This window comes from Acipenser ruthenus, chromosome 52, assembly GCF_902713425.1.
Source record: "Acipenser ruthenus chromosome 52, fAciRut3.2 maternal haplotype, whole genome shotgun sequence".
Lineage (NCBI taxonomy): Eukaryota > Metazoa > Chordata > Actinopteri > Acipenseriformes > Acipenseridae > Acipenser > Acipenser ruthenus.
In genome coordinates, this window is record NC_081240.1 from 5,941,961 (window position 1) to 6,195,946 (window position 253,986).

At 42.2% G+C, this 253,986-nt stretch overlaps 9 protein-coding genes across 11 annotated transcripts; 3 read left to right on the plus strand and 6 right to left on the minus strand.

The window, feature by feature from the left end:
• Nucleotides 1-780: 780 nt before the first annotated feature.
• LOC117432936 (tripartite motif-containing protein 16-like) lies at nucleotides 781-10,353 on the minus strand. Its single transcript, XM_059016134.1, has 6 exons — nucleotides 9,703-10,353; nucleotides 6,515-6,610; nucleotides 6,020-6,253; nucleotides 5,706-5,865; nucleotides 5,110-5,175; nucleotides 781-3,685 (listed from the first exon to the last, which is right to left on the minus strand). The coding sequence occupies exons 1-6, from the start codon at nucleotides 10,288-10,290 to the stop codon at nucleotides 3,150-3,152; spliced, it is 1,680 nt and encodes a 559-aa protein (XP_058872117.1). The 5' UTR covers nucleotides 10,291-10,353; the 3' UTR covers nucleotides 781-3,149.
• A 4,497-nt stretch (nucleotides 10,354-14,850) lies between these two features.
• On the plus strand, nucleotides 14,851-29,482 carry LOC131722952 (serine/threonine-protein kinase ULK1-like). 2 transcript variants are annotated; one of them, XM_059016135.1, is made up of 14 exons: nucleotides 14,851-15,815; nucleotides 17,132-17,240; nucleotides 19,235-19,333; nucleotides 20,113-20,154; nucleotides 20,874-20,906; nucleotides 22,675-22,711; nucleotides 23,829-24,002; nucleotides 24,210-24,283; nucleotides 24,715-24,816; nucleotides 25,169-25,227; nucleotides 27,030-27,112; nucleotides 27,649-27,699; nucleotides 28,288-28,353; nucleotides 28,535-29,482. In XM_059016135.1, the coding sequence occupies exons 2-14, from the start codon at nucleotides 17,151-17,153 to the stop codon at nucleotides 29,068-29,070; spliced, it is 1,446 nt and encodes a 481-aa protein (XP_058872118.1). In that variant the 5' UTR covers nucleotides 14,851-15,815; nucleotides 17,132-17,150; the 3' UTR covers nucleotides 29,071-29,482. The 2 variants fall into 2 exon arrangements, with proteins under 2 accessions (XP_058872118.1, XP_058872119.1); XM_059016136.1 differs by lacking the exon at nucleotides 27,030-27,112 and having other exon boundaries at nucleotides 28,535-28,664.
• Nucleotides 29,483-43,230: 13,748 nt separating this feature from the next.
• Nucleotides 43,231-49,699, plus strand: LOC117965737 (tripartite motif-containing protein 16-like). The gene is made up of 6 exons (XM_059016314.1): nucleotides 43,231-43,866; nucleotides 45,107-45,202; nucleotides 45,497-45,730; nucleotides 45,885-46,044; nucleotides 46,840-46,905; nucleotides 48,525-49,699. Exons 1-6 carry the CDS (start codon nucleotides 43,279-43,281, stop codon nucleotides 49,049-49,051), a joined length of 1,671 nt encoding a protein of 556 aa, XP_058872297.1. The 5' UTR covers nucleotides 43,231-43,278; the 3' UTR covers nucleotides 49,052-49,699.
• Nucleotides 49,700-60,098: 10,399 nt separating this feature from the next.
• On the minus strand, nucleotides 60,099-63,887 carry LOC117432925 (killer cell immunoglobulin-like receptor 3DL2). The gene is made up of 4 exons (XM_059016341.1): nucleotides 63,424-63,887; nucleotides 62,710-63,018; nucleotides 62,274-62,402; nucleotides 60,099-61,484 (listed from the first exon to the last, which is right to left on the minus strand). Exons 1-4 carry the CDS (start codon nucleotides 63,722-63,724, stop codon nucleotides 61,228-61,230), a joined length of 996 nt encoding a protein of 331 aa, XP_058872324.1. The 5' UTR covers nucleotides 63,725-63,887; the 3' UTR covers nucleotides 60,099-61,227.
• A 342-nt stretch (nucleotides 63,888-64,229) lies between these two features.
• Nucleotides 64,230-70,303, minus strand: LOC131722944 (immunoglobulin superfamily member 1-like). The gene is made up of 4 exons (XM_059016114.1): nucleotides 69,792-70,303; nucleotides 68,017-68,322; nucleotides 66,119-66,424; nucleotides 64,230-64,651 (listed from the first exon to the last, which is right to left on the minus strand). The coding sequence occupies exons 1-4, from the start codon at nucleotides 70,090-70,092 to the stop codon at nucleotides 64,230-64,232; spliced, it is 1,335 nt and encodes a 444-aa protein (XP_058872097.1). The 5' UTR covers nucleotides 70,093-70,303.
• Nucleotides 70,304-72,763: 2,460 nt separating this feature from the next.
• Nucleotides 72,764-79,424, minus strand: LOC131722945 (putative DMBT1-like protein). Its single transcript, XM_059016115.1, has 4 exons — nucleotides 79,334-79,424; nucleotides 75,819-75,857; nucleotides 72,885-73,199; nucleotides 72,764-72,768 (listed from the first exon to the last, which is right to left on the minus strand). The coding sequence occupies exons 1-4, from the start codon at nucleotides 79,362-79,364 to the stop codon at nucleotides 72,764-72,766; spliced, it is 390 nt and encodes a 129-aa protein (XP_058872098.1). The 5' UTR covers nucleotides 79,365-79,424.
• An 8,685-nt stretch (nucleotides 79,425-88,109) lies between these two features.
• Nucleotides 88,110-92,917, plus strand: LOC131723044 (zinc finger protein 202-like). Its single transcript, XM_059016369.1, has 2 exons — nucleotides 88,110-89,070; nucleotides 92,798-92,917. The coding sequence occupies exons 1-2, from the start codon at nucleotides 88,209-88,211 to the stop codon at nucleotides 92,803-92,805; spliced, it is 870 nt and encodes a 289-aa protein (XP_058872352.1). The 5' UTR covers nucleotides 88,110-88,208; the 3' UTR covers nucleotides 92,806-92,917.
• Nucleotides 92,918-97,028: 4,111 nt separating this feature from the next.
• LOC117432845 (tripartite motif-containing protein 16-like) lies at nucleotides 97,029-108,599 on the minus strand. Its single transcript, XM_059016308.1, has 7 exons — nucleotides 108,537-108,599; nucleotides 106,198-107,098; nucleotides 103,498-103,593; nucleotides 103,094-103,327; nucleotides 102,780-102,939; nucleotides 102,229-102,294; nucleotides 97,029-97,967 (listed from the first exon to the last, which is right to left on the minus strand). The coding sequence occupies exons 2-7, from the start codon at nucleotides 106,777-106,779 to the stop codon at nucleotides 97,432-97,434; spliced, it is 1,674 nt and encodes a 557-aa protein (XP_058872291.1). The 5' UTR covers nucleotides 106,780-107,098; nucleotides 108,537-108,599; the 3' UTR covers nucleotides 97,029-97,431.
• Nucleotides 108,600-114,672: 6,073 nt separating this feature from the next.
• On the minus strand, nucleotides 114,673-161,002 carry LOC117432958 (E3 ubiquitin-protein ligase TRIM47-like). 2 transcript variants are annotated; one of them, XM_059016339.1, is made up of 10 exons: nucleotides 160,362-161,002; nucleotides 157,396-157,491; nucleotides 156,966-157,199; nucleotides 156,653-156,812; nucleotides 155,660-155,725; nucleotides 143,585-143,620; nucleotides 126,280-126,447; nucleotides 124,871-124,976; nucleotides 123,204-123,239; nucleotides 114,673-115,166 (listed from the first exon to the last, which is right to left on the minus strand). In XM_059016339.1, exons 1-7 carry the CDS (start codon nucleotides 160,941-160,943, stop codon nucleotides 126,422-126,424), a joined length of 1,200 nt encoding a protein of 399 aa, XP_058872322.1. In that variant the 5' UTR covers nucleotides 160,944-161,002; the 3' UTR covers nucleotides 114,673-115,166; nucleotides 123,204-123,239; nucleotides 124,871-124,976; nucleotides 126,280-126,421. The 2 variants fall into 2 exon arrangements, with proteins under 2 accessions (XP_058872322.1, XP_058872321.1); XM_059016338.1 differs by having other exon boundaries at nucleotides 124,871-126,447.
• Between the last annotated feature and the right edge of the window lie 92,984 nt (nucleotides 161,003-253,986).

Genomic DNA, 253,986 nt, shown 5'->3' on the forward strand with positions numbered 1-253,986 from the left:
TATGCAGTATTTGCAGTTGGCTCCGTCATCAACTGCTGAATAAAGCAACCAAGAAAACTGTGAGCCATTTCCTCCTAAATGACCCAGCTTTGTTGTGTGAGGTCTTCTGCTTTGGGGAAGCATATTTCTCATGAGGCTGCCATGGCTGTATGAAAAGCTCACAGCGCTTTGCATCTGACAGAGTGTGTGTTCTTACAATATAGTGCACTGTCACTGAGGTGGCTATTCTCAGCAGAAGCACCTGCATCTAATTCTGCAAAGACAAAATAGTTTTGTTTCTTTGGTTTATTTCTATTATAAAGGTTTTTTCATACAGTGTTTTTTCCTCCTGTACCCTGATCCTGTGCTCTTGATTCATGATCGCTCGCTGGGACAGTGCTGCAGCAGGGTGCTCTGAACCTGTGCTCTTGTCTCATGATGGCTCGCTGGGACAGTGCTGCAGCAGGGTGCTCTGAACCTGTGCTCTTGTCTCATGATGTCTCGCTGGGAGAGTGCTGCAGCAGGGTACTCTTCTGGGAAATGGTAGACTTTAAAATAAATCGAAACTCAGTAATAATGAAACATAAGGAAGACGCATGATGGAGTTGAAATAAAAAAATCACAAATGAACCTTGAAGGGCCTGCATTGCACATGTAAAGTTACCCATGAGTTTACCAGCTCTCTTCATCTGAAACAGAGTTTATTTTTGCCAGACAGAAAATCTAACGCATAGTATACTTGCATATCTGTGGAGAGTGAGAACAAGTGAAATATCAACTTATCTCTGTGATCTTGACTGAAAAGTCAGAGCTCACTCCTTTCACACCTTTCTGTATACTTCTCTTAATCCGAAATGTCATCTGGAAAATAATGCACATCTTTGGGGTCATTGTATGAAGAAGATTCAGACCCTGGTAATCATCCCAAGAAGAGTGAATGTGGCTGTGAGAAGACAGGGGTCAATCAGACACCGTATCAGTCTGAATGCACAGTTCATGCCTATTAGGAGAAATCACACCACAGACACATTTATTACTGTCAACTACGTGGTGTGCTGATGTGCTGTGGCCTGTATATTTTCATCTTAATATAGATGCAAAATACTTTGCCATTTAAGAATGAAACAGCAATTGTTTGAAAAGGGAAAATACCTTCATTTGAATTTAAACTGAATTGAATTTCTATTTTATAAGAGTGTGACAAGTCAGCCAGTGGTGAAGCAGGTAAACACAGGAAACATTGGAAACGTCACTTCTCCCTCACACTACGGCCTGGATTCAATCACATTTATGGCAGCGCCATAGCCACTAAAATATGGCGGCCCCATAAATTGTAATTGAATGTATACTGAGCATCAAAAGAAACTTATCACTATTATAACACATTTGTTTAAAACAAAAATAAGGTATGTAAATGATGGACATTGACGAAATGTTTTTTGGTTTCTTTTTAATCACTCGATGACTATGACTGAAGCATATGCACTTAACCACCTAATTAGTGAGACAGTTGATTGGACACTGGATATGGAGTGATTTCAGCTGTTGAATTGCAAGCTTGAATTAAAGCAATAAACAAAATCACAAAAAAAACAATATGCCACATCTGTCAAGACAGCAGCGCCTTCGTGCGATTGGCATGTTGGAGGCTGGACTAGGGCAGCGTGCTCACAGCCAGCAATTTCAAACCTGGCGAGATGGTATAACCAGACACACTCTGTCAATGACATGCCATGAACTGGGAGACCAAGAGTCACAACACCTGCCCAAGATTGACAGATCATTTTGCAGCATCTCTGTGATGTCAATTGTTAATCCACACAATAAAAAGTCACTGCATCTGCTCTAAAGCAATAAACAAAATCACAAAAAAAAACAATATGCCACATCTGTCAAGACAGCAGCGCCTTCGTGTGATTGGCATGTTGGAGGCTGGACTAGGGCAGCGTACTGTGGCTCGTCGCCTTGGGTGCTCACAGCCAGCAATTTCAAACCTGGCGAGATGGTATAACCAGACACACTCTGTCAATGACATGCCATGAACTGGGAGACCAAGAGTCACAACACCTGCCCAAGATTGACAGATCATTTTGCAGCATCTCTGTGATGTCAATTGTTAATCCACACAATAAAAAGTCACTGCATCTGCTCTAAAGCAATAAACAAAATCACAAAAAAAAACAATATGCCACATCTGTCAAGACAGCAGCGCCTTCGTGTGATTGGCATGTTGGAGGCTGGACTAGGGCAGCGTGCTGTGGCTCGTCGCCTTGGGTGCTCACAGCCAGCAATTTCAAACCTGGCGAGATGGTATAACCAGACACACTCTGTCAATGACATGCCATGAACTGGGAGACCAAGAGTCACAACACCTGCCCAAGATTGACAGATCATTTTGCAGCATCTCTGTGATGTCAATTGTTAATCCACACAATAAAAAGTCACTGCATCTGCTCTAAAACAGAGTTTGTCATTTTTCAATCACATCTAATGAATTTTATCCAAATATAAGTGGTAAGTTTCTTTTGATGTTCAAATATAAGTGATACATTTCTTTTGAATCTCAGTATATTTTATTATTACTTGCCTTACAGGTGAATCAATCAGCTACTTTTTAATTGATCTGAGTGTTTATTAGTCATCCAATGAGGGTGCTGGTTTCTGGGAATGTAGGAATGTGGCTGGAAAGGACAAGAGAGACCCTATCCCTGTCAAACCATCACCTAGACACAGAATAGACACTAATAATGTGACAGGGGACACGTTACCCTAACACAAGAGGGCTGTGGGATGAATGCATCTTATTATACAATGGCAAGGATTGTCCTGCTATTCATTCATTATGTGACATCATAGTGGTGTTGATCTCTCAGAACATCGCCAGGGCTCTCTTTAATCCTATATGTGTGAGTTGTTTTTAATTTCCATTGCTCTCATAGCCGTTGTATAATAACAGTATGAAACTCCAGAGTGTGTATCGCTGTGGGATAATGGCACTTGAGACCGCTTCATGCATTTCATCTTCACTTCCTAACATGTATTATTGGTGACACTGTTTGTTAGTGTACCAATGTCATGTCTGTGTTTTATTGGGTGTGTTTCAAATGGAAATGTTCCAGGTTTCATTTAGTACAGTACAGTTCAATTGGGCTTTTACAACATTAAACAGTCTAGTTCAGCTGGCAGATTGTTACAGTGGAATCAGAAAACCAATCAAGTCTAAACCCAAGATAGAGCAGGTCAGTGAATGTGGTTTGGAATCTGTGCAGGAGGGTCATTGTGTCAGAGACTCCATAAAATGACAGAGTGCCAACATTAAAGTCCAGATACACTCCTATTCTGTGGGAGCGGGGGGCAGTTATGGCAGTGTGATTGTTATTGTGCCAGGCAGAGAAACTAGAGTCAGAGCAGAACAAACTCCAGGACTTGTCATTACATCCAAGAAGACAGGAACGATCCCCTCCTTTCCTGTCGATTCCTTTATATGTGACTCCTATAGAAGCCCCTCCCCCACTGCACTCAATCTCCCAGTAACAGCGAGTCCCAGACAAACCCTCTCTGCAAAGCACTTGGGGCCAGTAGTCAAATCTCTCTGAGTGATCAGGACATCGCTGGGTCTCTCTTTTCTGGGTCACCTTTCTGTTCCCTTCAGACAGACGGAGGTTTTTATGCGCTGTGTTGTGGTCCAGTGTGAGCCGACAGGAATCTGATTGAAGAGAAGAGAACGGTAGAGGAGAGACGGTTAGAAAAGTTAAATCACTGAGAAAATCAACAGTCAAGGTTCTGCATCCTCAAATCACTCCCTCCTCCCTGCTTCATTAGTCCCTGCACCCTCCTCCATGCTCACTCCTCCCTTCTCCCTGCTCTCTCCTCTATGCTCCCTCCTCCCTGCTCTCTCCTCCCTGCTCCATGCTCACTCCTCCCTCCTGCCACCTCCTCCATGCTCTATGCTCCCTCTGCCCTGCTCCATGCTCCCTCTATCCTCTATGCTCTATCCTCTATGCTCCCTTCTCTTAGCTCCATACTCCCTGCTCACTCCTACCTGCTCCCTACTGCCTCCCTTTTACCTGGTCCCTTCTCTTTGCTCTATCCTCCCTGCTGCTTTTCTCTGCTTCCTTCTCTATGCTTACTCCTTCATGCTCCCCCCTCTCTTCGCCATGCTCTTTGCTGCATCCTCCCTTTTCCCTGCTCCCTGCTCCCCCCTGAATTACCCTCCTCCCTCCTCCCTCCTGTATGTTCCCTCCTCCTTCAATGGTCCTTCCTCCCTGCTCCCTCCTCTCTGCACCCTCCTCTTTGCTCCCTCCTCCATGCTCCCTGCTATTTTATAGACAAGTATATTTAGACTGTGATGTTTAAGGTTGATAGCTTTGATCTATAATTCTTGAGATTGATTCCTGACTTTGAAATAAGTGCTCTCTTTTTATTTTTCTGTCTTCAATAAACTGCTGCTATTAATTAAACCCTATTTCTGTTTGATTGTTTTGTTCATTTTAATTCCTTGATCTTATCGCACTTCATCAATTGGAACCAATCAAATGCAACTCTGCATACAATTACAGTTCACTTAATGTTCCTACAGGGTATGTTTTGACATTTTACCCACTCAGACCGTTGCTTACTAAATATCTCCAATAGAATATTGTCCACTCTTCAAATATCTGTCTAATATTTTAATGAGCAATCCATCCCACAAGGGCAGTGATACTGCAATATACATTTACTACAAGCACAGGATGACTGGGAGGGATAGCTGTTCATTTTACCCCACAATTGGTTTTACATGCATTAAAAGTTGGGATGATCTAATCAGGGATAGCAAGATATTTAGGGAGAGAAAGTGTGGAAAAACAGCCAACAAATACCCCACCCCAGTCATTCTGCATGTATTCTTCTGTCCCAATACTTCTTGGAGAGGAGTGTAGATTAATGGCTTCACAATTACTAATAAATAATAATAATAATAATAATAATAATAATAATAATAATAATAATAATAATAATAATAATAATAATAATAATAATAATAATTGCTGCCCTCAACCTCCACCCCTCCCTGTTCTGTAGTGTTATCTCTTCTCACAGTGGAGTGACACATCTTTCAATCAAATGTTTCAGTGAAAACAGACTTACATTTTAAAAACTCAGCTCTGTTCCTTGGCTCTGGTGCCTGCAGACTGTAAACTGAAACTTCATACACTGGGCAGAAAAAGAGGGAGAAATGGAATTGAAACATGTGGCTTAATACACAACACACACAAGACTCCAAACAGCAATCTGAAAAGAAACAAGGCTTATTCACAGCATTTCAGGGTGTAAAAATCCGTACTTCAAGATGTTCACGATTACAATGAATATGTATTCCTTCCATATCGGTGCAGCAGCCAAAGTCAATGTGAACACGTCTAACACTGCACTGGAGTCTTGTGTTCATTCCTCTCCATCACATATCTTTGCCCAACAGTACGGTGTCCATATTAGGACACCCTTGTGCATCAAATCCTCCCTGCTCCCTCCTCCATGCTCCCTCCCCATGCTCCTCCCTCTTCCATGCTCCCTCCTCCCTGCAGTCTCTTCCATTCTTCATGCTCCCTCCTCCCTGTTTATTCCTCCCTGTTGCCTATCTCCCGTCTCCTCCCTGCTCTCTGCTCCCTCTTCAATGCTCTCCTCCATGCTGCCTGCTCTCTCCTCCCTGCTTCCTCTACCAAAGGAATCTATTTCACACCAACCTGTTTTGGTTATTTTGACTAATTCCTCCTTGCAGAAGTCCTCAATATGGTCTTTAAGTTCAGATACAGCTTTCCTCACAGCCCCAAAATAGATGTCTGTATTGACAGTAACGCTGGGTAAGTCTCCAGCTTCAGGAGGGGCACAGAGAGGCTGGAAATTCTACAACAGGAAAGTGGAGAAAATTAGTTTTCAGTGAAACAGAATGGGGTCCAAAACATTCCTGGGGAAAAGCAAGGATTCATTCAATTGGAGAGTTCTGTCTGAAACCGTCCCAGTTATGGACTTGAGATTTTCTAACAAGCAGTGATGTTACCTGTAGAAAATGGATGTGATCCTCTGTCTCTGAAAGCTGTTTCACCTCAATGTTTCTCCTCCTTAGCTCAGCAATCTCCTGCTCCAGTTTCTTCATGCGTCCTTCAGCCTGATTCACTGCAGCCTTCTTGTTAGCTCCAATCAGCTCAATAACCTCAATGTGGATCTTCTCAATGGATCGGATCAGCTCAGTAAAGATCTTCTCATTTTCCTTTATTTCTATGCATGTAGATCTCTGAGTGAAAGAACACAGTACCAAAATGATATCAAACAGTGATATTCTGTAAACTCCCTTAGATTTGCACAAGTCCATTTATCATTTTAGAAATATTTTCTTATAGATGTTGGATTACACTAAAGACAAGCATAAAAAGTTACTGTAGTTCATATCTTCAGTCTGATCTAAAACAGTGTTAAACATTCGTGGATATTTGTAAATTACGTTTGTTCCTTATTTTAATAATGATGATAATAACACCCTCTTGTCAATACCCACTTTAAGTAACTTCACAGCCTGTTTCAGCTTCTCCACTTCTTTCAGTCTCTCCTTGATTCTCTGTTGTATTTCTGTCTGTGTCTCTCCAAGCTGCTTCTGTGTAGAAACACAGTGACTCACAAAAGTCAATCATTATAAAAGGCAATCCCCTTTTAAAGTTTGTGTTTCTGTGTCGAGTCTTGTTTACACAGCTGCTGCAGGCATTTGACTTGCTTTGAGATCAAGCAGAATGCACAGAACTAGGCTTGGGATGATTTACGAGAACTCAGTAACAATGTGCAGTTTTGAAAGAAACACATGCTTTAGCAAACTTCTATTAAAAAATAATATAAGTTCTGCAAGCCATTTTTTTTAGCCTGTCTTCCATTATCAGGGTCACCTGTATAGTGAAATTGTCCCCAAACCTTCCAGGACATCTTTTCTGTCAGTAACCAATCAGCTGCTTCCCTTATTGAGTGACATGCTTTGCAGCCAGAAAATACTGCTGGGATGAAATGACCAAGGAGGTAAAGCAGAAGGCAAGCAATCTGAGAGCTTTCTTTCCCTCGTGTTCTACCAGATATAACCAGGGCTTCATCTGATAGGATAAAATCTATCTATCTATCTATCTATCTATCTATCTATCTATCTATCTATCTATCTATATATATATATATATATATATATATATATATATATATATATATATATATATATATATATATATATATATATACAGTGCCTTGCGAAAGTATTCGGCCCCCTTGAACTTTGCGACCTTTTGCCACATTTCAGGCTTCAAACATAAAGATATGAAACTGTAATTTTTTGTGAAGAATCAACAACAAGTGGGACACAATCATGAAGTGGAACGAAATTTATTGGATATTTCAAACTTTTTTAACAAATAAAAAACTGAAAAATTGGGCATGCAAAATTATTCAGCCCCCTTAAGTTAATACTTTGTAGCGCCACCTTTTGCTGCGATTACAGCTGTAAGTCACTTGGGGTATGTCTCTATCAGTTTTGCACATCGAGAGACTGAAATTTTTGTCCATTCCTCCTTGCAAAACAGCTCGAGCTCAGTGAGGTTGGATGGAGAGCATTTGTGAACAGCAGTTTTCAGTTCTTTCCACAGATTCTCGATTGGATTCAGGTCTGGACTTTGACTTGGCCATTCTAACACCTGGATATGTTTATTTGTGAACCATTCCATTGTAGATTTTGCTTTATGTTTTGGATCATTGTCTTGTTGGAAGACAAATCTCCATCCCAGTCTCAGGTCTTTTGCAGACTCCATCAGGTTTTCTTCCAGAATGGTCCTGTATTTGGCTGCATCCATCTTCCCATCAATTTTAACCATCTTCCCTGTCCCTGCTGAAGAAAAACAGGCCCAAACCATGATGCTGCCACCACCATGTTTGACAGTGGGGATGGTGTGTTCAGGGTGATGAGCTGTGTTGCTTTTACGCCAAACATAACGTTTTGCATTGTTGCCAAAAAGTTCGATTTTGGTTTCATCTGACCAGAGCACCTTCTTCCACATGTTTGGTGTGTCTCCCAGGTGGCTTGTGGCAAACTGTAAATGACACTTTTTATGGATATCTTTAAGAAATGGCTTTCTTCTTGCCACTCTTCCATAAAGGCCAGATTTGTACAGTACACGACTGATTGTTGTCCTATGGACAGAATCTCCCACCTCAGCTGTAGATCTCTGCAGTTCATCCAGAGTGATCATTGGCCTCTTGGCTGCATCTCTGATCAGTCTTCTCCTTGTATGAGCTGAAAGTTTAGAGGGACGGCCAGGTCTTGGTAGATTTGCAGTGGTCTGATACTCCTTCCATTTCAATATTATCGCTTGCACAGTGCTCCTTGGGATGTTTAAAGCTTGGGAAATCTTTTTGTATCCAAATCCGGCTTTAAACTTCTCCACAACAGTATCTCGGACCTGCCTGGTGTGTTCCTTGTTCTTCATGATGCTCTCTGCGCTTTAAACGGACCTCTGAGACTATCACAGTGCAGGTGCATTTATACGGAGACTTGATTACACACAGGTGGATTCTATTTATCATCATTAGTCATTTAGGTCAACATTGGATCATTCAGAGATCCTCACTGAACTTCTGGAGAGAGTTTGCTGCACTGAAAGTAAAGGGGCTGAATAATTTTGCACGCCCAATTCAGTTTTTTATTTGTTAAAAAAGTTTGAAATATCCAATAAATTTCGTTCCACTTCATGATTGTGTCCCACTTGTTGTTGATTCTTCACAAAAAATTACAGTTTCATATCTTTATGTTTGAAGCCTGAAATGTGGCAAAAGGTCACAAAGTTCAAGGGGGCCGAATACTTTCGCAAGGCACTGTATATATATATATATATATATATATATATATATAACATGTACAATAAAAAGTGCTTTCCTGTTCCATGAATTTAATGACAAAGTGCACTGTAACGATGTATATTAGAGGATGCAACATCTATACGAGTAAGAACATTAACAGTTTTGTTTTACACCACAAATGGCAAAACGCCATAAAAAAAACCCTAAAAACCCAGCGCTCTTAACAGCAGTGTCTCCTGTTCATCACATTAATCGCTCCGCTGCTGGTATTGTTCAAGCCTAAAGATTATGTTTAAACACGGTGAGGCAAAGGGGGGCATGCAGCTCCCAATACCAGCAATAAAGCACCCCCCCCCCCCCCCCCCCCCCCCCCGATCCACAAGCAGAGGAGAATTTGTGGGAGCCGCTGTAAATCTATGGCAGTACACAGTCTAAAAACAACAATGCTGTCCCTCTTCCTTTGTGATTAGATCTGGTACCCTTTAGTTTACAAAGGAGCATTGGATATAACATGTGTTTCTTTCAACACTGCATATTTGAGTCTACAGTATACAGTGAATGAAAGAGCTTGCATGACAGGTAAGATCTATAATCTTATTGTGTTCACTGCCAGCACAATCCTATCAGAACATTTGAAGCAAGACAGAAAACATGGTGGATCCAATGTATTATATATTTTTATATTAATGGATCTCAATGAATAAAGAATCAGTGGTTCAGTGATACAATTTATTAATAAACTCCCATTAATTGTATGATGTAGCTCAGCCTCTACAGCCTGATCTAAAGAGAAACTGCAGAACCTTTAAACAGACATGTTAAATTTCCCTGGGTTAGTTATAACACAATAGTTCAAACCCTTACCTGTTTCCCAGTCCTTTCTGTCTCAGTGGAGACTGTATCATGGCTCCTGTGTTTACCTTGTGTACACAACAAGCAAATACAGGTCTGATCAGTTCTACAGAAGACCTCACATAATCGCTGGTGTTCAGCACAAAGCTTCTGCTCCAGATTTCCAATTGCATTGATCAGCTTGTGCCTCTTGAAAGCAGCCCCCTCATAGTGTGGCTTGACGTGTGTTTCACAGTAAGAGGCCAGGCACGTCAAACAAGATTTCACAGCTTTGAACTTTCTCCCAGTGCAGAAATCACACGGCACATCTCCAGGTCCAGCATAACTTTGAGCAGGAGGAGGTTTGAGTCCTGTCTTTTTTAATTTCTCCACAACTTCAGCCAGCATGGTGTTTCTGCGCAGAACAGGCCTTGGGGTAAAGGTCTCTCTGCACTGGGGGCAGCTGTAGACACCTGTATGATCAGTCTGATCCCAGCAGTTCTTAATACACCCCATACAGTAACTGTGTCCACATGCTGTAGTGACTGGGTCCTTCAATAGCTCCAGACACACTGAACAGCTAAACTGGTCATGCGCTACCAGAATATTCGCTTCTGCCATTTCTGCTGCAGTGAGACAGAGAGACTGACGATTTCACAAGAAACAAAACTTCACTGTGCTGATTTCCTGGAGTTGTGTAAAGCTTTAAGAGGCGGGGCTTAGACTGAGGCCAGGTTTAGACAAGCAGGGGGAGCAGAAACTGCTGAATCAGTTATTCCAGGAAACCGTTTCTAAATCCCCCAACAAATATTACAATGTTAAGATTAGCAATTAAACAACTGATATTAACAACTGTTTACATAAGAACATAAGAAAGTTTACAAACGAGAAGAGGCTATTCAGCCCATCTTGTTCGTTCGGTTGTTAGTTGCTTATTGATCCCAGATTCTCATCAAGCAGCTTCTTGAAGGATCCCAGGGTGTCAGCTTCAACAACATTACTGGGGAGTTGGTTCCAGACCCTCACAATTCTCTGTGTAAAAAAGTGACTCCTATTTTCTGTTCTGAATGCCCCTTTATCTAATCTCCATTTGTGACCCGTGGTCCCTGTTTATTTTTTCAGTTTGAAAAAGTCCCCTGGGTCAACACTGTCAATACCTTTTAGAATTTTAAATGCTTGAATCAGATCGCCGCGTAGTCTTCTTTGTTCAAGACTGAACAGATTCAATTCTTTTAGCCTGTCTGCATACGACATGCCTTTTAAACCCAGGATAATTCTTGTTGCTCTTCTTTGCACTCTTTCCAGAGCAGCAATATCCTTTTTGTAACGAGGTGACCAGAACTGAACACAATATTCTAGGTGAGGTCTTACTAATGCATTGTAAAGTATTAACATTATTTCCCTTGATTTAAATTCAACACTTCTCACAATATATCCGAGCATATTGTTGGCCTTTTTTTATAGCTTCCCCACATTGTCTAGATGATGACATTTCTGAGTCAACATAAACTCCTAGGTATTTTTCATAGATTCCTTCTTCAATTTCAGTATCTCCCATATGATATTTATAATGCACATTTTTATTGCCTGCATGAAAGACTTTACACTTTTCTCTATAAATGTCATTTCCCATGTGACCGCCCAGTTCTGAATGCTGTCTAGATCATTTTGAATGACCTTTGCTGCTGTAACAGTGCTTGCCACTCCTCCTATTTTTGTGTCGTCTGCAAATTTAACAAGTTTGCTTACTATACCAGAATCTAAATCATTAATGCAGATTTCTCATGAAAATTAATCATTGTTATTGCAATAATATACATTCTACGATTCCATCAATTCGATTACTAATACATCTATTCAAATCTTCAAAGTAAACTTAAGATCCATATTATAAATAAACAAGTTCATTTTAATATACGCCTATTTCATTCTGCTTTTAATGTTCAGTACAAGGGCTTACTTAATATTCATGATAAAGGAGGAGGCGGGCAGTCGCATTCTACGTGACCTAATTTTGGCGCTTCAAAAAAGTCAAGCACATTTTGAATCCAGCATCATATCAACACAGCAAAGCCAAGGTTTTATTTTCAGCCACTAGATGGCAGTATAAACCCATTGTTTTGGGAAGGTCCCCACGGAAATCTGCAGTCAAATTTCCTGAAATCTGCAAAGAGAAAAAAGCGCGTTTCTCTGCAAAGAACTTGTCAAATTCTGAGGCAAAGAGTTTTTAATGAAAAACAGTGTTGCCGAGTATTAATAAATAAGAAAAAGTCACAGTTAGTTAAATTCAATGTTTTATTAAATCACATAAAAAAAACCTGAAAAAACCAGAACAAACATGTTTGCCATATTTTATGGAAATCAAAGAATAAGAAAAAAAAATTCAAAAAATAACATACAATAAAGCAAACTTAATTTCACTTTTTTTAAAACTGTTACAGCCCTGACTATTGATGCCATTTTTAAAACTTTAGTAAAACAAGTGAAACCCTTGAGAACACATTCTCATTTCAATAACGCCTTGTTACCAGACTGTGCCTTTTAGAAAGAGCTCCGTTTGTAGCCCAAAGTAATACACTACCCATAATGCAATGCACGTCATATCCACAGATATTGATGCGTGTTATTGTTACAATGTTTAGCAACAGTGATGTAAACACTAAAAGCTGTGTATCATACATCTTAGTATTTTGCTTAAAAATATTGGTAATACTTTAAAACTATTGTGTATATATATATATATATATATATATATATATATATATATATATATATATATATATATATATATATACACAGTTGTAGTCAAAAGTTTACATACCCCAATGGAAATGTATAATTTCTAGAAATTTCTCAAAAACCAATAATTATAGGAAAGATTTTTTGAAGCAATAGTTTTGTAAACTAAAGTATGTAAACTTTTGACTACAGCTGTATATATACAGGGTCACAGCCATGAAAAATGACGAGGCGCTTGCCCGTGCGCATTGCAATATTAATCAGCTGGATTCACTGAACTGCGGGCTGCCAAGGGATGTATTATTCCTTGTTATTAGGCTGATACGTACTTCTGTCTAATCAACAGTATTACTTTGCCTCACATATATGGGCAATCAACATATTTCATGTGAAACCCATTCATTGCTAAAAAAACAAACAAATAATTCCCCTCGTTTCGCTCTGCAGGTGGCGCCGTTTTACCCCCTAACTTTCATCCAATGTTATCTCAGATTGAACTTTCCCTTCACTCAAGGAGTGGAGAGGACAGACAGGGAGTTCAATACAAAGGGTTTCTTACAACACAGTCTAGTTCAGCTGGCAGATTGTTACAGTGGAATTATAATCAAGCTCAAATCCAGGATAGAGCAGCTCAGTCAATGTGGTTTGGAATCTGTGCAGGAGGGTCATTTTGTCAGAGACACCATGAAAGGACATCGTGCCGGCATTAAAGTCCAGATACACTCCTATTCTGGGGGAGCGGGAGGCAGTTATTGCAGTGTGATTGTTATTGTGCCAGGCAGTGTAACTGGAACCAGAGCAGGACAAACTCCAGGACTTGTCATTGAATCCAAGGAAACAGGAATGATCCCATCCTTTCCTGCTGATTCCTTTATATGTAACTCCTATATCAGCCCATTCCCCACTGCACTCAATCTCCCAGTAACAGCGAGTCCCAGACAAAACCTCTATGCAAAGCACTTGGAGATAGTAATTAAATCTCTCTAAGTGATCAGGATATTGCTGGGTCTCTCCCCATGTGACCTTTCTGTTCCCTTCAGACAGACAGAGGTTTCTATACGCGGTGTTGGGGTCCAGTGTGAGCTGACAAGTATCTGATTGAAGAGAAGAGGACGGTTAGAGGAGAGACGGTTAGAAAAGTCAAATCACTGAGAAAATCTCCACTAGGTTTGAATGGTACAGAACCAACAAAAAGAGAGACTGATTGAGGCAAAGTGGCTAGTGATTGTGAACAGGTGTAGCGGTGATGTAGTGTAGGAGAAACCACAAACAATTGTAATCTGGTTTGGAAAGGGGTTTTATTTTATAATCCAGATCTGGCAACCAAATAATAAACCCCGGAAATACACAACGATGTGTATTGCACGGAGATAAGAACAGGGTTACAGTCCCAAACAATAAACACATGTATCTCTCCCACAATGTACAAACGCGGTCACCAGTCCTGTGTGCGCGCTGTAGTGCTCGTGGTGGGTGATACAGTTTATAGTGACAATACACTGAAGTGCTGTTCCGGGTTTTATTGCTGGCCTTTAGCGACAGCTCCGGAATGTGTTTAGCCATCTGGTGATTGAATAAACAAGACAATTACTGACAAGACCAAACAAACAAACACTCACGAATACTCTTTCCCCACAGGCAGTAACTACTGCAGCTCTACGTCCTTCTAGGTCATGCACACAACCCAAGCGAAGGAAAAGATTAGCGTTTCTCTGGCCCCTAAATGCTATCCCGCATGACCCCTTGGTAAACGATTGCAGCTGCGTTTATTACTTGCAGCTGCTACCTCGTTTACCTTCCAGGTCAATACCTTCCGGCAACAGAGTCTCGCTTCCTTCCAGGCTGACCGACTTCCCAGCCCCAGAAATGAACCGTCAGGCCAGCCCGTCCAGACCCTTCTCCTTTTGCTATTTAGCGCCCTCACAGGTCGGGAGAGAGATTTCAAACCAGAACTCATTGTCTTTCTGTCACACATACATTTTGTTTAAAATGTCTGACAGACACCCTTATTCTGGTCCTTTACTATTGCAAATTAAACTAATCAAACACCAAGTGGGAATACCAAGGAACAGGGAGTGCTGCATTGCTTGCCCACGCCTGCCTTATATGCACATTTCTGATTTCTAACTCGTTAAGAAGTTACGCGCTACAGATTGCTTAAAAATGAAAACAATTCAGAGTAAATCTAATTGTTAGCACATTTCAGAATCAATAGCCTTTACAATTATTAACCCAGATGGGGGAGACACACTGTTGCTGTAGCCTTCAGCAAGGTATTTTACTTAGATTCCTCCAGTAAAAAAACAAAAAAAACAAGTTGATTGAACTTCTTTCTCAGCAGCCATTGCATTTCTGTTAGAACTTGTCTTTACCCTGAAGCCATGTATTGTTCTATGGAAACAGGGTGTTGGCTTAATTCTTAGCAATGCGGGGCCTCATTTGCAAAAGGTCCTTATTAGCCGGTATTGGACAAGTTACTAAATCTCTTGATTGAATATGACCATGAGCAGAACAGAAAGCGAGTCAAGAGTTAAACAGACACAGCCATGTCACTGACATCTGCAAATACTGCATAGGTCTACTCTTTCACTTAAAGCATTAACTTATACTTTTATCAATCAGTTTCTCAGTTGGGGGGATCTGGTGTTAATGTAGCAGCAGACTAAGCTCTGATCTGGGCTGGCTCGGTAGTTAACCCAGCACTTGGCGTAACTGTGTTTCAGTTTCCTGTCATTTAAGTGATTTTACAATGCTTTCTTGATCGGACACTTGAGGAGTATTTTTGATCTGTAAAAACAAACTTCATTGCTATCATTCCAGGGACTAGCTGTTATCTCTTTTGTTTTAGTCCTTTATCAGTTTAAAGGGGGCGGGACAGTGGTGTAGTGGTTAGCGCTGTTGCCTCACAGCCAGAGTGGCTTACAGTTGTTACAAGATATCAAATAATTTTTACTCACCAATTGTTGTATCCATTTTATGCATTTTTTTTTTTTTTACTGGAGCAATCTAGGTAAAGTACCTTTGCTCAAGGGTACAGCAGCAGCCGTCTCATCCACCTGGGATTTGAACACAACTCTCTGGCCTAGAGCCCTTTTTTTTATACAATCAGCGAAGAAAAATTGTAGTAATTTAAATTTTATGTGTGCCCTATAAATGGTAAAGCGGAAGAACTGGGCCAACATAATGTTACCATGGAAAATAGTTTCAATTAATCTTGAAAGACTGGTTGTAAGTAAAAGCAAAACAACAGTTTCTGACAAACAGGTTTGTGGATTGGTCACATTTCCCATAAAAATACATATAGCAAGCTATAAAAACCAAATGCGGAACATATTTTTCACACAAGTCTTCAGAAAGTGCATCGAGTCACAGAGACATTCTGCTTCTTTTCCTAAACTCAAGACAAGGTAATGTATTTAGTTATAATTCTTGTGTTACAGAGTTTTTTTTTTTTAAATAGTGTTGTTCCAGTGTGTTACGTAAGGGGTGTGGGTTGTGGTGCATTAACAGATGGGTGTAGTTGGGTTGGAGGCACAAAGCGAATTTAAGTCCAAAAATATTGTAACCTCAAACCGTTTGTTAAAGTTATTTCAATCAATTTGTGAAAACAACAATAACAGACTTGTTTCGACACAAAAAGAGCCGTTCTCAGTGTTTTAGTCATTGAAGTAGCTGAGTAAATCTTGGAGTTATTCAAATAGAAAAATAATACTGTTTTGGCGCTTTTTTCACTGAAATACATAGCCTATTTGTGTAAAAAAAAAAAAAAAATCCATGAGATTTCTATTTATATTTTGAATAATAATACAATACGCAATAAAATAAACAATATTTTGTATCTTTTTTTAATTTGTGGCAATGTTTTCTGTAAATGAAAGTTCAATTTTATAACACTGTAAGGACGGATGTGCATTACGAGTAACCACAGTAAATAGTGTGTTTCCCCTCTACAGACAGTACAGTGTAGGGATATGAAGACTCGAATGCTTCATGGAGTAAAACTGGTCGCTCCTCCCCCTGGAGGAGGAGCGACCCTGGAGGAGGAGCGTAAATACATGCCAACATGAAACATTGAAGCACTATCATTGTTAGATATTGCTGGTGGGTGGCACGGTGGTGTGGTGGTTAGCGCTGCTGCCTTACAGTGCCAGGGTCCTAGGTTCGATTCTGGCCTAGGGGTCTGTCTGTGTGGAGTTTGCATGTTCTCCCCAATGTGTTTGCATTGTGGGTTTTCTCTGGGTACTCCGGTTTCCTCCCACAGTCTGAAGACATGCTGTTCAGGTTGATTGGTCACTCTAAATTGCCCTCAGTGTGTGAGTGTGTGTGAGTGTGGTGCCCTGCGATGGACTGGCGTCCCGTCCAGGGTCTAGTCTCGCCTTGCGCCCTGTGTCTGCCGGGTTAGGCTCCGGCTCACTGCGACCCTGTAAAGGATTGAGCGGTTAATGATAATGGATGGGATGGATGATTGATACGCTCAGTTGACACACACAGACACCCACCCACAGGCACACACAGGAACTAAAACACAAGCATTTAAACAATGACAGAGATACAGCTCTGACACACATGATGGTACCAACTTTTCTTTTTCGCGAAGGTAGCCCATGGAATTGGGAGGAAAAGGGGTAACTTTCTAGCTGTAGAGGGTTTGACCATGGAACAACCCGGGGTTACTTAGAAGACATCCCTAGAGCCTCATTTATATTTTCCCTTCAAATTGCAGCATCCACAAGTAGAGGGAAATGGAGACAGTGGGGAAATTTGAGTACAGCATGAAAGATGTCCTAGGACAAGGTGCATTTGGTATGGTATTTAAGGGAAGGCACAAAGAGGTAAGTAGCCTAGTGTTTATATTTCTAAACATTTGTTTATTATTGTCTTTTTTTAGATTGTTTTCATTTCATGTAATGTCATTTAAAACTACAATTCAATACCGAATTACTAAAATTCAGTACACTAAATCTTCTGGGCCTACTATATAGGGTTTGCTGTCAAAGATCGATGTACCTTTTGGAAAGAATAAAAATCTATGATAATCATAAAGAATATGCAGATGTGTTACTTTAATGTATAGCTACATTTCTATGGCTATACAGAATTTCTAAGAAGGAGTTAGAACATTTTGGGACATGCACTAAACAGCAGTAACCAGTTTACCATGCAGTAAGCCACTTACCTCGTACTGTGTGCACCTTGACTAAGCAGTAAACGTGAGGTAAACAATGCACAGGAAAAGTACCGAGTACTGGGGATTTAATGAATTATGTTAATAGTGGAAATGTATACACCTACATCAAAAATACAGCGAAGAAGGTCACTTAATATGCAAGCTTATTCACTAAAGAGTGCTGACATTTTTGGGTCAATGATAAATTGTCGCCTACAATTGGTCCTGCCGATAATTAGTCCCAGAAACAATTCTTCCCTGTGATAATAGGTTCCCCCTGATAATTGGTCCTGGCGACAATTCTTCCCTGTGATAATAGGTTCCCCCTGATAATTGGTCCTGGCGACAATTCTTCCCTGTGATAATAGGTTCCCCCTGATAATTGGTCCTGGCGACAATTCTTCCCTGTGATAATAGGTTCCCCCTGATAATTGGTCCTGGCGAAAATTCTTCCCTGTGATAATAGGTTCCCCCTGATAATTGGTCCTGGTGACAATTCTTCCCTGTGATAATAGGTTCCCCCTGATAATTGGTCCTGGCGACAATTCTTCCCTGTGATAATAGGTTCCCCCTGATAATTGGTCCTGGCGACAATTCTTCCCTGTGATAATAGGTCCCCCCTGATAATTGGTCCTGGTGACAATTCTTCCCTGTGATAATAGGTCCCCCCTGATAATTGGTCCTGGTGACAATTCTTCCCTGTGATAATAGGTTCCCCCTGATAATTGGTCGACAATTCACCCCCCATGACAATGGGCCCCCAAAACATATTCTCCATAAGAACATTTCTTACCATTTGTAAGTGTTTAAAGCTGTTGGAATATCATTGCAAACTGATAATTAATTAGGAACTGCTTGCTTAAACAGGACGTGTTGGTGAACAGGGGGGTTGTGTGTGGTTTGTCTCTCTCTTTGGTACTCACTGTTGCTCTCTCTCTGAAGTGTGTGGCGATTTCAGCTGTCAGGTCTCTTTCTCTCTCTGCTGATGTATCAGTCACTTTGCATTGCTTGCGAGTCACGTGGTCTGCTTGGGAATATGCAAATTGAGACTCAAATATGAGCCAATAGCCTAAAGGGCCATTCACACTGAACGCAGCATGTATTCTGCCTGTTCTGCAGTTGTCTGTTGTTATGCCATGGCTGTATGTACAGTGACTTTTGGTTGTCAAACCCACAGAAGATACAAAGCTTAGTAAAAATATATATTTAAAGTATTGTCCTCAAGTACAGACAAGTTTCAAAGACAAGTGCTGTCTAACATCTGTTAGCAGTGGTACAACACGAATAGAGAATTCAATTTGGTCCAAAATATACAACAACAACAAAAAAAGCTGTACATTTTTAAAAAGTTTACAGTTTTTGGAGTTTAAATGAATGTATTTTAATTGAAGTGGAATATTCTTTATTAAAAAGTGTGAAACACTGCGATGGACTGGCAGTGTCCCGTCCAGGGTGTAGTCCTGCCTTGCATTGCCCTGTGTCTGCCGGGTTAGGCTCCGGCTCACAGCAGTGACCCTCTAAAGGAATAAACGGTTATGATAATGGATAGATTGATGGAAAAAAAGTGTTACATGAATGCACCTGATGATATATACAAAAGTGCACATGGATGAAAGGAATGTAAATGAGGTACATATTTCATTTTTCTTTTTTTACAAGAAAAACGGTGAAGTTGCCATCAAATGTATACACACGAAAAACCTCTCTTTTGATCAAACTTACTGGACACAGTTAGACAGGGAGATACAGATTTTAAAGGTAAGAACATTGGCAATTTTGTTTTCTCTGTATTTGCCCATGGTAATAGTTTCCTTCACTATTAATGTTATATCATGTAACAGGGCGAGCAGCCCTATACAGATTTATTTATTTTTAGATCAGGGTTTCCCCTCTCCGCCCCTGTATTATTTTGCATTTGTTTTGTATTATTATTATTATTATTATTATTATGATTTATTTATTTATTATGTATAGAAGACGGCGAAGCGCCGCAAGTTTTGTTATTGGTTATTACTGTATTTATAGATGACGGCGTAGCCGATTTTGTTTGTATTGTTTAGTAGCGTGGATGGGAAGCCCCATCCATGGTAATTTAAAAGCTCGTGCAGATTGTGGCCGAGGGGTAATGGATTAATTACTAGCCAGTTAAACCCCTCGGCCACGCTATAAAAGCCTGCAGCTCGCTGCACTCGGGTGGGTGTTAGCAGGAGAGAGTGAGCGAGAGGAGTGAGAGAAAAACAAAACAAAACTTTATTTAAAACGATTCCAGGAACAGTGACAGCAACTGCCCAGCCTGACCTGGGATCGTATTATTTTTGTGTTTGTGACTTGTTTTGTTTCAATATTTATTTTGCTCTGTGAGCAAGTTTCTTTTTGTTCAAACCTTTTATTTATTTTTGTATTATTTAATTAAAAGGGCACAAGCCTTTTAAAATGCAGTACCTGGTGTGAGTTTCTATTCCTGCTTCTGTCCTGATGTCACACCGCCCAGCCACCCTGTCACATATCAATACAATTATTATTATTTTTTTCCTTAGGGGCTGAAACATGACAATTTTGTGAGATTGTATGATTTCCAGGTAATATTAATTTCATATATCTGATCATTTTATAGGGGCGGCACGGTGGCGTGGTGGTTAGTGCTGCTGCCTCACAGTGCCAGGGTCCTGATTTCAAATCTGGCCTTGGAGGTCTGTCTGTGTGGAGTTTGCATGTTCTCCCCAATGTGTTTCCGTATTGTGTGTTTTCTCCGGGTACTCCAGTTTTCTCCCACAGTCCAAAGACATGCTGTTCAGATTGATTGGTCACTCTAAATTGCCCAGTGAGTGTGTGAGTGTGTGGTGTCCTGCGATGGACTGGCGTCCTGTCCAGGGTGTAGTCTCACCTTGCATTGCCCTGTGTCTGCCAGGTTAGGCTCCGGCTCACCGCAACCCTGTAAAAGAATAAGTAGTTAATGATAATGAATGGAGTTTTCCATATATGGCATATAACTACATGTCACTCTGCAAAACCTTTGGTTGAATAGGGGTCTGCACACCCAAAAATATTAGAACCCCCTGGTCTAGACAAATAAACGAATGCCAACCTCTGTGTAGATATATACATATACATGTGGTAATAATGGTCTTACCACACAACCTGTCATGGGTTATTTCTTATGTAATACATATGCAAAAAAACAAATGCAAACTATTATCACATGCATCATTTTTGTTGAAATTGATTAAGACTTAATTCTGCCGTTCCCTTTAACAGTGCTTGGCATTCACACTCATCTTTACCTGCTTTTCTTTTTTAGAAAACATCTAGTTGTGTCTATCTGGTGATGGAGGTAAGTCACCTTTCCCATCTGTGTGTGATTAGTATGCTTTTGCTCATTAATATATTGACATGGTGGTTAGCGCTGCTGCCTCACAGCTCCAGGGTCCTAGGTTCGATTCCAGCTTAGGGGATCTGTCTATGTGGAGTTTGCATGTTCTCCCAATGTGTTCACATTGTGGGTTTTCTCCAGGTACTCTGGTTTCCTCCCACAGTCCAAAGACATGCTGTTCAGGTTGATTGGTCAATCTAAGTTGCCCTCTGAGTGAGTGTGTTTGTGTGTGGTTCTCTGCGATGGACTGGCGTCCCGTCCAGGGTGTAGTCTCGCCTTGTGCCCTGTGTCTGCCGGGTTAGGCTCCGGCTCACTGTATTGACTCCTCTAAAGGATTAAGCGGTTATGATAATGGATGGATGTATTGACTCCTTGTCTCTCTATATAGAGTCTATATGTGTGTATGTATGTATTTCACTGTACTGACTCCTCTAAAGGATTAAGCGGTTATGATAATGGATGGATGTATTGACTCCTTGTCTCTCTATATAGAGTCTATATGTGTGTATGTATGTATTTCACTGTACTGACTCCTCTAAAGGATTAAGCGGTTATGATAATGGATGGATGTATTGACTCCTTGTCTCTCTATATAGAGTCTATATGTGTGTATGTATGTATTTCACTGTATTGACTCCTCTAAAGGATTAAGCAGTTATGATAATGGATGGATGTATTGACTCCTTGTCTCTCTATATAGAGTCTATATGTGTGTATGTATGTATTTCACTGTATTGACTCCTCTGAAGGAATAAGCGGTTATGATAATGGATGGATGTATTGACTCCTTGTCTCTCTATATAGAGTCTATATGTGTGTATGTATGTATTTCACTGTATTGACTCCTCTAAAGGATTAAGCGGTTATGATAATGGATGGATGGATGATGGTCCTTTATTCACAGACTTTTTTTGTGTACATTGTAAAATGAATAGTGCATAATCTTTAGTCATAGCTTTGATGCATTAAAGTGTGTGAATCACTTATAGTTATAGCCTAAAATCACAGTTTGATTGTGATTGTTCTTATAAAAAAAGAACATGATCCTACTTTCATTTATAATCCAGTTATACTGACAATTTCTGGTTATTTCTATTGACATGCACTGTGTGTTTTGAATCTTTCTTTTATGAAACATACTGTTTGTACACTCAGAACGAGCATAAAATAAGCTGTTTAATGGTCTTTTATTTCTATGCAATGTTTTCTGTGAATTTTTGACTTTGTACTTTATTTGATGAATTATTAAAGTTCCCCACTCATCACTTTTGTGTGTTACATGTTCCCATATGTCAATACAACTGTTTAAGTAAGGTGTGTGTATTATTTATGTATTTTTGACATCCTGACCATTTTTTTTACACTATTATTAAATTGCAGTCTTCTACAGCACTCAGTTTCCAAGATGGCTTTCTAAACATACCCTTCAGATGAAGAACTTCAGAACTACACTTCCCATCACTCCCATTATAGATACATGAGTAGGAAGATGATGGGAAATGTAGTTCTGAAAAGTTCTTCTAAAGGGTACATTTGGAAAGCCATCTTGAAAACCGAGCACTGTAGACTGCAGTTTAATCAGGATATCAAAATATATTAATAAAAACAATATACACATCTTACTTAAATAGTTGTAGCAGCATTAAGTAAACAGCTTGAGCTCCCCTTTAAGCTCCTGTGTGGTAGTTATCTGATGTGATCCTGTTTTGATTTGTTTTTTTCTTGCTAGTACTGCAATGGAGGGGATCTGGCAGACTACCTGAAATGTAAGTTACATTTGAAAACTTTGATACCTGGTTTAATTTGTGTATCTCTTTTTAAAATCCTAGTTTTAAGTTTTTGTGTCAAATACAACTAAATGTCCTTTGAGAGGTGATATGATTGCTTTTTATTTTTGTAATAGAAGTGCTGAAAGCCAGGCTACATGTCCATCCATCCATTATCATTAACCGCTCAATCCTTTACAGGGTTGTGGTGAGCCAGAGCCTAACCCGGCATACACAGGGCAATGCAAGGCGAGACTACACCTTGGACGGGACGCCAGTCCATCGCAGGGCACCACACTCAAACACTCACTCACACACTCATACAGAGGGCAATTTAGAGTGACCAATCAACCTGAACAGCATGTTTTTGGACTGTGGGAGGAAACCGGAATACCTGGAGAAAACCCATGCGAGGCTACATGTCTTTAAAGTTAAATGTAGAACATATAGCTTACTAAAGGGTTAATTGTACAGGATATTGCACTCTGTTATTTCCCCTCTGGCATTACAACATTAGTGCACAGGGGTGTTCTTAGGAAAAACATGCCAAACTTGTGGAAAAACGTTGGTGTTTTTGCAAATAGAAACTCAGTACCCTGACAACACAGCAATTGTGAACAGAAACGAACGATCAACTGATTTTGAGCAATTTTCGAGCGGAGGTGCAGTGCGACATCAAAGTAAATAAATCACTTAGTAATAGGAAAGGATATTACATGCGTCTCTTAAACACCACTGAAGTACTCCCTGCCTATGAAATTACATATTTTCTTAATTCAAGTAAACTGGACTTAATATATCAAAGTGTTTAATGTGAGGTAGAAGAGAGTGGATTAGCTCCATGATCTCAGCACCGGTCACTCTAAATTGCTCTCTGTGTGAGTGTGGTGTGTGTGTGTGTGTGTGTGGTGCCCTGTGATGGACTGGCGTCCCGTCCAGGGTGTAGTCCTGCCTTGCATTGCCCTGTGTATGCCGGGTTAGGCTCCGGCTGTAAAGGATTAAGCGGTTAATGATAATGGATGGATGGATGGATGAAAAACTAAAATAAAAGATCATGTTGATTCAACTCCTGGCGATGGTTTTCTTTATTTGAGGTTTCGTTCACTTTTTTTCATAGCCAAAGGGCCCCTAAATGAGGACACAATCCGTCTGTTCCTGCTGCAGATCACATCTGCCATGAAGGTGCTGCAGAGCAAGGGAGTCATCCACCGAGACCTCAAACCACAGAACATCCTGCTGGCCCTTACAGGAGGGGACAAATCCAACCCCAGAAACATTCGCTTGAAGATTGGTGAGCTACTGCTCCTCCCCCTCCTCCTCTCCTCTGCTCCTCCTCCCCCCTTCCTCCTCTTCCCTCCTCCCACCTCCTCCTCTTCCTCCTCTCCCCCCTCCATCACTAGTGACATGGTCTAACTATTAGAGGACCAAGAAATTGAGCCCCATAAAGACTAACGCCACATTGCTATTCCTGCCTCACTTCCTTTCTTTTACCCTACAGCCGACTTTGGGTTAGCCAGATTCCAGCCAACCAATATGATGGCACTTACAATGTGTGGTACTCCTCTGTACATGGTGAGTGCTTTAGCACTTTGTATGGCTGTTACTATTGCTAGGATTTGCATAGGCATTAGATGCATAGTATTATTGATGGTAATATTTTAAGCTGAGTTTGCATGTTCTCCCCAATGTGTTTTCACATTGTGGGATTTCTCCGGGTACTTTGGTTTCCTTCCACAGTCCAAAGACATGCTGTTCAGGTTGATTGGTCACTCTAAATTGCCCTCTGTATGAGTGTGTGTGTGGTGCCCTGCGATGGACTGGCGTCCCGTCCAGGGTGTAGTCTCGCCTTGCATTGCCCTGTGTATGCCGGGTTAGGCTCTGGCTCACCGCGACCCTGTAAAGGATTAAGTGGTTAATGACAATGGATGGATGGATATTTTGCTGTTCTGTTGCAGTTCTGTGCATTACTGTTCTTTCACTGTGCTTTCTGTGTTTTTTTCCAGGCTCCTGAAGTTATAATGGCCAAGACCTATGATGCAAAAGTTGATCTATGGAGTATAGGAATCATAGTGTACCAATGTCTGACTGGCCAGGTCCCATTTCAGGTGAGTCCACATGCTGTTGTGACATGTTCACTTATTGCCTATGACCGGTATACCAGATGAATCATGCTGATTAGTATTGTGCTGAGGACAGTTTCTAGCATCACATTGTCAATCCGGTGTGAACCCTGAACAGTTCACTGCTAGGTTTCCAATGTCCTCTGTGCTATTCAGTATTTTTATCAAGTGAGTGACATAAGCTGTTATTGGGCTGTTGTTATACTGCTATTCGAAATACTCTGGTATTGCCTGCATGTAAACGTAGTCACTGGTAATGTTTTTTTTCTTTTAGTGTGTCTAAAGATATTTTGTGTTTCACACCCATCTTAAATACTTTTGGGTTGATCATTTTCAGGCTAGCAACCCTCAAGAGCTCTGTCGCCTCTTTGAGAAACACAAGAACTTGACTCCCAAGTATGTATATTTGCTTCACACCCCCTAACATCTTTCCTCAACTCCTCTTAGATTTTTTCCTGTGCTTTTTCAATTTTTCTGCCATGTTTTGGTAATCAGATTTTCATTCACTGTGACACTGTTTAAGCTTCTACCTGTGAAGTGACACATAAGAAATTTCAAAATGAGGAAAGGCCATTCACCCCACCTATGCTTGTCCACTACAATGCTTATATGGGCAGTAGTGCGGAGTAGTGGTTAGGGCTCTGGACTCTTGACCGGAGGAGTTTAATCCCAGGTGGGGGACACTGCTGCTGTACCCTTGAGCAAGCAGGTACTTTACCTAGATTGCTCCAGTAAAAACCCAACTGTATAAATGGGTATGTGAAAAACAAAAATATAATTGTAAATTGTAAGTCGCTCTGGATAAGGGCGTCTGCTAAGAAATTAATAATAATAATTATATGATCTGTTAGCACCCAGTAGAGGGGACAAAGGGGGAAATAAAACCTATGGGCATCCATTGCTAAGTGGATCACCCTTACTCCAGGCAAGCAGTTTCCAAATGACAAATAATTGGGCACCTATCCGTCTGTACAAAACCTTTTTTATTTGATGTATTTTTTAACCTGTAGTATTGCTGAAGTGTACTGTTTGTATTTCATTCTTTACCTGTGTTTTATTTCTGTATCCAACCCCACTTGTCATTTTTAATATACTTTTAATGTAATAATGTTCATCCTCTTCTGTGTTCAATATAATTCACGAGCACTACACTACACGCAGTATCTCATCTAAACCACATTATAGAAATGGAATCTCCTGTAAAGCTAAGCGTAACAGGGTGTATAAGTTTTTGGGAACATGCTATACTAAACATTTTTTCCCCCAAAATTTCTATATAAAGATGTGCTTGTTAAGTAAACAGGAATGAGTGTTTGCTAGCTCTCTATTTATATCTGCATCAAATTGAACAGTTCAGAAGCCTGCCTCTAGAATGTAAAGCACCTGCCATTCAAAATGTTTCTTCACAAACTCAACTCAACTAAACTTGTGTGCACTTAAACAACATGTTATTTATTTATTAGCAGACACCCTCATCCACGGTGACTTACAATTGTTACATTTATTTCACATTATTTTGTACATCCATCCATTATCAATAACCACTTAATCCTTTAGAGGGTTGCGGTGAGTCGGAGTCTAACCCGGCATACACAGGGTGCAAAGCAAGACTACACACTGGATGGGACCACACACTCACACACACACACACACACAGAGGGCAATTTAGAGTGACCAATCAACCTGAACAGTTTGGACTGTGGGAGGAAACCGGAGTACCCAGAGAAAACCCACGCGAACACGGGGAGAACATGCAAACTCCACACAGACAGACACCCTAGGCCGGATTCGAACCTAGGACCCTGGCGCTGTGAGGCAGCAGCGCTAACCACCACGCCACCGTGCCACCCATTTTGTACATACAATTACTCATTTATACAGTTGGGTTTTTACTGGAGCAATCTAAGTAAAGTTGCTCAAGGGTATAGCAGCAGTGTGTCCCCCACCTGGGATTGAACCCACACAAGACCCTCCGGTCAAGAGTCCAGAGTCCTAACCACTACTCTACACTGCTGTCCTATGTTACTAATCCTAAATATCAAATGTATTCTTGTTGTTTTAAAGAAACACTGATTTGTTAAATTATGGTCTTGAGTTGCCAGTTGCCTATTCACTATTTAAACTTTTAACAGTACCGTTGGCCGTTTTTGAATGGATTTAAAATGCTAAATAACTACGTGCCTCTTTCTTTATGCCAGCATCCCACAGGGGATCTCCACTCACTTGCGCCACCTACTGTGCAGGCTGTTGCAGTGCAATCCTAAAGATCGCATTGAATTTGGTGGGTAAATTTTATTTTGTCAAGTTTTCTTCAATATGTTGTATCATTGAATTTACATAATATATCTCACTAATTCTGCGATGGACTGGCGTCCCATCCAGGGTGTAGTCTTGCCTTGCGCTCTGTGTATGCTGGGTTAGGCTCTGGCTCACCGAGACCCTGTAAAGGATTAAGCGGTTAATGATGATGGATGGATGGATGGATCTCCCTAGTTTTACATACACACTAGCCCTTTAATACCGAAATCAACCTTAATATAAATGTCTTTGTAATTTAAACTGCATTCGACAGAAAATTTCCAGAGGTGGAGAACAATGACAGGGACATTTGTGAAAGTTTGTGCTATTACTGCATAGCTTTACTTTAATTTACCATCATATTGCATCATATTGCCTGCACCACAGTTATCTCTAGTCATTGACCACCAATCATCATTATTGTTTGCATTCATAAAATTGATTCCAAGTAAAATCATTTCTGCTTTTTGTGACGGTCTGCTTGCAATAGAGGCTTATAAATCTCTTGCGTTCTTACAGATACATTTTTCAGACACCCATTCCTCGGAGTGAGCTCACCCAAGAAAAATTGTAAGTGAAATTACTGAACCCATATATTATTATAACGGTACAATTGTTATACTCCTTGGTTAGAGTAGAGGCTGTTAGGAGCAGAATTTCTTTCCCATGAAGTCCCACTCAGCCGAGACAGCGTGGAACTCCCAATCATTTACTGTGGACTGATAAAAGTTTCCAGTCTCTCTACTGTTGTCAAGGGAACATTATACACTGTCAATGACCACAGCAGAGGAGAGGGGAGGAGAGGGGCAGGAGAGGAGGGAGAGGAGGGAGAGGAGGAGGGAGGAGAGGAGAGGAGGGAGAGGAGAGGAGGGGGAGGAGAGCAGAGGAGAGGGGGAAGGGGAGCAGAGGAGAGGGGGAAGGACAGGAGGACTGGAGGAGAGGGGAGAGGGGAGGAGGAATGAATTAGTTGTGTTGCTAGAGAATCACAGACATGTATTGCATAATTACAAACTTAACTTTCCAGCCACCTTCTCCTTCAGTTACACAAACTTTTTTTTTTTGGGGGGGGGGGGTGGGGGGGGATATCTGTTTTAACTCACACGGAGTTCTCAATTTATTCAGAAGTTTCAATTCCATTTCTCTCTCTTTTCTCCCCAGCAAAAGAAGCTGCCGTTCAAAGTCGACAGGCTCCAGAGCCAAAGACCAGAGCTGACTTTTTAAAATGTAAGAATTCTGTTTTCACTAACATTTGATTGAATGATGCGTCCCTCCATTTTGCGTCCCTCCAGAACAGGGAGGAGTGGAGCTTGAGGACAGCAATTTCCAACCCAGTGCAGATTGTTTTTCAGTGATTTGATTTTTCTAAGCATCTCTGGCCTTTAACCCTCCTCTTCTCTTCAATCAGATTACTGTCAGCTCACACTGGACCCCAACACAGCACATAGAGAGCTCTGTCTGTCTGAAGGGAACAGAAAGGTAACACGACGGAAAGAGGTCCAGCCATATCCTGATCACCCAGATAGATTTGACATCTTGTACCAAGTGCTTTGCAAAGAGGGTTTGTCTGGGTCTCCCTGCTACTGGGAGATTGAGTGGAGTGGCAGGGAGGGGGTAGATATAGGAGTCACATATAAAGGAATCAACCCGAAAGGAGAGGACATTTCCTTTCAGCTTGGACACAATAACAAGTCCTGGAAATTGTTCTGCTGTGATTCCAGGTACTCTGCCTGGCAGAATAACAATGTATCTGAAGTAAAATTATTCCGCTCCCCCAGAATAGGGGTGTATCTGGACTTTACTGCCGGCACGCTATCATTTTATGGAGTCTCTGGAGACAAAATGACCCCCCTGCACAGATTCCAAACCACATTTACTGAGAAACTCTATCCTGGGTTTTATATTTATTCTGATTCCAGTGTAAGAGTCTGCAAGCTGAAGTAGCCGCCTGTTTAGTGTTTGAATGAAGAGGTTCATTTCTGAGTGAATTTCTGTTGACTTTCTTTTTTCTGCATAGCAATGGCCTTCAGTGGAAGGTTGCTGGACTCTCAAGCTTAGTAAAACTGTCTCCCACAATAAGGATGTGTACTCACTTCCACAGCATCTTCTTATCACAAGGACTGGCGTCAGCTAGTTTGTAACTTATCTTGAGGAAGAAGTTTTGAAGTCACAACACTCTTTGTCTTGCAGAACTTTCTGTTCAAACCTGTGATGTGCTTTTAGTACACACCTATTCTTTGCTTAGTATCACCACTAACATGTTTATATGTGCTTGTATTTGTAGTCAACTTTAAGACAGTTTGTACACTGTTCTTCACTGGCGCATTAAATAAAGTACTTTGTAGTTGGTAACCTGCCTGGGGTCCTGAGTCTCTTTGAGTAGCGGAGAAGAAATCCACTACATTGAAGAAACTTTCATTTTTCTCTTTCTGTTTTTTAAAATGGGTGGCACGGTGGCATGGTGGTTACTTCTGCTGCCTCACAGTGCCAGGGTCCTAGGTTCGAATCCGGCCTAGGGATCTGTCTGTGTGGAGTTTGCATGTTCTCCCAATGTGTTCACATTGTGGGTTTTCTCCGGGTACTCCGGTTTCCTCCCACAGTCCAAAGACATGCTGTTCAGATTGATTGGTCACTCTAAATTGCCCTCTGTGTGTGTGAGGGACCCTCTGTGGCTGCTGGTTGATAATATTGAGATATCAATATGTTTATATTGTAGTGATATTTTATTTTAAATGTAAGTAGGAATATATTATTATTGCGATTACACTGGCATACAAATACATTTGCAGGCTGATTTAATACCAATATCAATGTGGTGCTAATATGTTGATCTCGTATTAGCATTGTATTTACAGTTACAAAATAAATAGTAATATCATCATATCAAAATAGTCAAAATGAAATAAAATCAAAATAAAACACAAACTACAAATAAGTATAACCCTAATCCATAATAGTTTGGGCTGAGAAGGTAAAATAGGTCTCAGTAGAATATAAAAATCAATACACTAATGGATCTAATGTGAAACGATCTAATATTTTAAATAGACACATTGAATATCCTGGTGAATCCTTATCGTCTAGGGTAGCTACAAAGAAATGGTTCAAACCTTTACCTGCTTCCCAGTCCTTTCTGTCTCAACTGAGACTGTGTCATGGCTCTTGTGTTCCTTGTCTGCACACAGCCAGCAAATACACGTCTGATCAGTTCTGCAGAACCTCTCCAAAACCTTTTGGTGTTCAGCACAAAGCTTCCGCTCCAGATTTCCAATTGCATTGACCAGCTTGTGCCTCTTTAATGGAGTAACCTCACTGTGTGGCTTGACGTGTGTTTCACAGTAAGAGGCCAGGCACGTCAAACAGGATTTCACAGCTTTGAACTTTCTCCCAGTGCAGAAATCACACGGCACATCTCCAGGTACAGCATAACTTTGAGCAGGAGGAGGATTGAGCCTTCTCTTCTTGAGTTATCCAGCAATTTCAGCCAGGATGGTGTTTCTGCACAGAACAGGCTTTCGGGTAAAGGTCTCTCTGCACTGGGGGCAGCTGTAGACACCTGTATGATCAGTCTGATCCCAGCAGTTCTTAATACACCCCATACAGTAACTGTGTCCACATGGAATAGCGACTGGGTCCTTCAATATCTCCAGACACACTGGACAGCTGAAGTGATCCTCTGACCACAAGTTTGAAGCCATTCTTGTAGCAGCGAGGCAGAGAGATTGATGATTTGACAACAAACTGTGCTGATTTCCTGCAGTTGTGTAAAGCTCTAAGGCAGGATTTTGGACTGAGGCCAGTTTTAGACAAGCAGGGAGAGCAGAAACTGCTGAATCAGTGTGAGAGGGGCGGAGAGGAGAGAGTTGGGAGTGGGACTGTCACAGTAACCCTTCTCTTTGTTTCCACCAAGTCCCTCATTTAATAATGAAAGATTGATTCAGCACAGTATATTATATGATACCGTTTCTAAATCCCCCAACAAATATTACTATTAAAAGATATTCATTGACTGCACTGGGCTTTCACTTCTGTACAAAAGAGACTGAACTGCTCTCTCCCTAAGAGAAAGGGTGCTCCCTCCAGTCCAGGGCAGGCTTGAGGCATGGAGACTGAACTGCTCCCTCCCTCACCCCTAAGAGAAAGGGTGCTCCCTCCAGATATTCTGAGAAACTGACATTGTTTAGCACAAGCTCAGTATTATCAGAGAGGGTATGTACGTTACTGACATACTGTACTTATTTATACAGTGCTGATTTTATGAGTGTTGAAACTATTTTTGGCAATGTGCCCCGCCCCTCTGTGCATGTGTGGGTTATATGTTACGTGTTGTGTGTAAATGTTGGTGTATAGATATTGGTGCACGGGATATAAATGTGTCCGTGCAACACGAGTGATTTAAAATGTATATTTGTATTTGGGCACGAGGATTGCACATCACTTCACGTGCAGGTAAAATGTATTAGTATGTGAACACGGGGAATTGCACTTAATTCACAGGCAGTTGTACCGAGATTCTAATTGAATGATTGACTACCAATCGAGTCTCGGTACAACTGCATAAAAGCAGCATGTTTTCACCCACTCTGGGTTGTGTGTTCAGGGCGAAAGAACGGGAGAGAGTGAGGAGAGATAATTATAGGCAATTGCTACGTGGTATGTGTTTGTTTAGTATTCGTCCCTGTTTGTTAGTGTCTGTTCATTTTGTTTGTCTGTTTATTTTGGCTAAAGTGCCGTGTCTTGTTTTGTTTTGTGATCAAACCTTTTATTTTGTAATAAACCGTCGCAAGCAAGCGCATCCATCATTTCATTTCACCAGTCGTGTCTGCATTTACTTCCTTGTTCTGACATCACCACTCTGCAATCCATGACACTATTGTATACAGAACAGACACTCAAAGACACAGGGTTATTGTTGTATATTGTTATAATGAAGCTCTGCTTTCATGGCTTATTTGCAAAGCAGACTTTTGAGAGAAATAGTGAAAAGGGCAGCAGCTCTGAGATCAGGTTTCTCAATGAACATTAATTAGAAAACAAACACAGTTATAGAATACAAAACAATAAAACAACGATTATTGATTTCCATTACACGAGAGTAGATGTTAAAACTTCATGCTGATTTGAACTCGGTTCTCGTCAAGATAAGCACCAACTAAGACATAGCTTTACAGTAAACTAATGTGATCCAGCTGTGTCTCTATCCATTTGCGTTTCCTTCCATATGATGATGTAGATATCCTTCTGTCTGGTGTTGATGGCTGAAGTGTAATGCTGGCTCCAGGGATCGGCTTATTTGCCTCCCTGGCGCATCAGCACACACAACGGCTGCGATGCTGGCTCCGGGGATCAACCACAGTGCGGTCTCCCCAGCGCATCAGCATGACAACCGTCTGGATTGAGCGAAGTAGGGTACATCTCTGGAGTCTTCAAGTGGGTACCTTCCATCCTCGGTGTTTCGTCAACTAGCCCACGACACCTCAAGAGGGCTCGACGGTGATACTGGCGTCCCAGCATCACCCCCCTCCGTCCCCCACTCAACTCAGCCCAGCTTACTTACTCGTACATCAGCGTTGCTTTCTTTCTATTGTGCTTGAGATCCCCAGCCAGAATCTTTCCGTCTCAACCACAGCCAGTTGCTGCTCCTTCAGATAAGTTCTTCACTGTGCAACGCAACTCTTGGCCACTGAACAACAATAAATATGACATTTACCAGTAATGCACGGCAGAGCAAATAAAAAATAACATGATTTTATATGACAAAACTTTTTTACAGAAATATTGCACAGGTGTCAAGGATTTCAATCAATGTCTTCCCTCTCATCAGCAGAACATCATTCTCTCAAGTCCTTTCTTGTTTTGCTGTTGCTCGTTTTGTTTTCCACACTTCTTTATTTCCACTCTCTTTGACTCAGGTGAAGCCCATTGATCCTGCAGCCCCCACACTGGTTTCCTCTCCCCGTTCACTTTCTTCCTTCCTGTGTTACAGGTAATAGGACCCCACCTCCTAACCCCCTTCATCAAACACATTTTGTTTTGATTAGATATTTTCAGATTACTGTTCATTTTGAAAACTTATAACTGAATGTCTTTTTATAAAAATGCTGGACCTTAAAAAAATCCAAAGCAATTGTCACATGACCGGGTGTCCGTGCAGACTTGTAGAAAAACCTCGACTCTGTTTGGTATTGATCTGCTTGTAAAGCTGATGTCTCCCGGTACACTCAGTGTTCATCGTAGTTATCACGTCATTAACCAACCATTAACACAAAGCAAACCACACTTAAAATGACTGAGCTAGATGCTCACAATGAATAAACTAATACAGTGTTTATTACAATAAAGTGAGACTGGACTTCCTCACAGCCCCTAAACCCTGTCTCACAGTTTGGAAGTCCACACTGTAATGCAACACTTGCTTTTCAAATATTTAACACACTTCATTAAATCATTTTAATTAAACACATAACCATGGACAGAGCAGGGGTCTATTTGACTGCTTGTCAATCTTCTGTTATAATCAACAGCAATCCAATATTTCAAAAAGAACATTCTTAATAAAACAAAGAGGTAACCCACAAGACGAGGCACCAAGCCGTCTCTATCACAATCCTGCTCCGGCAGCTTGTGACACTGTCAATAATCTGATCTGAACTGTGTTAATAAATAACACATTTACCATGGAAAACAAGAGACTCAAAAAAAGCCTTTTTTCTCGCCAGTTTGTTTTGCTGGTGGGAGAATCAGGGAGAGTGAACCAGGAAGCTCAGAGAGACGGACTCTGTAAGCAGTGTTACAGTGGAGGGAATCAATGTGAGACGCGCTTCATTCTTCCCAGTCTGTATCAAACACAGAGCAGTAACCCTGACGCAAACACTCTCAGGGAGCTGGCAGTAAAAATAAGGAGGTTTCTGGATGAAAATGGGAGAAATGTGCAGCAGAAATAGCTGCAGTGTCTGTAGCCTGCTACCTAATTAGAAGGACAGAGAAGATCCCTTGTGAGCATGAGAGAGCCTTATAAAAGTGTCCAACAGCACAAACACAGCAAAGTGTAATACAGCAGAGTGAAACCTAAAGCATAGGGAAGCATTGTAAAGCACAGAGAGGTATGGTAAAGCATAGGGAAACATTGTAAAGCACAGAGAGGTATGGTAAAGCATAGGGAAGCATTGTAAAGCACAGAGAGGTATGGTAAAGCATAGGGAAGCATTGTAAAGCACAGAGAGGTATGGTAAAGCATAGGGAAGCATTGTAAAGCACAGAGAGGTCTGGTAAAGCATGCTAAAGAACAAACCAAGGTAAGCTAACCCTTATATAAGTTCCCTGTAGTAAAAGCACAGCAAAGTGTAATAAAACACAGTCTACAAATCCGGAGTATCCAAGGGCTAAGTGTGACTGTTTGATAGCCGTCTGTGAAATCCAATAGGGAAGCGAGATGGTCCTGCAGCGGGCCAATAGCTTAAGGGAATGATGAGTTTATTTTATAAAGACACCGCCCACTCACCCTTCAGGAGCACAGATACTCTAAGCTGCCCTAGAGCGGAGCTTGCATAATTTTTTCAGTTATAATCGAAACACACGATGTAATGTAATTTCCTTTTTTCTCTCTGGTTTGAGTGTACCGCTATGCCAGCTTACCCGGGGCCTCCACAAGATTCACTGTGGCTGCAGCAGCTACTAGTTTATAATTAGTTTTATTCAGTTTCTAGACATACATTCAGTTATTGCAATAATATAACAGACTATGATTACATCAATTCGATTACTAATACAGCCATTCAAATTCTTCAAAGTTTCATTACTCTTTTAATATTCAGTACGGGGGAAGGGCTTACTTAATATTCATGAGAAAGGAGAAGGCAGGCAGTCGCGTTTTACGTGACGTCATTTTGTAGCGTCCTAAAAGAGAAGCTCATTTTGAATCCAGCATCAACTCAACACAGTAAAGCCTGGATTTTATTTTCAACCACTAGATGGCAGTATAAACCCATTGTTTTGGGAAGGTCCCCACGGAAATCTGCAGTCAAATTTCCTAAAATCTGCAAAGAAAAAAGTGCATTTTTCTGCAAAGAACTTGTCAAATTCTGCGGCAAAGACTGTAGATGTACTATAGCCGCAGCCACACCCCCAGTGAGTGACCTCACATGTTATGTTTGCTTTGTCAAGAGAAATAAAGTTTAGTTTAGCTTCCTGAGAGCTCAAATGAGTCCAGGCTCTTTCTTTCTCCCACATTAAACAACACAACAAAGACTTTTCAATGAAAAATAGTGTTAATGAGTATTAATAAATAAGAAAAGTCACAGTTAGTTAAATTAAATTTTTTATTAAATCACATTACTATAATCTGAAAAAAAGAACAAACATGTTTGCCATATTTTATGGAAATCAAAGAAGAAGAAAAAAACACACACAATAAAGCAAACTTAAGTTCACTTTTTTGAAAAACTGTTACAGCACTGACTATTGGATGCCATTTTAAAAATATATATAAAACATAACTATTCTTGAAAAAGAAATGAAATACAGTTATGGTCAAAACATGACTATATTTAATCACATTTGTAAAAATAAAGTGTTTCAATAAACACTGCCAGTGTTAACTGTTATTCAGTAGCACTGTTTGTGAACGACGACTCAATTTTAGACTTTATTTTAATTGCGGAATAACATGTTTTTTTTTTTATTGTCTGAGAATTTCGTTTTTTGTTTTTTTTTTAAATTAGGATCCCTGGTAATTACTAAACATTCAGCTGAAATACGAATCAATCAATCGTTCATTTTCTTTACTCAAGTCAAACCCTTGAGAACACATTCTCATTTCCAATAACGCCTTGTTACCAGACTGTGCCTTTTAGAAAGAGCTCCGTTTGGAGCCCAGAGTAATATGCTACCCATAATGCAATGCATGTCATAGCCACAGATATTGATGCGTGTTGTTGTTATAATGTTTAGCAACAGTGATGTAAACACTAAAGGCTGTTTATCATAGACCTTAGTATTTTGATTTGCTTTGAAATATCGTTAATACTTTAAAACTATTGTATATATACACAGTTGTTTTCAAAAGTTTACATATCCCAATGGAAATTTATAATTTCTAGAAATTTCTCAAACAAATAATTATAGGGAAAATCTTTTGAAGAAAACATTTTGTAAACTAAAGTATGTAAACTTTTGACTACAGCTGTATATATATATATATATATATATATATATATATATATATATATATATATATAGTAACACGGCAGGGAGGGGGTTAAAATCTTTCCTGCCAAAAACATGTGCAAATGCACATTTTGTTTAAATTAATTGTTTTATTTGTTTAATTATCACCCGCACCTGGTAGTTATTATCAATTAGTACTAGGTGCAGAGGTATTTAAGATGTGCAGTCAGTCTGCACGGGGCTGCTGAGTAGAAGGAAGCAGAAGAGAGGTGCTCTGCTTCCGAGCAGTCATAAAAGAAGTACGTGCTGTGTTAAACCTGTGTGGTTTTGGTTTATGTTCCGTGGTGCCTGGTAAACGGCTGAGCCGTCCTGCAAGTTAGTCAGGGAATAACCCGTTTAGTAAGTACTCCAAAACGGAGTTAGGTTTTGTTTTGTGTTTGTGTTTATTTTTGTGTTTATTAAAAATAGCGCAACCACGCTTGAAACTCCATTTCCTGTGTCCTGGGTCTGCTTTGGAAGGGGCAAACGAACGACCATGAGTGCCGGCCAGGTTACAATATATATATATATATATATATATATATATATATACACACAGGGTCACAGCCAGCCATGAAAAATGACGAGGCACTTGCCCGTGCGCATTGGAATATTAATAAGCTGGATTCGCTAAACTGCGGGCTGACAAGGGAATGTATTTTTCCTTGTTATTAGGCTGATATGTACTTCTTTCTAATCAAAAGTATTACTTTGCCTCACATATATGCACAATCAACATATTTCATATGAAACCCATTTGTTGCTAAAAACAAATAATTCACCTAGTTTCGCTCCGCAGTTGTGTCAGATTGAACATTCCCTTCAACCGAGGAGTGGAGAGGACAGACAGGGAGTTCAATACAAAGGGTTTCTTACAACACAAACCAGTCTAGTTCAATTGGCAGATTGTTACAGTGGATTTAGAATAAACGAAAAACCCAGGATAGAGCGGCTCAGTGAATGTGGTTTGGAATCTGTGCAGGAGGGTCATTGTGTCAGAAACGCCATAAAATGACAGAGTCCCGGCATTAAAGTCCAGATACACTCCTATTCTGGGGGAGCGGGGGGCAGTTATTGCAATTTGATTGTTATTGTGCCAAGCAGTGTAACTGGAATCAGAGCAGGACAAACTCCAGGACTTGTCATTGCATCCAAGGAGACTGGAATGATCAACTCCTTTCCTGCTGATTCCTTTATATGTGACTCCTATATCAGCCCCTCTCCCACTGCACTCAATCTCCCAGTAACAGCGAATCCCAGACAAACCCTCTCTGCAAAGCACTTGGGATCGGCTGTCAAATCTCTTCGGGTTATCACAACATCGCTGGGTCTCTCCCCTCCGTGTCACCTTTCTGTTCCCTTCAGACAGACAGAGGTTTCTATGTGCTGTGTTGAGGTCCAGTGTGAGCTGACAGGAATCTGATTGAAGAGAAGAGGACAGGTAGAGGAGAGACAGTTAAAAAAGTCAAATCGCTGAGAAAATCATCAGTCATTGTCTGCCGCATCCTCAAATCACTCCCACCTCCCTGCTTCATCAGTCCCTGCTCCATCCTCCAAGCTCCCTCCTCCATGCTCCATGCAACCTCCTCTCTATTCCATGATCCCTCCTTTCTTTCACCCCTCCTCCCTGCTCTCTCCTCTATGTTCCCTCTTCTCTGCTCCCTCCTCCCTGCTCCCCCCTTCCTGTTGCATACTCTTTGTCTCTCCTCCATGATCCCTGCTGCATCCCCCTCCTCCATTTTCCTGTTCCCTCATCTCTGCTCCCTCCTCCATGCTCCCTTCTCCCTCCTCTATGCACCCTCCTCCCTTATCCCTTGTCCATGTTCCCTCCTCCTTCCCCTATGCTTCATCCTCCCGCCTCTTTCCTCCATCCTCCCTGCTCCCTCCTCAATGCTCCCTCCTCCCTGCTATTTTAAAGACTGTGGTATTAAAAGATAGAATATAGAAGATAAAGATAGAACTCTCACAAAACAGGTTGTTGCTTTTTGAAATTATTCCTCTCACACAGCACAAAAGCAGGCACCGCTGCAGAAGAGACAGATCAACAGTGCAAAGCCTAATGACACACCCACAAAACCACCTGATTTCTCGTTATCCAAAGGCCCGATAAAGACACAAAAACGTATCATACAAGTGTTATAGCTGGTCTTCTAGGTAGTGTAGTTTTCGAAGCAATTCATTATTTTTAAAAGGAGAATAACATCGGTAAAGACAGTGTGCACAGTTGGGCCGCGCATATGACAGCAACAGTATTCAAAAGTGTGTGTGTGTGGAGACGTATTTTTCTAAGAGTGTTTTCAGGCAGCCAAGAGGGGCCCACCAACCTTTATTTTTGGGGCCAGGGGCCAGGGCCTAGCCCCCCCCCCCCCCCCCAACCCTCGCAGGCTCCGCTACTGTAAGCAATCCAACAAGTGCAGTGATACTGCAATATACATTTACAAGCAGCACAGGATGACTGGGAGGGATAGCTGTTCATTTTACCCCACAACTGGTTTTACATGAATTGTACATGTATCTATTCAGGGATACCAAGATATTTAGGGAGAGAAAGGTCTGAGTGGAAAAACAGACAACAAATGCCTCACCCCAGTCATTCTGAACCAATACTTGTTGGAGAGGAGTGTAGATGAATGGCTTCACAATTACTAATAAATAATAATAATTGCTGCCCTCAAGCTCCACCCCTCCCTGTTCTGTAGTGTTAGCTCTTCCCTCAATGGAGTGACACATCTTTCAATCAAATGTTTCAGTGCAAACAGACTTACATTTTAAAAACTCGGCTCTGTTCCTTGGCTCTGGAGCCTGCAGACTAAACTGCAACTTCATTCACTGGGCAGAAAAAAGAGAGAGAAATAGAATTGAAACATGTGAATTAATACACAACACACACAAGACTCCAAACAGCAATCTGCCATGCTCTTAATCTTTAAAGACAAATTGCATCTGTTTAGTTTATCAGCGTGGCAAAGGACCCAGCTAACTCCACGCTCATCAGGAATCTCACACATCTAATACATCTCTGTAGATAAAATGTTTTACTGGAAGAAAAGCCTTACCTTTTAAACATCTGTCACTGCTCCTAGACCCCAGGGTATAAACTGAAGTTTCATTCACTAAATAAAATACAGAAAACTGTTTTAAACCAAAGACTTTATTGTAGAAGATTTGGAATACAAACATGACCAGACCTCTAATTCCTATAAATCTGTGATAAGAAAGTTCAGGACTATAAGTTAATATCCTATATGGATTGAATGTGTTGTTTAATGTTTGATTCCCTCTATCTCTGTTTGAATGCTATTGTGTTGTTTTCTCATGTAATGTCTTTAGAAACTCTCTTCCTTCCTGCTATCATTATTTTGGGATGTCACTGTAAATGAGGTGGGGCATTTCAACCTGGGGAAATCATTTGAAATAAAACATCTGCAGTATTCATATAGCCAACAATCTGCAGGAGGTCTTTATTAATGTCTTGCAAGTCCTGTCCCTCCTCAAGCCATGGTTTATTTGATCTCTACCAAAGGAATCTATTTCACACCAACCTGTTGTGGTTATTTTTACTAATTCCCCCTTGCAGAAGTCCTCAATATGGTCTTTAAGTACAGATAGAGCTTTCCTCACAGCCCCAAAAGAGATGCCTGTATTGACAGTAACGCTGGGTAAGTCTCCAGCTTCAGGAGGGGCACAGAGAGGCTGGAAATTCTACAACAGGAAAGTGGAGAAAATGAGTTTTCAGTGAAACAGAATGGGGTCCAAAACATTCCTAGGGAAAAGCAAGGATTCATTCAATTGGAGAGGTCTGTCTGAAACCGTCCCAGTTATGGACTTGAGATTTTCTAACAAGCAGTGATGTTACCTGTAGAAAATGGATGTGATCCTCTGTCTCTGAAAGCTGTTTCAGCTCAGTGTTTTTTATTTATTAGCTCAGCAATCTCCTGCTCCAGTTTCTTCATGAGTCCTTCAGCCTGATTCACTGCAGCCTTCTCTTTAGCTCCAATCAGCTCAATAACCTCAGTGTGGATCTTCTCAATGGATCGGATCAGCTCAGTAAAGATCCTCTTGCTTTTCTTTATTTCCCTCTGTGCAGCCCTCTGAGTGAAATTACACAGCAGGGGAGGCATCTTTACAACTGATATCAGAAACACATAGTGATATTCTGTAAACTTCGGCAGATTTATCAGTTTAGAAATCTGTTCTAATGGATGTCTAAAAGGAAAACAAGGGACAGTACCTGTTTCCCAGTCCTTTCTGTCTCAGCTGAGACTGTATCATGGGTCTTGTGTTCCTTGTCTGCAGACAACCAGCAAATACACGTCTGATCGGTTCTACAAAAGACCTCAAAAATATTTAGGTGTTCAGCACAAAGCTGAGAACAAGTAAAGTGCATTTAAGGAAGGGTGATAAGTGTCCAATGGGAAAAACAGAGGAGTTCTACAGGTACTTTCTGAAGAGGTGAGTCATGGAATGTGGTCAGGGACTGGACAGTCCTGACATTTGTAGCATCAGTGTCACCGGTCTCAGCATTAACTTCAGTGTCATTGGTCTCAGCATTAATTTCAGTAGCAGTGAATCAAACGCATGTCTCTCAGTGAAGGTATAAACACATCTACTGATTCATATTTATAACTTCTATTCTTCCTGCCCTTTTAATATCACATATTTCTACAGTGTGAAAAGGGTCATTTTAGGTTGGTGTGGTTTTGCTGGGAGCCAATTTGTTTTAAAAAATATGGGTCATGATATTTCAAACATCATCCAAGGTGGATCGCTGGCTAAACAGTTAGCGACATATATTACTTTGCAGTTTGCATTAATAGTCATCAGACTTTATAAGATGATAACTTTCACCTTTATAACAGATATATACAGTGCCTATAGAAAGCCTTTCAAAATGCTCACCTTTTTTGCCTTATAGCCTGGAATTAAAATGCATTCAAATAGTTTTTTTTTCATTTATCTACACATCCTGCCCCACAACTTCCAAGTGAAAAAAATATTCTAGAAGTTTGTAGTTAATTAATTAACATTAATTACAAATAAAAACTGAAATAGCTTGGTTGGATAAGTGTCCACCCCCTTGTAATAGCAATCCTAAATTAGCTCAGGTGTAACCAATCGCCTTCAAAATCACACACCAAGTTAAGTGGCCTCCACCTGTGTTAAATTGTAGTGATTCACATGATTTCAGGATAAATTCAACAGTTCCTGTAGGTTCCCTCTGCTGGGTAGTGCATTTCAAAGCAAAGACTCAACCATGAGCACCAGGTACAGATCAGGGGATGGGTATAAAAAAAATATCAAAGGCCTTGAATATCCCTTGGAGCACGATCAAGACGATTATTAAGAAGTGGAAGGTGTATGGCACCACCAAGACCCTGCCTAGATCAGGCTGTTCCGCCAAACTGGATGACCAAGCAAGAAAGAGACTGATCAGAGAGGCTACCAAGAGGCCAATGGTAACTTTGCAAGAGGTACAGGCTTTTATGGCCAAGACTGGTCAAAGTGTGCCTGTGACAACAATATCCCAAGCACTCCACAAATCTGGCCTGTATGGTAGGGTGGCAAGAAGGAAGCCATTACTCAAGAAAGCCCACCTTGAATCCCGTTTGAAGTATGCAAAAAAACACTCAGGAGATTCTGTAGCCATGTGGCAAAAAGTGTTTGTGGTCTGACAAAACTAAAATTGAATTTTTTGGCCAAAATGCAAGGCGTTATGTTTGGTGCAAACCCAACACAGCACATCACCCAAAGAACACCATCCCTACTGTGAAGCATCACAGCTGTAATTGCTGCCAAAGGTGATTTCACCAAGTATTAACTCAGGGGGGTGGAGACTTATCCAATTATGATCTTTCAGTTTTGTATTTTTAATATATATTTTTTTTCTCAATAAAAACTTTTTTCCCCTTAACAGTGGGGAGTATGGTGTGTTTATAAGTGGGAAAAAATCCTCATTTAAATGCATGAAACTCTGAGGCACTGACACAACAAAATGTGAAAAAAGTTCAAGGGGGTGTAGACTTTCTATAGGCACTGTGTGTGTGTATATATATATATATAGGATATGGAGGGTTTTTTTTAGACAAATTAGATTTTTGCCTTGGTAAAAATGCATTCCTAGCTACACCCCTGGTTATTGCTGCCTTTAAAAATCCAACACGCTATACTCGTTGTTATTATTATTATTATTATTTATTTCTTAACAGACGCCCTTATCCAGGGCAACTTACAATTGTTACAAGATATCACATTATACAGATATCACATTATTTTTACATACAATTACCCATTTATACAGTTGGGTTTTTACTGGAGCAATCTAGGTAAAGTACCTTGCTCAAGGGTACAAGCGCAGTGTCTCCCACTGGGGATTGAAACCACAACCCTCCGGCCAAGAGTCCAGAGCCCTAACCACTACTCCACACTGCTGCCCTATGACAGAAGTTATACAGAAACTGTGACAGAAGTTATTGACAGAATTTATACAGTAACGACAAGTAAAGAAATGCTGTTCAAACCGTTGTAAAAAAAAAAAATACGGTCAGTGTAACAGAACTTTCTAAGTTTACATATTATAGATTTTAGACAGAAACACAAAGTTAGACTCATCAGCCCTGCTGTTTAATTCCTAATCTTAACATTGTAAATATTTACAATATCATATAATATGCTGTCCTGAATCAATCTTTCATTGTTAAATGAGGGGTGTCATGATGGGGGGGGAGAGGGATAGTTGTTAAAGGGTTACTGTGACAGTCCCCACTCCCAACTCTCTGCTCTCTGCCACTCTCACACTCATTCAGCAGTTTCTGCTCCTCCTGCTTGTTTAAACCTTTCCTCAGTCCAAAACCCCACCTCTTGGAGTTTTACACAATTCCAGGAAATCACAGCACAGTGAAGTTTCGTTTGTAGTGAAATCGTCAGTCTCTCTGCCTCACTGCAGCAGAAATGGCAGAAGCAAATATTCTGGTAGCAGAGCAGCAGTTGTTGTGTGCAGTGTGTCTGGAGATACTGAAGGACCCGGTCGCTATTCCATGTGGACACAGTTACTGTATGGGGTGTATTAAGAACTGCTGGGATCGGACTGAACATAGACGTTTCTACAGCTGCCCCCAGTGCAGAAAGACCTTTACCCGAAGGCCTGTTCTGCACAGAAACACCATCCTGGCTGAAATTGCTGGAGAATTCAAGAAGAGAAGGCTCAATCCTCCTCCTGCTCAAAGTTATGCTGGACCTGGAGATGTGCCGTGTGATTTCTGCACTGGGAGAAAGTTTAAAGCTGTGAAATCCTGTTTGACATGCCTGGCCTCTTATTGTGAAACACATGTCAAGCCACACTATGAGGGTGTTGCTTTCAAGAGGCACAAACTGGTCAACGCTATTGAAAATCTGGAGCAGAAGCTTTGTGCTGAACACCAGAAGGTTTTTGAGGTCTTTTGTAGAACCGATCAGACGTGTATTTGCTGGTTGTGTGCAGACAAGGAACACAAGAGCCATGATACAGTCTCAGCTGAGACAGAAAGGACTGGGAAACAGGTAAGGGTTTGAAACATTTCCTTGTAGCTATTCTAGAAGATAAGAATTCCCAGGATATTTAGTGTGTCTATTCATGAAATGTTAGATCATTTTGAGACCAATTAATGCATTGAATTGAATATTGTATTGAGACCTATTTTACTTTCTCAGCCTAAATTATTATGGATTAGGTTTATATTTGTAGTTTCTGGTTTATTTGGATTTTCTTTTTATTTGGTTCAATTGCTTTTCATTTTCACTATTTTGATACGGTTATTTTACTATTTATTGTGTAACTTATATATCATGTTTGAATATGTTTTATTGTCATATATCATATCTTATATATCATACCATAGTTAAATTGTGTAACAAACAAAGCCTGGTATCTGATTTAAACAAATAAACAAAAGCATGTGCCCAAAATACATATGAAATGCAATCTACATTAGAGAAAGCAGCTTCAGTTGTCTAGGTGCCTGTCATAAGCTTATGTAATGTGACACACGCTGGATCAGCAACAGTTCTCAGTTAGCAGTGTGACAGAGCAGCAGCCCTGTCCTTGTAAAGAGTGTGTGGGGGAATGTAAGGTTAGCAGGGACAGGGTTAAACCTGTCCCTGCCAGCAATCACAGGTGTGGCTATTTCCCAGATAGGTAATTGATGCCACACAGGCAATTCTGTGTCTGAGTCACTCTCCCTGCCGATAACACCTGGGCCTTGATGCTAACCTTACCACAAGTAGTAAGAGCCAGTGCCATCTAGTGGACAGGTGCTGTAAGTCAAGTGTCCTGTTGTATTGCTGGCAGCTGTGCACTAGATGGTGCTGGCTTTTGCCACAATGCAGGCATGTTGACTGATCTAGCCTGTCTGCGTTGTCTATGACTGGCAACAAGACCGAAGACCAGCTTCTGAACTCAGGTTAAGGCCCCATAACATAGACTCATTAAAATAAGAATTGCAATGACCACTCTGAATCACTGAAAACATCATAAGGGGTTAAAGAAACAGTGAAAAAAAGATCATGTAATTTGCTACATTCCATTTAATTAAGAATTATTCTGACAGTTTAGATAGCATACCTTTAGATATTGACACGTAGGGTATCTGTTTGCATAATGTCTGTATTGTTAATCTAATTCCATATTAATGGGAGCGGTGTGAATAACACAGCGTGCTCCGAAATAGTCTGTATTGAGTGTGATAGTATATCACTCAATGCTCCATCAGAAATGTCACTGTGTTACTGTGTTTCTACACAGAAGCAGCTGGGAGAGACACAGACACAAATACAACAGAGAATCCAGGAGAGACTGAAAGACGTGGATGAGCTGAAACAGGCTGTGAAGTCACTGAAAGTGGGTATTAACAAGAGGGGGTTATTATTATTATTATTATTATTATTATTATTATTATTATTATTATTATTATTATTATTATTATTATTATTAAGAAAAATAAATGGAACAAACTGTATTTTAAAATATCAAAAGATTGAATCCTGTCACTTGTTATCCATTTACACATCCATTAGAACAGATTTCTAAACTGATCAATGGACTTGCGCAAATCTGCTGAAGTCTACAGAAAATCGCTATGTGTTTCTTATATGAGTTGTAAGGATGTCTCCTGTACTGTGTTATTTCACTCAGAGATCTGCACAGAGGGAAATAAAGGAAAGTGAGATGATCTTTACTGAGCTGATCCGATCCATTGAGAAGATCCACACTGAGGTTACTGAGCTGATTGGAGCTAACGAGAAGGCTGCAGTGAATCAGGCTGAAGGACGCATGAAGAAACTGGAGCAGGAGATTGCTGAGCTAAGGAGGAGAAACGCTGAGCTGAAACAGCTTTCAGAGACAGAGGATCACATCCATTTTCTACAGGTAACATCACTGCTTGTTAGAAAGTCTCAAGTACATAACTGGGACGGTTTCAGACAGACCTCTCCAATTGAATGAATCCTTGCTTTTCCCCAGGAATGTTTTGGACCCCATTCTGTTTCACTGAAAACTCCTTTTCTCCACTTTCCTGTTGTAGAATTTCCAGTCTCTCTGTGCCCCTCCTGAAGCTGGAGACTTACCCAGCATTACTGTCAATACAGACATCTCTTTTGGGGCTGTGAGGAAAGCTGTATCTGTACTTAAAGACCATATTGAGAACTTCTGCAAGGGGGAATTAGTCAAAATAACCACAACAGGTTGGTGTGAAATAGATTTCTTTGGTAGAGATTTCTCAAAGAGACAATGGCTTGAGGAGGGACAGGACTTGCAAAGCATTAATAAAGACCTCCTGCAGATTGTTGGCTATATGAATATTGCAGATGTTTTATTTCAAATGATTTCCCCAGGTTGAAATGCCCCACCTCATTTACAGTGACATCCCGAGTGATGAGAGCAGGAAGGGAGTTTCTTATTATTTGTTTATTTAGCAGACGCCTTTATCCAAGGTGACTTACAGAGACTAGGGTGTGTGAACTATGCATCAGCTGCAGAGTCACTTACAACTACATCTCACTCAAAACACGGAGCACAAGGAGGTTAAGTGACTTGCTCAGGGTCACACAGTGAGTCAGTGGCTGGGGGGGATTTGAACCGGAGACCTTCTGTTTACAAGCCCTTTTCTTTAACCACTGGCCCACACAGCCTCCTTAAGCTTCTAGTGCATTACATGAGAAAACAACACAATAGCATTTAAACAGCAGTGTGGAGTAGTGGTTAGGGCTCTGGACTCTTGACCGGAGAGTTGTGGGTTCAATCTCTGGTAGGGGACACTGCTGCTGTACCCTTGAGCAAGGTACTTTACCTAAATTGCTCCAGTAAAAACCAAACTGTATAAATGGGTAATTGTATGTAAAAATAATGTGATATCTTGTAACAATTGTAAGTCGCCCTGGATAAGGGCGTCTGCTAAGAAATAAAAAAAAAAAAACAGAGACAGAGGGATTCACACATTAAACAACACATTCTATTTCTCTCTCTTTTTTTCGACCAAGTGAATGAAGTTGCAGTTTATAGTCTGCAGGCTCCAGAGCCAAGGAACAGAGCTGAATTTTTAAAATGTAAGTCTGTTTTCACTGAAACATTTAATTGAAAGACGTGTCACTTCATTGTGAGAAGAGCTAACACTACAGAACAGGGAGGGGTGGAGCTTGAGGGCAGCAATTATTATTATTTATTAGTAATTGTAAACCATTAATCTACACTCCTCTCCAACAGACAACAAATTGGTTCAGTTGAATACATGCAGAATGACTGGGGGAGGGGCATTTGTTGCCTGTTTTTCCACTCAGACCTTTCTCTCCCTAAATATCTTGGTATCCCTGAATAGATAATCATCCCATCTTTTAATACATGTACAATGCATGTGAAACCAGTTGTGGGGTAAAATGAACAGCTATCCCTCCCAGTCATCTTGTGCTGGTAGTAAATGTATATTGCAGTATCACTGCACTTGTGGGATGGATTGCTCATTATATTAGACAGATATTTGAAGAGTGGACAATACTCTATTGAAGATATTTAGTAAGCAAGGGGTCTGAGTGGGTAAAATATAACACATACCTAGTAGGAACATTAAGTGAAATGTAATTGTATGCAGAGTTGCATTTGATTGGTTCCGATTCAAGAAGTTTGATAAGATCGAGGAATTATAATGAACAAAAGAATCAAACAGCAAGAGGGCTTAATTAAAAGCAGCAGCAGTTTTTTGAAGACAGAAAAATAAAAAGAGAGAACTTCTCCAAATTCAGAAATAAATACAGTAAGGATGATTATCAACCTTAAACATCACAGTCTAAATATATTTGTCTATAAAATAGGAGGGAGGAGGGAGCAGGTAGGAGGGAGCATATAGCATTAAGCAGGGAGGAGGGAGGATGAAGGAAGAAGTAGAGTGGAGGGAGCATAGAGGAGGGAGGATGGAGGAGAGAGCAGAGAGTATGGAGGAGGAAGCAGGAAGGAAGAGCATAGAGGAGGGAGCATGGATGAGGGACTATGGACAAGGGAGCATGGAGGAGTGAGGAGGGAGCAGGAAAAAGGGAAGAGGGAGGAGGGAGAATAGAAGAGGGAGGATTGAGGAGAAAACAGAGAAAAGGGAGAATGGATGAGGGAGCAGGAAGCATGGAGGAGGGAGTAGTTAACATAAAAGAAGAAGCATGGAGGAGGGAGCAGGGAGAAGGGAGCATGGAGGAGGAAAGAGGCAGCAGGGAGAATGGAGGAGGGAACATAGAGGAGGGAGCAGGGAAAAGGGAGGACAGTGGAGGGATTTTAGTGGATGATATTCTATTCAAAATATTTACTAGGCAAGGGGTCTGAGTGTTGAAAATGGAAACAAATACCCCACCCCAGTCATTCTGCATGTATTCAACTGAACCAATTCTAGTTGGAGGGCAGTGTATAATATTTTACAATGAATAGCATCATTACTTTGTGCATTGATTACCAGCTGCAAACTCATCCAAAATATACAAACAATCCTATTACTCCCTTCTGTACCTTTGTACTTCAATGCCTCTTCTGTTTTCAAGGTGTAGCCTTATGCCAGAAACAGCCATTATAAAAAGAACCTGTTGTAATATGTATTTATAAGTCTAACTTTTGGTTGGTTCTATGGAGATTTTCTCAGTGATTTGACTTTTCTAACCCTCTCTCCTCTACCTGTCCTCTTCTCTTCAATCAGATTCCTGTCAGCTCACACTGGACCACAACACAGCGCATAGAGAGCTCTGTCTGTCTGAAGGGAACAGAAAGGCGACATGGGGAGAGACCCAGAGATGTTCTGATCACCCAGAGAGATTTGATTACTATCTCCAGGTGCTTTGCAGAGAGGGTTTGTCTGGGACTCACAGTTACTGGGAGATTGAGTGGAGTGGGGGAGGGGCTTATATAGGAGTTGCATATAAAGGAATCAGCAGGAAAGGAGTGGATCTTTCCTGTGTCCTTGGATACAATGACAAGTCCTGGAGTTTGTTCTGCTCTGGTTCCAGTTACACTGCCCGGCACAATAACAATGAAACTGCAATAACTGCCCCACGCTCCCCCAGAATAGGAGTGTATCTGGACTTTAATGCCGGCACACTGTCATTTTATGGCGTCTCAGACACAATGACCCTCCTGCACAGATTCCAAACCACATTCACTGAGCCGCTCTATCCTGCGGTTTATATTTATTCTGGTTCCCCTGTAACAATCTGCCAGCTGAACTAGACAGTTTTGTGCTGTAAGAAAACCTTTGTGTTAAACTCCCTGTCTGTCCTCTCCACTCCTCGGGTGAAGGGAATTTTCAATCTGACAAAACTTTGGATGAAAGTTAGGGGGTAAAACGGCACCACCAGCAGAGTGAAACAAGGTGAATTGTTTGTTTTTACACTTGGGGCCAAGGCAGACTCATTTTTACAGTTTGTAATTGTAAACACTCACAACTGTACAGCTGTTTCAGCATAACATGTTCAATATGTCCTGAGTATTTATTGATTACAAACACATAAATAGCACCAAGTGGCAGACTTAGTTGGCATCTCTGCACAGTGCTAGAATTCCCACAGCAAGTACTGATAAGTATCTCTTAAGTTGTTTGTAGCTCACTAAATAATTCCACAATGTCTTCCTATATTGCACTTCCATTGGCTACATAGGTCTGAAATTTAGTTTATTGTTTATTAATTTTATTGTTTATTGTTATTCAAAGCACTGTTTAAGGTCAATCTATATATAATCAGGTTTTAAATTAAAACCAAAACACAAATGTAAATAAGCACCATTTTAATAACCATTTTTTATGTTTCTGTACTTTAATGCAAACATTTTTTCTTTAAATGTTTTGTAAAGTTTTTAATTTTCAATAAATGTTTTGTTCTGCACCTACTTCTGAAATTAACATAAACTAAGTGGTTTGTCAACAGCAGCTGCTCTCTGGAAACGTGACGTGCACTCTGGATAGACAAACACTAAAAAGATAACAAAGTTACAAACTGAATGAAAGGAGACAGTACAATATAGATATATATCAGATAGAATAAAAGCAGGTTTTTCACATCTTCAGCATGCCCAGCTGACACAAGCCCATGAGGCTCTGTTGTCTTCAGAGCGCGAGCTCGGGGTCAAATGATTTCAGTCACTTCTCGACTCTGGGATCAAGCTATCAGACACTTCCAGATGGTCAGTCAAGCTAACAGCCCCTAAAAGACTAAAACATCCCATTTAAAACACATGAAAGCCCCGTGCAGCCAGTCTACCCAGGCTAAGTGCTTGAGAAAGAGAGAGGGAGAGAGATCTAAAGGGAAGGGGTGTATATCTCACTGCTCATGAACACACTGCTCCCATGTAGGAAACCCACTGATCCTCAACTACTGCTCCTAGTGATCTCACACCCCACACTGTATACTCTCAATCCATCACTTCTCATGAACAGCACCCCCTCCTCAACACTCCCCACCCCACACTGTATACTCTCAATCCATCACTTCTCATTAACAGCACCCCCTCCTCAACACTCCCCACCCCACACTATATACTCTCAATCCATCACTTCTCGTCAGCTAGAAAAGCTGCACACCTCCAGCTCTTGCATACCTTAGTTTTAAACCCACTGAAGGTGAGAGCATAGTGAAAAGTCCATCTCAATTCTGTTTTACAATGTGCCACTTTAGAATCAGCTTGTTTCCCCTCTTCACTGGTCAGCAAGGGGGTCAGTAAGGTGTGGAATGGATTGGATTGGAATGTGTGTCCCTGGAGAAGTGCAGAATCCCTGGCCTCTGTTCTGGGAGTCTGATCTGCTTGTTTTATTAACCTGGTTTTATCACAGTTTGGAGCTGCACTGCTGGAGGAGTGCTTGGAGAGGCGGAAGCAGTTGTTTTCAGATCACCAGTTCTCTGACACTGAACCGCTTTCTCTAAACTGCTGGTCTCCTCCACAGTGGATCAATGCTGTGATGAACCAGGACATGTGCTGAGGTTTGGGACCTGATCTAGTGTGTCTCTAAACAGCGCTGATGAAAAGACCTTCAGCGAGGGAGGCTGGGTGTGGATGACACTGCACAAGCCACCGCTCCCTCAAAGATCAGGGTCCTTCAATGGAGGATTCTGTACACCATGTAGAGTACAAATCCAAGGAGAATATGAGGAGGTTGTATAATGCAGTGGTGAGACCACACTTACAGGACTGGGTCCAAGTCTGGTCAGCACAGCACCAAAGGGACACTGTGGACAAGGAGAGAGTGCAACAAACACCAACCAGACTAATCACAGGGCTTAGAGGACTGAGCTATGGAGTAGGCTGAAAAACAAAGGGCAAACTATTTCCTTAGAACGTCTTCACTCAGCGGAAAGGTACCTGATGAGTCAGTACAAGTTCAAGGTAAATCTAGGTTTTAAGGTGTTTATATATATATATATATATATATATATATATATATATATATATATATATATACAATAAAACTTGCGTTACATGTTTCAAAAGGTACTTCATTTCTTGTGGTAAAGCCCTTTGTGTCAGGTTAGGGTCCGGGACTTTACCACTGTTTGTGTTTGTGTGGGTGCGTCAATAACAAGTCTAGTCATCAAGCTGTTTTTAAGCACATTTTTTATTCAAAAACAAACAAAACAGAGAAATCTAAATAAAGAGTTTAAACAAAACCTGTGTCTGAACTAAACTTTAACAAAACTCTAAACTATCTGTCTGGGTGCCTGGTTTCCCTAACCAGTATTTGTAAAGATAGTTTTTACCTTCCATCTCTTTCTTTCTTTCTTTCTTTCTTTCTTTCTTTCTTTCTTTCTTTCTTTCTTTCTTTCTTTCGTAGGGGTGGCCTAAGTCCGACTTAGCATTTCAAATCAGTTACAGTAAAGCGAACACCGATGTGTAGTCTTATATTAATCAGTACATATGCGCAGAGCAATGCAAAGATAATGTATTTTATAGACCGAAATATATTTTTTTAGATATTTAAAATGATGTTGAATTATATTTCCGTTTTTGATTTCCCCAATAATGTATTTTTTTCATCAGCGAGCATAAAAACACAGGGCGAGACAAACTTTGCATTTGAAATCGCAGTTAATCAGAACACGTGACACAAACCCCAGTCCAAACGAATCCGATTCTAGTGCCGTGTTTACAGGATAGGGGAAAAACTACATTTCGGTTCCATTTCCTCAATGATCATTCTTACTATCTGTGACGTGTCGTCACTTCCATGCGCCTCGGCTTTAAATGCTGCAATGCTGAATATACCCGCCACTGCAAGAGATGGAATATACAGTATTTAGGGTTTTAACCGATAAAAACTGATTAAACACCCCCGATACAAAAAATTAATAAATAAACCGATGGATAGCCAATAAACACAGGAAAGCCCCGGAAAAACTGTGGAAATGGTTAATCTATTCATGTTTACCCTTTCCACATTAAAAAATAAAACCTACTACAAAAATAATAAATATTGTGATAATAGGGCGTAGGCCCTTTAAGAAAGGCTGTCTGGCTTCAAAGACTACGTTCCCCAGAAGCCCCGGGGTTAATGAATTAAAGGAAGAGTCTGCCGACATATAAGGAAGCCTGCAGATCACTCGTGGTGGGTAGCAGTGGTGTATACACCACCGGAGAGAGATCTACAGCCGTCTGGAAATCCCAGCGTGAAAGGTTTTCGTTGTTGGAAGTTTTCTTGCTAATTCGCTCGTTATAAAAAAAAGAAAGTCTCATGTTAAGAACCAGTTTAATTTATTTGCTGTTTTCGGTGCACTGCAGTAGTATTGTTTAATATTGTGAAAACATGCCGGTTTATTTGTTTAGTTGTAGCAGAGAGTGAGTATAAACTCTGTATATTAGAAAGTACACAGAGCCCGTCTCTGGTCCTGGCGGGGCCGGCGCCGGTGATACAGTTTAGAGAAGGGACACGTGTGATTTTTGTTAAAGTGTACTGTGTGGAATTTGGCAAACAAAACACTCAGCCAACCGGACAGAATTTATCAACATTTATTTGGGTTTGTGTACTGTGTGGAACTGGACAAAGAAAATACACAGACAACGGGACAAAGTTTTTGGATCTTTGTTTATTGTTTAAACACACACCAGTTTTATTATTGTTGTTACCACTGTTCCAGGATATCGGGAGCTATGGTACTGTTTCAACGCACTCCAGTTTACTTACCTGGAATACAGTTTCACCACGATAGCAGGAGCTATCGTATTGTTTCCATGCTCCCAGTGATCTTGTGTCTGTTACTGACTGTTCTACGATAGCACCAGCTATTGTACTGTTTCCGTGCTCCAGCAGAGGGAGTCAGTTCCAGCATATTTATCTGTGGGCATACTGTGCGCCAGCAGAGGGAGCCGTTGGATTTCACTGCGGAAGACAGAAGAAAAAAAAAAAAAAACTCAAGCATTTTGGAAAGTAACCGAAAACACTAATTTCATACAGTAGATCAAAAACGAAAGCCCCGAAAAAAAAAAACGATTTACATAAAACTCGAAAATAGCTAAAAATAAGCACCGAAAAAAATAAAATTAAGCCCTAAATATATTCATGATGTATTTAAGAGACTGTCTGAATAAATTAAATACATTTACTTCTTGGCAGATACCATTATCTACTTACAATTGTTACAAGATATCACATTATTTTTTTACATAGTTACCCATTTATACAGTTGGGTTTTTTTACTGGAGCAATCTAGGTAAAGCACTTTGCTCAAGGGTACAGCAGCAGTGTCCCCCACCTGGGATTGAACCCACGACGCTCCAGTCAAGAGTCCAGAGCCCTAACCACTACTCCACACTGCTGCATAGCCAGTTTATAATTGATATTTAAACACAGTAGCCTATATACTCTTGACATTTCTCTTAATATGGGAATTAGTAACTGGCCAGTTCACAGCTATGGCGATCTTTGCCCAGGCTTTCTTTTGCTCATTAACAGTAATGGCATTATGATTTTACATTTATGTAATGTTTGTTTACATTACATCTAATTTAGTTAGTTTCTCGGTTTCAAAGAATGAGTAATATTTCCCCTTATAGACAACAATGTCTATAACTATGTCAATTAAGTATTGAACAGTATTTTTAAATCAAAGAAAATAACTGAAAAATATGCATGCCATATTTTTAATACTTGTTGCCATTTCTACCGGGAAACAAATACAGAAACATTTAATTGTGTTCGAGCCATTTTATATCACTTTAGATTTACTGTTCAAGTACAGCTAAAGTCAAGCTTCAAGTCAAGTCTTTGATATTGCAACCCTTTCTCAAGCCAGACTTACCCCAGCCCGACAGTAGTTATACGCTATTGAAGATATCACCATGTTAATTTTTAACCAATGTGAATGCAGCATTTGGTGTTGACAGGTGCCCTTAGCCAATCAGGATCGACCGGAAGTCCCGCCTTCTAATTCCTGTCACGTGTTTGTAGGCTTTAAGCAATTCCGGAGGTCCCACCCTCCCATCCTGTCACGTGTTTGTAGTCTTTAAGGCACTTATGGAAACCGTGTTCCATGATTGTATTTTATCACATTAAAATGGGGAATTAAACTATGTTTTGGAGCATTATTTTTTAATTTGTGTTATGTGTTATTTCAGAAAAATAAATGGATCAGTGAAATGGGGAAAAAAACAAGGGGAATACATGGGTTTAAAAAAAAAAAGTTTAAGAAAAATAAAAGAAAACGGGTATACAGTTTATGTTATTTATTTCAGAAAAATAAAATGAGCCATACAAATTGGAAAAACAAAAAGATACAAAATGTTGAAAAAATAAATAAATAAAAGTAGCTTGAAAGTGTTAAAGCATTAAAATGTTAAAACAAGGATATTTGACTAAGAAAAGACTTACGATCCGATGGCCGCATGTCCACGTAGTAGATGCAGCTTTTATTGATACAAATAGATGTTATTAAAAAATAAATAAGCTTGGAAATGTTAAAACAGTTTGTTAAAATGTATAAAGAGTTGACAAATAAAATATTTTTTGAAAAGTGTTAAAACAAGGTTACAATGCTTGTACTTAAATGAAAAACAGTTTAAAAGTGGAGAAATGTGAATTGCTAAAAACCTGCAGAGAACAGAGACCCGTGTTTGTTGACAAAAGACTAAAAATGTGTTAAACATTTAAAACACTTCTTAACCAACACATAAATAAATAAATAAACACAATAAAATATGAGACCCTGTATACATGGTTAAGTCAACATTATCTATTTTACACAGCTTGAGACCCACGCACGTGTAAAGGCAACACAAGCACTTCTGAAATGTCCCTACAAACTGTCTTGAGTTTAAAACATTAAAAACCCCAATATAAAAGAAGAATACAAACCTTGACTATCGGCTGCCATTATGCTAGACTTGTTCCAATGTATTTGCTTAAAGAAAAAACATTTTTAAAATAAAACCTTAAATGTGTCTGAGGCAAACAGAACACTGTTGTACACTAAACTGTGCCTCGCATGGAGCTAAGGGGTGTCGCTAGAAGATAAGAAACTAGGGGCCACAAGACTGGCTAACAGCATCGCTGGTCATGTGCTCAGGGTGTTGCTGGTCATGTGATCATGGTGTTGCTGGTCATGTGCTCAGGGTGTTGCTGGTCATGTGATCATGGTGTTGCTGGTCATGTGCTCAGGGTGTTGCTGGTCATGTGATCATGGTGTTGCTGGTCATGTGCTCAGGGTGTTGCTGGTCATGTGATCATGGTGTTGCTGGTCATGTGCTCAGGGTGTTGCTGGTCATGTGATCATGGTGTTGCTGGTCATGTGCTCAGGGTGTTGCTGGTCATGTGCTCATGGTGTTGCTGGTCATGTGCTCAGGGTGTTGCTGGTCATGTGATCATGGTGTTGCTGGTCATGTGCTCAGGGTGTTGCTGGTCATGTGATCATGGTGTTGCTGGTCATGTGATCATGGTGTTGCTGGTCATGTGCTCATGGTGTTGCTGGTCATGTGCTCATGGTGTTGCTGGTCATGTGCTCATGGTGTTGCTGGTCATGTGATCATGGTGTTGCTGGTCATGTGCTCAGGGTGTTGCTGGTCATGTGCTCAGGGTGTTGCTGGTCATGTGATCAGGGTGTTGCTGGTCATGTGATCAGGGTGTTGCTGGTCATGTGCTCATGGTGTTGCTGGTCATGTGATCATGGTGTTGCTGGTCATGTGCTCAGGGTGTTGCTGGTCATGTGCTCAGGGTGTTGCTGGTCATGTGATCAGGGTGTTGCTGGTCATGTGATCAGGGTGTTGCTGGTCATGTGCTCATGGTGTTGCTGGTCATGTGCTCAGGGTGTTGCTGGTCATGTGCTCAGGGTGTTGCTGGTCATGTGCTCAGGGTGTTGCTGGTCATGTGATCATGGTGTTGCTGGTCATGTGCTCAGGGTGTTGCTGGTCGCTCAGTTTAGAAGATAAACGGTCCATAACCAATGGCGAATCGTTGCAGTAAATGGTAAAAACAAGGTTGCAATGCAGTTACTTAAAAATGAAAAAAACAATTTAAAAGGGGAGTAATGCACACACTCACAAGCATACACATGCACATTTAATTGATTGCTCGAAATAGATGTTGATCACAATTTTTTTTAAATCATTTCACATTACTAAGTGAAATACAATGAAAGCACTTGGAACAAACTGCCTATAGTCCATACGCATCGCAAGTCTAACACGTTTGCCTAGAGATATATTTTGCATGATTTATTGGTATAGAACTTATGACAGACACACCTATGACATTAGTCAGTGTTATATATATATATATATATATATATATATATATATATATATATATATATATACTGTGGGTATATATATATATATATATATATATATATATATATATATATATATATATATATATATATATATATAATCTTTATCTCAACCTGTTGGTTCATCAATAATACTCATAACTGCTGCGACTACATTTTCAACCTTGCGTTGTGGGTCACGTTCATGGGTTCTTGGTCAATGGTCACTTAACCCGGTTCTGTTGTGGTCAAAACGCGAAAACACACCCCTGATGAGATTGTATTTAAGAATGGAAGACAGAAACAGACCCAGCATTCATCATTCCCTACCTAGCTACCAAGTTCATTTGTATAGGTGTTCATAACAACTGCATTCTGCATGGTCCTGCATGGTGTGAAAAAGCCTCAGCGCTTCAGGCCTGTCACCGTGGCTCTGAGGGAGATCCGCCTCTACCAGTAATCCACGAGCTGCTCATCGGCAAGCTGCCTTTCCAACGGCTTGTCAGAGAAATCACACAGGATTTCAAGACCGACCTGCGCTTCCAAAGCTCCGCTGTCATGGCGTTGCAGGAGGCTAGCGAGGCTTACCTGGTCGGACTCTTTGAGGACACCAACCTGTGTGCCATTCACACCAAGAGAGTCACCATCATGCGCAAAGATATCCAGCTGGCGCGCTGCATCCTCGGGGAGTGTGCTTAAGCTGTAACACCCTTAAAGAACTTGTTCTAAAACCAAAGGCTCTTTAAAGAGCCAACCAAGTTCTATGAAAGATGGTTTTCCATTTTAAAAATCGTTATGTTCAATTTTAGAATTGAATACTAAGCTTTTCAAATGCAAGGTTTTAATTGTGGCCTCTCTCTCTCTCTCTCTCTCTCTCTCTCTCTCTCTCTCTCTCTCTCTCTCTCTCTCTCTCTCTCTCTCTCTCTCTCTCTCTCTCTCTCTCTCTCTCTCTCTCTCTCTCTCTCTCTCTCTCTCTCTCTCTCTCTCTCTCTCTCTCTCTCTCTCTCTCTCTATATATATATATATATATCCTTTTTCATTAGTCACAAGATACTGTGCTGCAAAAGGTCAGATAAGTGCATGCGGGTTACACGACTCTATACTTCTTTCAATAGAAAGTAATTCATGATGCGGCATGGGTGTCTAAACCCGTTTTTCTTTCCCAACATATAGTAAATAAATATGGGTGTCTACAGTCCTCACAGGTGCTGAGAAAGATATGTATATATATATATATATATATATATATATATATATATATATATATATATATATATATATATATATATATATATATATATTGTACACTGGTATACTTTAATAAAAAGTGAATTAGTTCCCCACTCTGAGTCTACACTTTGACCCTCTGCATTATTTATTAGTTAAAAAAAAAAAAAAAAAACTAGTGAGTTTTTAGCAGATTTGTATTCAGATGTCTTCCATATTTGCAGAGGGGGGCGGGGGCAGGAAGTGATGTTATTTCTAAAACCACATCCTCATTTCAGAATGTGACCCAGAGCCAGAAGCATATTTATAGTTACAGGCAAGAAATTTCCCCTTCAATATTTTCAGTTTGTTACAGTTTCAACAGTTTGTTATGTAGGGGAAATTGTAAATATAGTTATATATATATATGTATATATATATATATATATATATATATATATATATATATATATATATATACAGCTCTGGAAAAAATTAAGAGACCACTGCAAAATTATCAGTTTCTCTGGTTTTACTATTTATAGGTATGTGTTTGGGTAAAATGAACATTTTTGTTTTATTCTATAAACTACTGACAACATTTCTCCCAAATTCCAAATAAAAATATTGTCATTTAGAGCATTTATTTGCAGAAAATGACAACTGGGCAAAATAACAAAAAAGATGCAGTGTTGTCAGACCTCGAATAATGCAAAGAAAATAAGTTCATATTCATTTTTAAACAACACAATACTAATGTTTTAACTTAGGAAGAGTTCAGAAATCAATATTTGGTGGAATAACCCTGATTTTCAAGCACAGCTTTCATGCGTCTTGGCATGCTCTCCACCAGTCTTTCACATTGATGTTGGGTGCCTTTTGCCACTCCTGGCGCAAAAATTCAAGCAGCTTGGCTTTGTTTGATGGCTTGTGACCATCCATCTTCCTCTTGATCACATTCCAGAGGTTTTCAATGGGGTTCAGGTCTTGAGATTGGGCTGGCCATGACAGGGTCTTGATCTGGTGGTCCTCCAACCACACCTTGATTGACCTGGCTGTGTGGCATGGAGCATTGTCCTGCTGGAAAAACCAATCCTCAGAGTTGGGGAACATTGTCAGAGCAGAAGGAAGCAAGTTTTCTTCCAGGACAACCTTGTACTTGGCTTGATTCATGCCAAAGCTGCCCGATTCCAGCCTTGCTGAAGCACCCCCAGATCATCACCGATCCTCCACCACATTTCACAGTGGCTGCGAGACACTGTGGCTTGTAGGCCTCTCCAGGTCTCCGTCTAACCATTAGACGACCAGGTGTTGGGCAAAGCTAAAAATTGGACTCATCTGGGGGTGCTTCAGCAAGGCTGGAATTGGGCAGATTTGTCTTTGTGAAGGACGCGTGAATCAAGCCAAGTACAAGGTTGTCCTGGAAGAAAACTTGCTTCCTTCTGCTCTGACAATGTTCCCCAACTCTGAGGATTGGTTTTTCCAGCAGGACAATGCTCCATGCCGCACAGCCAGGTCAATCAAGGTGTGGATGGAGGACCACCAGATCAAGACCCTGTCATGGCCAGCCCAATCTCCAGACCTGAACCCCATTGAAAACCTCTGGAATGTGATCAAGAGGAAGATGGATGGTCACAAGCCATCAAACAAAGCCGAGCTGCTTGAATTTTTGCGCCAGGAGTGGCATAAAGTCACCCAACATCAATGTGAAAGACTGGTGGAGAGCATGCCAAGACGCATGAAAGCTGTGATTGAAAATCAGGGTTATTCCACCAAATATTGATTTCTGAACTCTTCCTAAGTTAAAACATTAGTATTGTGTTGTTTAAAAATGAATATGAACTTATTTTCTTTGCATTATTCGAGGTCTGACAACACTGCATCTTTTTTGTTATTTTGCCCAGTTGTCATTTTCTGCAAATAAATGCTCTAAATGACAATATTTTTATTTGGAATTTGGGAGAAATGTTGTCAGTAGTTTATAGAATAAAACAAAAATGTTCATTTTACCCAAACACATACCTATAAATAGTAAAACCAGAGAAACTGATAATTTTGCAGTGGTCTCTTAATTTTTTCCAGAGCTGAATATATATATATATATATATATATATATATATATATATATATATATATATATATATAGATATATAACTATAATTTTAATTCACTGTAAATTAGAAGGTAAATGACAATAAAACTTAAAAATATCACTTTACAAAACGTCCATAAATTTGAAGTTTATAAAACAATTAAAAAATGAAGGAAAATAGTTTTTTTTTTTTACTTTAATGCTCTTGTATTCAATAGCATAGCAAACCGTGACACCAATATGATAATACAATAACACTTTACAAAATTGATGTTCATATGAAGGGCAAATAGCCATAAAAAGCTTAAGGTAAAATAGATTTTAAAATACAATACGAATGTATTCTCTTATATGGCATGCCAAGGCATCTCAGAACGCTGTACAAAACTAAACACAAGACACGTGTAAAAAACAGGTCCAGTTCCAATCCCATAAAATATATTGAAAATCCCCATCTAGAGCAGTGAGTTTAATCTTTTTAACTCAATGACCCACCAGTAAACATAAAAAATAATGCGACACTCTATAAATTTGACTGATGATAAAATGTTACTCGAGAAATTTGCTTTTCTTTTGTTTTTTTTCAACACAATCCGAAGTCTGTGCAACAGCAGACTGACCGGAACATGAATAATAATAATAATAATAATAATAATAATAACAACAACAACAGCTGTGGTTCAGAGCAACAGGATCATTTCAGATCCTAAGGCAGGGTCTAGGGATGCTAAGAAATGTTAGTATTATATGGTAATAATAATTGTAAATGTAATCTTCTCAAAGCCAAATTGTGGCGACCCACCTGAGCATGCCTCACGACCCACTGGCTGAAAACCACGGCTTTATAGGATAAAGCCTCTATGGATAATGTGTGTATGTATATTGAAAATATTCCTCAACTTCGGTCTTATTTTTACTAAAATAATTCTAAACCCAGCCAAAGCTTCCAGAACACTCAGTACATTTTTAACACTGTGTTACAGACATTTAAAACATGTTACAAAATCTCTGTAAATTGTGAAGGTTAAATAACCATTAAAATGAAAGTAAAATATATATTTTTAACTTTAATGTTAAATCACTGTAAACGTGACGGTGTACAACCATAAAATAACACTTTACAAAATGACTCTAAATTTAAAGGTAAATAACCATTAAAAAATGAAGGAAAAATAATACTATATGTTTCTTGTTTTACTTTAATGCAGTGGCATTCTATAGCTTAGCAAAGCGTTATTTATCATGTTTTGGTTCGCTGCCTTTGAGCAAATCTGTCAAAGCTTTCAGTATCAAATCTATATCGCCCCTCGCGATTATTTTTGTACCGGCCTCAATGTAAAACAAGTCCACCTTGTTACTGTCTGCTAATCGAAATCCATATAGATATCATCTTCAGCTCCCCCCTTATTGCCCTGATTGAAATCAAAGTTTTCATACTCTGGTTCACTTTTCTCTTCATAGTCCAGGTCATCTATGACTTCTTTACCATCCTCAGTTCTCATCTCTTCATAGTCCTGGTCAACTGTATCTTCCTTGAAAAACTCAGTGTTCGCATAGACCTCATCAGCATCCTCAGAGTGCAGGTTACCAGCGCCTTTGGAAATGTATGAATTCATCCTGACTGTAAAGAAGCACATGGAACAACAGCATCAGCACACACAAAAACACAGTACCCATAAACAATGACTTCACATAATCACATAACAAACACACAGCATCGGACAGGTTAAAACCATGCATTCATCTGATTACTGCCAAATGCAATTCAAAATGTCTATCGTCTAAAAGGGTTATTTAAAAATAGACCATTTTTAAAGCAATTTGAAATGTCCAATTGTTTTAAAGACACTTTCTCACCGCTACGACCCCTGCAGTGACTCAGGAGAGGCAAAGACAAGTGCACTCAAGCATCCTCCAAAACGTGCGCTATCAAGCTGCCCACTTCCTTTCACATTGCAAGCCCACAGTGAAGCCAACCAGACCTGATGCATCGGAGGACGAACACAGATCCAGTTACAACACCGCTGGCCTGCAGGCGCCCGGCCACCTACAGGAGTCGCTGGTGTGCAGTGAGACAGGGATTACCCTCTTGAGCCCTCTCCACCCGGGCAGTGCTTGGCCAATTGTGACCGCCCCATGGGATCTCCCGGCCATGGTTTGAGGACCTTCATGGACACCCCCATGATTTCAATCCAATTGTTTGTGTTGAACTTGAACCACTGTCATAACGATCCTTTGACCACCAACATGAACATCAGTGACTGAATTGATCCCTAGAGACACTGGGTCCTAAGAAAGTTGCCTGGCAGTGAGATGATGTGAACGCATGTGAACGCATGTGAATGCATGTGATCAAACTGAAGGTGCAGAGCTGCCGGCTCCCTCTGCTGGTATCTTTGCTGTCACTCACCTGCAGCGCTCCTCACTTCCTCTCTGCTGTCTGTCCTTCTCTTTTTACATCTCAAGAGTATGAGAAATACTGAGATCAGCAGCACTGCAGCAGCACTGACAGCAGTGCTGACTGGAATCAGGACTGACACTGAAATAAAACACAGTGACAGATCAGAGATACTGACACTGAAATTCAGCACAGTGACAGATCAGAGATACTGACACTGAAATACAACACAGTGACAGATCAGAGATACTGACACTGAAATTCAGCACAGTGACAGATCAGAGATACTGACACTGAAATACAACATGGTGACAGATCAGAGATACTGACACTGAAATTCAGCACAGTGACGGTTCATAGTTATATCAGGCAAACTAATGAATCAACAACATCAGAAACTGATCAACACATTTCGTGCTCCACAGAAGGTGATTTGTTTTCTGCTTACCTGTGACTGTGACGTGGAGCATCTCGCTCAGCTGGGATTCAAACACTCTCCCCGATACCCGGGTCTGATACTGACAGGAGTAATTCCCCTCATGTGTGAAGTCTGCAGCAGGGAAGCTGAAGAGGGCAGACTGGTTGATGGTTGGTGCTGATCTGTTCCATCTCTCATTGAAGCCTGCAGAGACTCTGAAGAGGAGGAAGGTGCTTTCTGTGTAGCGTTCTGCAGAGCTGCAAGTGATTTCAAAACTGTTTCCTCTCTCAACAGCACCGCTCGCCGGGCTCAGAGAGATGTGTGGCTGCTTCAGAAACACTGGAAAAGAAGAGAATTGTTCAACAGTCAGCAGTGTGGTGTGCTGGGTAGGGCTCTGGACTCCTGACAGGTGGATTGTGGGTTCAATCCCAGATAGGGGATATTGCTGCTGTACCTTTGAGCAAAGAACTTTACCTAGATTGCTTCAATAAAAAAAAATTCAACTGTATAAATGGGTAAATGTATATAAAAATAATGTGATATTTTGTAACAATTGTTGAATAAGGGTGTTTGCTAAGAAATTCAATAATAATCAGGAATGTCCGAAACTAGTGTCACTACAGCTGGATAAGAATCACTGTCCTGAGAGAGGGTCGTGCTGGTGTAGCCAATGAAGACCCTGATGGTGTGATCATTGGTTACCAACAGTGTCAGCAGCAGTATAGCTAATAGAAATCCACTCACCCACTGTGATGTGTACAGGGTCACTGTGAGGTGAGCTGAAGGTCTCACTTCTCCCCTGTACTTTATACACACAGCTGTAGCTGCCTTGCTTTGACTCAGAGAGGTCGGACAGAATGAACGTCACGCTGGTCTGTGAAGGTTCAGCTCTCTGTGTTGTGATGTAGTTTCCAGAACCACTTCTGTACAGATAGAAATCAGTGCTGGTGTGCAGTCTGGATGGGCCAGTGCATGTGATGCTGGCCTCTTCACCAGGTAGAAATGAAGGATAACTGGACAGCAAGGAGACTGAAGGCTTTGTCATCGAAGCTGAACGAAACACAGCACTTTAGCAGGTTAAAAACATTCTGTTCATTCTAGATACACTTTTTAATCTCTGTACTCACAGCAGTGATCTCCAACCTTTGTCCTGGAAAGCCCCTATCATTTCTAATACAGTGTGTCTCCAGCCCTGGTCCTGGAGAGCCCCTATCATTTCTAATACAGTGTGTCTCCAGCCCTGGTCGTGGAGAGCCTCTATCATTTCTAATAGACATTGTGTCTACAGCCCTGGTCCTGGAGAGCCCATATCATTTCTAATACAGTGTGTCTCCAGCCCTGGTCCTGGAGAGCCCCCTATACAGCAAACACATTGAACAATTTCATCGGGATCAACTAAACAGGTGTCTCCACACAGCTGGCCAAGCGTCTGTCTTCTTTTACATTTTCAAGCTACTGTATGTTTGCCAAAACATGAAGAAAAAAAACACAATACAAAGAGCAAGTGTGATCCTTGTATATGTGAAATACAAATTGGAAATAAGCTAATTTTAGAGCAGAAGATTAAACATCTTTGTTCTGAACAGAGTTGTGTGTTCATTGGTTACCAACAGATTCAAGAGAAGGACAGTGTCAGCAGCAGTATAGCTAATAGAAGTCCACTCACCCACTGTGATGTGTACAGGGTCACTGTGAGGTGAGCTGAAGGTCTCACTTCTCCCCGTTACTTTATACACACAGCTGTAGCTGCCTTGCTTTGACTCAGAGAGGTCGGACAGAATGAAAGTCACACTGGTCTGTGAAGGTGCAGCTCTCTGTGTTGTGATGTAGTTGCCAGAACCACTTCTGTACAGATAGAAAACAGTGCTGCTGTGCAGTCTGGAGGGGCCAGTGCAGGTGATGCTGGCTTCTTCACCAGGTAGAAATGAAGGATAACTGGACACCAAGGACACTGAAGGCTTTGTCATTGAACCTGAATGAAACACAGCACTTTAGCAGGTTAAAAACATTCTGTTCATTCTAGATACACTTTTTAATCTCTGTACTCACAGCAGTGATCTCCAACCTTTGTCCTGTAGAGTCCCTATCATTTCTAATACAGTATATATGACCAGACTGCACCCAGCTACCTCCAGACCCTCATCTCTCCCTACACCCCCACTCGACCTCTCCGCTCCGCCTGCACTAGAAGACTGGCTCTACCTCCGCTATGCTACCCTGCCTCCAGAGCCCGCTCCTTCTCCACCCTTGCTCCGCAGTGGTTGAATGACCTTCCTACAGATGTCAGGACTGCCCAGTCCCTGACCACATTCCGGTGCCTCCTTAAGACTCGCCTCTTCAAACAGCACCTGTAGAACTCCTCTGTTTGTATCCTGGGACACTATCACCCTTCATTTAAATGTGCTTTATTTTGCTCTTATCTGCCCCCTATTTTACTGCATTTAATCCTGTACTTCAGAATACTGTAATCCGCCAAGTGTTTAACCTGTAGTATTTTGTATTTAATCATATCCTGATGTAACTATCACTATTATCTGCTGTATTATTTGAATTGTGGTTTGTCACACTTGTACTTTGCTTGAACAAATGTTATTGTATTTCTTGCTCTTATTGTATTACTTGTATTGTAACACTTAATGTATTTGCTTACCATTGTAAGTCGCCCTGGATAAGGGCGTCTGCTAAGAAATAAATAAATAATAAATAAATATGTCTCCAGCCCTGGTCCTGGAGAGCCTCTATCATTTCTAATACAGTGTGTCTCCAGCCCTGGTCCTGTAGAGCCTCTGTCATTTCTAACAGACATTGTGTCTCCAGCCCTGGTCCTGGAGAGCCTCTATCATTTCTAATAAACATTGTGTCTCCAGCCCTGGTCCTGGAGAGACCCTATCATTTCTAATACAGTGTGTCTCCAAGCCTTTTCCTGGAGAGCCCCTATCATTTCTAATACAGTGTGTCTCCAGCCCTGGTCCTGGAGAGCCCCTATCATTTCTAATACAGTGTGTCTCCAGCCCTGGTTCTGGAGAGTCCTATCATTTCTAATAGACATTGTGTCTACAGCCCTGGTCCTGGAGAGCCCATATCATTTCTAATACAGTGTGTCTCCAGCCCTGGTCCTGGAGAGCCCCCTATACAGCAAACACATTGAACAATTTCATCGGGATCAACTAAACAGGTGTCTCCACACAGCTGGCCAAGCGTCTGTCTTCTTTTACATTTTCAAGCTACTGTATGTTTGCCAAAACATGAAGAAAACCAAACACAATACAAAGAGCAAGTGTGATCCTTGTATATGTGAAATACAAATTGGAAATAAGCTAATTTTAGAGCAGAAGATTAAACATCTTTGTTCTGAACAGAGTTGTGTGTTCATTGGTTACCAACAGATTCAAGAGAAGGACAGTGTCAGCAGCAGTATAGCTAATAGAAGTCCACTCACCCACTGCGATGTGTACAGGGTCACTGTGAGGGGAGCTGAAGGTCTCACTTCTCCCTGTTACTTTATACACACAGCTGTAGCTGCCTTGCTTTGACTCAGAGAGGTCGGACAGAATGAACGTCACACTGGTCTGTGAAGGTGCAGCTCTCTGTGTTGTGATGTAGTTGCCAGAGCCACTTCTGTACAGATAGAAAACAGTGCTGCTGTGCAGTCTGGAGGGGCCATTGCAGGTGATGCTGGCCTCTTCACCAGGTAGAAATGAAGGATAACTGGACACCAAGGACACTGAAGGCTTTGTCATTGAACCTGAATGAAACACAGCACTTTAGCAGGTTAAAAACATTCTGTTCATTCTAGATACACTTTTTAATCTCTGTACTCACAGCAGTGATCTCCAACCTTTGTCCTGTAGAGTCCCTATCATTTCTAATACAGTATATATGACCAGACTGCACCCAGCTACCTCCAGACCCTCATCTCTCCCTACACCCCCACTCGACCTCTCCGCTCCGCCTGCACTAGAAGACTGGCTCTACCTCCGCTATGCTCCCCTGCCTCTAGAGCCCGCTCCTTCTCCACCCTTGCTCCGCAGTGGTGGAATGACCTTCCTACAGATGTCAGGACTGCCCAGTCCCTGACCACATTCCGGTGCCTCCTTAAGACTCGCCTCTTCAAACAGCACCTGTAGAACTCCTCTGTTTGTATCCTGGGACACTATCACCCTTCATTTAAATGTGCTTTATTTTGCTCTTATCTGCCCCCTATTTTACTGCATTTAATCCTGTACTTCAGAATACTGTAATCTGCCAAGTGTTTAACCTGTAGTATTTTGTATTTAATCATATCCTGATGTAACTATCACTATTTAATCATATCCTGATGTAACTATCACTATTATCTGCTGTATTATTTGAATTGTGGTTTGTCACACTTGTACTTTGCTTTAACAAAAGTTATTGTATTTCTTGCTCTTATTGTATTACTTGTATTGTAACACTTAATGTATTTGCTTACGATTGTAAGTCGCCCTGGATAAGGGCGTCTGCTAAGAAATAATTAAATAATAAATAAATATGTCTCCAGCCCTGGTCCTGGAGAGCCTCTATCATTTCTAATACAGTGTGTCTCCAGCCCTGGTCCTGTAGAGCCTCTATCATTTCTAACAGACATTGTGTCTCCAGCCCTGGTCCTGGAGAGCCTCTATCATTTCTAATAAACATTGTGTCTCCAGCCCTGGTCCTGGAGAGACCCTATCATTTCTAATACAGTGTGTCTCCAGCCCTGGTCCTGGAGAGCCCCTATCATTTCTAATACAGTGTGTCTCCAGCCCTGGTTCTGGAGAGTCCTATCATTTCTAATACAGTGTGTCTCCAGCCCTGGTCCTGGAGAGCCCCTATCATTTCTAATACAGTGTGTCTCCAGCCCTGGTCCTGGAGAGCCCCTATCATTTCTAATACAGTGTGTCTCCAGCCCTGGTTCTGGAGAGTCCTATCATTTCTAATAGACATTGTGTCTACAGCCCTGGTCCTGGAGAGCCCATATCATTTCTAATACAGTGTGTCTCCAGCCCTGGTCCTGGAGAGCCCCCTATACAGCAAACACATTGAACAATTTCATCGGGATCAACTAAACAGGTGTCTCCACACAGCTGGCCAAGCGTCTGTCTTCTTTTACATTTTCAAGCTACTGTATGTTTGCCAAAACATGAAGAAAACCAAACACAATACAAAGAGCAAGTGTGATCCTTGTATATGTGAAATACAAATTGGAAATAAGCTAATTTTAGAGCAGAAGATTAAACATCTTTGTTCTGAACAGAGTTGTGTGTTCATTGGTTACCAACAGATTCAAGAGAAGGACAGTGTCAGCAGCAGTATAGCTAATAGAAGTCCACTCACCCACTGCGATGTGTACAGGGTCACTGTGAGGGGAGCTGAAGGTCTCACTTCTCCCTGTTACTTTATACACACAGCTGTAGCTGCCTTGCTTTGACTCAGAGAGGTCGGACAGAATGAACGTCACGCTGGTCTGTGAAGGTGCAGCTCTCTGTGTTGTGATGTAGTTGCCAGAGCCACTTCTGTACAGATAGAAAACAGTGCTGCTGTGCAGTCTGGAGGGGCCAGTGCAGGTGATGCTGGCTTCTTCACCAGGTAGAAATGAAGGATAACTGGACACCAAGGACACTGAAGGCTTTGTCATTGAACCTGAATGAAACACAGCACTTTAGCAGGTTAAAAACATTCTGTTCATTCTAGATACACTTTTTAATCTCTGTACTCACAGCAGTGATCTCCAACCTTTGTCCTGTAGAGTCCCTATCATTTCTAATACAGTATATATGACCAGACTGCACCCAGCTACCTCCAGACCCTCATCTCTCCCTACACCCCCACTCGACCTCTCCGCTCCGCCTGCACTAGAAGACTGGCTCTACCTCCGCTATGCTCCCCTGCCTCCAGAGCCCGCTCCTTCTCCACCCTTGCTCCGCAGTGGTGGAATGACCTTCCTACAGATGTCAGGACTGCCCAGTCCCTGACCACATTCCGGTGCCTCCTTAAGACTCGCCTCTTCAAACAGCACCTGTAGAACTCCTCTGTTTGTATCCTGGGACACTATCACCCTTCATTTAAATGTGTTTTATTTTGCTCTTATCTGCCCCCTATTTTACTGCATTTAATCCTGTACTTCAGAATACTGTAATCTGCCAAGTGTTTAACCTGTAGTATTTTGTATTTAATCATATCCTGATGTAACTATCACTATTATCTGCTGTATTATTGAATTGTGGTTTGTCACACTTGTACTTTGCTTGAACAAAAGTTATTGTATTTCTTGCTCTTATTGTATTACTTGTATTGTAACACTTAATGTATTTGCTTACGATTGTAAGTCACCCTGGATAAGGGCGTCTGCTAAGAAATAAATAAATAATAAATAAATATGTCTCCAGCCCTGGTCCTGGAGAGCCTCTATCATTTCTAACAGACATTGTGTCTCCAGCCCTGGTCCTGGAGAGCCTCTATCATTTCTAACAGACATTGTGTCTCCAGCCCTTGTCCTGGAGAGCCTCTATCATTTCTAACAGACATTGTGTCTCCAGCCCTGGTCCTGGAGAGCCTCTATCATTTCTAATAAACATTGTGTCTCCAGCCCTGGTCCTGGAGAGCCCCTATCATTTCTAATAGAGTGTGTCTCCAACCCTTGTCCTGGAGAGCCCCTATCATTTCTAATACAGTGTGTCTCCAGCCCTGGTCCTGGAGAGCCCCTATCATTTCTAATACAGTGTGTCTCCAGCCCTGGTCCTGGAGAGCCCATATCATTTCTAATACAGTGTGTCTCCAGCCCTGGTCCTGGAGAGCCCCCTATACAGCAAACACATTGAACAATTTCATCGGGATCAACTAAACAGGTGTCTCCACACAGCTGGCCAAGCGTCTGTCTACTTTTACATTTTCAAGCTACTGTATGATTGCCAAAACATGAAGAAAACAAAACACAATACAAAGAGCAAGTGTGATCCTTGTATATTTAAAATACAAATTGGAAATAAGCTGGTTTTAGAGCAGATGATTTAACATCTTTGTTCTGAACAGAGTTGTGTGTTCATTGTTTACCAACAGATTCAAGAGAAGGACAGTGTCAGCAGCAGTATAGCTAATAGAAGTCTACTCACCCACTGCGATGTGTACAGGGTCACTGTGAGGGGAGCTGAAGGTCTCACTTCTCACTGTTACTTTATACACACAGCTGTAGCTGCCTTGCTTTGACTCAGAGAGGTCGGACAGAATGAACGTCACGCTGGTCTGTGAAGGTTCAGCTCTCTGTGTTGTGATGTAGTTGCCAGAACCACTTCTGTACAGATAGAAATCAGTACTGGTGTGCAGTCTGGATGGGCCAGTGCAGGTGATGCTGGCTTCTTCACCAGTTAGAAATGAAGGATAACTGGACACCAAGGACACCGAAGGCTTTGTCATTGAACCTGAGCAAAACACATCACTTTAGCAGGTTAAACGCATTCTGTTCATCGATGTTTAAGCTATGTCTGCCATTACTGTTAGTTCCTTAGCAACAGATGTTAACAGCCTAGCAATGCGGATTTGCCTTATTTAGTCCAATCGACAGTCAGTGTGGAGTAATGGTTAGGGGGGCTCTGGATTATTGATTAGGGGGGCTCTGGACTCTTGACTGGAGGGTCGTGGGTTCAGTCCCAGGTTAATGGACACTACTTCTGCTAACAATTACTTAATTGATCTAATTATTATTTAGTCAATTTGACATTTTTTAAAATGTTGTTTTGCAAGGAATTTTAGTTGATGATTTAAAATGTGTCCTTGATTCAAGGTTAAATTTGCCTATAATATTTTGGGGCCTGGATTAGGTATTAAATGTATCCAGCTATTAAATAATTAGACCAATTAAGTCACTGAGGACTTGGGTGGAACAAATACCAGCTGACACAAACACTCTGCAATGCTGATAACAGAGGTCAATGCATTAATCACAGGGATCAAACGTTTATTTATATGGACAGTTAAGCCTGCATCTCATTATCAATTCACATGCACAGACGAGCCGGTCTCCTCTATGTATAAACATTTCTCTTCTGTAAATAATAATAATAATAATAATAATAATAATAATAATAATAATAATAATAATAATAATAATAATAATAATAATAATAATAATAATAATAATAATAATAATAATAATAATAATAATAATAATAATTAGGGGCAGCAGTGTGGAGTAGTGGTTAGGGCTCTGGACTCTTGACTGGAGGGTTGTGGGTTCAATCCCCAGTGGGGGACACTGCTGTTGTACCCTTGAGCAAGGTACTTTACCTAGATTGCTCCAGTAAAAACCCAACTGTATAAATGGGTAATTGTATGTAAAAATAATGTGATATCTGTATAATGTGATATCTTGTAACCCACAAGCATCCAGAGCCCTTACCACTACTCCACACTGCTGTCACTATATGTAGAGCTGAGATTCTCTCTTTCCTCAGTATACATGCACTTTTAAGCTTTTCTGTTAGTGTGTAATATTGCACTTTGTGCAGCTATAGGACCCCAAAGACAATATAAAACACTAATCCACTGTGTTTGAATTAAACAAAAAGTGATTCAAGTTTACTGATTGGCTGTAATATGTTATTCCTGGGAACTATAAGAATTATAAATTGAGATAACTGAGTTAAAAAAATAACACACAAGCCCAACAGCAATTAAGAGGCCCAGGAATGCAACAAATAATTAATATACACAGGGCAGAATGTAAGGTGACTGCAATAGTCAATGCTGGACGAGAAGTTTTTCATTCCAGGAATCAGGTCCCTGGGACTTTGGGAGTAGAAGTTAATTGTTTATAAAATGCTCTGTTCATGGACTGTTTTAAGTGATGTGTTATCAATGGTTGTTCAAGACCTTTTTCATCAATGACAATGCTATTTTCTTATTTAACCTGAGAGAATGTTTATAACACAAAAAAGGAATCCAACAAATGAGTTCTTAAAGTTGCAGGAGAGGTCCTGATATTGAGATGTTTTTTTTTTTTTAATAGAAACAAATAAATCTTTCCTACCTGAGCAAACCACTCCAGCATCTTCACCGTGGTTACAGTTTTCTTTACCCCATCCTTCTGATCCACAGCTGTGCAGTGAGGTCTCTGATCCACTGCATGCCACCTCATCCATCCAGATTGTTCCATCCCCTTGGCCAAAATGAGCACTTCCTGGAGCCGACACAGCGGAGCCACAGCCCAGCTCTCTGCACACAACCTGGGCGTCGTTCATGTCCCAGGAATCATCACACACTGTCCCCCACTGGCCATCATGAAGAACCTCAACTCTCCCAGAGCAGCAGCTGCTCCCACCCACCAGCCTAACATTAACACTCTGCAATGCTGATAACAGAGGTCAATACATTAATCACAGGGATCAAACATTTACTTATATGGGCAGTTAAGCCTGCATCTCATTATCAGTTCACATGCACTGTCGAGCCTGTCTCCTCTATGTACAGTTAAACATTTCTCTTCTGTCAGTTTACAGCATTATTATTATTATTATTATTATTATTATTATTATTATTATTATTTACGATTATGATTGAACCCACAAGCATCCAGACCCCTTACCACTACTCCACACTGCTGTCAGTATATGTAGAGCTGAGATTCTCTCTTTCCTCAGTATACATGCATTTTTAAGCTTTTCTGTTACTATGTAAGTTTTGCACTTTGTGCAGCTATAGGACCCCAAAGACAATATATAACACTAATCCACTGTGTTTGAATTAAACAAAAAGTGATTGAAGTTTACTGATTGGCTGTAATATGTTATTCCTCTGAACTATATGAATTCTAAATTGAGATAACAGAGTTCAAAATAACACACAAGCCCAACAGCAATTAAGAGGCCCAGGAATACAACAAATAATTAAAATACACAGGGCAGGAAGTAAGGTGTCTGCACTAGTCAATGCTGGATGAGAAGTTCTTCATTCCAGGAATCAGGTCACTCTGACTTTGGGAGTAGAAGTTAATTGTTCATAAAACGCTCTGTTCATGGACTGTTTTAAGTGATGTGTTATCAATGGTTGTTTAAGACCTTTTTCATCAATGACAATGCTATTTTCTTATTTAACCTGAGAGAATGTTTACAACACAAAAAAGGAATCCAACAAATGAGTTCTTAAAGTTGCAGAAGAGGTCCTGATATTGAGATGGTTTTTTTTAATAGAAACAAATAAATCTTTCCTACCTGAGCAAACCACTCCAGCATCTTCACCGTGGTTACAGTCATTTTTACCCCATCCTTGTGATCCACAGCTGTGCAGTGAGGTCTCTGATCCACTGCATGCCACATCATCCAGCCAGATTGTTCCATCCCCTTGGCCAAAGTGAGCACCTCCTGGAGCCAACACAGCAGAGCCACAGCCCAGCTCTCTGCACACAACCTGGGCGTCGTTCATGTCCCAGGAATCATCACACACTGTCCCCCACTGGCCATCATGAAGAACCTCAACTCTCCCAGAGCAGCAGCTGTTCCCACCCACCAGCCTGACAGGAACACCCTCTGAAAGAGAAGACATTGATAGGAGATCTGATTCTCAGCTCTTAAACTGTCATACTTACCTACAAACAGTGTCCCTCATTGGACTCCAGTTAAACTGGACAGTTTGGATCCTGACTGCTAACTTACACTGAATCCCATCTAAGTGAATTAGTTTAATTGGAAACAAGGCAAACAGTTTATTTACATTCCTTACAGCAGGGCTACTCAACTCTGGCCCACGTGATCCATTCCAGTCCAGGTTTTCACTGCAGACAGATTCTAAAATACAGTCAAACCTGTATTAAGAGACCACTCAAGGGACAGTCAAATAGGGGCCTCTTAACATAGGTGGCCTCTCAAAAAAGGGCCCATAACTTATGAATGCCTTCCTATAATTCTGTATGTTTAAAATACACTGTAAAAAGACTAGAAGATGGAATATACCAAAATGAAGCACTGTAATTGAATTACATTTGTTTAGATAATGCATTTACAAAGCATTGTGAAAGAAGCAATGATTCTGTCATATCTAGAGTGAGGAAGACCTTTCGTTTCTCGATGTTTTCTCTCTTTCTTTACAGAGAGCACTGTTGTTTTAATAGTATGTTTATTGATTACAGATGTTTTTTTAAAAGCCTTCTACAATTGTTGCTTAATACAGGTTTAAGTCCATTGTTTAGTAAGAGGATTGTGGTCACTGGTAGACAGGTGGTCCTTTAATAGAGTTAAATAAAAGCACAGATATCATTTAAAGTGGTCACTCAGACCAGGTGGTCTCTAAATAAAGGTGCCGGTCACACATAGCCTTAAGCCTATGCAGCCTATGTGGTTGCATAGGGCCCAGCGGCTGAAAAGTTTCCCTCCCCATTTTTTTAAAATTTAAATGCTAGTTCTATCGTCTTGCACATGCTGGCACGTGTGGGTATGCTCCAGCTTTAATTGACACAGTAGTGTATGTTGCTACAGACAGTGCTTCCCCCATACCCCGCCCACTCCCTCTACTGATGAAAAAAAAGAGATTGGAGATGGTGTCTGCAGACCTGTGGTTGACAAAAACTACATTTCTGTGTAACGCTATACACATGTAAGTAAGTGATACCTCATGTGGAAATTCATTTCCCATAAAAGAGTGTATTTGTCTCCTTGTTCTGAGTTGTCAGGTGGTGTAATTCGATTATAAATAAACTGAGAGGGTTGTAATTTAGCTGTCATTAATGTCATAAAAAATGTTCTCTAATGCACAGTATATTGAGAATTATTCATTTAGTTAAGTACATTTCTGCCGTTTTATTCATGGTGTAAAAAAGGTGCACTGTGCTGTACATTGCTATCACAGAGCAGTCTAGATGTACTGTACTATACATTGCTATATCACAGAGCAGTCTAGATGCACTGTGCTGTACATTGCTATATCACAGAGCAGTCTACATGCACTGTGCTGTACATTGCTATCACGGAGCAGTCTAGATGTTCCTATGTCATTGCTGCTGCGGTATACTGCCCAGTTTAAGTGACCGAAAATGCAAACTAAAATAAAACTACTGAGAATACAGCAGGTTTTTAGACAAATTCTCTATTTCCGACATTTGTTTAAACTTGAATAAAATGCAAATTAAAGTTAACATGCGTACCTCACAGCGGTTACAGTTTGATTTAAAGATGATGTGTGTAAGTAAGTAATTTTTCATTCATTTTATGCTTGTTCTCTTTAGAAAAAGTGTCAGAAATAGCGGATTTGTGTAAAACCCTTGATGAATATAGACCAATGTAATGTGTTACCATGTGTAGCAGGGTGGTAGAGAGCCTTGCTGTGTAAATGTATTTATTTATTTATTTTTAGAACAGGGTTTCCCCCTCCGCCCCTGTATTATTATTATTATTATTATTATTATTATTATTATTATTATTATGATTATGTATTTATGTATAGATGACGGCGAAGCATCGTGGGTATTGTTTTTGTATTTATTTATTGCTTTGTAAATATGACAGTGTAGCCGTGAGTTTTGTTTTTTATTGTTTTATTTAAAATGTGTTCTGGCAGAGGCGAGAGTGGGTACTCGTCCTCTGCCAGGAATAATTAAAAAACAAACCTTGTACAGAAGGTGGCCATCTCCCGAATTAATTAAGTAATTGCTAATCGGGAGATGGTCACCTGCATATAAGCCTGCAGTTCTCTGCGCTCGGGGTGGGTGTGTTAGGAGCAAAAGGAGCGAGAGACAAAATGTAACTTAAATGGTAAGACAGGAACAGTGACAGCAATTGCCCAGCCTGACCTGTGTTTTGTTTTGTTTGTGTTCGAGACTTGTTTTGTTTAAATATTTATTTTCGCTCTGTGAGCAAGTGTCTTTTTGTTTAAACCTTTTATTTTTTTTGTATTATTTATATAAAAACGGCGCCGCGTCTCTGTTTTTTTTAAACTGCAGTACTGCTGGTGTCAGTTTGTTTTCAGTTCCTGCTTCTGACCTGACGTCACGACTCAGCCACCTTGCCACACCATGATTTTTATATTGAAGCTGCACTGATGGCTTCACTGTGGTTTTGTAACAAGTGATCACATTTCCTTGTAAAGTTCAGTGCAGTTTTGCAGCTTTTCAGTAACATGACCTGATCTGCTTGGAAACAGTGAAAGATACCTACCTGCTACTGGAAATGTGTTCTGCTTTCCAAAGAGATGACCTGGAAGAAACAGAGACAGCTTCAGTACAGATCTAACACATGATTAGATTATTCAATATATTTACTAAACATCTAGCCTACAGTATTATACATTATAATGTATCGACAATATACTACATAATTACAATATGAATATGCTGTATAAGAAATGCACAGTATACTGAATATCTTTTACAAAGTACATAAATGATATACTAAGAATACAAGTATCTGAATTTGTCTTAATATAAGAGACTATCTCAAAGAATGTGAAGAAAGAACCTGCAATTTTATGAGGAGGCATGAATTAGCTTTTAAAAAAGAAATCTAAATTATATATTAAATTACTCCTGTTGGTAAATATTCAAGACAAAGTCAATTGTGATCAGCCTCTAATGGACCAGTGCTTCTCAATCCTGGTGCTCGTTTCTATATTGTGGATCGTAAATACAAATACGATTGGTCTTTCCACCACTTATCACCTGCTAATGCGATCGGTTATCACCAGTTTCTATAATTATTATTTATTTCTTAGCAGACACCCTTATCCAGGGCGACTTACAATTGTTATAAGATATCATATTATTTTTACATACAATTACCCATTTATACAGTTGGGTTTTTAGGTAAAGTACCTTGCTCAAGGGTACAGCAGCAGTGTCCCCTCCTGGGATTGAACCCATGACCCTCCGGTCAAGGGTCCAGAGCCCTGACCACTACTCCACACTGCTGCCCTATAAGCCACTCGAATCGGTGTCGGTGTCCGACAGGTCGGCCAGTAATGCCGTATTATCTGAAAATTGATTCATCACGCAGCACAAGAATACCTTTGAATGGTTTAGAAAAGTATGTTTATTCATGTAATAGACAGAAACTAGAATTTGAAATATCCTAATACCACTTCTGCTACAGCCAAATATTTCAAATTTTGACTCATCAGTCCAGAGCACCTGCTGCCATTTTTCTGCACCCCAGTTCCTGTGTTTTCGTGAATAGTGAGTCGCTTGGCCTTGTTTCCACGTCGGAGGTATGACCTTTTGGCCGCAAGTCTTCCATGAAGGCCACTTCTCACCAGACAGTAGATGGGTGTACCAGGATCCCACTGTTTTCTGCCAATTCTGAGCTGATGGCACTGCTGGACATCTTCCGATTGCGAAGGGAAGTAAGCATGATGTGTCTTTCATCTGCTGCAGTAAGTTTCCTTGGCCGACCACTGCATCTACGGTCCTCAACGTTGCCCGTTTCTTTGTGCTTCTTCAAAAGAGCTTGGACAGCACATCTGGAAACCCCTGTCTGCCTTGAAATTTCTGCCTGGGAGAGACCTTGCTGATGCAGTATAACTACCTTGTGTCTTGTTGCTGTGCTCAGTCTTGCCATGGTTTATGACTTTTGACAGTAAACTGTCTTCAGCAACCTCACCTTGTTAGATGAGTTTGGCTGTTCCTTACCCAGTTTTATTCCTCCTACACAGCTGTTTCTGTTTCAGTTAATGCTTGTTTTCCAACCTACATATTGAATTGATGATCATTAGCACCTGTTCGGTATAATTGTTTAATCATACACCTGACTATATGCCTACAAAATACCTGACTTTGTGCAAGTGTACCTAGAAGAATTGATGCTGTTTTGAAGGCAAAGGGTGGTCACACCAAATATGGATTTTTCTTCTGTTCACTCACTTTGCATTTAGTTAATTGATAAATATAATCTATTAACATGTCTATTTTTGAAAGCATTCTTACTTTACAGCATTTTTTCACACCTGCCTAAAACTTTTGCACAGTACTCTGTGTGTATATTGTGGTAGCGTGGCGGGCAGTCAAGACTGACTAGCGGCAGGAACAGCAAACACCCACAGACAGAGTTAATGTTCAGCGCCTTGGCACACTTTTATTCTCACCAAATAAAACAAAACACAGGAACAAAGTAAATATTTGAACCAAAATACTATAAACCCTTTTACAAACAGAACAAACCAAAAACCTATCTTCACTTGAAGATACTAACTTCACTGTTTTGAAGTCCCTAATTCACACAGGACAGCTAAGCTGTTTCCCTGTCTTAAATCTAGTTTATCAATTATTTTAATCACGCTGCACTTACGTTCTCTACGTTCTCTACCTTCAACACTCCTGCCACCTCCTTCTTACACTAAGAACAAAAGGACAGTTTATATAGCACAGATAATTGCAAACACTCAGACAATCAACACCCTATCTACCCAATTAGACAGGTGTTTTTCCCTTTTCTGGCTGAATACCATCAGCCCTAAAGGCTTCTGGGAAATGTAGTTTCCCCAGCAACTTCGGCCATGACGCCTATCATGAACTACAAGTTTTTTATCCTTAACAGGGGAACATAGATCTTTTCAGCCTCAGACAGACATACTTATTAGCCCTCACTGCCTCACAATATATATATATATATATATATATATATATATATATATATATATATATATATATATATATATAGTAACAAGGAAAGTTGTTGGGTGTGTTGAGATGGTGAGAATGGCTTTTCAAACAGTCAGTAAACTAAAGCATTTTAGCAGGTCCTCCTAGAAGAAGTTCAAATTTATAGTGATTTGCAGTTTGAACAATTGCATAACAAGTATCTCAAAAAAGAAAAGTGAGTTTTTTTAGTGAAGGAATAACAATTGCACTGCTGTTGATAGAGCTCAATGTCTTTGTTTGCCGGTGCACAAACGGTTCAAGAAATGTAAAACGATTCTGGATATCCTCCCTCTTCAAATGTTCCTCCAAAACCGTGTCAAAAATACTGTGCACATATCTTCTATTAAAATTCCTATGAGCTGATGCTTTCTGTCATTGTAAATAGCCCTGTCTTTGCCTTAAATACACTGCATGCATTAGAGCAGCCATGTTTCTGAAAGGATATTACATGGAGATCTACCCCTCGTATTTATACACCAAGTGAGTTGGTGTCGATAGCATTCGGCAAGTAATACGATCAGGTAGCATGAACAACGTTGTATAGAAACACTACTTCTGTCGTATAATCTTCTTCTGACAGCGTACTTGCCCAATACGCCATCGTAAGTGCATAAAGAAACCAGCCCCTGGTCCTGGGGACCCCCTGGCAGTGTCTGCTGGTTTTTGTTCCAACTGAGCTCTCAATTACTTAATTGAACCCTAAATTTTAAACAAAGATTTCAAGGATATTATAAGAGGAGATTCTGAAGCCACTCCCCGCAGTGTCCCTCCTGGTTTTTGTTTCAACTATGCCCTAAATGACTTAATTGAACAAATAATTAGTCAACTTAAGTAATTTAGGGCACAGTTGGAACAGAACTCAGGGGGGACATCAGCCCTTCAGGACAAGGATTGGAGACCTCGGGCTCATACCCAAGTGTTTTTTATTTTTCCCCAAAAGTTATATAAAGTTTATTTTTAATATTTTCTGCATGGAGCACTAGACCATTGGGACAATTCCCTCCCTTCTCCCTCCCTCAAGCTGAAATAGAGGAGACTCACAGAAGCAGGTGATCAGCAGGAACCTCAGCATCTCAGAGTCCAGGTTGAGAGATTCTGCAGGACTGAAGGGTCACAATCCAGCTGAACTGCAGAGCTGCACATATACTCTGATTTCTCTCTTCCGGCTATGTCTAATTACAGTTCTTGAACTTCCTTTTTTTTCTTTGCTTTTTGTCACTGTTATTTTTAAATGTGTTAGATTTTGCTGCTGAATGTCAGTGGGTTTACTTTGAAGAGAAACAGTGTGGTGTTGAGGCCAGTGAGGGCGGATTTTTTTTTTTCATTATCAGTTCAGGATTATTGTTAAATTGTATGAATTATACATCCTTATTCTTCAAATTGTGTTCAGATCAGCTGCAGGTGTAGTAGTCTATCATTTGTATTGAAGTAGAGTTTCTTGTTTGGAGAAAGCTGATGTCCGTGTTTTGAAGTGGTCTGTTTTGTTGTGTAGTGCTGTGCTCCAGTTCCAGGTTTTCAGTATAACCACTAAGTGAAGCTGCAGACCGCCGCTGTTGAGTCTTTCTTTTGATATCAATACAGTTGATAAACATAGAAGCTTGATCTCTGCTTATTCTTTTATCACAAAGGACACTATATCATCAAGTGTGGGTACATCACTGGCAATGTGGAAAACAATAAAAATAATGAAACACCATATTATTATTTGATTTCTTAGTAGGGCGACTTACATTGTTAAAACATATCACATTATTTTTACGTACAATTACCCATTTATACAGGTTTATTCTTTCGGTAAAGTACCTTGCTCGGGTACAGAAGCAGAATTGGCACCATAAAAGGAAGAAAGAAAAAGCAGAGGCTGTTTAAGAATGAAAGACTTCCCCATTGTTTATTTTTTGCTAGATTTTACATTCTACAGTTTAATTCATTTCATGGAAATTACTAATGTACCTTGTTTATTATTATTTTGTTCCTTAGCCGAAGCCCCCTTATCCAGGGCAACTTCCAACTGTTACAAGCTATCACATTATTTTTACCCATGTATACATGCACAACTCTCCAGTCCAGAGCCCTAACCACTACGCCACACTGCCCTTTTTAAACTGGATCCACAGAGAAAACAAGCATTCCAATAAAAGTTAAAACACAAAAGATCTGAGATATTGCGCTTAGCTTGTGCTAATGTGTGCTTGAAAACTCTAACTTAAAGACCAAAGAGAACAGATTTTTACACTTTTTACAATTCTAAGACATGAAGCAATACTGCTTGCTGTTTTCATAGTATCTCATGTTTTTTTTGACATTTTCGTTCCAATAAATATATTGACGTTTATTTAGCAGAAGTCACTCCAGCAAAGCAATCGTGGCATTTTGTTTCTTCATAATAAAACGACATGATATTTCCTGTGTATAATATTGCTAACACTAAGGTGTGTTGCTGCACTTTAGTTTTACTATATTTATTTGACACAATTCTCTAAATTTCGCTTTCTGTGTGAACGTTTTGCTGTGGAAGAAAACACAAGTGACCTGGAGAGAAAGGTGCTCTGCGGCTGATTGACTCTATACGGTTCTCACTGAGCGTATATTTCTCTGCTTTCTGGAGTTGTGCGAACATTCTCTTTTCATTATTTTTATCTGGAAAGCAAAGGAATCTGAAAACAATTAAAATGGCAGAATCTGCACCAGCACCCGCCGCTCCTCTGGCCAAGGCTCCCAAGAAGAAGGCAGCCGCTCCTAAGAAGAAAACCGGCCCCAGTGGGTCCAATCTGATCGTTAAGGCTGTGTCTGCCTCCAAGGAGTGGAGTGGGGTCTCCCTGGCCGTGCTCAAGAAGGCTCTGGCAGCCGACGGCTACAATGTGGAGAAAAACAATTCTTTCCACGAGCTAGTGTAGCACAGGCCACCTTATGGTTACTTTTACAGTAACAGAATAACAAGACCAAAGTATAAATATATATATTTTTCAGTTACACAATACACAACATAATTGCTGTATATAAGAGATAGTAAGAATAAAAATACAAATGTGACAAAAACCACTCAGTAGTTTGTTCATGTATCTCGCGCACCTCTCCCACCAGACCAGCTACAAGTTTCTTTAACCCTTTGCAGTCCATTTATTAAAGGCGCGTCAGGTCCAGTTTATTTTCACACGCTCAGTTAATTTTAGACGTGCTGTTTAAAAGTAATTTTTTTCCACACTCAAACGGGTTTAAAAGGCCCTGCATAACAACAAAGCACTCACTAGGCATCTCCAGCCCCGCCCCACCCCTCGTTCGCTATATTTTTCTAATAACTCGTAATAATAGCACATACCGATAAATCATCTCTTGATCACTCGTTTTATCACCAAACTCCTCAATAATGCGATCCAAGTTGTTATTTTATTACTATAACATCTCAAAACGCTCTGCAGATGTCTGTGATGTTCTCTGAGCGCTGATGCGGAAGCAGCTATCTTGTTTGTTTATGTCCGTGTTATCTATGTGGTGTCGGGTCTATCAGTATTCATGAGATACACCCCCTTTTTTAGGCTTCTCTCTTCTTGAGGGGCAGCTTGTCCCTGTGAGAAACCCCAGTATAAGAGGAAGACACAAGATCCAAGATGTTTGGGAACAAGTTTCTTACCGAGTCCTGGGACGTCCTGACAACGATAAACCAGTTTACACAGTGGCTCCAATTGATGGTTCAAAAGAGCCGCGGAATGTGCGCCGCATCGAATTGCATATGTGTGGTGCAGCTGGGCAATGCCAGGAAGAAGCTGATGTTCAGCCACCTGATGAAGAAAATCCCAGAACCTTCACTTCTTCAAGATCCTCTAACTCCAGTGATGATGAAGAGGGTGGCTTTTATGAAGCCTGGGACACTCCTCCAATGAGGAGAATAGAAGTAGCTGTTCCAACAGAAGGTTCTTTGGGAGATGAGCCTGAAGGTGACCACTTGGAATCTGATTTTGACCTGGAAAATCTTGCTGAGGGCGATGAGGCCACTGAAAAGGTGAAAAGTGAAGATATCCAACCTAACCTAAGAAGGTCTATACGCACCACAGTTGGCAAGCACTCTAACCCTTGTAACTTGCCAAAATCAGTTTTATTACAGAAAGAAATTACGTCCCAGGGCAGACTGGGGATGTGGGGACTGCTACTCGCTTAGAATTCCCTGGACCAGCCTTATCTAGTGCTAATAGCTTATTTGCTGTAATGGGTATGTACTTAACTAGTGCAATAAAGGTGTTTAGGGGATAGAAAGTCTTTTAACTTTGAGTCAATGGGACGGTGACTAATAAAAGGGAGGAAGAATGTAGTATGTTGCCCTTTTAACCATTTTTGCATTTCCCCTTTAAGAAGCCGGTGGCCATATTGTATGTCTGGCCAGCCCCTGCTATAAAGGGAAGGCAACCCCAAAACCATAATAAGCTTTGTTCTGGTTCCATGTGGCGTGAAAAACGGCATCTCCAACATTAACCCTTTGCCCTGTCCGACATCATTTTAGAAACGCAAAAAACGGGTTCTAATCATTTTTTCTCCGGAAAAAGCCGAAAAAGCATTCAATGGCCAAGTGGGAGCAACAGGAGCCGAGATAAGTCAAAAAAAAAAAAAGGCTTATCTCATGAATAGTCATACATGGCCCTAGTATCAGATAACATGTTATAGTAATAAAATAATGACTTGGATCGCATTATTGAGGAGTTTGGTGATAAAACGAGTGATCAGGAGATTAGATGCCTGCAAATTGACCATTAAGGTCTTAACCTTGGGTTGGGTGCCCTTTGTCACACAGCATCGCTCACAGTCTTTACACCAGTTTTTAATATCTTGATACATGCCTGGCCAATAGCATTGCCCCCCTTACTAACTTAAAGGTACATTCAGCACCTTGATGTCCACAGCCATTTTGTAACTGTGTTAGGAATTAAGTGCTGTGGGCAAAAGCAATTGCTTAATTGACCCACCTTGTGTTTCCATAATCACCTGATAGAGCAATCCTGCATGTTCTTCAATTTTATCCCATTGCCTCACCAGTTCCAGTGTGTCCTTGGATGCAACATCTCTTTCTGCACGATCTGGATGCCTACCTCTTTTCTAGTAGATGGCAAACCGTCCAATGCGGAGGTCTGCTTCTTGCAAGGATCTTGTCTGAACACTCTGCACAGTTACACACTCTGCAGCTATTGATGGAGTCTCATTGCTAACAGGGGTTTCAGAAAGCCATGGAATTCGAGTGCCCAGAACAACTTGTTCTAACATTGTCTGAACCTCCCCACCTGCGGTAAAGTTTACCTCTGTCGTGTTTGTTCTGAGTGTACTGACGAGACAATGCATCATCATTGTCGCTTTTTCTTCCTGGTTGGTAGATAATGTCAAAGTCAAATAGAGACAGTTGTGAGGCCCAATGCTGTTCGACAGCACCTAAATTAGCCGTCTTAAGGTAAGTCAAGGGGTTATTGTTTTTAAACACAGTAAACTTTCCACCGATCAGGTCATCTTTTTTAAATTAATTTTTAGCTACTTCCCACTGAGGGCAAGAAACTCAAGCTTCATTGCACTGTAGTTGTCCATATTTTTCTCTGTGGCACCCAAACCCAAGCTAGCATAAGCCACTGGCCTTCTATGGCCCTCCTAATCTTGAGAGAGGAAAGCTCCTAGGCCACAGTGACTAGTGTCGATCTCTAAGAAAAACTGCTTTTGAAAATGTGCTTATCCCAACACTGGACTGGAAATCAATTTCATTTTTAACAGTTCAAATGCAGTTTCACACTCAGGGTTCCACAGCTGCTGAAAAGAAATCTGTGACAACTGCGGTTTCTGCTTCTTCCCCTTCTTGGTCACTTCTTGAGCCTCTAACTGATGCAATGTGGCTGCAATTTGTGCAAATTGTTCTACAATGCTTCTGTAGTAACTTGCAAAGCCAAGAAACAATTTCAGCTCTGTAGCATTCGATGGCCATCTCCAGGTTGCCACTGCTTTAATTTTCTCTGGATCGGTCATCACACTCTTTTTTGAGATCACATGTCCCAAATACATGATTTCCTGTTAAAAAATTTAGTGATGTTTACTTTATTATTTAGCAGACGCTCTTATCCAGGGTTTACTTACAATTGTTACAAGATACCACATTATTTTTTATATACAATTACTCATTCATACAGTTGGGTTTTTACTGGGGCAATCTAGGTAAAGTACCTTGCTCAAGGGTACAGTAGCAGTGTCCCCCACCGGGAATTGAACCCACGACCCTCAGGTCAAGAGTGCAGAGCCCTAACCACTACTCCAGACTGCTGCCCACTTTAGGACCAAAAGCCTTGAAACAGCTCAGTACAAAGTCCAGCCATTGCATATACTCTTCTATGGTGACTGAAAACACCACAACGACATCCAAATATAACAGCAAGGACTGGAATCTCCGATACTGGAGTATCCTCTCTATAAGCCTCTGGAAGGTACCTGGGGCATTGCAAAGTCCAAAAGGCATTCGATTAAATTCAAATAAACTAAAAGGAGTGCAAAAAGCAGTTTTGGGTCGATCCTTCTCTGAAACAGCAATCTGGTTGTAACCACTGGCAAGATCTATTGTAGAGAACCAGCAAGCCCCACTTCAAGCATCGAGTGACTCTTCAATATGTGGAAAAGGATAGGCATCTTTTCTTGTTTTAGCATTAGTTCCCTATAATCTACACACATTCGAAGGGAGCCATCCTTCTTCCCAACGATGATAACTGGGGTTGAATAGGGACTGCAGCTCTCCCGGATTACCTGCTGATCTAATAGGTGCCTAATGTGTGTTTTAACTCCTCATACTGGCTTTGGGGAAGTCTACAATACCACTGGAATCTCATGCTCAATGACATTAGTATACCCCAGATCACTGTCGCCAGTAGAAAACACACATGCATGTTTATCAAGCAATTCTCCAGCCAGGACCTCTTGATTAGCATTAAGTCCAGGAAAAGAAAATCTAGTTAATTTATCTGTTGTAGCTAAACATTTCTCATTTCCTTCTATTGTCCTCTAGACAACACCCCTCTCCCCTTCTTTCCCCCTCTGAAACTCAAACTTAGAATCACACTCATTTGAAACAACTTTAGCACTGAGAATGTTCAATGATCCAATGGGTTTGGAAAAACTCTTTTTGTTTTATTCTTATCTTTTTGTGCGGGACAGTATAGGGCGGAAGGCTGTATTTTGTGGCTGTTATTATATGTGATATCTAAACAAAAAAAAAACAAAGGGATTCACATTCACGTCTTTTTTTGTTACTTTATTGTTTTAATTTAAACACTTTAATTTTTTCTGTTTTCTTTTGTTCACTCGCTTTTGTTATTGGACTGTTTCTGGAACAAGATACTGGTTATTGGTTGGTGTCCCAGCTTTTGGACACCTGGGCTTTTCTCTCCACAGATCTGGGAGAGGGGTTATATTTTGAATTCTACCAGCGCTGAAAGAAATAAGAAGAAAGGATTACTTTGTTATTGTTTACGCAGACAGACAAATTCCTAGTTTATTTTTTTTATTGCAGAAAAAAAATAAACTACTTACCGGCGCCGGTTGGCCCCGTACCACCCTTCTGGGTGTATTCAAGGCCTACGGTGTGTTACTTACCCTACCTCCAGGTTTTCCAGTCCAACTTCCAGGTCGGGCGTGGTGGCAGTACACAGAGGATCGGGTGAGGTGCAAGGGCGTGGTAGGAACGTGGGAGAGAGGAGACAAACGCGAAGTGAAAGACTGGCTGAAAGGAAGTGACCAGAGCTTCTGGGTGGAAGTAGTGATTTACTTACCTGTGGTACAGTTCCTGACGGCCACTTTTTCTTTACCCCGCTTCCTGGTCGCAGGTTCTTCGGGGTGGTGGTCGATCGGAGGGGGGAGCTGGTAGAATGGGACCACAGTGTGCTAACTATACCCTCAATGATTTTCAATGGCAGACAGACAAACAGCGGCACTGCAATGGCTCTGTATTACACTGAGGGGCAATGGTAGCACAAGTATAACTAATAGCACTGTCCAGCAGTGGAAAGAAAACCAGGTCACAGTCAAAATAATGTAAAGGATTATGCAGTACATGAATATCTCTGCAAACCTATTCACAATTTAGGAAATCTGTACTGACGTTTTTTCATGTGGGACTAAGTTTGGGATTTATTAAATGGGAATCAGAGTTAAAGTGTACTTTACATATAGGCCGATATAGACATGGCATTTAAATATTTATGTGTTTTCAAATAAAGCACGTGTCTTTCTGCCTTGTGAAACAGTATGTTTAACTTGTATACAGTATTGTTTAGTGGCTTCAGTTTTTCCAGTGTGGATAAAGTTGCTTTAGTCACAGCGGGTAACTAAATGAAAGCCTCAGAGGGAACGTAGCCTCCCCGGGATCTGCTGGTCAATTTTGATACCAGCATGTACAGCACCTAGCGGATCCTGCTGGATAATTGGAGACACAGTGAAATGTATATAGTTCAGTTTTCTGTTTTAGGAGTGCTGATTATGCTGTGCTAAGACCAGTGCAGTATTGCTGGTGTGACTCTTTGGCCACAAAGCGGAATGTATAAAGTTCATGTTTGTGTTTGTGAAATTCTGGGTATGCAGAGGTGCAAGACCAGTGCAGTCGGTAAGTGTAAACATTTGATTGATCTTTCTTTGTTAACACCGTGTAACAATTTTTTTTTTTTTGGTCCCTGGGTAATAAGTGTTATTTCCTAATTGCTTATGCCTCAAAAGTATAGAAAATGGCTATTATTCCCCACAAACTTTACTTTTGTGACCAGGACAGTGATATTTTGAAATTTACCTATTTTCCAGAACATTCCAGATAGATTCAGTGCTGAGTAAACTTGGAGTAACTTCGAGAACTTTCTAGAACTTTCCAGTAATATAAATAGTAGTATAAATACAGGGGCCTTAAGCCCACCAGTTCAGTTTAGTTCCAGCTGCCTAAGTGGATACATATCTGCATTTTTCTGAAATGGCATCAAGGTCATAGGAGACTTCAAAATGGTGGCATTCCTGATGGGTCTCTGTGACAAAGAGAGAGTGAACTCTTGTTTTAGATCTCCCTTCCGACCGGTGAGGACACTGGGGAGGAGGAGCAGACAGAGCCGCGGTGCGCAACGTCACAGACCCGGTCGGGAAGCGCGGTGGCAATCGCGCATTGGCTGACGGCGGTTGCCCTCGCTGACCAATGGGGACGAGACGGGGCGTACAAAAAGGGGCGTGGCCCAGGGTTCTGTTCCTTCTGGCAAGGTACAGTGTGTGTGAGAGAGAGAGAGAGAGAGAGAGAGAGGCGAGCGAGAGCGCATTTTTACTGCAGTGTATACGAGCAGGGGAATAACTAAACGGAACTTATTGTGTTTGAATATACCTGCTAACCCCTTCACCCTTTGTCTGTCCATAGAGCACTAACGGGACGCTCCGGGAATACTTTGGAGGAGCGCGGACCCGGAAGTGCCGGACTGTGTGCAGTACTTCATCTCGGGGGGAGTGAGGAAGGACGGACTGTGTTTTTGTTTGATTGTCCTTGCGTGTTGGTTTCATTTTCATTTGGGACTGCAACCCCTTTCTTTCCCTTTGTTTGTCGGGTTACACATTGTTGTGTATCCCGGCGCTGTTATTATTATTATTATTATTATTATTATTATTATTATTGTTGTTTGACCGGGTTACACATTGCTGTGTATCCCGGCGTTATTATTGTTGGATTTTTCCCGTGTTGTGGATTAAAACCCGGAGTTTACCAACAAACCTGGACTGGTCTAGCGATCTTTTACACCACACCCTCAGCCAACCTGTCACACGTGGCGACTCTGGCGGGACGGATCCAGCCAGTTTTGCGGCGGTGTTGGAGGCTTTGGACAGCCGAAGGGAGGTTGAGGAACGGAGGAGGGAGGAGCGATACACGGCCCTTATCGAGAGGGTCGGGATGGGGATGACGTCAGCAGCAACAACGGGCCCCGTGATGGTTGCCCCGAAGGCCCGGGCCCAGAAAATGACGGTGGAGGATGACCCCGAAGCCTACCTTGTGGCATTCGAGCGGCTGGCCACCACCGCAGCCTGGCCCCGGGAGTACTGGGCGAGCCAACTGGGCCCTTGCTTGATTGGGGAGGCGCAAGCCGCATATCGGGCTATGACTGATGAAGACGCGGCCCAGTACGACTTGGTGAAGCAGGCTATCCTCCGCCGTCTGAACATCACGGGGGAGACCCACCGGGTCAGATTCAGGGAGTTCCGGCGGCCACCAAACACACGACCCAGGGTGGTGGCCCAACGGCTATGCGACCACATGGCGCAATGGCTAAACCCCAGCCAGAAAACTGGGGTTCAGATGGGGGAAGCCATTGTCATGGAACAGTTTTGCCATGTGGTCGGAGGCGAAACGCAGGCCTGGATACGCCGGCACAACCCCACCACCCTGGACCAGGCCGTAGCACTGGCCGAGAACTTCGAGGACTCCCTCATGTCCGCCCAGACCACCTTGCTGAACTACCCCTCCTCCTCCGTTACTAAGGGACCACCACCAAACCCCCCCGGACCAAGACCTGCCAGACCACCGGCCCCGTTGGGCCATCCAAGCTCCTTACCATGGAGGCAGAGGTTGGCTCCCAGCTGGGGTAGAATGGTTTCCCCCGCCCCGCTGTCATACCAGCAGCGGGACAAGTATGTACCGCCCTTGCCCTCTGCCCCACCAGTCTGTTTTAGGTGCCAGCAGCCGGGACACATCGCCAGATACTGCCCGGCCGCCATGGAGTGCGACGTGGCTGCGTGTCATCTGGCATCAGAGACAGGTAAGGAATGGGGAAATGGTCGGGAGGGCCCGTGTGTTGTTGATGTTGTGCTGGGGAAGGTGAAAACCCACGCGTTAGTGGACACCGGGTGTGAGCAGACTTTGATTCGGACAGCTCTCCTTGGCGGTATGTCGTGGCAGCCACGAGGTCAGGTGGCGATCTCCTGTATCCATGGAGATACGGCGACATACCCCACCCTAAAAGTATATCTGTCGGTAGGACCGATAAAGCGCCACCTAGTAGTGGGGGTGGCCGAAAAGTTGCCCCACCCAATCATTCTGGGCCGAGACTGGCCGCGATACAAGGATTTAGTAAAAATATCGGCAGCCTCGACCACACGTGTAGGCACGGCAGACCCCCGGGAAAAGGAAGTAATTGGCACCATGTTCCCTTTCCATGCAGAACTGTTTTCTCCACTTTTTCGTCCTAGGAAAACGCACAAGGAGAGACGGAGGGAAAAGTGGGAGGGCGCATCGATCCGACACGGTTGGGGCCTGGCGGGGGAAGGTTGTGATGGTCCCAAACGCCAATCGAAGGGGGTGGGCACCCAGTGTGACCGGACGGGCGAGGTTACTGGACCCTTGAGGGTAGAGACTGCTCCAGCCCCTGTCAATATCCCGGACGTGTGGGCCTCAAGCGCGGACCTAGTGTGGGAGCAGAACAACGATCCCACACTGGTGCACGCTTGGGAACAGGTTCGGTCTATTGAGGGTAAGGATGTTGACGGCATCGGGACGCTGGTATATCCCCATTTTGTGGTGGAGGGGCACTTACTGTATAGGGTAAACCCAGCCCCGGGCACAGGACAGCCTGTCAAACAGTTGATGGTTCCCCCGTCTTGTCGACCAGAGGTCATGAGGCTGGCGCATGACGTCCCCTTTGCAGGACACCTTGGTGTTGACAAGACGAGGGACCGGATACTGGCTCGATTTTATTGGGCCGGACTCTACACCGAAGTGGCGAAATATGTAGCTACCTGCCCGGAATGCCAGAGAGTAGCACCGGGTCGAGTGCGCCCCGCCCCTTTGGTCCCACTGCCTATTGTCTCCACTCCCTTCGAACGCGTTGCAATGGACATAGTTGGGCCAGTGCTGCCTTCTGATTCCGGGTACACGCACATATTAGTGATGGTGGATTATGCGACGCGGTACCCGGAAGCAGTTCCTTTGCGGTCCACTAGTGCCACTGCAATTGCGAAAGAATTAAGTCAGATTATGGCTAGAGTAGGGATCCCAAAAGAAATATTAACTGATCACGGAACAAACTTTTTGTCCAAAACGCTACAGCAGGTGTATAAAATTCTAAAAATACGTCCCATCAGGACGTCCGTTTATCATCCCCAAACGGATGGTCTGGTGGAACGTTTTAACCAAACATTGAAGCACATGTTGAGACGGTTTGTGAGTCAGGAGCAAAAACATTGGGCTACTCTTCTTCCTTACCTACTCTTCGCAGTGAGAGAGGTGCCTCAGAGCTCAACGGGATTTTCCCCCTTTGAGCTGTTATATGGCCGGCAGCCACGGGGCATCCTCGATCTGTTGAGAGAAGGGTGGGAAGAACATAAAAGCTCCTCTAAAAATGTAGTGCAGCATGTGCTCCTACTGCGGGATCGCCTTGATTTAATCGGTCGGTTGGCTCAAGACAACCTTAGATCGGCTCAACATCGGCAACAGCAGCATTACAATACTAATGCACGAATTCGAACTTTTCGGCCAGGAGATAAGGTAATGCTGCTTCTTCCGTCGTTGGAGTCAAAGCTGTGTGCTAAATGGCAGGGGCCATATGAAGTGATACGGGCAGTAGGATTAGTGAATTATGAAATTAGACAGCCTGATCGCCGAAATAAAACGGAAATTTACCATGTCAACTTATTAAAGCCCTGGAAGGCAAGGGAGGTCTTATTCATAGCCCCAGGCGAGATGGAGGATGACTTAGGACCCTGCATAGAGGCCCCTAGCCCCAGCCAGATTTCAATGGGGGAACAGTTACTTCCGGATCAGCAGGTGGAATTGCGTAAGTTGATTGGGAAATTTGGGGATGTGTTTTCTGACGTGCCCGGCAGAACTAACCTTACTGAATATGCTGTTATTACTCCGCCAGGGGTCACTGTTCGGGAGAGGCCCTACCGGATCCCAGAAAGCCGGCGGAGTGGCGTCCAGAACGAGGTGAGGGCGATGCTTGAACTTGGGGTCATTGAGCCTTCCAGAAGCGAGTGGTGCAGTCCCATTGTTATAGTGGCTAAGAAGGACGGCACAAATCGCTTCTGTGTGGACTTTCGAAAGGTCAATGCTATCGCCAAGTTCGATGCCTACCCCATGCCTCGGATCGACGAACTCCTCGACCGACTGGGAACGGCCAGGTTTATCTCAACTCTGGACCTGACGAAGGGATATTGGCAGATCCCTTTGACCCGCAATTCCTGTGAAAAAACGGCATTTTCAACTCCGGATGGGCTGTTCCATTTTAAAACCATGCCGTTTGGGCTACATGGTGCGCCCGCCGCCTTTCAGAGACTGATGGACGAGGTGTTACATCCCCATCGTGAGTATGCAGCAGCGTATATTGACGATGTGGTTATATATAGCTCCACCTGGAGAGAGCATGTAATTCGACTTACAGCCGTCCTTCAGTCTCTAAGGGCGGCCCGGCTGACAGCCAACCTAAGGAAATGTGCGTTTGCTAAATTAGAGACCCAGTACCTAGGATTTATCATGGGAAATGGACGGGTGAAACCCGTGGCCACCAAAGTCCAGGCTTTGGTGGACGCGGCGGTCCCCAAAACCAAGTCCCAGGTGAGGTCACTATTGGGATTGGCTGGTTATTACCGCCGCTTTATCCCCGAGTATGCCACCGTGGTCAATCCCCTGGTAGACCTCACTAAAAAGTGTGCACCAAATTTAGTTAAGTGGTCAGCAGAGTGTCAGGGAGCGTTTGAGACCATTAAACAAAAACTGTGTCAGGCTCCTGCGCTAATATCACCAGATTTTAGCAAGAGATTCTTCCTCCATACCGACGCGTCAGAGGTTGGTTTGGGGGCGGTCTTGTCTCAGCGAGTTAACGGGGTGGAGCACCCGATTCTTTACATTAGTAAGAAAATGCTTCCTCGGGAGCGCAATTACTCGGTTTGATCTGGTCACGGACCACGCCCCACTCAGATGGTTAAGCACTATGAAGGATAGCAATGCCCGAATAACTCGGTGGTATTTGGCATTGCAGCCTTATATGTATCATATGGTACATCGTGCAGGGAAAGATCACCAAAATGCGGATTATTTTTCCCGGGAGGGGGGAGTAATGGGAATGGTAGATTTGGCCGAGTGTTCCTTCGGCTCCACTCTGAGCGGTGGGATATGTGACAAAGAGAGAGTGAACTCTTGTTTTAGATCTCCCTTCCGACCGGTGAGGACACTGGGGAGGAGGAGCAGACAGAGCCGCGGTGCGCAACGTCACAGACCCGGTCGGGAAGCGCGGTGGCAATCGCGCATTGGCTGACGGCGGTTGCCCTCGCTGACCAATGGGGACGAGACGGGGCGTACAAAAGGGGGCGTGGCCCAGGGTTCTGTTCCTTCTGGCAAGGTACAGTGTGTGTGAGAGAGAGAGAGAGAGAGAGAGAGAGGCGAGCGAGAGCGCATTTTTACTGCAGTGTATACGAGCAGGGGAATAACTAAACGGAACTTATTGTGTTTGAATATACCTGCTAACCCCTTCACCCTTTGTCTGTCCATAGAGCACTAACGGGACGCTCCGGGAATACTTTGGAGGAGCGCGGACCCGGAAGTGCCGGACTGTGTGCAGTACTTCATCTCGGGGGGAGTGAGGAAGGACGGACTGTGTTTTTGTTTGATTGTCCTTGCGTGTTGGTTTCATTTTCATTTGGGACTGCAACCCCTTTCTTTCCCTTTGTTTGTCGGGTTACACATTGTTGTGTATCCCGGCGCTGTTATTATTATTATTATTATTATTATTATTATTATTATTGTTGTTTGACCGGGTTACACATTGCTGTGTATCCCGGCGTTATTATTGTTGGATTTTTCCCGTGTTGTGGATTAAAACCCGGAGTTTACCAACAAACCTGGACTGGTCTAGCGATCTTTTACACCACACCCTCAGCCAACCTGTCACAGTCTCCAAGGCGGTTTTACCAAGTTTCCCTGCTATCTTTGCCTTTGAGACAGCAGGGACACCAAGGCGCACTACCACAGGCGGGACTGGCCACAGCGGAGCGAGTTCCCTGTGGGGAGGAACAACGTCAAGTGGGAGCCACTGGTGGACCCCCGGAAGGTGCTGATGCCACCACTGCACATCAAATTGGGCCTTATGAAACAATTTGTCAGAGCTCTAGATAAGGAGTCGGCAGCCTTCAAGTACCTTCAAGACTTCTTCCCTAAGCTGTCTGAGGCAAAGGTCAAAGCCGGTGTCTTTGTCGGACCACAGATAAAGAAGATCCTGGAGTGCAATGAATTCCCCAAAAAGCTCACTAGTAAGGAGAAAGCGGCTTGGAACAGCTTTGTCGCAGTGGTTCGGGGCTTCCTGGGCAATCACAAGGCCGAAAACTATGTGGAGCTGGTTGAGACTCTGGTGAAGAACTACGGCACAATGGGCTGTAGGATGTCCCTCAAAGTCCATATCCTTGATGCTCATCTTGATAAATTCAAGGAGAACATGGGAGCGTACTCGGAGGAGCAAGGCGAGCGCTTCCACCAGGATATACTGGACTTTGAACGCCGCTACCAAGGACAGTATAAGAAGAACATGATGGGAGACTACATTTGGGGGCTGATTCGTGAAAGTCATTTACAGTATAATCGTAAATCTCGAAAAACGTCTCACTTCTAAATCTTTTGTAGTCATTTTTGTATTACTTTAGTATAAATACATGTTAATTTGGATTCATATGTTTTTTTCTGACTTTATGTGAACAAAAAGACACAAATTCGCCCGTTTTCTCATTGGAAATAGGTAAATTTCAAAATATCACTGTCCTGGTCACAAAAGCAAAGTCTGTGGGGAATAATAGCCATTTTCTATACTTTTGAGGCATAAGCAATTAGGAAATAACACTTACTACCCAGGAACAAAAATTGTGTTACATAGTGATTAGTACTGCTGTTATAATACTTGTGTATTAGGGTGTGTATGGGGTTTTAAGTCGTCTGTCCCCCCATTCTACTACTACTTGGTGATTGGGCTACTTTTGTGAGTCGTGGGCGGGGTTTTAGCTGTGATTGTCTATAAACTAGCTACCAAATGTGTAACACTGAGGGGCTTGTGAACATGGAGTCCCCAAAATAAGCAAGCTTTTGTAAACTGATATTTTCTAAGACAAAATCATACAACTGTTAGACTCAATGCTTCACTATGAAAACGAATTATAACACCACTCAGAGTAAATATTTCGCGTGTGGTTTAGTTCATATTCTGAGGAAACAAGTAGAGCAAAAACAGACTTCATTTTTTTTTGTCCCGGTCAGAGACAGTAAAATTGTTAAATCGTCCCTGTTTTGTGATATATGTATAGTACAAAACTACATTGGTGTGCTCAACAAGATAACATCAGAGTGATATTAGGTTGTGTTAGCGCCGTTCAAAAACTAAACAATCTCATGTATTCTGTGTTGTATCATTCTGATTATGTGTGTGCCACGTTTACATGGTTATTAATAGCTGGTCTCCTTTTTAAATCAGTTTTTTTGCATATTTAACATGTTTTGAGATGACAATATAAAGAAAATAACGAGTTGTTATCATCTGCAATAAATACACCCGAGATGTTTAATTGTTTATCTATTATTGTGTTAAATATATAAGAACATAAGAAAGTTTACAAACGAGAGGCTGCCATTCGGCCCATCTTGCTCGTTTGGTTGTTAGTAGCTTATTGATCCCAGAATCTCATCAAGCAGCTTCTTGAAGGATCCCAGGGTGTCGGCTTCAACAACATTACTGGGGAGTTGGTTCCAGACCCTCACAATTCTCTGTGTAAAAAAGTGCCTCCTACTTTCTGTTCTGAATGCCCCTTTATCTAATCTCCATTTGTGACCCCTGGTCCTAGTTTCTTTACTGCACAATACTGTTACAACTGGACAAAACATACAAAGAGGTCATAGTATTTTTTTTCCTATGAAATGCTGTTATAACTGTTAGCAATTAACTTGTATATTTAAAGTGCAAAAAATGAAACAGAACCTTAATTTAAAATACAATGCTCTCCATTTAACTTTTAAATTAAAGTTATTTTCATCTCTGCTAATAATAATAGTAATGATAAAAGATTTATTTGTGCATTTACTGGTGTCTCTGCATCACAGACGAGCGGAAATCCAAACCAATTCAATGTCATTTCAATACTGTACACAAACCTTCTAATCTTACTGTCACACACAAATGCCACTTTAGAGAAAATTCTTTAAAATCTCCGTTCTTCACTCAGCATGAAACTGCGCACTCTGTGTCGGTATAACACGTCGCAACCCTTTCACACAGCCCAAGAGATCACGAGAGCACAACTTTCAAACCTGTCAGTCAACAGATCGCTGTCATGGCAACGCTTGTACCTACGCTCACGCAGCACGTCGGTGATCCGCCAGTAAATTATTTGTGAATTCACCTCCTCGTCAGCCCGTAAATTTAACAATTCCTTAACTTCTTCCGGACTCCAATTACTACCTCGCTGAGTCATTCTTGATCAGGCATTGTATCTGAAAAAAATGAAAGAGTGTAACAACTCACGACAAAAATACGCAACACGCCCGGTACACAGTGACGTGGGATGAGACTTTACAAATCTAGCCTGTGTTATGTGTGTCCAGAAATACTTTTTACTTTTGTGGGATTAAAATCCCCTAAATGAATCCCTTTCTAAAGTCTCAGTTATCCTGCTCTACACACGATGAAAACCAGCAACTCACCCTGGTTACGCTTTGCTTTGCTTTCACTTGCAGAAGGTGAATGGGCAGCACAAACAAACGAAGACAAAGGACTGGCTATCCAGCCCCTTTTCAAAGGCAGGTGATCAGGGGTAATTGATGATCAATTCTTCGATTGACACCTGGCCACCTGCTGCACATTCCTTTAGCTAGGGAGGGCAGTGTAACCCCCCACCCCATGGCACTCAATTAGCAACACAGACGTTTCCAAAAACGAACACAGCATTTGAGTAACTGTGATAACAAGAAGCGGTCGGGATGATTTCAAACAGCATGAAAATATAAGTGGCCGGTCTAAAGAAAGAGAAAGAAAAATGACATTTGAAGAGCTGTACTCTTTAACAACGGACTTGTTTCAATTGTGTTGCAGAGGAGAAACACAGCTAACTGAGGAACGAGTGATTCAGTAGAGAGAGGCATGGACCCGACTCCAAGGAGAAGAAGAAGGAGTAAAGAGAATTACCCGCCTGATATGTCACAAGAGCCTACCAGGTACTGAAAGTCTTTTCTTATTAGTTCACGGTGTGGCGACATGCTGAATAATACCTTTACTAAGAAGCTGTTTAGGAATCCAAATCACTGAGCTGAGGCTCAAGCCCAGGGTTAGAGTCCAGACCTCTCTGTGCTTTACAATGCTTCTCTATGCTTTATCAGACCTCTCTGTGCTTTACAATGCTTCCCTGTGCTTTACCAGACCTCTCTGTGCTTTACAATGCTTCCCTATGCTTTACCAGACCTGTGTTCTTTACAATGCTTCCCTATGCTTTACCACACCTCTCTGTGCTTTACAATGCCTCCCTATGCTTTACCACACCTCTCTGTGCTTTACAATGCTTCCCTATGCTTTACCAGACCTCTCTATGCTTTACAATGCTTCCCTATGCTTTACCATACCTCTGTGCTTCACAATGCTTCCCTATGCTTTACCATACCTCTGTGCTTTACAATGCTTCCCTGTGCTTTACCAGACCTCTGTGCTTTACAATGCTTCCCTATGCTTTAATAAATAAATAAGAAAAAGTCAGTTAATCAATTTTTTTTTAATTAAATCACATTACTAAAATCTGAAAAAATAAACAGAAAAAACATTTTATGGAAATCAAAGAACACAAAAACACACAATACAATAATACAAACACACACAGTAAAGCAAACAAGTTGACTTTTTTTAAAACTGTTACAGCACTGACATTTTTTAAAATATACAAAACGTAATTCTTAAAAAATAAATTAAATACAGTTATTTCATATGAAATCCATTCGTTGCTAAAAACAAATAATTCCTCTTGTTTCGCTCTGCAGGTGGCGCCGTTTTACCCCCTAACTTTCATTCAAAGTTGTGTCAGATTGAAACATTCCCCTCACCCGAGGAGTGGAGAGGACAGACAGGGAGTTCAATACAAAGGGTTTCTTACAACACAAAACAAACAGTCTAGTTCAGCTGGCAGACTGTTACAGTGGAATCAGAAAACCAATCAAACCTAAACCCAGGATAGAGCGGCTCAGTGAATGTGGTTTGGAATCTGTGCAGGAGGGTCATTGTGTCAGAGACGCCATAAAATGACAGAGTGCCAGCATTAAAGTCCAGATACACTCCTATTCTGGGGGAGTGGGGGGCAGTTATTGCAGTTTTATTGTTATTGTGCAGGGCAGTGTAACTGGAACCAGAGCAGGACAAACTCCAGGACTTGTCATTGAATCCAAGGATACAGGAAAAATCCCCTCCTTTCCTGTGGATTCCTTTATATGTGACTCCTATAGAAGCCCATCCCCCACTCCACTCAATCTCCCAGTAACAGCGAGTCCCAGACAATCCCTCTCTGCAAAGCACTTGGGCACAGCTCTCAAATCTCTCTGGGTGAGTGGGATATCTCTGGGTCTCTCTCCTCTGTGTCACCTTTCTGTTTCCTTCAGACAGACAGAGGTTTCTATGCGCTGTGTTGGGGTCCAGTGTGAGCTGACAGGAATCTGATTGAAGAGAAGAGGATGGGTAGAGGAGAGACGGTTAGAAAAGTCAAATCACTGAGAAAATCAACAGTCATTGTCTGCTGCATCCTCAAATCCTGTTTATGAAAGGTGTGTGTATTGTTTTAATTTTTTTAAATACATTTTGACCACTTTTTTTAAACTTTTAAATTGCATTCCCTGCCTCAAGATGGCTTCCCGCGAACTGGCATAGACCCCTCAGAACTACATTTCCCATCATACTCCTGCTCACTGGTAATTCCATCTCAATTACATATGTGAGCAGGAGGATGATGGGAAATGTAGTTCTGAGAGGCCCATGCAGTTACATGTGAAGCTATCTACAAGTATAAAAAAGTGGTCAAAATGTAAATAAAACAATACACACACCTCACGTAAACAGTTGTAGCAACACATGGGAACACGTAACACAATAAAATAAAAAGGACCTTATGTACCTGTGACGGGGTACTGCCCAGTCTTTATGATCATGGTTGGGACTGGCAGGGAGGGGGTTAAAATTCCTCCCTGCCAGGAAAACATGTGAGAATGTGGCTGGAGCCCTAATTGACTAATTAGCAATTATTGAATAATTGGGCTCCAGCCACAGGGAATAAAAGCCAGGGGAGAGGCCCTGGCTAGGAGGAGAGAGAGTTGAAGGAGAGATCTAGAAACAAGAGTGTGTTTGTATGTGTTGTTTTTTCTGTTCCAGTGAAGGCAACGCCCAGCCTGGAAACCTTTTTTTTTGTAAGTTTTGCTTTTTGCTTTGTGTGTATTTTGTGTTTAAAACCGTTTTGTTTGGTCCTTGTGCCTATTTATTTTGTATTTTTGTTTATTAAAAACTTTATTTTTGAACTTTACACTGTCTCTGAGTCTCAAACCTCGGTCCATCCTGTCACATTTGGTGTCAGAAACAGGAGAGCGCCACCTGGAGGCTCAGAGCAGTATTTTTTTTTTTTTCTTGAATTTTGGGAGTTTTTTTTTTTTTGGGGGGGGGAAAATGGGGAAGAGCAGACAGCGGCAAAGGCAGGAGAAGCAGCAGCCGAAGAAATGTAGGCTGCTGCAACAACAGCCACCCCAGCTGGAGGACCCAGCCAGTCTTTTCCCCTGGTGCTCCTGGTGCGGGAAGGAGGATCATCAGTGGAGGTCCTGTCCAGATGGGCTACCAGCTGACTGGTGTGGGTACTGTGAGGTGGATGGCCACAACTGGGCAGGATGTCCCCACAATCGGGACCAGGAGCAGCTGCAAACCCCGTCCTCGGCAGCCACCCCACCACTTCCAACATCACCGCCTTCACCACCATCCCAGGAAATATGGGACTGGTTGATGCACCCTGAGGCAGACCTCTCCCACGACCTCCCCATAGTTGTCAACACGCTGTGGCGTCGAGATGGGGGGAGGTGGGAAAAGTGGGAGGAACAGCATCACCCGGCGTCCTTCGCAGAGCTGGCCCTGATGGTCATTAATTACCTGGCGGTAGATATGGGAGACGCCCCAATCATTCCAATAAAGAAGGTGGAGCTGTCATCCCGAGAGCCAGAGAGGGGTGAGCCATCGTCCCGAGAGCCAGAGAGGGGTGAGCCATCGTCCCGAGAGCCAGAGAGGGATGAGCCATCGTCCCGAGAGCCAGAGAGGGGTGAGCCATCGTCCCGAGAGCCAGAGAGGGGTGAGCCGCTGTCCCGAGAGCCAGAAGGGGAGGAGCCGCTGTCCCGAGAGCCAGAAGGGGAGGAGCCGCTGTCCCGAGAGCCAGAAGGGGAGGAGCCGCTGTCCCGAGAGCCAGAAGGGGAGGAGCCGCTGTCCCGAGAGCCAGAGAGGGGTGAGCCGCCGTCCCGAGAGCCAGAAGGGGAGGAGCCGCCATCCCGAGAGCCAGAAGGGGAGGAGCTGCCGTCCCGAGAGCCAGAATGGGGGCCGCTGCCGTCGCCCAGAGAGGGGGAGCCGCTGCCTTCGCCCAGAGAGGGGGAGCCCGAATGTCCACAGCCCGAGAGGGAGGAGCCCGAACGTCCACAGCCCGAGAGGGAGGAGCCCGAACGTCCACAGCCCGAGAGGGAGGAGCCTGAACGTCCACAGCCCGAGAGGGAGGAGCCCGAACGTCCACAGCCCGAGGGGGAGGAGCCCGAGCGGGAGGAGTCGGTGCGTCCACGGCCCGAGAGGGAGGAGTCGGTGCGTCCACGGCCCGAGAGGGAGGAGTCGGTGCGTCCACGGCCCGAGCGGGAGGAGTCGGTGCGTCCACGGCCCGAGAAGGGGAAGCCCACAGGCCTAGGGCTGAAGGGACCTGTAGAGGGAGACGAGTTGCCGTTCCCGCCTCCGCCAGCAGAGGGAGACGAGCTGCCGTTCCCGCCTCCGCCAGCAGAGGGAGACGAGCTGCCGTTCCCGCCTCCGCCAGCAGAGGGAGACGAGTTGCCGTTCCCGCCTCCGCCAGCAGAGGGAGACGAGCTGCCGTTCCCGCCTCCGCCAGCAGAGGGAGACGAGCTGCCGTTCCCGCCTCCGCCAGCAGAGGGAGCCGGGCCGCCGTTCCCGTCTCCGCCAGCAGAGGGAGCCGGGCCGCCGTTCCCGTCTCCGCCAGCAGAGGGAGCCGGGCCGCCGTTCCCGTCTCCGCCAGCAGAGGGAGCCGGGCCGCCGTTCCCGCCTCCGCCAGCAGAGGGAGCCGGGCCGCCGTTCCCGCCTCCGCCAGCAGAGGGAGCCGGGCCGCCGTTCCCGCCTCCGCCACCAGAGGGAGCCGGGCCGCCGTTCCCGTCTCCGCCTCCCGAGGGTCCGCTGCTGCTGCCGTCGCCTCCCGAGGGTCCGCTGCTGCTGCCGTCGCCTCCCGAGGGTCCGCTGCTGCTGCCGTCGCCTCCCGAGGGTCCGCTGCTGCTGCCGTCGCCTCCCGAGGGTCCGCTGCTGCTGCCGTCGCCTCCCGAGGGTCCGCTGCTGCTGCCGTCGCCTCCCGAGGGTCCGCTGCTGCTGCCGTCGCCTCCCGAGGGTCCGCTGCTGCTGCCGTCGCCTGGGGTTGCCAGGGATCCTGCTTCGCATGGGGTCGCTACACTATGGCCGGAGCCCCACGGAGGGGAATTGCTGGCCATGAAGAGGGGGAGGGAGGTCAGGAGACCAGCTCCCCCAGCTGCACTTTCGCAGCAAGATGGTGTGTGGCCGGAGCCCCGGAAGAGGGAGCTGCTGGCCACGAAGAATTGGGTGGTGCCGGACGTCCCACCATGGCCACCCCCATGGACACTGTGCTTCCCCCTCTTCTGGGACTGAGACTGAGGGGGGAGGTGGCCATTTAGGCCATGTTGTGCTTGGCACAAGGGGGGGGATATGTGACGGGGTACTGCCCCGTCTTTATGATCATGGTTGGGACTGGCAGGGAGGGGGTTAAAATTCCTCCCTGCCAGGAAAACATGTGAGAATGTGGCTGGAGCCCTAATTGACTAATTAGCAATTATTGAATAATTGGGCTCCAGCCACAGGGAATAAAAGCCAGGGGAGAGGCCCTGGCTAGGAGGAGAGAGAGTTGAAGGAGAGATCTAGAAACAAGAGTGTGTTTGTATGTGTTGTTTTTTCTGTTCCAGTGAAGGCAACGCCCAGCCTGGAAACCTTTTTTTTTGTAAGTTTTGCTTTTTGCTTTGTGTGTATTTTGTGTTTAAAACCGTTTTGTTTGGTCCTTGTGCCTATTTATTTTGTATTTTTGTTTATTAAAAACTTTATTTTTGAACTTTACACTGTCTCTGAGTCTCAAACCTCGGTCCATCCTGTCACAGTACCCTTTAAGCCGTCTTGCTGTTTGATTGTTTTGTTCATTATAATTCCTCAATCTTATCAAACTTCTTCAATTGGAACTAATCAAATGCAGCTCTGCATACAATTACAGTTCACTTAATGTTCCTACAGGGTATGTGTTGCCATTTTACTCACTCAGACCCCCTGTCTAATATTTTAATGAGCAATCCATCCCACAAGTGCAGTGATACTGCAATATACATTTACTACCAGCACAGGATGACTGGGAGGGATAGCTGTTCATTTTACCCCACAACTGATTTCACATGCATTATACATGTATTAAAAGATGGGATGATTATCTATTCAGGGATACCAAGATATTTAGGGAGAGAAAGGTCTGAATGGAAAAACAGGCAACAAATGCCCCTCGCCCAGTCATTCTGCATGTATTCATCTGAACCAATACTAATTACTAATAAATAATAATAATTGCTGCCCTAGTGTTAGCTCTTCTCACAATGGAGTGACACATCTTTCAATCAAATGTTTCAGTGAAAACAGACTTACATTTTAAAAACTCAGCTCTGTTCCTTGGCTCTGGAGCCTGCAGACTGTAAACTGCAACTTCATTCACTGGGTGAAAAAAAAGAGAGAGAAATAGAATTGAAACATGTGGATTAATACACAACACACACAAGACTCCAAACAGCAATCTGAAAAGAAACAAGGCTTATTCATGGCATTTCAGGATGTAAAAATCCGTACTTCAAGATGTTCAAGATTACAATGAGGCCCTTCCGTATCGGTGCAGCAGCCAAAGTCAATGTGAACACGTCTGCCACTGCACTGGAGTCTTGTGTTCCTTTCTCTACATCACATATCTTTGCCCAACAGTACAGTGTCCATATTAGGACACCCTTGTGCACCAAACATACAATAGTCATTATCTGCTCCTCCCTGCCGTCTCCTTCCTCCTCCCTCCTCCCTCCTCCCTGCTGCAATATTCATATAGCCAGCAATCTTCAAGAGGTCTTTATTAATGTCTTGCAAGTCCTGTCCCTCCTCAAGCCATGGTCTATTTGAGAAATCTCTACCAAAGGAATCTATTTCACACCAACCTGTTGTGGTTATTTTGACTAATTCCCCCTTGCAGAAGTCCTCAATATGATCTTTAAGTTCAAATACAGCTTTCCTCACAGCTCCAAAAGAGATGTCTGTATTGACAGTAACGCTGGGTAAGTCTCCAGCTTCAGGAGGGGCACAGAGAGACTGAAAATTCTACAACAGGAAAGTGGAGAAAAGGAGTTTTCAGTGAAACAGAATGGGGTCCAAAACATTCCTGGGGAAAAGCAAGGATTCATTCAGTTGGAGAGGTCTGTCTGAAACCGTCCCAGTTATGTACTTGAGATTTTCTAACAAGCAGTGATGTTACCTGTAGAAAATGGATGTGATCCTCTGTCTCTGAAAGCAGTTTCAGCTCAGCGTTTCTTCTCCTTAGCTCAGCAATCTCCTGCTCCAGTTTCTTCATGCGTCCTTCAGCCTGATTCACTGCAGCCTTCTCGTTAGCTCCAATCAGCTCAATAACCTCAGTGTGGATCTTCTCAATAGATCGGATCAGCTCAGTAAAGATCTTCTCACTTTCCTTTATTTCTATGCATGCAGATCTCTGAGTGAAAGAACACAGTAGAGGAGACATGGTTAGAATTGATATCAACAACACATCAGGCATAGACAGTAAACTTTTGTAGATGTGTTCCACAGTCCATCTGTTTATAATAATAATAATAATAATAATAATAATAATAATAATAATAACCCCCTCTTCTCAATACCCACTTTCAGTGACTCCACAGTCCGTTTCAGATCCTCAATTTCTTTCAGTCTCTCCTGGATTATCTGTTGTATTTCTGTCTGTGTGTCTCCCAGCTGCTTCTGTGTAGAAACACAGTGACACAGTGACATTTCTGACAGGGCATTGAGTGATATCCTACCACACTCAATACAGACTATTTCAGAGCAGGCTGTGTTTTCACACCTCTCTCCCCTTCATATGCAGTTAGATTAACGATACACACATTATGCAAACAGATACCCTAAGGGTCGAATGCACCAGCGTGGATTAACCACTAACCCAGATTAAATCAAGGATTATATTTGAATCATGTTGCACAAAACTTTAAACCAGGATTTATATGTAATCCTTGTTTAAAATTAAGCCAAGGTTAAACATTTAAAAGATTAAAATATAATGACATTGCACCACTCATTTTAATCCATGTTTAAATGTGATAGCTGAATTAAATTTAAACCTACGTTCGAGGTGGTTTAAACTTGGACAAAGGCAGCAGTTTCATACAACGTGTGTATAGTAGTAAGATACAGCACCATCTAGTGCACAGCTGCCAGCAATACAAAAGGACACTTGATCCACAGTAGCTGTCCACTAGATGGTACTGTTTCATACTAGTAACAGTGAATGATGGCTGATCTAGCATGTGTTACATGTTTGTTTTGTTAAGCACCTAGGAAAATGAAGCAGCTTTCTCTTTAATGGATATTTAGGGCTTCTGATTTCCGTTTTTAATCGATAAACACAGATAAAACAGCACTGATACAAAACAATGAAATCAGTGTAAAAAATGCCTAAATACACAAAATCCCCAGAAGACCCATGACCAGAAGGACTTCGCTATGGAAGAGAGCAAAGGAAAGAGGGGACTAGTAGGGTGGTCGAAAAAAATGTAGATTTTAACAAACAAAATCCCAAATAGGTTATTAAATTTCGTTTTAAACTAACTTAAACATATCTGTTTAAGATTAATATGATATTGTATATCATATTAATATTAATCTTGTATATTATTAAATTCAGAAGTACTTTATAATGTACATAATATTTATGTTGATGTAAGGGGCTGTCCAGATGGATCAACTAAAATCATGTATTCTGGTATCTGCAGCCATTACCTTTCATAAAACCCAGTGCAGGCTTATAGAGAGGATCCTCATAATCACACAGTAAGAGGAGAGGGAGTGAGAGATTATAGTGCTTATAGAGAGAGAGAGTCCTCATAATCACACAGTAAGAAGTCAGGGAGTGATAGATTGTAATCAAATGCAATCTGAAACGTACACAGGAGGCTGGGATTGAATAATAAAATAATAAAGCTTGGTGAAGATTGGTAACAAATCAAGGCAATGATGTTCACAATGTCGTGTGTGACAGACAGGCTGTGAAATGAAATGCATCGTGTATATTAGAGTAATACTTAACATAAGACACACTAGAGCTTCTGGACTTTATACAACACTGATTCTATCCATGTCACATATATTTATTATACTGCTGGAACGAACGTGCTGTTTACATGTTCAGATACTATTGCAGTTACATTGCAGTTACTATGGGCTGTGACATTCAGAAAATAATAACATGGCAGCGACCACATTGCAGAACAAGCTGAATGATAACTGAGTTATAATTAAAAGATTGATCTTGTTTAAATGGAGGGTATAGCAAGCTGCACAAACACAGACACTCTGGGAATGAACAACACTTTGCTTTCAGACACTGCAAAAAACAAGACGGGTCCATTTCCACCTCACACAGCATACACTGTGTATATATATATATATATATATATATATATATATATATATATATATATATATATATACACTAGGAATATAAATCATGCTAATTTTACACTACAAATTCCAATGCACCACAAAAAAGCTGAACAAATCCTTCTTACCCTGTGAGGCAGGGCTGAGGTCCTGCACGTGTAAACAGTGTGTTTTTGTTTGATTGTAAATAATGTTTTTCATGATCTAGTTTGTGCTAGATATGGCAGGGCATATTCAAATCCAGATGTGGAATGTGGCCAGGTGTTAATTGATTAATTGATTATCGCTTAGACCCGGCCACATGCCTAAAAGGGGTCTGAAAAACCAGTTTCTTGGTTCTACAAACTGGGATACAGACTCTCTGGGAAGGAGAGTGTTGCTGTAGGATCCTCAAGACTGGGTGTGTTAACCAGGGTGAGAAAAACACAAGAGGAAAAATTATCTCGGATCACTGTGTGAGTTAACCAGGATCACTAGCACTGGAAGGAATAGGGAACAAGTTTAGAGGATTTTAATCCCACCCAAGTGTATAGAGGAGGTGTCAGGGAGACTGTTCCGGGAGCGGGACCTCCTTTCTTGTTTGGTCAGCTTTTATTTTCTAGCTGTTTTCGAGCAGTGTTTTGTTTTGAATGTTTTGTATTTTTGTATCAAGAAAACCTCCTGTGTCTCTCCTGTCAATCAACGATAGCCACACCCGTAACAATGCCCCTGTTACACCATGAAATACATTGTAGTACATCATAGTTTAGAAAGAGCAATTAAAAAACTATGCCTCTTTAAATAGCTCTTAATATACAATTAAAATCTGATCTAATGTGAAATTGTGTAACCTAGTAAACAGACATGTTAAATATTCCTGGGAATTCTTATCTTCTAGGATAGCTACAAGGAAATGGTTCAAACCCTTACCTGTTTCCCACTCCTTTCTGCCTCAGCTGAGACTGTGTCATGACTCTTGTGTTCCTTGTCTGCACACAGCCAGCAAATACACGTCTGATCAGTTCTGCAGAACCCCTCCAAAAGCTTTTGGTGTTCAGCACAAAGCTTCTGCTCCAGATTTCCAATTGCATTGATCATCTTGTGCCTCTTGAAAGCAGCAACTTCACTGTGAGACTTGATGTGTGTTTTACAGTAAGAGGCCAGGCACGTCAAACAAGATTTCACAGCTTTGAACTTTCTCCCAGTGCAGAAATCACACGGCACATCTCCAGGTCCAGCATAACTTTGAGCAGGAGGAGGATTGAGTCGTCTCCTCTTGAATTCTCCAGCAACTTCAGCCAGCATGATGTTTCTGCCCAGAACAGGCCTTGGGGTAAAGGTCTCCCTGCACTGGGGGCAGCTGTAGACACCTGTATGATCAGTCTGATCCCAGCAGTTCTTAATACACCCCATACAGTAACTGTGTCCACATGGAATAGTGACTGGGTCCTTCAATAGCTCCAGACACAGTGAACAACTAAACTGATTCTCTGACCACAAGTTTGAAGCCATTCTTGCTGCAGCGAGACAGATGATTTCACAACAAACGAAACTTAACTGTGTGTCTGAACTCCAGGAGATATATAAAGCTCTAAGACGGGAGGTTTTGGACTGAGGCCAGGTTTAGATAAGCAGAAGGAGCTGAAAGTGTGAGAGGGACAGGGGAGGAGAGAGTTGGGAATGGGACTGGAGTTTGAGAATGGCACTGTTAGAATACAAACACAATGCTGTTATAATCGAGTTCTGCACAGGTTTATAAGAAGGATGGAACTCCAGTCATGGAAGAGTTGTGTCAATACTGGAGCAAGTTAGAAGAGATCTGTTCTTTCTACTGGAGAAAAATGGAGCCACACAAAAAGAGGGAAAAAAGTTTATTATCATAAAATATTGTATTAGGGCATTCCAAACAATGCATTTATCAACATTGTTAATAGTAATTACGCCAACATTTTTTACTAACATTCATCTGAAATTATTTTTTTTAATAAGTTAATTAAAAGTGCTTCCAAAACATAAACGCGGAGGTACGGTACACTGAACTCACACACTCAAATAGAATCCTGCCAATTTACTGCTCGTTAAGCTTCAAATGGTAATTTTAACAGCAATAAAGTGAGGAAAATATAGAAATGATGAATTTATTTATGAAATACAGGTTGAAACCTCACTGCATATTACCTTTCAGTTCAGAGTGGTGAGCGTCGGATGTAGTAGCCACTAGAGGGAGCAAGAGGGTGCAAATAAAAAACTAAACACTTAACTCACACACTGAAAAACACACCATTCTACCAAGTCTCTCATCCTTGACCTTTATTATATTAAAGCAAAATATACAGAAAACAAATCTAAAGTTATTTAAAAAACAAAAAACAGTAAAATACAGCTGCAACTACACTCCATGCCACAGCATATGCAACTTACACCTAACCCTTAAAATGAACCCCTACTTCTACAACTAAACATCACCCCTAACCTCTACCCCTAAACGTCACTATCAAACTGTGTTACTATTATTTTAACACTAGCTCTGCTAATATTATTTCAACATCGTTTCTTTTGCACCCCCTAGCGGCCTCTAGTGGCTACTACATCCGACTCTCTCCGCCCAGAACCTATATTTCATTATGACAAACCATAATTTCTGTATTTTCTATAATGCATTTGTATTAAATCGAGGCATTAAAGCTTAACGAGCAAACATTTGGCAGCATTTTCTATTTTTGAGTGTGTGAGTTAAATTCATTCACTTGAATTTGCAGAGCCTGCGCGTCAAAAACGAAACGTGTGTTACAATAAAAACAGTAATAATTGGTATTAAATAGAACAGATCTTGAATGGAACGCGGGCTCGGGGCTTCCCTTCATACAATACACTCTGTTACTCAAACACACGTGTTTGCATTTAGTGAGCTGCTGTGTGTTTATGAAATAACTCCAGCTTAAACCGCACTCTTAGAAGAATGAAAGTGTGTGGAAATAGTGATCCTTTCCAACGGTATTATCTTACATCTTTACTGTTAACTAATGCACTCTCTAATCAATATTGTGCAAATATAGCAAACAGTATATCATTTCAATTTAACTAGGCTAGCGATTAAAGATTTACTTCGCCACGTGCGTCCCTGTACTACTAGCCTATACGACTCAAATAATAAGAACACATTATTTACACGCTGAAATATTATCCGTACTGGTTTTTCTAGTTCCCCGTTTCATTAATAACACATTTATATCGAGTATAATAGAAATACACAAAGTCGCATTTCATACCTAACCAAGCAAACACCGCGCTGGTTCTGCTTCCTCCTCTCTCGAATGCTAGGTGCGTAATTGCTGAAGACACGCCTATTTCTTTACGTCACAGCAAACCCTTTACTGTGAGATAAATCCGGTGTCAGACTGGAAATTAGTTCAAACACATGCTTATTTCTAGGGCTGGGCAACGATATGAAAATTGTATATCGTTATCATGCACGTATTTCAGTATGGATAATACTGAAGTCTTGCAAAACACAGAAAAATATAATAACGCAATTACAATATCAAACATATAGGATACAGACGTTAACATATATTTACACATGAAAAGCAGTAACTTACTTTAACTTAGCGGTGCTTTGCTTCACAGTATCCACGGAGAAAAACAAGGTCTTGTTATATTGCTTCACTATTCCATCATCAGCCACCTCAACACCGAAATATTACATTCTATACGTCACTGCGCAAAGACTTGAAGTAATGACGGAAGTAATTTAGTCTTGCTGCTCTGCGTGTGCTCTGGACACCTCTAAAACTATTAAGAATGGTGTCATGCTGGATTTAGCGTTATTTTGAGATGTGTTTTGATGTTTTAAAAGTACCTCTCATTTATAATACCGAAAGTTCACATTTTAATAAGACATTAATAGTAGCGGAAGTATAATCACACGGACAGAACGCAATGACCCGCTGACGCATGCGCATATTTTAAAATAATGCCATAGTGCTTAATGCTTAAACGCCAATCAATAGAATAAAGGGTGCGTTCACGAGAGACGGACTTTGCTAAGTCTGCACAGATTCTGCAAAGATTCTGAAAATTCATTGGCTACTTGCTCCGATTTTGTGCAGATTCTGCGCAGAATGACGAAAGTCTGCGTGTCGTGAACGCACACAAAATGTTTACATCATACTTTGGGGGGAGGCATGTTTATAGTGCGTGTTGGGTCAAAAAAAAAAACTCCACAAAGAAGGAAAGTCTGACAAAACCTACCTCATGAGGACACAGTCCAAGTCCTTGTAGTGTGTGTTGCATCTTAACACGGGATTTTAGGAATTCGTTTGCTGCGGAATAAAGCGGGAAAACACGGATTTTCTGTGCAGTCTGAGAACTTTTTGTTTTACACTTGGGGCGGGGCAAAAGACATGCAATGCTTTTTTGTTTGTTTGATAACTAAATTAATACACTTATCACATACACTGTGTAACAATTTTTTTTTTTTTTTTTTTTTTTGTTCCTGGGTAGTAAGTGTTATTTCCTAATTGCTTATGCCTCAAAAGTATAGAAAATGGCTATTATTCCCCACAAACTTTGCTTTTGTGACCAGGACAGTGATATTTTGAAATTTACCTATTTTCCAGAACATTCCAGATAGATTCAGTGCTGAGTAAACTTGGAGTAACTTCTAGAACTTTCTAGAACTTTCCAGTAATATAAATAGTAGTATAAATACAGGGGCCTTAAGCCCACCAGTTCAGTTTAGTTCCAGCTGCCTAAGTGGATACATATCTGCATTTTTCTGAGATGGCATCAAGGTCATAGGAGACTTCAAAATGGTGGCATTCCTGATGGGTCTCCAAGGCGGTTTTACCAAGTTTCTCTGCTATCTTTGCCTTTGGGACAGCAGGGACACCAAGGCACACTACCACAGGCGGGACTGGCCACAGCGGACCGAGTTCTCTGTGGGGAGGAACAACGTCAAGTGGGAGCCACTGGTGGATCCCCGGAAGGTGCTGATGCCACCACTGCACATCAAATTGGGCCTTATGAAACAATTTGTCAGAGCTCTAGATAAGGAGTCGACAGCCTTCAAGTACCTTCAAGACTTCTTCCCTAAGCTGTCTGAGGCAAAGGTCAAAGCCGGTGTCTTCGTCGGACCACAGATAAAGAAGATCCTGGAGTGCAATGAATTCCCCAAGAAGCTCACTAGTAAGGAGAAAGCAGCTTGGAACAGCTTTGTCGCAGTGGTTTGAGGCTTCCTGGGCAATCACAAGGCCGAAAACTATGTGGAGCTGGTTGAGACTCTGGTGAGGAACTACGGCACAGTGGGCTGTAGGATGTCCCTCAAAGTCCATATCCTTGATGCTCATCTTGATAAATTCAAGGAGAACATGGGAGCGTACTCGGAGGAGCAAGGCGAGCGCTTCCACCAGGATATACTGGACTTTGAACGCCGCTACCAAGGACAGTATAATGAGAACATGATGGGAGACTACATTTGGGGGCTGATTCGTGAAAGTGATTTACAGTATAATCGTAAATCTCGAAAAACTACTCACTTCTAAATCTTTTGTAGTCATTGTTGTATTACTTTAGTATAAATACATGTTAATTTGGATTCATATGTTGTTTTTTTCTGACTTATGTGAACGAAAAGACACAAATTCACCAATTTTCTCATTGGAAATAGGTAAATTTCAAAATATCACTGTCCTGGTCACAAAAGCAAAGTTTGTGGGGAATAATAGTCATTTTCTACACTTCTGAGGCATAAGCAATTAGGAAATAACACTTACTACCCAGGAACAAAAATTGTGTTACATAGTGAAATCATCAACACATGCAATTTAGCTTTGCATGTACTTAATCAAGGTTGAACGAGGCGCGCTGTGGATCTCATTCATGTTGAAACGTAGCTGCAGTTCACTTCAGTATCCAGTGCATTGTTAGCACTGAACAAGCTGTTTAAAGATGCCGTCAACTATAAACATCATCCCTAAAGATCGGGTGTGTGAGTTTGGCAATAGCCGTCCAGATGACAAAGACTAACTCGGAGATGAACTAATATGAATACAGTTTTTTTTAAAAAAATTATTATTATTGTAACTACACAGACGTATTTGTAATGTTTAAAGTAAAATATTGTGTTTGTTTATATTATTGATTGATGGCTCTGGTGAGCGTGTTACTTCCTTATAATTTGAAAGTTTATCAATAAATATGTTAACTGTTATTATTCAATAACGCTGTTTGTGTGTCTTATAACGTGACACGAGGGCGGGGACACGACTCCAGTTTAGTCTCTAATTTTAATTTCGGAATAAAGAGGATTTGTATTTATTTTTATTGGAGAATTTTGTTTTTTTATTGCGAAAAACTAGGATGTCTTGTCTTAGCCTTATCACTAAAAAGCAGCATAGCACCATCTAGTGGATATTTTACATATGACTGTGTCAGAGGAGGCGTTGGATAAACGGCTGCTTTAATGTAATAGTTTTTAAAAGTAGCGAGTAGTTGTTTCTTGATGAAAGAAATGCACAGTCCTTTTCTTCAGATATTAGTTTGGTTTATTCAATATATACAGGTTTAATTCCGGAAACAAAAAGAACACTCAAAGCAAACAGTACAGATCACACTTTCATATGCAAACTTCAAAAATTATGATCAAAACATGACGGAGAACAAAATAATATAATGCAATAGTGTAGGTTTGATCCTCCAGGACTCCTCGATCTCCAATACTAGTCTTAATGAAAGAGAGAAGTGAGCTGAGCTGAGCGCACCTTGATTAAGTAGCCAGTGACCTTATAGCTTGTGAAACGGTGTTGTAATTAACAGCCTGTAGGTAAAGTGTATCTGCAAGGGCAGCTTTCAGTTCTAGTACGTCAGGTGCAAACAAATACAATGTGTAACCCGTACTGATCTTGTGCATCAATCTATTCAGCTAACAGGATTCTACTGTATGCAGGAATCTGCAAGAAACTATACTGACATGCCTTTGACATGGCAAGTATTGTGAGCTGCTATTTACACGACCTCACATTGATAGGGATTGGAGCTGACAAAATAATCCCATGAATCTCAGCTGCTGTGCACTTCCATTCGTTATATAGGTCTCAAATGTGCAGTGTTGAAAGAAACACCTACTATAGTAAACATGCACCTTGAAGCTGCATCCACACCCGACCCGATCTGGAAACGATCCTAAAGACTGGAAATAAATGCATGACCCCGCCCGCGCATTCCTATTGGACACACTAGAGATGGGCGGTCCCATTACAAAACAGAGCTTGTTTTGATAAAAGTTTACCACCCTGACCTCCGGTAACTCTGATGTAAAATAAAGGCTGGACTTGTAAAATCTATAGAGCAGAGTTATTGAACATCCCTATATATCCAGCAGTGTTATTGTTCTCATTATCAGTAGTAGTAATTGTACAGTTGTAGTATTTTTTTTTTCGTGGTTCTGGTAGCAGTAGAAGTCCAATCTGAAGCCGGTGCATCTCCAGCTGTCAGAAGAGCTGTCTGATATTTTCAACACGATTATTTTATTGTTATACATTTTATATATGCAATCCCAAATGTGTTTCTTTACAAATTCCTTCCTTAATACTTTTTTGTTTGTTAACTTTTTAAAGTATTTTAAAATGCAACATTATTATTATTATTATTATTATTATTATTATTATTATTATTATTATTATTATTATTATTATTATTATTCATGTTATTGTGCGCAGGTCACCACTTACCTTGTATTTCTACCGATGCCATTCTGCAAATCTATTTTCTTTATTGTAAATGTTTTTGAAGACCGTGACGCATCAGATCATGGGTGAGTGTTTGAACCGTCTCTGACTTCCTTTACTGATGAATAATTATATTATCTATGCATTCAGACACTCTATCAGTAAACTAAAAACACGTACCCCTGTAGTTCACATCAAGTGCTGTGTGCAGATTTGTTATTATTACTATTAATGTATTTGTCAGACGCCCTTTGCGCCACCTAGCGGCCACAGCTCGTAATGTTTCCTAAAGAAAAGTAGAAAAAACAGCTTTTTTCACCACATTCAAAAGAGGAACTAATTTGATGAATCAGTATGTATGTTTTTATTTTATTTAATTATGAGACGCCTGCATAGACTGTATATCAGACCACATTTTATAAGCAGGTGTATCTGCGCATGTCGTTAACCAGAAAAGTGAAGCGCTTCCATCAGCCCTCATAACTAAACTCACACATTACAGTCTTGTATAATTCAATATTAACAAATATGTTTCTGTTGATATTTTAATTGTTTAGTCTAATTGATATTTTTAGTAACCTAGTGACTGACTTCAGGGTCACCAGTTTAACATTATAAAACATCAGATTTGTATTTCTCAATTTGTTGAAAATGGATTGTACCGTATTGATAATAAGACAATAAAACGCAAACTTGAGTAAGGAATGGATTATTTATTACGCAGGCTACGTATTAGCAGTTACCATCATAACATGTGAATAAGTTAGTTAACATGGATTTGGCTTCAGAAACAGATGTATTCACTGTTTAATTTATTTGAGAAGAATCAGGATATAGCAGTTTCATATTTGTCTGTTTCCTGACTGGGTGAATCAGTCGGCTGCATATGAACCCCAATTCTGCAGACTCTGCTGTGTAACAGAAGCAGGGCTTGTGATTGTCGGTGCTTTACCCCGAGTTCTTCTCCGCTCTCCTTTAATAATTCAATTGATACCTGTGAAGACATTCGTGTATCTCAATCACACTGAGAAACGCGTTCATACTAACATTGATTTAATACTCTTACTTTCTGTGTAAATAAGCTTTTAAACTGGCCAAGCCTTCATTTTTCTTTAACAAGCAGGACGAGATCGCAACATGTCAATAAGCGACTCACCTTTATTAAAACCATAATGAAAAATACAGTATTTTATGCTGAACACACTTTATTACAATCGTTCTGCGGGACTGTATTTACAATGGAAAAGACTTACGATTTAAAAGCTCATTTAATTGTTTCATAGATAAATCCCCGTAAATTAAACCAATGTTACTATGAACACGTTCCTCAGTTGTGATTGAGATACACGAACGGCTTAACATGTATCAATTGAATTCTTAAAGGAGAGCAGAAAAGTCGGAGGAAACACCGAAAATCAGAAGCCCGAAAAGTTACTATCCCAGTTATATTATCAAGATATGTTACAGGACATTGGAGATACACGTTATACAGGTGCAGAGGTATCAGTGCTACAGCTGTGGCAAGTGTTAAATGCAAAAGTACTAATGTAGCCTGACTACCCCAGAGTGGAAACCCACTCAGTAAGTACGGGGGCAATTATCAACCTGCACAGGTTCTTTTATTTAGTACTGGAAGGGGTGCGTGACAACACAAGACAGGAAGAACAAGCAAACAGAATAAGTTTTAAAATGTTTATTTTGGGCAAATCAAAAAATACACAAAGCAACTAACATAATATTAAAACAATAAAATGATGTAGTCTAAAATCGGGAGCTTTGCATATTAAAATAAAATACAATAAAACAAATCAAAAACACCAAAGATAAAATATACAAAGCACTTTCACGAAGCACACACAATGAAGTCTGAAGCTTTGTATATGAAAACAAAATCCAATAAAACAAACAGACCACCACTAAAATACAGGAATTGATTATACAAGAATACACTGATAAAAAAAAAGGATTACAAATCACTTATGTCCGTATCTAAAACGGATGCTATCTCTCTACCATGTGGACGATTTAGTACAGCGACAAAGTTTAAAGCAAAGTCCAATCTCGGATGCAAGCGGTTTCCATGAGAAGGGGATATGGAGGACTGGAACGCCTACTCATCCCATAAACCCTGGTAGCCCAAGTCTGTCCCTGCCTGGTAGTGTTGTTCGTTTCCTTAAAATCAAGAGACCAACAGCAGCAGCATCAGTATTTGTGTATCGCTCTCACATTAAAACAAGCCCCAGAACAACACCAGCCTTAAAATCAGGAGACCAGCAGCAGCTGTATCTGTGTATCGTTGCTGCTGTATTCACGAGTCTGGCTGTTAAAGACGTCCCAGATAATCAACAGATGTAGATCCTTAGCAAGCAGCTGGTTAATAATCGGGGAATGATTAGCGGTGACAAAAGTGAAACTACACAAAATACTACACGTGAATAATCAAAAGAAAACGTGAATAAAATAAATAAACGTGTCCTCTACATAACAGAATGAATCAAAACATACAGGTGCTCAAAAGAAAACGTGTTAAAATAAATAAGTGTGCAAACAATAAAGAAAACAACTATTACTAATAAAGAGCAGCTTTACACAGCACCTGGGAGAGACACGTTATACAGGTGCAGAGGTGTCAGTGCTACAGCACCTGGGAGAGACACGTTATACAGGTGCAGAGGTATCAGCGCTACAGCACCTTGGAGAGACACGTTATACAGGTGCAGAGGTATCAGCGCTACAGCACCTTGGAGAGACACGTTATACAGGTGCAGAGGTATCAGTGCTACAGCACCTTGGAGAGACACGTTATACAGGTGCAGAGGTATCAGCGCTACAGCACCGTGGAGAGACACGTTATACAGGTGCAGAGGTATCAGCGCTACAGCACCGTGGAGAGACACGTTATACAGGTGCAGAGGTATCAGCGCTACAGCACCTTGGAGAGACACGTTATACAGGTGCAGAGGTATCAGCGCTACAGCACCTTGGAGAGACACGTTATACAGGTGCAGAGGTATCAGTGTTACAGAACCTTGGCGAGACACGTTATACAGGTGCAGTTCCTTTCAACGGGCAGCAGGTGGCCTTAATGTGGTAGATCCTGCCTTGCCTTCATTAGGCACGAGGGTCCTTGAGGGTTTAAGCTCACAACACTAACTCTTGGGTTATGCGGTTGTGATGCGTCCCTCATTTGCTGCTGAAAATCAAATGAATTGAAGTACGATCTCGTAATTGCGTGATTTTATTACAAACTTAACACAAGAGCAAATGGAACTGATGTAAAATTTGTGTTTTGCAAAACTTGTTTTCCTTCTTGTCCACAATAACAACAAACGATTCCCACACCGCAGACTTGCATTTTTCTGTGAGCTTTTGTTCGTGGAATTCGTTTTGCTTAAGATTTTCTATCACGTCCTTCATAAACAAATCCATTACTCTGACTTTTAAGAATGATCTAAAGAAACCCTTCGATGCGGGTCACGTGTATGCTGCTGCGCTCTGCACGACATGTCATGTGCTACTGAGGGAAGCCAATCCACGCAACAGGAATTATAAACAATGATTTATACTACCAAAGAGAGCCTCTTTAATGGTAATTGACAGTTTGTGTATTACTGATTTAAACAAAATCAGACCCGACCCGGGTGATGGGTAGGGCTTTAAAGGTTTCAATGTTTAAACGGTAAATGTGGATTAAAAATATTTTCGTTTAAAATTTGTATTATACGTTTAAACGCAGTAAAATATATTACTAAATTATTTTTACATGTTTTCCGCATAGATATGTTTCCCTTTCTATATGTTTTCCCCTTTAAGGAAACCTGACCTGTTCTCCCACGTGATCACTCTAAAGCCGTCTTGCATAAATTAAGGACGGACCAACTTCCCGCGTTGTTGTGTATCTACAAATATGTTATATTCTCTTGGTAACTCTTCACTCAGGCCAAACAAACAGTCACCGTAGCGGTGTCGAATACAATACAGTTTCTGTAGCTGGGTTATAAATGAGGCGGGGTATTCTGTAAGGAATACACATAGAGAATGGTTGAATCAGTGAAAATAATTCACCGTTCGAGTGTGTTAAATAAATGTAATCATGGAAAATAAATAGAAACCTTTTTAAGGACGTAAACAATTAGACAATGTTGCAGACTCTTTTTAATGTCTGTAAAACATAAAACGCACTCCTCACACAGAGTACTATAGTACTGTCACTTTTGAAGAATAAGATCCCAATGTTCACATACAGAAGATTTATGGTAGTGAAACCATGGGCATAGCAGTAAATATAGAACTAATTAATTTCAAAACGAAAAGTTATGAAACCGTTGTTTTTTTCTATATTCACGCCACAAAGTAAAACACTAACGCGAAAAGAAAAACACGTACCTACTATTTATTTATCAAAAGAACGGCAAATAAGATGTCAGTTAGAAAGTACTTGCACTGTTTTATTTGACCATAGTTGTGTGGGTGTTCAACAGGACATCTGTAATTAAAGTGATTCAAGCAAGCTGAGCAGAGAAGCCATGACAGAGAGGGACGCGCGGATCTGAGGAATACACATCGCCCGGTACCACAGAGATAACACGGACATAAACAAACAAGATAGCTGCTTCTGCATCCAGCACTCAAAGAACATCAGATATTTGCAGAGCTTTTTGAGATATTATACTAATAAAATGGCGACTTGGATCGCGTTATTGAGGAGTTTGATGATAAAACGAGTGATGAGGAGATGATTTATCAGTATGGACTATGAAGAGTTATGTGAAAAACACAGCGAACAAGGGGTGGGGCGGGGCTGGAGATGCGGTACTGAGTGTCCTGTTGATATGCAATGCCTTTTAGACCTGTTCTAATGTGAAAACAAAATACTTTTAAACATCGTGTGTAAAGGGTTTTCTCTGAAAAGCTGCAAATTTTCCAAGCGCTGCACAAACAGTGTTTCAGTACCTGAAATATGGATGATGGAAAACAAACCGAGAATTACAAAATGTCTCACTACCCTTTTGTGTGTAATAGTTTGTTAAGGGTGATTACACCAGCTCAGGGCAGGGCCAGTGCTGCAGTGAGAGCCAGTATTGCAGAGGGGCCTAATGTGCCCTCTGTGTTCTCGTATCTCCCCCACCTGGTTATGGCTCCTCCACTTTGGACTATACTAAAACTATATCTCTATGCACTAACATTGGGCACACTCCCTTCTATTTTAGCCCTGGTTATGTGCACACGCACCTGCTAAACATGCCCTCGCTCTGCACTCACCTGCTAAACATGCCCTCGCTCTGCACTCCCCTGCTAAACATGCCCTCGCTCTGCACTCCCCTGCTAAACATGCCCTCGCTCTGCACTCCCCTGCTAAACATGCCCTCGCTCTGCACCCCCCTGCTAAACATGCCCTCGCTCTGCACCCCCCTGCTAAACATGCCCTCGCTCTGCACCCCCCTGCTAAACATGCCCTCGCTCTGCACTCCCCTGCTAAACATGCCCTCGCTCTGCACTCCCCTGCTAAACATGCCCTCGCTCTGCACCCCCCTGCTAAACATGCCCTCGCTCTGCACCCCCCTGCTAAACATGCCCTCGCTCTGCACCCCCCTGCTAAACATGCCCTCGCTCTGCACTCCCCTGCTAAACATGCCCTCGCTCTGCACTCCCCTGCTAAACATGCCCTCGCTCTGCACTCCCTGCTAAACATGCCCTCGCTCTGCACTCCCCTGCTAAACATGCCCTCGCTCTGCACTCCCTGCTAAACATGCCCTCGCTCTGCACTCCCCTGCTAAACATGCCCTCGCTCTGCGCTCCCCTGCTAAACATGCCCTCGCTCTGCGCTCCCCTGCTAAACATGCCCTCGCTCTGCGCTCCCCTGCTAAACATGCCCTCGCTCTGCACTCCCCACCTAAACATGCCCTCGCTCTGCACTCCCCACCTAAACATGCCCTCGCTCTGCACTCCCCACCTAAACATTCCCTCGCTCTGCACTCCCCACCTAAACATGCCCTCGCTCTGCACTCCCCACCTAAACATGCCCGCGCTCTGCACTCCCCACCTAAACATGCCCTCGCTCTGCACTCACCTGTTAAACATGCCCTCGCTCTGCACTCCCCACCTAAACATGCCCTCGCTCTGCACTCCCCACCTAAACATTCCCTCGCTCTGCACTCCCCACCTAAACATGCCCTCGCTCTGCACTCCCCACCTAAACATGCCCGCGCTCTGCACTCCCCACCTAAACATGCCCTCGCTCTGCACTCACCTGTTAAACATGCCCTCGCTCTGCACTCCCCTGCTAAACATGCCCTCGCTCTGCACTCCCCTGCTAAACATGCCCTCGCTCTGCACTCCCCTGCTAAACATGCCCTCGCTCTGCACTCCCCTACTAAACATGCCCTCGCTCTGCACTCCCCTGCTAAACATGCCCGCGCTCTGCACTCCCCACCTAAACATGCCCTCGCTCTGCGCTCCCCTGCTAAACATGCCCTCGCTCTGCGCTCCCCTGCTAAACATGCCCTCGCTCTGCACTCCCCTGCTAAACATGCCCTCGCTCTGCACTCTCCTGCTAAACATGCCCTCGCTCTGCACTCCCTGCTAAACATGCCCTCGCTCTGCACTCCCCTGCTAAACATGCCCTCGCTCTGCACTCCCTGCTAAACATGCCCTCGCTCTGCACTCCCCTGCTAAACATGCCCTCGCTCTGCGCTCCCCTGCTAAACATGCCCTCGCTCTGCGCTCCCCTGCTAAACATGCCCTCGCTCTGCGCTCCCCTGCTAAACATGCCCTCGCTCTGCGCTCCCCTGCTAAACATGCCCTCGCTCTGCGCTCCCCTGCTAAACATGCCCTCGCTCTGCGCTCCCCTGAGAAACATGCCCTCGCTCTGCGCTCCCCTGCTAAACATGCCCTCGCTCTGCACTCCCCTGCTTAACATGCCCTTCGCTCTGCACTCCCCTGCTAAACATGCCCTCGCTCTGCACTCCCCTGCTAAACATGCCCTCGCTCTGCACTCCCCTCCTAAACATGCCCTCGCTCTGCGCTCCCCTGCTAAACATGCCCTCGCTCTGCGCTCCCCTGAGAAACATGCCCTCGCTCTGCACTCCCCTGCTAAATATGCCCTCGCTCTGCGCTCCGGCTTTACTCATGAGCTATATGGTAAGTAATACTTATTCCAAAAATAACTCAGTTTTTTACACAAACAAGTAACCTCTTTTCCCCCATTTTCTCTCTCCTCCGCTCCACTAACCCGATGCCACCCAAAACAGCCAGAACAGGTAAGTAAATGAATGACATTCTTTTACAAACAACTGTACCAGACAGGATTTTAACAGGTACACGTTAATGCTATTATAATGTTTATTTGCAAGCTGTCCATGAGGGCTATTATTAATGGGAATGGAGAAACGAAACTCTGTGGTTATTTTAATTATGTTGTGATGAAGTTCAGGAGCAGCTTCCTCACACTCCTCCTAGTATGTCTTGTAAAGAAATATCCGAGTTTGTCTTCATGCAGTATAAATGAGATTTAAAAAAAATCAGCCCACCACTGTGTTTAGTGATTTATAACAGCAGAGCTCCATTTCAAAACATTGTTTCATTTCAAAATAAAAAAATCACTTTAATATTGTTTAGTATTAATTGAGTGATGTATTGATATGTTTGTATGTCCCCTCACCACTGTAACCCAGGACAGAAGATAAAGCTTCTTTCACACTTTCAAGCTATTCGCATCTTTTAACTCAGAGTTACTAAGTTACTGAATCCTGGAGGAGAGGAAGGAAGTCTCTGCCTGGAATCACACAGACCCCTAACCAGTTGGTGGCACTGTTTCAGCTATACCTGGGATGGCCAACCCTCTTCCCTGGACAGCCACAGTCCAGCAGGTTTTATACTGTTTGAAATGTCTAACCAAAGTCACATCCCGACATATTTGGAGTCTAAAGAAATGTAATTTCTTATGGTAAAAATAACGGGAATTCTGAATAAAAAGAAAGATTTATCAAACGTTATGTACGTTTAAAAATGTCCCCTTTCTAAATTATGATAAAGAACTAAACAGGCAAGAGACAAGGGGGGGAGGGGGAGGGGGAGGGGGACGAAGAATCAAGATTGCACGCCAATCCAGACACAAACCAGCCAATCAGAGCAGCCGCGGGAAATAAAAAAAAATCTTTGTCTAAAGAGTATAAATCCCACTGTCAATTACAATTGTGCTCTCTCAGATAAATAAATAAATAAAAGAAAGTACAAGATCGTGCCTGGAACCATCAGCTTTCAGCTCTCAGCATGAATCCATCCAGATCAGAGGCTCCGACACTCTGAGAAACACAAGGGAACCACACACTGAAACTCAACTGCTTTCTACACTAGGCAACAATACTTAAATATCTATTCAGGTCTTGTGCGATTCCTTGTTATAGTGTCAGTATGTGCTAATATTTCATTGGCAAATTGTTATTTAAAACCTCGGTTTTTATTGCAATGTGATATTAACTGTTTTGTGTGATTTCCGAACGTATTTTGATTGCATGCTTAATAAATACCATCTTTCTAAGAAAGGATTCTCAGTGTTGAATCATTCATTCAGGTTGAACAACCACAGCTTATTGAATTTGGATATGAGTAATTATTAGTAGTTTCTGGTAACGTGTAAATCTCTATTGTTTTCAGAGAGCGATATTGAAAAAGGTTTTCATGTTAAAATAAACACAATTGTTATTTTGTCAATAGTAGGAACTACATCCAAGAATAATGATCAAAACAATAACATCAACAGTGTTTCGGTTTCCTCTGATATAATTGCTGATGTCACCATAACCACACTACTTACACTTTATTAAATATTCCCACTAAGAAATAAATAATAAAACAGATGATGAATAATCAATACAGTTAATATCTCCCAACAGTTTTCTGGAGGTCCCTTTATTGCCATAAGTAATAAATACCCCATTAGTCCCCACAGTTTGACAAGGTGTATATATGTGTGTTCAATACAGCCTGTGCAATAAAAGGAATTGTAATTGATTTAAAGGGTTATTCAGAAGTGATTCGAGTCGGGGTCTGCAGTAGGGGGCTACAGTAAACCTGATTGAAGAAGGTTTACAAGAGACACTTTTTGTTCAACTGCTGTCATTTGAAACCAATTTGATTGACTAACAAACAGGAGTGACTTAAATGTAAGTAATTTGTTGCCACTGTGAGAAGCTCATTTTAACAAACCTGAGCCCCTGACCAGTGGGGGGCGCTATTTAAACTATACTGGTGGGTGGCCAGCCCTTGTCCCTGGATAGCCACAATCCAGCAGGTTTTACAGGTAACCCCTAAAATCATAAATTTCTGAAGACTTGGAACAATTTCATTTTGACTAGTTAAGCAGCTCATTTGTTCATTTAAGTAATTTAGAGATAATTTGAATGATAACCTGAACCCCCTGTAGCTCTCCTAGACCAGAGCTGACCACTCCTGATTTAACTGAACACATGAAGCTGCTAAATTGATCAAAAACTTGCATTCTTCAGAAATGGATGATTTAAGGGTTACCTATAAAACCTGCTGGACTGTGGCTCTACAGGTCCAGGGTTAGCCACCCCTGAGCTAGACTGTCAAGGGCACTGAAACACTGAGCAGGCAGTGTTATGCAAATGCAGATATGAAGTCAGTACCTCAGATGGTCTCTCAGGTTTGAGTCTTTGACCCTGTGATGATGGCAGTTTTGTTACATGACAGCCACAAAGGGTTCATGTTTCTTGTGCGATACCCGTGATCAAACTTGTACTAGAGGATCACAGAATACAGCTGTGTTCTGAATATGAAGATCATTTGTTACCTGTCATCTGGAAACCACAAAGTCACATGGACCATATATGGCAGCCACATGAGGTCACAGATAAAGATAAAGGTACTGTTAAGATGTGTCCTAAGGAGATTTCAAAATATTTAAATATGAAGCTGGTTCTGTATCTCAAACAAATTATGAGCTATGAGAAGAAAAAAAAATCTTGAATTAAATATGAAAGGACAAGCTTCAGATATGTGGACGCTGCAAGTCCCATCCTATAAACAATACAGCCTTGCTTGAGACTACGTGGACATTAAAACATGACTTTTGTTTTAAAACAACAACCGCATACCTATCGTGACTGTAAAATGTGATTTTAACCAATGTGCATCCCTGGTATAAACAAAAGAGAAAAATGTAAAGAATAAAAACAATGTACTTACCTGAATAGCGGTTAACGGGGACGGGTGCCTGGGGAGCTGTAAGAAGAAGAAAAAAAGGAACGGTCAGTAATTTAAATAGAACTGCACTGACAGCTGAAAGCCGCCATCTCCCTGAAAAGCACATTTTCACAGCGCTGAGCGAACAGTGTTTCGGTACCTGAAAAATGTATGAAGGAAAACAAACTGAGAATTACAACATTTTTCAAAGAAAGAAAAGAAAACGACTTCCCTGTTGATGTGTAATAGTTTGTTAAGGGTGATTACACCAGCTCAGTGCAGGGTCAGTATTGCAGGGGGGCCTAATGTGCCCTCTGTGCTCCCGTGAGTCCTGTATAGAGGGCGGGGGTGAAATGATTTTACTGTATGTCATGTTTAGAAGGCAGGCGGGGCTACATAACTGAGGTAGAGGTGGGGTTATGTTTTGTGTAAGCCATTGTCATGGGCAAGCCTCCCTTCTGCACAAGTAACTGTTATGACTTGCTGTGACAGGGAGATCTGTGCTGGCTGCTGGGCGCATGCATGAGCTGCAGGGGGGGTCAGAAAACCCCGTAGGGCACCACTTGTCAATCATGGTGCCGATGCAGAGGCCAGGTGGAGGTGCGCTGGCTGTCGCTCTGTGATTGGTCGGGGCGTGGAGCCGTGCAGAACTGACAGCCAATTAAAGAGTCACTGTTCCGTGTCCTTCTCTCTCGTGTAGGAAGTGTATTGACAGGAGTGTTCACAGAGGATTGTGGTGGAAGTTTTAATATCACTCCCTTAGTTAGAGACTCAGTAGAACAGACAAAATTGATTAAATAAATTTAATGATTTGCAAACCAGAGAACGCTCTCAGCACACGTGGTGCTAGACAAACATCGAGCAGAGTTCTGACTACACAGAGTCAGTAAGCATAATATACCTTTCAACCTACAGTTATTGCGAGCCAATCACAGAAGCTTAACTCAGTATATTTTGGATAGCAGCAGCTTGGAAGATTAAGATGAGACCAATCATATAACTCAAAACCAACTTTGTCCTACTTTGTAAGCAGACTGTTTGTCTTACATTTTCTGACTAAAACAGTGATAATTCTAGGAAGTGTCACGGATGCAGCTTGTGGTTACAAAATAAAGAGAGCTTCCTCTTTCTGGCTAGCAGTTAAAAACTTTCCATTCTTATAAAGCACAAACTACTTAATATATCATATCTCGAGTTCTCTATACCTTAAAAACTTGATACACATGTTATTTTAATGCATATGACAAGGTTAATGTAATGCATAGCAAAGTATTCTTCCACATTCCCTCCTTTTGTGATTTACATCACAATTCCTACAGAACATCGACCTCCACGTAGGAGAGCCTTCAGCAGTGAGTAAAGGCATAGCCCTGTAAATAATCTCTTTTGTTTCTTAAGCACATATTTCAAATTACAGAATGATAACGTAGCAATAAGCAATACCAATATTGAAATAAGCGAGGACACATGTCCCACCACATTCCACTAGTCAGCCCAGTCCACTCAAGCACTTTCTCCAGCTAATCCACATAGGATACCCCACCCGCATGATCGGGCATCTGCTAATATCAGTTGACCAGTGTTGCCCGCCAGCGATGCCTGCACTATCACTACTCTTGAGTGAACGTCCATAAGCTGCGTGTTAATGTGTGCCAATGCCATCAGCATACCTGTATGATTAATTGTCTTCATCCATTCTTCAGCATCTTCGATAATGCCTGTGATGTTAATAGGTGGAGTGGGGTGCATGCTCAGGTGTCCCACAGTCACGACTCCCTGCGGGTGAAAACACACAGCCGACGACATGAGGCATACTTGGCCACTACTTCCCACCCCCATGCTTGAGGTGATTACACACCATGTTCCATTTCTCATCTGAGTGCATCTTTCATACCCTAGCTTTGGGTGTACCGTTGCTTCCATCAATTGCATTGACAGGTTAGTGCTGCCAGCACGGTCACACAGAACAGCATCACCAAATTCAATACACTCAGTGGCTTTGAAGTACAGGGTGGCATTTTGGGCACGCTGATCAACCCATGTTATTTGTGGGACTATAACCCGTGTTCCAATTACTACCCCTAGGCTACTGACCGTTATCCCGGTACTGTGGTGGACCCGACTGGTGGCATGTGGCACTATTAAATAAAACAAATATCTTAATCACATCGTTCAGTACATATCAGTATCCGGTCTTGGCTATCCCACGTAACATCTGTTCTCTCCAAGCTGTCAAATTTACATCTTCAATTATTGTGTCAACCGTCTTTCACCAGTCATTTGTTCAGCCATGGCCAATCTCTGAATAGCATCACCTGTTTTCAGAAACTGGCCATGGTTTTCATTGTCCTGCTGTATATTATCTATGGAATTGAGGCCTGAATTCACAGCCCCGAACCACCCAGCAATGTCGTCAATCAGACCCCTCCTCTGACGGCCACCTGCATTATGTTGGTAAGTATCCAATTCACGATTAAAGGTTTTATTCAATATTTTAGTTAATAGTCTAAACTCACCACACCTTTTGGTGTAGAGTCAGATATCTTCAATGTTTACTCTTACCAACGTTTGCAACCAGGTTACTCCCATCACAAATGGTTTTGCCCTCCCCACAGCTAGCAACCTGTCTGGGGGGAAATGGCATTAACGGGGGACATTGAGTGGAGTGGAACTGTGGCTTCATACCTCCCATATACCATGTATTTTCACAAGTACCGTTACACACACTGTGCGCTATCCTTTGCCCTGTCACATTAACACATGTCCAATTATTATCGTGGGTGCACCCCCACATTCTGCCGTTTTTACTCTCGACTTCTTGTATTAGTTTGCTCCTGTTGTCACTGTTTGGTATAGTTTTTTGTCGTCCAGAGACAGTCCACCTCCAGTGCCGCGTTACTGCTTACAGTTCGGTTGCATATTGATTCATACTGGACCCCTCCCACTGTTATATCACAAGTAGGAAATTGTTCAAACTGTGCTGGAGTCATTGTATTATTCTGGCTTATCAAATGCACAGGTTGCCACGTTCCTTCTATGTCACTCTCGAAGGGAAGTGGTCTTTGTTTCCATCCATTACCCTGTCGTTGTCTAAGGATTCATGTGCAGTTCTTCCAGGGGTCCCCCAAAGCCTGTTTCTCTGTACACGTCTCGTTCCACGCCCAGAGGTGCGGAATCCTCTCCGATTCTGGAATGACATAATACCTGGAACACAAATCATGCTACTGTCCGTTGCTGCTCCTGCTGTCTGTGGAAAGAGATATACCATTAGTTTCGGGGTATTCAGTGTCAGCAAATTCAAATTGAGATGTATCCACGCGGTGGTACCGTTTGGTCTGTGTCCAATGTACTTACTTAACCCCATGTGGGAGCTTCACTGCTACACTAGTTTGTGTCACCATCAGCACTATGTATTAACCAAACCATTGACATCTCTTTTCCCTCCTTGTGTCTATTTTATGTGTCTATAATAGACTGCTGTTTCTTGCCCGGATCCTTAATAGAACCGTCGGCACTCAACCTGTTTCTTCATCTGTCCTTTTTTACATCAATGCATTCTGTTTCTCTCTGTGAAAGTATGACAAAATATATCTACTGACACAGCTGCTGTTTTGTGGTTAACAGGAAACCGCACTGCTTCCTTAGCTGGCTTGTTCGCTTTTTCGTTGCCTAAAGACAAAAGATCTGTTCCTTGACTGTGTGCTTTCACTTTAGCTGACTGTGTGGTTTGTCCAGTTCTTTTACTTGGTCCTATAACGAAACAATCACCTATGCCCGAGATTACCACAATTGTCACATTTAGGCTTCTACCCCTGTTTGCAATCTGACCTTCTATGTCCCATTTTACCACAGTTCTGACATACTCCATCAAATTGTACAGCACTTATTTTCTTTTTTATATTCCTTCTGTCTGTTTACAACTGCTACTGCCCAATTCATTACTCTTTCGTGTGCGTTCCCTGGGTTTAGTTTATTCCCAGCTCAATTGCCTTCTGCAAATGTGGACCCAGTCCACTAATTAATGCCTGTACAAACACTTGATCTGACTCTTTTGGTCAACACTTCCTTAATAATCAGGATAAGCTTCCCACTTGCGTACTCCATAATCCTGCACTGACTCATTCTCTTTCTGCTTGACCCCCATTATTACGGGCCAGTCAATACGTGTCCCCTCAATAGCTTGTTCAATTGTTGCTTTCAAGTATTGTCTTTGGTCTCGTATTGTATCATCTTCTGAGTAGGTACTGTCCCTGATCTCTTCCCGTAATTTGGCTAGAATCCCCGCTTCGCATGCTCCCATGGTCAATGTCCACACCTCAGTTTCAGTTAATCCGTGTGACATAGCCTGTTGCTCTACCTTAGTTCGATAATCTTTAGTTACACATTTGCATTCAATCTTTGGCAGGCATGCTCCTAATGACTGCTTTTCTAACAGCGTTAATGCATAAACTGTCATTTCCTTTCCCCATTGTGCTTCTCACGCACTCTTACTGGTAATGCAACTTTATTTATTTATTTATTTATTTATTTATTTTTTACAGTATAATTTCAATCGGTTCCTGCTGCATTAAACCACAATCTTGTTTATGTGACGCCCATGCATCTGGGTAAACTGCACAGACTTTTCCCCATTTATTGTTCACCCAATCCTTAATATATGCTTTTACTGCACTAACATTTGCTGTTTGACTTGCAACTTGATATAGTATTTATGCATCCGACCTGGTGTAATATATTATTGCCTAATATTGTCCCTTCAGCAGAGTTACATACATAAAAATGATCGACAATATACATGTATCCTAAATCTATTCTTCTCTGTATCGTACAGCTTCTCGCTAAAACTGTTCCAATCAATATCACTGCTCTCTGTTTAATCCACCACTCACGCTGTTGAACTGGATTCCATGCTGGATCCCATTGTTCATCCAGTATTCCCTTCTGCCATCTACTATGTTTGATTTCTACATAATCCATTATCTCAGATGACATTATGTCTTCCTTATACAACTCAATATGTTTATATTGACTTCAAGTTACTCTCCTAAACACAACTTTGAATTAATACAATACAACACAACAACACACAGGTCTAAGACAACACACCTCGCAAGGAATTCCTATTATACTAATCCACACTAAATACTATACAATAGTGCCACAACGGCAAACACTAGACCTTACATGCCCGTCTACTGGGACTTAATTTGCCCTCTGTCAAGTCTCAAATCCCAGTGCAACAAACACCCACAAAGATTCTTTAAATGCTCAGTCAAACTACAAACTCAACTGTTAGCGACTGGATCCACTAAATATTGGGGATGGTAATTAAAACATACTCACCCTCCTTGGACAGTCGATAACAGACAAATCAGCGCGACAACTAATTGCAAACTGTTCGTGACGTCAAAACGATAGTGGGGTTTTTTGAAAAGACAGCCTGTTTTATTGATCTTATAAGCTTTAATACGCAGCGCAAAGGAAGTCAGCAAATGTATTCAAAATACAATTCTGACATTCACATTAAATATGAACAAAATGTGCACATGGACAGACAATGAAACAGAGAGAAAGAAAGAAAAGAATCAAAGAAAAAGAAATATCAATCAATTTACTCTTACTCAATTAATCTGATTTTATGACGTCATATACAAGGTCCCAGACTTTTTAAGAGATTTCAAATCTATTTTTTAATTTGTCTTTGACTCCAACCATCAACAATTAATTTGTTTAAACAATCTGTATTTTTTTCTTTTATTTTTTAATTATTACCTGGCCAACCAGAACTTTATTAAACTTGACTTAGCATTGCACAAGTCATTTTGCGTCAGGAGACCTCATCCCCATCTATCATGCATGTTTCTCTGACATCCTGTCAAACTAGTGTAATCAACAATACTACTTTTTGCCGCACCCATGAAATCACTTAGTCTTCTAATTCCTCTTAAACACGGTTCTTCTCAATATCCTCTGATCTTAACACCAATCGCCTATTTATTCAAATCAAATCTCATTCATCACCAGCATACATTCTCTCATTTACGCCAGCGATTTCAAACATATACACAAAAAAATGAAAGGACAAATGACAAACTATTAGTTCAATTAACTTTTGAGTTATTAATTCAATTAACTTCTAAACATGAACGATAATTATCCTAGGATTTCAATAATTAGTTTAAACGGGACTCTCGCCCGTTTCTTGTACAATTGTAAGTATCCTTAAACGTGTTTCTTTTACAATGGAATTCTTGTCCAATTGTAAGAATCCTTACTTATTTAATACAAAATTGCCATCTCACCGTGTCTCAATATTGTCCGGGATCCTTTATCCGCCTCATTGACGCCCCCAGCCAGATTCGAAGCGGACCCCATCAAACTTTTTAGTTACGGCCGTCCTGACCCAAGTTAAGAATAGGTCTCACCGGTGATTTACTCCGTTTCCCGGGACGATCAATGGACGGAGTTTAGGACCCTGCTCGCAGCACCAGATTGTGGTGGAAGTTTTAATATCACTCCCTTAGTTAGAGACTCAGTAGAACAGACAAAATTGATTAAATAAATTTAATGATTTGCAAACCAGAGAACGCTCTCAGCACACGTGGTGTTAGACAAACATCGAGCAGAGTTCTGACTACACAGAGTCAGTAAGCATAATATACCTTGCAACCTACAGTTATTGCGAGCCAATCACAGAAGCTTAACTCAGTATACGTTGGATAGCAGCAGCTTGGAAGATTAAGATGAGACCAATCATATAACTCAAAACCAACTTTGTCCTACTTTGCAAGCAGACTGTTTGTCTTACATTTTCTGACTAAAACAGTGATAATTCTAGGAAGTGTCACGGATGCAGCTTGCGGTTACAAAATAAAGAGAGCTTCCTCTTTCTGGCTAGCAGTTAAAAACTTTCCATTCTTATAAAGCACAAACTACTTAATATATCATATCTCGAGTTCTCTATACCTTAAAAACTTGATACACATGTTATTTTAATGCATATGACAAGGTTAATGTAATGCATAGCAAAGTATTCTTCCACAGGATTGCTGAATTCTGACGGCATGCAGCTGAGATTATTACGCTGGGTCAGAGCAAGCTGAGAGAACACCAGAGCTCTGTTATACCCCGAAGGAAAGAGGCTTGGAAAGAGAAGGAATAAAGAAGCGGTTTCACCTGGAGTCTGTCCGGTACTGCCCGAGCAGGCAACAGGTGTAAAATTAGTAATAGATTGATGGAATTTGAATGTCCCACAGGGAGATAGATTGGGAAAATGACCAGTCACTCGATATCCACAACTTTCTTTTGTAGTTTTATTTTCTGTGTTTATTCCATCATGAACCTACACAGAGGACTGATAAATTTAATATATATGTTTGTGCAAAAGATAAAAAGATAAATACATTATCAGAAAATCAAATGAACTGAAGTACGATCTCGTAATTGCGTCATTTTATTACAAACTTAACACAAGAGCAAATGGAATTCATGTAAAATTTGTGTTTTGCAAAACTTGTTTTCCTTCTTTGTCCACAATAACAACAAACGATTCCCACTCCGCAGACTTGCATTTTTCTGTGAGCTTTTGTTTGTGGAATTCGTTTTTTCTTTCACGTCCTTCATAAACAAATCCATTACTCTGACTTTTAAGAATGATCTAAAGAAACCCTTCGATGCGGGTCACGTGTCTGCTGCTGCGCTCTGCAAGCCATGTCATGTGCTACTGGGGGAAGCCAACCCACGCAACAGGAATTATAAACAAGGATTTTTAGTTCCAAAGAGAGCCTCTTTAATGGTAATTGACAGTTTGTCTATTACCGAGTAAACAAAATCGGACCGGACCCGGGTGATGGGTAGGACTTTAAAGGTTTCAACGTTTAAACGGTAAATGTGGATTAAAAATATTTTCGTTTAAAATTTGTATTATACGTTTAAATGCAGTAAAATATATTATTAAATTATTTTTGCATGTTTTCCGAATAGATATGTTTCCCTTTCTATATGTTTTCCCCTTTAAGGAAACCTGACCTGTTCTCCCACGTGATCACTCTAAAGCCGTCTGGCATAAATTAAGGACGGACCAACTTCCCGCGTTGTTGTGTATCTACAAAGATATTATATTCTCTTGGTAACTCTTCACTCAGGCCAAACAAACAGTCACTGTAGCGGTGTCGAATACAATACAGTTCCCTTTCAAGTCGAAAATAACCATCAACATGAGATATTGCCGTCAGGCAGCACCGGTAGGCTGAGCTTTTATAGCAAAGCTGGGAGCTTACTTAACTGCGCGCGCGGGGATGCACTTCCTCTTTTGTCTTCAGCCTTGGTACGGTAGGTAATAGATAATAGAGCTTGTTAACTGATTGTACTCGATAAGCTTTACGCTTGAGAAGCTGGTTAATTACCCCTTCTCTGAGTTTATTTCAGTTATTGTGTTATTTAGAATTATATATATTTTCTTGTTAATATATATATTTTTCCTTTCGCTTTGCTTCGGCATCGCGTCTTCGTGGTCTCCCGTCTTCCTTTTCTTATTGTTATTATTATAATATATAATTTATATTATATTTATTATTGGGTTTTTGTGTATATATATATTGTTATATATATTTTTTATTGTATATTGTTTGGGACGCGTGTTGCGTTGGCCTTAGGCCACGCGCATTATTGCAGCCTCGGTCTTGTTTAGGCTAGACCGCGTGTGTGCATTGCAGTCTCCCCCCCCACCGCGGCGCGTTCTACCGCCACGTGGCTGCTATTGAGTATAGCCCACTGTCTTACACTATACGTAGTGTCTGCTGCAGCGTCCAAACAAAATAAAAAAATAAATAAATAAAAAAAAAAAAAAAAAAAGTTTTTTTCCCATACAGTATAAGGAAGACGACCACCAAGTGCATTAACTGTTGCCCTTATAAGCAGCACAACACCTTGTCTTTCGAGACTCAGACACAGTACTGGAGCACATAGCGTCTCCGCTTTGCGGGTCAGCTGACGTGGATCGTCTGGTGCAGTACACGCGCCCCGGCGCTTTCGGTGTCAGCGCTTAGGCGCCTGGTGTAACGCTTCGGCGCCTAGTGCTTGGGCTCAGTGCACGCAACGCACCTGTGCACGCACCTCGACGCTCGGTGCCTCGGTGCACGCACCTCGACGCTCGGTGCTCGGTGCACGCCCCTCGACGCTCGGTGCCTCGGTGCACGCCCCTCGACGCTCGGTGCTCGGTGCCTCGGTGCACGCACCTCGACGCTCGGTGCTCGGTGCCTCGGTGCACGCCCCTCGACGCTCGGTGCTCGGTGCCTCGGTGCACGCACCTCGACGCTCGGTGCTCGGTGCCTCGGTGCACGCACCTCGACGCTCGGTGCTCGGTGCCTCGGTGCACGCCCCTCGACGCTCGGTGCTCGGTGCCTCGGTGCACGCACCTCGACGCTCGGTGCTCGGTGCCTCGGTGCACGCCCCTCGACGCTCGGTGCTCGGTGCCTCGGTGCACGCACCTCGACGCTCGGTGCTCGGTGCCTCGGTGCACGCCCCTCGACGCTCGGTGCTCGGTGCCTCGGTGCACGCCCCTCGACGCTCGGTGCTCGGTGCCTCGGTGCACGCACCTCGACGCTCGGTGCTCGGTGCCTCGGTGCACGCCCCTCGACGCTCGGTGCTCGGTGCCTCGGTGCACGCACCTCGACGCTCGGTGCTCGGTGCCTCGGTGCACGCACCTCGACGCTCGGTGCTCGGTGCCTCGGTGCACGCACCTCGACGCTCGGTGCTCGGTGCCTCGGTGCACGCACCTCGACGCTCGGTGCTCGGCGCTCGGTGCCTCGGTGCACGCGCCTCGACGCTCGGTGCTCGGTGCCTTGGTGCACGCACCTCGACGCTCGGTGCTTGGTGCACGCACCTCGACGCTTCAGTGCACGCACTTGACGTTTGTCTTTCAGTGCTTGGTGCACGTGCCTCAACGCACCTTAAAGCTGTTCGCTTGGTGCTCAGTGCTTAACGCTCGGCGCTCCTATTACTGGCACGGTACGCTTCGGCATACAACGTGCTGCACCATGTCTTTTCACCGCTGTGTCACCTGTGGGACGAAGTTACCGGCTAATGACCCGCATGAGGACTGCGTGTCCTGTCTGGGGCCGGAGCATGCGGCATCTGCTTTGGCAGATAAAGCCTTTTGCACGTTATGTGCAAGCTTTCAGACGCGCACTCTGCGTCGTAGGGCGAGGAGAGCAGTCGGGGATCGCTCCCCTTCATCTGGGTCGTCACACACCCTTTCCGCCCCGCAGCCTTCTTTGGCTTCCCCGCCAGCGAAGCTGCCTTTTTCCAGGAGTTCGCCTTCCCAGGTTACCCCTGGTCAACGATCTCCTGACGTTAGGCATAAGAGAGACCGCTCCCACAGCCTTTCTGTAATGCGAGGCCCTTCTCCTCGCGGCGAACGCCCCCGTCAGATCTCGAGATCCCGCTCTAGATCGCCCCGAAGGAGAGGACGTTCCCGATCTCCTCGTCGCGACAGGCGAGGTGGTGTAACTGAGCTCACCAATAAGATGTCTCAGTTTATGGACCTTATGATGGGGCAGCAATCGCTGCTCATGTCCCTTGCCACAGCTCGGGCCGCAGAGGAGCCAGTCAGACTGGCTGTCAACCAGCCGATCATCCTACCACAACCCCTGTCCGTTCCAGTTGCGCAGCAGGACGCATGGGACGTGGATGCTATCTCTCGAGATGCATCAGAGGGTGAGCCTCTCCACGGAGAGGATAGTGTGGAGGCAGAGCTCACGTCCCACCACTCAGAGTCTGAGATGGAGGTAGGCGTAGATGACTCTTTATGGTCCCTAGTAGAGCGGGCGACTCGCCACCTGGGCTTAGAAGGGCCTGCCACTGAAGAACCTAGGCGCTCTCTTTTTGAGTCGCCTTTGGCGCAGGGCCAGCAGTCTAGGACGCTTCCGGCCTTCCCAGACTTTGTTAAGGAGGTGCAGTCCACTTGGGGGACTCCAGCCTCCGCCCCGGCAACCTCGCGTAAGGCGGCTGCCTTTACCATGCAAGGTGCGAGTGAAGCGGGTCTGGCGTCATTTCCGCCAGTTGGCGCTGCGTTCGCAGCGTTGGTGAAGTCACCAACACTCTCTGGGTTGGTGAAAGACCCCACCTGCCCTAACAAGCAGTGCAGGATCACTGAGGTGCACCTCAAGAGGGGCTATTCGGCGGCTACAGAGGCAGTTAGGCTGTCCAATCTGGCCAGCCTCCTCTCAGTTTATCAGGCTGCGCTAATAAAGGATCTCCCAGACTACCCTTCGGTGTCTCTGAGAGCGGAGTTGGGGCTAGTTGCCCAGCTGCTGGTCAAGCTAGCCCAGCTTAACGCGCGGGCCCAGGGCAGGAGCATCGCGTCTCTGGTGGTGACCAGACGACAGCTCTGGCTCTCGCAGGCGAGAGTCCAGGAGCATGACAAAGCTCCCTTGTTGGATGCCCCAGTTACACCGGGGCACACATTTGGCCCAGCGGTGGAAGAGATGCTGCAAAGCTCAGCTAAGGCTAGAGAGGCATCACAGCAGTTGGCTACGATATGGCTGCGTAGGCCTTTCCAGGTCAAACGCCCACAAGAACATCAGTGGCGTAGAACACCACCGCAACACCAGCCGCGTCCAGGGGGTACTAAGACCTCCCCGGCGGATACAGCAGCGCGTGGCCAAATCCCAAGGGGACGACCGCAGCGCACAGGGTGGCGACCTAGAGGAGGCGGCAGACCACGCCCTCGTGGCTCTGGCCAGGCCCCTCGTGAGCGAGCGAAGCCTAAGCAGCCCTGAGAAAACCAGGCAGCCATTAACCCAACCCTATACTGTTCCACAGCTTCTGTTTTGGCAACAATGCACCAGCGATATCTGGGTGCGCAAAACTATACTCACCGGGTACACCCTTCAGTTCCGGTTAAAACCCCCCCCCTTCAGGGGGGTGGTGGTAACTGTGGTGAAGGACGTGGTTCAGTCCTCAGCTCTGAATGTGGAAATACAGGCATTGCTCAGGAAGCGTGCCATTCAACTAGTAGACCCTGCTCTGACCGACCAGGGGTTCTACTCCAAATACTTCCTTGTGCCAAAGAAGGACGGCGGGCTCCGCCCTATTCTAGACCTGCGTGTACTGAACAAATACCTACGGGTGTTGTCGTTCAGGATGCTCACGCACAGGCACATTGTCCAGTCTGTCCGGCAGGGCGACTGGTTTACCACCGTAGACCTCACAGATGCATACTTTCACGTTCCCATCTGTCCGGGTCACAGGAAGTACCTACGATTCGCATTCCAGAGCAGGGTCTACGAGTTTTGCGTCCTGCCATTCGGCCTGTCTCTAGCTCCTCGAACCTTTTCGAAGTGTATGGACGCCATTTTAGCTCCTTTGCGGGCTCAAGGCGTCCGACTGCTGAACTATCTGGACGACTGGCTCGTCTGCGCGCAGTCAAAGGAGCAGCTGGCACAGCACACAGTGATGGTTACAGACCATCTTCAGCGGCTAGGTCTGAAGGTCAATCCAGACAAGAGCCGCCTCGTGCCCAGCCAACAGACCGAGTTTTTGGGTCTGCATCTGGACTCAGTGTCCATGGAAGCGACCCTATCGACACAAAGAGTTGCCTCATTAGAGCGGTGTCTCTCCCTATTCAGGTTGAGAGAAACAGTCAGCATGGAGCTCTGTCAGCGCATGCTGGGGTTGATGGCTGCCGCCTCGCAAGCCCTTCCTTTGGGCTTACTACACCAGAGATCTCTGCAGGCATGGTTCAATGCCTTCGCGTTGCACCCGCGGAGAGACAAGCACCGCAGGTTGAGGGTATCCCGAACCTGCTGGGAAGCATTACGCTGGTGGAAAGTTCAGTCGAACATCCGCCAGGGCGTGCGCTTGGGTCCCATCTTCCGAAGGGAAGTTATCACAACCGACGCTTCCAACCAAGGTTGGGGAGCAGTCTGGAACGGGACAGGGACCCGTGGAGTGTGGTCAGGACCTTGGAGGTCAGCCCACATCAACGCTCTGGAACTCAGAGCAGTGGACCTCGCCCTTCGGCACTTCTTGCCAGTGCTTCTAGACAAGCACGTGTTAGTGCGGTCAGACAACACCACAGTAGTGGCGTATATCAATCGCCAGGGCGGATTGCGGTCCCCCGGTCTTCACCGGATGGTAATGCGGCTGTTGCTCTGGGCTCAACCGCGTTTAGCCTCTCTGCGTGCAGTTCATCTGCCGGGCAGAGTCAATTACGCAGCGGATCTCCTGTCCAGAGGAGGTCCTCTTGCGGGCGAATGGCGTCTTCACCCTCGGGTGGTAGAGCGCATCTGGGAATGGTTCGGCACAGCGCAAGTCGATCTCTTCGCTTCGCGAGAGACCACGCACTGTCCCCTATGGTTCTCGGTGAAGGACCTCGACAGCCCCCTGGGGGTGGATGCACTGGCTCACGAATGGCCGCCAGGGCTCCTGTATGCCTTTCCACCGATTCCGATGCTCCCCGCCTTCTTGGAGAAGGTCAGGGTAGAGCGAGCGACAGTGATTCTGATCGCTCCTCGGTGGCCTCGGAGAATATGGTTCCCGAGTCTAGTGCAATTACTGCACGGTCGCCCGAGGGAGCTCCCTCTGCGAGCGGACCTGTTGTCCCAAGCTCAAGGAGAGCTTTGGCATCCGAACCCCAAACTCATGCAGTTATGGGTTTGGCCCCTGAGCGGGAGCGCCTGTCAGCCTTAGGGCTTTCGACTGCAGTTATATCGACCATCCAGAGTGCGAGAGCGCCCTCTACTAGGTCGCAGTATGCGTATAAGTGGCAGTTGTTTCAGAGTTGGTGTCTGGCTGAGAGCCACGACCCAGTCTCCTGTCCCATGGCAGTAATATTGCAGTTTCTACAGAAACTGCTGGATGACGGGAAATCTCCTTCTACACTTAAAGTGTATTTAGCCGCCATTTCGGCTTGTCATGTACGCATTGACGGTTTATCACCTGGTTGCCATTTTTTGGCATCTCAGTTTCTGAAAGGCGCAAGACGCTTGCGGCCTCCAAGAACGACCAGTTTACCGTCGTGGAGCCTTGATGTGGTGCTAGAAGCCCTTACCAAGGCACCGTTTGAGCCTCTCCACAGCGTGGATATGAAGCTCATATCTATTAAGACTGCATTTTTGCTGGCTGTGGTATCAGCAAAACGCGTGAGCGAGTTACATGCACTTTCAGTGCATCCTTCTTGTACTCGTTTTGCAGGAGACGGTTCTAAGGTCTCCATGCGCCCTAATCCGGCCTTTTTACCAAAGGTTATATCCCCGTTCCACATGAACCAGTCAGTCGAGTTGATGGCGTTCCATCCTCCTCCTTTTTCTTCCCCAGAGGAAGAGCGGTTACACATGCTCTGCCCCGTGAGGGCATTGAGGTGTTATATTGACCGTACAAAGACTGTGAGGCAGACAGAACAGTTGTTCATATGCCATGGTTCTAGATCTTTGGGTCAGCCGCTGTCTAAACAGCGCCTTTCCCACTGGATAGTGGATGCTATTAAATTAGCGTATGAATCTGCAGGCCTTCCACCACCAGGGCAGTTGAAGGCGCATTCTACCAGGGGTATGGCGACATCCTGGGCCCTCTTTCGAGGGGTGCCGGTGTCTGATATTTGCGCGGCAGCCAGTTGGGCTACGCCGCATACTTTCATGAGGTTTTACAGGTTAAATGTACTGGATTCCTCTGCTCCACTGTTTGGAGCATCTGTTTTACACTCTACGACGCCTCAGGATGCGGACGTATAGAGTGGTTGATAGCATGGTGTTGACTGTTCCACCTTTAAGACAGGTGTCATTACGAGCATAGACGCTGAGGCGCAGCTCCGCATATGCCTAGATGTACTGCCTACGCAGTTGCGTTATGACGTAAGTCTGTCCTACTGCCGAGAATCCTCCCTCGCGACAGCTAGGGTACACTGTATCCCATGTTGATGGTTATTTTCGACTTGAAAGGGAACGATAGGTTGCGGATGCAACCCCGGTTCCCTGAAAGAGAAAATAACCATCAAGCTGCGAGGTCGCTCCGGTAGCCTTCACGGCCTGAAGAGCAAAAGAGGAAGTGCATCCCCGCGCGCGCAGTTAAGTAAGCTCCCAGGGGGGCGGGCTTACACTGCAGCTGGCGTGGGGGCCTATCGGCAGCTTTGCTATAAAAGCTCAGCCTACCGGTGCTGCCTGACGGCAATATCTCATGTTGATGGTTATTTTCTCTTTCAGGGAACCGGGGTTGCATCCGCAACCTATCGTTTCTGTAGCTGGGTTATAAATGAGGCGGGGTATTCTGTAAGGAATACACATAGAGAAGGGCTGAATCAGTGAAAATAATTCACTGTTCGGATGTGTTCAATAAATGTAATCATGGAAAATAAATAGAAACCTTTTTAAGGACGTAAACAATTAGACAATGTTGCAGACTCTTTTTAATGTCTGTAAAACATAAAACGCACTCCTCACACAGAGTACTATAGTACTGTCACTTTTGAAGAATAAGATCCCAATGTTCACATACAGAAGAGTTATGGTAGTGAAACCATGGGCATAGCAGTAAATATAGAATTGATTAATTTCAAAACGAAAAGTTATGAAACCGTTGTTTTTTGTTTTAGTTTTTTTACCACTCGGCTCCCTGCCTATCTGTTTGTTTCGGAGCGCCCCCACACTGCACTAAAAACAAATACAACCCGTTTTTAAAGTTAACAATACTATTTTTCAATACAATTCGATAAAACAATACTCTTAACATGAACTCAAACCAAATGGAAAAAGCAGAAGCCTGTAGGTTTACGGTTTTGTGTTGTTCGTCTTGCCTGCAGTGTGCATAAGTTCATTTAAATAAACCTAATTAAAATATTTAATTTTTTTAATCGGTAAAAATGGAAATCAGAAAAAACATAACACAGATTTTATAGGGCCCTAGTCTTAGTCTTTCAGTAAAGTGAATAGCCTGTGTGATTAAGGCACCTGACGACTCCATTCACGCCACAAAGTAAAACACTAACACGAAAAGTAAAACACGTACCTACTATTAATTTATCAAAAGAACGGTGAATAAAATGTCATTTAGAAAGTACTTGCACTGTTTTATTTGACAATAGTTGTGTGTGTGTTCAACAGTGATTCAAGCAAGCTGAGCAGAGAAGCCATGACAGAGAGGGACGCGCGGATCTGAGGAATACACATCGCCCGGTACCACAGAGATAACACGGACATAAACAAACAAGATAACTGCTTCTGCATCCAGCACTCAAAGAACATCAGATATTTGCAGAGCTTTTTGAGATATTATACTAATAAAATGGCGACTTGGATCGCGTTATTGAGGAGTTTGATGATAAAACGAGTGATGAGGAGATGATTTATCAGTATGGACTATGAAGAGTTATGTGAAAAACACAGCGAACAAGGGGTGGGGCGGGGCTGGAGATGCGGTACTGAGTGTCCTGTTGATATGCAATGCCTTTTAGACCTGTTCTAATGTGAAAACAAAATACTTTTAAACATCGTGTGTAAAGGGTTTTCTCTGAAAAGCTGCAAATTTTCCAAGCGCTGCACAAACAGTGTTTCAGTACCTGAAATATGGATGATGGAAAACAAACCGAGAATTACAAAATGTCTCACTACCCTTTTGTGTGTAATAGTTTGTTAAGGGTGATTACACCAGCTCAGGGCAGGGCCAGTGCTGCAGTGAGAGCCAGTATTGCAGAGGGGCCTAATGTGCCCTCTGTGTTCTCGTATCTCCCCCACCTGGTTATGGCTCCTCCACTTTGGACTATACTAAAACTATATCTCTGAGCACTAACATTGGGCACACTCCCATCTATTTTAGGCCTGGTTATGTGCACACGCACCTGCTAAACATGCCCTCGCTCTGCACTCACCTGCTAAACATGCCCTCGCTCTGCACTCACCTGCTAAACATGCCCTCGCTCTGCACTCCCCTGCTAAACATGCCCTCGCTCTGCACTCCCCTGCTAAACATGCCCTCGATCTGCACTCCCCTGCTAAACATGCCCTCGCTCTGCACTCCCCTGCTAAACATGCCCTCGCTCTGCACTCCCCTACTAAACATGCCCTCGCTCTGCACTGCCCTGCTAAACATGCCCTCGCTCTGCACCCCCCTGCTAAACATGCCCTCGCTCTGCACCCCCCTGCTAAACATGCCCTCGCTCTGCACCCCCCTGCTAAACATGCCCTCGCTCTGCACCCCCCTGCTAAACATGCCCTCGCTCTGCACCCCCCTGCTAAACATGCCCTCGCTCTGCACCCCCCTGCTAAACATGCCCTCGCTCTGCACTCCCCTGCTAAACATGCCCTCGCTCAGCACCCCCCTGCTAAACATGCCCTCGCTCTGCACTCCCCTCCTAAACATGCCCTCGCTCTGCACTCCCCTTCTAAACATGCCCTCGCTCTGCACTCCCCTGCTAAACATGCCCTCGCTCTGCACTCCCCTGCCAAAAATGCCCTCGCGCTGCACTCCCCTGCTAAACATGCCCTCGCTCTGCACCCCCCTGCTAAACATGCCCTCGCTCTGCACTCCCCTGCTAAACATGCCCTCGCTCTGCACTCCCCTGCCAAAAATGCCCTCGCGCTGCACTCCCCTGCTAAACATGCCCTCGCGCTGCGCTCCGGCTTTACTCATGAGCTATACGGTAAGTAATACTTTCTTTTTTAATAATAAACCTTTTCTCTCATTTACAGGTATATTTGCTTAAACTTGATTACCCCGCCTATTACTCTCGAAATATTGTGCACCTTATTCCAAAAATAACTCAGTTTTTTACACAAACAATTAACCTCTCTTTACCTATTTTCTCTCTCCTCCGCTCTACTAACCCGATGCCACCCAAAACAGCCAGAACAGGTAAGTAAATGAATGACATTCTTTTACAAACAACTGTACCAGACAGGATTTTAACAGGTACACGTTAATGCTATTATAATGTTTATTTGCAAGCTGTCCATGAGGGCTATTATTAATGGGAATGGAGAAACAAAACTCTGTGGTTATTTTAATTATGTTGTGATGAAGTTCAGGAGCAGCTTCCTCACACTCCTCCTAGTATGTCTTGTAAAGAAATATCCGAGTTTGTCTTTATGCAGTAAAAATGAGATTTTAAAAAAATCAGCCCAACCAGTGATTTATAACAGCAGAGCTCCATTTCAAAACATTGTTTCATTTCAAAATATAAAGATCACTTTAATATTGTTTAGTATTAATTGAGTGATGTATTGATATGTTTGAGATATGTTTCAAATGTCCCCTCACCACTGTAACCCAGGACTGAAGATAAAGCTCCTTTCACACTTTCAAGATGGCACGGAAATCCAGACACAAACCAGCCAATCAGAGCGGCCGCGGGAAATAAAAAAAAAATCTTTGTCTAAAGAGTATAAATCCCACTGTCAATTACAACTGCGCTCTCTCGTATAAATAAATAAATAAAAGAAAGTACAAGATCGTGCCTGGAACCATCAGCTTTCAGCTCTCAGCATGAATCCATCCAGATCAGAGGCTCCGACACTCTGAGAAACACAAGGGAACCACACACTGAAACTCAACGGCTTTCTACACTAGGCAACAATACTTAAATATCTATTCAGGTCTTGTGCGATTCCTTGTTATGGTGTCAGTATGTGCTAATATTTAATTGGCAAATTGTTATTTAAACCTCGGTTTTTATTGCAATGTGATATTAACTGTTTTGTGTGATTTCCGAACGTATTTTGATTGCATGCTTAATAAATACCATCTTTCTAAGAAAGGATTCTCAGAACTGAATCATTCATTCAGGTTGAACAACCACAGATTATTGAATCTGGATATGAGTAATTATTGGTAGTTTCTGGTAACGTCTAAATCTCTTGTTTTCATGTTAAAATAAACACAATTGTTATTTTGGCAATAGTAGGAACTACATCCAAGAATAATGATCAAAATAATAACATCAACAGTGTATCGGTTTCCACTGATATAATTGCTGATGTCACCATAACCAGACTACTTACAGTTTATTAAATATTCCCACTAAGAAATAACTAATAAAACAGATGATGAATAATCAATACAGTTAATATCTCCCTACAGTTTTCTGGAGGTCCCTTTATTGTCATAAGTAATAAATACCCCATTAGTACCCACAGTTTGACAAGGTGTATATATGTGTGTTCAATACAGCCTGTGCAATAAAAGGAATTGCAATTGATTTAAAGGGTTATTCAGAAGTGATTCGAGTCTTGGTCTGCAGTAGGGGGCTACAGTAAACCTTATTGAAGAAGGTTTACCAGAGACACTTTTTGTTCAACTGCTTTCATTTGAAACCAATTTAATTGACTAACAAACAGGAGTGACTTAAATGTAAGTAATTTGTTGCCACTGTGAGAAGATCATTTTAACAAACGTGAGCCCCTGACCAGTGGGGGGCGCTATTTAAACTATACTGGGGGGTGGCCAGCCCTTGTCCCTGGAGAGCCACAATCCAGCAGGTTTTACAGGGAACCCCTAAAATCATAAATTTCTGAAGACTTGGAACAATTTCATTTTGACTAGTTAAGCAGCTCATTTGTTCATTTAAGTAATTTAGAGATAATTTGAATGATAACCTGAACCCCCTGCAGCTCTCCTAGACCAGAGCTGACCACTCCTGATTTAACTGAACACATGAAGCTGCTAAATTGATCAAAAACTTGCATTCTTCAGAAATGGATGATTTAAGGGTTACCTATAAAACCTGCTGGACTGTGGCTCTACAGGTCCAGGGTTAGCCACCCCTGAGCTAGACTGTCAAGGGCACTGAAACACTGAGCAGGCAGTGTTATGCAAATGCAGATATGAAGTCAGTACCTCAGATGGTCTCTCAGGTTTGAGTCTTTGACCCTGTGATGATGGCAGTTTTGTTACATGACAGCCACAAAGGGTTCATGTTTCTTGTGCGATACCCGTGATCAAACTTGAACTAGAGGATCACAGAATACAGCTGTGTTCTGAATATGAAGATCATTTGTTACCTGTCATCTGGAAACCACAAAGTCACATGGACCATATATGGCAGCCACATGAGGTCACAGATAAAGATAAAGGTACTGTTAAGATCTGTCCTAAGGAGATTTCAAAATATTTAAATATGAAGCTGGTTCTGTATCTCAAACAAATTATGAGCTATGAGAAGAAAAATAAAATCTTGAATTAAATATGAAAGGACAAGCTTCAGATATGTGGACGCTGCAAGTCCCATCCTATAAACAATACAGCCTTGCTTGAGACTACGTGGACATTAAAACATGACTTTTGTTTTAAAACAACAACCGCATACCTATCGTGACTGTAAAATGTGATTTTAACCAATATGCATCCCTGGTATAAACAAAAGAGAAAAATGTAAAGAATAAAAACAATGTACTTACCTGAAGAGCGGTTAACGGGGACGGGCGCCTGGGGAGCTGTAAGAAGAAGAAAAAAAGGAACGGTCAGTAATTTAAATAGAACTGCACTGACTGCTGAAAGCCGCCATCTCCCTGAAAAGCACATTTTCACAGCGCTGAGCGAACAGTGTTTCGGTACCTGAAAAATGTATGAAGGAAAACAAACTGAGAATTACAACATTTTTCAAAGAATGAAAAGAAAATGACTTCCCTGTTGATGTGTAATAGTTTGTTAAGGGTGAGTATACCAGCTCAGAGCACGGCTAGTATTGCAGGGGGGCCTAATGTGCCCTCTGTGCTCCCGTGAGTCCTGTATAGAGCGTGGGGGTGAAATGATTTTACTGTATGTCATATTTAGAAGGCAGGCAGGGCTACATAACTGAGGTAGAGGTGGAGTTATGCTTTTTGTAAGCCATTGTCATGGGCAAGCCTCCCTTCTGCACAAGTAACGATTATGACTTGCTGTGGCAGGGGAGATCTGTGCTGGCTGTCGGGCGCATGCATGAGCTGCAGGGGGGGTCAAAAAACCCTGTAGGGCTCCACTTGTCAATCATGGTGTTGATGCACAAGCCAGGTGGAGGTGCGCTAGCTGGCGCTCTATGATTGGTCGGGGCGTGGAGACGTGCAGGATTGAGAGCCAATTAAAGAGTCACTGTTCCGTGTCCTTCTCTCTCATGTAGGAAGTGTATTGACAGGAGTGTCCCCAGAGGATTGCTGAATTCTGACAGCATGCAGCTGAGATTATTACGCTGGGGCAGAGCACGCTGAGAGAACACCAGAGCTCTGTTATACCCCGAAGGAAAGGGGCTTGGAAAGAGAAGGTATAAAGAAGCGGTTTTACCTGGAGTCTGTCCGGTACTGCCCGAGCAGGCAACAGGTGTAAAATTAGTAATAGTTAGATGGAATTTGAATGTCCCAGAGGGAGATAGATAGGGGAAAGAAGAGTGACTCGATATCTACAACTTTCTATTGTAGTTTTATTATCAGTGTTTATTCCATCATGAACAAAATTAAATATATAATATGTTTGTGTAAAAGATAAAAAGATAAATACATTATCTGAAAATCAAATGAACTGAAGTACGATCTCGTAAATGCGTGATTTTATTACAAACTTAACCCAAGAGCAAATGGAACTGAGATGTAAAATTTCTGTTTTGCAAAACTTGTTTTCCTTCTTTGTCCACAATAACAACAAATGATTCCCACACTGCAGACTTGCATTTTTCTGTGAGCTTTTGTTTGTGGAATTCGTTTTTTCTTAAGATTTTCTTTCACGTCCTTCATAAACAAATCCATTACTCTGACTTTTAAGAATGATCTAAAGAAACCCCTTCGATGCGGGTCACGTGTCTGCTTCTGTGCTCTGCAAGCCATGTCATGTGCTACTGGGGGCAGCCAATCGACGCAACAGGAATGACAAACAATGATTTTTAGTACCAAAGAGAGCCTCTTTAATGGTAATTGACAGTTTGTGTTTTACCGAGTAAACAAAATCGCACCCGACCCTGGTGTTGGGTAGGGCTTTAAAGGTTTCAACGTTTAAACGTTAAGTTATGAAACCGTTGTTTCTTTTTTTTACCACTCGGCTCCCTGCCTATCTGTTTGTTTCGGAGCGCCCCCACACAGCACTAAAAACAAATACAACCCGTTTTTAAAGTTAACAATACTATTTTTCAATACAATTAGATAAAACAATACTCTTAATCCAATGAACATGAACTTAAACCAAATGGAAAAAGCAGAAGCCTGTAGGTTTACGGTTTTGTGTTGTTCACCTTGCCTGCAGTGTGCACAAGTTCATTTAAATAAACCTAATTAAATTTTTTTTTTTTTTTTTTTTAAATCGGTAAAAATGGAAATCAGAAAAAAAATTAAATGTAAATCAGAAAAACATAACACAGATTATTTCAGTGAAGTGAATAGCCTGTGTGATTAAGGCACCGCGTAAAAACGCGTACCTACTATTTATTAATCAAAAAGGACGGCGAATAAGATGTCAGACATCTGTAATTAAAGTTATTCAAGCGAGCTGAACCGAGAAGCCATGAAAGAGAGGGACGCTGGGAAATAAAGTCTATTATTTCATGTTAAGGCACAAGCGCCGTTGTTAAGGGGAGGGACGCTGGGAACTAGTATTGTATCAGACAACGGCTTTGACTTTTAATGAAAAAAATAAAGTTTTTTTCGTTCTGGACATATTTTGTTTCCTGCCAACAATAGAGGAGTGAATGAAATGAAAAATGGAATCTTGTGCACTGTGTTGAAGTTTAATTTAAATTGAGCTGCTTTTTTTTTTTTACAGTTTTTTCAATGTTGGATACACACACTTTTTTGTAAGCTTATGGAGAAATGGTACGTCGTAAAATCGACTATGTATGTTTTTATGCTATTAAAATAGATGACATTTTAGTGCTAACTTTGCAGTCCTTCTTTATGCTTTTATGATTACTATTGTTTGTCTAAGTTGATCTATATGGTACACGCTTTGAATAACAAGCCTTTGTTTAAATATGACTTAAAATATTGGAAGTAAAATATACAAATATGAAATGTATAAAACATTAACTCTTTGTTGTCCTATGTCGGACCTGGTCCGACATTGCAATTTTTCCTTTCCGGTCCTATGTTGGACCCTGTCCGACATCATCAAAAAGACGTCAAGCACAGGTCTCGAATGTTTTTTTCTCCAGAAAAAGGCAGAGAAAAGCTGAAAAAAAAGGGGCGGATCTGAGCAATACACATGGCCCCTGCACCACAGAGATAACACTGACATAAACAAGATAGCTGCTTCTGCATCCAGCACTCAAAGAATATAACGGACATTTGCAGAGCTTTTTGAGATGTTATAGTAATAAAATTATTGAGGAGTTTGGTGATAAAACGAGTGATCAGGAGATGATTTTTCGGTATGCACTAATATGTAAAACCTGTTTTACTGTGAAAAAAAAAAAATTAAACAGCTTGTGTAAAGGGTTCTTTCTGAAAAGCTGCAAATTTTCCAAGCGCTGCACAAACAGTGTTTCAGTAACTGAAATATGGATGATGGAAAACAAACCGAGAATTACAAAATGTCTCACTACCCTTTTGTGTGTAATAGTTTGTTAAGGGCGATTACACCAGCTCAGGGCAGGGCCAGTGCTGCAGTGAGAGCCAGTATTGCAGAGGGGCCTAATGTGCCCTCTGTGCTCTCGGAATTCCCCACCTGGTTATGGCTCCTCCCCTTGGAGTATACTATAACTATCTCTATGCACTAACATTGGGCACACTCACTTCTATTTTAGCCCTGGTTATGTGCACACTCACCTGCTAAACATGCCCTCGCTCTGCACTCCCCTGCTAAACATGCCCTCGCTCTGCACTCCCCTGCTAAACATGCCCTCGCTCTGCACTCACCTGCTAAACATGCCCTCGCTCTGCACTCCCCTCCTAAACATGCCCTCGCTCTGCACTCCCCTGCTAAACATGCCCTCGCGCTGCACTCCCCTCCTAAACATGCCCTCGCTCTGCACTCCCCTGCTAAACATGCCCTCGCTCTGCGCTCCCCTGCTAAACATGCCCTCGCTCTGCACTCACCTGCTAAACATGCCCTCGCTCTGCACTCCCCTGCTAAACATGCCCTCGCTCTGCACTCCCCTGCTAAACATGCCCTCGCTCTGCACTCCCCTGTCAAACATGCCCTCGCTCTGCACTCCCCTGCTAAACATGCCCTCACTCTGCACTCCCCTGCTAAACATGCCCTCGCTCTACACTCCCCTGCTAAACATGCCCTCACTCTGCGCTCCGGCTTTACTCATGAGCTATATGGTAAGTAATACTTTCTTTTTAATAATAAACCTTTTTTCTCATTTATAGGTATATTTGCTTAAAGTTGATCACCCCGCCTATTACTCTCGAAATAATGTGCACCTTATTCCAAAAATAACTCAGTTTTTTACACAAACAAGTAACCTCTTTGCCCCCTTTTTCTCTGTCCTCCGCTCCAGTCCCAGGACAAAACCCGACGCCGCCCACAACAGCCAGAACAGGGAAGTAAATGAATGACATTCTTTTACCAACAACTGTACCAGACAGGATTTTAACAGGTACACGTTAATGCTATTATAATGTTTATTTGCAAGCTGTCTGTGAGGGCTATTATTAATGGGAATGGAGAAACGAAAGTCTGTGGTTATTTTAATTATGTTGTGATAAAGTTCAGGAGCAGCTTCCTCACACCCCTCCTAGTATGTCTTGTAAAGAAATATCCGAGTTTGCCTTCATGCAGTAAAAATGAAATTTAAAAAATATCAGCCCAACCACTGTGTTTAGTGATTTATAACAAAAAAAATCAGCCCAACAAGTGATTTATAACAGCAGAGCTCCATTTCAAAACATTGTTTCATTTCAAAATAAAAAGATCACTTTAATATTGTTTAGTATTAATTGAGTGATGTATTGATATGTTTGTATGTCCCCTCACCACTGTAACCCAGGACAGAAGATAAAGCTTCTTTCACACTTTCAAGCTAGTCGCATCTTTTAAATCAGAGTTACTAAGTTACTGAATCCTGGAGACGAGGAAGGAAGTCTCTGCCTGGAATCACACAGACCCCTAACCAGTTGGTGGCGCTGTTTCAGCTATACCTGGGATGGCCAACCCTCTTCCCTGGACAGCCACAGTCCAGCAGGTTTTATACTGTTTGAAATGTCTAACCAAAGTCACATCCCGACATATTTGGAGTCTAAAGAAATGTAATTTCTTATGGTAAAAATAACGGGAATTCTGAATAAAAAGAAAGATTTATCAAACGTTATGTACGTTTAAAAATGTCCCCTTTCTAAATTATGATAAAGAACTAATCAGGCAAGAGACAACGGGGGGGGGGGGGCGAAGAATCAAGATTGCACGCCAATCCAGACACAAACCAGCCAATCAGAGCAGCCGTGGGAAATAAAAAAAAAATCTTTGTCTAAAGAGTATAAATCCCACTGTCAATTACAACTGCGCTCTCTCAGATAAATAAATAAATAAAAGAAAGTACAAGATCGTGCCTGGAACCATCAGCTTTCAGCTCTCAGCATGAACCCATCTAGATCAGAGGCCCCGACACTCGAAGAAACACAAGGGAACCGCACGCTGAAACTCAACTGCTTTCTACACTAGGCAACAATACTTAAATATCTATTCAGGTCTTGTGCGATTCCTTGTTATAGTGTCAGTATGTGCTAATATTTCATTGGCAAATTGTTGTTTAAAACCTCGGTTTTTATTGCAATGTGATATTAACTGTTTTGTGTGATTTCCGAACGTATTTTGATTGCATGCTTAATAAATACCATCTTTCTAAGAAAGGATTCTCAGAACTGAATCATTCATTCAGGTTGAACAACCACAAATTATTGAATCTGGATATGAGTAATTATTGGTAGTTTCTGGTAACGAGTAAATCTCTATTGTTTTCAGAGAGCGATATTGAAAAAGGTTTTCATGTTCAAATAAACACAATTGTTATTTTGTCAATAGTAGGAACTACATCCAAGAATAATGATGAAAACAATAACATCAACAGTGTTTCGGTTTCCTCTGATATAATTGCTGATGTCACCATAACCAGACTACTTACACTTTATTAAATATTCCCACTAAGAAATAATTTATAAAACAGATGATGAATAATCAATACAGTTAATATCTCCCTACAGTTTTCTGGAGGTCCCTTTATTGTCATAAGTAATAAATACCCCATTAGTACCCACAGTTTGATAAGGTGTATATATGTGTGTTTTCAATACAGCCTGTGCAATAAAAGGAATTGGAATTGATTTAAATGGTTTTTCAGAAGTGATTCGAGTCGGGGTCTGCAGTAGGGGGCTACAGTAAACCTGATTGAAGAGGGTGGGGGGAGGGTGGTCAGCCCTTGTCCCTGGAGAGCCACAATACAGCAGGTTTTACAGGTAACCCCTAAAAAAATCAATTCCTGAAAACTTGGAACAATTTCATTTTGACTAGTTTAGCAGCTCATTTGTTCATTTTAGTATTTTATAGATAATTTGAATGAAAACCTGAACCCCCTGTAGCTCTCCTAGACCAGAGCTGACCACTCTGGATTTAATTGAACACATGAAGCTGCTAAATTGATCAAAAACTTGCATTCTTTAGAAATGGATGATTTAAGGGTTACTTCTAAAACCTGCTGGACTGTGGCTCTACAGGTCCAGGGTTAGCCACCCCTGAGCTAGACTGTCAAGGGAACTGAAACATTGAGCAGGCAGTGTTATGCAAATGCAGATATGAAGTCAGTACCTCAGATGGTCTCTCAGATTTGAGTCTTTCACCCTGTGATGGTGGCAGCTTTGTTACATGACAGCCACAAAGGGTTCATGTTTCTTGTGCGATACCCGTGATCAAACTTGAATTAGAGGATGAAAGAATACAGATGTGTACTGAATATAATAATAATCTTTATTTTTATATAGCGCCTTTCATAGTGGACTACCATCATAAAGCGCTTTACAAGCTAGGGTGTGTGAACTATGCATCAGCTGCAGAATCACTTGCAACAACGTCTCACCCAAAAAACAGAGCACAAGGAGATTAAGTGACTTGCTCAGGGTCACACAATGAGTCAGTGGCTGAGCTGGGCTTGAACCAGGGAGCTCCTGGTTACAAGCCTGTTTATTTAACCACTGGACCACACAGCCTCCTGTAATGAAGATAATAGCAGGAGGATGATGGGTAAAGAAAAGCACTTGAGTCAGTCATCATGACAGCAATCCTTACTACAGAAGTTCCACAGCTGAAAACATTGATAAACTCACTGCAACAGAAGATAAAGAAAAATCACTTCACCTTCTTCCTGTCAAATGAGTAACCACAAATGAAAATGTTATACAAAAAGGTTTAAACTTAAATGTTTTATTGTTAAGCTAAAATTTTATTTACAGTGGAACTACTTTCTCACTCAGTGGAAGATTACACAAATAAAACATTATGAAAAAAGTCTTCATTATGTAACAACAGCACCCTCACAGGCCCATTTACTAGCAATAATACCCTCCAGGGTCTGTGTGTTATCATGAGGTATCACCTTCTTGGGCAGTTGATGGACTCGACTTGGTCTCATGCCTCACAACGCACCCAAGGTGTGGTGATATCTCATGATAACACACACCCTATCATGTATTGTTGCTTAATTACTCCATACCGCTGTGTGGCAGGGTGGAGGCTGCCCCTGTAAATATTGTGTTTAATGATTGTAAGTAGAAATGTGTAACCTTTGTAAAAACAAGGTGTGTGCTGGATGGCAGGGCTGGGAGGTTAGACCGCCCCGCTGGCTCAAATGAAACTGAATGTGCAGCAGGTGGCCACGTGTCAGTTGTATAATGATAATCAATTAACACTGGTCACCTGCCTTTAAAAAGAGGCTAAAAAGATTATTTCTTTGTTCTGTGCTGTTTGTGTGCTTGGTGCTTTGTCTGCATAGCCTGGAGGTGAAGGAGGAGAACCCTCACGACTGCGTGTGGAACCAGGGTGAGCTTCAGCACGATCCCTGCGTGTTTAACTGGGATCGTGGACTTCATGGTTCCTGGTGCGGAACCTCCCTGTGGCTACCTTTTATTTCTTAGCTGTTTTTGAACTGTGTTTTGTATTTGTGTAATTTGTGTGATTGTATATATCCTTCTGCACTAGGGATACCAGGTACCCTAGTGGTGGCAAATGCCTGCCTTTAATAAAATATGAATTAATATTAATAAAGCCTGGATGCCTAAGCAGCGTTTCAAATCCAAACCCTCTGTGTCTCTCGCGTTCTCTCAGCAGATACGCACACTGTAACAGTACTCTGTTACAAGCGGTTTTCATGGCGCACTGCTAAAATCTTCTCTTGATCAACCAATGAGCAATGACACAAAGGAAATTGGGCGGAGATTTGTGACGCATGCCAAAGTGAAATCTGAACAGAATGAAAGCTCGGCCAATCAACATGCAGTGATTATACTATAAGATTCAATGCCTTCTATTAATTAATACAGCAGAGCCTGTCATATCTGATCCTGTAAGATAGATCCCCTCTATTAATACAGAGCCTGTCATATCTGATCCTGTAAGATACGATCCCCTCTATTAATACAGAGCCTGTCATATCTGATCCTGTAAGATACAGAGGCTGTATTAAAAGAGGCTGAAGTTGGCTTCTTATTCGCCTGTTTGTTATTCAGACTTTGATCTGCTCCAAACTGAATGATTGGCTTTGTATGTAAGAGGTTACATCACGTTGGGCTGCTAATTTCTCTGGATATTTATAGAGGAGCAGTAAGTTATCAGTTTCGCCCACAAAATTATTTAACATAGCTATCATTTTATGGGATGAAATGCATATTTTATGGGACAAAATGCTAATTCTGTGCACAAAATACACATTCTGTGGGATAAAATGCACTTTTATGGGTCACATGACTGTTTGTGATATCATCATGGTGCACTGTCACATGTTAAGCGTCGGCCAATGTGTAGACTGCTTCGCGGTGCGCATGCTTTTCTGTGGAAGTATGAGTATCACGTCTGATTAACATTAGTTTTTTTTTCTGTGTTTTTGTCCTTTTCTCCTCCCCTTTACAAATTCAATTGATGATTCACTATGTAACACAATTTTTGTTCCTGGGTAGTAAGTGTTATTTCCTAATTGCTTATGCCTCAAAAGTATAGAAAATGGCTATTATTCCCCACAAACTTTGCTTTTGTGACCAGGACAGTGATATTTTGAAATTTACCTATTTCCAATGAGAAAACGGGCGAATTTGTGTCTTTTCGTTCACATAAAGTCAGAAAAAAACAACATATGAATCCAAATTAACATGTATTTATACTAAAGTAATACAAAAATGACTACAAAAGATTTAGAAGTGAGTAGTTTTTCGAGATTTACGATTATACTGTAAATCACTTTCACGAATCAGCCCCCAAATGTAGTCTCCCATCATGTTCTCGTTATACTGTCCTTGGTAGCGGCGTTCAAAGTCCAGTATATCCTGGTGGAAGCGCTCGCCTTGCTCCTCCGAGTACGCTCCCATGTTCTCCTTGAATTTATCAAGATGAGCATCAAGGATATGGACTTTGAGGGACATCCTACAGCCCATTGTGCCGTAGTTCTTCACCAGAGTCTCAACCAGCTCCACATAGTTTTCGGCCTTGTGATTGCCCAGGAAGCCCCAAACCACTGCGACAAAGCTGTTCCAAGCCGCTTTCTCCTTACTAGTGAGCTTCTTGGGGAATTCATTGCACTCCAGGATCTTCTTTATCTGTGGTCCGACGAAGACACCGGCTTTGACCTTTGCCTCAGACAGCTTAGGGAAGAAGTCTTGAAGGTACTTGAAGGCTGCCGACTCCTTGTCTAGAGCTCTGACAAATTGTTTCATAAGGCCCAATTTGATGTGCAGTGGTGGCATCAGCACCTTCCGGGGGTCCACCAGTGGCTCCCACTTGACGTTGTTCCTCCCCACAGAGAACTTGGTCGGCTGTGGCCAGTCCCGCCTGTGGTAGTGCGCCTTGGTGTCCCTGCTGTCCCAAAGGCAAAGATAGCAGGGAAACTTGGTAAAACCGCCTTGGAGACCCATCAGGAATGCCACCATTTTGAAGTCTCCTATGACCTTGATGCCATCTCAGAAAAATGCAGATATGTATCCACATAGGCAGCTGGAACTAAACTGAACTGGTGGGCTTAAGGCCCCTGTATTTATACTACTATTTATATTACTGGAAAGCTCAAGTAAGTTCTAGAAGTTACTCCAAGTTTACTCAGCACTGAATCTATCTGGAATGTTCTGGAAAATAGGTAAATTTCAAAATATCACTGTCCTGGTCACAAAAGCAAAGTTTGTGGGGAATAATAGCCATTTTCTATACTTTTGAGGCATAAGCAATTAGGAAATAACACTTACTACCCAAGAACCAAAAAAAATAAAAAATTTGTTACACGGTGTTATTGAGTAATTAGTGTCTCAACGACAATGCAAAAATGTGTCATTTCTGTGCTCTGTGTTGTTTCACATCGTGGTTTTTCTAAATATAACTTTGCTATATCTTGCATGACACAGTTTTTCTGTTTATATCCCATGTATAAAAAGAAGCTTCTTCTGAATAGCAGAGTTATCTAGTTTACATGACATAAATATAAACACTGATAAACTTTGATTAGCGTTCCCCCAGTTCACATCAGTCTAGAGACAAACGCATTTGAATCACGTTTAAATTGGAAAAATAAGGATCACACCTAATTTAACCCGTCACAATTCATCTCTCCTGCATGCTCCATGCTGCATCCTCCCTCCTCCCTTTTCCCTGCTCCCTCCTCTCTCCTTCCTCCCTGCTCCCTCCTCTATGAACCCTCCTCCCTGCTCCCTCTATGCTCCCTCCTTCCTCCTTTATGCTCGCTCCTCCCTGCTTCTTCCTCCCTTCTTCATAATTAAACCCTCTTGCTGTTTGATTGTTTTGTTCATTATAATTCCTCAATCTTATCAAACTTCTTCAATTGGAACTAATCAAATGCAACTGTGCATACAATTACAGTTCACTTAACCCTTCGGTCCATTTATTCAGCGTGTCTCAGGCATGTCAGGTTCAATTTATTTTGACACACGCAGTTTATTTTAGACGCGCTGTTTAAAAGTATTTTATTTTCACATTAAAACAGGTCTAAAAGGCATTGCATATCAACAGGACACTCAGTACTGCATCTCCAGCCCCGCCCCTCCCCTTGTTCGCTGTGTTTTTCACATACCTCTTCATAGTCATAGTGCATACCGATAAATCATCTCCTGATCACTCGTTTTATCATCAAACTCCTCAATAATGCGATCCAAGTCATTATTTTATTACAATAACATCTCAAAACGCTCTGCAAATGTCTGTCATATTCTTTGAGCGCTGGATGCAGAAGCAGCTATCTTGTTTGTTTTTGTCCGTGTTATCTATGTGGTGCCGGGGCTGTATCTGTATTCATGAGAAACTCCCTTGTAAATATTGGCAGGAATGGGGTTAAATTCCCCTCCCTGCCCAGGTTTATTGTGTCAGGTGGGAGTAATTAACAATCAATCAGCACCCAGCCACCTGACATAAAAGGAGGCCTCAGCTCCTCAGTAGAGAGGTATTTTGTGTTGCTTGCTGGGTTTTCTTTTCTTTGTGTGCTGTTTTTTGATTTTTTTGCATTCCAGTGAAGGCATAGCTCAGCCTGGAAGCCTTATTTATGTAAGTTTTACTTTGTGTTTAATTTTTGTGTTTAAGAACCTTTTTGTTTGGCCCTCGTGCCTGTTTATTTTGTGTATTTTATTTAATAAGTCTTTTGTTTGAACTGCAGTCTGTCTCTGGGCCTCATCCCTTGCACCACCCTGTCACACTCCTCCTTTCGGCTCCTATCGGTCTCACTCGGCCATTGAACGGTTTTCTTGGCTTTTACCGGAGAAAAAACTACCTGTTTCTTGCGACTTTTTGATGATGTCGGACATTGGACCGGAAAGGGAAAATTGCAATGTCGGACCGGGTCCGACATAGGACCACAAAGAGTTAATGTTCCTACAGGGTATGTGTTGCAATTTTACCATCTCAGACCCCTTGCTTACTAAATATCTTCAATAGAATATCGTCCACTCTTCAAATATCTGTCTAATATTGTAATGAGCAATCCATCCCACAAGTGCAGTGATACTGCAATATACATTTACTACCAGCACAAGATGACTGGGAGGGATAGCTGTTCATTTTACCCCCCATCTGGTTTCATATGCATTGTACATGTATTAAAAGATGGGATGATTATCTATTCAGGGACACCAAGATATTTAGGAAGAGAAAGGTCTGAGTGGAAAAACAGGCAACAAATGCCCCTCCCCCAGTCATTCTGCATGTATTCATCTGAACCAACACTTGTTGGAGAGGAGTGTAGATTAATGGCTTCACAATTACTAATAAATAATAATAATTGCTGCGCTCAAGCTCCACCCCTCCCTGTTCTGTAGTGTTAGCTCTTCTCACAATGGAGTGACACATCTTTCAATCAAATGTTTCAGTGAAAACAGACTTACATTTTAAAAACTCAGCTCTGCTGCTTGGCTCTGGAGCCTGCAGACTGTAAACTGCAACTTCATTCACTGGGTGAGAAAAAAGAGACAGAAATAGAATTGAAACATGTGGATTAATACACAACACACACAAGACTCCAAACAGCAATCTGAAAAGAAACAAGGCTTATTCACGGCATTTCAGGATGTAAAAATCCGTACTTCACGATTACAATGAATATGTATTCCTTCCGTATCGGTGCAGCAGCCAACGTCAATGTGAACACGTCTGCCACTGCACTGGAGTCGTGTGTTCCTTCCTCTCCATCACATATCTTTACCCAACAGTACGGTGTCCATATTAGCACAAACTTGTGCATCAAACATACAGCAGTCATTGTCTGCTCCATCCTCACATCACTCCCTCTTATCTGCTTCATCAATCTCTGTCCCATCCTCCATACTCCCTCCTACCACCTCCCTGCTCCCTCCTGCATGCACCCTTCTCCCTCCAGTCTGCTTCATCACTCCCTTTTCCTTCCTCCCTGCTCCCTTCTCCCTCCTCCATGCTCCCTCCTCCATGCTCCCTGCTCCCTCCTCCATGTTACCTCCTCCCACTTACATGCTCCCTCTTCCTTGCTCACTCTTTCATGTTCCCTTCTCTCTGCTCCCTCCTCCCTGTTGCCTCCTTCCTGTCTCCTCCCTGCTCCAACCTTCATGCTCCCTCCTCCCTCTTCCATGCTCTCCTCCATACTCCCTGCTCACTTCTCCCTACTCCCTCCATGCTCCCTCCCCCATGCTCCCTGCTCTGCCCTCCCTGCTCCCTCCTCCATGCTCCCTGCTGCCTCCTCACTCCTTCCTCCTCTTCCCTGTTGCCTCCCTCCCTCCTCCCTGCTGCAATATTCACATAGCCAACAATCTTCAAGAGGTCTTTATTAATGTCTTGCAAGTCCTGTCCCTCCTCAAGCCATGGTCTATTTGAGAAATCTCTACCAAAGGAATCTATTTCACACCAACCTGTTTTGGTTATTTTGACTAATTCCCCCTTGCAGAAGTCCACAATATGGTCTTTAAGTTCAGATACAGCTTTCCTCACAGCCTCAAAAGAGATGTCTGTATTGACAGTAACGCTGGGTAAGTCTCCAGCTTCAGGAGGGGCACAGAGAGACTGGAAATTCTACAACAGTAAAGTGGAGAAAGGTGTTTTCAGTGAAACAGAATGGGGTCCAAAACATTCCTGAGGAAAAGCAATGATTCATTCAATTGGAGAGTTCTGTCTGAAACCGTCCCAGTTATGGACTTGAGATTTTCTAACAAGCAGTGATGTTACCTGCAGAAAATGGATGTGATCCTCTGTCTCTGAAAGCTGTTTCAGCTCAGCGTTTCTCCTCCTTAGTTGAGCAATCTCCTGCTCCAGTTTCTTCATGCGTCCTTCAGCCTGATTCACTGCAGCCTTCTCGTTAGCTCCAATCAGCTCAATAACCTCAGTGTGGATCTTCTCAATGGATATGATCAGCTCAGTAAAGATCTTCTCACTTTCCTTTATTTCTATGCATGCAGATCTCTGAGTGAAAGAACACAGTAGAGGAGACATGGTTAGAATTGATATCAACAACACATCAGGCATAGACAGTAAACTTCTGTAGATGTGTTCCAGTCCATCTGTTATTAATAATGATAATAATAATAATAATAATAATAATAATAATAATAATAATAATAATAATAATAATAAACAAAACCCTCTTTTCAATACCAACTTTCAATGACTCCACAGCCTGTTTCAGCTTCTCAATTTCTTTCAGTCTCTCCTGGATTCTCTGTTGTATTTCTGTCTGTGTCTCTCCCAGCTGCTTCTGTGTGGAAACACAGTGACACAGTGACATTTCTGACAAGGCATTGAGTGATATCCTGTCACACCCAACACAGGCCTGTTTAAGTATGCTATTGAAACTGACAGAATCATTTTAGTTTAAATATATTTTCTTTTTTCTTGTTTTAACTCTTAACAATGTTTGCAATAATTCTTAGAGGTTCTCAAATATAATTTGCTCTTCAGTTCTATTTGCATGCCATAGACATCTGTAGCACAGGCTAGATCAGACAACATGTGTTAATAGTAGTAAGATACAACACCATCTAGTGCACAGCTGCCAGCAATACAAAAGGACACTTGATCCAAAATAGCTGTCCACTAGATGGCACGTTTTCATACTAGTAACAGTGAATGATGGCTGATCTAGCATGTGTTAGATGTTTGTTTTGTTAAGCACCTAGGAAACTGAAGCAGCTTTTTCTTTAATGGATATTTAGGGCTTCTGATTTCTGGTTTTTATTGATAAACACAGATAAAACAGCCCTGATAAAATAAAAAAAAATGAAATCAGTGTATACCCAATAAACACAGGAAAAACACTGGACATGGTTACTCAATTCACATTGACTTCACCCCTTTCCATGTGAAAAAATACAATAAAATAACCTAAAACCTAAAAAAATCCCTTTCCCAGCGCAGTAGGGCAATGAACCTCCTTCCTGACTTGAATCTCTCATTGATTCATTCTGAATACTTTAAACTGAGTGGCAGCACATTCCTGCATTTCTATTGGAGGATTGCACACGCTTGTGAGATTTAAAACGAGATTACAATTAGAAACGGATGGTTGTTCTTGCTCGTGGGATTTCAAACTATATTACAGTTCAATAGGGAGGATTCACACTCGTGGAATTTAAAACAGAATTGCAAATTGTGAAGAAATGTAAAAAATGCCTAAACACACAAAATCCCCAGAAGAATGAGCCCGTGACCAGAAGGACTTCACTGTGGAAGAGAGCAAAGGAAAGAGGGGACTAGTAGGGTGATCGAAAGAATGGCATGGCATGGGCACAGCAGCTCTGCCAGTGCAGATAGATGCGTATGTGTCACTTTTAAAGGCACGGGCACAGCAGCTCTGCCAGTGCAGATAGATGCGTATGTGTCACTTTTAAAGGCACGGGCACAGCAGCTCTGCCAGTGCAGATAGATGCGTATGTGTAACTTTTAAAAGCATGGGCACAGCAGCTCTGCCAGTGCAGATAGATGCGTATGTGTCACTTTTAAAGGCACGGGCACAGCAGCTCTGCCAGTGCAGATAGATGCAAATAGGCACAACTTTCAAAGTGGTGGGGGTCAAGGTTGCCCCAATTGTTTCTACTAACTTGGCTTGTGTTTTTCATGCGTTTGATCTGCTTTTATTGTGCCTGAAAAACACAAACCAAGTTAGTGGAAACAATTGGAGCAACCTTTGCCCCCATCGGTTTTACAGTTGTGCCTACTTGCTTTGTGCTGGGCAAGGTTGCCCCAATGGTTTCTTGAAACTTGGCTTGTGTTTTTGATATCTCTACTTTAAATGGCTGTGCACTTTTGACAAGTTGGCATTTTTTCACGTTTCCAATGTGTTTTTATTTCAGATATACATATGCATCGATAAAAGGGCATGGGGTCTGCAATTTGTTTCTGTTTTTTTTTTTTTACCTGTGATGCGTGCGACTAGTTCATTTTAAAATATCAATAGATATTTTAATATAAATGATTCGGACATCACAATAAGTGTGTTCCCCAGTATATTTCCATGTCGACAATATACGTTAATTGTCATTAAACTCGGATGTCCTGTAATATATACATGTTTGGATACAAGTGCCTGGGGTCTGCAAAAAAAAAAAAACATCTATGGAAGAAGGAGGAGAAGAAGGAGGAGATGGACATTTTTACCTTCCTTTGGCGACTTGTTTCTCTTACTGTATGACAGGGATTAACTTTGTTTTCTACATTTCACATAAGATTGTTGGAAACTACAAATTAAAAATGAAATGGTGCTTTTGGCTGATTTACTTTTGCTGCACCAATACCCTGAAAACACGTAAACTATCCGTGCTGTAGAGAGAGTCACTGGCAGTTCTCTCTGTAACTTTATGTGTAGAACTGCCGCGTTCCTCTCAATTAATCTTGGTCATTTTTTTGCTTTTTTAAATTATGTGCTTGTCTTTGCTGGGAATGTTATTTTTAAACAGTTTAACCAATAAAACTATAATATCTTAAACAATGAAACTGATCTATGATTTTATATAGTCGCAAGATACATGTAAAAAACACTAGGAATACAAATCATGCTAATTTTACACTACAAATTCCAATGCACCACAAAACAGCTGAACAGATCCTTCTTACCCTGTGAGGCAGGGTTGAGGTCCTGTACATGTAAATAGTGTGTTTTTATTTGATTGTAAATAATGTTTTTGATAATCAAGTGTGTGCTAGATATAGCAGGGCATATTCAAATCCAGGATTTTAATCCCACCCAAGTCTAGAGAGGAGGTGTCAGGGAGACTGTTCCTGGAGCAGGACCTCCTTTCTTGTTTGATCATCTTTTATTTTCTAGTTGTTTTCGAGCAGTGTTTTGTTTTGAATGTTTTGTGTTTTTTGTATCAAAGAAAACCTCCTGTGTCTCTCCTGTCAATCAACGATAGCCACACCTGTAACAATGCCCCTGTTACACCCTGAAATACATTGTAGTACATCATAGTTTAGAAAGAGCAATTAAAAAAACTAGGGCTCTTTAAATAGCTCTTTACATACAATTAAAATCTGATCTAATGTGAAACTGTATAACCTAGTAAACAGTTAAATATCCCTGGGAATTCTTATCTTCTAGGATAGCTACAAGGAAATGGTTCAAACCCTTACCTGTTTCCCGGTCCTTTCTGTCTCAGCTGAGACTGTGTCATGGTTCTTGTGTTCCTTGCCTGTACACAACCAGCAAATACACATCTGATCCGTTCTACAGAAGACCTCTAAAACTCGTTGGTGTTCAGCACAAAGCTTCTGCTCCAGATTTTCGATAGCATTGATCAGCTTGTGCCTCTTGAAAGCAGCCCCCTCATAGTGTGGCTTGACGTGTGTTTCACAGTAAGAGGCCAGGCACGTCAAACAGGATTTCACAGCTTTGAACTTTCTCCCAGTGCAGACATCACACGACACATCTCCAGGTCCAGCATAACTTTGAGCAGGAGGAGGATTGAGTCCTGTTGTCTTTAATTCCTCCACAAGTTCGGCCAGCATGGTGTTTCTGCGCAGAACAGGCCTTGGGGTAAAGGTCTCTCTGCACTGGGGGCAGCTGTAGACACCTGTATGATCAGTGTGATCCCAGCAGTTCTTAATACACCCCATACAGTAACTGTGTCCACATGGAATAGCGACTGGGTCTTTCAATAGCTCCAGACATACTGGACAGCTGAACCGATCCTCTGACCATACTTTTGAAGCCATCTTGCTGCAGTGAGACAGAGAGACTGACGATTTCACAACAGAAACTTCACTGTGCTGATTTCCTGGAATTGAGTAAAGCTCTAAGAGGCGGGGTTTGGGACTGAGGCCAGGTTTAGACAAGCAGGCTGAGCAGAGACTGCTGAATCAGTGTGAGAGGGGCGGAGAGGAGAGAGTTGGGAGTAGGACTGGAGTTTGAGAATGGCATTGTCACAGTAACCCTTCTATAGCTACAGTATGTATTTGACTGCACTAGACCTTCACTTCTGTGTGGGTCTGAATCCTCAGAAGTTCACAAGGGAAGTCAGTTTGGTGGAGTTCGATCTTCATGGGCATTAATCCACATCTCAAAGTCCATTCGTCCTCAACCACAAACTTGTCTCTGAGCACCAACTGCTTTCTTCCCTCCAGTTCAGGGCAAGCTTAAGGCACACAGTCTGAACTGCTCCCCCCCTAAGAGAACATGAAGGGTGGTCCCTCCAGTCCAGGGGAGGCTGTATATTATGAGAACTAGACATGTTCTAGTGTTATCAGACAGGGTGTGTACGTTACTGACATACTCATTTATTACAGTGCTGGTTTCATGAGTTAAAACCATTTTATACAGAACAGACACTCAAACAAAGCTTACAATCAAGGGACCTACTTTTCAAATCTGTGCACTATTTGTTTTATTCAATTCAGACAATGTCTTCCCTCTCATCAGCAGAGCATCGTTCTCTCAAGTCCCTTCTTGTTTTGCTGTTGCTCGTTTTGTTTTCCACACTTCTTTATTTCCACTCTCTTTGACTCAGGTGAAGCCCATTGATCCTGCAGCCCCCACACTGGTTTCCTCTCCCGGTTCACTAACTTCCTTCCTGTGTTACAGGTAATAGGACCCCACCTCCTGACCCCTTTCATCAAACATTTCAAAGAGAGTTCATTTCAATCAGCCATGCTGCTGTGTTTTCATGAACAGATACAATTGGTCATTTTGAAAACTCTCCTGATAGATAGATATTAATGAACACTCAAGGGGACCACACTGAGGTTAAAGGTTTAAACGTCATCATGTTCTTTACATGTCTTACCTGATGAGGATTTTCTATGGCTGTTTCTGATTAGATTTTATTCTCCATGCTTAATAACTATTCCAGCAAAACATTGAAAAGACTTCTTCTGAAAAGACTCCTGGAGGCTGATTGTTGGGAAGCGTATGTCTGTTGCACGGGCTGCTGTGCACAATGCTTACCCTGTGGACTTCAGTGCCCAGCGCACCACCAATATGCTTCCCCACCTCGTTTCCACACAATCAGCCTGGACAAGAGTTTTCAGAGGCAGTTCTTGCTGGAATAGTTAGTAAGCATTTCAAATAAAGATCTAAGCAAAAATCACATTGAATGATTCAACACACACATACTAGAATATTAACGATCAGAAATGTAATATTAAGAATATATAGATGCACCAATATATTTAGAAAGCGAGGGATCTGAGTGGGTAAAATGGACAGAAATGCCTCCACTTCAGTTCTCAATTGTTTTTGGAGGGGAGGGGAGTTTTCTTCTTCAACAAGGAGAACAAGTGGAATAACAAGAACTAGCTTGTTTCCGTGTTTAGACTGTCCATTTCTCCTGATTTATCACAGTATTAACAATGTGTTTGACTGCTGTGTTAGAGTGTCTAGTTCTGTACAGGAATATAAGAAGGATGGAACTCCAGCCATTGGAATAGTTGTGTCAATACCCTCGATTCACCATGAAGTGTGATCCTGGGCTTGAATCACAATATGTGCTTCTGCTGTTTCTGTTGAAATGATACAGAGACAGGGATGGGTTTCACAAGAAACGAAACTTACCTGTGTTTCTGAATTCCAGGAGTTATATAAAGCTCTAAGAGGCGGGGTTTGGGACTGAGGCCAGGTTTAGACAAGCAGGCTGAGCAGAGACTGCTGAATCAGTGTGAGAGGGGTGGAGAGGAGAGAGTGGGACAGGAGTTGTAATCATTTTAGGAACAAATAGCAACATATTTAGTTCTGTGGAGATTTTGTACTACTGCTATAAGGCTTGATGCAGTGAGACAGAGAGACTGATGATTTCACAACAAACAAAACTTACCTGTCTTTATGATTTCCTGGAGTTACCAAGATATTGATGATGCAGTTGAATGACCCCAGGTAGGCAGCACAGGTAGTGATGAGGTTCCCAGCACAGGAAGCCTTTGAAAACTCTGAAATATTTACCCTGTGTTGCTTATAAATATTCTGTTTGAAAATCAAGCAATGGAAATGTTGTTTGTCATTTTTAATTTTTAATGATTTCAGTGGATTTCCTACCTGGGAGCAGTGTGTTCATGAGCAGTGAGATATACACCCCTTCCCTTTAGACCTCTCTCCCTCTCTCTTTCTCAAGCACTTAGCCTGAGTAGACTGGCTGCACGGGGCTTTCATGTGTTTTAAATTGGATGTTTTAGTCTTTTAGGGGCTGTCAGCTTGACTAACCACCTGGAAGTGACTGATAGCTTGATCCCAGAGTCAAGAAGCAACTGAAATCATTTGAACCCGAGCTAGCACTCCGAAGACTACAGAGCCTCACAGGCTCGTGCCAGCTGGGCACGCTGAAGATGTGAAAAACCTGCTTTTATTTGATCCCACAATATTGTACTGTCTCCTTTCATTCAGTTTGTAACTTTGTTATCTTTTTGGTGTTTGTCTATCCAGAGCGGACATTTCAGTTCTTCTATACTTCACACCCTCAGCTTCTGGGAGGATTCAGGACTGTACCTGTAGTGTTCTTTGAGCAGCTTCACAATAGTATTACCCTGCTATCATTGGCTCCTTCAACTGGCAGGCAAACCTTTGAAAGATACAATAGGCTGAATCGCTCTGTTTTTTTTTTTCTTCTTAAAAAGACCTGTATGAAACAGGCTGGTCTGCTGGTATTGTTTAGTTACAAAGACCTGTATGAAATAGGCTGGTCTGCTGGTATTGTTTAGTTACAAAGACCTGTATGAAATAGACTGGTCTGCTGGTATTGTTTAGTTACAAAGACCTGTATGAAATAGGCTGGTCTGCTGGTATTGTTTAGTTACAAAGACCTGTATGAAATAGGCTGGTCTGCTGGTATTGTTTAGTTAAAGCAGCACTGTGTGGTCATTGTTATAGTAGAATATCTTTTATGTGTGTTTAACGTTTTCTCCAAAGCTTTTTTGTGCACTTCACGTTTCCAGAGAGCAGCTGCTGTTGACAGTCCACTTAGTTTATGTTCATTTCAGAAGTAGGCGCAGAACAAAACATTTATTGAACATTAAAACTTTACAAAACATTTAAAGAAAAAGTACATGAAAAAAGATTTACATTAAATAGTGTACATGAATGTAAAAAATGGTTATTAAACGACATGCTTATTTAAATCTAAAAGTTTTGTTTTTAATGTAAAATCTGATTATAAGCATTATTACGGTTAAAATGAACTGTGCTTGCATTTAATAAAACAATGCATTTAGTAAAACAATGCATTTAATAAAAACAATGCTGAAGGTTTTGTGAATCTGGCCCAACATTTCCAATTGAATCATGTGAGAAGAATCCCTTCAACAATAATCTGCGCAGCTGCAGAGTTTGTCCTGAAGAGGGCGACAAAGGCCAGGCTTAATGCACGTTTCTGCTTTTCCACTGTGGGCAGATTGCACATGTAATGCAATTTGAATGTGATTTATGTTATCCTTGGAAATGTCTCCTTTCTTGAGATGATATTTCACTCACATTATTGTTAAAATAAGCAAACAATTATAATATTGAAACTGCCTCACGCGTAGACGCGATATCTAATTAGATGCTTGTTAAGGTAATAATCCAACCATTTCAGAAATCCGATGAGATAATTTACAAACATAATAATAATAATAATAATAATAATAATAACAACAACAACAACAACAACACGAGGAAAAGGCATCTTGTACCTATTGCTTGCCTGTATAAAGGTACGCATGAAGCTCCATGTTTAAATTGTTACCGAAGAGATTCCCCAGTGCTGTACCATGCTAAAAAAAAACACCTTGATCAAAGGGAAGCCGATATCCAACAACCCTTGTATTGAGGAGACTAAACTGCAGTTCTTTGTTTCTCCCAGCAGGGGGTGATAATGCCTCAGTGTTGGATGTATTTTAATCCCTTCAGTTCTGACTAGCACTTCTGGATTTCTTCAAAGGGAACAACAAATGGGACAAAAACATAGGAAAACCTGCTACATGCAGCACACACTTTTGTGTCATCCACAGGCCTGATTGAAATGGTATCCCTGACATGTATTCTGTGATGCGTAAAAGATGCATCTCCCTGACACAAGTCTGTTTCAGTCACGATGGGATCACAGGGCAATAGATCTGACAGACTTTTGATAGAGGGCTGATAAGAGGTGCTTGGTTGGCTGGTGCTTCCATTTTCAAGGCGGCACAAATTACTACTGAGGCTTTTTCACAAGGAACAGTCTCTAAAGTGATGTGACTCTCTCTATGTATGGGCCATTCTGACTTGACTGCAGATTTCCACCCCAATACAACACAACCTGAAGGAATTAGAGGCTGGTAATCATTGAGGAATGGTCCCATATCCCTCCAGCACATTTTAAAAAGCACCTTGCAGAATCGCTACCTGCCATGTCCAATCAGTGCCGTGCTGGCTGCCCATGGACGCCCTACACCATATTGACAATGCTATGGCAGGTGTTTCCATTTTTTTGTACAAATAATGAAAAACCTTTTTCAATAAACAAATTAATTTTTAAATAAAAATAATAAATGACCCAGACAATTAAGTGTAAATCATGTGTGTTTAATGTGAGTTGTCCTGATTTGTTTACAGCTAATATACAGTTTTATATTTTCATTTATTGCAGATTTCTTATATCATCTATTCAGTGTTTATAACACATTATAAATTCTGTTACTACCCTGTAATACCGTATTACTTCAATTTGGCTATGCTGCGTTTATTTTAAATTGATCCAAATGACTGCGGCGCTTAATACGAAGGCGATCTTTATTAATACGATTTTCAAACGCTGCCGATATTTTATTACATGACCTCATGACATTTCAGAAGTCAGGCGGCTGCTTATTTTCTGTAATACGGTAGCCTACCTGTATGTAGCAGTATGTGTGGCTATGACGGTTACCGAGATCCTATTAGGTGGGAGTTGAAAGGTCAGGGGAGTACTGTACCAGCGAATCAGGAGTGTGTATTAGTTGTTAAGGGGCAGGACAATGCTGTTGTGGCAGTGGAGTCCAAGAGTGTGACGTAGATGTTTTCTGTCCCAAAAATGATCTCCGAATATCAGTTTGATTTCTGTAAAAACTACAATACATCCTACCCGCTTATGTTTTTCCTTCCTCACTGTGACTTGCGTGTTTGTAATTTCTCTGCAAGAGAAAACCGGAACTAACTCTTCTCATAGATAGTAAGCACACTGTATCTATTTGTACGGGAATTACAATTGAACTAAAAACCACCTATAGGAACTTCAGAATGTCACCAGGGTGTCACAGTTCACACCCAATTGTAGCCGACTACGCCACCTGGTGGTTATGGTCACCAGGACCCAGTATAACTATTACGTGTACCAATTTTTACTTTACACAGGTTCGTTAAATATTGCGACAGCAGGATGCAGGATCAGAGACCAGCAGACCTAGGGACAGACAGCACAAGCGTTAACAGTTTAAAATAGATTTTATTTTTAGAAAATATAAAACAAAATGTTTAAAACCAACCAATCACCACCCACATTATGACAAGGGTGGAAAAGTAGCAAATAAAAAAACTACATCCACTACTTTGCTAGGGTGAAAAGTAGCAAAAGAAAAAGTAGAAAATCTATTTAGGCCACGCCCACTTGCTGCAGGACCGAAATAACCGTCCTGCGTGGCCTCCTCTATTTCTATGGAGGCAAGAGTAAACGTGTTCACGGCAGTTTCAAAAACACAAGTAAAACTGGCCTACCTTCCCTTTAAAACACTAAGCTTAACTATTTGCTACAATATAGATAAAAAGGACACAAAATAGACACATCATTACTAAAAACAGCATGAACATTCCATTGGCTTCTAATTGAAATGCAGGCGCCCCTTATAAATCAAACGAGATCATACTAAATCAAAAGCAAATACAGGGGGGCTAACAAACCGCCAGATAAACAAACAAAAAAAAATACAAGAGAGTAATACCTTCCCTGTATTTCTGTTAAGCTCGTCTGGTTAACATTACTCTGCAGTTATTACTGTGTTTTGTTCCAGACTCGGATCCACGCCGCTTCAGTCCCTGTTGCTGCTGCCGTACTTGATTCTAAATAAAAGATCCACGCCGCTCACGTCCCGAGGCTGCTTTCACTTTCACTCTTCCTTTCTTCTCTTTTCTTTGTCCGTGCCTTCCTCGGCGCTTTTTTCTCTGTTGCTTTCTTCTTCCTGTTGAATACAGAAACGTCCCCTACCTTTCTGTACTAAAGACCTATCACCATACATTATAAATATCATGTAGTATTACATCTGATAGGTAAAAGCATCATCTTTCATATATTCATTTTAAATCTCCTGTAGAGAGGAGGTCATCCATGTTCTTTTTAGTTTTGTGGTTATTATTTAGCAGACGCCTTTATCCAAGGCAAAATTTTGTGGTAATCAAATAGAAGTTTACTTAACTGATTGGTTTTCCTTTTAATAAGGTAAATGCCAGTGTAGGAAGCTGTGTGTCTGTAGGTAAGTGCCAGTGTAGAAAGCTGTGAGTCTGTAGGTGAGTGCCAGTGTAGGAAGCTGTGTGTCTGTAGGTAAGTGCCAGTGTAGAAAGCTGTGTGTCTGTAGGTAAGTGCCAGTGTAGAAAGGTGTGTGTCTGTAGGTAAGTGCCAGTGTAGAAAGCTGTGTGTCTGTAGGTAAGTGCCAGTGTAGAAAGCTGTGTGTCTGTAGGTAAGTGCCAGTGTAGAAAGCTGTGTGTCTGTAGGTAAGTGCCAGTGTAGAAAGCTGTGTGTCTGTAGGTAAGTGCCAGTGTAGAAAGCTGTGTGTCTGTAGGTAAGTGCCAGTGTAGAAAGCTGTGTGTCTGTAGGTAAGTGCCAGTGTAGAAAGCTGTGTGTCTGTAGGTAAGTGCCAGTGTAGAAAGCTGTGTGTCTGTTGGAAAGTGCCAGTGTAGAAAGCTGTGTGTCTGTAGGTAAGTGCCAGTGTAGAAAGCTGTGTGTCTGTAGGTAAGTGCCAGTGTAGAAAGCTGTGTGTCTGTAGGTAAGTGCCAGTGTAGAAAGCTGTGTGTCTGTAGGTAAGTGCCAGTGTAGAAAGCTGTGTGTCTGTAGGTAAGTGCCAGTGTAGAAAGCTGTGTGTCTGTAGGTAAGTGCCAGTGTAGAAAGCTGTGTGTCTGTTGGAAAGTGCCAGTGTAGAAAGCTATGTGTCTGTTGGTAAGTGCCAGTGTAGAAAGCTGTGTGTCTGTAGGTAAGTGCCAGTGTAGAAAGCTGTGTGTCTGTAGGTAAGTGCCAGTGTAGAAAGCTGTGTGTGTAGGTAAGTGCCAGTGTAGAAAGCTGTGTGTCTGTAGGTAAGTGCCAGTGTAGAAAGCTGTGTGTCTGTAGGTAAGTGCCAGTGTAGAAAGCTGTGTGTCTGTTGGTAAGTGCCAGTGTAGAAAGCTGTGTGTCTGTAGGTGAGTGCCAGTGTAGAAAGCTGTGTGTCTGTAGGTAAGTGCCAGTGTAGAAAGCTGTGTGTCTGTAGGTAAGTGCCAGTGTAGAAAGCTGTGTGTCTGTTCGTAAGTGCCAGTGTAGAGGTTCCTGAGGGAAGGGGGGCATCTTTTTAAAATGGGCAGTGAGGCACCATTGAAAACTTCAAACGCCAGGTTTTCAATACACAATCTAGAACTTTACATAAGCATAAGCCATATTGGCTAGCTTATCATAAGGGAACACATTGTGTTCTATCTATATATAGCCCCACATGCACCACAGTAGTGAGAATGTTGTTATGTACGGTGACAGGGATTACCCTGTCTCTGGTTCTTAACTGGATGTGTGCCTTCATGGACGTTGCTGGGACGCGCAACAGGAGATGCGTTGCTAGGCAACTAATTGAGTATGTAGGCTCGGCCAGTGCTGTCCTGACTGGGGGGTCCTGGTTGGCTGGGGGCCGTGCCCAGGAAAGCAGCATGCAGCTCAAAAAGCGTCTGCGCCACAGCTCAGGGCTTAAACATTAAACATATCTTAATTTGGAGGAAAAAAAACTAATTGGCCACCATTCTTAAATATAATCCCTCCTATTATTATTATTATTATTTGTTTATTTAGCAGACGCCTTTATCCAAGGCAACTTACAGAGACTAGGGTGTGTGAACTATGCATCAGCTGCAGAGTAACTTACAATTACGTCTCACCCGAAAGACTGAGCACAAGGTGTGACTTGCTCAGGGTCACACAATGAGTCAATGGCTGAAGTGGGATTTGAATTGGGGACCTCTTGGTTACAAGCCCTTTTCTTTAACCACTGGACCACACAGCCTATTTTTTAGCCTTAATTCTTGTCATAAAATATGATCAATCAAAACAGTTGTTTATATGAAATAAATGACATGACTTCTACTTAAACCGGGGGTGTACTTGATTTAAAGCATTTATTTTTGTATTTATTTTAAATCTGGTCTCTGCTGCTACACCATTTTGGAAAGGACTACAATTCTACAATAGACTGCAGAGATGACGCATGTCTAAGGAATCAAGCAAAGTGGGAATCAAAAGGATTGTTAGAAAAATGACGTTCTAATGTTCATTCACACATGGGTTATTTAGATTTCCAGAAAGCTTTTGACAAAGTCCTGCATAAAAGATTAATTCTCAAACTGAACACAGTAGGGATTCAAGGAAATGCATGCACATGGATTAGGGAGTGGTTAACATGTAGAAAACAGAAAGTACTGATTAGAGGAGAAATCTCAAAATAGAGCGAGGTAACCAGTGGTGTAACACAGGGATCAGTGTTAGGTCCTCTGCTATTCCAAATTTACATTAATGATTTAGATTCTGGTATAGTAAGCAAACTTGTTAAATTTGCAAACAACACAAAAATAGGAGGAGTGGCAAACACTGTTGCAGCAGCAAAGGTCATTCAAAATGATCTAGACAGCATTCAGAACTGGGCAGACACATGGTTATTGACATTTAATAGAGAAAAGTGTAAGGTACTGCATGGAGGCAATAAAAATGTGCATTATAAATATCATAAGGGAGATACAGAAATTGAAGAAGGAATCTATGAAAAAGACCTAGGCGTTTATGTTGACTCAGAAATGACTTCACCTAGACAATGTGGGGAAGATATAAAAAAGGCCAACAAGATGCTCGGATATATTGTGAGAAGTGTTGAATTTAAATCAAGGGAAGTAATGTTAAAACTTTACAATACATTAGTAAGACCTCACCTAGAATATTGTGTTCCATTCTGGTCACCTCGTTACAAAAAGGATATTGCTGCTTTAGAAAGAGTGCAAAGAAGAGCAACCAGATTATCCCGGGTTTAAAAGACATGTCGTATGCAGACAGTCTAAAAGAATTGAATCTATTCAGTCTTGAACAAAGAAGACGACGCGGCGATCTGATTCAAACATTCAAAATCCTAAAAGGTATAGACAATGTCAACCCAGGTGACTTCTTTGACCTGAAAAAAGAAACAAGGACCAGGGGTCACAAATGGAGATTAGATAAAGGGGCATTCAGAACAGAAAAAAGGAGGCACTTTTTCACACAGAGAATTGTGAGGGTCTGGAACCAACTCCCCAGTAATGTTGTTGAAGCTGACACCCTGGGATCCTTCAAGAAGCTGCTTGATGAGATTCTGGGATCAATAAGCTACTAACAACCACACGAGCAAGATGGGCTGAATGGCCTCTTCTCGTTTGTAAACTTTCTTATGTTCTTATATATTTAATCTTCCTTCAGGCCTCAAGTAGACATTAGAAAATACAATCTGTCGCATACAGAAAATCTGTATAATTTATTCATATATCAAACTTACTGTATATATATATATATTAAAGTATCTAAATCAATAGGTTTTAAATCTAAAGTAATTTAATGTTTGATTATGAGACCCCATATATACACAGTTCCATGAACACATACATTTCAATAATATAGCATGGCAATCCTGCGTGAGACAAAGAATAGGATTTCAATCTCTGGAAGAAGTGGCTCAGGTGTTTATTGTACAGCTCTGGTCTGTTGTCAGTCTTCCACTAGCTTCATTACTCAGTCCTCCCTAATTTCACATGCACTCTTTGTAACCCTCTTTGTTGCAGAACTTTGGCTGTGGTTTCACTTTTGCTATGCTTAACCCGACACGAGCGCTTGTTCTGCTTTTACCTATCAGATGCTTGTGGTTTCTGTTCTCGCATGTATGTAGATACGTGCAAGATTGTCTGTTTGCCTCTTTCTCAGAAAACCATATTTTCATATTCCTCACATCTCACACGTTCCTTTGTGGTACTGTCAGCCACATTCAGTTATGTGAAAAGTTCAATAGAGAGTCCAGTTCATTATTATTATTATTATTATTATTATTATTATTATTATTATTATTATTCATTCAGCAGACACTTTTATCGAAAGCGACTTCCCTAGCCTAGTGGCTGAACTATGCGATTGCTGCTGCTGCAGAGTCACTTCCAATAGGACCTTGGTTTACTTCTCATCCGAAGGACGCCACTAAACTTACCAGTTCAATATTCCACTTACCTGGGATCATGTTCAGAGCCCTGAGGTATCCCTGTTCGTCTGGGCCGCCTTCTGTCAGACATAAGAGTTCCAGGGTATCTTCGGGTGAGCTCAAAGGTCCAGTATGGGTCTTGTATGAAGGATCGCAGTGTCTTTATAGCTGTGGTAGTTTATGTTGGTAATAGTTGTGGGTTAGGTAGTAAAATATGAAACCGTGTGTGAAAAAAATAATAACAGAGCATCGCCATACATTATAAATATCATGTAGTATTACATCTGATAGGTAAAAGCATCATCTTTCATATATTCATATTAAATCTCCTGTAGAGAGGAGATCATCCATGTTCTTTTTAGTTTTGTGGTTATTATTTGTTTATTTAGCAGATGCCTTTATCCAGGGCAAAGTTTTGTGGTAATCAAATAGAAGTTTACTTAACTGATTGGTTTTCCTTTTAATAAGGTAAATGCCAGTGTAGAAAGCTGTGTGTCTGTAGGTGAGTGCCAGTGTAGAAAGCTGTGTGTCTGTAGGTGAGTGTCAGTGTAGAAAGCTGTGTGTCTGTAGGTAAGTGCCAGTGTAGAAAGCTGTGTGGCTGTAGGTAAGTGCCAGTGTAGAAAGCTGTGTGTCTGTAGGTAAGTGCCAGTGTAGAAAGCTGTGTGTCTGTAGGTAAGTGCCAGTGTAGAAAGCTGTGTGTCTGTAGGTGAGTGCCAGTGTAGAAAGCTGTGTGTCTGTAGGTGAGTGCCAGTGTAGAAAGCTGTGTGTCTGTAGGTAAGTGCCAGTGTAGAAAGCTGTGTGTCTGTAGGTAAGTGCCATTGTAGAAAGCTGTGTGTCTGTTCGTAAGTGCCAGTGTAGAGGTTCCTGAGGGAAGGGGGGCATCTTTTTAAAATGGGCAGTGAGGCACCATTGAAAACTTCAAACGCCAGGTTTTCAATACACAATCTAGAACTTTACATAAGCATAAGCCATATTGGCTAGCTTATCATAAGGGAACACATTGTGTTCTATCTATATATAGCCCCACATGCACCACAGTAGTGAGAATGTTGTTATGTACAGTGACAGGGATTACCCTGTCTCTGGTTCTTAACTGGATGTGTGCCTTCATGGACGTTGCTGGGACGCGCAACAGGAGATGCGTTGCTAGGCAACTAATTGAGTATGTAGGCTCGGCCAGTGCTGTCCTGAGTGGGGGGTCCTGGTTGGCTGGGGGCCGTGCCCAGGAAAGCAGCATGCAGCTCAAAAAGCGTCTGCGCCACAGCTCAGGGCTTAAACATTAAACATATCTTAATTTGGAGGAAAAAAAACTAATTGGCCACCATTCTTAAATATAATCCCTCCTATTATTATTATTATTATTTGTTTATTTAGCAGACGCCTTTATCCAAGGCGACTTACAGAGACTAGGGTGTGTGAACTATGCATCAGCTGCAGAGTAACTTACAATTACGTCTCACCCGAAAGACTGAGCACAAGGAGTGACTTGCTCAGGCTCACACAATGAGTCAATGGCTGAAGTGGGATTTGAATTGGGGACCTCTTGGTTACAAGCCCTTTTCTTTAACCACTGGACCACACAGCCTATTTTTTAGCCTTAATTCTTGTCATAAAATATGATCAATCAAAACAGTTGTTCATATAAAATAAATGACATGATTTCTACTTAAACCGGGGGTGTACTTGTTTTAAAACATATATTTTTGTATTTATTTTAAATCTGGTCTCTGCTGCTACACCATTTTGCCCAGGACTACAATTCCACAATAGACTGCAGAGATGACGCATGTCTAAGGAAACAAGCAAAGTGGGAATCAAAAGGATTGTTAGAAAAATGACATTCTAATGTTCATTCACACATGGGTTATTTAGATTTCCAGAAAGCTTTTGACAAAGTCCTGCATAAAAGATTAATTCTCAAACTGAACACAGTAGGGATTCAAGGAAATGCATGCACATGGATTAGGGAGTGGTTAACATGTAGAAAACAGAAAGTACTGATTAGAGGAGAAATCTCAAAATGGAGCGAGGTAACCAGTGGTGTAACACAGGGATCAGTGTTAGGTCCTCTGCTATTCCAAATTTACATTAATGATTTAGATTCTGGTATAGTAAGCAAACTTGTTAAATTTGCAAACAACACAAAAATAGGAGGAGTGGCAAACACTGTTGCAGCAGCAAAGGTCATTCAAAATGATCTAGACAGCATTCAGAACTGGGCAGACACATGGTTATTGACATTTAATAGAGAAAAGTGTAAGGTACTGCATGGAGGCAATAAAAATGTGCATTATAAATATCATAAGGGAGATACAGAAATTGAAGAAGGAATCTATGAAAAAGACCTAGGCGTTTATGTTGACTCAGAAATGTCTTCACCTAGACAATGTGGGGAAGATATAAAAAAGGCCAACAAGATGCTCGGATATATTGTGAAAAGTGTTGAATTTAAATCAAGGGAAGTAATGTTAAAACTTTACAATACATTAGTAAGACCTCACCTAGAATATTGTGTTCCGTTCTGGTCACCTCGTTACAAAAAGGATATTGCTGCTTTAGAAAGAGTGCAAAGAAGAGCAACCAGATTATCCCGGGTTTAAAAGACATGTCGTATGCAGACAGTCTAAAAGAATTGAATCTATTCAGTCTTGAACAAAGAAGACTTCGTGGCGATCTGATTCAAACATTCAAAATCCTAAAAGGTATAGACAATGTCAACCCAGGTGACTTCTTTGACCTGAAAAAAGAAACAAGGACCAGGGGTCACAAATGGAGATTAGATAAAGGGGCATTCAGAACAGAAAAAAGGAGGCACTTTTTCACACAGAGAATTGTGAGGGTCTGGAACCAACTCCCCAGTAATGTTGTTGAAGCTGACACCCTGGGATCCTTCAAGAAGCTGCTTGATGAGATTCTGGGATCAATAAGCTACTAACAACCAAACGAGCCAGATGGGCTGAATGGCCTCCTCTCGTTTGTAAACTTTCTTATGTTCTTATATATTTAATCTTCCTTCAGGCCTCAAGTAGACATTAGAAAATACAATCTGTCGCATACAGAAAATCTGTATAATTTATTCATATATCAAACTTACTGTATATATATATATATATATATATATATATATATATATATATATATATATATATATATATATATATATTAAAGTATCTAAATCAATAGGTTTTAAATCTAAAGTAATTTAATGTTTGATTATGAGACCCAATATATACACAGTTCCATGAACACATACATTTCAATAATGTAGCATGGCAATCCTGCGTGAGACAAAGTATAGGATTTCAATCTCTGGAAGAAGTGGCTCAGCTGTTTATTGTACAGCTCTGGTCTGTTGTCAGTCTTCCACTAGCTTCATTACTCAGTCCTCCCTAGTTTCACATGCACTCTTTGTAACCCTCTTTGTTGCAGAACTTTGGCTGTGGTTTCACTTTTGCTATGCTTAACCCGACACGAGCGCTTGTTCTGCTTTTACCTGTCAGATGCTTGTGGTTTGTGTTCTCGCATGTATGTAGATACGTGCAAGATTGTCTGTTTGTCTCTTTCTCAGAAAACCATATTTTCATACTCCTCACATCTCACACGTTCCTTTGTGGTACTGTCAGCCACATTCAGTTATGTGAAAAGTTCAATAGAGAGTCCAGTTCATTATTATTATTATTATTATTATTATTATTATTATTATTATTATTATTCATTCAGCAGACGCTTTTATCCAAAGCGACTTCCCTAGCCTAGTGGCTGAACTATGCGACTGCTGCTGCTGCAGAGTCACTTCCAATAGGACCTTGGTTTACTTCTCATCCGAAGGACGCCACTAAACTTACCAGTTCAATATTCCACTTACCTGGGATCATGTTCAGAGCCCTGAGGTATCCCTGTTCGTCTGGGCCTTCTTCTGTCAGACATAAGAGTTCCAGGGTATCTTCGGGTGAGCTCAAAGGTCCAGTATGGATCCTAATGTCTTTATAGCTGTGGTAGTTTATGTTGGTAATAGTTGTGGGTTAGGTAGTAAAATATGAAACCGTGTTGTGAAAAAAATAATAACAGAGCATCGCCATACATTATAAATATCATGTAGTATTACATCTGATAGGTAAAAGCATCATCTTTCATATATTCATTTTAAATCTCCTGTAGAGAGGAGATCATCCATGTTCTTTTTAGTTTTGTGGTTATTATTTGTTTATTTAGCAGATGCCTTTATCCAGGGCAAAGTTTTGTGGTAATCAAATAGAAGTTTACTTAACTGATTGGTTTTCCTTTTAATAAGGTAAATGCCAGTGTAGAAAGCTGTGTGTCTGTAGGTGAGTGCCAGTGTAGAAAGCTGTGTGTCTGTAGGTGAGTGTCAGTGTAGAAAGCTGTGTGTCTGTAGGTAAGTGCCAGTGTAGAAAGCTGTGTGGCTGTAGGTAAGTGCCAGTGTAGAAAGCTGTGTGTCTGTAGGTAAGTGCCAGTGTAGAAAGCTGTGTGTCTGTAGGTAAGTGCCAGTGTAGAAAGCTGTGTGTCTGTAGGTGAGTGCCAGTGTAGAAAGCTGTGTGTCTGTAGGTGAGTGTCAGTGTAGAAAGCTGTGTGTCTGTAGGTAAGTGCCAGTGTAGAAAGCTGTGTGGCTGTAGGTAAGTGCCAGTGTAGAAAGCTGTGTGTCTGTAGGTAAGTGCCAGTGTAGAAAGCTGTGTGTCTGTTCGTAAGTGCCAGTGTAGAGGTTCCTGAGGGAAGGGGGGCATCTTTTTAAAATGGGCAGTGAGGCACCATTGAAAACTTCAAACGCCAGGTTTTCAATACACAATCTAGAACTTTACATAAGCATAAGCCATATTGGCTAGCTTATCATAAGGGAACACATTGTGTTCTATCTATATATAGCCCCACATGCACCACAGTAGTGAGAATGTTGTTATGTACAGTGACAGGGATTACCCTGTCTCTGGTTCTTAACTGGATGTGTGCCTTCATGGACGTTGCTGGGACGCGCAACAGGAGATGCGTTGCTAGGCAACTAATTGAGTATGTAGGCTCGGCCAGTGCTGTCCTGAGTGGGGGGTCCTGGTTGGCTGGGGGCCGTGCCCAGGAAAGCAGCATGCAGCTCAAAAAGCGTCTGCGCCACAGCTCAGGGCTTAAACATTAAACATATCTTAATTTGGAGGAAAAAAAACTAATTGGCCACCATTCTTAAATATAATCCCTCCTATTATTATTATTATTATTTGTTTATTTAGCAGACGCCTTTATCCAAGGCGACTTACAGAGACTAGGGTGTGTGAACTATGCATCAGCTGCAGAGTAACTTACAATTACGTCTCACCCGAAAGACTGAGCACAAGGAGTGACTTGCTCAGGCTCACACAATGAGTCAATGGCTGAAGTGGGATTTGAATTGGGGACCTCTTGGTTACAAGCCCTTTTCTTTAACCACTGGACCACACAGCCTATTTTTTAGCCTTAATTCTTGTCATAAAATATGATCAATCAAAACAGTTGTTCATATAAAATAAATGACATGATTTCTACTTAAACCGGGGGTGTACTTGTTTTAAAACATATATTTTTGTATTTATTTTAAATCTGGTCTCTGCTGCTACACCATTTTGCCCAGGACTACAATTCCACAATAGACTGCAGAGATGACGCATGTCTAAGGAAACAAGCAAAGTGGGAATCAAAAGGATTGTTAGAAAAATGACATTCTAATGTTCATTCACACATGGGTTATTTAGATTTCCAGAAAGCTTTTGACAAAGTCCTGCATAAAAGATTAATTCTCAAACTGAACACAGTAGGGATTCAAGGAAATGCATGCACATGGATTAGGGAGTGGTTAACATGTAGAAAACAGAAAGTACTGATTAGAGGAGAAATCTCAAAATGGAGCGAGGTAACCAGTGGTGTAACACAGGGATCAGTGTTAGGTCCTCTGCTATTCCAAATTTACATTAATGATTTAGATTCTGGTATAGTAAGCAAACTTGTTAAATTTGCAAACAACACAAAAATAGGAGGAGTGGCAAACACTGTTGCAGCAGCAAAGGTCATTCAAAATGATCTAGACAGCATTCAGAACTGGGCAGACACATGGTTATTGACATTTAATAGAGAAAAGTGTAAGGTACTGCATGGAGGCAATAAAAATGTGCATTATAAATATCATAAGGGAGATACAGAAATTGAAGAAGGAATCTATGAAAAAGACCTAGGCGTTTATGTTGACTCAGAAATGTCTTCACCTAGACAATGTGGGGAAGATATAAAAAAGGCCAACAAGATGCTCGGATATATTGTGAGAAGTGTTGAATTTAAATCAAGGGAAGTAATGTTAAAACTTTACAATACATTAGTAAGACCTCACCTAGAATATTGTGTTCCGTTCTGGTCACCTCGTTACAAAAAGGATATTGCTGCTTTAGAAAGAGTGCAAAGAAGAGCAACCAGATTATCCCGGGTTTAAAAGACATGTCGTATGCAGACAGTCTAAAAGAATTGAATCTATTCAGTCTTGAACAAAGAAGACTTCGTGGCGATCTGATTCAAACATTCAAAATCCTAAAAGGTATAGACAATGTCAACCCAGGTGACTTCTTTGACCTGAAAAAAGAAACAAGGACCAGGGGTCACAAATGGAGATTAGATAAAGGGGCATTCAGAACAGAAAAAAGGAGGCACTTTTTCACACAGAGAATTGTGAGGGTCTGGAACCAACTCCCCAGTAATGTTGTTGAAGCTGACACCCTGGGATCCTTCAAGAAGCTGCTTGATGAGATTCTGGGATCAATAAGCTACTAACAACCAAACGAGCCAGATGGGCTGAATGGCCTCCTCTCGTTTGTAAACTTTCTTATGTTCTTATATATTTAATCTTCCTTCAGGCCTCAAGTAGACATTAGAAAATACAATCTGTCGCATACAGAAAATCTGTATAATTTATTCATATATCAAACTTACTGTATATATATATATATATATATATATATATATATATATATATATTAAAGTATCTAAATCAATAGGTTTTAAATCTAAAGTAATTTAATGTTTGATTATGAGACCCAATATATACACAGTTCCATGAACACATACATTTCAATAATGTAGCATGGCAATCCTGCGTGAGACAAAGTATAGGATTTCAATCTCTGGAAGAAGTGGCTCAGCTGTTTATTGTACAGCTCTGGTCTGTTGTCAGTCTTCCACTAGCTTCATTACTCAGTCCTCCCTAGTTTCACATGCACTCTTTGTAACCCTCTTTGTTGCAGAACTTTGGCTGTGGTTTCACTTTTGCTATGCTTAACCCGACACGAGCGCTTGTTCTGCTTTTACCTGTCAGATGCTTGTGGTTTGTGTTCTCGCATGTATGTAGATACGTGCAAGATTGTCTGTTTGTCTCTTTCTCAGAAAACCATATTTTCATACTCCTCACATCTCACACGTTCCTTTGTGGTACTGTCAGCCACATTCAGTTATGTGAAAAGTTCAATAGAGAGTCCAGTTCATTATTATTATTATTATTATTATTATTATTATTATTATTATTATTATTATTATTATTCATTCAGCAGACGCTTTTATCCAAAGCGACTTCCCTAGCCTAGTGGCTGAACTATGCGACTGCTGCTGCTGCAGAGTCACTTCCAATAGGACCTTGGTTTACTTCTCATCCGAAGGACGCCACTAAACTTACCAGTTCAATATTCCACTTACCTGGGATCATGTTCAGAGCCCTGAGGTATCCCTGTTCGTCTGGGCCTTCTTCTGTCAGACATAAGAGTTCCAGGGTATCTTCGGGTGAGCTCAAAGGTCCAGTATGGATCCTAATGTCTTTATAGCTGTGGTAGTTTATGTTGGTAATAGTTGTGGGTTAGGTAGTAAAATATGAAACCGTGTTGTGAAAAAAATAATAACAGAGCATCGCCATACATTATAAATATCATGTAGTATTACATCTGATAGGTAAAAGCATCATCTTTCATATATTCATTTTAAATCTCCTGTAGAGAGGAGATCATCCATGTTCTTTTTAGTTTTGTGGTTATTATTTGTTTATTTAGCAGATGCCTTTATCCAGGGCAAAGTTTTGTGGTAATCAAATAGAAGTTTACTTAACTGATTGGTTTTCCTTTTAATAAGGTAAATGCCAGTGTAGAAAGCTGTGTGTCTGTAGGTGAGTGCCAGTGTAGAAAGCTGTGTGTCTGTAGGTGAGTGTCAGTGTAGAAAGCTGTGTGTCTGTAGGTAAGTGCCAGTGTAGAAAGCTGTGTGGCTGTAGGTAAGTGCCAGTGTAGAAAGCTGTGTGTCTGTAGGTAAGTGCCAGTGTAGAAAGCTGTGTGTCTGTAGGTAAGTGCCAGTGTAGAAAGCTGTGTGTCTGTAGGTAAGTGCCAGTGTAGAAAGCTGTGTGTCTGTTCGTAAGTGCCAGTGTAGAGGTTCCTGAGGGAAGGGGGGCATCTTTTTAAAATGGGCAGTGAGGCACCATTGAAAACTTCAAACGCCAGGTTTTCAATACACAATCTAGAACTTTACATAAGCATAAGCCATATTGGCTAGCTTATCATAAGGGAACACATTGTGTTCTATCTATATATAGCCCCACATGCACCACAGTAGTGAGAATGTTGTTATGTACAGTGACAGGGATTACCCTGTCTCTGGTTCTTAACTGGATGTGTGCCTTCATGGACGTTGCTGGGACGCGCAACAGGAGATGCGTTGCTAGGCAACTAATTGAGTATGTAGGCTCGGCCAGTGCTGTCCTGAGTGGGGGGTCCTGGTTGGCTGGGGGCCGTGCCCAGGAAAGCAGCATGCAGCTCAAAAAGCGGCTGCGCCACAGCTCAGGGCTTAAACATTAAACATATCTTAATTTGGAGGAAAAAAAACTAATTGGCCACCATTCTTAAATATAATCCCTCCTATTATTATTATTATTATTTGTTTATTTAGCAGACGCCTTTATCCAAGGCAACTTACAGAGACTAGGGTGTGTGAACTATGCATCAGCTGCAGAGTCACTTACAATTACGTCTCACCCGAAAGACGGCGCACAAGGAGTGACTTGCTCAGGGTCACACAATGAGTCAATGGCTGAAGTGGGATTTGAATTGGGGACCTCTTGGTTACAAGCCCTTTTCTTTAACCACTGGACCACACAGCCTATATTTTAGCCTTAATTCTTGTCATAAAATATGATCAATCAAAACAGTTGTTTATATGAAATAAATGACATGACTTCTACTTAAACCGGGGGTGTACTTGTTTTAAAGCATTTATTTTTGTATTTATTTTAAATCTGGTCTCTGCTACTACACCATTTTGCCCAGGACTACAATTCCACAATAGACTGCAGAGATGACGCATGTCTAAGGAAACAAGCAAAGTGGGAATCAAAAGGATTGTTAGAAAAATTCCGTTCTAATGTTCATTCACACATGGGTTATTTAGATTTCCAGAAAGCTTTTGACATTGTCCCGCATAAAAGATTAATTCTCAAACTGAACACAGTAGGGATTCAAGGAAATGCATGCACATGGATTAGGGAGTGGTTAACATGTAGAAAACAGAAAGTACTGATTAGAGGAGAAATCTCAAAATGGAGCGAGGTAACCAGTGGTGTACCACAGGGATCAGTGTTAGGTCCTCTGCTATTCCAAATTTACATTAATGATTTAGATTCTGGTATAGTAAGCAAACTTGTTAAATTTGCAAACAACACAAAAATAGGAGGAGTGGCAAACACTGTTGCAGCAGCAAAGGTCATTCAAAATGATCTAGACAGCATTCAGAACTGGGCAGACACATGGTAAATGACATTTAATAGAGAAATGAATAAGGTACTGCACGGAGGCTATAAAAATGTGCATTATAAATATCATAAGGGAGATACAGAAATTGAAGAAGGAATCTATGAAAAAGACCTAGGCGTTTATGTTGACTCAGAAATGACTTCACCTAGACAATGTGGGGAATATATAAAAAAGGCCAACAAGATGCTCGGATATATTGTGAAAAGTGTTGAATTTAAATCAAGGGAAGTAATGTTAAAACTTTACAATGCATTAGTAAGACCTCACCTAGAATATTGTGTTCCGTTCTGGTCACCTCGTTACAAAAAGGATATTGCTGCTTTAGAAAAAGTGCAAAGAAGAGCAACCAGATTATCCCGGGTTTAAAAGACATGTCGTATGCAGACAGTCTAAAAGAATTGAATCTATTCAGTCTTGAACAAAGAAGACTACGCGGCGATCTGATTCAAACATTCAAAATCCTAAAAGGTATAGACAATGTCAACCCAGGTGACTTCTTTGACCTGAAAAAAGAAACAAGGACCAGGGGTCACAAATGGAGATTAGATAAAGGGGCATTCAGAACAGAAAAAAGGAGGCACTTTTTCACACAGAGAATTGTGAGGGTCTGGAACCAACTCCCCAGTAATGTTGTTGAAGCTGACACCCTGGGATCCTTCAAGAAGCTGCTTGATGAGATTCTGGGATCAATAAGCTACTAACAACCACACGAGCAAGATGGGCTGAATGGCCTCTTCTCGTTTGTAAACTTTCTTATGTTCTTATATATTTAATCTTCCTTCAGGCCTCAAGTAGACATTAGAAAATACAATCTGTCGCATACAGAAAATCTGTATAATTTATTCATATATCAAACTTACTGTATATATATATATATATTAAAGTATCTAAATCAATAGGTTTTAAATCTAAAGTAATTTAATGTTTGATTATGAGACCCCATATATACACAGTTCCATGAACACATACATTTCAATAATATAGCATGGCAATCCTGCGTGAGACAAAGTATAGGATTTCAATCTCTGGAAGAAGTGGCTCAGGTGTTTATTGTACAGCTCTGGTCTGTTGTCAGTCTTCCACTAGCTTCATTACTCAGTCCTCCCTAATTTCACATGCACTCTTTGTAACCCTCTTTGTTGCAGAACTTTGGCTGTGGTTTCACTTTTGCTATGCTTAACCCGACACGAGCGCTTGTTCTGCTTTTACCTATCAGATGCTTGTGGTTTCTGTTCTCGCATGTATGTAGATACGTGCAAGATTGTCTGTTTGCCTCTTTCTCAGAAAACCATATTTTCATATTCCTCACATCTCACACGTTCCTTTGTGGTACTGTCAGCCACATTCAGTTATGTGAAAAGTTCAATAGAGAGTCCAGTTCATTATTATTATTATTATTATTATTATTATTATTATTATTATTATTATTATTATTATTCATTCAGCAGACGCTTTTATCCAAAGCGACTTCCCTAGCCTAGTGGCTGAACTATGCGATTGCTGCTGCTGCAGAGTCACTTCCAATAGGACCTTGGTTTACTTCTCATCCGAAGGACGCCACTAAACTTACCAGTTCAATATTCCACTTACCTGGGATCATGTTCAGAGCCCTGAGGTATCCCTGTTCGTCTGGGCCGCCTTCTGTCAGACATAAGAGTTCCAGGGTATCTTCGGGTGAGCTCAAAGGTCCAGTATGGGTCTTGTATGAAGGATCGCAGTGTCTTTATAGCTGTGGTAGTTTATGTTGGTAATAGTTGTGGGTTAGGTAGTAAAATATGAAACCGTGTGTGAAAAAAATAATAACAGAGCATCGCCATAAATTATAAATATCATGTAGTATTACATCTGATAGGTAAAAGCATCATCTTTCATATATTCATATTAAATCTCCTGTAGAGAGGAGATCATCCATGTTCTTTTTAGTTTTGTGGTTATTATTTGTTTATTTAGCAGATGCCTTTATCCAGGGCAAAGTTTTGTGGTAATCAAATAGAAGTTTACTTAACTGATTGGTTTTCCTTTTAATAAGGTAAATGCCAGTGTAGAAAGCTGTGTGTCTGTAGGTGAGTGCCAGTGTAGAAAGCTGTGTGTCTGTAGGTGAGTGTCAGTGTAGAAAGCTGTGTGTCTGTAGGTAAGTGCCAGTGTAGAAAGCTGTGAGGCTGTAGGTAAGTGCCAGTGTAGAAAGCTGTGTGTCTGTAGGTAAGTGCCAGTGTAGAAAGCTGTGTGTCTGTAGGTAAGTGCCAGTGTAGAAAGCTGTGTGTCTGTAGGTGAGTGCCAGTGTAGAAAGCTGTGTGTCTGTAGGTGAGTGCCAGTGTAGAAAGCTGTGTGTCTGTAGGTAAGTGCCAGTGTAGAAAGCTGTGTGTCTGTAGGTAAGTGCCAGTGTAGAAAGCTGTGTGTCTGTTCGTAAGTGCCAGTGTAGAGGTTCCTGAGGGAAGGGGGGCATCTTTTTAAAATGGGCAGTGAGGCACTATTGAAAACTTCAAACACCAGGTTTTCAATACACAATCTAGAACTTTACATAAGCATAAGCCATATTGGCTAGCTTATCATAAGGGAACACATTGTGTTCTATCTATATATAGCCCCACATGCACCACAGTAGTGAGAATGTTGTTATGTACAGTGACAGGGATTACCCTGTCTCTGGTTCTTAACTGGATGTGTGCCTTCATGGACGTTGCTGGGACGCGCAACAGGAGATGCGTTGCTAGGCAACTAATTGAGTATGTAGGCTCGGCCAGTGCTGTCCTGATTGGGGGGTCCTGGTTGGCTGGGGGCCGTGCCCAGGAAAGCAGCATGCAGCTCAAAAAGCATCTGCGCCACAGCTCAGGGCTTAAACATTAAACATATCTTAATTTGGAGGAAAAAAAACTAATTGGCCACCATTCTTAAATATAATCCCTCCTATTATTATTATTATTATTTGTTTATTTAGCAGACGCCTTTATCCAAGGCGACTTACAGAGACTAGGGTGTGTGAACTATGCATCAGCTGCAGAGTAACTTACAATTACGTCTCACCCGAAAGACTGAGCACAAGGAGTGACTTGCTCAGGCTCACACAATGAGTCAATGGCTGAAGTGGGATTTGAATTGGGGACCTCTTGGTTACAAGCCCTTTTCTTTAACCACTGGACCACACAGCCTATTTTTTAGCCTTAATTCTTGTCATAAAATATGATCAATCAAAACAGTTGTTCATATAAAATAAATGACATGATTTCTACTTAAACCGGGGGTGTACTTGTTTTAAAACATATATTTTTGTATTTATTTTAAATCTGGTCTCTGCTGCTACACCATTTTGCCCAGGACTACAATTCCACAATAGACTGCAGAGATGACGCATGTCTAAGGAAACAAGCAAAGTGGGAATCAAAAGGATTGTTAGAAAAATGACATTCTAATGTTCATTCACACATGGGTTATTTAGATTTCCAGAAAGCTTTTGACAAAGTCCTGCATAAAAGATTAATTCTCAAACTGAACACAGTAGGGATTCAAGGAAATGCATGCACATGGATTAGGGAGTGGTTAACATGTAGAAAACAGAAAGTACTGATTAGAGGAGAAATCTCAAAATGGAGCGAGGTAACCAGTGGTGTAACACAGGGATCAGTGTTAGGTCCTCTGCTATTCCAAATTTACATTAATGATTTAGATTCTGGTATAGTAAGCAAACTTGTTAAATTTGCAAACAACACAAAAATAGGAGGAGTGGCAAACACTGTTGCAGCAGCAAAGGTCATTCAAAATGATCTAGACAGCATTCAGAACTGGGCAGACACATGGTTATTGACATTTAATAGAGAAAAGTGTAAGGTACTGCATGGAGGCAATAAAAATGTGCATTATAAATATCATAAGGGAGATACAGAAATTGAAGAAGGAATCTATGAAAAAGACCTAGGCGTTTATGTTGACTCAGAAATGACTTCACCTAGACAATGTGGGGAAGATATAAAAAAGGCCAACAAGATGCTCGGATATATTGTGAAAAGTGTTGAATTTAAATCAAGGGAAGTAATGTTAAAACTTTACAATACATTAGTAAGACCTCACCTAGAATATTGTGTTCCGTTCTGGTCACCTCGTTACAAAAAGGATATTGCTGCTTTAGAAAGAGTGCAAAGAAGAGCAACCAGATTATCCCGGGTTTAAAAGACATGTCGTATGCAGACAGTCTAAAAGAATTGAATCTATTCAGTCTTGAACAAGAAGACTTCGTGGCGATCTGATTCAAACATTCAAAATCCTAAAAGGTATAGACAATGTCAACCCAGGTGACTTCTTTGACCTGAAAAAAGAAACAAGGACCAGGGGTCACAAATGGAGATTAGATAAAGGGGCATTCAGAACAGAAAAAAGGAGGCACTTTTTCACACAGAGAATTGTGAGGGTCTGGAACCAACTCCCCAGTAATGTTGTTGAAGCTGACACCCTGGGATCCTTCAAGAAGCTGCTTGATGAGATTCTGGGATCAATAAGCTACTAACAACCAAACGAGCCGGATGGGCTGAATGGCCTCCTCTCGTTTGTAAACTTTCTTATGTTCTTATATATTTAATCTTCCTTCAGGCCTCAAGTAGACATTAGAAAATACAATCTGTCGCATACAGAAAATCTGTATAATTTATTCATATATCAAACTTACTGTATATATATATATATATATATATATATTAAAGTATCTAAATCAATAGGTTTTAAATCTAAAGTAATTTAATGTTTGATTATGAGACCCAATATATACACAGTTCCATGAACACATACATTTCAATAATGTAGCATGGCAATCCTGCGTGAGACAAAGTATAGGATTTCAATCTCTGGAAGAAGTGGCTCAGCTGTTTATTGTACAGCTCTGGTCTGTTGTCAGTCTTCCACTAGCTTCATTACTCAGTCCTCCCTAGTTTCACATGCACTCTTTGTAACCCTCTTTGTTGCAGAACTTTGGCTGTGGTTTCACTTTTGCTATGCTTAACCCGACACGAGCGCTTGTTCTGCTTTTACCTGTCAGATGCTTGTGGTTTGTGTTCTCGCATGTATGTAGATACGTGCAAGATTGTCTGTTTGTCTCTTTCTCAGAAAACCATATTTTCATACTCCTCACATCTCACACGTTCCTTTGTGGTACTGTCAGCCACATTCAGTTATGTGAAAAGTTCAATAGAGAGTCCAGTTCATTATTATTATTATTATTATTATTATTATTATTATTATTATTATTATTATTATTATTATTATTCATTCAGCAGACGCTTTTATCCAAAGCGACTTCCCTAGCCTAGTGGCTGAACTATGCGACTGCTGCTGCTGCAGAGTCACTTCCAATAGGACCTTGGTTTACTTCTCATCCGAAGGACGCCACTAAACTTACCAGTTCAATATTCCACTTACCTGGGATCATGTTCAGAGCCCTGAGGTATCCCTGTTCGTCTGGGCCTTCTTCTGTCAGACATAAGAGTTCCAGGGTATCTTCGGGTGAGCTCAAAGGTCCAGTATGGATCCTAATGTCTTTATAGCTGTGGTAGTTTATGTTGGTAATAGTTGTGGGTTAGGTAGTAAAATATGAAACCGTGTTGTGAAAAAAATAATAACAGAGCATCGCCATACATTATAAATATCATGTAGTATTACATCTGATAGGTAAAAGCATCATCTTTCATATATTCATTTTAAATCTCCTGTAGAGAGGAGATCATCCATGTTCTTTTTAGTTTTGTGGTTATTATTTGTTTATTTAGCAGATGCCTTTATCCAGGGCAAAGTTTTGTGGTAATCAAATAGAAGTTTACTTAACTGATTGGTTTTCCTTTTAATAAGGTAAATGCCAGTGTAGAAAGCTGTGTGTCTGTAGGTGAGTGCCAGTGTAGAAAGCTGTGTGTCTGTAGGTGAGTGTCAGTGTAGAAAGCTGTGTGTCTGTAGGTAAGTGCCAGTGTAGAAAGCTGTGTGGCTGTAGGTAAGTGCCAGTGTAGAAAGCTGTGTGTCTGTAGGTAAGTGCCAGTGTAGAAAGCTGTGTGTCTGTAGGTAAGTGCCAGTGTAGAAAGCTGTGTGTCTGTAGGTGAGTGCCAGTGTAGAAAGCTGTGTGTCTGTAGGTGAGTGTCAGTGTAGAAAGCTGTGTGTCTGTAGGTAAGTGCCAGTGTAGAAAGCTGTGTGGCTGTAGGTAAGTGCCAGTGTAGAAAGCTGTGTGTCTGTAGGTAAGTGCCAGTGTAGAAAGCTGTGTGTCTGTAGGTGAGTGCCAGTGTAGAAAGCTGTGTGTCTGTAGGTGAGTGCCAGTGTAGAAAGCTGTGTGTCTGTAGGTAAGTGCCAGTGTAGAAAGCTGTGTGTCTGTAGGTAAGTGCCAGTGTAGAAAGCTGTGTGTCTGTTCGTAAGTGCCAGTGTAGAGGTTCCTGAGGGAAGGGGGGCATCTTTTTAAAAGGGGCAGAGAGGCACCATTGAAAACTTCAAACGCCAGGTTTTCAATACACAATCTAGAACTTTACATAAGCATAAGCCATATTGGCTAGCTTATCATAAGGGAACACATTGTGTTCTATCTATATATAGCCCCACATGCACCACAGTAGTGAGAATGTTGTTATGTACAGTGACAGGGATTACCCTGTCTCTGGTTCTTAACTGGATGTGTGCCTTCATGGACGTTGCTGGGACGCGCAACAGGAGATGCGTTGCTAGGCAACTAATTGAGTATGTAGGCTCGGCCAGTGCTGTCCTGATTGGGGGGTCCTGGTTGGCTGGGGGCCGTGCCCAGGAAAGCAGCATGCAGCTCAAAAAGCGTCTGCGCCACAGCTCAGGGCTTAAACATTAAACATATCTTAATTTGGAGGAAAAAAAACTAATTGGCCACCATTCTTAAATATAATCCCTCCTATTATTATTATTATTATTTGTTTATTTAGCAGACGCCTTTATCCAAGGCGACTTACAGAGACTAGGGTGTGTGAACTATGCATCAGCTGCAGAGTAACTTACAATTACGTCTCACCCGAAAGACTGAGCACAAGGAGTGACTTGCTCAGGCTCACACAATGAGTCAATGGCTGAAGTGGGATTTGAATTGGGGACCTCTTGGTTACAAGCCCTTTTCTTTAACCACTGGACCACACAGCCTATTTTTTAGCCTTAATTCTTGTCATAAAATATGATCAATCAAAACAGTTGTTCATATAAAATAAATGACATGATTTCTACTTAAACCGGGGGTGTACTTGTTTTAAAACATATATTTTTGTATTTATTTTAAATCTGGTCTCTGCTGCTACACCATTTTGCCCAGGACTACAATTCCACAATAGACTGCAGAGATGACGCATGTCTAAGGAAACAAGCAAAGTGGGAATCAAAAGGATTGTTAGAAAAATGACATTCTAATGTTCATTCACACATGGGTTATTTAGATTTCCAGAAAGCTTTTGACAAAGTCCTGCATAAAAGATTAATTCTCAAACTGAACACAGTAGGGATTCAAGGAAATGCATGCACATGGATTAGGGAGTGGTTAACATGTAGAAAACAGAAAGTACTGATTAGAGGAGAAATCTCAAAATGGAGCGAGGTAACCAGTGGTGTAACACAGGGATCAGTGTTAGGTCCTCTGCTATTCCAAATTTACATTAATGATTTAGATTCTGGTATAGTAAGCAAACTTGTTAAATTTGCAAACAACACAAAAATAGGAGGAGTGGCAAACACTGTTGCAGCAGCAAAGGTCATTCAAAATGATCTAGACAGCATTCAGAACTGGGCAGACACATGGTTATTGACATTTAATAGAGAAAAGTGTAAGGTACTGCATGGAGGCAATAAAAATGTGCATTATAAATATCATAAGGGAGATACAGAAATTGAAGAAGGAATCTATGAAAAAGACCTAGGCGTTTATGTTGACTCAGAAATGACTTCACCTAGACAATGTGGGGAAGATATAAAAAAGGCCAACAAGATGCTCGGATATATTGTGAAAAGTGTTGAATTTAAATCAAGGGAAGTAATGTTAAAACTTTACAATACATTAGTAAGACCTCACCTAGAATATTGTGTTCCGTTCTGGTCACCTCGTTACAAAAAGGATATTGCTGCTTTAGAAAGAGTGCAAAGAAGAGCAACCAGATTATCCCGGGTTTAAAAGACATGTCGTATGCAGACAGTCTAAAAGAATTGAATCTATTCAGTCTTGAACAAGAAGACTTCGTGGCGATCTGATTCAAACATTCAAAATCCTAAAAGGTATAGACAATGTCAACCCAGGTGACTTCTTTGACCTGAAAAAAGAAACAAGGACCAGGGGTCACAAATGGAGATTAGATAAAGGGGCATTCAGAACAGAAAAAAGGAGGCACTTTTTCACACAGAGAATTGTGAGGGTCTGGAACCAACTCCCCAGTAATGTTGTTGAAGCTGACACCCTGGGATCCTTCAAGAAGCTGCTTGATGAGATTCTGGGATCAATAAGCTACTAACAACCAAACGAGCCGGATGGGCTGAATGGCCTCCTCTCGTTTGTAAACTTTCTTATGTTCTTATATATTTAATCTTCCTTCAGGCCTCAAGTAGACATTAGAAAATACAATCTGTCGCATACAGAAAATCTGTATAATTTATTCATATATCAAACTTACTGTATATATATATATATATATATATTAAAGTATCTAAATCAATAGGTTTTAAATCTAAAGTAATTTAATGTTTGATTATGAGACCCAATATATACACAGTTCCATGAACACATACATTTCAATAATGTAGCATGGCAATCCTGCGTGAGACAAAGTATAGGATTTCAATCTCTGGAAGAAGTGGCTCAGCTGTTTATTGTACAGCTCTGGTCTGTTGTCAGTCTTCCACTAGCTTCATTACTCAGTCCTCCCTAGTTTCACATGCACTCTTTGTAACCCTCTTTGTTGCAGAACTTTGGCTGTGGTTTCACTTTTGCTATGCTTAACCCGACACGAGCGCTTGTTCTGCTTTTACCTGTCAGATGCTTGTGGTTTGTGTTCTCGCATGTATGTAGATACGTGCAAGATTGTCTGTTTGTCTCTTTCTCAGAAAACCATATTTTCATACTCCTCACATCTCACACGTTCCTTTGTGGTACTGTCAGCCACATTCAGTTATGTGAAAAGTTCAATAGAGAGTCCAGTTCATTATTATTATTATTATTATTATTATTATTATTATTATTATTATTATTATTATTATTATTATTCATTCAGCAGACGCTTTTATCCAAAGCGACTTCCCTAGCCTAGTGGCTGAACTATGCGACTGCTGCTGCTGCAGAGTCACTTCCAATAGGACCTTGGTTTACTTCTCATCCGAAGGACGCCACTAAACTTACCAGTTCAATATTCCACTTACCTGGGATCATGTTCAGAGCCCTGAGGTATCCCTGTTCGTCTGGGCCTTCTTCTGTCAGACATAAGAGTTCCAGGGTATCTTCGGGTGAGCTCAAAGGTCCAGTATGGATCCTAATGTCTTTATAGCTGTGGTAGTTTATGTTGGTAATAGTTGTGGGTTAGGTAGTAAAATATGAAACCGTGTTGTGAAAAAAATAATAACAGAGCATCGCCATACATTATAAATATCATGTAGTATTACATCTGATAGGTAAAAGCATCATCTTTCATATATTCATTTTAAATCTCCTGTAGAGAGGAGATCATCCATGTTCTTTTTAGTTTTGTGGTTATTATTTGTTTATTTAGCAGATGCCTTTATCCAGGGCAAAGTTTTGTGGTAATCAAATAGAAGTTTACTTAACTGATTGGTTTTCCTTTTAATAAGGTAAATGCCAGTGTAGAAAGCTGTGTGTCTGTAGGTGAGTGCCAGTGTAGAAAGCTGTGTGTCTGTAGGTAAGTGCCAGTGTAGAAAGCTGTGTGTCTGTAGGTGAGTGCCAGTGTAGAAAGCTGTGTGTCTGTAGGTGAGTGTCAGTGTAGAAAGCTGTGTGTCTGTAGGTAAGTGCCAGTGTAGAAAGCTGTGTGGCTGTAGGTAAGTGCCAGTGTAGAAAGCTGTGTGTCTGTAGGTAAGTGCCAGTGTAGAAAGCTGTGTGTCTGTAGGTAAGTGCCAGTGTAGAAAGCTGTGTGTCTGTAGGTGAGTGCCAGTGTAGAAAGCTGTGTGTCTGTAGGTGAGTGCCAGTGTAGAAAGCTGTGTGTCTGTAGGTAAGTGCCAGTGTAGAAAGCTGTGTGTCTGTTCGTAAGTGCCAGTGTAGAGGTTCCTGAGGGAAGGGGGGCATCTTTTTAAAATGGGCAGTGAGGCACCATTGAAAACTTCAAACACCAGGTTTTCAATACACAATCTAGAACTTTACATAAGCATAAGCCATATTGGCTAGCTTATCATAAGGGAACACATTGTGTTCTATCTATATATAGCCCCACATGCACCACAGTAGTGAGAATGTTGTTATGTACAGTGACAGGGATTACCCTGTCTCTGGTTCTTAACTGGATGTGTGCCTTCATGGACGTTGCTGGGACGCGCAACAGGAGATGCGTTGCTAGGCAACTAATTGAGTATGTAGGCTCGGCCAGTGCTGTCCTGAGTGGGGGGTCCTGGTTGGCTGGGGGCCGTGCCCAGGAAAGCAGCATGCAGCTCAAAAAGCGGCTGCGCCACAGCTCAGGGCTTAAACATTAAACATATCTTAATTTGGAGGAAAAAAAACTAATTGGCCACCATTCTTAAATATAATCCCTCCTATTATTATTATTATTATTTGTTTATTTAGCAGACGCCTTTATCCAAGGCAACTTACAGAGACTAGGGTGTGTGAACTATGCATCAGCTGCAGAGTCACTTACAATTACGTCTCACCCGAAAGACGGCGCACAAGGAGTGACTTGCTCAGGGTCACACAATGAGTCAATGGCTGAAGTGGGATTTGAATTGGGGACCTCTTGGTTACAAGCCCTTTTCTTTAACCACTGGACCACACAGCCTATTTTTTAGCCTTAATTCTTGTCATAAAATATGATCAATCAAAACAGTTGTTTATATGAAATAAATGACATGACTTCTACTTAAACCGGGGGTGTTCTTGTTTTAAAGCATTTATTTTTGTATTTATTTTAAATCTGGTCTCTGCTACTACACCATTTTGCCCAGGACTACAATTCCACAATAGACTGCAGAGATGACGCATGTCTAAGGAAACAAGCAAAGTGGGAATCAAAAGGATTGTTAGAAAAATTCCGTTCTAATGTTCATTCACACATGGGTTATTTAGATTTCCAGAAAGCTTTTGACAAAGTCCTGCATAAAAGATTAATTCTCAAACTGAACACAGTAGGGATTCAAGGAAATGCATGCACATGGATTAGGGAGTGGTTAACATGTAGAAAACAGAAAGTACTGATTAGAGGAGAAATCTCAAAATGGAGCGAGGTAACCAGTGGTGTACCACAGGGATCAGTGTTAGGTCCTCTGCTATTCCAAATTTACATTAATGATTTAGATTCTGGTATAGTAAGCAAACTTGTTAAATTTGCAAACAACACAAAAATAGGAGGAGTGGCAAACACTGTTGCAGCAGCAAAGGTCATTCAAAATGATCTAGACAGCATTCAGAACTGGGCAGACACATGGTAAATGACATTTAATAGAGAAATGAATAAGGTACTGCACGGAGGCTATAAAAATGTGCATTATAAATATCATAAGGGAGATACAGAAATTGAAGAAGGAATCTATGAAAAAGACCTAGGCGTTTATGTTGACTCAGAAATGACTTCACCTAGACAATGTGGGGAATATATAAAAAAGGCCAACAAGATGCTCGGATATATTGTGAAAAGTGTTGAATTTAAATCAAGGGAAGTAATGTTAAAACTTTACAATGCATTAGTAAGACCTCACCTAGAATATTGTGTTCCGTTCTGGTCACCTCGTTACAAAAAGGATATTGCTGCTTTAGAAAGAGTGCAAAGAAGAGCAACCAGATTATCCCGGGTTTAAAAGACATGTCGTATGCAGACAGTCTAAAAGAATTGAATCTATTCAGTCTTGAACAAAGAAGACTACGCGGCGATCTGATTCAAACATTCAAAATCCTAAAAGGTATAGACAATGTCAACCCAGGTGACTTCTTTGACCTGAAAAAAGAAACAAGGACCAGGGGTCACAAATGGAGATTAGATAAAGGGGCATTCAGAACAGAAAAAAGGAGGCACTTTTTCACACAGAGAATTGTGAGGGTCTGGAACCAACTCCCCAGTAATGTTGTTGAAGCTGACACCCTGGGATCCTTCAAGAAGCTGCTTGATGAGATTCTGGGATCAATAAGCTACTAACAACCACACGAGCAAGATGGGCTGAATGGCCTCTTCTCGTTTGTAAACTTTCTTATGTTCTTATATATTTAATCTTCCTTCAGGCCTCAAGTAGACATTAGAAAATACAATCTGTCGCATACAGAAAATCTGTATAATTTATTCATATATCAAACTTACTGTATATATATATATATATATATTAAAGTATCTAAATCAATAGGTTTTAAATCTAAAGTAATTTAATGTTTGATTATGAGACCCCATATATACACAGTTCCATGAACACATACATTTCAATAATATAGCATGGCAATCCTGCATGAGACAAAGTATAGGATTTCAATCTCTGGAAGAAGTGGCTCAGGTGTTTATTGTACAGCTCTGGTCTGTTGTCAGTCTTCCACTAGCTTCATTACTCAGTCCTCCCTAATTTCACATGCACTCTTTGTAACCCTCTTTGTTGCAGAACTTTGGCTGTGGTTTCACTTTTGCTGTGCTTAACCCAACACGAGCGCTTGTTCTGCTTTTACATATCAGATGCACGTGGTTTCTGTTCTCGCATGTATGTAGATACGTGCAAGATTGTCTGTTTGCCTCTTTCTCAGAAAACCATATTTTCATATTCCTCACATCTCACACGTTCCTTTGTGGTACTGTCAGCCACATTCAGTTATGTGAAAAGTTCAATAGAGAGTCCAGTTCATTATTATTATTATTATTATTATTATTATTATTATTATTATTATTATTATTATTATTATTATTATTCATTCAGCAGACGCTTTTATCCAAAGCGACTTCCCTAGCCTAGTGGCTGAACTATGCGATTGCTGCTGCTGCAGAGTCACTTCCAATAGGACCTTGGTTTACTTCTCATCCGAAGGACGCCACTAAACTTGCCAGTTCAATATTCCACTTACCTGGGATCATGTTCAGAGCCCTGAGGTATCCCTGTTCGTCTGGGCCTTCTTCTGTCAGACATAAGAGTTCCAGGGTATCTTCGGGTGAGCTCAAAGGTCCAGTATGGGTCTTGTATGAAGGATCGCAGTGTCTTTATAGCTGTGGTAGTTTATGTTGGTAATAGTTGTGGGTTAGGTAGTAAAATATGAAACCGTGTGTGAAAAAAATAATAACAGAGCATCGCCATACATTATAAATATCATGTAGTATTACATCTGATAGGTAAAAGCATCATCTTTCATATATTCATATTAAATCTCCTGTAGAGAGGAGATCATCCATGTTCTTTTTAGTTTTGTGGTTATTATTTGTTTATTTAGCAGATGCCTTTATCCAGGGCAAAGTTTTTTGGTAATCAAATAGAAGTTTACTTAACTGATTGGTTTTCCTTTTAATAAGGTAAATGCCAGTGTAGAAAGCTGTGTGTCTGTAGGTGAGTGCCAGTGTAGAAAGCTGTGTGTCTGTAGGTGAGTGTCAGTGTAGAAAGCTGTGTGTCTGTAGGTAAGTGCCAGTGTAGAAAGCTGTGTGGCTGTAGGTAAGTGCCAGTGTAGAAAGCTGTGTGTCTGTAGGTAAGTGCCAGTGTAGAAAGCTGTGTGTCTGTAGGTAAGTGCCAGTGTAGAAAGCTGTGTGTCTGTAGGTGAGTGCCAGTGTAGAAAGCTGTGTGTCTGTAGGTGAGTGCCAGTGTAGAAAGCTGTGTGTCTGTAGGTAAGTGCCAGTGTAGAAAGCTGTGTGTCTGTAGGTAAGTGCCAGTGTAGAAAGCTGTGTGTCTGTTCGTAAGTGCCAGTGTAGAGGTTCCTGAGGGAAGGGGGGCATCTTTTTAAAATGGGCAGTGAGGCACCATTGAAAACTTCAAACGCCAGGTTTTCAATACACAATCTAGAACTTTACATAAGCATAAGCCATATTGGCTAGCTTATCATAAGGGAACACATTGTGTTCTATCTATATATAGCCCCACATGCACCACAGTAGTGAGAATGTTGTTATGTACAGTGACAGGGATTACCCTGTCTCTGGTTCTTAACTGGATGTGTGCCTTCATGGACGTTGCTGGGACGCGCAACAGGAGATGCGTTGCTAGGCAACTAATTGAGTATGTAGGCTCGGCCAGTGCTGTCCTGATTGGGGGGTCCTGGTTGGCTGGGGGCCGTGCCCAGGAAAGCAGCATGCAGCTCAAAAAGCGTCTGCGCCACAGCTCAGGGCTTAAACATTAAACATATCTTAATTTGGAGGAAAAAAAACTAATTGGCCACCATTCTTAAATATAATCCCTCCTATTATTATTATTATTATTTGTTTATTTAGCAGACGCCTTTATCCAAGGCGACTTACAGAGACTAGGGTGTGTGAACTATGCATCAGCTGCAGAGTAACTTACAATTACGTCTCACCCGAAAGACTGAGCACAAGGAGTGACTTGCTCAGGCTCACACAATGAGTCAATGGCTGAAGTGGGATTTGAATTGGGGACCTCTTGGTTACAAGCCCTTTTCTTTAACCACTGGACCACACAGCCTATTTTTTAGCCTTAATTCTTGTCATAAAATATGATCAATCAAAACAGTTGTTCATATAAAATAAATGACATGATTTCTACTTAAACCGGGGGTGTACTTGTTTTAAAACATATATTTTTGTATTTATTTTAAATCTGGTCTCTGCTGCTACACCATTTTGCCCAGGACTACAATTCCACAATAGACTGCAGAGATGACGCATGTCTAAGGAAACAAGCAAAGTGGGAATCAAAAGGATTGTTAGAAAAATGACATTCTAATGTTCATTCACACATGGGTTATTTAGATTTCCAGAAAGCTTTTGACAAAGTCCTGCATAAAAGATTAATTCTCAAACTGAACACAGTAGGGATTCAAGGAAATGCATGCACATGGATTAGGGAGTGGTTAACATGTAGAAAACAGAAAGTACTGATTAGAGGAGAAATCTCAAAATGGAGCGAGGTAACCAGTGGTGTAACACAGGGATCAGTGTTAGGTCCTCTGCTATTCCAAATTTACATTAATGATTTAGATTCTGGTATAGTAAGCAAACTTGTTAAATTTGCAAACAACACAAAAATAGGAGGAGTGGCAAACACTGTTGCAGCAGCAAAGGTCATTCAAAATGATCTAGACAGCATTCAGAACTGGGCAGACACATGGTAAATGACATTTAATAGGGAAAAGTGTAAGGTACTGCACGGAGGCAATAAAAATGTGCATTATAAATATCATAAGGGAGATACAGAAATTGAAGAAGGAATCTATGAAAAAGACCTAGGCGTTTATGTTGACTCAGAAATGACTTCACCTAGACAATGTGGGGAAGATATAAAAAAGGCCAACAAGATGCTCGGATATATTGTGAGAAGTGCTGAATTTAAATCAAGGGAAGTAATGTTAAAACTTTACAATACATTAGTAAGACCTCACCTTGAATATCGTGTTCAGTTCTGGTCACTTTGTTACAAAAAGGATATTGCTGCTGTAGAAAGAGTGCAAAGAAGAGCGACCAGGATTATTCCAGGTTTAAAAGGCATGTCGTATGCAGACAGGCTAAAAGAAGTGAATCTATTCAGTCTTGAACAAAGAAAACTATATGGTGATCTGATTCAAGCATTCAAAATCCTAAAAGGTATAGACAATGTCGACCCAGGGGACTTTTTCGACCTGAAAAAAGAAACAAGGGCCAGGGGTCACAAATGGAGATTAGATAAAGGGGCATTCAGAACAGAAAATAGGAGGCACTTTTTTACACAGAAAATTGTGCGGGTCTGGAACCAACTCCCCAGTAATCCTATTGAAGCTGACACCCTGGGATCCTTCAAGAAGCTGCTTGATGAGTTTCTGGGATCAATAAGCTACTAACAACCAAACGAGCAAGATGGGCCGAATGGCCACCTCTCGTTTGAAACTTTCTTATGTTCTTATGTTCTTAAGTCAACCATTTCCCAGAAATGTAAGTTTCATTATTACTGTGCACTTTGCTTGGATTTATTTTAAAGTGAACTGTTTCTCAGAAATGTACGTTTTGTTATTAAGGAGTCCTGTTGGGCCACATTACTACAAACCACAAGGAAACAGTAGTGTGCCATACCTTAAGGAAGCACAGGTTTGGCACTCACTCCCACAGCTCTTATTTACAATGCTGGACGCCAAGCCTTTGTTTTATGGGTGGACACATAATGGAAAGCTGCTTTAGGGTTAAGTAGTGTTAAGCAAAAAATTAGACAAAACATATATGGATACAAAATACACCAGTCTTATAATTATGCTCATTTGATTTCTCCAAACACCTGTATTATCTGCACATGTATGTAATCTGTACCTAACCATGTGATTGTTATTAGCAGAATAAATGTGTATTCCAGTTAAGAATGTGTAAATACATTGTGAGGCTCCTCACTGGCCCTGGCTGCTTTCTGCTTCACACAGGCTTGCTTCAGTGTGCTGCCTTTCTGACTCATCCTGACAAGGCAACTCATTTATTAAATAACTGACGTATATTTTAATTTGGAAACAAAAACACAAATTGACCACCCTTCTTTAATATAATCCATTATATGAATGAACCTTAATTCTTTGTCATACAATATGATCAATCAAAACAGTTGTTTATATGAAATTTAAATACATATGATTTCTACTGAAATCGGGGGTGTACTTGTTTTAAAGCATGTATTTCTGTATTTCTGACATAAGTTAAATCTGTATAATAGTATTTATATATCAAACCTAGAGAGAGAGAGAGAGAGAGAGAGAGAGAGAGAGAGAGAGAGAGAGAGAGAGAGATAGAGAGAGATGTACAACATATCGAAACGTTGGGCAGCTGGCTCTTTGAGCTAATATATATATATATATATATATATATATATATATATATATATATATATATATATATATATATATATATATATATATAATTTTAAAGTATATAAATCAATAGGATTATGTATATCTAATGATCATTTAATGTTTGATTACACCGTAGTAAGTGTTATTTCCTAATTGCTTATGCCTCAAAAGTATAGAAAATGGCTATTATTCCCCACAAACTTTGCTTTTGCGACCAGGACAGTGATATTTTGAAATTTACCTATTTTCCAGAACATTCCAGATAGATTCAGTGCTGAGTAAACTTGGAGTAACTTCTAGAACTTTCTAGAACTTTCCAGTAATATAAATAGTAGTACAAATACAGGGGCCTTAAGCCCACCAGTTCAGTTTAGTTCCAGCTGCCTAAGTGGTTACATATCTGCATTTTTCTGAGATGGCATCAAGGTCATAGGAGACTTCAAAATGGTGGCATTCCTAATGGGTCTCCAAGGCAGTTTTACCAAGTTTCTCTGCTATCTTTGCCTTTGGGACAGCAGGGACACCAAGGCGCACTACCACAGGCGGGACTGGCCACAGCGGACCGAGTTCTCTGTGGGGAGGAACAACGTCAAGTGGGAGCCACTGGTGGACCCCCGGAAGGTGCTGATGCCACCACTGCACATCAAATTGGGCCTTATGAAACAATTTGTCAGAGCTCTAGATAAGGAGTCGGCAGCCTTCAAGTACCTTCAAGACTTCTTCCCTAAGCTGTCTGAGGCAAAGGTCAAAGCCGGTGTCTTCGTCGGACCACAGATAAAGAAGATCCTGGAGCGCAATGAATTCCCCAAGAAGCTCACTAGTAAGGAGAAAGCGGCTTGGAATAGCTTTGTCGCAGTGGTTCGGGGCTTCCTGGGCAATCACAAGGCCGAAAACTATGTGGAGCTGGTTGAGACTCTGGTGAAGAACTACGACACAATGGGCTGTAGGATGTCCCTCAAAGTCCATATCCTTGATGCTCATCCTGATAAATTCAAGGAGAACATGGGAGAGCGTACTCGGAGGAGCAAGGCGAGCGCTTCCACCAGGATATACTGGACTTTGAACGCCGCTACCAAGGACAGTATAACGAGAACATGATGGGAGACTACATTTGGGGGCTGATTCGTGAAAGTGATTTACAGTATAATCGTAAATCTTGAAAAACTACTCACTTCTAAATCTTTTGTAGTCATTTTTGTATTACTTTAGTATAAATAATTATAAATAATAATGTTAATTTGGATTCATATTCGCCTGTTTTCTCATTGGAAATAGGTCAATTTCAAAATCACTGTCCTGGTCACAAAAGCAAAATTTGTGGGGAATAATAGCCATTTTCTATACTTCTGAGGCATAAGCAATTAGGAAATAACACTTACTACCCAGGAACAAAAATTGTGTTACATAGTGTTATGAGACCCCATATTACACAGTTCCATGAACACATATATTTTAATAATATAGCGTGGTGATCCTGTGTGAGAAAGTATAGGATTTCTATCTGTGGAAGAAGTGGATCAGCCGTTCATTGTACAGGTCTGGTCTGTTGTCAGTCTTGCACTAGCTTCATTACTCAGTCTCAGCCAGTCTCAACCCATCTGCTGCAGTCTCTGCAGGGGTTTATCTGAAATGTCTGAAGTTCTCTTTGCTTATGAATGATAGTGCACAGTGACAGAGAAGCCAGGACTCTTAAGGTGAAAGGCAGGAATGAGGCTTGTGAATTAGCCCACTATCTCCCTGGTTGAACTGGCCACAGTGAGCTGTTATACACGTCACATAGTCTGGTTGAACTGACTATGACTATCTAGACAGATTCACAGTTGTGCCATATTCTCTCCATTTCTTAATAATGGACTTTACTGTGCTCTGGGGGATATTCAATTCCTTGGAAATGTTCTTATGTCCTACCCCTGATTGGTGCTTTTGAAGAACCTTATTCCGGATTTGCATTGAATGTTCCTTCATCTTCATGATGAAGTTTTTGTTAGGAAATGTACTATCCAACTGTGGGACCTCCCAGAGACAGGTGTATTTAAACTGAAATCATGTGAAACACCTTTATTGCACACAGGTGGACTCCATTCAACTAATTATGTGACTTTTAAATACTTTTGTATTTGTAATTAATTTAGAACAATTTGTAGATTTTATTTTTCACATTGACATTATGGACTTTTTTTGTGTTGATCAGTGGCAAAAACTCCTAATTAAATTCAAGCCCAAGGGGGTTGAATACTTTTGAGCGCCATATATATATATATATATATATATATATATATATATATATATATATATATATATATATAATTCCAGGCTATAATGCAACAAAAGGTGAACATTTTGAAAGGGGGTGTAGACTTTCTATAGACACTATATATATATATATATATATATATATATATATATATATATATATATATATATATATATATGACGTGCTCAAATTTGTTGGTACCCCTCCACAAAAAACGAAGAATGCACAATTTTCTCTGAAATAACTTGAAACTGACAAAAGTAATTGGCATCCACCATTGTTTATTCCATATTTAATAGAAATCAGACTTTGCTTTTGATTTTTTATTCAACATAATATTGTAAATAAGAAAACAAATGAAAATGGCATGGATAAAAATGATGGCACCGCTAACCGAATATTTTGTTGCACAACCTTTAGAGGCAATCACTGCAATCAAACGTTTTCTGTAGCTCTCAATGAGACTTCTGCACCTGTTAACAGGTAGTTTGGCCCACTCTTCCTGAGCAAACTGCTCCAGCTGTCTCAGGTTTGATGGGTGCCTTCTCCAGACTGCAAGTTTCAGCTCTTTCCATAGATGTTCGATAGGATTCAGATCAGGACTCATAGAAGGCCACTTCAGAATAGTCCAATGTTTTGTTCTTATCCATTCTTGGGTGCTTTTAGCTGTGTGTTTTGGGTCATTATCCTGTTGGAGGACCCATGACCTGCGACTGAGACAGAGCTTTCTGACACTGGGCAGTACGTTTCGCTCCAGAATGCCTTGATAGTCTTGAGATTTCATTGTGCCCTGCACAGATTCAAGGCACCCTGTGCCAGGCGCAGCAAAGCAGCCCCAAAACATAACCGAGCCTCCTCCATGTTTCACTGTAGGTATGGTGTTCTTTTCTTTGAAAGCTTCATTTTTTCGTCTTTGAACATAGAGCTGATGTGACTTGCCAAAAAGCTCCAGTTTTGACTCATCTGTCCAAAGGACATTCTCCCAGAAGGATTGTGGCTTGTCAATATGCATTTGAGCAAATTCCAGTCTGGCTTTTTTATGTTTTTCTTTCAAAAGTGGAGTCCTCCTGGGTCTTCTTCCATGGAGCCCACTTTCGCTCAAAAAGCGACGGATGGTGCGATCAGAAACTGACGTACCTTCACCTTGGAGTTCAGCTTGTATTTCTTTGGCAGTTATCCTTGGTTCTTTTTCTACCATTCGCACTGTCCTTCTGTTCAATCTGGGGTCGATTTTCCTCTTGCGGCCGCGCCCAGGGAGGTTGGCTACAGTTCCATGGACCTTAAACTTCTTAATAATATTTGCAACTGTTGTCACAGGAACATAAAGCTGCTTGGAGATGGTCTTGTAGCCTTTACCTTTACCATGCTTGTCTATTATTTTCTTTCTGATCTCCTCAGACAACTCTCTCCTTTGCTTTCTCTGGTCCATGTTCAGTGTGGTGCACACAATGATACCAAACAGCACAGTGACTACTTTTCTCCATTTAAATAGGCTGAATGACTGATTACAAGATTGGAGACATGTGTGATACTAATTAAAGAAACCAATTAGTTTGAAATATCACTATAATCCAGTTATTTATTATCTTTTCTAAGGGGTACCAACAAATGTGTCCAGGCCATTTTAGAATATCTTTGGAGAATAAGCAATAATTCATCTCTTTTCACAGCTTCTTTGCTTTATTCTATGACATACCAAAGGCATGCAAGTATACATGATAAAATAGCTTTTAATTTCATCACTTTTCAGGAGGAATGAAGCATTATTTCAATGAGCTGTAAGGGTACCAACAAATTTGAGCACGTCTGTATATATATATATATATAAATATATATATATATATATATATAAAAGTTTGATATATAAATACAATTTTACAGATTTACTAATGTTAGAAATACATGCTTTAAAACAAGTACACCCCCAGTTTCAGTAGCAATCATATGTATTTAAATTTCATATAAACAACTGTTTTGATTGATCATATTGTATGACAAAGAATTAAGGTTCATTCATATAATGGATTATATTAAAGGAGGGTGGTAAATTTGTGTTTTTGTTTCCAAATTAAAATATACGTCAGTTATTTAATAAATGAGTTGCCTTGTCAGGATGAGTCAGAAAGGCAGCACACTGAAGCAAGCCTGTGTGAAGCAGAAAGCAGCCAGGGCCAGTGAGGAGCCTCACAATGTATTTACACATTCTTAACTGGAATACACATTTATTCTGCTAATAACAATCACATGGTTAGGTACAGATTACATACATGTGCAGATAATACAGGTGTTTGGAGAAATCAAATGAGCATAATTATAAGACTGGTGTATTTTGTATCCATATATGTTTTGTCTAATTTTTTGCTTAACACTACTTAACCCTAAAGCAGCTTTCCATTATGTGTCCACCCATAAAACAAAGGCTTGGCGTCCAGCATTGTAAATAAGAGCTGTGGGAGTGAGTGCCAAACCTGTGCTTCCTTAAGGTATGGCACACTACTGTTTCCTTGTGGTTTGTAGTAATGTGGCCCGACAGGACTCCTTAATAACAAAACGTACATTTCTGAGAAACAGTTCACTTTAAAATAAATCCAAGCAAAGTGCACAGTAATAATGAAACTTACATTTCTGGGAAATGGTTGACTTAAGAACATAAGAACATAAGAAAGTTTCAAACGAGAGGTGGCCATTCGGCCCATCTTGCTCGTTTGGTTGTTAGTAGCTTATTGATCCCAGAATCTCATCAAGCAGCTTCTTGAAGGATCCCAGGGTGTCAGCTTCAACAGCATTACTGGGGAGTTGGTTCCAGACCCGCACAATTCTCTGTGTAAAAAAGTGCCTCCTATTTTCTGTTCTGAATGCCCCTTTATCTAATCTCCATTTGTGACCCCTGGCCCTTGTTTCTTTTTTCAGGTCGAAAAAGTCCCCTGGGTCGACATTGTCAATACCTTTTAGGATTTTGAATGCTTGAATCAGATCACCATATAGTTTTCTTTGTTCAAAACTGAATAGATTCAGTTCTTTTACCCTGTCTGCTAATAACAATCACATGGTTAGGTACAGATTACATACATGTGCAGATAATACAGGTGTTTGGAGAAATCAAATGAGCATAATTATAAGACTGGTGTATTTTGTATCCATGTTTTGTCTAATATTTTGCTTAACACTACTTAGCCCTAAAGCAGCTTTCCATTATGTGTCCACCCATAAAACAAAGGCTTGGTGTCCAGCATTTTAAATATGAGCTGTGGGAGTGAGTGCCACGCCTGTGCTTCCTGAACATATGAACATGGCTGCTTCCTGCGTAATAACAAAACATGCATTTCTGGGAAATGGTAGATTTTCTTGATAATGATAATGGTGGAGTTTAAATAAAAGATCACAAATGAAACTTGAAGGGCCTGCATTGCACATGTAAAGTTACCCATCATTATATCATTCGCTCATGATTTGAAACTTGAGTTTTGCAACACAGAAACTCTCATGCATAATATAATGTACTTGCATATCTGTGGAGTGCCCTTTCCCTGCAGTTGCTCCTATTAAAGCTCCTATGGAACATAACAACATTTTAGAAATTTTGGAAAGAAAAATTAGCTTATTTTGTCTCAGTCATGTCGGTGCTGCAAGTCCTTCACTTGCGATGGCTTGGGTATTGTATCTCATTTAGTAATGGTTACATTTCGTACTTCAAAAGGGAGTGTGGAGTAGTGGTTAGGGCTCTGGACTCTCGAATGGGCAGCAGTGTGGAGTAGTGGTTAGGGCTCTGGACTCTTGACCGGAGGGTTGTGGGTTCACTCCCCAGTGGGGACACTGCTACTGTACACTTGAGCAAGGTACTTTACCTAGATTGCTCCAGTAAAAACCCAACTGTATAAATGGGTAATTGTATGTAAAAATAATGTGATATCTTGTAACAATTGTAAGTCGCCCTGGATAAGGGCATCAGCTAAGAAATAAATAATAATAATAAGTGTTAGGTTATTATTATAACCCTGGTTCCCTGGAATAGAAATATAACCATTACACTTCAATGTTGCTGCGTTCACTCCAACGCAGCAGGCCTGAAGAGAAAATGCTGCTGACCCTAATGCGACAGTCATATTTATCTCCTTGGAGCAGAGAAAAATGACTAATTAATAATAATGTGAAATCAAACTGCTTTGGTAGGCCTACATGTTTTGCTTGTTGAGTGAAAATGTTCTTTTAGCCCTATCCAGTAAGAAGTACCTTGCAGTTTACTACCAGGTAAATTAACTTAAGGCATCTGAAGCAGTTCAGAAATAAGTTACACCCACTCAGGCAGCACCGATCTCCCTCAATCAAGGCATCCTGTCCCTTTTGCAATTCAGGCATGCCTTTATTTATTCATGTTTGTGCACTTACATAACTTCATGTACACAAATGTGACTTTCTCTTTATTTCAAACTTTATTAATGTCTGTACTACCTCCTGGGGCGACACTTTTCCCTGGTCATGGATCATGCCCTCTTAGCATGGCTTCACTGCTGCATGAAGGATAACAACACCAGGATCACACATTGGTACTTGGCGCTGTAGCCCTTTGACTTCAGGGTAGTCCACCGAGCAGGAAAACTGCATCAAAATGCAGATTTTTTTCTCTCGGGAAGGCATGGGGCTGAAGGATTTTTGAATGGACCGGTGGTGCCATTCTAAGGGGGAAGATGTGTAACAGGAGAGACCTGTGCTGGCTATTGGGCGCATGCATGATCCTGCCGGGGGGAGGACAGAAGCCCTGTAGGACCCGTCTGCCAATCATGGTGATGACACAGAAAAGTTGCATGAGGGTGTGTCACGTGGATCTCTCTGAATGGTCGGGTTCTTGGGGGGACGGTTGACCAATACAAATGTTGTTCTGTTATTCCTCTGGTCTGGCCCTTCCATACAACACAGCGGGAGCTCTGCTCGGATAACTGGTGTAAATAAAAAAAATGTCAGTATCTGGAGCGAGTGGAAAACACCAGGTTGCCGGTTTCATGATACTGCAACAAACGGCCGCGACAAAGAGGGCAGGCAAGCCCGGCTGAAGAAGGCAGCCGACAGATTAGATTTCCATGAAGTCATACTGAATAAGTACAGTCTCTGGGACAGACCTGTTATAGTTTACTGAGGGTATAACAGAGCATCATTAACAAGGTACCTCGCAGAGTAGAGGAGGAGGCAAGACCCTGCTAAAAGCAATATTCTATTTGTAATTGTTTACAGTGTTTGCTTTCTGTTTTATTTCTCCTTTTGTTTCTGTAAATAAATGTGTATCAACAACTCAGGGGAATCCCATTGCTGGTAGACCTCCGGAGTGCATCCCTGCATCCCTGGTGTATAAATAAATCCTTCTCAAAGAAACTTTCCGACTCCCGTGTGTTCATTGAATTCCCCACATCCTCCCACCCTCCCAATTCATAATTTAATTTTAAAGTGGAATGATAAAACATGTTATTTCCTGTGCTGGTTTAGCAAACTCTTTGCAGTCACCAGGAGTTTGTTTATTTAGCAAACTAAAAACATTCCTTGCGTATATAACAAAACGAACAAACAAAAAAAAGAAATGATGATTTTAAAATAATCAGGTTTGGTACAACTAAGACATTTCTGTTCTAAAGTTGCAAACCACATAATGAATCTATTTTATCTATTTAATTGTTTGTAATCTGTGAGGTATATATTTTATAAAAGCCTGTACTGACCAATACAGGGCAGCACTGTGGTGTAGTGGTTAGGGCTCTGGACTCTTGACCGGAAGGTTGTGGGTTCAATCCCTGATAGGGGGACACTGCTGCTGTACCCTTGAGCAAGGTGCTTTACCTTAATTGCTCCAATAAAAAAAAACAACTGTATAAATGGGTAATTGTATGTAAAAATAATGTGATATCTTGTAACAATTGAAAGTCGCCCTGGATAAGGGCGTCTGCTAAGAAATAAAAAATAATAATAACAGACCTGATTCTTAACTTTTGGAATACAGATTTGTTGTGCAAATAACAAATATATGTGCATATAATTCAGATGTTTGGAGAAATCAAATGAGCATAATTATGAGAATGGTAAAATATTTTTCATAAATGTACTTAACAGTAAAGCAGTTTTCCCATCATGTGACTTCCCATAAAACAAAGAAAGGGTTGACATCCAGCATTGTGATTAAGAGCTGTGGGAGTGAGTGCTAAACCTGAAGATATGAACACTGCTGCTTCCTTGCAGACTGCAGTCATGTGCACAGTGGGATAGAGCAGATTCAGCACTTGATTCCTGATTTATAATAACTTGAACAACAAACACACATCACTACTCACTACTTTACCTACAGACAGACAGCTTTCTACACTGGCACTCACCTACAGACACACAGCTTTCTACACTGGCACATACCTACAGACACACAGCTTTCTACACTGGCACTCACCTACAGACACACAGCTTTCTACACTGGCACTTACCTCCAGACACACAGCTTTCTACACTGGCACATACCTACAGACACACAGCTTTCTACACTGGCACTTACCTCCAGACACACAGCTTTCTACACTGGCACTTACCTACAGACACACAGCTTTCTACACTGGCACTTACCTACAGACACACAGCTTTCTACACTGGCACTTACCTCCAGACACACAGCTTTCTACACTGGCACTTACCTACAGACACACAGCTTTCTACACTGGCACTCACCTACAGACACACAGCTTTCTACACTGGCACTCACTTACAGACACACAGCTTTCTACACTGGCACTTACCTACAGACACACAGCTTTCTACACTGGCACTTACCTCCAGACACACAGCTTTCTACACTGGCACTTACCTACAGACACACAGCTTTCTACACTGGCACTTACCTACAGACACACAGCTTTCTACACTGGCACTTACCTCCAGACACACAGCTTTCTACACTGGCACTTACCTACAGACACACAGCTTTCTACACTGGCACTCACCTACAGACACACAGCTTTCTACACTGGCACTTACCTCCAGACACACAGCTTTCTACACTGGCACTTACCTACAGACACACAGCTTTCTACACTGGCACTTACCTACAGACACACAGCTTTCTACACTGGCATTTTCAACCAGCTACATTCAGTTTATGGCGCGTAACGAAAGACCTTAAAGAGAGTTGCAGTAGTTGAGTCGAGAGGAGATGAATGCATGACAGAGTATCTTTGCATCCGGGAGGGGAAGTTAGGGATGGACCTTTGAGATGTTTCAGAGGTGGTAGAAGGAGGATTTGGGCATCAAAGGAGAGGTTACTATCCAGAAATACACCAAGGCTTCATACTGTGGAGGGAGGAAGAAGCAGACCGCTTCTGAGGTTCAAGGCAGAAATATTGAGATTCTTGAGTTGAGTTTTCGATCCTACTACAAGCAGTTCAGATTTGTTAGTGTTGAGCAGAAGAAAATTGTCAGACATCCAGGCCTCGATGTCTTGGATGCAAGCTGAGAGTCGGACCATGGCAGAGGGACATCCAGGGTCTAGGACTTGTGGTACCATGCCCTTCAGTGTAATACAGAACCATTGCAGTGCCACTGTCTGCCTGTCTGTCTGCCATGCAAGATCATTTAGAATAAGTATTATTATTTATGTTAGTATCCTGACACTTTTTCACTCATCATTTTAATGTCTGTTTCAAAGCTGTTTCGAAATGTCTGCTGTAGTGCATTGAGGTTTGAGATCTGTTAAACAAAACATAACAACAAGAGCTCTGGCTTTTCTGTTCCGTACCACATCATGGATCTTTATTGCTGTGTTATCTGTTTGACAATGTGGGCAAGAATACTTACACTATCAGCGCACGTTTTGAAAAGTGCTTTGAAACAGACTTTAACGTTATAAGTGTAAAAAGTTGGCAGAATATTAATGAAAGTTACAGATATGTTATTTAAGCAGTTGTAGCAACACGTGGCGATGTGTAACTCCATATTTTTTCTGAACCCTGCTACTTTAAGGGAGACACATTTATTGATCATGGTGGAGTTGAAATAAAAGATCACAAATGAAACTTGAAGGGCCTGCAGTGCACATGTAAAGTTACCCATCATTCTACCATGCGCTCTTCATCTGAAACTTGAGTTTATTTTTGCCACACAGAAAATCTCATGTATAATATACTTTTATAGCTGTGGAGCGCCCTTTCCCTGCTGGTGCTCCTATTAGAAATTACAAAAAAACTGGTAGTCCTACAGAGGGCTAATTCACTAGCCTCTCATCCTGCCTTTTACATTCCTCTGCAGGCCTGGCTTCTCCATCCCTGAGCACTGAAATCCATAAGCAAAGAGAATTTCAGATATTTGATTTGATTTTCATTTTCTTTCAGTTTAATATATTGAGGTGTGTACCTCAGACAGTGTGAAGGAGGAAGTCAGGATCAGTCAGAAAGGCAGCACACTGAAGCAAGCCTGTGTGAAGCAGAAAGCAGCCAGGGCCAGTGAGGAGCCTCACAATGTATTTACACATTCTTAACTGGAATACACATTTATTCTGCTAATAACAATCACATGGTTAGGTACAGATTACATACATGTGCAGATAATACAGGTGTTTGGAGAAATCAAATGAGCATAATTATAAGACTGGTGTATTTTGTATCCATGTTATCTATATATATTTTGTCTAATATTTTGCATACAACTACTTAACACTAAAGCAGTTTCCCATCATGTGTCCACCCATAAAACAAAGGGTTGACATCCAGCATTGTAAATGACAGCTGTGGGAGTGAGTGCCAAACCTGTGCTTCCTTAATGTATGGCACACTACTGTTTCCTTGTGGTTTGTAGTAATGTGGCCCGACAGGACTCCTTAATAACAAAATGTACATTTCTGGGAAATGGTTGACTTTAAAATAAATCGAAACAAAGTGCACAGTAAATGTAACACCTGCAAGGTAGCCCTGACTACGCCACCAAGGGAACTGCACTCTCAGAATTAAAGTTCTTTTTTTCGGAGGGAAAATCAGGGAAGAGAGTAACCAGGACACAGTTATTGTCAATTAAAATAATGTTTTATTGCACAGAATTAAGAATTAGCAGCAGAACATTACAATAGCACGTAGGTGCGTTGTACAAAAAAAAAAAAAAAACAAACAAACAAGGGTTTTGTTTAAAATCACAATAAAGATCCGAAAATAAAAACAACTGATTTAAAAACAAACACAAAACGCCAGTAAGTGCAGAGGAGGGGACATCAATAAACATTATTCCCAACTACATCATCATCGTCATCGTAGTAGCAGCAGCATCAACAAGAACTACGTTTACCAGTTATTTTCATTTCGTCTCAGGTCCCCTCATTGAAAACCAGAAATCAAAGGGTGTTTATAGTCAGGTTCGTATTAGTTTCAATTTCCGAGTAATTAATTAATTCGCTGAGTGAGGAAGGAACAATAAAGTGTTACAAAATCAAAGTGCCCTATCAAAGAAAACGAGCGCAAATCAAAGTATACAAATAATAAACAACAAGAGCGAAATAAAAATGTGAAATAACGGGTCATTGCAACCCTGTTACAGTAAAATAAAACTTACATTTCTGGGAAATGGTTTACTTTAAAATAAATCGAAACTTAAAGTGCACAGTAATAATGAAAGTTTCTTGATAAGGATAATGGTGGAGTTGAAATAAAAGATCACAATTGAAACTTGAAGGACCTGCATTGCACATGTAAAGTTACCCATCATTTTACCATGCTCTCTTGATTTGAAACTTTAGTTTTGCCACACAGAAACTCTCATGCATAATATACTGCACTTGCATATCTGTGGAGGGTCCTTTCCCTGCAGTTGCTCCTTGTGACAGGATGACAGAGGTTGAGACTCAGAGACAGTGTGGAAAGTTCAAAAATAAAGCTTTTAATATACAAAAAATACAAAATAAACTTGCACGAGGGCCAAACAAAAGGTTTCTAAACACAAACAATTACCACAAAACGAAACTTACAACAAAATAAGGCTTCCAGGCTGGGCGTTACCTTCAGTGGGAAAAATGAACACAAACCCAGCACACACAGAAAAACCTTCTTCTTCTTCTTCTTCTTCTTCTTCTTCTTCTTCTTCTTCTTCTTCTTCTTCTTCTTCTTCTTCTTCTTCTTCTTCTTCTTCTTCTTCTTCTTCTTCTTCTTCTTCTTCTTCTTCTTCTTCTTCTTCTTCTTCTTCTTCTTCTTCTTCTTCTTCTTGAACTCTCTACCTACTGGGAGGCTGAGGCCTCCTTTTATGCCAGGTGGCTGGGTGATCATTGAATAATTAATTGACTGATTGCTCCCACCTGACACAATCAACCTGGACAGGAAGGAGAATTTAACTCCATCCCTGCCCGTATTTCTAAGGTCAGAGCCCTGCTCTGCCACAGACGCTCATTTGATTTCTCCAAGCACCTGTATTATCTGCACATGTATGTAATCTGTACTTAACCATGTGATTGTTATTAGCAGAATAAATGTGTATTCCAGTTAAGAATGTGTAAATACATTGTGAGGCTCCTCACTGGCCCTGGCTGCTTTCTGCTTCACACAGGCTTGCTTCAGTGTGCTGCCTTTCTCTTTCACACTGTCTGTGGTGCCACACCTCAATATATTAAACTGAAAAAAATGAAAATCGTGATTGTTTTTAATACATTTTAGTTTGGGGAACATGAATCTGGTTACAGACACCATGGCACAAATAAAGCTCATAAATAAACTTATTTTTTAAAGCAAAAATAGTCTGGACTCATATTTTGGTTCGCCACTAAAATTGACTTCAGCATGGGCAGAGATATAAATGCTGTATGAATAAGCAACTAAAAATAACTACAGGACTGAAGCACAGTTACATTGTTTACAGGAGTCTAAGAGATAAGCATGCCTTATGAATATGGGCCATGATTTTTAGACATCTCCTTAACTTCATCTTCACAGCAGACTTCACATTTATGTTTGTATTTATTTTAAATCTGGTATCTGCCGCTGCTGCATTTTGCTCAGAACTACAATTCCACAATAGACTGCAGAGATGATGCATGTCTAAGGAAACAAGCAAAGTGAAAATTGTTAGAAAAACCATTCATTGTGCAGGTCTGGTCTGTTGTCAGTCTTGCACTAGCTTCATTACTCAGTCCTTACCCACTTGCACTCTTTGTGACACCAACTTCCTGTTGTTGCAGAACTTAGTCTGTGGTTTCTCAGTTTTGCTGTGCTTACCCCCGACACGAGCGCTTGTTCTGCTTTTATTTAGCAGGTGTATGTGGGTGTTGGTCTCACACGCCTGTAGATATGAATCAGTAATTTACCCTTCCTCTGCAAACGCCTGTTTGTCTGTTTCTCAGAAAAACATATTTTCATACTCTTCACAATTTCTCATACATCCCTTTGCTGTATTGTCAGCCACCTTAATTTAATGTGAAAAGTTCAATAGAGTCCAGTTCAATGTTATGTACAATTGATATGTGATCCTTCAGTCCCCACCTCGATACCTTCCATTAGGAAAGCAGTAGAACTTTGTCTTCATTAGGATTGTGACAGGGAGAGAAGGAATCTGAGCTGCAGGTCTACCTCCCGACCAGAAGGGGCGCTCTGTTAGGTTGGTGGCACGCTTTCCCAGAGATGGCTCGACTCGATGGCAGGTCGGAACCAGAAGTCACCCATTGTGGACAAAGCATGTAGTTGCGAGACTGCTAAACAAAACCATTGTGATCAGCTGTGGGACATGTAATGTTTGAATAGAGCCGGGCTGATCACAGGGAGGACCTGTTGTGAACAGTTACACTACTGTCTGTACATTTAATCCTTTCCCACACCACTCACATCCTGACACATGGGCAGGATTTTCAAAAGTTTGTAAATGATAACTCCAGTGTTAATCAACAAACCGTTATGTTTCATTGATTTTTGCATTTTCAAGAGGTCGTTATGCCTATCTCGTTATTAAATAATCATGCTGACGTGGTTTCTGAAATCATGTTAATATCTTAACGAGCAGGGCTTCTTGCGACTATTTCTTTTGTTTGCGTGCAATTTAAAAGCAAGTCCGGGAGTATCAGGAGTTAATTTGCACTCAGAAGGAGGGTTTTAATGAACGAAAGACTATACTTTCGTTAAGACACCGTGAAATAGAAATTTAACAGACCGCGGCTGTGACACTGACAATACAGAGACTATTATTAATTTCTTAGCAGATACCTTTATCACTTTATTTTAACAAACAATTACTGTTTAAACAGTTGGGTTTTTACTGGAGCAATCTAGGTAAAGTACCATGCTCAAGGGTACAGCAGCAGTGTCCCCCACCTGGGATTGAACCCACGACCCTCCGGTCAAGAGTCCAGAGCCCTAACCACTACTCCACACTGCTGTGGAGTAGTTAATTCTATATTTGTAGTAAATATTTTAGACTTTTATATACTTGTGGTTATGAAAGATTTGTTCACTTGCTTTAACAATTTGTAAACTTAATCTTGGAACACACTGCCCAATGACATCGCAGGAAGGGATGCATGGATGCATAAAATACAGTGGCAATAGGGCGAATCAACAGGCAAAAAGATAAGACTATGGCAGTAATAAATATCTATAATTTTGGCTAGAACTTAATGTGACGTGATCGTGAAAACCACATATGACTGGAGATGTGCATGTATTCTCTCTCTATTACCCACATACACACACACACACACACACACACACACACACACAAACACACACACACACACATACTGTAGAGAGAAAAATTCAAAATAGCAGTCGGAGACACGGGTCCAGTTTCCAAAGACCAGAGATCACTTTATTAATAATCTAAATTCAAACAAGCAGTGTATTTAGACTCACACACACACACACAGCGCTCTGGAGAGGCATGCCATGCTGCAACCTTCCTCTAAAACACTTCTTCTTTTCCAGTTGTTTGTTGCATTTCTTCATCATGGTGCTCCTATTAGAACATACAAAAAAACTGGTAGTACGAATTTGCTTCTTTTTTTCTGATGATGGCTCCAGTTGGTGCTGCTAATAAAAGTCCTGCAGAGGGCTAATTCACTAGCCTCTCATCCTGCCTTTTACATTCCTCTGCAGGCCTGGCTTCTCCGTCCCTGAGCACTGAAATCCATAAGCAAAGAGAATTTCAGATATTTGATTTGATTTTCATTTTCTTTCAGTTTAATATATTGAGGTGTGTACCTCAGACAGTGTGAAGGAGGAAGTCAGGATCAGTCAGAAAGGCAGCACACTGAAGCAAGCCTGTGTGAAGCAGAAAGCAGCCAGGGCCAGTGAGGAGCCTCACAATGTATTGACACATTCTTAACTGGAATACACATTTATTCTGCTAATAACAATCACATGGTTAGGTACAGATTACATACATGTGCAGATAATACAGTTGTTTGGAGAAATCAAATGAGCATAATTATAAGACTGGTGTATTTTGTATCCATGTTACCTATATATATTTTGTCTAATATTTTGCATACAACTACTTAACACTAAAGCAGTTTTCAATTATGTGCCTTCCCATAAAACAAACAAAGGGTTGACATCCAGCATTGTAAATGAGAGCTGTGGGAGTGAGTGCCAAACCTGCACTTCCTTAATGTATGGCACACTACTGTTTCCTTGTGGTTTGTAGTAATGTGGCCCGACAGGACTCCTTAATAACAAAATGTACATTACTGAGAAACAGTTCACTTTAAAATAAATCCAAACTTAAAGTGCACAGTAATAATGAAACTTACATTTCTAGGAAATGGCAGACTTTAAAATAAATCCAAACTTAAAGTGCACAGTAATAATGAAAGTTTCTTGATAAGGATAATGGTGGAGTTGAAATAAAAGATCACAACTGAAACTTGAAGGACCTGCATTGCACATGTAAAGTTACCCATCATTTTACCATGCTCTCTTGATTTGAAACTTTAGTTTTGCCACACAGACACATAATATACTGTACTTGCATATCTGTGGAGGGCCCTTTCCCTGCAGTTGCTCCTATTAAAGCTCCTATGGAACATAACAACATTTTAGAAATTTTGGCAAGAAAAATTAGCTTATTTTGTCTCAGTCATGTCAGTGCTGCAAGTCCTTCACTGGTGACGGCTTGGGTATTGTATCTCATTTAGTAATGGTTACATTTCGTACTTTACAGGGAGTGTTAGGTTATTATTATAACCCTGGTTCCCTGGAATAGACATGTAACCATTACACTTCAATGTTGCTGTGTTCACTCCAACCCAGCAGGCCTGAAGAGAAAATGCCACTGACCCTAATGCGACAGTCATATTTGTCTCCTGGGAGCGGAGACGACGTCTGACACATACAGGGCTCTTAAGGAGCAGATCTGATAGACGTGCTATGGTAATTCGGCCTATAAGAGATATATCCCATTCGGTAATGCTAACATTTCTATTTCGGGGAACCAGTGTTATGATAATAACCTAACATCAGCTAGTTGGCTTATTCATCTTTGTCGCATTGATCCCAAATTGGGTATTTCTGTTAGCCCAAGCCTGTTTAAATCAATCTCATGCATAATGTGGGATTGGTGGTCCAGTGGTTAAAGAAAGGGGCTTGTTATCAGGATTTTCCAGGTTCAATCCCAGCTCAGCCACTGACTCATTGTGTGACCCTGAGCAAGGAACTTAACCTCCTTGCGCTCCGTCCTACGGATGAGATGTAAAACAAAGAAGCTCCTATTGGAAGTGACTCTGCAGCAGCAGTTGTGATACATAGATCACCACCTAGTCTCTGTAAGTTGCTTTGGATAAAAGCATCTGCTAAATGACTAATTAATAATAATGTGAAATCAAACTGCTTTGGTAGGCCTACATGTTTTGCTTGTTGAGTGAAAATGTTCTTTTAGCCCTATCCAGTAAGAAGTACCTTGCAGTTTACTACCAGGTAAATTAACTCAAGGCATCTGAAGCAGTTCAGAAATAAGTTACACCCACTCAGGCAGCACCGATCTCCCTCAATCAAGGCATCCTGTCCCTTTTGCAATTCAGGCATGCCTTTATTTATTCATGTTTATGCACTTACATAACTTCATGTACACAAATGTGACTTTCTCTTTATTTCAAACTTTATTAATGTCTGTACTACCTCCTGGGGCGACACTTTTCCCTGGTCATGGATCATGCCCTCTTAGCATGGCTTCACTGCTGCATGAAGGATAACAACACCAGGATCACACATTGGTACTTGGCGCTGTAGCCCTTTGACTTCAGGGTAGTCCACCGAGCAGGAAAACTGCATCAAAATGCAGATTTTTTTCTCTCGGGAAGGCATGGGGCTGAAGGATTTTTGAATGGACCGGTGGTGCCATTCTAAGGGGGAAGATGTGTAACAGGAGAGACCTGTGCTGGCTATTGGGCGCATGCATGATCCTGCCGGGGGGAGGACAGAAGCCCTGTAGGACCCGTCTGCCAATCATGGTGATGACACAGAAAAGTTGCATGAGGGTGTGTCACGTGGATCTCTCTGAATGGTCGGGTTCTTGGGGGGACGGTTGACCAATACAAATGTTGTTCTGTTATTCCTCTGGTCTGGCCCTTCCATACAACACAGCGGGAGCTCTGCTCGGATAACTGGTGTAAATAAAAAAAATGTCAGTATCTGGAGCGAGTGGAAAACACCAGGTTGCCGGTTTCATGATACTGCAACAAACGGCCGCGACAAAGAGGGCAGGCAAGCCCGGCTGAAGAAGGCAGCCGACAGATTAGATTTCCATGAAGTCATACTGAATAAGTACAGTCTCTGGGACAGACCTGTTATAGTTTACTGAGGGTATAACAGAGCATCATTAACAAGGTACCTCGCAGAGTAGAGGAGGAGGCAAGACCCTGCTAAAAGCAATATTCTATTTGTAATTGTTTACAGTGTTTGCTTTCTGTTTTATTTCTCCTTTTGTTTCTGTAAATAAATGTGTATCAACAACTCAGGGGAATCCCATTGCTGGTAGACCTCCGGAGTGCATCCCTGCATCCCTGGTGTATAAATAAATCCTTCTCAAAGAAACTTTCCGACTCCCGTGTGTTCATTGAATTCCCCACATCCTCCCACCCTCCCAATTCATAATTTAATTTTAAAGTGGAATGATAAAACATGTTATTTCCTGTGCTGGTTTAGCAAACTCTTTGCAGTCACCAGGAGTTTGTTTATTTAGCAAACTAAAAACATTCCTTGCGTATATAACAAAACGAACAAACAAAAAAAAGAAATGATGATTTTAAAATAATCAGGTTTGGTACAACTAAGACATTTCTGTTCTAAAGTTGCAAACCACATAATGAATCTATTTTATCTATTTAATTGTTTGTAATCTGTGAGGTATATATTTTATAAAAGCCTGTACTGACCAATACAGGGCAGCACTGTGGTGTAGTGGTTAGGGCTCTGGACTCTTGACCGGAAGGTTGTGGGTTCAATCCCTGATAGGGGGACACTGCTGCTGTACCCTTGAGCAAGGTGCTTTACCTTAATTGCTCCAATAAAAAAAAACAACTGTATAAATGGGTAATTGTATGTAAAAATAATGTGATATCTTGTAACAATTGAAAGTCGCCCTGGATAAGGGCGTCTGCTAAGAAATAAAAAATAATAATAACAGACCTGATTCTTAACTTTTGGAATACAGATTTGTTGTGCAAATAACAAATATATGTGCATATAATTCAGATGTTTGGAGAAATCAAATGAGCATAATTATGAGAATGGTAAAATATTTTTCATAAATGTACTTAACAGTAAAGCAGTTTTCCCATCATGTGACTTCCCATAAAACAAAGAAAGGGTTGACATCCAGCATTGTGATTAAGAGCTGTGGGAGTGAGTGCTAAACCTGAAGATATGAACACTGCTGCTTCCTTGCAGACTGCAGTCATGTGCACAGTGGGATAGAGCAGATTCAGCACTTGATTCCTGATTTATAATAACTTGAACAACAAACACACATCACTACTCACTACTTTACCTACAGACAGACAGCTTTCTACACTGGCACTCACCTACAGACACACAGCTTTCTACACTGGCACATACCTACAGACACACAGCTTTCTACACTGGCACTCACCTACAGACACACAGCTTTCTACACTGGCACTTACCTCCAGACACACAGCTTTCTACACTGGCACATACCTACAGACACACAGCTTTCTACACTGGCACTTACCTCCAGACACACAGCTTTCTACACTGGCACTTACCTACAGACACACAGCTTTCTACACTGGCACTCACCTACAGACACACAGCTTTCTACACTGGCACTCACTTACAGACACACAGCTTTCTACACTGGCACTTACCTACAGACACACAGCTTTCTACACTGGCACTTACCTCCAGACACACAGCTTTCTACACTGGCACTTACCTACAGACACACAGCTTTCTACACTGGCACTTACCTACAGACACACAGCTTTCTACACTGGCACTTACCTCCAGACACACAGCTTTCTACACTGGCACTTACCTACAGACACACAGCTTTCTACACTGGCACTCACCTACAGACACACAGCTTTCTACACTGGCACTTACCTCCAGACACACAGCTTTCTACACTGGCACTTACCTACAGACACACAGCTTTCTACACTGGCACTTACCTACAGACACACAGCTTTCTACACTGGCATTTTCAACCAGCTACATTCAGTTTATGGCGCGTAACGAAAGACCTTAAAGAGAGTTGCAGTAGTTGAGTCGAGAGGAGATGAATGCATGACAGAGTATCTTTGCATCCGGGAGGGGAAGTTAGGGATGGACCTTTGAGATGTTTCAGAGGTGGTAGAAGGAGGATTTGGGCATCAAAGGAGAGGTTACTATCCAGAAATACACCAAGGCTTCATACTGTGGAGGGAGGAAGAAGCAGACCGCTTCTGAGGTTCAAGGCAGAAATATTGAGATTCTTGAGTTGAGTTTTCGATCCTACTACAAGCAGTTCAGATTTGTTAGTGTTGAGCAGAAGAAAATTGTCAGACATCCAGGCCTCGATGTCTTGGATGCAAGCTGAGAGTCGGACCATGGCAGAGGGACATCCAGGGTCTAGGACTTGTGGTACCATGCCCTTCAGTGTAATACAGAACCATTGCAGTGCCACTGTCTGCCTGTCTGTCTGCCATGCAAGATCATTTAGAATAAGTATTATTATTTATGTTAGTATCCTGACACTTTTTCACTCATCATTTTAATGTCTGTTTCAAAGCTGTTTCGAAATGTCTGCTGTAGTGCATTGAGGTTTGAGATCTGTTAAACAAAACATAACAACAAGAGCTCTGGCTTTTCTGTTCCGTACCACATCATGGATCTTTATTGCTGTGTTATCTGTTTGACAATGTGGGCAAGAATACTTACACTATCAGCGCACGTTTTGAAAAGTGCTTTGAAACAGACTTTAACGTTATAAGTGTAAAAAGTTGGCAGAATATTAATGAAAGTTACAGATATGTTATTTAAGCAGTTGTAGCAACACGTGGCGATGTGTAACTCCATATTTTTTCTGAACCCTGCTACTTTAAGGGAGACACATTTATTGATCATGGTGGAGTTGAAATAAAAGATCACAAATGAAACTTGAAGGGCCTGCAGTGCACATGTAAAGTTACCCATCATTCTACCATGCGCTCTTCATCTGAAACTTGAGTTTATTTTTGCCACACAGAAAATCTCATGTATAATATACTTTTATAGCTGTGGAGCGCCCTTTCCCTGCTGGTGCTCCTATTAGAAATTACAAAAAAACTGGTAGTCCTACAGAGGGCTAATTCACTAGCCTCTCATCCTGCCTTTTACATTCCTCTGCAGGCCTGGCTTCTCCATCCCTGAGCACTGAAATCCATAAGCAAAGAGAATTTCAGATATTTGATTTGATTTTCATTTTCTTTCAGTTTAATATATTGAGGTGTGTACCTCAGACAGTGTGAAGGAGGAAGTCAGGATCAGTCAGAAAGGCAGCACACTGAAGCAAGCCTGTGTGAAGCAGAAAGCAGCCAGGGCCAGTGAGGAGCCTCACAATGTATTTACACATTCTTAACTGGAATACACATTTATTCTGCTAATAACAATCACATGGTTAGGTACAGATTACATACATGTGCAGATAATACAGGTGTTTGGAGAAATCAAATGAGCATAATTATAAGACTGGTGTATTTTGTATCCATGTTATCTATATATATTTTGTCTAATATTTTGCATACAACTACTTAACACTAAAGCAGTTTCCCATCATGTGTCCACCCATAAAACAAAGGGTTGACATCCAGCATTGTAAATGACAGCTGTGGGAGTGAGTGCCAAACCTGTGCTTCCTTAATGTATGGCACACTACTGTTTCCTTGTGGTTTGTAGTAATGTGGCCCGACAGGACTCCTTAATAACAAAATGTACATTTCTGGGAAATGGTTGACTTTAAAATAAATCGAAACAAAGTGCACAGTAAATGTAACACCTGCAAGGTAGCCCTGACTACGCCACCAAGGGAACTGCACTCTCAGAATTAAAGTTCTTTTTTTCGGAGGGAAAATCAGGGAAGAGAGTAACCAGGACACAGTTATTGTCAATTAAAATAATGTTTTATTGCACAGAATTAAGAATTAGCAGCAGAACATTACAATAGCACGTAGGTGCGTTGTACAAAAAAAAAAAAAAAACAAACAAACAAGGGTTTTGTTTAAAATCACAATAAAGATCCGAAAATAAAAACAACTGATTTAAAAACAAACACAAAACGCCAGTAAGTGCAGAGGAGGGGACATCAATAAACATTATTCCCAACTACATCATCATCGTCATCGTAGTAGCAGCAGCATCAACAAGAACTACGTTTACCAGTTATTTTCATTTCGTCTCAGGTCCCCTCATTGAAAACCAGAAATCAAAGGGTGTTTATAGTCAGGTTCGTATTAGTTTCAATTTCCGAGTAATTAATTAATTCGCTGAGTGAGGAAGGAACAATAAAGTGTTACAAAATCAAAGTGCCCTATCAAAGAAAACGAGCGCAAATCAAAGTATACAAATAATAAACAACAAGAGCGAAATAAAAATGTGAAATAACGGGTCATTGCAACCCTGTTACAGTAAAATAAAACTTACATTTCTGGGAAATGGTTTACTTTAAAATAAATCGAAACTTAAAGTGCACAGTAATAATGAAAGTTTCTTGATAAGGATAATGGTGGAGTTGAAATAAAAGATCACAATTGAAACTTGAAGGACCTGCATTGCACATGTAAAGTTACCCATCATTTTACCATGCTCTCTTGATTTGAAACTTTAGTTTTGCCACACAGAAACTCTCATGCATAATATACTGCACTTGCATATCTGTGGAGGGTCCTTTCCCTGCAGTTGCTCCTTGTGACAGGATGACAGAGGTTGAGACTCAGAGACAGTGTGGAAAGTTCAAAAATAAAGCTTTTAATATACAAAAAATACAAAATAAACTTGCACGAGGGCCAAACAAAAGGTTTCTAAACACAAACAATTACCACAAAACGAAACTTACAACAAAATAAGGCTTCCAGGCTGGGCGTTACCTTCAGTGGGAAAAATGAACACAAACCCAGCACACACAGAAAAACCTTCTTCTTCTTCTTCTTCTTCTTCTTCTTCTTCTTCTTCTTCTTCTTCTTCTTCTTCTTCTTCTTCTTCTTCTTCTTCTTCTTCTTCTTCTTCTTCTTCTTGAACTCTCTACCTACTGGGAGGCTGAGGCCTCCTTTTATGCCAGGTGGCTGGGTGATCATTGAATAATTAATTGACTGATTGCTCCCACCTGACACAATCAACCTGGACAGGAAGGAGAATTTAACTCCATCCCTGCCCGTATTTCTAAGGTCAGAGCCCTGCTCTGCCACAGACGCTCATTTGATTTCTCCAAGCACCTGTATTATCTGCACATGTATGTAATCTGTACTTAACCATGTGATTGTTATTAGCAGAATAAATGTGTATTCCAGTTAAGAATGTGTAAATACATTGTGAGGCTCCTCACTGGCCCTGGCTGCTTTCTGCTTCACACAGGCTTGCTTCAGTGTGCTGCCTTTCTCTTTCACACTGTCTGTGGTGCCACACCTCAATATATTAAACTGAAAAAAATGAAAATCGTGATTGTTTTTAATACATTTTAGTTTGGGGAACATGAATCTGGTTACAGACACCATGGCACAAATAAAGCTCATAAATAAACTTATTTTTTAAAGCAAAAATAGTCTGGACTCATATTTTGGTTCGCCACTAAAATTGACTTCAGCATGGGCAGAGATATAAATGCTGTATGAATAAGCAACTAAAAATAACTACAGGACTGAAGCACAGTTACATTGTTTACAGGAGTCTAAGAGATAAGCATGCCTTATGAATATGGGCCATGATTTTTAGACATCTCCTTAACTTCATCTTCACAGCAGACTTCACATTTATGTTTGTATTTATTTTAAATCTGGTATCTGCCGCTGCTGCATTTTGCTCAGAACTACAATTCCACAATAGACTGCAGAGATGATGCATGTCTAAGGAAACAAGCAAAGTGAAAATTGTTAGAAAAACCGTTCATTGTGCAGGTCTGGTCTGTTGTCAGTCTTGCACTAGCTTCATTACTCAGTCCTTACCCACTTGCACTCTTTGTGACACCAACTTCCTGTTGTTGCAGAACTTAGTCTGTGGTTTCTCAGTTTTGCTGTGCTTACCCCCGACACGAGCGCTTGTTCTGCTTTTATTTAGCAGGTGTATGTGGGTGTTGGTCTCACACGCCTGTAGATATGAATCAGTAATTTACCCTTCCTCTGCAAACGCCTGTTTGTCTGTTTCTCAGAAAAACATATTTTCATACTCTTCACAATTTCTCATACATCCCTTTGCTGTATTGTCAGCCACCTTAATTTAATGTGAAAAGTTCAATAGAGTCCAGTTCAATGTTATGTACAATTGATATGTGATCCTTCAGTCCCCACCTCGATACCTTCCATTAGGAAAGCAGTAGAACTTTGTCTTCATTAGGATTGTGACAGGGAGAGAAGGAATCTGAGCTGCAGGTCTACCTCCCGACCAGAAGGGGCGCTCTGTTAGGTTGGTGGCACGCTTTCCCAGAGATGGCTCGACTCGATGGCAGGTCGGAACCAGAAGTCACCCATTGTGGACAAAGCATGTAGTTGCGAGACTGCTAAACAAAACCATTGTGATCAGCTGTGGGACATGTAATGTTTGAATAGAGCCGGGCTGATCACAGGGAGGACCTGTTGTGAACAGTTACACTACTGTCTGTACATTTAATCCTTTCCCACACCACTCACATCCTGACACATGGGCAGGATTTTCAAAAGTTTGTAAATGATAACTCCAGTGTTAATCAACAAACCGTTATGTTTCATTGATTTTTGCATTTTCAAGAGGTCGTTATGCCTATCTCGTTATTAAATAATCATGCTGACGTGGTTTCTGAAATCATGTTAATATCTTAACGAGCAGGGCTTCTTGCGACTATTTCTTTTGTTTGCGTGCAATTTAAAAGCAAGTCCGGGAGTATCAGGAGTTAATTTGCACTCAGAAGGAGGGTTTTAATGAACGAAAGACTATACTTTCGTTAAGACACCGTGAAATAGAAATTTAACAGACCGCGGCTGTGACACTGACAATACAGAGACTATTATTAATTTCTTAGCAGATACCTTTATCACTTTATTTTAACAAACAATTACTGTTTAAACAGTTGGGTTTTTACTGGAGCAATCTAGGTAAAGTACCATGCTCAAGGGTACAGCAGCAGTGTCCCCCACCTGGGATTGAACCCACGACCCTCCGGTCAAGAGTCCAGAGCCCTAACCACTACTCCACACTGCTGTGGAGTAGTTAATTCTATATTTGTAGTAAATATTTTAGACTTTTATATACTTGTGGTTATGAAAGATTTGTTCACTTGCTTTAACAATTTGTAAACTTAATCTTGGAACACACTGCCCAATGACATCGCAGGAAGGGATGCATGGATGCATAAAATACAGTGGCAATAGGGCGAATCAACAGGCAAAAAGATAAGACTATGGCAGTAATAAATATCTATAATTTTGGCTAGAACTTAATGTGACGTGATCGTGAAAACCACATATGACTGGAGATGTGCATGTATTCTCTCTCTATTACCCACATACACACACACACACACACACACACACACACACACAAACACACACACACACACATACTGTAGAGAGAAAAATTCAAAATAGCAGTCGGAGACACGGGTCCAGTTTCCAAAGACCAGAGATCACTTTATTAATAATCTAAATTCAAACAAGCAGTGTATTTAGACTCACACACACACACACAGCGCTCTGGAGAGGCATGCCATGCTGCAACCTTCCTCTAAAACACTTCTTCTTTTCCAGTTGTTTGTTGCATTTCTTCATCATGGTGCTCCTATTAGAACATACAAAAAAACTGGTAGTACGAATTTGCTTCTTTTTTTCTGATGATGGCTCCAGTTGGTGCTGCTAATAAAAGTCCTGCAGAGGGCTAATTCACTAGCCTCTCATCCTGCCTTTTACATTCCTCTGCAGGCCTGGCTTCTCCGTCCCTGAGCACTGAAATCCATAAGCAAAGAGAATTTCAGATATTTGATTTGATTTTCATTTTCTTTCAGTTTAATATATTGAGGTGTGTACCTCAGACAGTGTGAAGGAGGAAGTCAGGATCAGTCAGAAAGGCAGCACACTGAAGCAAGCCTGTGTGAAGCAGAAAGCAGCCAGGGCCAGTGAGGAGCCTCACAATGTATTGACACATTCTTAACTGGAATACACATTTATTCTGCTAATAACAATCACATGGTTAGGTACAGATTACATACATGTGCAGATAATACAGTTGTTTGGAGAAATCAAATGAGCATAATTATAAGACTGGTGTATTTTGTATCCATGTTACCTATATATATTTTGTCTAATATTTTGCATACAACTACTTAACACTAAAGCAGTTTTCAATTATGTGCCTTCCCATAAAACAAACAAAGGGTTGACATCCAGCATTGTAAATGAGAGCTGTGGGAGTGAGTGCCAAACCTGCACTTCCTTAATGTATGGCACACTACTGTTTCCTTGTGGTTTGTAGTAATGTGGCCCGACAGGACTCCTTAATAACAAAATGTACATTACTGAGAAACAGTTCACTTTAAAATAAATCCAAACTTAAAGTGCACAGTAATAATGAAACTTACATTTCTAGGAAATGGCAGACTTTAAAATAAATCCAAACTTAAAGTGCACAGTAATAATGAAAGTTTCTTGATAAGGATAATGGTGGAGTTGAAATAAAAGATCACAACTGAAACTTGAAGGACCTGCATTGCACATGTAAAGTTACCCATCATTTTACCATGCTCTCTTGATTTGAAACTTTAGTTTTGCCACACAGACACATAATATACTGTACTTGCATATCTGTGGAGGGCCCTTTCCCTGCAGTTGCTCCTATTAAAGCTCCTATGGAACATAACAACATTTTAGAAATTTTGGCAAGAAAAATTAGCTTATTTTGTCTCAGTCATGTCAGTGCTGCAAGTCCTTCACTGGTGACGGCTTGGGTATTGTATCTCATTTAGTAATGGTTACATTTCGTACTTTACAGGGAGTGTTAGGTTATTATTATAACCCTGGTTCCCTGGAATAGACATGTAACCATTACACTTCAATGTTGCTGTGTTCACTCCAACCCAGCAGGCCTGAAGAGAAAATGCCACTGACCCTAATGCGACAGTCATATTTGTCTCCTGGGAGCGGAGACGACGTCTGACACATACAGGGCTCTTAAGGAGCAGATCTGATAGACGTGCTATGGTAATTCGGCCTATAAGAGATATATCCCATTCGGTAATGCTAACATTTCTATTTCGGGGAACCAGTGTTATGATAATAACCTAACATCAGCTAGTTGGCTTATTCATCTTTGTCGCATTGATCCCAAATTGGGTATTTCTGTTAGCCCAAGCCTGTTTAAATCAATCTCATGCATAATGTGGGATTGGTGGTCCAGTGGTTAAAGAAAGGGGCTTGTTATCAGGATTTTCCAGGTTCAATCCCAGCTCAGCCACTGACTCATTGTGTGACCCTGAGCAAGGAACTTAACCTCCTTGCGCTCCGTCCTACGGATGAGATGTAAAACAAAGAAGCTCCTATTGGAAGTGACTCTGCAGCAGCAGTTGTGATACATAGATCACCACCTAGTCTCTGTAAGTTGCTTTGGATAAAAGCATCTGCTAAATGACTAATTAATAATAATGTGAAATCAAACTGCTTTGGTAGGCCTACATGTTTTGCTTGTTGAGTGAAAATGTTCTTTTAGCCCTATCCAGTAAGAAGTACCTTGCAGTTTACTACCAGGTAAATTAACTCAAGGCATCTGAAGCAGTTCAGAAATAAGTTACACCCACTCAGGCAGCACCGATCTCCCTCAATCAAGGCATCCTGTCCCTTTTGCAATTCAGGCATGCCTTTATTTATTCATGTTTATGCACTTACATAACTTCATGTACACAAATGTGACTTTCTCTTTATTTCAAACTTTATTAATGTCTGTACTACCTCCTGGGGCGACACTTTTCCCTGGTCATGGATCATGCCCTCTTAGCATGGCTTCACTGCTGCATGAAGGATAACAACACCAGGATCACACATTGGTACTTGGCGCTGTAGCCCTTTGACTTCAGGGTAGTCCACCGAGCAGGAAAACTGCATCAAAATGCAGATTTTTTTCTCTCGGGAAGGCATGGGGCTGAAGGATTTTTGAATGGACCGGTGGTGCCATTCTAAGGGGGAAGATGTGTAACAGGAGAGACCTGTGCTGGCTATTGGGCGCATGCATGATCCTGCCGGGGGGAGGACAGAAGCCCTGTAGGACCCGTCTGCCAATCATGGTGATGACACAGAAAAGTTGCATGAGGGTGTGTCACGTGGATCTCTCTGAATGGTCGGGTTCTTGGGGGGACGGTTGACCAATACAAATGTTGTTCTGTTATTCCTCTGGTCTGGCCCTTCCATACAACACAGCGGGAGCTCTGCTCGGATAACTGGTGTAAATAAAAAAAATGTCAGTATCTGGAGCGAGTGGAAAACACCAGGTTGCCGGTTTCATGATACTGCAACAAACGGCCGCGACAAAGAGGGCAGGCAAGCCCGGCTGAAGAAGGCAGCCGACAGATTAGATTTCCATGAAGTCATACTGAATAAGTACAGTCTCTGGGACAGACCTGTTATAGTTTACTGAGGGTATAACAGAGCATCATTAACAAGGTACCTCGCAGAGTAGAGGAGGAGGCAAGACCCTGCTAAAAGCAATATTCTATTTGTAATTGTTTACAGTGTTTGCTTTCTGTTTTATTTCTCCTTTTGTTTCTGTAAATAAATGTGTATCAACAACTCAGGGGAATCCCATTGCTGGTAGACCTCCGGAGTGCATCCCTGCATCCCTGGTGTATAAATAAATCCTTCTCAAAGAAACTTTCCGACTCCCGTGTGTTCATTGAATTCCCCACATCCTCCCACCCTCCCAATTCATAATTTAATTTTAAAGTGGAATGATAAAACATGTTATTTCCTGTGCTGGTTTAGCAAACTCTTTGCAGTCACCAGGAGTTTGTTTATTTAGCAAACTAAAAACATTCCTTGCGTATATAACAAAACGAACAAACAAAAAAAAGAAATGATGATTTTAAAATAATCAGGTTTGGTACAACTAAGACATTTCTGTTCTAAAGTTGCAAACCACATAATGAATCTATTTTATCTATTTAATTGTTTGTAATCTGTGAGGTATATATTTTATAAAAGCCTGTACTGACCAATACAGGGCAGCACTGTGGTGTAGTGGTTAGGGCTCTGGACTCTTGACCGGAAGGTTGTGGGTTCAATCCCTGATAGGGGGACACTGCTGCTGTACCCTTGAGCAAGGTGCTTTACCTTAATTGCTCCAATAAAAAAAAACAACTGTATAAATGGGTAATTGTATGTAAAAATAATGTGATATCTTGTAACAATTGAAAGTCGCCCTGGATAAGGGCGTCTGCTAAGAAATAAAAAATAATAATAACAGACCTGATTCTTAACTTTTGGAATACAGATTTGTTGTGCAAATAACAAATATATGTGCATATAATTCAGATGTTTGGAGAAATCAAATGAGCATAATTATGAGAATGGTAAAATATTTTTCATAAATGTACTTAACAGTAAAGCAGTTTTCCCATCATGTGACTTCCCATAAAACAAAGAAAGGGTTGACATCCAGCATTGTGATTAAGAGCTGTGGGAGTGAGTGCTAAACCTGAAGATATGAACACTGCTGCTTCCTTGCAGACTGCAGTCATGTGCACAGTGGGATAGAGCAGATTCAGCACTTGATTCCTGATTTATAATAACTTGAACAACAAACACACATCACTACTCACTACTTTACCTACAGACAGACAGCTTTCTACACTGGCACTCACCTACAGACACACAGCTTTCTACACTGGCACATACCTACAGACACACAGCTTTCTACACTGGCACTCACCTACAGACACACAGCTTTCTACACTGGCACTCACCTACAGACACACAGCTTTTGTTTTAAAACTAAATAAATGTTAGGACTATTATGTAGTTATCTTTCCTAATGTATTGAATTTTTTGCTGCAAGAGGAGACGCTTGGGAACCCGGGGGCGAGCTGGGCTGGCCCTCGTTGCATCAGCTGCAGCCGGACTGGTTTCTGCCGAGCTCCCCTCAGCAGCCTATGCAGTGGCTGCTGAGGAATGCCACATCCTGTTCCCTCATCAAATGGAGGCAGCGGCAGCTCCTGCTCCTCTCCTCCTCACTGCGGACCCTATGACAGCGACAGCTCCGGTGATGTACTTGGGAGGGGAGCCCCTGGCCATGAAGGTAGCAGCAGGAGCTCCACTTCTCATTTGTGCTCTGTAGCATCCTTTTCTGGGGCTCCGGCCCCAGACTTTCCAGTGGCGTAAAGGCTACTGCTGGAGGTAACACCAGCTTGGGCGGCGTCATGGAGCCAACCCCGTGTGGTGTCATGCAGGCATCCCCGGGCGATGGTGGATCGGCAGCCCTAGGTGTTGCAGGCATGGCGGTCCTATGGGTTGCAGGCATGGCAGTCCTAGGCGTTGCAGGCACGGCAGTCCTAGGCGTTGCAGGCATGGCAGCCCTAGGCGTTGGAGGCTCAGCATACGGGCATCCAGCATACGACCAGTCATGTCTCCCCCTCCTTCCATGCCCCGCACCAGCCCAGTGGAACCACGGAGCATTACCTCCAGCGGTGACATTCCTTCCCGCCCAGATGCACCAGGGGAACAGGTTCTCTGGCTCCTCTGGCCGCTGTTGCTGTTGCTGCTAGGGTGGTGGGAGCAGCAGTCTACCTCCCTCTGCTGGTGGTGGAGACCGAGGCGGCTCCTGCTCCTCCCTCTCCTGATGTACAGGGCAGCGGACCACATTTTGCCCACCCCTGCAGATGGGGAATACCTGTGTTGGTACCAGGGACAGTTCACATGGGAATGTCCCGGCTCAGCACAGCAGTGACACCTGGGCTGCTGTTCTTCCGGCTGTGGCTGGTGTTGCGGCTGATGCCTTCTGGCGTGCATTCTCATTTTAAAAAATAAAACTCCTTTAAAAAATAAATCAAACCTAGTCTGACTCTGGAGGCATTGTATATCCCACACAGGCCACCTCATATCATGGATGGCTAGAGTGGTGCGTGTGGGTGGTGAAGTCAGACCAGGAAATGAAACATAAACACAGGATGGTACGGGGTCTAAGCGGCGCTGCTGCACTCGTCTTTAATAAATAAACAAAATAAATATTTAAACAAAACAAAAGACTTTACATGAAACAAAAAAGGGCACAAGGGCCAAAACAAAACGAACACAAACAATAATGATACGTTTACAAAAACGAGTACCTTTGTTCGCTGGCTTGGTAGCATTCGGTCTTAATGAGCCCAGAGTGGGTCTTTTATACTGTGGCTGGAGCCTTAATTACCTGTTAGACAATTACCTTATTAAGGCTCCAGCCACATTCCCACAGGCTTTAATGGGGATTTAACCCCATCCACGCCAGCTACACTTTATGAGACTAGATTTTTGCCAGACGGCTTTCATCCGTCCGCACACACATATACAAAAAATATAATAATAATAATAATAATAATAATAATAATAATAATAATAATAATAATAATTGAGAGGAACGGTAGTTCCTCGTACAAGTTAGAAAAACTTGTTTGAAACTACCGAGAGTCTCTATACAGCTCCAAGAGTTTAGCTGTTTTCACCGTGTTGCAGCGGCAAAACTAAATCACTTAGAATTACCATCTGTACCAGTGCCAAAAGTCTGAAACCTTCTTACCTCAAATGTAAATAAAACCCTACATACCTTATACACAATAAGATATAAGTCGTCAAACTAAGGTCAAATTGTTATTCTCCTCCTTCCTCTTCCGTCTACTTTTAAGGGTGTGTAGCGACTATTCAAACAGAAAAACGATAGGTTGCGGATGCAACCCCGGTTCCCTGAAAGAGAAAATAACCATCAAGGTATGGGACATTGCCGTCAGGCAGTAGGGATTGGCTGAGCTTTATGTCAAAGCTGCCGATAGGCCTCCGCGCAAGCTGCCGTGTAAGCCCGCCCCCCTGGGAGCTTACTATACGCAGCGCGCGGAGAGTCACTTCCTCTTTTGCCCTTCAGGCCGTGAAGGCCTCCAGAGCGACCTCGCGGCTTGATGGTTATTTTCTCTTTCAGGGAACCGGGGTTGCATCCGCAACCTATCGTTCCCTTTCAAGTCGAAAATAACCATCAAGGTATGGGAACAGTGTACCCAAGCCGTCGCGAGGGAGGATTCTCGGCAGTAGGACAGCCTTACGTCATAACGCAACTGCATAGGCAATACATCTACGCATATGCGGAGCTGCGCCTCAGCGTCTATGCTCGCAATGACACCTGTCCCAAGGTGGAATAGTCACACCATATTGTCAACCACTCTAGACGTCCGCAACCTGAGGCGTCATAGAGTGCAACACAGATGCTCCAAATGACGGAGCAGAGGATTCCAGTACATTTAACCGGTAGAACCTCGTAAATGTATGCGGTGTAACCCAACTGGCTGCAGCGCAAATGTCAGACATCGGCACCCCTCTAAAGAGGGCCCAGGATGTTGCCATACCCCTAGTGGAATGTGCCTTCAACTGCCCTGGTGGCGGAAGGCCCATAGAATCATATGCTAACTGAATAGCATCCACTATCCAATGAGAAAGGCGTTGCTTAGATAACGGCTGACCCAAAGTTTTAGAACCATGGCATATGAACAGCTGTTCTGTTTGCCTCACAGTCTTTGTGCGATCAATATAACACCTCAATGCCCGCACAGGGCAGAGCATGTGTAACCGCTCTTCCTCTGGGGAAGAAAAAGGAGGAGGATGGAACGCCATCAACTCAACTGGTTGGTTCATGTGAAACGGGGATATGACCTTGGGTAAAAAGGCCGGATTTGGAAGCATGGAGACCTTAGAACCGTCTCCTGCGAAACGAGTACATGATGGATGCACCGAAAGTGCATGTAACTCGCCCACACGTTTTGCTGATACCACTGACAGCAAAAACGCAGTCTTAATAGACACGAACTTCATATCCACACTGTGGAGAGGCTCGAACGGTGCCTTGGTAAGGGCTTCTAGCACCACATCAAGGCTCCATGACGGTAAACTGGTCGACCTTGGAGGCCGCAAGCGTCTTGCGCCCTTTAGGAACTGAGATGCCAGGAAATGGCAACCAGGTGATAACCCGTCAATGCGTACATGGCAAGCCAAAATAGCGGCCAAATACACTTTAAGTGTAGAGGGAGACTTTCCCTCATCTAACAGCTTCTGCAGAAACTGTAATATCACTGCCATAGGGCAGGAGACCGGGTCATGGCCCTCAGCCAGACACCAACTCTGAAACAATTGCCACTTATACGCATATTGCGATCGAGTAGAGGGCGCTCTCGCACTCTGAATGGTCGATATAACCACCGTCGAAAGCCCTAAGGCTGACAGGCGCTCCCATTCAGGGGCCAAGCCCATAACTGCATGAGTTTGGGGTTTGGGTGCCATAGCCCTCCTTGGGCTTGGGACAACAGGTCCGCTCGCAGAGGGAGCTCCCTCGGGCGACCGTGCAACAACTGCACTAGACTCGGGAACCATATCCTCCGAGGCCACCGAGGAGCGATCAGGATCACTGACGCTTGCTCTACCCTGACCTTCTCCAAGAAGGCGGGGAGCATCGGAATCGGTGGAAATGCGTACAGGAGCCCTGGCGGCCATTCGTGAGCCAGTGCATCGACTCCTAGGGGGCTGTCGAGGTCCTTCACCGAGAACCATAGGGGACAGTGCGTGGTCTCTCGCGAAGCGAAGAGATCGACTTGCGCTGTGCCGGACCAGTCCCAAATGCGCTCCACCACCCGAGGGTGAAGACGCCATTCGCCTGCAAGAGGACCTCCTCTGGACAGGAGATCCGCTGCGTAATTGACTCTGCCCGGTAGGTGAACCGCACGCAGAGAGGCTAAACGCGGTTGAGCCCAAAGCAACAGCCGTGTTACCATCCGGTGAAGACCGGGGGACCGAAAACTGCCCTGGCGGTTGATATACGCCACTACCGTGGTGTTGTCTGACCGCACTAACACTTGCTTGCCTAGAAGCACTGGCAAGAAGTGCCGAAGGGCGCGGTCCACCGCTCTGAGTTCCAGAGCATTGATGTGGGTCGACCTCCAGGGTCCTGACCACACTCCGAGTCCCCGACCCGTTCCAGACTGCTCCCCAACCCTGGTTGGAAGCGTCGGTCGTAATAACCTCCCTTCGGAAGATGGGACCCAAGCGCACGCCCTGGCGGATGTTCGATGGAACTTTCCACCAGCGCAGTGCTTCCCAGCAGGTTCGGGATACCCTCAACCTGCGGTGTTTGTCTCTCCGCGGATGCAACGCGAAGGCATTGAACCAGGCCTGCAGAGGTCTCTGGTGTAGTAAGCCCAAAGGAAGGGCTTGCGAGGCGGCAGCCATCAACCCCAGCATGCGCTGACACAGCTCCATGCTGACTGTTTCTCTCAACCTGAATAGGGAGAGACACCGCTCCAGTGAGGCAACTCTTTGTGTCGACAGGGTCGTTTCCATGGACACAGAGTCCAGATGCAGACCCAAGAATTCGGTCTGTTGGCTCGGCACGAGGCGGCTCTTTTCTGAATTGACCTTCAGACCTAGCCGCTGAAGATGGTCTGTAACCATCACTGTGTGCTGTGCCAACTGCTCCTTTGACTGCGCGCAGACGAGCCAGTCGTCCAGATAGTTCAGCAGTCGGACGCCTTGAGCCCGCAAGGGGGCTAAAATGGCATCCATACACTTCGAAAAGGTTCGAGGAGCTAGAGACAGGCCGAATGGCAGGACACAAAACTCGTAGTCCCTGCTCTGAAATGCAAATCGTAGGTACTTCCTGTGACCCGGACAGATGGGAACATGAAAGTATGCATCTGTGAGGTCTACGGTGGTAAACCAGTCGCCCTGCCGGACAGACTGGACAATGTGCCTGTGCGTAAGCATCTTGAACGACAACACCCGTAGGTATTTGTTCAGTAGTCGCAGATCTAAAGTAGGGCGGAGCCCGTCGTCCTTTTTTGGCACTAGGAAGTACTTGGAGTAGAACCCCCGGTCGGTCAGAGCAGGGTCTACTAGTTGAATGGCACGCTTCTTGAGCAATGCCTGTATTTCCACATTCAGAGCTGAGGACTGAACCGAGTCCTTCACTGCAGTTACCACCACTCCCCTGAAGGGAGGGGGGTTTAACCGGAATTGAAGGGTGTACCCGGTGAGTATAGTTTTGCGCACCCAAATGTCGTTGGTGCATTGTTGCCAGAACAGGAGCTGTGGAACAGTGTAGGGGTGGGTTAACGGCTGCCGGGGTTTCTCAGGGCTGCTTAGGCTGCGCTCGCTCACGAGGGGCCTGGCCAGAGCCACGAGGACGCGGTCTGCTACCTCCTCTAGGGCGCCACCCTCCGCGCTGCGGTCTTGCAAACGCGGGTTGGCTGCGTGCTGAAACCCCCAAAGGGGCGGTTTTACTGACCTGTGGGTGCGCTTGCTGCTGCGGCGGTGCCCTGCGCCATTGGCGCTCCTGTGGCCGCCTTGGCTGGAAGGGCTTGCTTGGCCACATCTTTGCCAACTGCTGCGACGCCTCACGCGCCTTGACGGAGCGTTGCAGCATCTCCTCCACCGCTGGACCAAACGTGTGCCCCGGGGATATAGGAGCATCTAGCAATGGGGCCTTATCAGGCTCCTGTACCCTGGCCTGCGAGAGCCAGAGCTGCCTCCTTGCCACCACAAGGGAAGCAATGCTCCTGCCCTGTGCTCGCGCATTCAGCTGAGCCAGCTTAACCAAAAGCTGCGCAACTGCACCCAGCTCGGTCCTAAGTCCAACAGATGGGGACTCAGGCAGATCGCGAATCAGCGCCGCCTGGTAGACTGTCAGGAGGCTGGCCACGTTAGACAGCCTAACTGCCTCTGTAGCCGCGGCATAACCCTTCTTCAGGTGGGCCTCCGTAGTCCTACACTGCCTGTTAGGGCAGGAAGGGTCCTTAGCCAGCCCCGATAATGTCGGCGCCTTTACTAGCGCGGCGAACGCGGCGCCAACTGGCGGAAAAGACGCTAACCCAGCTTCGCTCGCCCCGTTCATGGTGAAAGCCGAAGCCTTGCGAGAAGTTGCAGGGGCGGAGGCCGGGGCTCCCCAGGTGGACTGCACCTCCTTAATAAAATCCGGGAATGCCGGGAGCATCCTGGACTGAAGGGGCGGAGCCGATGGCAACTCAAATAGAGAGCGTCGTGTTGGCTCTAACGCAGGCCAGTCCACGCCTAAGTGACGGGCTGCCCTCTCCACCACTGACCAGATAGGGTCATTAGTATCCAGCACTTCAGGGTCGTCCTGCCCAGAGTGCTGGGATGCCACCTCAGGCTCTGTGTCTTCAAAGAGCGGATCTGCGTCAGATGCGTCCCTTGAGACAGCATCGGCGTCCCACTCTACTTCCTGGGGTTGGCTGTGAGGCACTGGTGGAGGAACCGTCGGCTGACTAGCGATGGGTCCGGTTACTAGCTCTGGGGCCCGAGGCGCCACATTTTCTAGGGTCATGAGGAGGGATTGCTGTCCCATCATGAGCTCCATAAACTGTGACATCTTGGAGGTGAGCTCAGCCACCCCAGATGTGTCCTGGTAACGCCTACCCTTTCGAGGGGAGCGAGAGTGCCTTCTCCGGCGAGGCGATCGAGATCTGGATCGAGACTACCGACGGGGGCGAGCCCCGCGAGAGGAGGGACTGCGGGAACGTTCCCGAGCACGCCTGACTGGAGACCTATGGCCAGCTGTAAGCTGGGAAGATGGGCTCCGAGGGAGCTGAGACGTCGCCGGCAGCGACACGACAGATGACGGTGGGGCCGAGACGGTGTGGGTCGAGCCCGAGGATGGGGAACGACCTCCAACCGCCTTCCTAGCTCTCTGGCGAAGGGTGCGTGTCTGAAACCCCGCACATAGCTGGCAGTATGCCCTATCTGCCAGGGCAGATGCGGCATGGTCCGGCCCCAAGCATGCGACGCAGTCCTCATGAGGGTCGCTGGCAGGCAACTTGGCCTGGCAGGTCACGCAACAGTGGAACCCAGACATGGTGGAACGCCGAAGCGTCTAGCACTGACGTCGAGCACTAAAGTGCGTGCGTCGAGCACTGTCGCGTCAAACGCCGAGGTGCGTGCGTCGAACGCCGAAGCGTCGGACACCAAGCGTCGAGCACCTGAAGTGCGTGCGTCGAGCACCTCCGCGTCAAGCGCCGAGGTGCGTGCGTCGAGCGTCGAGGGTGCGTGCGTCGAGGCGCCGAAGCGTCGAGCGTCGAAGCGTCAAGCACCGAGCGTCGAGCACCGAGCGTCGAGCGTCGAGCACCGAGCATCGAGCGTCGAGCACCGAGCGTCGAGCACCGAGCGTCGAGCACCGAGGTGCGTGCGTCGAGCGTCGAGGGTGCGTGCGTCGAGGGTGCGTGCGTCGAGGCGCCAAGCGCTGAGCACCGAGCGTCGAGCGCCGAAGCGTCGAGCGTCGAGCACCGAGCGTCGAGCACCGAGCGTCGAGCACCGAGCACCAAGCGCTGATGGAACGTGCACCGAGCGTCGAGCACCGAGCGCCGAAGCGTCGAGCGTCGAGCACTGAGCCCCAAGTGCAGAAGCACTAAGCGCCAAGCGCAGAAGCGCTGCACAAAGCGCCGAAGCGCTGCACCAAGCGCACAAGCGCTGACACCAAAAGCGCCGGAGCGCGAGCGCCGAAGCGCGAGTACCGAGCGTGGAACGCTAGCACAGACGCCTACGCGTCAGCTGACCCGCCAAGCGGAGACGCTAAGTGCTGGTATGGTGTCTGATGCTGTGCAATACCTACCTGATGGTGCTGGGGATTTTGCACGTTGGTGGTTGTCTTCCTCTGTATAGTGAAAGGGAAAAAAGTTGTTTTTTTTTTTTTTTGGACGCTGCAGAATAAGTAAGAGGGTGTAGAACAATTACACACGTGGCGGGAACGCGCCGCGGTGGGGAAGGAACACGCACACGCACGGTCTAGCCTAAGCTAGACCGAGGATGCAATATGCGCGTGGGCCAAGGCCAACGCAACACGCGTCCGAACAAAAATATATACACAATATATATAACAATATATATATATACACAATAAAATACAAAAAACCCAAACACAATAATAATAGTAAGAACAGAGGAAAGGGGGGGCTCCCGAGTGGCGCATCCAGTAAAGGCGCTCCTCGCAGGATGTGCCCTATAGCCTGGAGATCGCTGGTTCGAATCCAGGCTATGTCACAGCTGACCGTGAACGAGAGTTCCTAGGGGGTGGCGCACAATTGGCTGAGCACTGCCCGGGTAGGGAGGGCTTAGGTCGGCAGGGGAATCCACGGCTCACCGCGCATCAGCGACCCCTGTGGCCGATAGGGCGCCTGTGGCTCTGCAGCGGAGCCGCCAGATCTGTGTTGTCCTCCGACACTATAGGTCTGGTAGCATTGCTGTGGATCTGCAGTGCGAAAAATGACGGCTTGGAAGGAGCACGTTTCGGAGGACGCGTGTTTCAGCCTCCGTTTCCTGAGTCGGTGGGGGGGGTTGCGAGCGGTGAGCCGGGGATACAGATAATAATTGGGCATACTAAAATTGGGGTGAAAACCGGGGTAAAAAAAATAATAATTGGCGACGACTAAATTTAAAAAAAAAAAAAAAAAAAAAAAAAAAAAAAAAAAAAAGAACAGAGGAAAGACGGGGAGACCACAAAGAAACGCGGTGCAAAAGCAAAGCGAGAAAGATATATATAGAAAAAACAATATATATCTAACAATAATAATAAACAATAATAATAATAATAATAATAATAATAATAATAATAATAATAATCACTGAAATAAACTCAGAGAAGGGGATAAACCAGCTTCTCAAGCCTAAGCTTATGGAGTACAATCAGTGTACAGCTCTAAGTCCTACCGCTACTGATGCTGAAGGCAAAAGAGGAAGTGGCTCTCCGCGCGCTGCGTATAGTAAGCTCCCAGGGGGGCGGGCTTACACGGCAGCTTGCGCGGAGGCCTATCGGCAGCTTTGACATAAAGCTCAACCAAATCTCTACTGCCTGACGGCAATGTCCCATACCTTGATGGTTATTTTCGACTTGAAAGGGAACTAAATAACTGGACATCTACCAATCCTGTGATTCCACATGTTGGTCAACGTCAAAACATACCATGGAGTGCAAGCAGTTTGATATCCACACCATTTACATTAAACAAATTATTTATGTTTTAAAACAGCACATAACGCAGTGAGAGGGGAAAAAATATTGTAGTTTGAACTTGCCCTTCTCGAAGCGCACACGACCTTAGCCCGCTGCGCCACTGCACAGTTGTTGAAACACAGTTATTTTTTAAGCTTACATCCAAGCCTGACAAGCGATTTCCGGTCTAAAAATTTCTAGTTTCCTGTTTGTTACCACAGAATGGAATTGCACACAAGAGTGGCATGTAGCTTCCTTGTCTAAATCTCTGATCTCTGATAAATTGAAGTTCCTCGTTTAATTAAAAATACATAAAGGAATTATTTATTTGGTAGAAATAAATAAATGATTTAAATAAATGCAAAGACAAATAAATACATTTACAAATAAATATTTTTAAATAAATAAATGTAGAAATGAATACGTTTATATTATAAATAAATTAATAAATAGCAAGCTAGAAAACTAATTGATTTGGCTGATGCGTTTATGCACAGCAATTGACATTTATATACCAAGGGGCAAGTTCAGCATGGAAGAGGGGGTCTTGGTTTCAGTTCAGCTCCTCCTACATGGCACAAGGCAGCCCCAGCTCAAAGGAGGAAGCTGGTAGTCAACGAGGTGCAAAAGCAGGAGGAGAGGATGAGGTGTATAAAGGCCATTTCCCAGGCCAAGCAGGGAGAATGGATGAGATGGGAGAGTGTGGAACAACGCAAGATTGGCTGGCAAGACCTATGGTCAACGGAACAGAGCAGGATCAGTTTCCTCATCAGGTCAACATATGATGTTCTCCCATCTCCCATCACCACAGAACCTAAACCTCTGGGTAGGAGAGGATCCCTCATGTCCTTTGTGTTCATCACCTGCAACATTAAGGCACATTTTGACAGGATGTAAGGTGGCTCTTAGCCAAGGACGGTTTACTTGGCGCCATGACCAGGTGCTGCGATGTTTGGCCTTAGCATTGGAAGACAAGCGTAACATGACCAATAAGTTGTCACCTGTTCCATCAAAACATTATACACAAAAGACAACATTCCTCCACCCAGGAGAGCAACCACCAAGAAAAGGTGTTAAAACCAATCCTCGGTCAACGGCTTATTTTTCCACCTGAGATTGCCACCACTAACCTTCGACCAGATATTGTCTTGTGGTCTGGATCAGCATGCCTTGTTCACCTGGTAGAGTTAACAGTGCCATGGGAGGATGCAGTAGATGAGGCGTATGAGAGGAAGAAACTGCGGTATGCTCAACTAGCCACTGAAGCGGAACAGCGAGGATGGAGAGTTCGGGTTTACCCAGTGGAAGTGGGTTGTCGAGGATTTGTGGCACACTCTACAACCCGGTTTCTCAGAGACGTCGGATTCAGTGGCCAAGAGTTGCGTCACACAGTGAAGAACTTATCTGAAGCAGCAGAGAGGAGCAGCAACTGGCTGTGGTTGAGACGGAAAGATTCTGGCTGGGGATCTCAAGCACAATAGAAAGAAAGAAACGCTGATGTACAGGTAAGTAAGCTGGGCTGAGTTGAGTGGGGGACGGAGGGGGGTGATGCTGGGACGCCAGAATCACCGTCGAGCCCTCTTGAGGTGTCGTGGGCTAGTCGACGAAACACTGAGGATGGAAGGTGCCCACTTGAAAACCCCAGAGATGTACCCTACTTAGCTCAATCCAGACGGTTGTCATGCTGATGCGCTGGGGAGGCCGCACTGTGGTTGATCCCCGGAGCCAGCATCGCAGCCGTTGTGTGTGCTGATGCGCCAGGGAGGCAAAATAAGCTGATCCCTGGAGCCAGCATTACACTTCAGCCATTAACACCAGACAGAAGGTGTGACGGGGGACTGCCCCGTCTTTATGATCATGGTTGGGACTGGCAGGGAGGGGGTTAAAATTCCTCCCTGCCAGGAAAACATGTGAGAATTGAATAATTGGGCTCCAGCCACAGGGAATAAAAGCCAGGGGAGAGGCCCTGGCTAGAGAGTTGGAGAGTGGTAGAGAGAGTTCTGGAAGGAGTGTGTTTTGTTTGTGCTGGTTTTTTCTGTTCCAGTGAAGGCAACGCCCAGCCTGGAAGCTTTATTTTGTAAGTTTTTGTTTTGTGGTTGTATTTTGTGTTTGAAACCTTTTTGTTTGGCCCTTGTGCCTATTTATTTTGTATTTTTGTTTATTAAAAACTTTATTTTTGAACTTAAAACTGTCTCTGAGTCTCAAACCTCGGTCCATCCTGTCACATTTGGTGTCAGAAACGGGAGAGCGCCACCTGGAGGCTCAGAGCAGTAATTTTTTTTTTTTTTTCTTGAATTTTGGGAGTTTTTTTTTTTGGAAACTTGATTTAAATGGGGAAGAAGAGCAGACAGCGGCAAAGGCAGGAGAAGCAGCAGCCGAAGAAATGTAGGCTGCTGCAACGACAGCCACCCCAGCTGGAGGACCCAGCCAGTCTTTTCCCCTGGTGCTCCTGGTGCGGGAAGGAGGATCATCAGTGGAGGTCCTGTCCAGACGGGCTACCAGCTGACTGGTGTGGGTACTGTGAGGTGGATGGCCACAACTGGGCAGGATGCCCCCACAATCGGGACCAGGAGCAGCTGCAAACCCCGTCCTCGGCAGCCACCCCACCACTTCCTACATCACCGCCTTCACCACCATCCCAGGAAATATGGGACTGGTTGATGCACCCTGAGGCAGACCTCTCCCACGACCTCCCCATAGTTGTCAACACGCTGTGGCGTCGAGATGGGGGGAGGTGGGAAAAGTGGGAGGAACAGCATCACCCGGCGTCCTTCGCAGAGCTGGCCCTGATGGTCATTAATTACCTGGCGGTAGATATGGGAGACGCCCCAATCATTCCAATAAAGAAGGTGGAGCTGTCGTCCCGAGAGCCAGAGAGGGGTGAGCCATCGTCCCGAGAGCCAGAGAGGGGTGAGCCATCGTCCCGAGAGCCAGAGAGGGGTGAGCCATCGTCCCGAGATCCAGAGAGGGGTGAGCCTTTGTCCCGAGAGCCAGAGAGGGGTGAGCCGCTGTCCCGAGAGCCAGAAGGGGAGGAGCCGCTGTCCCGAGAGCCAGAAGGGGAGGAGCCGCTGTCCCGAGAGCCAGAAGGGGAGGAGCCGCTGTCCCGAGAGCCAGAAGGGATGGAGCCGCTGTCCCGAGAGCCAGAAGGGATGGAGCCGTCGTCCCGAGAGCCAGAGAGGGGTGAGCCGCCGTCCCGAGAGCCAGAAGGGGAGGAGCTGCCGTCCCGAGAGCCAGAAGGGGAGGAGCTGCCGTCCCGAGAGCCAGAAGGGGAGGAGCTGCCGTCCCGAGAGCCAGAGAGGGGTGAGCCGCCGTCCCGAGAGCCAGAAGGGGAGGAGCCGCCGTCCCGAGAGCCAGAAGGGGAGGAGCTGCCGTCCCGAGAGCCAGAATGGGGGCCGCTGCCGTCGCCCAGAGAGGGGGAGCCGCTGCCTTCGCCCAGAGAGGGGGAGCCCGAACGTCCACAGCCCGAGAGGGAGGAGCCCGAACGTCCACAGCCCGAGAGGGAGGAGCCCGAACGTCCACAGCCCGAGAGGGAGGAGCCCGAACGTCCACAGCCCGAGAGGGAGGAGCCCGAACGTCCACAGCCCGAGAGGGAGGAGCCCGAACGTCCACAGCCCGAGAGGGAGGAGCCCGAACGTCCACAGCCCGAGAGGGAGGAGCCCGAGCGGGAGGAGTCGGTGCGTCCACGGCCCGAGCGGGAGGAGTCGGTGCGTCCACGGCCCGAGCGGGAGGAGTCGGTGCGTCCACGGCCCGAGCGGGAGGAGTCGGTGCGTCCACGGCCCGAGCGGGAGGAGTCGGTGCGTCCACGGCCCGAGCGGGAGGAGTCGGTGCGTCCACGGCCCGAGCGGGAGGAGTCGGTGCGTCCACGGCCCGAGAAGGGGAAGCCCACAGGCCCAGGGCTGAAGGGACCCGCAGGGGAAGAATATAGGCTGTTCCCACCTCCACCGCCAGCAGAGGGGCAACAGTCGGAGCTGTCTATCCCTCCACCGCCAGCAGATGGGGAACAACCGGAGCTGTTTCTCCCTCCACCGCCAGCAGAGGGAGACGAGTTGCTGTTCCCGCCTCCGCCAGCAGAGGGAGACGAGTTGCTGTTCCCGCCTCCGCCAGCAGAGGGAGACGAGTTGCTGTTCCCGCCTCCGCCAGCAGAGGGAGACGAGCTGCCGTTTCCGCCTCCGCCAGCAGAGGGAGACGAGTTGCTGTTCCCGCCTCCGCCAGCAGAGGGAGACGAGTTGCTGTTTCCGCCTCCGCCACTAGAGGGAGAGGGGCCGCCGTTCCCGCCTCCGCCAGCAGAGGGAGACGAGCCGCCGTTCCCGCCTCCGCCAGCAGAGGGAGACGAGTTGCCGTTCCCGCCTCCGCCAGCAGAGGGAGACGAGTTGCCGTTCCCGCCTCTGCCAGCAGAGGGAGACGAGTTGCCGTTCCCGAATCCGCCAGCAGAGGGAGACGAGTTGCCGTTCCCGCCTCCGCCAGCAGAGGGAGACGAGTTGCCGTTCCCGCCTCTGCCAGCAGAGGGAGACGAGTTGCCGTTCCCGCCTCTGCCAGCAGAGGGAGACGAGTTGCCGTTCCCGAATCCGCCAGCAGAGGGAGACGAGTTGCCGTTCCCGCCTCCGCCAGCAGAGGGAGACGAGTTGCCGTTCCCGCCTCCGCCAGCAGAGGGAGCCGGGCCGCCGTTCCCGCCTCCGCCAGCAGAGGGAGCCGGGCCGCCGTTCCCGCCTCCGCCAGCAGAGGGAGCCGGGCCGCCGTTCCCGCCTCCGCCAGCAGAGGGAGCCGGACCGCCGTTCCCGCCTCCGCCACCAGAGGGAGCCGGGCCGCCGTTCCCGTCTCCGCCTCCCGAGGGTCCGCTGCTGCTGCCGTCGCCTCCCGAGGGTCCGCTGCTGCTGCCGTCGCCTCCCGAGGGTCCGCTGCTGCTGCCGTCGCCTCCCGAGGGTCTGCTGCTGCTGCCGTCGCTTGGGGTCTTCGGGGATCCTGCTTCACCTGGGGTCGCTACACTGTGGCCGGAGCCCCACGGAGGGGAGTTGCCGGCCATGAAGAGGGGGAGGGAGGTCAGGAGACCAGCTCCCCCAGCGGCACTTTCGTGGCAAGATAGTGTGTGGCCGGAGCCCCGGAAGAGGGAGCTGCCGGCCACGAAGAATTGGGTGGTGCCGGACATCCCACCATGGCCACCCCCATGGACACTGTGCTTCCCCCTCTTCCGGGACTGAGACTGAGGGGGGAGGTGGCCATTTAGGCCATGTTGTGCTTGGCACAAGGGGGGGGATATGTGACGGGGGACTGCCCCGTCTTTATGATCATGGTTGGGACTGGCAGGGAGGGGGTTAAAATTCCTCCCTGCCAGGAAAACATGTGAGAATTGAATAATTGGGCTCCAGCCACAGGGAATAAAAGCCAGGGGAGAGGCCCTGGCTAGAGAGTTGGAGAGTGGTAGAGAGAGTTCTGGAAGGAGTGTGTTTTGTTTGTGCTGGTTTTTTCTGTTCCAGTGAAGGCAACGCCCAGCCTGGAAGCTTTATTTTGTAAGTTTTTGTTTTGTGGTTGTATTTTGTGTTTGAAACCTTTTTGTTTGGCCCTTGTGCCTATTTATTTTGTATTTTTGTTTATTAAAAACTTTATTTTTGAACTTAAAACTGTCTCTGAGTCTCAAACCTCGGTCCATCCTGTCACAGAAGGATATCTACATCATCATATGGAAGGAAACGTAAATGGATGGAGACACATATGGATCACATTAGTTTACTGTAAAGCTACGTCTTAGTTGGTGCTTTTCTTGGCGAGAGCCGAGTTCAAATCAGCATGAAGTTTTAACATCTACTCTCGTGTAATGGAAATCTTACCTATAGAAAAAGTTTCATGTAAAAAAAAATAATAATTGCAAGTTGCCTAAAATTAATAGCGCATCAAAGAAAGTCACCGAGGCTGAAATATTTAATGGTAGCTGCTGAGTCAACATTTACATTGTAACGTTTAAATCAATCTTTTAAAATGTAACAAACAAGGGTCATTTAAATGTGTGTGCTGAAAAACAACAAGCAGACAAAACTGATTTAAACAAAACAAGTTTGAAGGACAAATTCGGCAACATTGTCGAGTTTTGTAAACATTTAAAACTTGTATGCTATGTTCATACAATAATTAAACGGACTGTGTTGTATAGCGTTATGCTGACTTTGAAAAATAAAATGTTAAAAACAGGGTTTAGTGCAAGTGACAAAACCGTTTTTCTTTACACACACTAAATTATATATGACGCGCACGCAAGAATGGTCTCACACACGCGCGCGCGCGCACACACACAGACAGACACACACACAAACAGAGAGACACAGACACACACACACACACACACTTACACACAAATTATCTGGCCCGTGAGCAGAAAACTAGTTATTTGTTGAAGGCCAACGTGGGCAGCAGTGTGGAGTAGTGGTTAGGGCTCTGGACTTTTGACCGGAGGGTCGTGGGTTCAATCCCAGGTGGGGGACACTGCTGCTGTACTAAAATAAATAATAATAATCGTACATCTTGTTGCAGTTTCAACACTCGTGGTTTGTCTTTGTTGTGTAAAAACCTGTCCATATGCAGAAACTGCTCGTGCTGCATCCACAGAGTTTGGTGGAATTGACAAAAAACAGCGTGTAATTTTTGCCATGTTTCAGAATCTGACTTCATACCTCAGCCAGAAATCACCAATATTTACATTTTTCACGGTAGGCAGTCAAATACGTGAAATCGTGAATTTTCCGTGGCCTTACACAACGAGACACTAGTGATCCGTCGCTTGCAGCATCTGTGGAGTAGCGGTTAGAGCACTTTGTTCTTGACTGGATTCAATCACGTGTGGGGGACACATTGCTGCTTTATCTAGATTGCTCCAGTAAAAAAACCTGCCTGTATAAATGGGTAATTGTATGTCACAATTGTAAGTTGGCCTGGATAAGTGTGTCTGCTAAAATAATAATAATAATAATAATAATAATAATAATAATAATAATAATAATAATAATAATATGTGTGTTTGGTTGGTACTTGGATGGGAGACTGCCTGGCAATACCAGATACTTCAAACTTTCCTTTGAAGTTTTACTTGTATTATTAACAAATAGTAGATTAAAAACAGCAAAAATGAGCTGATTTAGTTTTAATTTATTGAAATGGACCACAAAGGGTATTAATCACTATTGAAATAATTGCATAAGAGAAGTTATAGATGTATTTATTTCACGCCTCCACCCGCTGTTTTAATTGCATTTGGATCATTCCAGACACTACCTGATACATGAGCGCAACAGACTCAGCAATGCATTGATCATTAATACATTTTAAAAACAAAACATCAAAGTCACAGCATGCATTGTATTCGGGCCGGGACATTTCAATTTGATGAGAATAAGCAGAGTGTGACATTAACAGAAGTGACATTAAATTTGACTGTATTATGGCTACGTCTGTCGTCTTTTCATGCATTTACACTGTAAAACATGAGGCTGAAGTTGACTTATTCGCCAGCTTCTTATTCGCAAGCTTTTAGTGCATAAATGTATTTGTCTACGTTGAAGAAGTAACTTTGCATTTAAAGGGTTAAATCACTTTGGGCCACCGATTTCTCTGCCGGTACCTGACAAGGGACAACCTCTCTGCAAGCCCCACTTGTATTTAGCCCAGCCCAACCTGATTTACTGGGGCAGAACAGCGGGTAAATATGCCACATATTCCAATTGCTCAGCATCTTATTCGCTATTTATGTATCTATGTTGAATAAGTAGCTTTGCATTTAACAGGTTAAATCACGGTGGGCCGCTGATTTCTCTGCAGATACCTGGCGAGGGGCACCCCCTCTGTAAGCTACACCTGTATTTATCTCGGCCCAACGTGGTTTACTGGGGCAGAACAGCAGGCAAACATGTTGCATATGCCAATCGCTCAGCTTCTTATTCTCTCTTTATGTATCTACTTTGAAAAAGTATCCTTGCATTTAACGGGTTAAATCACGTTGGATCGCTGATTTCTCTGCAGGTACCTAGCGAGGGGCACCCCCTCTGCAAGCTACTTATTCAACTACATTTATGCACTAAAAGCCAGCAAATAAGAAGCTGAGCGATTGAGAAGCTGGCAAATAAGGAGCTGGCGAATAAGAAGCCAACTTCAGCCTCATCTCTAAAACCACAGACGTGTGAAACGTTTGTAAGTAAATGGAATGTGTGTATAGTAAAAAAAAAAAGTACTCTATTCCTAAACAGCAGTGTTTAACCTCATTATACCTGGACTCTTGACTGGAAGGTTGTGGGTTCAATCCCGGGTGAGGGACACTGCTGTTGTACCCTTGATCAAGGTATTTTACCTAGATTCAATATAAACAACTGGATAAATTGGTAATTGTATGTAAACATAATGTGATATAATTGTGACAATTGTAAGTTGTCCTGGATAAGGGTGTCTGCTAAAAAATAAATAATAATAATTTAAATGCAATCTGCTGAACTATTTGCATTTGACTTGGTATTTGTATATTCTGAAATATAAGAATTTGCATTTGAATTTCAAATCATGGGAAAGCTTCAAAAATATTTCAATTTTAAACACTTTTCAATAATAATGCTCATAATAAAGTAGAGAGACTTTTCAGTATTGCTGGTAAAGTTGATTAACCTGAAAGATACAAACTAAAGGACACTTTTGAGAACTTCATGTTTATTAAACATAACAAACAAAACAAGTAAACATAATAATTGTGCAATACACACATATATAAATATATACATATATCTCATCATTGATGTCAGTTTTTCACAAACCTGGTCCTGCGGGTCCACTGTGTCTGCTGTTTGTGTTCCAACTGAGTTCTCAATTATTAAATTGATCCCCCAATTGAACTAACAATTAGTGACTTAATGCAATGTTAGAAATAACTTGAAATATCCAACTCTTTTGGCTGCTTTCAGAAACCCTGATCAGCACTAATCTTGGACTACCTTACCTGAGTTAACATTAGGTAGTCCTAGATTAGTGTTAATTGAGGCCTGTGCAGCCAGCCATTTCTACAAATAATTCAAATGGCCTGATTGGACATTTTAATCATTCAATTGAGGGTTCAATTTGTAATTTAAAGCTCAGTTGGAACACAAATTAGCAAACACTGGGTCCTCAGGACCAAGATTGGGAAACACTGTTTTATGTAACTTACTTCCTATATTGGTACATACTTGTTAATTTTTATGAACTAGGTGATTACTGTGTTTATGTTGTTATTATATAAACTGCTTTCCTTGTATGTCACCTTTGATAAAGGTCTCTGCCAAATTCATGCTAATAAATTAACATTTGTTGTATGGGAAAGTATTTGAAGTCCATTTAGCATTTGTCACATATTTGCATTTGTATTTAGTTTGGTAGTAAATGTATCACATTTGCATTTGTATTAAGCAAATTCGCAAGAACATTGACATTGCCACTGGTCTCATCAATTTCCTACTATCTGGAAAACACAAGTATGCTCAAAACCATAACCATCAAATTTAACAATGCAGTCACCCATACCTTTCAACATTTATGCTCAAAGTTTGAAATCATGGATAGAGTCTACATTATTCGAGAGCAGTTCCCAGTCATTGGTGCTCATGCAATCACCATTCACAAATGCCAGGGGATGACTCTAAAAACAGTTATGATGGATCGTGGTAACTCCATTTTCTCCTATGGACAAAGTTTTGTTGCACTTTCCACAGTTACTTCCTTAAGCAGTATCCACCTTATCAACTTTGACCCCACCTGCATCTACGCATGTCAAACTGCAGTTGAAGAGTACCATCGGCTCAGAGGGATTTATTGTCCTATGTTGATAAGCTTGAAGGAGACTAACACGCACAAGGGACACAAGGTAAAAGATCATGCGCATTTCATTCACCAAGTCATCATTAATGTTCAGGAACAGCAAAAGCCTCAGTCTTCTAAGAGAACACTGCACTTACACATCCATTCAGGGGCTTGAGCAACCCCAATTTCACCTCATGCTATGCAAATGCAACATTTCAGTGCCTTCTTCACTTGCAGCCTCTGAAGGATTCATTAAAACAGTCAACAAGAGGCTATCAGGAGCTTTCATCACAAATAGGATCACTTGCCATCCACTGCGTATCTAACTACTGTGGATATTTGTCACTTCTTAGAAGAACCTTTCAATAGAGGTGAGCAGCAACATGTTGCAGAGTTTCTCAACAAATTGTCTGAACTTGCATGTTTTCAGTCACAATAAGTCATGGCATTTTATGTACTACATGTGACTACTGCTCATCAAACCGAGAGGTGTTGTATATTTATCCTCTACATGTACCTGCTGGTACAGATTCCATGTGTTTGGAAGAACTCATTTATAGAAATGACAAATGGGCAATGATTCCTGGTAGCAAATGTAGGCAATGCAAAATTTCTCCAATCATGAAACGTGAACTTATTCAATCAGCAGGGCGACTGATTGCAGTCCAACTTATGCTTTGGGAAACCAAACCAGACGGGGCCATTACAAAGTGACACAATGCTAAGTGTACTGCTGTGCAGAATAGCACAATTACTGTGGACAACAGAAATTAATAATTAGCTTCCATTATCATACACCAAGGACAGGGTGTTACTTCAGGACACTATGTGTCTGTTCTTGCTGTGGGTGCTACTGAAAAATGGTGCATGCAAATGATGCACTTATTGAAGTCAAACCATGGTCAAGAAATGCAAACAAAATTTATATCTCCTTTTATGAAGAGATCTAATGCTTTACAAATGCCTAAGCCTAAGTTCATAATACCACTATATCAAGGAGAATAATGTTTTTTTTCCAGCATTAAAATGTGTTAGTATACTACCCTTTAGCACGGACATGCATATGTACCTTTTGAACCATTTATAACATTGTAGTTTTATACCTACTTAAATATCAATATATCAATACCTACCAAAATAGACATATTGTTTATACTTTTCATTACTGTCCAAAAGTCCCTTCTACCATTATTTTACTTTCAAATATTTTCTCATTTCTCTTATATTACTCTACTTATTATTCTCTTGTAATGTTTGTCTGTCTATTTACTATATACATACTCAAATTTCTTTCCCTCGCTTTATTCATTATTTGATGAAGTAAAAAAATAAGTGATATCTATAAGTGATATTGAGAATGTAAAAAAACAAGTTAGAAAAACGCAACAGCCATTTAAAGGGGTGATATCAAACACAAAAGCACAAGTTAGGAGAAGCAATTAGGGCAATCTTGGAGCATCAAGCAAATTGGCACAATTGGAAAGGTGCTGGGGCCCAAGATTCACACAATTCTTGCTTCTAACTTGGCGCCTTTCTTTGATCGCTTCGCTCCACTTTATCGCTCCACTTGAAATGGTCTTTGTATGACTTGAAGTGACTGAGACACACACACACACACTGAGATACACACACACTGAGACACACACACTGAGATACATACACAGACACTGACACACACACACACTGAGACACACACACATAAACTGACACACACACACTGAGACACACACACAATGACACATACACACACATACTGAGAAACACACACACTGAGACACACACATACACTGAGACACACACACACTGAGACACAAACACTCTGAGACACACACAGACACACTGAGACATACACACACACTGACACACACACACACTGAGACACACATACACTGAGAAACACACACACTACAACACACACAGTCTCAGTGTGTGTGAGTGTGTCTCAGTGTGTGAGTGTGTGTCTCAGTCACTTCAAGTCATACAAAGAGCATTGGTGGTTTGAACTTGCAACATGACGTTCTTGAAGAGCACACGACCTTAGCCCGCTTCGCCACTGCGCATTTCAAGTGGAGCGATAAAGTGGAGCGAAGCGATCAAAAAAAGGCGCCAAGTTCGAAGCAACAATTGTGTGAATCTTGGGCCCCAGCACCTTTCCAATTGTGCCAATTTGCTTGATGCTTTACAAGATTGGCCTAATTGCTTCTCCTAACTTGGACTTTTGTGTTTGATATCACCCCTTTAAATGGCTGTTGCGTTTTTTTAACTTGGTTTTTTTACATTGACTTTGTTTTTGTTATAGATATAAATACTACAGCAAACAGAGACTGCTAACTTTGAGAAACATGCAGCTCATTTTAGCTAAAGCCCAGATTGAATTCAAAGAAGTGTGTGAATCATGAATGTTAAGCTATAACATTTTATAAGTAACTTGAACTCTGCAACTATTTAAGAGCTCAAAACAATTACAGAGGTCTAATTAAGCAAATTGTCAGTTCAATTAACGGTCTAGTTAAGTAATTGACTGCTCAGTTGGAATGAAAACCAGCAGACACAGGGGGTCCCCAGGACCAGGATTGGGAACCACTGCTCCAGTGCACTGGAGTTTAAGATCTGTTGTCTAAATCAGGGTTTCCCAATCCTTGTCCTGGGGACCCATTGTGTCTTCTGGTTTTCATTCCAACTGACTTCTCAATTACTTAATTGAACCCTTAATTGAACTATTAAATATCTTAATTAGACATGTTTAGTTTTTTTCAGCTTTTAAACCGTTGAGATTTCAAGTTAACTATATAATTGTATAAGTTGTATGAGTTGAGAACTATTAAACAGGTCTAATTAAGTACATTATTAGTTCAATTACGGGTCTAGTTAAGTCATTGAGAACTCTGAATTGAAACCAGGAGACATGATGGATCCCCAGGACCAGGACTGGGAAACCCTGCTCTAAATCACTGCAGGAAGAGTGATTTAAAAAAGTGCTCTGGCTTTTCTGTTCCGTACCGCATCATAGATTGTTATTGCTGTGTTACCTGTTTGACAATGTGGGCAATAATCCTGACACAACTCCCCAGTAATGTTGTTGAAGCTGACACCCTGGGATCCTTCAAGAAGCTGCTTGATGAGATTCTGGGATCAATAAGCTACAAACAACCAAACGAGCAAGATGGGCCGAATGGGGCCTCCTCTCGTTTGGAAACTTTCTTATGTTCTTATGTTCTTATGTACACTATCAGTGCACTAGAGCAGACATTTTGACAAGAGCTTTGGAACAGACTATAAAGTTCTAAGTGTAAAAAGTTGTCAGGATGTTAAAAATGAAAAGAAAAATGACAGGTACGTTATTTAAACAGTTGTAGCAACATGTGAGGACGTGTCATGCTATATTTTTTGGGAAGCATGCTACTTACTCTAAGTAAAATAAAATACACAGACAAATAACAACATGCTATATTGCAGCAATTTATTGATTTAATACACACAGCTGAATGCAAGAAAACAATTTCAGATCTCATAAAGCATTAATAATGAAATCAATATGAAGATAGTGGAACCTTTAGTAGGAAATCTGTAAGGTATTTAATGTTTAGTTTTATATAATTAAAGTTTATATTGGATTATTAAGAAATTTTACCAACAGGAATGTGATGATACTGTGCCTACATTCTAACTGTTCAGATATGTTGTCATTAGTTTATAGTAAGACGAGGACTGCAAAGTGCAGGTAAGAAGGCTGTTGATATAAGAGTGAGAAAGGCTATTTCATTTCTTTAAAATTACACTCTATAATATACAACACTTGGATCGATTCAGGTTTTCTTCTATTAGTTTCCTGTTTTCTTCCTTCATTCGCATTATTTCAATTTTATCTTGGATTTCTTGCCCCATCTTCTTGAACAACTCATTAGAAAAGAAATTGCCGCCACTTCCCATCACCATCTTATCTATTTTCTCCAGAAGTTGTTCGATCTGATCCTGATCCTTCATGTTTCTTCCATTGATCACATGATACCTGTTACCACATGACTCAACCAGCTCCTTGAGGCCCTTGTCGGCATTATTAACAAAATCCTCAATTGTTTGATCTTCTTCCAGATTATCATCGTGAGTGAAAAGTACAATCATGTACTTCAGAGCTTCCTTCCAAAAACCTCCTGGATTATCCTGACTGTTTCCTTTTCTTCCTCAGTGAATCGACCCAGCCTAAACAGCAGGAGGAACGCGTGGGGTCCCGGGGCAGACATCTCAATGCATTTCACAATCTCTTCCATAATTTCACTATTGGACAGCTCTGTGTCAAACAAGCCTGGCGTGTCGACCACAGTAATGTGTCTCCCGGAATATTGAGCTACTCCCTTTAAACATTGCTTTGTTACAGAGTAGTCGCTGAATGCTATTGCATTCGCCAGCCGGGGTCTTAGACCGATCGAATGGAACATGCAAAATTACAGCAGCATGAAATTTGAGTTTTTAGCCCTTAAGTCGTCTATTTCTGAGAAGTTTCGGGAATATTTGCTTGGTAACCAATGCCTTGTTTACACAGATAACAACCCTCTGAGCCATCTACAAACTGTTAACCTCAGTGCAGTGGAACAGCGCTGGGCAGGACAGCTGGCACCCTTTAACTTTACTGTTAAATACCGGTCAGGATGGGCCAATGGGAATGCTGATGCATTATCTAGGAGACACCCAGGGCAGTTGGAGGCAGGAGACTGAAGCTATTGCTAGAGGTACGAGTGTACCAATAGATATTCAACGCTTAACCACAGAACATTCTGTTTCAGTTCTTTTGCAGGAGGAGGCGACTCAAGCCACTATTGCCGCCTTTCCAGTTCAAGATAAAGCTGACCTGGTGGTGTTGCAGGCACACAACCCCATTATTGGCTCCTTTCTGCAGTTTTAGAGAAGGCAGGCACCTGATTGCTGTGAGCGAGAACCACTGCCAAGGGATGTCTGGGAACTGGTTCGACAGTGGGACCGTCTGGAGGAAAGAGATGGAGTGCTTTACGGCAGAATACACTCATCTGACTGTGGTGGAGAACCTCTTCAGCTTGTCTTGCCTAAAGCATTGCATGCTGAGGTCTTGACGAGCCTGCATGATGACCAAGGTCACCAGGGTGTGGATCGGACCACCCAGCTGGTGAGAAGACGCTGCTATTGGCCGCAGATGTAGAACGCTGGTGCCGTGAGTGTGAACGCTGTGTCTTGTCAAAAGCTGTCCAGCCCCAAGTCTGCACATTCATGGGTAGTTTGTTAGCATCACGCCCCCTTGAAATACTGGCCATTGACTTTACAGTGCTTGAACCATCTAGTGATGGCAGAGAAAATGTGATTGTACTAATTGATGTGTTTTCTAAATACACCCAGGCCATTCCTACAAGGGACCAACGAGCAAGTACCGTCGCCAAGGTGCTCATTAACGACTGGTTTTATCGTTTTGGAGTGCCCCAGCGGATACATTCAGATCAAGGCAGAAACTTTGAGAGTGCACTTATTAGTCAGCTTTGCCAGGTGTATGGTGTTCAGAAGACCTGGACAACCCCATATCACCCACAAGGTAATGGGCAATGTGAGCGCTTTAACTGAACACTTTGTGACCTTTTTCACACTTTCCCACCAGAGAAGCGCAGATGGACAACACATCTCCCACAGGTATTATTTGCTTATAATACTACTTCACATCAGTCCACAGGGAGATCCCCCCTACCTTCTGATGTTTGGGCATGAGCCCCAACTCCCTATTGATTTTCTCTTAGGGTCTGGTGAGGAAGAGTCGTGCGAGGGAAATACTGAAGACTGGGTCAAAGAGCACCAAGAGAGGCTTCAGACAGTGTATCAAGACACTAAGCATCGCCTAGAAGCTGCTGCTGCCCAGCGTGGAAGGGTGAACTGCAAAGTACGAGATTCTGCATTACTGGTTGGGCAACTGGTTCATATAAAGGACCACAGTGTACGGGGTCGACAAGATCCAAGACGCCTGCAGTCCTGTCCTGTACAGAGTTTTCCGTGCAACAGATGATCAGGGGGCAGTCTACTCCATCAGCCCTGTTAATGGGACAGGCCTGGTCCGACAAGTACAACGCTCTAAGCTACGACTGGCTGTTCGGCAATCTACAGAGGAGATCTTAGAACTGGAGGGAGAAGACTTAAGGGAGAGTGATATTGTTGGAGAGCCAGAAGAGGATTCTGAGGATCAAGACTCCATTCTGTTTGCTGTTCCAGACCCACTATATCAAGAGGTAGTACTCATACCTGCTCAACATGCCCCAGGTACTGATTTACCAGCAGAAAATGCAACGCTGCGATGGACCACTAGGAATACTGCAGGACAGCATCCAAATCGACACAATCTCCCAAGATCGGTGATCCAGGCAATTGAGGTTCAGGACCATTGGGGGGAGTTGGGGACTGCCGGGGCTGGGTGGGGGTGACTGCCTTAATTCATTTACCTCCTATTTTCAGCCATGGCAGGTCAGCTGAGAGAATCACACTGACGGGATGTCGATGCATAAAGGGAGGGGTAATTGCGTGCTAATTGCATCCAATTTACTTGCGTTATAAAAGCTGTGTTCATTTGGCTGCTCTTGAC

Excerpts from the sequence above, each read along its gene's own strand:
- LOC117432925 (XM_059016341.1), bottom strand. The coding sequence starts at position 63,724 with ATGACAAAGCCTTCAGTCTCCTTGCTGTCCAGTTATCCTTCATTTCTA. Across the intron at positions 63,019-63,423 it reads CCCTGTACACATCACAGTGG|TGTTTCTGAAGCAGCCACAC; the intron begins GTGAGTGGATTT and ends CTTCTTTTCCAG. Across the intron at positions 62,403-62,709 it reads GCTCCACGTCACAGTCACAG|TGTCAGTCCTGATTCCAGTC; the intron begins GTAAGCAGAAAA and ends GTTTTATTTCAG.
- LOC131723044 (XM_059016369.1), top strand. The coding sequence starts at position 88,209 with ATGGGGATGACGTCAGCAGCAACAACGGGCCCCGTGATGGTTGCCCCG.
- LOC117432936 (XM_059016134.1), bottom strand. The coding sequence starts at position 10,290 with ATGGCAGAAGCGAATATTCTGGTAGCGCATGACCAGTTTAGCTGTTCA. Across the intron at positions 5,866-6,019 it reads ATCACATCCATTTTCTACAG|AATTTCCAGCCTCTCTGTGC; the intron begins GTAACATCACTG and ends TTCCTGTTGTAG. Across the intron at positions 3,686-5,109 it reads CAGAGCTGAGTTTTTAAAAT|ATTCCTGTCGGCTCACACTG; the intron begins GTAAGTCTGTTT and ends CTCTTCAATCAG.
- LOC131722945 (XM_059016115.1), bottom strand. The coding sequence starts at position 79,364 with ATGCTGAGGTTCCTGCTGATCACCTGCTTCT. Across the intron at positions 75,858-79,333 it reads CCTGCTGATCACCTGCTTCT|GTCATCTCTTTGGAAAGCAG; the intron begins GTGAGTCTCCTC and ends TGTTTCTTCCAG. Across the intron at positions 73,200-75,818 it reads GAACACATTTCCAGTAGCAG|AGGGTGTTCCTGTCAGGCTG; the intron begins GTAGGTATCTTT and ends CTTCTCTTTCAG.
- LOC117965737 (XM_059016314.1), top strand. The coding sequence starts at position 43,279 with ATGGCAGAAGCAAATATTCTGGTAGCAGAGCAGCAGTTGTTGTGTGCA. Across the intron at positions 43,867-45,106 it reads CAGAAAGGACTGGGAAACAG|AAGCAGCTGGGAGAGACACA; the intron begins GTAAGGGTTTGA and ends GTTTCTACACAG. Across the intron at positions 45,203-45,496 it reads AGGCTGTGAAGTCACTGAAA|AGATCTGCACAGAGGGAAAT; the intron begins GTGGGTATTAAC and ends TATTTCACTCAG.
- LOC131722944 (XM_059016114.1), bottom strand. The coding sequence starts at position 70,092 with ATGACAAAGCCTTCGGTGTCCTTGGTGTCCAGTTATCCTTCATTTCTA. Across the intron at positions 68,323-69,791 it reads CCCTGTACACATCGCAGTGG|GTTCAATGACAAAGCCTTCA; the intron begins GTGAGTAGACTT and ends TGTTTCATTCAG. Across the intron at positions 66,425-68,016 it reads CCCTGTACACATCGCAGTGG|GTTCAATGACAAAGCCTTCA; the intron begins GTGAGTGGACTT and ends TGTTTCATTCAG.
- LOC117432845 (XM_059016308.1), bottom strand. The coding sequence starts at position 106,779 with ATGGCTTCAAACTTGTGGTCAGAGAATCAGTTTAGTTGTTCACTGTGT. Across the intron at positions 103,594-106,197 it reads CAGAAAGGAGTGGGAAACAG|AAGCAGCTGGGAGACACACA; the intron begins GTAAGGGTTTGA and ends GTTTCTACACAG. Across the intron at positions 97,968-102,228 it reads CAGAGCTGAGTTTTTAAAAT|ATTCCTGTCAGCTCACACTG; the intron begins GTAAGTCTGTTT and ends CTCTTCAATCAG.
- LOC117432958 (XM_059016339.1), bottom strand. The coding sequence starts at position 160,943 with ATGGCTTCAAAAGTATGGTCAGAGGATCGGTTCAGCTGTCCAGTATGT. Across the intron at positions 157,200-157,395 it reads AGGCTGTGGAGTCATTGAAA|AGATCTGCATGCATAGAAAT; the intron begins GTTGGTATTGAA and ends TCTTTCACTCAG. Across the intron at positions 143,621-155,659 it reads CAGAGCTGAGTTTTTAAAAT|CTCCCCAGGCGCCCGTCCCC; the intron begins GTAAGTCTGTTT and ends TTCTTCTTACAG.
- LOC131722952 (XM_059016135.1), top strand. The coding sequence starts at position 17,151 with ATGGAGACAGTGGGGAAATTTGAGTACAGCATGAAAGATGTCCTAGGA. Across the intron at positions 20,907-22,674 it reads GTGTCTATCTGGTGATGGAG|TACTGCAATGGAGGGGATCT; the intron begins GTAAGTCACCTT and ends TTTTCTTGCTAG. Across the intron at positions 24,284-24,714 it reads GTGGTACTCCTCTGTACATG|GCTCCTGAAGTTATAATGGC; the intron begins GTGAGTGCTTTA and ends GTTTTTTTCCAG.